This window comes from Diceros bicornis, chromosome 34 (genome assembly GCF_020826845.1).
Source record: "Diceros bicornis minor isolate mBicDic1 chromosome 34, mDicBic1.mat.cur, whole genome shotgun sequence".
Taxonomy (NCBI): Eukaryota; Metazoa; Chordata; class Mammalia; order Perissodactyla; family Rhinocerotidae; genus Diceros; species Diceros bicornis.
Genome location: NC_080773.1, coordinates 23,935,973 through 24,216,947, shown reverse-complemented (window position 1 = coordinate 24,216,947; position 280,975 = coordinate 23,935,973). Strand labels below are relative to the sequence as shown.

The following is a 280,975-nucleotide window of genomic DNA, read 5'->3' as shown; positions in this document are numbered from 1 at the left end:
TATTCAAATTCTACATGAAGTCTTTTCGACCTGAATGTAACTTTGGATTTTCTAGAGGGCGCCTGGGACATCTCAAAAAATTTATTCCCTTTCCTTAGAAAAAACAGAGACATTACATTAATTAGGTTTATTTGGTATGTCAAATTACATCAGAAGCATGGTTGAATAAGCAATAATAAACCTTTTTAGGTTATATGATATGGGTAAATGTTACTAAAAGGTTTTCTAGAGATTGTATAAAATTCCTAAACTTCTGATATGCAAATATAATGTTATTACCTGTAATTCCTGTTACTATCTAAAAGATATGTCACAAAAATACCCAAATTTTCTTGTCAATTGTATTTACCCATTGCCTTTTTAAAAATCTTTTTGTCAGTTACAGTTATTGTTTTACTCTGATGCTTTTACAAATATGTTTCATTTTCAAAGAGATTCATGGAAAAGACTTTGACAAGTACTCTGGAATACAGGTTTTGATAGCTTTAAGATCATAACACTGAACTGGGTGGGAATTTATGGAACTCGAGTGGAGGATGATTGCTTTAATGTTGTGTTTTCCAGGTGTAAAGGACCCCTTTTTCTCCTCTCCCTTAAGCTGTCTACAACTTACAGCAATTTGGTAAAGTGTATCTTTGCAACAATGGTTGAAACTTTTATCTTTTTCTCTCTACCTGATCCCTCCAGAGTTTGGAAACTCTTAAGTCTTCTTTTCATGACAATGTATGTATTTGCATGGGTTCAGTGAAAGTCTGTTCTCCTTTTAACAGGACACAATTGGAAATATTGGCTGGATTACCAAGGCTTTGACTAGAATATTATATTCAAGAAAGATGTACACAGACTCAGATACGACCAGACAGCTTTAAGAAATGGCTTGAAAAATCAGCCTAGTACCTTGCTCACAAGGTTTCAGCAAAACAATCTTTTAAAAAGCTTATATGGGGGCCAGCCCCATGGCCTAGTTGTTAGGTTCGGTACGCTCTGCTTTCGCGGCCTGGGTTTGGTTCACGAGCATGGGCCTACACCACCTGCTGGCTGCCATGCTGTGGTGGCGACCCACATACAAAATACAAGAAGATTGGCACAAACGTTAGCTCAGGGAGAATCTTCCTCAGCAAAAAGAAAAAGATTAAAAAAAGCTTATATGGTCAATCACTATTCTTGCTGCATTTATATAAATAATCAGGCCAAGTTTAATACAAAGAAATTAATTTTGCTATGATTATCTTTATTTAAAAAGTGGGGTTTGTTGTGAAGAGAGAAATTATGTTTTCACTTTTGTAGATATTAAATTCTAGTCCTATTAATTGTCTTTAAGATTTTGTTATACCTGTAATCTGGACTGGATCCTAAAGTCTTCTACTTTCCTTAAATGTCTGGATACAATACTCCGAACTGATATCTCCAATTTTACTGCCCTTGAAATCTCCTTGGTGGGCCGGCCCAGTGGCATACTGGTTAAGTTCACGTGCTCCGCTGGTTCAGGTCCCAGGCATGGACCTACGCACTGCTCATTAAGCCATGCTGTGGCGGCATCCCATATACAAAAATAGAGGAGGCTGGGCACAGAGGTTAGCTCAGGGATAATCTTCCTCAGCAAAAAAAAAAAAAGAAAGAAAGAAAGGAAATCTCCTTGGAAGGGACTATACTAGGCCCTCCTCACTACCCAGATGGCAGCCAAACTTCAGAGACTTGAGCCTTGGGTGCACATCTCATAGCTGAAGGTTCCACCTGATATCTGGTCCTGAACAAACACTGGGGACCTCAAATCAAATTGACCAGGAAGGGAGCCGTTGATATCTGAGGCAGACAGCTTCCCCAAGATGACTGGACCAGGCCTGTAATACCCTCTTCCCACTGTTGTTTCTTACTTTATTTTCTCCCTCCCTTTCCTGGAAGGACAATGCCCTTGTCTGCATTTCCCAATCCCTTGTGAAAGGGGGAAACCTCTCTGATTGCTGGATTTGCCATCAGAAACCTCGGTCTGTACAAGACAGTAATGACCCTTAATTTCACCCTATAAGTAACTTCACTGGGATTCCTGATGCTGTTGTTTGTCTAGATTGCTCTACTGGCCCATTTTACTGACTCAAGGTGCTAAGCCTACCTAAATTCGTTCCTTGCTTTAACTTAATTCACCCTTGGGAGGGGAAAGCAAGATCTTTTGAATATTTGCATGAAAAATTCTGTGGGGCTGCTAATGTAACCCAGGCCATCTGTAAATTTCTTCAAATACCCATATATTTAGGCAACCTCTCGGTATGTAACAACATAGTATCAGAGCCTTGGTTATATAATGCTAATGCCTCTACACTGATGAACAAGTCTATAGATTATATCACTTATGTGGGAGACTTATGTACACCCCCGGTGACATCTTCATCTGCCGAGGTTTCAGTAATGTCCTTTATGGTTGGGCAACTCATTGTCTTGACAACTGGAGAATACAAGGACTGTGTGGTATTCACTGTCCTGTTTTCTCTGCATAACCAGAGACTTCTCATTGGTCTCTCCCATTGAATCTCCATAGTCGTTCTAAATGAGAAGTTCCAGGAGGCGCACGTGACTCTGGGTTTGTCTCCACGGGAAGAACTTTCTTCCCATGTATCAGAGTGAGTGCCAATGAACAAATGACCAGGAATCTCTCCCTGACTCTAGAAGAGTTGGCCAACTGCACAGCCAAAGCAATTTCAGCATAGCAATGGTTGCTTAACTCATTGGCCAACGTAGGCTTGGATAATCATATAGCCCTCGATTGTCTGCTTGCTAAGAAGGAGGTGTCTGTGCACTGACAAACACCTTCTGTTGCACGAGGATAAATGACTCTGGGGAAGCAGAAACCCAGTTACGTAAGATCAGAGAGCAAGCACATTGTCCACAACAAACTTCACCTAACAATCTACTGTCTTTTGATCTGTTCAGCTGGTTACCTTCAGGTCTGGGCTCTTGGTTTAGAAACATCCTGGAAATGGGGCTTAGAGTATCGCTCTTCATCTTACTCTGTTTACTTGCTGTGAAGTTCTGTACCTGTTGCCTGTTGAACCTCTGTAAAGATGACACACCCATTAAGGTGATGTTAGCTCAACAATTTGAAATGATTTCTGATGCTTATGACCTCAGACAGCTATCGACTTTGAATAAGAAATGCCTCCTGACCTTCTCCCTCCTAATCCTCCTTGTTACTCAAATGTGGCCTGAATGGTTTCCAAACACTATGCACCTTCCCTCCAACGTGGGACACGACAACCAGGAAAGGTCCTTCCTGGCAGCGAGGGACAAGACCAGGGAACCTGACTGTTGATCAGTGATGCTTTTGGAGGAAGATCTTGATCAAAAGGGGAAAATGTGACATTAGTAAAAGAAATCTTAACTAAATAGGATTCGGGAAGGCCTGTAGGGGGAGCTCTCACCCCCATCGCAATCATCAATTACACTGAAGAGGAAGAGAGGGAGGCTTGCATCTTGCACATGAAGTAAAGCTACTTTACTATTGAAGGAAGATTTCTCTCCCCACCTGGCAACAGCCCAGCCAATGAGAAACCTGCAGCTCAGCCAATGAGAAATGCTGCAGCTCAGCCAATGAGAAATGCCACAGCTCAGCCAATGAGAAATGCTGTAGCTCAGCCAATGAGAAACCTGCAACTCAGCCAACGAGAAACACCACACCTCAGCCAATGAGAAACACTGCAGCTCAGCCAATGAGAAATGCCACAGCTCAGCCAATGAGAAGCCATTCCCGCCCTGAACAGTTAGTTTCCCCCAATGGACTTTCCTTTAGAACAGCCCCTCCCTACTCCCCCTTTTTCTCTATAAAAGCAGCTCCTCTCCTTTGTTTGTTGGATTTGCCTGTGGTTCACCACAGCGTGCACATCCCAAATTGAGATTGTTCTCGCTATTCCCAAATAAGTTCATTTTGAGGATAAAATAACAGGCAAATTCGTTTTTTAAGTTGACACAACGTTTTTATATGTTTTAAAATTTTCCTAATAAAAGGTTGGAGGGGTAAGAAGGTGGAATTTATTTGGCAGGATGTCTGAGATACTACAAAGAGTGAAAAGGGCAGAGCCACATGTAAAGTAGTATCTTAATTACGTTTAAAAAAATAAATAAGTAAAGACAAGACACACACAAAGAAATTTTCTGGCAGGCAAACACTGAAAGTGGTTACCTCCAGGGACGGGTCTGGGATGGTTGTGGGAACTAGAATTTTCCGCTTCCTGCCTTTCCGTACATCTTGAATTTTGAATTGTGAACATTGTGGCAGTGACTGCCACGTGCTCACCCTCTGCCCCCTTGGCTGGTGGAACTAGAGACATCTCAGGGGACTTGGGAGCCACAGGCAGAGGGTGGCAGAGCCCAGGCCCCAAATCATGTGACCAGGAGAGCCCACGTGGGGCCGGAATGTGAGCCCGCCATGAACTTTGGCTATGTTAAGCTCCAGGAGTGGGGGGATGTTTGTTATTTCTGCTAGACTGCCTTAGTACGGCACCCGTGTATTTTTTCCTTCTTTTTAGAAAATCTAATTAGGAAAATAAATTCTTGGATCATATCTCTATATCTATTGATTGTCTGGGTTTATTGATAAGTTATATATATTTATTATCATCTGGGTTTGTCAATAAGTCAGTGGTCTCCCCCAACACTGCCATGGCAGCCTCGGGGGATCACAGGACCACTGGTTTGGTGTATAACCTAACTGTGCTTATAGGATCAAGTATAAGCATATTCGCAGTGTGGATATTGAGATTCCTCCTCTCCTCTCCCTCCTCCCCGTCCTCCTCCTCCTCCTTCCTCCTCCTCCTCTTCCTTCTAAACAATATTGATATCACACCTTACACCTCACTCTGCACCTTGCTTATTTTTTAGTTACTGTATCATGACAATCTTGTCAGGTCGATCTGCAGCCATCTCATACTTTTTAAAAAAATAGCTGCAAGATATCCACTTCCATCCTTTTAAAATTGTTTTCCTTTGGAGGAAATGAACTAATCATAAGTGAATTTTGACAAATGCATAATACCCTCATGCAGTCCAAACCCCTATCATGATACAGAACAGTCCATTGCCCCAGAAAATTTCTTGGTGCCTCTTCCCAACCGGTACCTGACCCCCCCCCCCTCCGGAGGGACCACTGTTCTGAGTTTTTCCATCACAAATTGAGTCAGCTGGTCTTGGGCAATCTAGAACTGTCATCTTATAGATTGTTCTCTTAGACATCTGGCTTCTTTTGCTCAGCATAGCGTTCTTGACATTCATCTGTGTTTGTGTGTATATTAGAGTGTGTTTATGGCTGAGTAGAATTCCACTGTGTGACTAAATCACAGCAGGTATCCATTCCCCTGTTCATGGCTGTTTCCAGGTTGGGCTATCATGCATGAAGCCGCTGTGACCGTCCTTGTCTTTGTGTGGAACCTACGTTCTCATTTCTCTTGGGCAAATAAGTAGCATTAGAATTTCTGGGTCTTAGGGTGAGGTCATATTGTTTGGATTATACTCACTTTACAGTAGAATTTAAGGTCTGATAGGGCAAATTCCCCTTCCCCATTCTTTTTCTCTCCCTCCAAAATTCTTGCACATTTAAAATCTATACAGACTTTTAAATGATTAAAAAAAATGTTGACGTATATCAACTTGATGTGTTACTTTTATGATAATAATAATAATTGAGAAAAATCTAGCTAAAGAAATTAATCACACTCTTCAAATTCTCAGGGTTCTGTGTATTCATCCCAGCTCTGTCCCTCAAAGCCCAGCAAACTCTCTGTGGCCCCCGTGGGCCTGCCCTGCTCCCCCTCCCTTGGGTCCCCAAGCCAGCACAGCTAGCGTTGTTCCGTTCCCACTGTCAAGTTCTGCTAGTTCCCTATACACTCCATGCTCCACCTCACCGGAGCTCGGCACATGCTGTGCCTTTAGCCTGAAGGTTCTTCTTGACTTCTCTCTCTCTTTCTTTTCTCTCTCATGCTTCCTCTCTCTCCCTTCTAACATATATTTATTAAGATCCTACTATGTGCCTCCACTGCCCTTGGGGACACTCACAGGCTGGAGCCTTGTGGTCCAACAGAACGTTCCGTGATTCTGGAAACATCCATTCTGTGCCATCCAATATGGCGGCCACGGGTGGCTACTGAGTCCTTGAAATGTGGCCGGTGCCACCAGGGAACTCAACTTCTAGGTTTATTTAATTATTATTGATTTCAACTGAAACACTGACATTCAATTCAATTATTGGAAAACTTTTTAGGCCGGTTTGGAACAACTCAGACCTGGAATGGACTTTTTCAGCTGTAACAGTGATAAGATCTGAACGCATATCCAGTCTTTCAGATGGAAGGTTAGCGTCTGATCTGAGAAAATGCATGCTCGATTTCAGGAGCTTATGTGAAAAAGAGAATGTAAAATATCTCATTGATAATTTTTTCTATCCATTACATGTTGAAATGATAATATTTCAGACATATCAGGTTAAATAAAACATATAATTAAAATGAATTTCACCTATTTCTTTTACTGTTTTTATTTATTTTTTAATGTGGTTACTAGAAAATGTTTACCTAGCGGGCTCATGTTGTGTAACTACGGGACGGCGTTGTTCTGGAGGGCTCAGACCACAGACTCTTAGATCCCATACGGGGTGATAAGCCCCCTGGGGAAGGTTATGGCCACAGAGGGGCAGCCTCTTCCTGCAGCTCGAGACCCCTGTCCAATCCCTTTCTTTAGCGTGGGGGTCAAGAGCGGGCTCTCTGGAGCAAATGCCAGATGTAGGATTACTCTCTGGGCCTCAGTTTTCCCATCTGTAAAATGGGGGTCATAACACAGGCTCCCTCACAGGGCTGTGAAGATTGCGAGCTAATTGACAGAAAGCCGCAGAGCGGGCTGGCGCACAGCGAGCACCTAGGAAGGTTGTAATTATTTCCATTCTTCATCTTGCCCCCACCCTTCCTGGCACATGAGTGCCCGGACCAGGAGGGGCGACGAGATTAGAGAAGGAGGAAAGAAAACAGCGCAAAACCTGAGTCAGCAGAGAGTGAGTGGCGGGTCTGGCCCTCCCAGGCATCACCCACATGCCCATTTCACAGATGCCCAGCGAGGGCGACCCTGTCTGCCCGGCAGGTCCCAGCTAGCGAACAATACGTGTGGGAGTTGAACTCAGGGCTGCTTCTGGCAGCTGGGTGACCCGGGCCTTCTTGCCCGCAGGGGCAGGGTACTCAGAGCCCTCGTCCAGGTCCCGGCCTGAGCCCGACTCCCACTCCAAGCAGCTGGCCACATCTCTCTTGGGCCCTCTGATGCAGGCCTCCCAGCAAGACCAGGGTCTCCCTCCTTGCTTTGGCATTCGATGCCATGGATGGTCCGCTGGGTCCTACTCTCCCTCCTTCAGAGCCTCCCTTTGACGAACTGGGCCCCTTAGCTCTTTCCAAGTAGGTCTCGGATATTCCCATTCCCGGGTCCCCTACGCAGGACCAGCAGGCACACGTCCCACCTCCCCATCCCCAGCCCCTAGAGAGCGAGTGAGGAAGGAAACACATTTTGCTCCTCACTCTCCCAGCCTGGGTCCCTTGCAGGGGGTGGTGGGGAGAGGGGAAGGAGGGCTGTGAGTATCGTTTTCTTTTTCTCTCTCTCTCTCTCTTTTTTTTTTTTTTGGTGAGGAAGATTGGCCCTGAGCTAACATCTGTGCCCATCTTCCTCTACCTTTTTATACTTGGGATGCTGCCACAACATGGCTTCATGAGCGATATGCGGGTCCACGCCCAGGATCTAAACCGCGAACCCTGAGCCACCACCTGAAGCAGAGCGCGCAAACTTAACCACTACACCATTTTGCTAATTCTCACCAAGGCGCCTTATCTCCTCTCTGCCTGCACAAATTGCACCCACATGACGAGGTCCAACATCTTATTATTTGTTTATTGCTTTCACCTTATTTATTTTGATAATTTTATTTATTTACTTATTTATTTCCCCCAAAGCCCCAGTAGAGAGTTGTATGTCATAGATGCACATCCTTCTAGTTGCTGTACGTGGGACGCGGCCTCAGCATGGCCGGAGAAGCGGTGCGTCGGTGCGCGCCCTGGATCCAAACCCAGGCCGCCAGCAGCGGAGCCCGCGCACTTAACCGCTAAGCCATATGGCCGGCCCTTCACCTTTTTATTATCAGCCCCTTTCCCCTCGGAAAAAGCAGCTCTGTGACTGGCAGGGCTGTAGCCATAAAAATCATTCGAGCGGCTCGGCCGTCCCCGAGGAAGGAGGGGCTGGGTTGTAAAACCAGGGCTGGCGACTTCAGCTATAAAGAGGCCGAGATCAGCGCCGGCCCCCTTGGCTTAGCGGTTAAGTGAGTGCGCTCCGCTGCTGGTGGCCCGGGTTCGGATCCCAGGCGCGCACCGGCGCACGGCTTCTCCGGCCATGCTGAGGCCGAGTCCCACATACAGCAACTAGAAGGATGTGCAGCTGTGACATACAGCTATCTACTGGGGCTTTGGGGGAAAAATAAATAACATTATTTAAAAAAAAAAAAAAAAAAGAGGCCCAGATCAGAGAGGGCCTTGCTTTGGGGGCCTCCGAGATCAGAGGGAGGGGAAGAGCTGCAACGCGGGTCCAAATGCCGGCTTGGCTTCTTCTGGCCTTGACGCTCTCCAGAAGGGGCTGGTCAAGGCGCAGCCCAGCCCCCAGGACATCCCAGGAAATGCGTCAGAGCGTGGAGCACCTACTAAGCACGCCTCCTGTCCGGGCAGTGGTCACCTCCCCGATCCTGCTCCTCCCTCTGCTTCCTCATCTGCGGATTCCTTTCACGCCTGTCCATCCCATCCAGAGTGGGATAGAGTCAGGCCAGCCATCTTCGTCCAAATCCTGACTACGCCCACTTGGCAGCTGTGTGCACTTGGGCAAGTCACTCAGCCTCTCTGGGCCTCAGTCGCCTCAATCGTAAATGCGATGATACTAGTTAATCATTCATTTGGGTTAATTTCAGACAGTGCTGAGGATTAAATGAGGTAACATGTGGAAGGCGTTCAGCATGGGGAGCACTTAAAAAAATTCTATGCGGGGGCTGCCTGGGTGGCGTAGTGGTTAAGGTCGAGCGCTCCACTTCGGTGGCCCGGTGTTTGCAGTTTTGGATCCCGGGTGTGGACCTACGCACCGCTCATCAAGCTATGCTGCAGCAGTATCCCTTATACGAAATAGAGGAAGATGGGCACAGATGTTAGCTCAGGGCCAATCTTCTGCAGAAAAAAAAACCAAACAAACAAAAAAACGGAACCAGGCTGCAGACAGTGTCCTGGGAGTTGCTTCGTTCGCTCGATGTTAAGAGTCACTCATGTCACTGTTGTGGAGTCATGGTCCCTGTGGGAATTTTCCACACCCAGTTCGGTCCCCTCTGATCCACACTGCCTCTCGTTTCCTTCCAACAGCCCTGTCCTCATGGCCCCACTCTCTCGTCTCCCGCCGTGCCCTATCTTCCAACCCTGACTCATGTCGCAAGCACCAGCTCATAAATTGCCCAATCTCACCTCCATTCATTCCTTGACATCATTCTCAGAGACTTCCTAGCCCCCGAGCGAGGAGGCAGAGGTGGTCCCCACTGCCCCTCTCTGTGAACACGTCAGCATTTTGGTGCCAGGGGGTGGGTTTGGAGCTAGAAGCGTGACGGGGGACCTACGTGCAGTCGCCGAGAGCCTTAAACGGTATGAGAAGGGGTTTGCCAGATGAGGGAGAGAAGTCATCCGAGAACAAAGGGAATTTCAGGTGCAAAGGCCCTAAGGTGTGAGATCCAGGCTGGAGGGGGCGGGGAAGCTGCCAGGTGGGGCCCAGAGAGCGAGGAAGGTGGGGACCATGGGAGCAGGGCCAGCAGCGGGACTCCAGCCCCCCTGCCCCATTTTAAACCAGAGCAGCTGTGTCTTGACCTCTATTGTGTATTTCTGCTTAGGAGTAAGATTTTTCTTGGACAAAGAAATATGCGTCTTAAAAAGGTTTTGGAAACCATCGCCGTGGGTGCTGGGGAGCCATGGAAGGCACTTGAGCTGAGGATGGACAGGGCTAGATTTGGAGATTAGAAAAGATTTCTCTGGGAATCCCTGCAGAGGGAACCGGGTCGGGGAACAGGGAGACACGGCCAGGGAATCTGAAGTAATGGGGGAGGCGGAACGCAGGCGAGGGAGGAGATTGACCTGGGGAGGCCAGAGTGCCAGGGCCTGGGGGGTGTTGGGGCTGTGAGGAGGAGGCAAGGGGCAGCTCTGGGAGGGACTGGAGGCGGGGAGGCTGGGGCGAGGCTCCTGAGGCCGTGGGAATGGAGAGAGACAGAGGATAGGAGAGTGGGGAGGGGGAGTGACAGGCTGTGGGAGGGGAAGAAGGAAGCGGCAAGGGTAAGGCCTGGGGGTCTGGCCTGGTGACCGACGGGGCCATTTCTGAGATGGCGACCCCGCAGGAGGGATGATTCTGGGGGAGCCACCAAGTTCCCACATGATGCTGGAGACACATGTATCTGAGAGGTCTGGGAGGGGGCCCCAGAAGGGACATTAAGGGCCTTCGTGAGAGGCATCCTTCTGGGTCCAGGGGATTCCAAAAGCTCATGGAAATGAAAATTTGAGGTCCTAAGGGCACCACCCGGGGGACTGCAGACATTTAGGTCTAGAGGTATCTTATAAGTGGGGGTTATTTACCCTCATTTTTCAGATGAGGAAACTGAGGCCGGGAGAGGGCAAATGACCTGATCAAGTTCATGCACTGAGCAAGGGCTGGGGGTTTTATGGCTAGGCTGTGCAAGCCGGGAGGGGGGTGAAGCCTTCCTGAAGAGAGAAACCAGGAAGGCAGCTGGATTATCTCTGGAGGGAGAAATTGAAGAAACCAGAGAGCCGGGAGAAAAGGATGCTGCACGGAGAGGCTGGGACCTTCCTCAAGCAGAGCTGGGACCAGCCCTGGGGCTGCTCTCAGCCCGAGAGGCCCAGAATCACCGGGAGGCTTGTCTGCATCACGCAGCAATCAGAACCCAACCGCTCCAGTCTCTGGAGGCCGGGTGCCTCTCCATGCCCCGGATCCAGGGGGAGGGAGGGGAGCGGAGGGCCCGAAACAGTACAGCATGGGGTGTATAGAGGGGCCCAGGAGGCTGGCAGGAGACACTAGTGCGGCATGGCATAAAATATCGGGGGTTGGAGATCATCTAAGCAGCTCGCTGTGTGATCTTGGGCAGGCTGCCTGCCCTCTCTGAGCCTCCACTTGCTCATCTGAAAAATGGAGCCACGGGAGGGGGTATCATCGAGGACGTTGAGGAGAGAAGAAACCACAGACTCTGGGGTCAGACAGACTGGGTTCAAATTTGCCTCTGGCTGCGTGATCACAGTCACGCCACTTTCCCTCTCAGCCTCAGTTTCCCCGTCTGGAAAGCGGGCACTGTAAGTGTCTGACTCATCCCCAGGAACAAAGGAGTCACACTTAAAAGGTGAGGAGCATTCTGTCCTAACCTCTCTGATGAGGGCTGCGGAGTCCGGGGCCCATCCTCCTGGCCCCCAACCTCCCCACGCCGGGGACACAGCCTCTGACCCTGGGACTCAGCTGCATCCCTGAACTCCACCCATCTCTGCTCTCCCATCCTCCCCCAAACGGAGCAGGTGGCACATTCTAAGCCCCCATGAGGGAAAGCACCCCCATTTGAGGGCTTTTGGGGTGTCCAGGAGGAAAGGGGGACAACACACCCTCATGTTTTCTGAGCAACTACCGCACGCCAAGCTCCCTGCTCCCACCCAGTCCTGTATCAGGGAGAAAACGGCTTAAGTGGTTCCCTTAGACAGCCAGAGAAACTGAGGCCCCGAAGGGAACAGGGACACCCCAGGCTTCCCGGCTAGTGACTCAGCACAGCCCCGTCCTCCACTCCCTTCCAGGAGGGACCTGCACCCCAGGCTGGACGAACCAGCCTAGCCCAGCCAGCCGCGTCCGACCAGGGCTGAGGCGGCAGGAGGCCAGGGCCACTTGGCAGAGAAGCCCCTGGCTCTTCCCTCAGGCCACCTCCTCCGGGGGGTCTCCCGGCCGTGCTCAGGTCTGGACCTCACCTGATTTCCGAGATGTTGTTCTCATAGACGTCCCACAGGGCCCGGGTCTGGGGCTCGGCGGGCCCGTCCATGGCAGGCGGGCGAGGGTGGGGCGGGGAGGACGCACAGGGAGCAGGTGGCACGGGAGGCAGGTATATGCGGCAGCGGCGTCTGCCACCTGGGGAGCCCGCCAGGTGCCTACCTCCCCGCCCAAGGGGAGGGGCAGCACCCAGCCGGTTCTCCCAGCTGCTACCCACGCCTCCAACAGCGGGAGAGGCCAGAGGGAGCCACCCTTCTCCGAGGGCGGGGAGGAGGGTGACCAGCACGTCTGGGGCATCCTGCAAGCGGCTGGGGGCAGAGTCCAGGGGGGTCGGCACCCATCCCACACCCGAACCTTCCAGGCTGGTGGCTCTGGGCATGTCCGTGTCCCCCTGGAGCTCCAGTTTGCGCATCAGACAAAGGAGCTAATCCCAGCTCAGAGAATTTATTCATTCATTCACTCATTCATTCACCCATTCATTCTTCATTCCAGAAATATTCACTGAGTGCCTCCTGTCTGCCAGGAGCTGTTCTAAGTGCTGGGAGGTTGCTGGGGGCAAGACCGACAGAAACCGCCCCCATGGGCCACCACTGTAAGGGGCACACGTAGAAGCAGACTGAGAGACAGTGAGATGCAGCAGGGGCCACAGATGGAAGAGAGAGAGACTGAGAGACGGGAAGAGGACAGAGACACTTCGAGGGTCAGAGACAGTGAGGGACCAGAGAGACAGTGAGAGACAAAGAGAGACCAAGGGAGAGACAGAAACACACAGAGAAACTGAGAGAGACAGAGACAGTAAGAGACACAGAGAGACCAAGGGGGAGACAGAGACATGGAGAGACAGAGGCAGTGAGAGACATAGAGAGACCAAGGGAGAGACAGAGACACAGAGAGAATGAGAGTGAGAGATACAAAAAGATTAAGAGAGAAGCAGAGACATACAGAGAGACTGAGAGAGACAATGACAGTGATAGACACAGAGAGACCAAGGGAGAGACTGAGACACAGAGAGACAGAAAGTGAGAGAAACAGAGAGACCAAGGGAGAGACAGAGGCATAGAGAGACAGAGACAGCGAGAGACACAGAGAGACCAAGGGAGAGACAGAGACACAAAGAGAGACAGAGATATACAGAGGGTCAGAGATAGAGAGAAACAGAGAGACAGAGGCACTTAGAGAGGGTTGGAGACAATGAGAGACAGCAAGAGACACAGAGAGAACAAAGGAGAGACAGAGACACACAGAGAGAGACAGAGACAGTGAAAGGCCAAAGGGAAGACAGAGAAACAGAGATAATCAGAGACAGTGAGAGACACAGAGACCGAGAGATGCAACAGACAACCACCAGGCATGGTTGGGCTTGGTAAGGTCACTTGAAGGTCATGGCTCCCGGTTTGAATCCCAGCTCTAGCACCTGCCAGCTGTGGGGCCTGGAACTAGTCCCATCGGCCCTCTGTGCCTCGATTTCCCCACTTGTAAATGGTATCCATGTCACGGGGCTGTTGTGAGGACTGGGTGAGACATTTCTCAAGTGCTTGGTGGTGTGTCTGGCAAACAAATGTCCCCTTCTGCTCTATCCCCCCAACCCGCCTCCTCCCCACCCGCTGGTCTCCTGACCCTCAGAGACCTGGGGTCTGGCCGTGACGGGCAATCTCCTCACCAGGAAGGACTTATTTTTATAGGATAAAAGGAATGTGTGTACCTTGTCAAAAAAACAATGTCTGAGCAGATAAGTCCAGAAAGAAAATAAGGATACCCTTGATTCCCCTTCTACCCAGGAAGATACCACCATTAACATTTTGATGGAATCTTTCCAGAAATTTCTTCTCATTTTTCTAATATATGCCAGAGAAATTTTGGTTGGATGAATAAATACAAAACCATCACCATTTAGAATTCTATTTGTTGACCAATTACTGTTTGCCACATGTTGTTGTGTAGGTGAGGGGGGTGGGGCATGTCAGACTCACTTAACATGCAGAAAGGGGCTCAGAGAGGTGGGGTGACGTGCCTGAGGTCACACAGCATTGCTCACTCTCGCTCTGAGGGCGGGAAGAAGACAAACATCCTGTGGCGTCACATCCACTCAGTTCATCTACCCGAAATCCCACCTCTAGGATGCTGTGGTGTGGGGAGCCCCCACTCCCACCACGACTGAGTTTGAATCTTGCCTAAGTTACTTTCAGTATCAGCCTCAGTGTTCCCATCTGTGAAAAGGGCTCCCTCACAGGGAGGGGGAAGAATCAAGAGGGCCAGCTCTCCCTGTCTGGGGCTGCGTGGACTTTCCTGATGTGGGGTTCAGGGGTGGGGTGCTGAGCCGAGACACCTAGCCTGGCCCTCGGGCCTGGGCCTCCTCGCCTTTGTGCTGCCTGCAAGGACCCTTTGTTTTGCCCTCAAAGACCCTTTGTTCCTGGCTCTGAGGAGGTGACAACCCTGCCCTGTCCCTCCCACAGAAACCTCCCCTGAATCCCTGCCAGGCCCCCCACAGAGCTGCTGGAACCAGAGGGGAAGGGCCCCTGTGCCAGCCAGGGTTCTGAGAGGAGGGAGATTCTAGGGGGAACGGAATGCCTAGATCCTTGGGGGAGAGAGGGAGGGAAACCTGGGGGGGCAGCCCTGGGGGACAAGGAGATCCGGGAAGACCTGAGGAGAGTGTAGAGGAGGATGTTGAAGGGGGAAGGGGACCTGGAGGCTGCCTGAGGGGTCAGGGGACCAGCCATACAATGAGGCCCAGAAACCCAGGAAATGCTCCCGCCTCAGGGCCTTTGCACTTGCTGTTCCCCTGTGTGACATGCTCTTCTCTAGGTGCCTGGGAGCTTCATTGCCTCCCTTCCTCTAAGTTGGCCCAGTCTCACCTCCTCCGAGCTCTCTTACCAACGTCTCCATCCCCCTTTTCTGTTTTACTTTTTTCCATAGGACTCGTCACCATCTGAAATCCTAAATGCTTTGCTTCTTGGTCTTGTTGACTGTGTCGCCTCACCAGACTGTCAACTCTGTGAAGACTGGACTTGTCATATGTTTGTCCCCTGTTGAATCCCAAGGGAAGTGCCTGGAAGAGTTCCTGGAGCACAGTAGATGTTCAAAAAATGCTGTTGATGGGACGAGTCAATTGTCATGGGGTGATGGGGAGTGAGGGACAGGGTTGCAGTGGTGCATCGAGGAGTCTGTCGAGTCTCTTCAGAAAATGGGGATGAGGATGGGAAGACGCAAGGCCTGGCTGTAGGAGGTGAGGGGCCCGGACTCCTAAAGAAGTGGCAAGAGGAACTGGTAGACATCAGAGTAGCATCTTACCCAATGACAGGAAAGGAGGGACAGTAATGGGGACCACTAACCTGAGAGAAATGGATATGGGGGGCCTGGGCATCTGGGAGACACGGGGAAGAGACTTGGGGAGGGTGGAAGAAGAAAGTGGGAAACTCAGTGCCAGCTGGGGGGCACTGGGAGAAGCAGGGATTGTACACCCATCCCTCCATCCGTCTATCCAACTATCAACTCATCATCTACCCATCCATCCAGCTGTCCATCCATCCGTCCATCCCTCCCTCCCTCCCTCCCTCCCTCTATCCCTCCATCCATCTATCCAACTATCAATTCATCATCTACCCATCCATCCAGCTGTCCATCCATCCATCCATCTATCCATCCATCCATCCATCCATCCATCCATTCCTCCATTCATTCATTCATCCATCCATCCATCCATCCATCCATCCATCCATCCATCCATCCATCCCTCTACCCACACCCACCTATCCATTCACTGATCCATCCATCTATCCATCCATTCAGCTGTCCATCCCTCTATTCATTCATCCATCCATCTATCCATCCATCCATCAATTCCTCCCTCCCTCTATCCATCCACCCATCTATCCATTCATTTATCCATCCATCTATTCATTCATCCAGCTGTCTATCCCTCTCCTTTCATCCACCTATCCATCCATTCCTCTATCCATCCACCCATCTATCGATTCATCAATTCATCCATCTATCCATCCATCCAGCTGTCCATCCCTCCATTTATCCATCCATCTATCCATCCATCCCTCTAGCCATCCATCCACTCATCTATTCATTCATCCACCTATCCATCTATCCATCCATTCCTCCATCCATTCCTCATCCACCCATCCAGCTGTCCATCCCACTATCCATTCATCCATTCATCCATCTATCCATTCCTCCATCCATTCATCACCTATTTATCTATCCATTCTTCAACCATCTATCCATCCATCCCTCTGGCTAATATCTGGGGAGGCATCCTCTGGGTCAGGCTCTGGCATTGCATCCACAAGAGATACAGGTAAGTAAACACGGCTTGGAGCTGTGCTGTCCAATTCAGGAGCCACTGGCCACATGTGACTATTGAGCACTAGAATTGTGGCACATGTGACTGAGGAAGTGAACATTTCCAATTTTATTTAATTTTAATAAACTTAAATTTAACTTTAAAAACAGAAGCAGCATAAAATACTTTTCCCTTAAATGCAACGTTAATACTTTGGTAAGACTACATTTCAATGTAACCCTTGGAAACTGGGCATTGGATTTGACATAAGCATGTAAAATAGCTCTTGAGTAATTTTTATACTGATTACATGTTGAAGTGATGATATTTCAGATATCTTGGACTAAATAAAACATATTCCTAAAATTAATCTCGCCTGTTTCTCTTTACTTTTTAAAAAAATGTAGCTACTAGAAAGTTTCAAATGACACGCATGGCTAGCATACTAGTAGAATGTTCTACTGGGCTAGGGTAAATTCAGTGCTTTTGGTATCCTGCCTGTAGATGTGGGCATCTTTGGGGGGTCAGGGTCAGGGATGCCCCAGTGAGGGGAACTCACCAGGTGAGTGACCTGAGTGGAGGAAGCATTCAGGTGGAGGGTCTGGTGGGGGCAAAGGCCAAGAGGCTAGAGAGACAGCTAAGAGGTATTTCCTCCAGCCCAAGGAGGGAGCATCTGAGGATAGGGAGGCATTCCTGGGTCCTGGGGCGGGAGCTCAGGAGCTTAGGGACTTAAAGCTGGCAGGAAGCAGTGTCAGGTAAGGATGGGCTGGGCCAGTCCTCCACCCCAGTAAGCTCCCAGGAAGAAGAACACGTCACTGACCACATCATCGAACGTGCCACTGACCAGAAGGGCAGCACCCCTCCCTCCCCAGACCTCAGGGACTAATTGAGAAAGGGGAGCAGGAAGTGGTCCCCGGGGTAGGGTGAGGGCACAGAGCAGAGGTGGGGACACTCAAACACGCTCCCTGGCCCCAGCCCCCCCCATATCAATTCCTTGGCCTCTCCCCAGGCCCCCACCTGGGCCCCAGGAGGCCCCAGAATGTGCCATTTTGCTCATGGAGCTCAGACATGGGCAAAGAGAGGTCACTGGGTCACGAGGTCATATTCCCACAGAATCGGGGCCATTGTCACCTCCAGAGTCCGACCTTTCCATTAAAAGCTAGTAATTGCCGGGAATTCTGGGAGAGCTGAGGACAGGCCAGCTCTGGCTGCCTAGAGGCTGGGTTCCCCAGAGGGCAGAGGCTGGGGGCAGGGCTCCCAAATCCTCGAGTCAGAACAAGGAATCTGAATGGGGCAGGGAGGGTGAGAGTACAGGGGCTGGGGAGCCAGGATTCCTGTGACCCAGACAGAGATAAAACTGGAACACCCAGACACCAGGACCCGGGGAAGGGACGGGTCATGGGTGGCAGGGATGCCTGTGTCCGCAAGGCTATCAATGGCCCCTTTGAGAAGGAAAGGAAGACATCATGCTGGGTGGGGTGGGACGAGGGCAGCTGACACCTCGAAGCCGAGCTGGCACTGGCTCCCTCCCCCCAGCTGTCCCCTCTAATCACTGGGTCCATCTCGGGCTGTGCAGCGTGGTAGAAACCTCCTTCTCTGGCTCTCCACCCCGATTACTCCATCCTCACTGAGGAGCCTGCCCCAGGGCCGATACCGTGGCCCCAGCCCCACCCCGCACACTCACTTAGGCAGCCCTGCCCACCCTGCTCCTGGAGCTGGACTGGGGCCTGGTGGGAGCAGAGACTGGGGAGGGATGCTCAGGGGTCGGGGGCTGAGAACCTGGGTCCTTACCGTCTGCCTGGTCCCAAAAGGAGAAGAGGGCTGTGGAGGGAGGTGGGTGTCCAGAGGGCAGGGATCCCCAGAGGTCAAGCCTGGTGGTGACGTTATGCGAGGGAACCCAAGGCTTGGGGGCCTGGACTCCTGGGTCTGAGGGAGGAGGGGCTGGGGGCCTGGACTCCTGGGTCTGGGGGAGGAGGGGCTGGGGGCCTGGACTCCTGGGTCTGGGGGAGGAGGGGCTGGGGATGGGGAGTTTGGGTTCCTGGTCCCTGAGACTGGGACAGACAGAGCCAAGTGAGGCTTCTGGGGTGGGGGTGTTGGATTTGGGAGTCTGGGCTCCACAGGGTGGACCCAGGAACAAAGCAGCTTCACCTCCCCAGCGTCTCCTGGTCCCCCTCCAGAGCTCCCAGTGACATCCTCACCTATCTCCTCTGCCAAGATGCCAGGACCAGCCAAACCAGCAGTGCCAGTCAGGCATCCCCCTGAGCCTCCCCCTTCCCTGCAGTGGCTCCAGAGCGGCCTGGGCCCAGCCCGAGGGTGGTGAGTAGGTGGGTGGAAGGCAGGCTCAAGCAGGAGAACAGGATGCCCCAATCGCTGGTTCATCTTTCCACCTCCCGTCTGGTCCGCCCGGCCTGTCCTGCTCATCCCTGCTTCTTCCATCATCCTCCTGCCCGGGGCAAAGGGCGCTGCCCCCACTTCCTTCTGGGGCCAGTTCTTCCTCCTTGGCCCTCAGTCCCTGAAAACCTGTTCCACCAAACATCCCTCCTGCCCTTCCTGCTGCTTGTGTTCCATTCACTCATTCAGTCATTCAGCAACTCCTACGGAGTGTCTATTCTGTGTGCTCTTCCAGGCACTGGGGATACAGAGGTGAACAAAAAATGAGAATGAATAATGGCCCCCAAAGATGTCCACGTCCTAATCCCGGAACCTGTGAATACGTGACCTCACGTGGCAAAGGGGACTTGGCAGATGTGCCCAAGGTAAGGATCTTGAGATGGGGAGGTGACTCTGGAGTGTCTGGGTGGGCTCAGTGTACTCACACGGGTCTTTATAAGTGAAAGAGGGTGGCAAGCAGGTTAGAGTCAGAGAAGGAGATGTGACAGAAGCAGAAGGTCAGAGTCAGAGAGAGATTGAAGGAGCCACGCTGCTGGCTTTGGAGATGGAGGAAGGGAACACGAGCCAGGGGATGCAGGCAGCCTGGAAAAGCTGGAAAAAGCAAGAAACAGATCCTCTTCCGGACCCTCCAGAAGAAGAGCGGCCCCATCGACACCTTGATTTTACCCCCGTAGAACCACTTCGGACTTCTGCCCTCCAGAACTGTAAGATAATAAATTTGAGTTGTTTTACACAACTAAATCTGTGGTCATTTGTTACAGCAGCTAATAAGAAACTAACATCGTAGTGAAGGAGAAAGACGACCAATAGCTCAGGATTTCATAAATGGCAGGGAGCAGCAAGTACTGGGAAGAAAACTTAAGTCAGGCAAACAGGCTGGAACATGAATCAGGGGCTGTTTTAGGTGTGTGGTCCGGGCGGGCTTCTCGGAGGAGGTGACATTTTGCAGAGGCCTGAGGGAGGTGAGGGAGCAAGCCGGGTGGATATCAGGGGGAAGAGTGTTGCAGACAGAGGGCACAGCCAGTGCAAAGTCCCTGGGGTCGGAGTCTGCCTGGTGTGATGAAGGAACACGGAGGAGGCCAGTGCGGTTGGAGCAGAGGGTGCGAGCAGGGAGCTGGTGGTCTGTACAGCACCTTTGTGTCAATTAGAAAAAGACACCCCCTCTTCCTCAAATGAATTTTTTAAAATATTGGTACATTATCGAACAGCCTTAATAATGGGATGTGGTCGCCCCACAGAGAGAGCTTTCCAGATAAACATGTCAGTACGGAGGAAACTGAGGCAGGGTGGGGGACTAGGAGACTGGAGGTGGGCGTTGAGTTGAATTGCAATTTTAAACTGAGATGGTGACATCAGAGCAAGCACGTGAAGGAGGTGAGGCGGGGAAGGACAGAGGGACAGCAAGGGCACAGTTTCGGCAAGAGCACAGTTTCGGAGGTGGGACCGTGCCTTTCAACCTGTGGGGGCTGCGTCCAAACTCCCAGTTTTCCGCTGTGACCTGGGAGTGATCCCTCACGCTGCTTCTCCCGATGTGACAGGCTCTCTCCCAGCTCAGGGAAACTGCCACACCTTGCCAGTGCAGAAACAAAACCAGGGACACCCTCGTCACACCGAGACGCGCAGTCATAGTTTTATTGCACCTGTCAAACACATAGCACTTACTCAGTGCCCAGCATGGTGCCAAGAGATCTTCGTAGCTACTCATTTAATCCTCATGATGATTTACGCCGTCGACACTATTATTATTCTCATTTCATGGATGAGGAAAATGAGACACAGAGCTGGTGTCACTTGTCCAGGTTGGATTCGAACCTGGCAGCTCAAGCTTCTGCTTGTAGGCATCATGCTACTAGGAACAGCGGATTGAGGCCAAGGACGCTGCTCAACATCCTACAGTGCACAGGACAGCCCCACAACGAAGAATCATCCAGCCCCAAATGTCGGCAGTGCTGAGGTGAGAAGCCGTGTTCTAGACACACCCTCCAGTTTTCAGGAAACACCAGGGGTGAGGGTGGGGGTGTCCAAGCTAAAGGAATCTACACGGAAAGAGGAGAATCCAGAAGGTAGGATATTCCATACAGGACGACATGCAAAAGGGAAGGGCCACACAAGTTAGGTCTTTCTCAAAACTCATGAATTAAGATTTGTGCATTTCACAGCGTGTAAATGTCACCCCATTATAAAAACGCAGCTGGGAGCCGGCCCAGTGGCTTAATGGTTAAGTTTGCGTGCTCTAGTTAGGCAGCCCGGGGTTTGCAGGTTCACATTTCAGGCACCGACCTATACACCATTCATCAAGCCATGCTGTGGTGGCGTCCCACGTGCAAAATAGAGGAGGATGGCCACGGATGTTAGCTCAGAGCCAATCTTCCTCACCAAAATCAATCAATCAATCAATCAATCAATCAATAGCCAAAATTAAAAGAACAAAACAAAACACAACTGTGAACTGAATGCTTGTTGAAGGGTTTAGGGGTGAAGCATACTGGTTTCCGAAATTTACCTTGAAATGCATCTAAAAATTAGATGCATACTGTGATATTGTGGTTCATAATAAAAAAAAATATATTGGTCTGTCCTGTTTCTGGCTCAGAGCTCCTAAAACCCCTGGAATTTCCTAAGTGATAAGAATGATAAAGGTGTCTTGCTATTCGTAACAAAGCCCTTTCAACCACACCTGAGTTTATGTTAACAAGGTGACTGTTGGAAAGCACCTGAGGATGGGGGTTGGTTGCCAAGGGAACCAACATATGATCAGAGGGCTGGAATTTTCAGTCCCACCCTCCCGACCTCCAGAGAGAGGAGAGGAGCTGGAGGTTGTATCAGTCACCAATGGTCAATGATTTAATCAATTGTGACTATGTAACGAAGCCTCCATAAAAAACCAAAAGGGCGAGGTTCAGAGAGCTTTCAGGTTGGTGAACACATGGCGATTCGGGGAGAGTGGCGTGTCTGGAGAGAGCAAGGAAGCTCCACGCCCCTTCCCTATACCTTGCCCTATCCATCCTTTCCATCTGGCTGCTCCCGAGTTATGTCCTTTTATAATAGAGACTGGTAATCTAGGAAGCAAAATGTTTCTCTGAGTTCTGTGAGCCACTCTAGCAAATTAGTCGAACCCAAGGAGGGGGCTGCTGGGACCTCCAATCTATAGCTGGTTGGTCAGAAGCACAGGTGACAACCTGGACTTGCGATTGGCATCTGAAGTGGTGGTGGGGGCAGTCTTGAAGAATTGAGCCCTTAACCTGTGGGATCTGACACTATCTCTGGGTAGATAGTGTCACAGTTGAGTTGACTTGTAGGACACCCAGTTAGTGTTGGAGAATTGCTTGGTGTGGGGAAAAAACCCACACGTTGGAACTGAAATTGGTGTCAGAATATTACACGCCCACTAGAACGGAGAAAATTTAAAAGACCAAGTGCTGGCGAGGATGTAAAGCAATTGGAGCTCTCCTCTGCTGCTGGAGGGGGTCCAAATGGTCCAGCCACCTTGGAAGACAGTCTATCAGCCTTTAATCAAGTGAAACATACGCTTATCCTATGACCCAGCAACCACACTCCTGGGATTTTACCCGAGAGATGAAAGCATTAATCTCTACCAAGACTAGGACACAAATGTTCACAACAGCTTTATTTGTTATAACAAACACTGGAAACAATCAAATGCCCCTCAACAGGCGAAGGGATCAGCAAACTGTGGCATGTCCAGACCACAGGACACTGCTCGATGATAACAAGGAATGAACTACTGAAGCATGCAACAGTGTGGACGAACCTCAAGGTAATTCTGCTGAGCAAAAGAAGGCAGACAAAAGATGGAAAATTCTGTATGATTCCATTTATATGAAAGTCCACAGGCACCAGCCCAGTCGTGGTGGTTCAGGGCGTAGTGATTGAGTTCATGGTGCTCTGCTTCGGCTGCCTGGGGTTCGCGGGTTCAGATCCCGGGCGTGGATCTACACCACTCATCAGCCATGCTGTGGTGGTGACCCACATACAAAATAGAGGAAGACTGGCACAGATGTTAGCTCAGGGCCAACCTTCCTCCCATGCACACACACAAAAAGTCTAGAAAATGCAGACTAATCTACAGTGATTGAAAGCATGTCAGTGGGTGCCTAGAGATGTGGGTGGGATGGAAGAGACAGGAAGGAGGAATCACAAAGGAGCATGGGAAACTTTTGGGGGTGATAGGTGTATTTCCCGTCTTGATTGTGCTGATGGCTTCCCAGGGGTACACATATGTCAAAACTCACCAACTTGTACACTTTCAAATATGTCCACTTTATTGTATGTCAATTATACCTCAGTAACGCTGTAAGTAAATAAATAAAATTATTTTCATTTCATGTCACTGAACTGTATACTTTAAAAGTTGAGCCGTGTACTCAAAGAGGATGTCTTTTATTATATGGAGCTGTATGTTTATATATGAATACTACCGCAATAAACCTGACTTGTAAAAACAAGATGGATACAAACTTGCAACCATAAAGGCTAAATAAATCCTGGAGCTCTAATGCACAGCAGGGTGATTATGAGTGGCAAAACTGTACTATAAACTTCAAAGTTGCTAAGAGGTTAGATCTTAATTGTTCCCACCACAAAAAAGAAACGATAATGGGGCCAGCCTGGTGGCATAGTGGTTAAGTTCACGCACTCCGCTTCGGTGGCCTGGGGTTCACGGGTTCAGATCCCTGGCATGGACCTACTCACTGCATATCAAGCCATGATGTGGTGGCATCCCACATATAAAGTAGAGGAAGATGGGCACAGATGTTAGCCCAGGGCCCATCTTCCTCAGCAAAAAGAGGAGGATTGGTAACGGGTGTTAGCTCAGGGCTAATCTTTCTCGCCAAAAAAAAAAAAAAAAAAGAACAATAATAATGTGACTGTAATAGAGGTGTCAGCCAACCCCACAGTGGTGATCATATTGCAATATATAAATGTATCAAATCAGTGTGTTGTACACTTTAAACTTAACACAATGTTATATGTCACATATATATGTGATATATATATATATATCCATCCATTTGTTATATGTTATATCTTAACAAATGGATGGATAGATATGCCATCACACAAACAAAGCAAAGCATTCTATAATGAATCTAAGGGATCCGTATAGGGTATTCACTGTATAATCCTCTCCATTGTTCTGTATGTTTGAAATATTTTATTTTAAATGTGGGTAAAAAAGTGGTAAAGGAAAACTCTCTCTGCTCACAACACTTCTGACACCAAATATGTGTAGGTTTTTCCCCTGCACAACCACTTCTCCAACTCTCCAGACACGGGCTGGGCATCCAACGAGTCAATTTAATTCTGACACTAACTACAGGGGTCAGCACAGACCCCACAGGTTAAGGGCTCAGTTCCATAGACCTGGCCCCAATCAGTCTTCAGACTCCAATGGAAAGTCCCAGGTTATCACCTGTATTTCTGGCCAACTGGCTGTAAACTGGGGGTTCCCATGACCCCCTCTTCAGTTTTGATGATTTGCTGTGGCAGCTCACAGAACCCCAGGGACACACTTTCCTTCTGTTAATCAGTTTATTACAAGAGATAGAGATAAACAGCCAGATGAAGAGGTACAGAGGGCAAGGTCTGAGGGTGTTGATAGCAAGAGCTTCTGTCCCCACCACGCGGATGTCTTCACCAACCTGGAAGCCCTCTGAACCCCTTAGATTTTATGGAGGTTTTTATGGAGGTTTCATTATATAGAAATGATTAAATCATTGGCTATTGGTGATTAGCTTAATTTCCAGCCCCTCTCTCTGGAGGTCGGGGGATGAGGCTGAAAATTCCAACCCTCTCATCACACGGTTGGCTCCTCTCCAACCAGCCCCCATCCTGAAGCTCTCTAGGGGCCCCCAAGAGTCACCCCATTAGCGTAAACTCAGGTGTGGTTGAAGGGGGCTTGTGATGAATGACAAAGATGCTCCCCTCACTCCCCTACTCAGTAACTCCCAAGGGTTTTAGAAGCTCTTGCGCCAGGAAATGGAATGAAGACCAAATATATACATTTCTAATTATATCTCAATATCACAGGGGGATTGCCCAAAGTAAAAGAAACCCAAGAGATGTGACAACCACACGTAACATGTGAACTCTTATTGAGATCCTGGTTCAAACAAACCAGCTCTGAAAGACAAGTGGGGACATTTGAATACAAAGGAATTATTATCCTGTATTGTGCTTATGTGGGAGTTGTCCTTATATTTTAGGGATGAAGCCAGGTACCCGAGGGTTACTGTAAATATTCAATAAGAACATGATTACCTTTTGACCTTGTTCCCAACACAGACATAGATGAAAAGAAGTTAATCTTGTCAATTTGCTGTCTTCTTGTTTAACCCAAGGGTCACAAGTTTACGAGCTTGTTTTGCAGAAGAAACAAGAATGCCTTTAAGGAAGTTTCAATCACCAGACAACAAGTCCCCAGCTGCTGTTGATGCCCAGAAGTCAGATTGCCTAAGAGCTTATCTGGAGTGAAAGGAACACGGATTTCCCCTTCTTTTCTCTGAAATGCTTCCTACCAAGCCCCTTAGCTCTATAAACCCCCCTGCTTTCTTCTCTTATGAAGGCAGATTTGAGAGAACCTGTCCTCTCACCTTCTTGTTTGGGCCAATTTGAATAAACCTTTCTCCATCTCCAAGCACTGGTGTCTCAGTGATTGACTTACTGCACGTTGGGCACACAAACTTGAGATTGAGAGGTTCAGTATCGGGGACACACTCAGAAGTATTGAGAAGTGAAATGTCACATTGTCTGGGATTTGCTTTAATACACTTCTCAGCAATCAGACAACAATATGCATGAATTGCACGAATAATGTTACCCTTCAGTACAGGATTCCAAACAAACAAACAAAAAAGTCTTCAGGACAATTAAAAAAAAAATTAAAAGAGCTAGTACCATATCCCTGTTAATTTCTTAGTTGTGAAAAATGTACTATCATTATATAAGATATTAATAATGGGAAAAGTGGGTGCCAGCTACATGGGAACTCTCTGTACTATCCGTGCAACTTTTCTGTACATTTAAAGTGATCCCCAAATGAGAAGTTTATTTAAAAACAAATCAGTGGGAGCCAGCCCCGTAGCTTAGCAGTTAAGTGCATGCACTCCGCTACTGGCGGCCCGGGTTCAGATCCTGGGCGCGCACCGACGCCCTGTTTGTCGGGCCATGCTGAGGCAGCGTCCCACATACAGCAACTGGATGGCTGTGCACCTATGACATACAACTATCTACTGGGGCTTTGGGGAGAAAAAGGAGGAGGTTTGGCATGGATGTTAGCTCAGGGCTGATATTCCTTACAAAAAAACAAAAAACAAAAAACAAATCAACGAACTCAACAGAGTAAAGGATCATGATGATTAATTCTAGATGGAGGCATAAATGCGTTCATTCTTTTATCTTCTCTACTTTTCTGTACGTTTGAAAATATTCTTAACAAATAATCTTTTTAAGCTTGCCAGGTAGCACTCTGGGGGTCAGGCTGCCCTTTCACCCCTGACCTGAGCAGGTGGGATCTCTCCTTCCATGCCCTGAGCTTCAGCTCTTGGGGCATTCATGACTCCAGGGGCCTTTTCAAAGCCTCCCCTCCTTGATCTCTCAGACATGCCGAGCACCCACAACCACCTGCTTCCCCTCATTCCCACATTTGCAGCCCTCGTCCTCTCCCACCTGCGCCCTCCCCCAGCCTCCAATCTGTCCCCGACGTGGGCCCAGAGCTGACCAGCCCTGCTTGGACTGTGGGGTCTGAGCCCTCTGGGCACTCTCCTTGTCTCCTGGCCCCCTTCTCTCCTTACCATATATGGAAGGCTGAAAAATGGCCCCCAATGGAATCCGGGTCCTGATCCTCAGAACCCACTGTCCTAAAATTTGTACCCATTGGATTTTAATGTATAGAGGTGATTGAGTGACGATATGGAGCATCCCTCTTCTTGAAAGAAGTGTCGGGGAAGTGGGAGAATCCCCCTCCGCCCTTTCCCTTAAGGTTCTTATGTCTGACCAAATAATTAAAAGACAGGTTAGCAGGAGAAAATAATACCAAGTCTAATAACATGTATACATGGGAGAAACCCGGGAAACTGAGTTTCTCAACACAGTAGCGGCGATTCTCATCTTAAATACCATCTTCAGCTAAAGACAAAGGAGGATGTTGGGGGTGGTAGTGGTTTGGGATTTCAGAGGGGAAAAAGACAATTCACATGGAGATAGAAATGCAAACCTTTGTCTGACAACTCTTTTCAGGGCCACCTACAGAGAATGTGGCCAGGGAGAGACAGAAATTTTGATAAGATGGGCTTGTTGGTGCCTTTCCTATGGTAACACCTATTTTACATTATATTACAGCCATCATATGATAGTAACTCCTTCCTGGAACAGGTCTTCTATGTTAAATTCTTTAGGCAGTTTGGGGGAGGTCAAGTGTCCGTCAGAGAAAATAATCAAGGTAAAGAGACATATTTCAGGGTGGCCAAATTTTGATCTCCCACAGAAGATTTTTATGACTTACATTTCCCGAGAGGAGGGGGCCCACCACGCCACATAGAGCCACATGGGGGGAAGCACCAGGTGTGGAGGAGAAGCCAAAGCCAGAGCCTTTAGTGGGGTTTCTGCAGGAGGGGCAAGCCACAGCAGGTGGAGCCATTTAGGATTGGCTAATTTGAATAATTCTGGAGGGCTTTGGGCTGCAAGGATGTCTCTAGTTTCCTGGCACCTGTTCCTGTGGTGACTTAGGGCAGCTCGGTGTGTGAGAGTTAGATAAAGGGGGTGGTTGGAAGATGTGGCCTCGGGATTGTTGGTTTGCATCTGAAAGGCATGCTAGCAGGCAAGCGGTTATTATCCTTAGGAATTAGCTGGCCCCAAGGGGGGTAGTCCCCCCTGGATCTGTCAAGCCCTCCAAAATGTCAAAACATCATAAGATACAGAAAATTCTAAAAATGATTCATACGCCTGTGAATGTGTTACCTCATGTGGAAAAAGGGACTTTGCAGATGTGATTAAATCATGAATTGTGAGGGGCCGGCCCGGTGGGGCAAGTGGTTAAGTGCGCACGCTCCACTTTGGTGGTCTGGGGTTCCCAGGTTCGGATCCCGGCGCGCACCAACGCCCTGCCTGTCAAGCCATGCTGTGGCAGCGTCCCATATAAAGTGGAGGAAGATGGGCACAGATGTTAGCTCAGGGCTGGTCTTCCTCACAATAAATAAATAAAAATAAATAAATAAATAAATAAATAAATAAGCAAACAAATTATGACTCGTGAGACGGGGAGATGATCCTGGATTGTCTGGATGGGTCCAGCGTGATCTCAAGGGTCCCTGTGAGAGGGAGGCAGGAGGGAGATCCGACTACAGCCGGAGATGTGATGGAAGAGAGATTTGAAGATGCTACACTGCTGGCTTAGAAGCTGGAGGAAGGAAACACAAGCCAAGGGATGCAGTGGCTACGAGAAGCTGGAAAAGGCACGGGAACGGATGCTCTGGATAGAACGTGGACCTGTCGACACCCTGACTTTAGCCTGGTGAGACTGATTTAGGACTTCTTACCTGCAGAACTGTAAGAGAACACATCTGTAGTGTTTTAAGCCCTGAATTGTATGGTAATTTGGAACAGCAGCAACAGGAAACTAACACACCCCCTTCCCTGAAGCCCTCTGTTCTCTTTGACCTGTCCATCTTCCTGCCTCTCCCAGAAGCTCATCTCTCCAGGGTTCACTCTGCTGTCCTTCCTGCCTCTCCCCACAAACCTCCCCTGCTCTACTCTGGCCAACCTGGCCTCCTGTGGTTCTTCCCCACAGACTTCAAGCACATTCTCAGATAAGAGGTTTGCCTTTGCTATTTCCTCTGCCTGGAACACCCTTCTCTCAGACACCCCTCAGCTCACCCTCTCGCATCAAGTTTGGCTCAAATATCAAGTCCACAGGAGGCCTGCTCTCTCTCCCACCCCACCTCTCCCCACTTTGCCTTATAGTCCCCCATAGCCCTCATCTGTTTCTAATACACTCTGACATCTCCTTACAAACTTTGTTACTTTCTATGGTAGACAGAACAATGGCCCCCAAAGACATCCACATTCTAATCCTCAGAACCTGTAAATATGTGACCTCACGTGGCAAAAGGGACTTTACAGATGTGATTAAGTTAAGGCTCTTGAGATGGGGAGATGATCCTGGATTCCCCCAGGCAGGCCCTACATGTAATTACAAGCGTCCTTGTAAAGGGGAGGCAGAGGGAGATTTGACATACACAGAAGAGGAGGAGGACGCAATGTAAGGATGGAGGCAGAGATTGGAGTGGTGCAGCCACGAGCCAAGGAATGCAGGCAGCCTCTAGAGGCTGGAAGATGTGAGGAAATGGATTCTCCCCTGGAGCCTCCGGTGGGAACCGGCCCAACTTGGTTTAACACCATAAGGCTCATTTCAGACTTCTGGGCTCCAGACCTCTAAGAGCATAGATGTGTGCGGTTTTAAGTCACTTAGTCTGTGGTAATTTGTTGCAGCAGCCATAGGAAACGAACACAGTTGGTCTATTTCAGGGTTGAGTGAGAAGTAGGGAGCCAGCGATGGGAACGTGTTTGGGAAAGGGCGGCACGTGGTTAATTATGATGCTCCCGGCCTCAGGCATTGGAGGTCCTGCCCCCTTACCTCCTGTCCCACTGTGCTGGGGTCGAGGGACTCCAGTTCTGGACCCTAAAGAGAGACGCAGCCCCAGTCTGGTCTCAGTTTCCTGAGACTCTGCTCTGAGCCTCTCTCTGGGTAGAGTCACTGGCAGACTCAGGGGCAGGGCGTCTGGGACCTGTACCCTCCTCCTCAGATCTGGGGACAGGGATCCTGAGACAAGACCATGTCACCCTCAACACATCAGGGGGATACAGGGACTGTTTTTTAATCAGACCAAGGGTGTCCCCAATTGGTTCCAAAAAATGGGATGCAAATTGCATTCTTAGAAATCACACCTTATTTTTATTTTTGTGAAACCCAGTGATTCCCCCCACATATAAATATAACATAGGGTCAAAATGGAAAACCTAACAATGACGGAAAAGGAGGAAGAGGAGCGTGCAGTCTGCATGGAGGGCCGCTTGGCAGGGTCTATTAACATTAAATGTGGACCCTCTTTGTCCCTGCATTTCCACTTTTTGGAATCTCCCTAGAGACCTAGTTGAACTTGAACCCAAGGCAGGATGTGCAAGGATGTTCAACGCGGCGTTGTTTATCACGGCAAAAAAACTAGAAATGACCTAGATGCCGTCAATACGGAAATAACGAAATAAGTGAGGACTCGGCCCTTCTGTGAAATGCAATGCAGCAGGTTAAAATTGTAAGACAATGTTAATGACAGAATAAGTTCTCTGCGGCATATTAGGCGATAAAAGCAATTTGCAGAACAATACACACACCACGACATGCAATATTTAGATGAAAAAATCTACAACAGTATATATTTATAAAGGTTCAAATATGTGGGCAATACATAGGGAAAAAATCTGTGAGGAGACCCATCCAACAGACGAGAATGGGTCCCCCAGGAAAGGCAAGGATGCCCAAGAGGCTTTGTCTACAAAGTTGAGGGGCAAGCTTTACCCCTTGGGGCTCCTCCACCAAGAAAGAACTGGAAGTAGCATTCTGACACATTTATTCCTAGGTTTTATCATTGTAAAGTTGTGTTGCTAGCATCACGTTTTTGTCTCCCAATTTCATATATATGTACAAATTACATTATATATGTATATATTCATTCCCCTCTGTGTGTGTATAAAATTCCCTCTATGTTATGTATGTGTGTGTGTGTGTGTATATACAAATATATATAATCCTCTCTCTGTATGTATATGTGTGTGTATATATATTCGCCTCTGTGTGTGTGTAACAGAGGGAATTATATATATATACATATATATGTGTATATATATTATATATACACACAAACGTACATGGAGATGATGATACCACATAGGTTACTTTATATCTTGCTGTTTTACACATGATTTTAAACACAAAGAAGCATTTGCTGTGATTTCTCAAGCCCTTCATAAGCATCACTTTGAATGCCCGCCTAAGAGTCTATGGGTGGATTATAATTTACTTCTCTGATTCCCTATTGTTGGACACTTGGTTTATTTCCAAGTTTTCGCCGGGATAATTACGGCTGTGCCTAGCACTGTTCCTGCCTCTTGGATCAATTCCATCTTCTCCAGAACTGAGTACCTGACTGGTCAGGGGTAGTAAACACTTCATTCTGAAAATGATTTTCTTCCTTTGTGCTTACCCCAAAATCACATCCGTTTTCTGGAGAGAGTTTGGAAACTACAGATAAGCAGAAGATGACAAGAAAAGCCATTGGCGGTTCTGTCACCATTATTTGCTATAAATCCTCCCAATAATTTAAAATTATGAATAGTTATCTTCCGTTTCTCGTTGAGAGTATATTACACTTCTGCATCCTGCTTATTTTTACTTAATACATCATAAAAACATCTTCCCATTCCATTTAAAATGATTGCATGACATTCCATAATGTTGCTGTTCCGTAATTTACAGAGCCTTGTCTCTAAAGCTTCCTATTACAAATATACAAAATTTATTATTGTAAATAGTTGTTATATCCAGTTTTGGTTTTTTTTTTCCTGTTACAGATAACGCAATAGAGAAAATCTTTATGCATAAACTTTTGTGCAGATCTTATGTTACTTCCTTAGAATAGAGTCCCAGAGGGCCGGCCCGGTGGCTTAGTGGTTAAGCGCGTGTGCTCCGCTACTGGCGGCCCGGGTTCGGATCCCGGGCGCACACCGATGCACCGCTTCTCCGGCCATGCTGAGGCCGCGTCCCACATACAGCAACTAGAAGGAGGTGCAACTATGACATACAACTATCTACTGGGGCTTTGGGGGGAAAAAAAAAGGAGGAGGATTGGCAATAGATGTTAGCTCAGAGCCGGTCTTCCTCAGCAAAAAAAGAGGAGGATTAGCACGGATGTTAGCTCAGGGCTGATCTTCCTCACCAAAAAAAAAAAGAAAAGAAAAAAAAAAGAATAGAGTCCCAGAAATGGAATTACTGGGTAAGAATACCAAGTCAGTTTCATGAAAGGTTAAATCATTGCCCCTTATTCGCAATGAGCACAGTACGGCAGGCTCGGTCTCACCACATCCTTGCTATCACTGAATTTTATCATTTTACTAGAGCTTTGCTAAGGGGTAAGTGAAAAGTTGAATCTCATTTTTAATTTTATGTTCATTCATTGAGTCAAATATATTTATTGCCCACCCGCTACATGGTTGATGCTGTTCTAGGTGCAGAGGATACAGCAATGGACAAAATAATACACTCATGTCCCAGTGGGTGAGGGGACAGGAGACAGATGGTGGTCATTTCAGAGAGCCAAACGTACTATTAAGAGAGTTATAAAGAGAGAAATGTTTTTCCACAAGTTTGTAGTCCACTGCAGTTCTGCCTTGTGACTTATCTGTTCACTTCCTTTGCTCATTTTCTATTGGCACGGCCATTCCACATTTTCTATTTCTTTATCCATGCATCACATCTGTGGCAAAAACAATAGTAATAACATATATTGAACATCTGCTCTGTGACAGCTATTCTGGTAAATGCTTTACTCTTTTTGATCTCAGGCAATTTCGCCCAGTAGGTGTTATCTTCATTTCACAGACATACAACTTGAGGGTCAGAGAGGTTAAGTAACTTGCCCAAATCCACACAGTCTTGACGGAATAACTGGGATTCAAATGCACACAGGCCAGGCTCTTAACCACCAGACAGTTCTGTGGTTAAGATTAGTGATCTGATAACACTGATAACAGATAACACTGATTAGTTATCTTATTCGATCATTTGCTTCCCTGGCAATAACACTTTTTAAAGCTGTTTTATTGGATGACAATGTACATATATAAGAGAACACATTTCAGAAGAGTACAGCTGGATGAGTTAATTCTAAGTGGACACACCAATTATCCAGCACCCAGATTAAAAAAAAACAAAAAAAAAGCCCGGGCCCTTGTGCCCTGCCCTCTCCCTGCAAGGCAATCATGCCCAGGACTTCTTGTACCTGGTAATCATAGTTTAACTGCTAGTTCTGAATTCTTAAAAGACATACTTAGGAGATGCCTTTGTTGAACCAATGGAGGATCAACATCACGAAGGCTCCTCTTTTCCCTTCATGCTAAAGGTATAATAAAACCCACAACCTTTTATTCTCTGCATTCAAAGAGTGTAGAGTGTTTGTCTCATTTCGATTAATAGCAGATGTGCAAACACAGGAGCACAAAGCCAGGCGGCGACCTGGGGACAACTGGATGGACGGATAAAGGGCAGCGAGGTCACAGGGAACAGAGCAGTGTGGTCCCCCCGGGGCTATCAGAATGTCATCAGCCAGCGGGGAGCATTTCAGCCACTGCTTTGGAAGCTAAATTGAGTGTCACAGATGATCGGGGCTGGCTGGCATTCAGTTATTTTAATCCCACGTGAGATTGGTCCCAGATTGCCTCAGGCAGCCTCCAAGACGCCCCCAATAATCCCCACGGCCTAGTGTCCACGTCTCTATGTAGTCTCTGTACAATTGAATTATATTTAAATAGCTAAGTAACTGGTGGCTGCCATGTTGGAGAGTGCAGCCCTAGAATGCTAACAAGCCCACCCAAGGGCCATTTGACACTCTAGGTATGAGTAGGTGATTTTTCGTCTGTAAAGGGCCAGATAAATATTTTAGCTTTGCAGCCAGATGGTATCCATCACAACTACTCAGCTCTGCCAGTTGTAGCGCAAACAGAGCCATAGACAATACATAGAGGAATGGGCATGGCTGTGTTCCAATAAAACTTTATTTGTAAACACAAGCAGTGGGCTGGATTTGGCCAGCGGCCGTAATTGGCCAACCTCCACTCTCGTGGAATGTACATTTGTTTGACTTACTATTTATTACTGATGAAGAGTCCCTACTCTGTAAAGTTAGGTGTTATTTTGTTTAAATCAAAACATTGAAATGATTGCTTTTTGAGTAGAAAGGCGATCCCTAAAGTTACTGCCCTGCAGGTCTTTAACTGTTTTGTCTCTAACTCCATTGTCTCATTCTGGAATTCCCTCTTTCACTGACTATATATCTATCCATCAGTCTCTCACATCCTCCCTTGCCAAGTCTGTCATTCTTCTGATTCTCTCATTAACGTGTTACATAAATCTTTAACGTGCTTACTATGTATTTGTATGGATCACGTCTTTAACTGTTTTTTGAAAATTATACTTTGACAGTACTTTCTGAAATCATGCATAAATGCATAAAAGGAAATTCATAGGATTACAAAAGAAACCAACTAAAACACAGTGATCAAAATATTTAAAAGATTCATTTTTGACATAATATATATGCTTCTTTATTAACATATTAAATAACAAGAACGAGCAGCATGTCTAGTAACTACTGTAATTTCAAAATCGTGAGAAGGGTAAACATTTAAAATTCTGCAACAACTGTGATGTGATTTGGAAATATCTGTGATTTCTCTCACTAGAATAATAGATTCCAGAATAAACAAGGTCAGAGGTATTCCCAATGCTGCTGTGGCTTGTTAGCTACATTCATAATTGTATGAGTTATCCACTGCTGTGTACCAAATCACTGCAAAACTTAGTGGCTTAAAATGGTAGCAATCATGGGGCTGGCCCGGTGGTGCAGTGGTTAAGTTCACACATTCCCCTTCAGCAGCTCAGGGTTCACAGGTTCGGATCCCAGACACGGACCTATACACCGCATATCAAGCCATGCCGTGGCGGCGTCCCACATATAAAGAAGAGGAAGATGGGCACGGATGTTAGCCCAGGGCCAATCTTCCTCAGCAAAAAAAGGAGGACTGGCAACAGATGTTAGCTCAGGGCTAATCTTCCTCACACACACAAAAAATTAAGATCCAAGAGTGTAGGGATCTAAGATCTAAGAGATCTATTTGTGGAGATCTCATGTTAAGTGTTCTTACCACCAAAGAAATAAAGCAAAAAAACTCACAAAGAGATTAATGTGAGTGTATACATATGTCCAAACTCACCAAATTGTATACATTATACACAGTTTTTAAAATACCTATTATACCTTAATAAAGCTGGGAAAAAAGTGAGTTTCTTATACCAGAATATAAAAAATTTCAAATGATGCAGACCTCACAATTCATTCCCACCCCCAATTTTGCTGTAAGTTTGTTTCATATCCTTGCGTACCTTTGTCTGAGCATGTACACATATGTGCCTCAAAAAGCAGCATTGGATTGTTGTTGCTTTTTATGTTTTTCTTTTATAAATAGTATCACACTGTACTTATTGTTCTGTAACTTGCTTTTTTCAGTGGACAAGACATCTTCAAGCTCTTTCTCTGCCAGTCCATGGCTCTTTCTCATTCTTTTTAACAGTTGTATAATATTTCATAGGATGGACACACCACCGATTACTAACCCACTCCCCACTGATAAGCACTGAGGTAGCTTCCAATTTTTGTGGCTCTTATGTAATTGATGATCAAAGACAAATGAATAAATGAAGGGCAGAGAGTGCCTGGGTGGTGGAGATGTTGCTTCAGATTCTATAGACAGATCTGCATGAATGTCTCTCTCCCCCTCTAGATAGAATCCAGGGGACAGATCTGGATTTGGGGGGACAGCCCTTGGGTTCTTCCTTCGGGCCTGAGTTTGAGTCCCAGCCCTGTCACTTCCTGCGTTTGTGGCCTTGGGCAAGGACCATAACCTCTCTGAGCCTCTGTTTTCTCTTCTATAAAATGGGCTGATAATAATATCTCTCTCTGAGGGTTGTTATGACAACACATGATGCCCAGTGAGTGTTCAGAGTGGTGTGAACAGTCAAAAAGTGCAGCTACTTTTCTTATCAAGTTAAACACATCCCTGCCCTCTGATCCAGCAACCCAGCGCCTAGGTATTTATGGAAGAGTCATGAAAACTTACATCCACATCGAGACCTGTACACAGGTGTTCACAGAAGCTTAATTCATAATCGCTCCAAATTGTAAAAGACCCAACAGGAGATGGATGAACAAACTGTGGTCCATCCACACAACAGAATACACCTCAGCAATAAAAAGGAATGAACTATTGACACATTCAGCAATACAGATGCTTCTCGAAATCATTATTCTGTGCAAACGGAGGCAAACTCTAAAAACGATATGACTCCATTCATGCAAAGTTCTAGAACAGGCAAAATTGATCGATAGTGAAGGAAAGCAGATTGATGCTTGCGGGGGTGGGGGGGGTAGGAGGTTGACTGGGAAGCGGGGCAAGGGAATTTTCTGGAGAATGGAAGTGTTCTCTATCTTACTTGGCGTAGTGCCCACACAGGTGTGCGCGTTTGCCAAAACCCGCCAATCTGTACTTGTGAGACCTGTGCATGTGACTGTATGTAAATTATACCCCAGTTAAAAGTGAAGTAAAATGTTGTTATTAATATCACTGTCCTTGCTGCTTCCTTCTGCATGCACACGCTAACTGGCCTGCCGGGATGGAGGCCTGTTTGCCAGCCAAATGAATGAATGAGTGAGTGAATGAGTGAGTGAATGAGTGAGTGAGCAAATGAGTGAGTGAATGAGTGAAGGAATGAATGAATGAGAGAGGGAATGAATGAGTGAGTGGATGAATGAGTGAGTGGATGAATGAGTGAGTGAGTGGATGAATGAGTGAATTAACGAATGAGTGAATTAACGAATGAGTGAATTAACGAATGAGTGAGTGAGAGAAAGAATGAGTGAGTGAGTGAATGAGTGAGTGAATGAGTGAGTGAGTGAATGAGTGAGTGAGTGAATGAGTGAGTGAGTGAATGAATGAGTGACGTCTGAGGCAGCATCGTGGGCTAATGGAATATCCCTCCCGAGCCCCTCTCACCCCAGTGGCCCCTTGATCTTATAAAGGAGGAGGAGGCTGTGCGCCCCCCACCCTGGCCACCCGGGCCAGCGGACCCTCAGCTCCTTGGTTCAGCAAAGAGCCTTCTGACAACCTCACCCGCGCCCCCTGCTTGGGCCTCTCCCACATGTCACCCCAGCCTCACTCCTCCAATCACTGGACACACAATTCCTGAGCATCTTCTGTGTGCAGACACAGGGAAAAGAGCTGGAAACAAGACAAAGATCCTGCCCTCAAGACTCCATAAACAAACGTGCAGCCTGATGTCGGGTAGAGCTAAACACATTGAAGAAAAATGAAATGGGCTAAGGACCTGGAGACGGTCACAGTTGGGCCCCCAGTTTTGGTGGCCAGGAAAGGCCACTCTGGGAAGGTCACATGTGGGCACAGGCCTGATTGAAGCAAGGAGGTCGGCCAGATGGAGATCTGGGGAAAGGGCATTCCCTAGAGAAAAACAGCTAGTGCAAAGGCCCTGGGGCAGCTTCCTACTTAACACAGTGTGTTCAAGGAACAGGAACGAGGCCTGCATGGGTGAAGGGGGATGAGCGAAGGGAAGAGGGCCAGAGATGAAGGCAGAGAAATATTGAGGAGCAGATCACTTAGGGCCTTGCGGACCACGGGAAGGACTTTGGCTTTTACTCCGGGTGCGACGGGAGCCGTGGGAGGGTTGGGAGCAGAGGAGGGATGTGAGTTGACTGAGGTGTTAACAGGCTTCCCTGGCTGCCCTGACAGGAAGAGACTGGGCGTGAGGCCAGCAGGGAGACCACCAAGGAGGCTACTGCAATAGTCCAAGCCAACAGTGATGATGGGAGCAGAGGTGGAGAGGTGGTCAGGCTCTGGGAATATTTTGAGAGCAGAGCCAGCTGATGGATGGGATGTGGGGGTGTGAGAAAAAGATGGGAGTCAGGAATGACTGGGAGGTGTCGGGCCCCAGTCACTGAGCTGGGAAGGCAGTGGGTGCGCCAGGTGGAAGTTTCCTAGATGTTCTAAGCTCTTTCACACCTCCGGGCCTTTGTGCACGCCACCCCCCTGGCCTGGAATGCCCTCCCTTCTCCACTTCCCACCCCCAGCCTCAGCCTCGCCCCTGCCTCGTCACAGCTGAGCCCAAATGTCACCCTCTCTGGAAGCTTCTCTTCAAGTGATCCTGGCTCAGCACGATGTGCCCTCCTGCGGCCCCACAGCACCCTGCTCTTCTTTTCCCCATTGGACAGTCAGAGTCCATCTGTTGGCAACTCGCGCCAAGTGGGCGACACTTGAGGGACCAGGGAGGAGCCACGGCTTTAATCTGGCAGCAAATGCATTGGCAGGAAATGACCTCGACTTCCATCCCTCATTCAGCAAATATTTATTGTGCCAGGAACTCTAGTAGGCACTGGGAGGACAGACAGATCTCTGCCCTCAGGGGGACCCACTGGGAGAGATGACAATAATTGAAGCAAAGAAGAGAAAGATCTAGTGTCACATGGTGGTGGAGAAACAAGAGGGATTCCATATGTGAGATGGGAAGGGGGATGTAGTTATTAATAAGGTGATCAGGAAGGGCTTCACTGAGGAGGTGACATTTGAGCTTCAACCTAAAGGAGGTGAGGAAGGAGCCATGTGGATATCAAGGAAGAGGAAACAGACAGTGCAAATGCCCTGAGGTAGGACCATGATTAGAATATGGGAGGAACTTTGAGGAGGCCAGTGTGGCCAGAGCTTGTGAAGAGGTGTGTAGAGAGGGCAGGAGCCGAGGTTCAGAGAGGGAGTGGGGAGGGAGGGAACTATCTTGTAGGGCCTTGGGGACCATGTTGAGGACTTTGCTTTTACTCTGATTGAGATGGGACCAGGGGAGGGTTCTGAGCAGATGAGCGACAGGATCTGATTCAAGTTTTACGAGGATCACCATAGGGCTGGCCCCGTGGCTTAGCGGTTAAGTGCATGCGCTCCGCTGCTGGCGGCCCCGGTTCGGATCCCGGGCGCACACCGACGCACTGCTTCTCCGGCCATGCTGAGGCCGCGTCCCACATACAGCAACTAGAAGGATGTGCAGCTATGACACACAACTATCTACCGGGGCTTTGGGGGGAAAAATAAATAAATAAAATTATATATATAAAAAAAGAGGATGACCATAATAACAGCAATAATAATTGACGTTCCTACTAACAAGGAAACGTGCGAAGTGCTTTGTGCAAACAACGTTGGCAGAAGGCCCCTCCATCTATCCAGTTGTCTACACCCTTGTAAGCATTCTAGACACTTCCTTCCTCCTCAGGCCCCATGCCCAAACCAAAGATCGGTCCAGTCTGCCAAAACATCCTAAAGCAGTTTTTCAACAGCTTTATTGAGCTAGAATTCACACACCATACAAATCACCTATTTAAATTGTACAATTCAGTGATTTTTAATATATTCACCAACTTTGCAACCATCACCACGATCAGTTTTAGAATATTTTCATCACCCCAATAAGAAATCCCTTAACTCTCCCCATCCCAAGGCAACCATTAATCTACTTTCCGTCTGATTTGCTTATTCTGGACATTTCCTATAAATGGAATCCCACAACGTTTGGCCATTTGTGTCTGGCTTCTTCCACTCAGCATAATGTTTTCAAGGGTCATCGATGTTGTAGCATCTATCAGAATTTCACTCCTTTTTGTGGCTGAATACTATTCCATTGTATGGATATACCACATTTTGTTTATCCACTCACCAGTTGATGGACATTTGGGTTGCATCCGCGTTTTGGTTATTACAAATAATGCTCTATGAACATTCGAGTAGAAATGTTAGTGTGGACATGTGTCGCCACTTCTCTTGGGTAGATACCTAGGAACGGAATTGCTGGACCATGTGGTAATTCTGTGTTTAACTTTTTGAGGAACTGCCAGACTGTTTTCTAAAGTGACTGCACGATTGCCACCAGGAACGTAGGAGGATTCCGATTTCTCCACATCCTCACTGACACTTCTTGTCCTGAAGTGATTCGCTCCTCTCCGTTCCCACTGCCAGTAGCTGGCTGGAGCCACCACCATCTTTCACCTGGACCATGGAAGTCGCCTCCTCCCTGGGCTCCTGCCTTCCACCCTGTCTTTCCCCACACCACAGACAGAGGGCGCCTGTTAAAACTGAGGTCAGATCTTGTTCGCCTCCACGCAGAACTCTTCGATGGCCCCTCCTCGGCTGAGAATAACCCCAAACTCCTCACCATACAGTCCCCTGAGCCGGCCTCTGCTCACCTCTCCGACATTACTTATGTCTCCACTTCCCTACCCATTCGGACCCAGCCACACCAACCTCCTATTCACTTCTTGATGCTCCAAGAGCTGTCCAGGCTCAGAGCCACCCCCAGTGCTATTCCTTCTGCCCCAAACCTCTTTGCCCTGCTCTCCTCCTACCGCTTCCCCCTCAGATCCGGGCTTTACTGTCGCCTTCCTAGAAAAGTCTCGCCTGACTCCTCGCCCAGCCTAAGTCACATCCCCCCATCCTCTCCCTCACTGCATTTAGCACTGTTTGAAGTTGCATGTCTGTTTGTGCGATGGTTTGCCCAATGGCTACCTCCACCTTAGGCGGGGCTCCGTGAGGGTGGGTGAGCATCAGTGCCTGGCCTGCAATGAGAGCAAACTAAATATTTCTGCTCATTTCACCCCCTCAACAGCCACCTCCTGTCTTCCTCTTTGCATGTGCAGTTCCCTCTGCTAAAACACACTGTTCCCTCTCCTTTCCTCCCCCATGGCTGCAGGATGGACTGACCATTACGCAGGGGAAGAGAACGGAACTGGGGGGTGAGGTGAGCAAAGATGCAATTAGCTGCCGCTGCAGGGCACAGACCCTGGAGGAAGCAGAGGCTTATGGGAAGTGTAGTCCCAACCCTGAGACTTGCGGGAAATGTAGTTCTGGTTCATCCAGTAGGTAGGTTCGGTTAAGCATCTCTCCGCGAGGAAGCAGCGGGCTGATTCCCACGGGACCTCAGTTTCATGTCACTTTCTCTCAGATAGTATTTCAGTGTTTACTGTGTTCTCTCTTGTTTCAGTTTTTACTGTGACATACAGTAAAAAAAAAAAAAAAAATTATTGTGACCAGGACATACATATAAACACAAGCAGCAGTTCTCAAGCCTTTACACTTTTAAAATACTAAGGACCCCAAAAGGCCATTATTTATGCAGGTTATGTCTATCGATATTTACCACGTTAGAAATTAAAACTGATAAATTTTTAAAATATCTGTTTATTAATGCGTTTTAAAATAACATGAATAAATCCATTAATATAAACCTAAACATATAAACCTATTTGAATAAAAATAACTTTTCCAAACGACAAAAAAACTTAGTGAGGAGAGTGGTTTTGTTTTCACCATTTTGCAAATCTCTAACGTCTGGCTCAACAGAAGATGGTGAATCCTTGTAGCTGCTTCTATGTTTAGTCACAATATCGTATGCCGTGTAGCTTCTGGAAAACTCCAGTGTACACTCATGATAGACGAGAGTGTAAAAGGCTGGTAACATCTCAGTGTTAGTACGAAAATAGTTTTGACCTCTCGGATCCCCTGACAGGGTCTCTGGGACCCCTAGGGGACCCCGAACCGCATTTTGAGAACCTGATGACATAAGTCCACAGTTTTGAAATCAATAAAGCTCTGAAAAACAGTTTTATTGTAAGTTTGGAGGCAGAACTTGACCTACACAGACACACAGTCTTAAATTATTTACCCCCCTTAGTGGGACTGTTCAGAGATTTCACCATAGAAATATTAAAGTGAACAGCCAGGTGAAAGAAAGTGTTCAGAATATACAGCATATGTTCCTGCGGCGATATTACAATAGAAAAATTCCCAAATCCAGAACACGTCTGGCACCCAGGGTTTCCGACAAGGGACCTGTCAGAAATAAAAGTTCCATACGTGGATATTTCTCCTACAGCGAGCATGCACTCTGCTATGTTCTAGCTTAGCCTATTTTATTTTTCCAAAAAGCTCTAGTTACAGCCCACAAGCTTGACGTCACACCTCAGTAATGGTTCACTGCTCATGGTTTGAAAAACTCTAGTGGACCTTCTGCAAGCCTCTGTGACACCCCCCCAACTCCCGAAGGGCAGGGATCGGGTTTGACTTGTTCCCTGCTGCACTCTCAGCTTCTGCCTTAGGGCCTGGCTAAGCACACAGTAGGCGTTTAGTAAATGTTTGTTGAGTGAATAAATGCACACATAGCGAGCCAGGGACAGAGTTAGGACTGCAACACCGCCTGCGCCGCTCCCTTGGACTCAAGAACCTGCCCACATCATTTCCCGACACTCAGACAGCGGACCTTCGCCTTCTGCCATCCTCATCCAGCCGCCGCTTCCTCGCGGGGAGATGCTTAACCCGAGCCTCCCTTCTGGATGAACCAGAACTACATTTCCCACAAGTCTCAGGGCTGGGACTACACTTCCCATAAGCCTCTGCTTCCTCCAGGTTCTGTGCCCTTCAGCCAGGGGGGCAGCTAATTGCATCTTTGCTGGCCTCCCTCCCCCCAATTCCGTTCTCTCCCCCTGCATACTGGTCAGTCCACCCTGCAGCCATGGTCCCGGCACCCTGTCCCTCTTACCCCTCCTCCCGCGATGAACCTGCCTCAGTTTCTCCAGTGAGACCCCCGAGAGGCAGCCCCCTCCCCCTCCCCTGAGGCCCCTGAAGAGGAGGGCTGTCCGCTGCGGGGGTTGTGAGCCCCTGTCCTGCATGCGCCGGGAGTCCACGGCTGCCTGTTTTGGAGCCCCGGGGTCTTGGACCCCTGCTGGGGGGGCGGGGCGGGGTGGGCCGTGCTGGGGTGGGGGTGTCTGGGTCGCCCCCGCGGCGTGCAGTGAGGCTGCGTCTGGGATGCGCAGCTCCCGCCCAGCCTCACCGGGAGGCACGCAGCGCGGATGCTCACGGACCACTGAGAAGTCCGCGCGGAGGGTGGGCGTCCCTGCTTCCGGTGCGTTTGCAGCTCAGGGCCCTGTGGGTTGTGACCCCCAGACGGCGGCTGCCTGGCACGTGATGTGTGCGTCCTTGTGTGTTTTTGTCTGTGTGCCTGACGGACCGAGTTCTCGGCCCCACTCTGCCACTTCCCTGCCGTGTGCCTCGGGGCAGGTGACTGCACCTCGCTGTGCCTCAGTTTCCTCATCTGTAGGATGGGGATGAGGATTAAAAAGTAAAATGCGTACAGCGCTGAGAACAAGGCCTGGCACAGAGCAAAAGCTCACAAGAATAAATAAACTATGATTATCTATCTTTTGTGTGAGGCAAGTGTCTACAGCTGTGTAACCTCCTAGGAAATGTGGGTATTTGTGATGTGTGTGTGTGTGTAGTGCGTATCTACATCTTGGTATGTGTATGTGTGCCCGGGTGTATTTATGTGATGTGTGACTATAGTGGGAAAACGTGCGTTTGTAACCTTATGCAAAATGTGTGTACATTTGTGATATGTGTGTCCATGTATGTTTACGTATGTGATGTGTGTATCTTTGTGTGCCCATGTGTCTGTGTTGTGTGTGTCTGAGTGTCTCTGTACGGATAATGTGTGACTGTGTATATTTGTATGTGATATGCATCTGTAGGTATCAGTGTGATGTATGTGTGTATTTTGTATGTATTTGTGTAGCTTGGTGTGCCTGTGTGGTTCTTTGAATGTGTTGTGTGTCTGTATCCATGGACGAGTTGTGCCTGTCCGTGTGTATCTGTATGTGACGCGTGTCTGTGTGTATTTATGTGAGTGAAATGTGTCTGTGTGAGAGATGTGTGTATCTTTTATGTACCTGTGTGTTTGTGTGTTTGTGTATGTGATGTGCATGTCTCTCCACGTATCTGCTGTGTGTCTGTGTATATTTGTGCATGTGATACATGTGTCTATGTCAGTGTATGTCGTGTGTGTCTACGTGCAAATGATGTCTGTGACTATTGGTGTGATGTGTGTGTCTGTGTGGATCTGTGTGTGTCATGCTTGTGTCTATGGGTGTTCTTTGTTGCCCATTTGTGGAATGTCTGAGTTCGTGACTGTGTGCCTCGGTGTGTCACTGCGGTGCCCGCGTGGATCTTTGTCTGTGGTGTGCGTGTCTGTGGATTTGGGGCTTTACTTTGTGGCGTGTGTGGGTCTTTGTGATGCTGTGCGTGGTTCCTGCGTGGCCGGGTGCATCTGTGCCGGGGGCCGGCCTGGCTGTGCGTTCCCAGTGCAGCCCGTCGTCCCTGCGTCTTTGTGTGTGACGTGTACGTGTCCCCGTCTGCCGATGGCTGTCCACCTTTGTATGTGATGTGCTTGTCTCTGAGGGTCTCTGCGATGGGTACCAGCCGTGTGTGGGCTGCGTGTGCCTGCCGCACATCTGCATCTTGTCGTGGAGCACACGTGTCCATGCCGGTGGCATGTCACAGCAGTGTCCGGGCCAGGCACTCTGGGCCCTGCACCCCCCAAGGGTCTGCTGGTCCCTGTCTGTCCCACCCCCTCCCCTCCCTCCTGGCAGCCAATGCTACTGGGGAGCCAGTTGCCATGACGACGCTCCATCCTCCCTCCATCCTCCCTCCTCCTACCCTTCCTCTGACAGGCTCTCCGCTCCCCCAATCCCGGCTGCGCTCGGGGGCGGGGCCCTCGTTCTCCCCCCCCATCTTACCCTCTCCCCCCCCACCCCAGCAACCCCGGTTCCCCAGCTCCTCTCCTCTGTCCGCCTCTCCATCCCTTCATCTGTCTGTCCCTTCAAAGAGGGGGAGGGGGGTACCTGAGCCAGCAAGCAGCCCCTCCCTCCCCCTGTCCTGCGTCTCCTGCCCCTCTCCTGGGCCGGGAGGAGGCCAGGGTCGTGCGGGTCCCCATGGCTGGGGGCTGAGGGCCCGCCCCCCCCCTCCTCCCCAGCCGCCACCACCTCCACCTCCCCTCCATCCTCGACAAGATGCCTGCCCCCGGCGCCCTCATCCTCCTCGCGGCCGTCTCCGCCTCCGGCTGCCTGGCGTCCCCGGCCCACCCCGGTGAGTCTGTCCGGCCATCCGGCTGTCCAGCGGCCCCCACCCCCACCCCGGCCTGCCCGGGGGTCTGTCTGCGGGGCTCCGGCTGCATCACCTGTCTGCGCGTCTTCCTGCAACCGAGCCAGGGCCTGAGGAGCCGCGGGGACGGTGCCTCTGTCAGCAGGGCCTGTGGGAGGAAGGCTGGGGGCTGGGTGGGGAGGGGGTCCGTTTGGGCAACATGTGTGTGTGCACACGCATGTGTCTGTGCAGGTGTGTGCAGGGAGCCGGGGAAGGACAGGGCCTCTGGGAGGATTGGGGGCAGAGGGGAGGAATACTATTTCTAAGGGGGACACAGCATAGGAGGCTGTCTCTAGCTTCGGGGGAGACCCAGAGCTTGCGGAGTTGCCTTCTCAGGGGCTTGGGCTGGGGACGGAGGATGTGTGTGTGCTCCAAACGTCCCTAAAAGAGACAGGCCTCACCCCCCCTAGCTAGGGGGTTCCTGCATGGGGCAAGAATCTTCTCCCAGCCTGCAGCTGGCGGCTCGTCCTCTTCCCCAAATAGGGGGTAATGAGGCTGTCGGTGGGAGCGTATTTTAAATTCTGAGAGCTCCAGGCTCCACTATAACTCCTCCTTCCCTCAATCCTCACTGGAATTCATCCAAGCCTGGGGTGAGGTGATGGGATGTTGGGGGGGGATCCCAGCTTGGAGCGAGAGGAGGGACCCCCACCCCCAACCCAGCCACCTGAGAAGGCCCCAAACTGCAACTCCCACAATGCCCTGGGCCATCCGGCTCCTCTGCCAAGGGGCCCCTTGTTGCAGAGCATCATGGGAGTTGTAGTCAAGGCTGGCCAGGACGGGAAGGGCATGGAGTCTGGGAGCCAGGGGCTTGAAGCCGGGACCCCAGCCCAGCCCTGTGCCCACAGATGGATTCGCCCTGGGCCGGGCCCCTCTGGCTCCTCCCTACGCCGTGGTCCTCATTTCCTGCTCCGGCCTGCTGGCCTTCATCTTCCTCCTCCTCACCTGTCTGTGCTGCAAACGGGGTGATGTTGGCTTCAAGGTGAGGTGCATGAAGGGATTCCAGGTGGGGAGAAAGATTCCAGCGAGGCATTTTCCCCAGCCGGAGTGGTTGGTGGGGCAGGGGGCAGTAAGCCCCAGAGCACCTTTGGGCCTGAAGTTATGGCAAGATCCAGAGTCTTGGGATGGAAATTGGGCTGGGATTGGGGGACAGTTATGAGAAAGACGGGGAGACGTACTGACCAGAAGGACGGTGACGTGTCTCAGCCCTGTGTTCTCCCACCCCTCACCCCTCCCGGCCCCAGGAGTTTGAGAACCCTGAAGGGGAGGATTGCTCCGGGGAGTACACTCCCCCGGCCGAGGAGACCTCCTCCTCACAGTCACTGCCTGATGTCTACATTCTCCCACTGGCCGAGGTCTCCCTGCCGATGCCTGCCCCGCAGCCTTCACACTCAGGTACTGCCCAGCACCCTGACGAGGACCCCATGGTGCCACGGGACGTGGTGGAAGGCCCTGAGAGTCTTCCCAGGATGCTGAGGCCCCGGGCAGCCCAGGGGAAATGCAGAGATGGGAGCCGTGGAATCTTGGAAGCAGCCTGTAGGGAATCACAGATCATTTTGGTGGAAGCCATTGCTCAATCCAAAACCAGCTGTGGGGATTCTAGTGGGGCAGTCCATGGTGAGGTCAGCCTAGACCTCAGTCTCAGAGACAGCCAATGGCAGGCCAACGTCACGTCATAGGATCTTGGGAGGCCAAAGGGAAGGACTGACTGGATGCTGTAGCCTTGTGGGCAGCCAATGAGGAGGCTGCAATCCCATCATGGAATGTTGGGGGCAGCCAATGAGAAGAGATTGTGTCTGCTTTGACCCCAGTCCCCACTGAGTTGGGGGGTGTCGAGGGCATTTGGGACGGGAGATAGAAAGGCTCAGGGGCCTCCCTCTTTTCCCCCCCAGACATGACCACCCCCCTGGGCCTTAGCCGCCAGCACCTCAGCTACCTACAAGAGATTGGGAGTGGCTGGTTTGGGAAGGTGAGTGGGGCTGGGGGTGGGAGGCAGGGGGTCCATACAGTTGGGGCTGTGCTCCTGTCCTGTGTCCATCCCCCTGCTCTCACCACTTCTCATCTGTCCCCCGCCTCCTCCCCCTGCCCCCTGAGCCCACCCTTCCCCTCACCTCTGTCCATCTCTCACTCGCTCCCACCCACCCCATCCCCCAACATCTGTCGGTCAGCGCCTCCCTCCTCACTCCATTGACCACTCCGCCTCGCCACCCGGCTCTCCACGCGTCAGTCTGTCCATCCTTCCATCCGTCCCTGCATCCATCGGACTCTGGGCCCGTGAGTCTCTCAGCCCGCGTCTGGTGGGGGACGAGGGTGGTGGGATAGGAAGGGAGATGCTGCAAAGGAGGGGAAGTTGGGAGCCATGTGGTGGGGTGCAGGTGGTCCCAGGGGACGGGGCTGGGGAAAACTGCACGCGCTGACTCCCAGCTCCCCCTTGACCAGGTGATCCTGGGAGAGATTTTCTCCGACTACACACCAGCCCAGGTGGTGGTGAAGGAGCTCCGAGCCAGCGCGGGGCCCCTGGAGCAGCGCAAGTTCATCTCAGAAGCACAGCCATACAGGTATGGGGACTTCTCGATGGACGTGGGCCCTGGAGGCCCAGATATCCGAGTTTGCGACTCATGGAGGTAACGTTTGGGAGTGGAAGAAGTGTAGTAGGGGGTCACACCTCGGTTCGAACCTGGATCTACCTCTTCCTGGCTGTGCCACTCAGTCAAGAGAATTTCCCTCTCTGAGCCTTGGGTTCTTCCTTGGGACAGAGCCAGGGATATGAAGTGAGAGGCAGTATGATGAAGGCGAGGGGAGAGCACTGAAGCTGAGCTATGTGCTGAGCTGTGCCTCTCTCCACTCTGAACCTCAGTATCTTCTTCGGGAAAGTGAGTGCGGGAAGCTGAGAGGATGTGACATTACCCTGTGTTAAGCACTGGGTACATCGTGGTGGTCCCCTTCCTCAGGGCCTGCTTGTGAGGAGGGTAGCATCAGAATCACAGACCAGGGCCCTGAGTAGGCACCCAAAATGGCCACTGAGGAGCTCTGTCCTTTCGCCCCCCGCCCCTGCTGGACTGGGAGGTCTGGGAAGGCAGGACTCTGTCCCTCCTCTACTCGGTCTCCTCTCCACTCTCAGGGCTTCTAGACAAGGACTAGATAAACATTCGCTGGCTAAGTGCCTTGTGAGGGAGTGAGTGCCCTGTTATGGGAAGGGTGTGTATACAGAGACTCCTTATCAGACGGCTGTAAAGTGGGGTTTACCCCAGAGACACAGACGTTGGAATTTCTCTCTCTTGCTCTAAAACTTCCCATAGCTCCCTGTTGCCCACAGGACAAAGTCCCACTCCTCCCTACAGCCCACAGGCCCTGCACTGCCTGACCCTGTTCCCTTCCTGCCACTGGCCCCCTCGCCCCAGTCATCCCTCACTGACACTCCCACATATCCGCCTCTTTCCTGCCTCAGGGCCTTTGTCCTTGCTGTTCCCTCTGTCTAGAATGTGAGTCCAGGGCCACCCAGCCCCAGCTTTGGATGGTGGGCTCCCTTCCCCTCCTCAGATCTCAGCTCAGAAAGGATTTCCCTGCCCACCCCCACCCCCCCCACCTAAAGGGGGGCCTGGGATGCTCCATCACATCAGCTCGTGTGTTTTCTTCATAGACCCGTGCTGGCAACCATTAGCCACATACGGCTGTTTAAATTTGTTAATAAAATGAAATCAAATTAAAAATTCATTCCCTTGGCTACACTTGCCACATTTCAAGGGCTCAGTAGCCACCTAGTGCAGTGGCTCCTATGTTAGCTTGGATTTAGAACATTTCCACCTTCACAGCAAGTTCTATTGGAGGGGGCAGGACTACGGTGGCAGCTCTGGGTCCATCTTTTTGCCCGAGCACAAGTGCCATCAGCCCTCGGTAGACGTGTGCTGAGTGAGCCAGAGACCTGAGATCGAATCCCATCTCTGCTGCCGTTACCAGCTGTGTGACCTTGGGCAAGTCGCTTCACCTCTCTGAGCCTCCATTTCCCCGGGATCATATGGGAAACATCATCCTGCCTAGCAGGGTTGTTGGGAGGATTTGATGACAGAAGTGGCCGGCCTTGGCTCAGAATAGTGGACGTGCAATGAACCAAGCTTCCTTCTGTATCTTCCATCCTAAATGTCCCACATTGGGAGCTCAAGCCGTTTTTGAAGCCCTAGCACATGCGGGGTGCTTTATGAACGCTCTGTATCACGATTCTTCCACCAAGCAGGAGCGGGAGGCACTATTCTGCCAGGTGGAGAAGGCTGGAATGCAGGCCGTGGACGGCTGGGCCTGGGCACTGGCCCCCCAGCCCCCAAGTAGCCCCTGCCTCCCGCCAGACCCAATGGGAAAATAACTTCCTGCACCCCTAACCCGAGCCAGGCTCTGGGCTGCAAGTCTGGAATGTTCTAGTCTTCCCACAGACCGCAGGCCATGAATCAGGGTAAAATCCATTCCACACATTTTTATTGAGCACCTACTCGTCTAGGCACTGGGGACATGGCCATGTGAACAGAAAACCCCAAACCCTTGTCCCGGTAGAGCTCACCGCCTAGTAGAGGAGATGCACAGTAGGTAAATACATGAAGAAAGAAATTTTAAAAAGAAAATATCAGAGACTAAGTGCCATGAAGAAATAAGACAGGGGAGCTTTGCACAGGATCATGGAGGATGAGGGGGTTGGTCATGCAAAGCATTGTGGGAAGCGTGTTCCAGGCAGAGGGAACAGTACGTGCAAAGGCGGTGAGGCAGGAAAATGCAGTTAAAATGCAGGGTGACGTGAAAGTCAAACCATATGTAAAAATAAAAGCAACAGTAACAGCGAGGATCTTTCGCTGTGTGCCAGCTCCTCTCTGATCTTATTAAATTCCTCTCCACAACCATATGAGGGAGTAACTATTACTGTCCCCATTCTAGAGATGAGGAAAACTGAGGCGGGGCGAGGTGGAAGTGACTTCCACACCTGGGAAAGGTGGAGACAGGATCTGAACCCCTGAGCCTGACTCTTACCCACAGAGTGAGGATAAAGGAGGGGTACCCGCCCCAGTGTTGGGGACAGAGATGTTTCTTGGGGAAATGATGTTGATGCTGAGGCCTGAGGATGAGGAGGGCTTTGTGAAGGGACGGTGTTCTCCACAGAGAGAACTGTAAGGGCAGAGGCCTGGCAGTGTGTTAAGCAGGCACCTGTGTGTTTGGGGAGATGCACATGGGGGTGAGAAGGGATGCTGGGGAAGGTAGCGGGGCACCCAGAGGGGCAGGAAAGACCGAGGACTGAGCTGGGCTTTGTCCTGGGGTGCTGGGGAGCCATGGAGGGCTGTGAGCAGCTGAGCGGCAGGTCACAATAGACTGAAAGAGAGAGACTGGAGGCAGGGAGGCCAGGAGGAGGCTGAGAAGAGAGTCCAGGAGGTGAGAAGGAGGCTTAAGCTGGGGTTGTGGGAAGGAGAGGGGATGGGGAAGCTTCAGGAGGCAGGAAGGATGGCTGTGGGGGCCTGGTGAGGAGGAAGGAGGGGCACAGAGGCGCCTAGGGTCTGGCCTGGGAACTGGGGGACAGTGGGGCAGTCCTGGATGGGGGCCCGGGGAAGGAGGGTGTGTGACAGGGGAGATCCTGACATGAGGAAACTAAGACCAAAGCGGTTGAAGCTACAGTTTGGTTTTGCTGGGAGGTTGGGGTGGGACAGGGGCTGTCTCCTGACCAGCCACCTCCCCCCACCCTAGGAGCCTGCAGCACCCCAACGTCCTCCAGTGTCTGGGCGTCTGTGTGGAGACACTGCCCTTTCTGCTCATTATGGAGTTCTGTCAACTGGTGAGGGTCTGGGGGGGGGCGCTGGGCGGGGTGGGGGCTGGGGGAAGCCTAGGGTCCTAGGAATGTTTGGCAATAACATCATCATCGCGGCGACACCTGTGTGACATGTGCTAACAGTTCTCGAGCGCTCGCTGTAGATAAGCGCTCACTCCACAGGTGGCGCGCACCCAACTAGCGAGAGAGATGGGTTCTGTTATGACCCCCTCCAAGCGGCAGGGGAAACTGAGGCTCAGAGCGGCTGCCCACTGAGCACAGAGGCCGCCCCCATCCTTGCCTTGGATTGGCTGGATGTGTGGGCGCTGGGAGGGGGTGGTGGTGCTGACCCCGCCCTGCCCTCCCTCCCTCCCAGGGGGACCTGAAGCGTTACCTCCGGGCCCAGCGGCCCCCCGAGGGCCTGTCCCCTGAGCTGCCCCCTCGAGACCTGCGGACACTGCAAAGGATGGGCCTGGAGATCGCCCGCGGTCTGGCGCACCTCCACTCCCACAACTACGTGCACAGGTGGCGACGCCGGAGCCACGGGGAGGAGGAGGGGGTACTGCTTAGGGGAAGGAGGCGAGGCCACAGGGGAGGGGCTCGAGGGGGGGGAGGAGGGGTCACGGAGGAGAGGGAGGAGTTGGGAGAGGGGAGGAGTCGGGAGAGGGGAGGTGTCAGTGAAGGGGAGGAGTCAGGAGAGGGAGGAGTCAGGGAGGAGACTAGTCAGGGAGGGGAAGAGTCAGGAGGCGGGTCACACAAGAGAGGGATGAGTCGGGAGGGAAGGAGGGGTCAAGAGGGGAGGGGGAGGAGTCAGGAAAGGGGAGGAGTCAGGGAGGGGAGGCGGGGTCACAGAGGAGAGGGAGGAGTCAGGAGAGGAGGAGGCGTGGGGAGGCGGAGGACTCAGGGTAGGAAAGGAGGAGTGAGGCAAAGGAGAGGCGAAGGGGAGGAGTGTGGGCGCGGGCGGAGTCTGGCGTGGGGGGCAGGCTGCCCCCTCTCACGTCGCCCCCCTCACCCCACCCCAGCGACCTGGCCCTGCGCAACTGCCTGCTGACCTCCGACCTCACCGTGCGCATCGGAGACTATGGGCTCTCCCACAGCAACTACAAGGTGGGGGCTGCCCTCCATCCGGGCGGGGGCGGAGGGGGTGCCCCGACCCGCCTGACCCCGCCCGGCCCACCCCCAGGAGGACTACTACCTGACCCCTGAGCGCCTGTGGATCCCGCTGCGCTGGGCGGCGCCCGAGCTCCTCGGGGAGGTGCACGGGAGCTTCCTGGTGGTGGACCAGAGCCGCGAGAGCAACATCTGGTGAGGGCCGGCCGGGGGCCGGGGGTCGGGGGACCGGGGGTGGGGACGGGGGAGGGGGGGCGCAAGATTCCACGGATGGGGACACTGAGGCCCGGAGGGGAGGCCCTCAGCGGGTCAGGGAGGGGGCTCTGACCTCTCTCTGCCCTCTGCTCCCCACAGGTCCCTGGGGGTGACCCTGTGGGAGCTGTTTGAGTTTGGGGCACAGCCCTACCGCCACCTGTCAGACGAGGAGGTCCTCGCCTTCGTCGTCCGCCAGCAGCACGTCAAGCTGGCACGGCCGAGGCTCAAGCTGCCCTATGCGGACTACTGGTGAGGGCGGGGCCTGAGCCGGACCCCTGACCTTCCACACCGCCCCCCCCCCCCCCGCATGGTCCCAAAACCCCCTCCTTTCACACACCAGCCACAGTCTCACTCACCACTCGCTGCACCCCTAGACTGGAGTGGGCATGTCCCCACCCCTCTGCCAGCATCTGCCACTTGGAGGGGGAAACTGAGGCATGGAGTGGCAGAGCTGGTATTTGAACCGCAGTGTCTCCAACCCTACAAGACCCTTGCTTGTCCCTGATTCCAGAACTCACAACCCAAACAAGAGTAACCCCTTAGCCATCATTTTCTCACAGTGGCCTCGCTGTCCCCTCTTCCTCTGAGTCTCTGTCCCCCTCTCTCTGGGTCTCTGTCCCCCTCTCTCTGGATCCCTGTCCCCCTCTCTGGGTTTCCTTCCCCCCCTCTCTGGGTCTCTGTCGCCCTCTCTCTGGATCCCTGTCCCCCTCTCTCTGGATCCCTGTCCCCTTCTCTCTGGGTCTCTGTCTCCCTCTCTCTGGATCCCTGTCCCCCTCTCTCTGGGTCCCTGTGCCCTCTCCCTGGTCCCTGTCCCCCTCTCTCTGGGTCTCTGCTTGCCCCCAGTGCCCCCCCGGGACTCTGTCCTGCTCACTCTGGCCTCCCCCTCTCCCCCAGGTACGATATCCTGCAGTCCTGCTGGCAGCCGCCTGCCCAGCGCCCCTCGGCCTCTGAGCTCCAGCTGCAGCTCACCTACCTGCTCTCTGAGCGGCCCCCACGGCCCCCGCCGCCGCCGCCCCCACCCCGGGACGGTCCCTTCCCCTGGCCCTGGCCCCCGCAGCACAGCGCGCCCCGCCCGGGGACCCTCTCCTCGCCATTCCCCCTTCTGGATGGCTTCCCTGGGGCTGACCCCGATGACGTGCTCACGGTCACCGAGAGCAGCCGTGGCCTCAACCTTGAGTGCCTGTGGGAGAAGGCGCGGCGCGGGGCCGGCCGGGGTGGGGGGGCGCCTCCCTGGCAGCCGGCATCCGCGCCCCCGGCCCCCCATGCCAACCCCTCGAACCCCTTCTATGAGGCGCTGTCCACGCCGAGTGTGCTGCCGGTCATCAGCGCTCGCAGCCCCTCGGTGAGCAGCGAGTACTACATCCGCCTCGAGGAGCACGGCTCCCCACCCGAGCCCCTCTTCCCCAATGACTGGGACCCCCTGGACCCAGGCGTGCCTGCCCCCCAGGCCCCCCAGGCCCCCTCCGAGGTCCCCCAGCTGGTGTCCGAGACCTGGGCCTCCCCCCTCTTCCCTGCGCCCCGGCCCTTCCCGGCCCAGTCCTCAGCATCAGGCAGCTTCCTCCTGAGTGGCTGGGACCCCGAGGGCCGGGGCGCGGGGGAGACCCTGGCAGGAGACCCTGCCGAGGTGCTGGGGGAGCGGGGGGCCGGCCCCTGGGCCGAAGAGGAAGAGGAGGAGGAGGAGGGCAGCTCCCCCGGGGAGACCAGCAGCAGCCTTGGGGGTGGCCCCAGCCGCCGGGGACCCCTACCCTGTCCCCTGTGCAGCCGCGAAGGGGCCTGCTCCTGCCTGCCCCTGGAGCGGGGGGACGCCGTCGCTGGCTGGGGGGGCCACCCTGCTCTTGGCTGTCCCCATCCCCCCGAGGACGACTCCTCCCTGCGGGCAGAGCGGGGCTCCCTGGCCGATCTGCCCCTGGCCCCCCCCACCTCGGCCCCCCCCGAGTTTCTGGACCCCCTCATGGGGGCGGCGGCGCCCCAGTACCCCGGGCGGGGGCCACCTCCCGCTCCCCCCCCCCCCGCCGCCACCTCCCCGGGCCCCCTTGGACCCAGCCGTGTCCCCCGACCCCCCCTCGGCCGTGGCCAGTCCCGGCTCAGGCCTGTCGTCGCCGGGCCCCAAGCCGGGAGACAGCGGCTACGAGACCGAGACCCCTTTTTCCCCCGAGGGAGCCTTCCCAGGCGGGGGGGCAGCCGAGGAGGAAGGGGTCCCTCGACCGCGGGCTCCCCCCGAGCCCCCCGACCCGGGAGCGCCCCGGCCACCGCCAGACCCGGGCCCCCCGGGGACCCGGGAGAAGCCAACCTTCGTAGTTCAAGTGAGCACCGAGCAGCTGCTGATGTCCCTGCGGGAGGACGTGACAAGGAACCTCCTGGGCGAGAAGGGGGCACCCCACCGCGAGACGGGGCCCCGGAAGGCAGGGAGAGGACCCGGGAACAGAGAGAAAGCCCCGGGCCCGAGCAGGGACCCCACGGTCCTGGGCAGCGGGAAGAAAGCCTCCAGCCCGAACGAGGACCTGAACCTCCCTGTGAACGGGGTGACAGTGTTGGAGAACGGGGGACAGAGAGCCCCGGGCATCGAGGAGAAGGTGGCGGAGAATGGGGGCCCGGGGTCCCCAGAGAGAGAAGAGCAAGTGCCGGAGAAAGTGGTGGCGAATGGGGAGTTGACACCCCCAAGGAGGGCGGAGAAAGTGCTGGTGAATGGGGAGCTGACACCCCCAAAGATCGAGGAGAAGGTGTCAGAGAATGGGGGCCCGAGACTCCCCAGGAACACGGAGAGGCTGCCAGAGACTGGGCCTTGGAGAGCCCCAGGGCCCTGGGAGAAGACGCCCGAGAGTGGGGGTCCAGCCCCCACGATCGGGGAGCCAGCCCCAGAGACCTCGCTGGAGAGAGCCCCCGCGCCCGGCGCAGTGGCCTTGTCCCGGAACGGCGGGGAGACAGCCCCCGGCCCCACTGGCCCAGCCCCCAGGAGCGGGGTGCTGGAAGCCGGGACGGAGAGGAGAGCCCCCGAGACTGGGGGGGCACCGAGAGCCCCCGGGGCTGGGAGGCTGGACCTCGGGAGTGGGGGCCGAGCCCCAGTGGGCACGGGGATGGCCCCCGCCGGCGGCCTCGGAAGCGGCGTGGACGCAAAGGCCGGATGGGTAGACAGTACGAGGCCCCAGCCGCTGCCTCCACCGCCGGCGGAAGCACAGCAGAGGAGGCCGGAGCCAGCGCCCCAGAGAGCCAGGCCGGAGGCGGCCCCCGAGGGAGAGCCCGGGGCCCCAGACAGCAGGCCCGGCGGAGACACGGCACCCAGCGGAGACGCGGACCCCCCCAAGCCCGAGAGGAAGGGCCCCGAGATGCCACGGCTCTTCTTGGACTTGGGACCCCCTCAGGGGAACAGCGAGCAGATCAAAGGTGAGGAGGCTGCTGGGGGCACGGGGGCGCGGTTGGGGGCCCAGGCCTGGCTCCTTCCAAGATACGTGGAGAATCCCGGGCACCTGGGGGGCAGACAGGTCAGGTTGGCCGTGACGAGCGCAGACCCTGGAGACATACTGCCCGTGCTCAAATCCTGGCTCTGCCGCTCCCTAGCTCTGTGACCTTGGACAAACGACCTTACTTCTCTGTACCTCAGTTTCCCCATCTGCCAAATGTGAATGACAAGGATAGCACCCACCCAGTAGGGTTGTTGTGAGGGTAAATGAGTTAGGCCTTCCAAAGCCTTTAGCCCAGGGCCTGGCACTTGTAAGCACCTGCTTTTATTATTGCAATTCACCTAGACCAGGGGTCTCAAACCCAGATGCCCACGGGGGCCGGACAGTACTGGGGAATGAATGAAGTAGGCTGGGAAAGGTGGGGTGGGAGCCGGGGAGAAAATGCAGCCACGTCACAGCTCCATTCAGGAATGCCCACTTGGTGGTGCCAAATCTGCCGCTTTTCCCTTTTAAACCAGAGTTCTGGGTGTTTTAGTGGTTGAAACCAATTCAGATGAAGCCTGTCTGTGGGCTGGGCTGCCAGCCTGTCGTCTGTGGATTAAACTTTCCCACAAGCTGGGGCATCTGTCCCGTGTGCCAGGCCTCCTGTGTGCCAGGCCCTGAGCTGTCCAAGGCGGGGACCCAGGGAGCTTCAGACCCTGCCCGGCCCCCTGTGCTATTAGTGACCTGAAAGACAGAGAAATGCCTTTCCTGGAAACTGAGTGTTGGTAGGAACACAGGAAGTGAGAAGGAACACAGAGAGGGGATGATTTAAGAGAAGATAAACGGAGAGTAAAGATAAACAGCCCTGTTTAGATGTGGGCACAGGGACTGTGGTTCCACCGAATCACCCGGAGGCCTGGTTTCCTTAAATTCTGGTATGAAAGTTATAAATGACCGGGCCCTGTTTTATATTGGCAACCTCACAGCCATACTTGAGGGAAGAGTTATCATCTCCATTTACCAAAGGAGCGTGTGGCTCAGGAGGGAAAGGTCAGGAAGGGGGCTGGGCGCAGAACTTTCTTTCCTCAAAGCCCATGGTATTAAAACACTACCACTTCCTCGGGGTTGCTGTGGGGAGTTGGCAACCAGCTGTGTCAGGAAAGACTCCGGGCAGCATGAAAATCTCAGGGGATGAGCAGTTAAGATGCCCCAGAGTGTCTACCGTGGAGGGGGTCAGGGTTGCTGAGTGAGAAGAGTCTGGGAATAGCCTGCCAGGGAACTCCTACTCATCCTTCAAAAGCCCACTCATATTTCCCCTTCCCTGGGAAGCCTTTCTGATTTCTAAAGTCTGTCACCCTGTCCTTCCTCTGGGTACCCACAGCCCCTGATAGTTTTGTCTATACAGTCTCCCCACCCTGAGATGGGCAGTCAGGGAAAGCTTCAATGAGGAGGTGACTTTTGAGCAGATGTGAAGTAAGTAAGCTGGGTGGACATGTGAGGGAAAGGTGTTTCAGGTAGAGGCCACTGAGATGGGCACTAACTTGGCCTGTTCAGGGAATAGCACAAGGCCAGAGAAGCTGGAGTGGAGTGAACGAGGGCAGGGGAAAGACCCAGTCCACGTCCATCTTTCTCCCTGCCCTGCCCTGGCTCTCCTCTTATGCCCACCATCGCCCCCCACAGGCCCTGGCACACAGTTCACTTATGCACTAATGGAGGAGTGAGTGGCCCCTGTCCATTTACCAGTGAGGAAACAGAGGCTCAGACAGGTGGATCTGCTTGCCAGGGACACACAGCAAGTGAGCAGGGTAGGCTTGGGATTCGAGGCCAGGTTTTCTCCTCCAGGGACCTGAAGTCCTTCCCTCCCAGCAGCCTTCAATCAGGGAGTCTTAGGGCAGGGAAAGTGCACCCCAGCTTCATCTGGCGATCCAGGGCCAGAGAGGGAAGGTACCTGGGTCAACATCACACAGCAGGGAACATTCACTTATTAATCCCACAAATATTGACTGAGTACCTCTGTGTGCTTGGCGGTCTGACTCAGTCTCTGTTCTGTGGCAAGGCAAACATTAATAACACAAATATAGTTACATACCAGGATAATCTGCTGGGAAGGAGAGGAGGTTGGTGCTAGGGGGTGCAGAGTGGGTGGCCTGGCCTGACCTCCTGGGAGATCTCAGAAAGCTTTGGAAGCCCAGACAGAGCTGGAGGGTGAACAGGACTTGAGTTGGAAAAGGAAGTTCCATGCAGAGGGAACAGCCATGCAAAGGCTCAGAGGCGGGACGAATGGGGAGGTGGCCCCTGTGGCTGGATGGAGGTCAAGCCAGAATCAGGTGGGGACAGAGCCTGGAGAGGTCAGCCAGGCCCAGGGCACTTGGGCCTGGTGGGCACTGGGGAGCCACGGGGAGGGATAAGCACTGGAGTAGGGGGAAAATCTCTCCCACTCTGGTGGAGAAAGGCCCACAAGGGGGGAAACTGAGGCCCAGAGCGTGGGCTGAGATGACCTGCGGACACGCAGCGGGGCGGGAGGGCGTGCCTCAGTTTCCCCAGGAGCAGGGGCTCACCGGGTCTCTCCCTCGCAGCCAAGCTCTCGCGGCTCTCGCTGGCGCTGCCTCCGCTCACGCTCACGCCGTTCCCGGGGCCGGGCCCGCGGCGGCCCCCGTGGGAGGGCGCGGACGCCGGGGCGGCTGGCGGGGAGGCCGGCGGGGCGGGGGCGCCGGGGCCGGCGGAGGAGGACGGGGAGGACGAGGACGAGGACGAGGAGGAGGAGGACGAGGAGGCGGCGGCGGCGGGCGCGGCGGCGGGGCCGCGGGGCCCCGGGAGGGCGCGGGCAGCCCCGGTGCCCGTCGTGGTGAGCAGCGCCGACGCGGACGCGGCCCGCCCGCTGCGGGGGCTGCTCAAGTCTCCGCGCGGGGCCGACGAGCCCGAGGACAGCGAGCTGGAGAGGAAGCGCAAGATGGTCTCCTTCCACGGGGACGTGACCGTCTACCTCTTCGACCAGGTGCGCGGTCGCGGGGGCGCAGTCCCGGGGGCGGGGCCTGCGGGAGGGCGGGGCCTGCGGGAGGGCGGGGCCCGCGGGAGGGCGGGGCCTGCGGGGAGGGCGGGGGCCTGGGAAGAGATGGGGCGGGGCCAGGAGGAGGGGATGAGGACTTGGTATAGGGGCGGGGCCTGCAGGGGGCGTGGCTTGAGAGAGATGGGGTGGGGTCAGGGGGAGGGGATGACCCCTTGGTGTGGGGGCGGGGCCTGCGGGGAGGGCGCTGCCAGGAGGACGGGATGAGGCCTTGGTGTGAGGGCGGGGCCTGGGCATGGGGCAAGGCCTGGAGGAAGGTCGCGCCCAGGGTGGGGCGGGGCCTGCAAGGGGGGCGGGGCTGGGGAGAGACTGGCCGGGGAATGGGGCGGGGCCAGGAGGACAGGATGAGGCCTTGGTGTGAGGGCGGGGCCTGGGCGTGGGGCTGGGCCTGGAGGATGGGTCGAGCCCAGAGTTGGGGTGGGGCTTGGAGTGAGAGTGGGGCAAGGTCTGTGACGGGAGAGGGTGCTGGAGGGCGAGGGAGAGGCCTGGAGGGAGAACGGACCTAGAAGGAAAGAGATACCTGGGAGTCAGGGCGGAGCCCAGAGAGGCTAGGGAGACAGGGTTGAGAGGATTGGGGCGTGGCCTGGATGGTGGGGGCACAGCCCAGTGCAGTTTGGGGCGGGGTGTGTCGCGGATGCTTTAGTGGTGGTAGATGGAGACTAAGGGGCCGGTTCAGGATGGAGCGGATCTTACCCACAGGGGGAGGCCGTGGAGAGGCTGCAGGTAGAGTTTAAGAGATGCGGCTTGTAGTGGAGTGGGTTCGGGGATGGACAGAGCTAATGAACTGGGGCGGGGCTTAGAGGGAGGTGCTGAGAGTTGTGTTAAGAGTAACTGGGTCTGGGAGGATAGTGTTGAAGAGAAAAAGGGGGGATGGGGTGGTTCTTGTGGACTGGGGCCGTGCCTAGATGAGCCTGGGGCGGGGCCTACCGGGATAGAGTCCCGAGATGAGTGAGAACAGGGTCCTGAGCTGGGGCCTGGGGCCTTGGAGGTCTGGAGCCGGGACGCTTCAGAGGACGGGGCTTAGGGGCTCGGGAGGTGCGCAGGATGGGGTAGGGGTTTGGAGGACCATAGGAGTAGGTAGTTCTGGGGCCCAAACTTGGACGCCCGCGGCCAAGATCTCGGAGATAGGTAGGGGTCATGGAGACGGGGCGGGACTTAGGGAGACAGTGTTGGCTTAGGGGCTCCGGTGGAGGCAGCGCGTTAAGGAGCAAGGAGAGTATTCCTACGGTGGGATACTTAGGTGTGAGCGGGGCTTGGCAGCCGGGGGAGATGGAAGGGGAAGCCTCGGGCCGGGGTGGGATTAAGGCTGGCCTGAGGCTTCGAAGTCGGATTAGGCCGACTCTCCAGAGAGTGCGATTGTAAATTGGGATGCCTGAAGCCTCAGAGATGTTAGCGGGTTTTGTGGCTTGCTGGGATGCAGTGGGTGGGATGTGACGGTTAGCCCTCTCTCGCCTCCCTAATCTGCCTTCACAGGAGACGCCAACCAACGAGCTGAGCGTCCAGGGCCCCCCCGAGGGGGACACGGACCCGTCAACGCCTCCAGCGCCCCCGACGCCTCCCCACCCCGCCACCCCCGGAGATGGGTTTCCCAGCAACGACAGCGGCTTTGGTGAGGGGCGGGACCGGGCCTGGAGGCGGGGCAACATTTGGGGCGGGGCCTGGGGGCGGGGGCAAGAGGTGGGGCGGGGCCTGGGGCGGGGCGATGGTGCGGGAGGGCGGGGCCTGGTGAGGGGGCGGAGTCAGAGGGCGGAGCTGAAGTTGGGGGTCTGACCTCATCCTCTCACATTGCTTTCCCACCCCCCACCGCTAGGAGGCAGTTTCGAGTGGGCGGAGGATTTCCCCCTCCTCCCCCCGCCAGGCCCCCCGCTGTGCTTCTCCCGCTTCTCCGTCTCGCCTGCGCTGGAGACCCCGGGGCCCCCCGCCCGGGCCCCCGACGCGCGGCCCGCAGGTACCGTGCTTCAGACCCTCTGCCCGTTTCTCCCTGTCCCCATCTGTCTCTACTTTCTTGTCCTCATCTCTGAATTTCGCTGCCTCTGCTAAGTCTCTTCCTTTCTCTCAGTCTACACTCCTATGCTCACCAGTGAGACCCCACCCAACTCTGGAACCGGCTAAGACAGGCGGTGTCCGTCAGATGGGCTTGGGCAGTCACACCCCTCCCCAAACCTCAGTCTCTCCTTCTGTAAGGATCCCCTCCCGGTCTGGCCCATCTTTGCCGCATCTCTGGGCTCAGACTCCTGCCTGGCGCTTGCCAGATCCCGATCCCACCTCTGTTTGGGGGCACATGTTGATCAGAGGCAGACAGGGACAGAGAGGAAACCTGCATGCTCAAAGCTGGGTAGTATGAACCAGAGGAGAGAGAGCATGGCCTAGGAGTCCCAGAGGAATAACAACAATGGTACCACCACTACTGCTACGAATAACAAGCACTCCTATAGAGCCTACAACGTGCTTGCCACATCTTAACCCATTTAATCCTTGCTGCCATCCCGTGGGCTGGATTCTAGTCTCATCCCCATTTTACAAAACAGAAAACTGACGCAGGAGAGGAATGAGGAGCTGGGATTCAAACCTGGCTGCCTGGCCTCTGGGTTGGTGCCCTCTCCAGTAGTCAGCATTGGCCAGATCCCTTTCTTGTGGCATTTCTCATATGCCATGTCACCAATCCTCACCACCACTCTGAGGGAGGGTCACGTCACCTGTAGTTTCTGACTGTCCCGAAGCTAAGGCCACCCTGGCAGAGAGGAGGGCACAGCCACGTCTCACCCGGCGGGACTGGGGCTGGATTTGGGCTCTCTGCTGCCCCCTGCTGCCGCCCCAGAGAACACCCCTGCATGCAGGGCTTGCACTGGGCTGGGCAGGTGCAGGTGTTCCCGGAGGACACAGCTGAGAATCTAGAAGGCGCAACTGGACCTTTTCAGGGAGGGTGCCATTCCTGCTCCCCCAAATCATGCCCGAGTCTGGGTGTTGGCCCTGCCACTTCTCGGCTGTGTGATCTAGGGCAAGTCACTTGCCCTCTCTGTGCGTCAGTTCCCTCATCTGTAGAATGGGGATAATAACAGGATCTAACTCATAAAATTGTTGACGAGTTAAATGGCTTCATCTGCCCCACGCTTGCAGCCCAGAGCCTAGTCTCTAGCAGTGGTCTCTAACGGGTAGCTGTTACTGCACTTAGTTAATTTTTATTTATTTATTTTTTCCCCCAAAGCCCCAGTAGATAGTTGTATGTCATACCTGCACATCCTTCTAGTTGCTGTATGTGGGACGCGGCCTCAGCATGGCCGGAGAAGCAGTGCGTCGGTGCGCGCCCAGGATCCGAACCCAGGCCACCAGCAGCGGAGCGCGCGCACTTAACCGCTAAGCCACCGGGCGGCCCCACTGCACTTAGTTAAGTGGCTGCTAATTGAGCAGCGGCTGTGTGCAGGGGGATTCAGTGCCGAGCAAGATCAGTGAGGCCCACCCCACCCGCAGACATGACCCCACAGTCCCACAGTCAATGGAAAACTGCAGACTGGGGGTTGCTGAGAAAGCAGATGCCCGAGGAAAGGGCTTTGTCTCCGAGGTGGACGCGCCATTTGACCAGGGCCTTGAAGGCTTGGTTGCCGTTAACTAGGTGAAGGGGAAGAGGACAGAGGGCTAGCAGATGGAACAGCTTGTGGGAAGAGCCCGAGGCAGGAGAGAGCTTGGCCGGTTCCCGGAACAGAAGGGAGGCGGGTGTCTGGGGGTACTTAGTGGGGCAGAGGGGGGGTGGAGGGGGTGAGGCGAGAGGGGGCAGAGCTGACCATGTAGGGCTTGAGGGGGTGCCGAGGGACAGGGACTTTATCCTGGGGGCACTGGGGAGCTATGGAAGGGCTGTGAGCTGGGGAGGGGCAGGTCAGCTCTGGGTGTAGAAAGACCCCTCGGGGCCATGTGGGGACTGATGGAGGCAGGGAGGCTGAGGAGGAGGCCAGGGCCAGAATCCAGGACGGAGAGTCCAGGCAGAGTCAAGGGCAGGAGGGACGGGCCTGAGGGCTGACTCTCCGCTTGACTGCATCCTCAAGTTTCACCCCAAATGTCACTTCCTCCCTGAGGTCTTCTCTGAGGCCCCTGTGAGGACAGGGTGGGTGGGTTCCAGGGCATGGGGACACCGGCCAAGTGGTGAGTCAGGGGTGAGGCTGGCCGGCAGGCGAAGATGACTTCACCTTTAGTCACCAGGAGAGAAGAGAGGGAGGGCCCAGTTGTGTGGAACCCCAAATCCCTTCCCTCAGTGGGCAGATGTTCCCGCTGCTGCTGGGCTGGGAAGCTGCAGAGCCTGTTCCTGAGACCGTGGCGGGGGGCCCAGGTGGGGCCCCCTTCTTTCTCAGACCCTGTGCTCAGCGTGGCTCTGCCCACTTGGCCAGGTCCCCGGGTGTCCCAGTGTCTCCCACTCCTTTGAAAAGGAGACAAGCATCACGCTTCCCATTGGAAGACACGGTGACCGAGGCTGAGGGACAGGGGTGAGGGCCGTGACCCGACCCAGGCTGCTCGGGTCAGAAGTGTGGCATGGAGAATGAGGGCACCCATGTCTGGCCCTCGGTGAGAACCTCCACCCACAGACCTGGGTTTTCTGGATCTGTGCAGTGGGTGGGAGCTTCCTCACCAGGTTTGGTGGGGGCCCACGGGGAGAGATTTTTCCATGGGGGGAAGGGCACTTTGTGCCAGGCCCTGTGCCAGACCCTGGGGATGCAGCAGTGACAAATACAATCCAGTCCTCCTGATCTTACCATCTAGAGGGACAAGCAGACAGGAAGCTGTGGACAATGACTGGGATTATCTCGAGGAGAAACGTGAAGAAAAATAACCATGGGGCAATGAGATAGAATGACTGGTGGGGGGAGCGGGGAAGGGGGAAGACTGTGTGACTGAGAATGGTTGGGAAGGCCTCTGAGGAGGGGACATTGCTGCAGGGACCTGACTTACATGGATGGGCTAAGGAAAGGGCGGTCCAGGCAATGGGATTGGCAAGTGCAAAGGCCCTGGGGCAGGAATGTGTTTGGAGCATAGGAGGAACAGTGAGGAGGCATGCACTGTGGGTGGAGCGGAGTGAGTGAGGGGGAGAGGGGTAGGTGAGGACCGAAAAGGGATGGAGCAGATAGTGCGGGGCCTTGTGGGCCACGGTGAGGGTTTTATTTTGACTCCAAGTGAGCCAGACGCCATGAGCCTGTCTGCCCGGTAATTCGGTTTCTCTCTCCACTGCCTCCATCCTCAGGCCCCGTGGAGAACTGACTCCCCGAAGACCTGAACCCCCTGCACCCCCAGAAGAGGAGATGAGAGTAGAATCCTCTGTGGACGATGGAGCCACTGCCGCCACCACAGATGCCGCCTCCGCGGAGGCCCCTGAGGCTGGGCCCTCCCCCACCATGTGCCAAACGGGAGGCCCTGGCCCCCCGCCCCCCAGCCCCCCGGACGGCTCCCCCGACCCCCTCGATCCCCTCGGTGCCAAATGAGGCAGGAAACCCCTCGCCCCTCCCTGGAGAGCCGCCTTTCTTGGAACTGAACTGAACTCTTTCGGGCCTGGAGCCCCTCGGCACAGCAGAGGCCCCTCCTCACCCACTCCCGGCCCCAGAAGGGCTGCAGGCTTCGGGGACCTGGACCCCCCATCTCGCGTCTCCCCTTCTCCGCCCCAGCCTGGCCCCTGGAGGGGCCTCTGGTTCAAACCTTCGCGTGGCATTTTCACATTATTTAAAAAAGACAAAAACGACTTTTTGGAGGAACGCGGGGCCTGTGTGTGTTTTGGGGGCGAAGAGGGGAGGATGCAGGGAGCGGGTGCTGCCCAGGAGACGCCGCCATCCTCACGGCCCCGTTTGAAGGATGGGAACGTCGAGGCTCAGACAGGCGGAAACGCATGCGCAGTGGCGAGGCCCCGCCTGCTTCGCTTGTCTGGATCCCCGCTCTGTGTCTGCTGTTGGCATCGTCGCCTGCGGCCTCAACTTACGACGAGGAGCCGGCGATGGCTGGGGAAGGTGGCGGGCTATGGTCAGAGCTGTGTTTCCACCGGGGGCCTGTGGTGGTGGCCAGAAGCTGCCCCAGGGCCCTGGCTGGTGAAGGGGCTGCTCAGAAGCGACCCGCCAGCGCCCATGCTGGGGCACGGCCACATCCCACACACCTCGGGACGGCACTGCCTGTCCCTCGAAGGTCAGGGTCCATCTCCTGCCCACAGCGGCTGTGCCTCAGTTGACCTGGTTCTCCCTGTGAGCACCCCTCTCCCTGACATCCTCGTGTCTTGCCTTCCCCTCTAACCGCGTCTCTCCACTCACATTTCTCTCCGGTTTTCTCCCTTTAGCTTCCCGCCTCCCCGGCCCGGTGCTCGTCTCCACCTGTCCTGGTGTTTTCCCATCTCTCCGTCCCTGTCTCTCAGCCTCCTTCTTCCGGTCTGATTCTATTTCTATGAGTTTCTCTCTGTCTCTACTCTTTTCTCCTTGTCTGTGTCTCCCGGTCGCCTTCCTGTCTCTGTTATGTCTTTCTGCCTTGTGTTTTTCTCTTGATTTCTTTTTCTCAGTTTCTCCCGGGCTCTTGATGGATGCTGCCTCCATCTGTTTTTTTTCCTCTGACTGGGTCTGTCTTTGTATCTTTGGTCTCTTGGCTTCCACCTGTCCTCCGTCACCTTGGTACCAGATTCATTTGCATATTTGAGGGATGCAGTTTGGATGAGAGAGGAGGGAAGGAGTCAGGAGTGGGTACCCAGCTGGGATGCTGTGGCCTCCTGGCGTAGGAATTCAGGTGATGAGGGCATTAGGGTCACATGCAAGGCTGGGGGAGGGAGAGAGGGAGAGGGAGAGGATTAGGGTTTTGCTTCTTGCCACTACCACCACTGCTGGTAGATCTGGGGGTGCTCAGACTGTTCTTGGGACATGCCTGCCTAGGGTGGGTGCTGCATGGAACCACTCCAGAGAGGGAGGTGAGGGCCCGGCCTCCTGGGTCCGAGGGAGGAGGGGCCGGAGCCCAGATTCCGGGGTCTGAGGGAGGAGGGGCCGGAGCCCAGATTCCGGGGTCTGAGGGAGGAGGGGCTGGGGCCTGGACTCCCGGGTCTGGGGGAGGAGGGGTGTGTTAGTTCACTAGGGTTGCCTTAACAAAATACTACAAATTGGGCGGCTTAAACCACAGACATTTATTATCCCACAGTTCTGGAGGCTAGATGTTCAAGATCAAGGTGTCGGCAGGGTTGGTTCCTTCTGAGGCTGTAAGGGAGAATCTGTTCCCTGCCTCTCTCCTGGCTTCTTGAGGTTTGCTGGCCATCTTTAGTGTTCCTTGGCGTGTAGAAGCAACCCCAATCTCTGCCTTCATCTTCACATGGCGTTCTGCCCGTGTGTGTGTGTCTCTGTGTCCGAAATATCCCTTTGTATAAGGACACCAGTCCTACTGGATTGGGGCCCACATTAATGACCTCATTTTAACTAATTATATCTGCAATGATCCTGTTTTCAAATAAGATCACATTCTGAGGTACTGGGGGTTAGGACTTCAACATATGGATTTTGGGGGGACACAATTCAACCTGTAACAAGGGGGTTGGGAATCTGGGGTCCTGGGAGACGAGGGAGCTGAAAGCCAGAATTCTCAGTCCTTGGGGAGGAGATGGATTGGGGGCAAAACTGAAGGACAGTTTTGAGGTGCTGGTGTCTGTTTGAATATTCCCCAGGCATCTCCAGCTTAACTTGGCCAAACTAGAACCAGTGATTTTTCCCCCATAAATGCCCTCTTCCACCATCTCAGTAAATGGCATTGCCATTCACCAGTTGCTCAAGCCGGAACCCCAGAGTTGACCCAGCCCTCAGCAAGTCCTGCTGGCTCCTCTTCCCAAACGACTCACGTGGGTCCACTTCTCTCCACCTCTCCAGCCACAGCCTCCTGCGCTGGATGACTGCACAGCCTCCTGACTCACCTCCCTGCTACCGCTCCTGCTCAGCTCCCAATCCTTCTCCTGCAGCCACCAGAGGGCCCTCCTACAGCCTCAACCCAAATGCATCTCTCTCCTGCTTCACGCCCTTCGATGGCTTCCCATCAGCTAAGAATACGGCTACCCAGGCCCCACATGATCAGGCCCATGTGTCCCTTTCATTTCCTGTCACTCTCCCCCTCCATCTCCAGTCTACAGGCACACGGCCCTGCTGTCAGTTACTCCAACACACCATGCCTTTTCCTGCCTCCGCACATGCTGTTCCCTCTGCCTGGAATGCTCTTCCAGGGCATCTCCACTGAGCCAGGTACTTTCCCACTAGCAGACACTCAGTACCTATGGGTACATTCCATGGGGGAGAGCAGAATAGGGTGAGATAGTGGTGGGCCCCTCTATTTACCCAGGGACCTCATTTTCTATGACCTTCTTGGGTCAATGACTCCATTTCCCTTGAACCTCTGGGAGGAGTTGCGAACTCCACTTCCCATCAGCCCCTGGGGGTTGAAGTGGTCAGGGCCTCTTTTCCCAACCAGCACAAAGGTAGGGGACGAGCCTCAGGTAAACCCAACAGCGCATCTTGAGAAACTACAACTCCCAGGAGACATCGAGAGCAGCTCTCCGTCAGTGGGGCAGCCAGGGCCGCAGAGCTCACTGGGAATTGTAGTCCAACAGTCTTGTCATCGCTGAGGATGGCCGTGCTATTACAGTGCTATGGGGTCTTCACGCCGGCGGATGCGTGTGGCCAACGGCGGGGCCAGGACCAAGGCTGGAGATTCAGGACAATTTCCACCCCACCCGGGGCACTCAACAACTGGAGGCCTGACCCCTCGAGGAAGCAGCGTAAGGGCGGAGCTGCAACCCCGGCCCGGCCTGACAGACTTCCTTTCAGCCGGGTCTCGGCCCCACGGCCAGCCTGGAGTTGTGGTTTCTTGTACTCGTCTCCTCAGCTGCAGATCCGGGCGTAGGCAAGTGACATGGAGTCTCCCCACCTGCGACCCCAGGAGCCATGCGCCTTTGTTCTTTGGGGACACCATGCATGCCCCAAGCTGGAGGGCAGAGGGGGACAGGCCCAGACCCGGGGCTCAGGGGCACCCCCCCAAGACGTCACCCCCAAAGAAGGCAGTCCTTATACTTCGGAGGCCATCAGATTGCCGGGAAAGCAGATATCACAAAAATGCAAGTTCTCAGCACTAAAAAACCCAGCAGGCCCGCCCTCTCAGCCCCGAACTCCTGCCTGGCCGAGCTCCAGGGATACCCCATCAGCAGGGCCTAGGCACTGGCAGCGCCCATCCTCCAGGCCTTCCTTCTTTTCCCTGGCTTCGTCCTTCCCGCACCCTCCCAGAGCAGGTCACCTTCCCAGCTCTTGCGGCTCTCTCGTCTTCCCTCAGAGCACCAGCGCGGCTCACAGCCCCATCAGACACCACTGCTGCCCCTAAGAGACCACAAGCCCGTGAGAGGAAAAGTGGGACGAGCACCTGCCTGGCTCCTAGCTGTCAGGTACCGTCTCGGATGAACGCAGGACCTCACCCAGGAACCTCTGCATACCTGCGATCTAAACGCTGTGCAATTCTAACTCAACACCAACTTGGCCACATGCAACTTCTTCCTCTACTCCACCCCCGCAGGCTGGGGGTGAAACCAGAACTGAGCTACCCCGGAGAGGTCCCCACGGGGCTACAGCACCCGTCCCTCACGCACTGTGAGAGCCCCCAACAGGGGCCAGTGCTCCGGGCCCTGGTCTTGATGGGGCTGACCGGCCGGCTCCACCAGGCACCTCAGCTCTGTCAACCCCAAGAAATGAGGGGGTCCACAGGCCACGAGTGGTTAAATAATTAATAAGATTACCAACAGTGTGTTAATTACAAACAATGAGAGAGGAGCTAGAGGTGGTGAATCTTCCAAATGGGGAACCAGGATCCGCGGGCCCAGGGGTCCGGCCACCCAGGCAGGGCAGCTCCGTAATAAATAATGGAGTTGGGGGCAGAGAGTCAGGGCTGCTCCTGCTTCTTCTTGACCGAAATCCGCTTCTTCCTTGCCGCCAGCATCTCATAGAAGGGGTCCACGCTCACAGCTGCCCTGCGGAAGGGGAGGGATCCCAGGGTGAGGGCCAAGGAGTCGGGGCCCCAGGCCCGCCCTCCCTGAGGACTCCGGGGCGCAGGCTCACTGGATGGACTTGATCCACTCGTCCTTCTCCTCCTGCGTGGGGGCTGAGATCCGGTACACCATGTGGTTCCCTTCAACCACCCGGCCGTCTGCCTCTGTCTTGCAGGCTTTGATGAGCTGCCCCTTGTTGTTGGGGATGTAGAGCTCAAAGCAGTTCTGGGAGGCACGGGAGGGAAAGGGAAGCGGGTGAGAGCCAGCCTAGGGCCAGAGGAGCCCCCCACCGCGGCAGGAAGGGGCAGAGAGGGCCTTACTGGTTTCCGGGGGTCGTCCACCTCCCGGATGCTCAGATTCTCCAGGGGGATGATTCCTCGGGGCTCCTTGTCCTGAAAGAGCAAGTTGGACAGGACTCGGTCAGCCTGTCTCCACCTCCCTCAGGCCCAGGAGTCCCGGCCCCTGAACCCCGGTCCCTCCTCCCAGGACCCAGAGCCAGGCGGGCTCTGTCCTCACCGTCGTGTACTCAAAATAGTAGAGGCAGTTGTCTGTGAGGATGAACCAGCGCCGCTTCCACGTCTTCACCCGGCCCCCTGAAAGGGAAGGGGTGGGAGGGGGCCTGGGCTCAACAGGGGGACGGGGCCTCGGGGAGGGGAGTGAGGCAGAGCCAGCACAGGGAAGGCGGGGCTGCGGGGCGGAGGACAAAGCCATGTGCGGGAAGAGACAGACAAGCAGGGACAGGCGTGCTTGGGCCCAGGACCCGGGCCACCCCCACGCAGACTCCATACTTTCTAAGCCTGTCTGTGGGCCCAGGAGTCCGGGGCCCCAGCCCCTCCTATGGGCCCGAGGCCAGGGCAGCCCCCTCCCCTCGTGTAGTGTGGGGAGTGAGGACGGGCCATGTACCTACCTCCTGGGGCAGACAGCGAGAAAGCAGGCAGGACCAGGCGAGGAGAAGGGAAGGCAGAAGAATGGGGTGCCCCCAAGAGCCGCAGGCGACAGAAATAGGGAGGGTGAGGAAGGAGTGCGCAGGGGGTGGGACAGAGAGACAGAAACAGCAGAGAAACACGCAGAGAAGAGAGAGGGAGGGAGAGAGAGGGAAGAAAACCAGTTACATCCACATGAGGGAGGAACAGCCAGACCCTCTCCCTCCCAGGGAGGCTGAGGGACCCGAGCCCCACCAAGGCAGCCACAAACCCCTCCTTGAGTCAGTGCCCGGCTCCAGCCCACCCCTCAGGACACGTCCGAGGCCAGGAAGGCCCTCCATTGCCACAGTGAAGATGTCTCTCCCTGGAGGTCATCCCACAGGGGAGAAGACAGAACCCCCAGTCCTCGGCCCGAGGTGGGCGTGGGAACTCATGTCAGCTCCAGTACAAACTGGCTGTGTGACCTTATGACAACCTCTTGCCCTCTCTGGACTCCAGTCTGGAGACCCACTTGGGCTCACAGCTTCCTGCTTCAAGACGACCTGCTTCTGGGTTCCCTGTGGTCCCAGGGAGATTAAATAGTAACAGCAATACTGGCTTTTATGAACCATCTTTGTGAATATAGCCCCCACTACAGACTCCCTTGCCTATATTTCAGTGTTTTAAGGAAGAGGATCCTTTTTCTAAAGGCTACAAAGTGAAGAGATCTGGGTCCAAGGCCACCTCTGCCCTGTGGCTGTTGGACGGTGATGGAGCCTCAATTTCCTAATCCAGGAAATGGGATGGAGTCCTGCCGACGGGAGGGGTTTGGAGGGGAACTAGTTCCTGGTGAAGCTGCCCCTCCTGCGTCTCTCTTTCCCGCCCACTCACTGCCAGCGGCGCCATTGGCCTCAGAGAAACTAACTCCCCTAGACCCGTCTGCCTCCCCGGAGCTGATGCGGGAATCTGCCCAGTGTGCAGGCTGGGAAAAGGGATCTGCATTTTTCAGGTGTGCCAGGACGTCTCTGCCCCCAGGGGGCACCTGCGCCTGCTGCAGGAGAAGCAACGCCTCGGTTAAGAGTGCAATTCACACGGGGGAGGGGAGAGGCGACCTGGAGGGAGCAGAGCTCTGCCTTGGCCCTTGCTGCACTGGAAGCTTCCTCAGCGCCCTCCGCTGCCTCCACTCTCTGCACTGGACTTAATTCCTCATCAGATCCTGTCTCCCCGGAGCCACCCTTCACCGCTTCTCCATTAAACAGCCACAGCTAACGCTCCCGTGGCGCCCACTATTACCAGGCCCGGCTCCCAGCCAGCGGCTCTCAACCTCGGCTCTGCACTGGAAGCCCTGGGGAGCTTTCAACAGGACTGACGGCCCATCCTGCCCCAGAGATCCTGCCTTCACGAGTCTGTGGCCGGGCCACTGGGTTTTAAAAGCTCTCAGGAGAATCTCCTGTGCAGCCAGGGTGGAGAACCACTCCAATCCTCAGATAACCCCACGAAAGGGGCGCCTGTATGACCCTTGCTAATTGACCTTGAACTTGCTGGTGCCACGTGTTTCAAGGTGGACTGACCCCAACCCCACCTATGCCCGGCCGGGGACTCTTATTCATAAGCACAGAGCCTGGCATATATTCTGTGCTCCTTAACCCCTTCTCTGCACCCACAAGTGTTTATGGAGCCCTTCCTCGAGGCCAGGCCCTGCATGTGGGCCCAGCACACAGGCCTGATCTTGTTTTCAACCCTATTGTGCAGATGTGAAAACCGAGGGTCAGAGAGGTCAATTCCCTTGCCTAAGGTCACACAGCAGGTATGTGTGGAAGCCAAGCCCAGAGCCCAGGCCCACCAACTTCTCCCTGCAGAGGCAGCCAGCAGGGTCAGGAGGGGACGTACCCAGCTTAAGGAGCCAGCCCTCCCGGTCCGGGTTGAAGAAGGTGTGGGTCAGATCATTCCCATCATCCTCAGGAATCTTGAAGGGCTCATTTCGGATGCTGTCGTAGAGGTTCTGAGAGGCAAAGGCGCAGTCAGCAACTCCAGGCCCCAGGGACCCTCCCAAGGCTACCTGGCCTTGGGGGTGGGGGGATGGGACTCCAGCAGCCAGGGAGGCAATGAGACCACGGGTGGGAGGGTGGGACGGCCCACAGAGGCAGGGAGAGGGAAGGAGGAGGCTAGGGAGGAAAGGGAAGCGGACGGCAGAACAGTGGAGGGAGCCCCAGGGAGGGGAGAAAGGAGGAAAGAAAGAAAAGAGGCAGAGAGGACAGACACAGCTGGAGGAGCCTGCTACATTCTCAGAGAAACAGACAGACAGATGGAGAATGAGACGGACCCAGACCCTGTAACAGAGTGACCGGAAAGAGAAAGAGAGAGACAAACACAGAGGCAGCCAGAGAGAGAGAGAAGAGAAACGGACAGGCTGGCATGGTAGCGGCATCCGTGGGAGGGGTGGTACTCCCAGGCAGATGGCTCAGGCACAGGGGGACCCATGGGGGGAGGGGCTGTGGGGAGGGGAGAGGGGCCTGACCCTGAGCAGCTCCTCAGGCAGGTCCCCGCCCTCGTTGATGCCCCGGTTCATGGCCACAAAGCGCTCCAGGCCCGGCTTGTCCCGGACGTTGGGATTGTGGAGGCTGGTGTTCAGCATGATCACGGCGAAGGACAGCACGTAGCACGTGTCTGCGCCAGACAGGCAGGTGGTGATGACACAGGTATGCGGGCCCCCGGCCCTCCTTCCCAGGCCCCCCGAGTCCGGGTCCCGGGCCCCTCCTTCCGAGTCCCCCACCTGTGGACTGGAAGACCCCGGGGTTGCACAGACAGTATCGCTGGGCGAAGGCTTCCATCATCCGGTCAATCTTCTGGGCCTCTCCGGGGAGGCGGAAGCTCCATAGAAATTGTCTGGGTTAGAGAGGGGCCGAGTGTGGATACCAGGACTGGCGGAAGCCCCTCCCACTCTCAGTCCCTGTGTCAGGGAGTGGCAATGAGAGCTCCAGACCTTGTGGCCTCGGCAGCTGTTTCAAGTATGGACACATGATCCAACCTGACCAATGAGCATTGGCCATGGGACTTTTGGTGTACTTATACAGAAAAAGCCTTTCCTTCTACTAAGGTTGCTAAACAGATCTGATGGTTGCTAGGGGCTTCTGTTATCACGTGGCAGGAGAGTCTGCAGAGAGCAATGCCAACACAGTGGCGAGCACAACCAAGAGACAAAGTTGACCTTCTGACACCATTTGAGCACCTGGATACATCTATGCCTGAAGAAGGCCCTACCATGGAATTTTGCATTGCACGAGGCAATCAATTCCCTAATTTTTCTTTCTGTTTTTGTCTTGAGTAGGTGTCATCACTTGTAAAGAAAGCCCTGACGGGTACAGTCCTGCCCTTCCAACCCTGTCCCTCTCACCTGAGGGCCTGCACCAGATTGAGGTCAGTGAATTCATGCAGATCCACAAAGGCGTGGAGCACTGCCAGGTTCAGCTCTTCCCTGGGAGGACAGGGACAAAGTCATGCTCAGGAAAAGTCTGGGGAGGGTGGAGTGAGAGTGGACAGGAGGCAAAGCACGGGGGAGGCTGAGCCACCTCTTCTGCACGGCAGCTGCCTCTGTAGCAGCTGAAGTTTGGACGTGGACCCCATCACAGGCCTGGCACACGGGCAGGGATACTGAGAACACGCTCTTGAGAGGACCATCTGCCTCGAGAACCATGGTTTGGCTGGACCTTTGTACAGCTGGGAGACACGCAGCAAACGTGTGCTCCGCCTACTGTCACCCGTCTCAGGTGACCCCCAGGTTCCACAGATGTCTGCAGATGGCCCTCACCCCCCTAGATGCCCACAAAACAATCCCCACAATGCCAGATGGCCATAGACGGTCTCCACACACCCCAGACGTCACAGATGATCCCCAGACATCTACAGATGGCCCCCACATACCCCAGATGCCCACAGATGGTTCCTAGACATCTACAGTCCCCACATCCCCAGTCTCCATGCCCCCCAGATGTCCATTGATGGTCCCCATGCACCTCAGATGTCCAGAAAGTTCCACACACCCTAGATGTCCACCCAATCCCTAAGCACTCCAGACATCCACAGATGGTCCTGTGCACCTCAGATGTCCAGTCGGTCTCCACGCACCCCAGATGCTCACAGATTATCCTCAGGTTTCCCAGATGTCACAGAAGGTCCCCGTGCATCTTAGGTGTCCAGACAGTCCCCACATTCCCGATATCCATGCACTCCTGATGTCCATAAAGCCCCACGTGTCCCAGACATCCACAGATGGTCCCCATACACTCCTCATGTCCAGTCTCATAGACTTCTAGATGGTACCCACACCCCAGACGTCCACAGATGGTCCTCATGCTCCCAGATGTCCTCCGGGTCCCCGTGCTCCCTGGATATCCACTGAAGGTCCCCACACTTCCTAGCTGGCCACACAGTTCCCATGCACACCAGTTGTCTACACATGCTTCTCATGCTCTCATGACACTCAGATGTTCTCCACTGTCCCCAGACCTACATGGATGGTCCCTACAATTCCTAGATGTCCACAAAGCTCCCCACGATGCTCACAGATGGGGCCAGGCTCCCCTGGACCCCTGTGTCACTCCATCCTGTCATAGTCCAGTCGGAAAGCTGGTCTATCAGGGCCTCTCCTTGGGAGAGGAGCTGGCAGTGTGAGGGCAGGAGCTGGGTGCAGGGGGCCATGGGGAGAGGCCCAGAAGAGCTGCGGGGGGGGGGGTGTCTCACCTCTCCCCCAGGTAGTCCCCGATGGCCGTCTTATTCAGGCCCTCGCCTTTGTACAGGAAGCGGGCGATCTCCTCGGGTGTGTTCTGCAGAAGTTCATTCTCCACCAAGAACTGGATCCCCTGGTAGGTGGGAGCCAGGTCTCAGTGCTGAGAGCTAGAGGGGCATTTCCCACCACCTCCTCGGAAACCTTGGCAGCCCAACCCAACCCCATCCCCAACAAAGCAGGGCCAGGCTTCATTTTCAGGCTTCTCACAGGTCCTTACATACTATTTCTCCCACCTCAGAGCCTTTGCTCCTACTGTTCCCTCTGCCTTTGCCTGGTTAATTCCAACACCGAGAGCAGGAACAAGAACTCTTGTTTGCTGAATGACTGAACAAAATACAATTGCTTCAGGCAAGAAGCATGAAGTGAGAAACTGTCAGCAGACAGCAGTCCATCAAGGGCTGTGAGGGCCAAGCCTCGGGCTGGACCAGGGTCTTCTCTGGCTCTCCCTATGCCATGAGGACCTCCATCATAGCTCTCTCTCACTCTGGATTGTGGTATCTGTGTCTAGGGGCTCCCTGAGGGCAAGGTAGGGTCAAACTCTTCTCTGGGTCCCCAGCATTCCCCAGCAGAGGGACAGGCCCAGAGGAAGCCTTAGGAAATGGGTGTAAATGAATGACTGAATGCACAAACATCTTTCCTCCACCTGGTGAACACTGACTCATCCTTCAAACCTGACCTGAATGTCCCCTCCTCGGGGAAGCCCTCCCTGACTCCACCAGGCTCCCTCCTCTGAGTGTCCACAGCCCCCAGGACCTCCCTCTGTCCTGGCACTTGTCAACCTTTAGGGCGTGTCACTGTCTATGTTCCCTACCAGACTCAAGCTCCTCCTGGGGCTCTAAGTGACACCAGAAGTGGGTCCAGGAATATGAATACAAAGGGGAAGAGGACTCCCCCAGGCAGAGGACACAGCACAGGCAAAGGTTAGTGTCCTGAGAACAAACAGACAGCCACTATCTGAACCCAGGGATTAGAACCAAGTCTGTCTACCTAATGTAAATCTTTAACTATCACACTTCTGGAACCTGAAGATGCCAGAACCTCCTGTCTGGATGTCTGCATGGCTCACCCCAGCCCTGTGCCCCAAGCACCTTTTTGGGGTCCATGTTGAACTTTTTTCTGCCCATTGCCATCTTCCGGTTCCGTTGCAAGGTCTTACTGCAGGGGCAGAGAGCCGGGGGACGGAAGGTCAATGCCTGGGCATCCCCAGCCCCAGCCAGGTCCCATGACCCCCAAGTTCCCTGCCCCAGCCCTCACCTGCCCTCATTGGCCTCCAGACCCTCCACTTCGCTCATGGCTTCGCTGAGCTCCTCCCGCAGGCGCTGGATCTCCACCAGCAGCTCCTGCTTCCGCCGCCGGATGTTCTCCAGCTCCATCCGCTCCTCCGGAGTCAGGTCTGGGGGCTCTGGGGGGCGGGATCAGGGGTTGGAGGTCAGTTTTGCGGGACTGGGAGCCTGGCATCCTGCAATGTGGGGAGGCCACAGCTGGGGGAGGGGGACAGGACTCCTAGATTCAGGGGGAAGATGAGGATGAGGGTCGGGCCTCCTATGTCTGCTGGAAAAGGGGGCTGGGGGCCTGGATTCCTCAGTCCAGGGGAGGAAGGGCTGGGATCTAGCCTCTTGAGTCCTGGGCTGGGAGAGGAGGGGGCTTGGGATCCGGACTCCTCAGTCTAAGGGAGAAGGGGACTGGGAGCCTGAACTCTTAGGTCCGGGGAGAGAAAGGGCTGGAAGCCCGAACTGCTTGGTCCATTACTTGGAAGGGGACTGAGGCCCGGGTTTTCTGCCTCCATTCCCGGCGAGGTGGCTGGGGGCCGGGGTGTCCTGACTCCCGGGACCAGGAAAAGTAACTACGGCAGGAAAAGCGGGTGACAGCTTGGAAGAATTGGGGAAGGGGGCGGGGCATCGACGGCCCCCGCCTCAGCGGGATCTCTGCAGCCCCCAAGATTTCTCCCCGCCCCCCGAACCCCCCTCCCCGCTCCCGGCAGGCCCCGGGCTCGCCCGGCCCCTCCAGCGGGAATGGGTCCGCCCCGGCCTCGCCTCCGCCGCTCCATCCCGCCCCCTCCCGCCGCCACCGGAAACAGGCTCGGCCCAAACAATGGCCTGGAACGCCCCGCTCTCGGGCCCCGCCGGAAGCCCGTCCCGCGCCCCACAAAGGCGACGCGACGACGGGGCCGAGAGACGCCACGCCGCGCGCGCCGGGAGGCACGTTCGCGGCGGAACGTTCGGGACGGAACGCTCCATCCGCTCCCAGCCGGCCCCGCCCCTCCGCGACCTACCATAGACACCGTCCTCCATGGCGGCTAGGAAGGCCCGCGGGGAGTCCGGGGCGGTCCCGCCGGTCGGGCCTGGATCCGCGTTGGCCCGCGGGCTCGGGTGAGCCCGCTCAAACGCCCCGGGAGCCACCGCCGCCTCCTCAGCGCCAGTCCTCAGCGCTGAAAAGACTCTCCCTTCGCCTCCCGACCGCCCCGCCAGTCGGGACCGCCCCTCGTTTTGACACCGTCCAATCCACGGCGGGCCCTCTCGTCTGCTCCGCCCCCGACGCTGAAGGATCGTCCTCCAGGGCCAATAGGCGCGCAAGGAGCAGACGTAGCAAAGTCCGGCCGGAGGTAGACGGTCTGTGGGGCCAATCGGAGCGCGGGCAGAACGCCAGGCCCCGCCTCCGAAACAAAAGAAGGCACTTGGCTGGCTTGCCCGCCAATGAGAAGCCTTGGAAAAGAATGGCATGGAGAGACATATGCGGCAGCAGAGAGGACTGCGCCTGCGCAAGGGCTCCGAGCTCTAGGATACTAATTGAACCGAGCCCCACCTCTAGCAATACGTTGCTGGGGGGCGGTACTTTGTTAGTCTTGTTGCCAGGGGGCGGGACCACAACAGCCGGTTGTTTCCGTGAGCCACACCTCCTAGCAGGCCCAGCTGGCTTTTGACCGCAGCGGTTGCCACGCAACCGGGAGCAGCTTTGGCTCACCTTTCTTTTGGCCTCCTTCCTCCTGGCACTGGCCCCTCTGTTATTCAGACCCTTTTGTTACCCCGTCCCCTGATCCCATCCACCTTAGCCTCTTCGGAGTCAAGGAGTGGTGAAACAAAAGACTTATTCTTTCTCCCAAATGCTATGCTCTTTGGCGTCTGTCATGGAGAATGGGACGGTAGAAGGCCAAATATAGTGAAAGCACAGGCTCCGACTTCCTGGCGCCGTCTGCCTCTCAGGCTCCTCCCTCTCCCCCAAACTCCTCCCCTAACCTTAGCATCCCCCAAGGACAACTCCCTTTTCCTCAGCAGCCTCCCACCTCTGATTCCTTCCCCCTTCTCAGAGTCTTTTCCCTCCTCTCCGACTCGCCCCACTTCACTCCCCCACCTCTCATACTCTCGCTCTTCATAAACTCCTCCCTCCTCTCGGAGGCCTCCCGCATCTGAGGCCCTTCCCCCTCTCCAGCCTCTCATTCCCATTCCTTGCAGGCAAAGCGGGTGCAGGGGCTCGGCTGCGATGGAGAACCTGGGCACCCCTGTCACGGGCAGGTCCCTAATTGGGTCTGAGGTGGTGTCTGGGCCTCGTCCTCAGTCGCCGTCCCTGGGCTCGCAGGTGGGGACGGATTCGGGGCTGGGACCTGGTTAAGCTGACAGATTAGACAGGGAGCCTCCTAATCCCCTCACTGACCTTTATGAGTGGCCCAGGCTCTGCCCTCCCCGGTGGAAGCCCAGCCTGTGCCCGCCGTGCCCCCACTCTCCCTCCTTCCAAACAGAACCCTTTTCCTGCCCCTTCATCCCCAACTTAACATCCTCCTCCACCCCTGTGGTTCCACTGCCCCCAGTCCCTACCCTGGACACCCTGAGCTGGGAGAGCAGCAGCTAATTAATCCCATCCGGTGATTACGTGGGGATTCTGAAGGATAAAGGGAGATGGAAGCCAGAAGGAGGGACCTGGCGTGATGCAGCACTTAGGCTAATGGGCAATGACGGTGCCTGCCCTCAGTCTTGGGACACAGAGATGGGAACATGTCCTCCCCCTGGCACTGGCTCCTTCTGCGGCTGGCTCCCAGTCTGCTGGGCACTTAGGTGGATGGCAGCATGGACCCGTGCCCCAGAAACACACTCACAGACACACCACCAGGGCTCCCAGTGATTTAATCCCTAAACACAACCTTTCCCCTGGCATTCAGAGCTACCTGCTCTTTCCCCTGACCCCCAAGCTGGACCAGGAAGGCCGTGATTCTGGCCCTTAGCCACAGCCCATACTACCCCTAGCCTGCCTGTGATTCAGACACCCAGGTTCAGAGCTGGCCTCCAAGATCATCTCCCATCCCAGTTGCCCCTCGAAAGCCGAGCTTTCCAGCATCAGCGAGATCTGGAGAATCCCAGGACCCTCACCCTCAGTGAAGTGGGGAATCATCCTGGTGGAAAGGCCCTTGGAGACCTTCAAGTTCCAATGCCCCATTTGTACAGATGGGGAAACTGAGGCAAAGCGAGGGGAGTGATGTGCCCAAAGTCACACAGTAAGTTAGAACAGAGTTGGGATTTAGAGCAAAGCTTCCTGGATCCTTGTAAAGGATCTTATTCCAATTAGCTCAAGCTCAATTTCTAACCCTTCTGTAGGAACCACGGGAAAAAATAGATAGATATCTGTATTTATATTATATATGTATAATACATGTATGTATAACATCTTTAAGAAATAGACACACATTGCTAGGTGTAGAATTCCAGAGGATTGCAGACTCACCAGCCTTGGGCCTCTCCCTTCCCTTGCCCAATAAGTAGCCCTGTTACCCACACCTTCTAGGTCAGCCCAGAAATGCTGCCTATCGAGTCCTGAGTCCACCTCCTAGAACTGCCAAGTTCTAGGAGCTGATTAGAACTTCCAGGTTTTGATAATGGACAACTCTGGATCCCTGGAGCCTTGATTCCTTTGGCATTACAGAACCACAAAGAAGTCATGTGGAATCATCAAGATTCTCAACTCCACTGGGCAAACTGGAACCAGCCAATCTCAGACATATCTAGGATCACCACTCCTTCTTTGACTCTATGATCAATCTAGAGCCACAGAATCCTGATTCCTTTGGACATTCTAGAATGGCACTTAAAAAAAAAAAACCTGTGGATCATTTAGAAGCATTGATTATCCCCTCGCTTCGATGTTCTACAGCCAGTGGTCTGGAGTTATCTAATATCAAGAACTCCCAGTCTGTCACTGTAGTCCTTCTAGACCCACAGACTCACTATTGTTTTGTGCATTCTAGAAACATAAGTCTAGTTTCTGGAGTAGTTCAACTCCCTAGGTCAAACCTGTTCTAGAATTACCACTGCTTGTCTCTGTGGTCAATCTAGATTCACAGAATCTCAACTTTGGGGCTTTCTGGAACCACAAGGTCTTTTGTTGACTTGCAGTCAACATTCCTTGTCATTGGTCAATCAAGATAGTCTTGAATTCTTGGGGCATTCCATAACTTTCCCTCCTTAGGTGGTGTAGAAAAAATGATTTGCTACTTGGTTGGCTGAGTCTAGAAGCAACAGTCCCTTGAATCTTTGGTCAATCCAGAGCTACAAACTCTTGATCTCTATTGCTGCTCAAGAACTGCCAACTTCCTCTCCCAGAGACAGTCTATACCATTGATTCCTGACCCTGCTCAACAACCCAAGTCAGCCGTATAGAGGAATCTGGAACCACCGGTCCTTGCCTCTCGGGTGGTCCAGAATTCTGGATCCCTCAGCTCTGGTGAGGCTCAGGAATCGGGCTGACAAAGGGGTCTCAAGAGGGAGCATGGAATGCAGAGGAATTAAGGTCCAGTATGTCTGTGGTGGGTCCACTAGGCATGGCAGAGCTTCACCAGCTAATAATTTATCCAGCAGGCCTGTTGGTCTTGGGAAATACCTGCCCCCATCCCAGGAGAGGGCCAAATCTCTCCATCTTGCTACCTCTGGGAAGGGAGTACAAATAGGGAGACACCAGCTCACATCACGGGGGCAGGGTCAGCGCCAGGGTTGGTGTGAGTACTCGGGGGCTGGCAGCCTCATCTTCTGCCTCTGCCCCATCCCCCTCCTTGGTTTCCTCTTCCTCCTCTTCCTCCTGGCAGCAGCTCAGAGCAAGTTCATTCTCATAACAAAATGCAGCCAGAGAGCCAGGGAAGCTAGACTTGGGGCTGTGGGAAGCCTGCTCTGCCCGTTCATCCAGCTCCTTGGCGCTGCAGACCGGTGTCCCTGGGACCTCGTAAGTGCGATGGAAGTGGCGATAGTCGACCTCATACTGGGAGCCACGCTGGAAGAGGACTGGCTCAAAACGATGGCCCCAGAGCAGCTCACCAGGAAGGTAGGAAGAGCGACACTGTGTGGTCATAGCCGTGGCCTCAACCATGCCCTCGAGAATGACCACCAGCTCAAAGTCGGCCCGGGCTAGCTCGGCACGTCCTAGTTCATACAGAGGACTGGCAGAGTCGATCTCGTGCACGATGGTGATGGGAGACACGAGGAAGATGCGATCGGTGCCACCATCAAAGCCCACGTCCACATCCTGGTGGTCCAGCGGGATGTACTCACCCTCTGGGGTCACGCGAGGCTGCAGCGAAAAGTGAGGGGCCAAAGATAGACAGCAGGGAGCACAGAGATGAACAGAGACAGGGAGAGAAAGGAATGATATAGAGAAAGAGGAGGGCAGCGACCGGCAAGGGTCGGGGTGGGGTGAGAACATGGAGCCAGAGAGAGGGGGATGGTGACCCAGACAGAGAGGAGGACAGAGACATGGGGAAAGGGACAGAGACCGAGAGAGGGAGACAGAGCCCCAGGGAGGGGAGGATGGAGGCTCAGAGATAAAGAGAGAAGGACAGAGTGATATTGGCAAAGAGCCACAGAAATCAGCAAGTCAGAGACGAAATTAAAGAGGCAACAGAAGAGAAGGACATCCAACCAGCAATTGGACCAGTCCCACAGACTTCTGGGAGAGGCAGTATCCCTCCTGGTGTCTCTAACAGTCAAGCAGGCGACTAGGGGGTCGGGGCGGGGGGCGGGACGGGACGGGACCCATTCTTTTGCAACTGTCTCCGGGAGCCCGCAGGCGCTGCTGGGAGTTGTAGTTCCCACCACCGCCCCATCCTCCCTCTCACCCACGTCCAACCTCAGCTCAGGGTTGTTAAGTGTCTTTCCTTGGGCGAGGGCAGCTACTGCCTCAGAATTTGTTTGCGTAGTTTGACCACAATTCTAGAAACACTAAGTTGCCTTCTTCAGGGCGCCGTTACTCAAGGGGCCAAGGGGAGTTGTAGTTGTTTTTTTTTTTTTTTTTTTAATAATTTTATTTATTTATTTTTCCCCCAAAGCCCCACTAGATAGTTGTATGTCATAGTTGCACATCCTTCTAGTTGCTGTATGTGGGACACAGCCTCAGCGTGGCCAGAGAAGCGGTGCGTCAGTGCGCGCCGGGGATCCGAACCCGGGCCGCCAGCATCGGAGTGCGCGCACTTAACCGCTAAGCCACGGGGCCAGCCCTCGTAGTTGTTTTTTGCTTTTTGCTCAGAAGTTAAAATTCAAGAATTTCCCAACCCCTGCCCTGTACTCCTCCAAGCAAGACCCTGGTGGGAGAGACTGGGCCACTGAGGTAGCGAATGAAGTCTCCCACAAATGCTGCAGGACCCCCATGCCCAGAGGTCATGCAGAATTGTGTTCACGTTTCTGCAGGTGCGAGCTGCACCCATCTTCGAGCCTACATCTCCCACAATCCCATAGGGGCCTGCCTCAAGTCATAGTCCATTCTCTGTACCACAGTGTCAGCTGAGAATCGTAAATCTGAGCCGTGGTTTACACCACCCCCAAACCTACATCATCTCCTCAGACCACCCCATCTGGGCACTGTCTCTGCCCCCAGAGGCTTCTGGGAATTGTAGTTCGGAGCCTTTACAGCCCAGGTGTGGCCCTCTCAGGTCTAGATTTCCCACAATCCCATAGAGGGCCGATCCTCAAGCCACAGGAAGCTCTTTATGTCTCCAGATCTGTTTCAAGTCTAGGCCTCCAAGAAGAAATGAAGAGGTCACAGACTTCTCTCTTTGGTTTACATCTCCTACAACTGCTCCCCCAACCAGCCTCTGTCCAGAAGCGGGGCGGGAGGGCCCCTGCCCAAGAGACTGCTGGGAATTGTAGTCCACGCACCCTCCAGGTCCCACGCACACCTCGCCCTCAGGCCTACATCTCCCACAACCCCCCAGGGCTCCCGCCAGCGCCACGAAGGGCCCCGCCCTGCCTCCCGGGGCCGCGGTCCTCCACCCCGGCGACCCGCACCTGCAGCAGCTGGGCACGCACGTGGGCCTCGACGAGGTGGCTGCGGCGCAGGTTGCCCACGCGCCACATGAGGCAGAGGCGGCGGTCGCGCAGCGCCACGACGGCGTTCTCGCTGAAGACGAGCGTCTCGTTGCGCTTCTTGGGCTTGGCCATCTTGGCCATGACGGCGCCCACGACGAAGGCGTCGAGCACGCAGCCGGCGATGCACTGCAGCACCACGGCGGCCACGGCGGCCGGGCACTCCTCGGTGACGCTGCGCACGCCGTAGCCGATGGACGTCTGCGTCTCCAGCGCGAAGAGGAAGGCGGCCAGGAAGCTGGCCACCTGCGAGAAGCAGGGCGCGGGCGGCGGCGGGGCGGCCAGGTCGCCGTGCAGCGAGGCGATGAGCCAGAAGGCCAGGCCGAAGAGCAGCCAGGAGGCGAGGAAGGAGCAGGAGAAGAGCAGGCACATCCAGCGCCAGCGCACGTCCACGCACGTGGTGAACAGATCGCTGAGATAGCGCGCGCCCTGGCCGCCCAGGTTCACGAAGCGCACGTTGCAGTGCCCGTCCTTCTTGACGAAGCGCCCCCGCCGGCGTCCCACCGGCTGCGGCGCCCACCCGTTATGGCACAGCCCCGGCCCGGCCTCCTCCTCATCGACCGCCCGGCTCTCTCCTGACTCCAGGGCGCCGCTTAGGCGGCGCAGGGCCCTGGCCAGGCCCATTGGGTGGGGGCACCCCCTCCACTTGGCCTAGTGGGGGGCGGGCGCCCCAAACCTGCGGGGACAAGAAACAAGCAGCAGCGTCAGGGGGGCCGGGAATGGGTGGACTTCTCAAGCAGGCATGCTCCCTGGGCCGTAGCGGCCTCATCTGGCAAATGGGTGGAAGGATACTCATCTTGAAAGTCAGAACAGCACCCATCAACAACCATGACAATACTACTATGGGAGATACTGTATAGCAACAACAGCAGCAAAACTGTAGCCATAACAACAGCGTTATAGCAAGCACCACAGTAATTAGAGCTGACATTTATACAGTGCCAGACACTGTTTTGAGCGGATTATGTGAATTGACATGTTTGAGCCTCACAGCAAGGTAGACATTATCACCCCCATTTTACAGATGAGGAACCGGAGGCCCAGAGTGTTTAACTTGCCCAAGGTCACAGCTGAGTAAACTGGGATTTGAGTGCTAGCAAATTCAGAGTCTACTATGTAGTTAACTGCTTCCCAGCATGGAGTCAGCTTTGAGAGATGAGCCTGGCTCTGAGGTCACCTATGGTTCAAAAATAGGCTCAGAAAGCACAGGCAACAAAAGGAAAAAAAGTAGATAAACTGAACTTCATCAAAATTAAAAACTTTTGTGCTTTGAAGGACACCATCACGAAACTGAAAAGACAATCCATCAAAGGGCAAAAATAGTTGCAAATCATATATCTGAGAAGGAATTTGTTTCTAAACTCTATAAACAGCCCTTACAACTCAATAATAAGAAAACCTGGGGCTGGCCTGTGGCCTAGAGGTTAAGTTCAGTGTGCCCTGCTTTGGCAGCCTGGGTTCGGTTCCCGTTGTGGACCTACAAGGCTTGTTTGGGGCCGTGCTGTGGTGGTGACCCACATACAAAATAGAGGAAGACCGGCACAGATGTTAGCTCAGAGCAAATCTTCCTCAGCATAAAAAAGAAAAAAAAAAAAAAAAAGCCCAATTTAAAAATAGGCAAAGGATCTGAATAGACATTTCTCCAAGAAAGATATATAAATAGCCAATAAGCACATGAAAAGATGCTCTACATCATTAGCCAGCAGGGAAAGGCAAATCTAAACCACAGTGAGATACCAATTCACACCCACTAGGATGGCAATAACAAAAGAAAAAATAAAATAACAAGTGTTGGCAAGGATATGGAGAAATTGGCAATCTTATACACTGCTGGTGGAATATAAAATTGTGCAGCTGGTGTGAAAAACAGTCTGGCAGTCCCTTAAATGGTTAAATGTAGAGTTACCATAGGACCCAGCAATTCAACTCCTAGATATCTACGCAAAAGAAGTAAAAACAAGTGTCCACACAAATACTTATACACAAATGATTGTAGCAGCGTTATTCACAATAGCCAAAAGATGGAAACAACCCAAATGTACATCAATTGATAAATGGATCAATAAAATGTGGTATATCCGCACCAGGGACTCCTACCCAGCAATAAAAAGGAACGAAGTACTGACAGATGCTACAACATAGATGAACCTTGAAAACTTCATGCTATGAAAGAAGCCAGTCACAAAAGATCACATATTGTATATTTTCATTTACAAGAAATAGCCAGAATGGGAAAATCTATAAATTGAGAAAATAGACCAGTGGTGCCTAGGACTGGGGAGAGAGGGGGATTGGGCAGTGGTAGCCAGAGGACGTGGGATTTCTTGTTGGGGTGCTGAAAATGTTCTAAAGTTGATTGTGGTTGCACAACTCTGTGAATATACTAAAAAACATTGAATTGTACACTTTAATATGTGAATTATATGGTATGTGAATTATATTTCAATGAAGCTGTTCGAAAAAACAAAAACAAACACACAAAAAAACCCTGGCTCAGCCCTGATCCTCAGATCTTGGGCAAATCTTTCTGAGCCACAGTTTCCTTGATTGTAAAAATGGAGAAATTGGACTTCTTTCTCCAGGTCAGGAAGGGCCTTCCAGTCATACAGACCCTGGGGCCCAATCCTGGCTCAGTTGCCGACCCACTATGTGCCCTGAGACCACTGGCTTCCTTTTCTGGAGCCTCAGTTTGCTCATCTGTTGAATGGGCATTAAAAACCCTCACTTTGAAAGGAAGAGGGATCCAGAAGAAAGACCTTGGGCTTTTTTTTTTTTATTTATTTTTTCCTTTTTTCTCCCCAAAGCCCCACAAGATAGTTGTATGTGGTAGTTGCACATCCTGCTAGTTGCTGTATGTGGGATGTGGCCTCAGCATGGCCAGACAAGCGGTGCGTCGGTGCGCACCCGGGATCCGAACCCAGGCCGCCAGTAGCGGAGTGCGCACTTAACCGCTAAGCCACAGGGCCAGCCCAAGACCTTGGGCTTTTTAATCAGGCAGCTCCAGGTTGAATCCTGGCTTGGCCACTTACTAGCTGTATGACTGGTGGCAAGTCTCATCTCTTCCTGAGCCTCTGTTCCCCGATCTGGGCGATGGAGGGAATCCGGACAGGGTGGAGGAAAGGTGGAGAGAAGGGGGTGGGCGTGGACCTACAGGCCTCGTCATCCACCAGCAGCTGCAGGGTTATTACCATCCAGCCCTGTGGTGGAGGGACTTCCAGGATCTATCTGGGCTGGGGGTTAAATATTTTGTGTATCACTTCCATCAATATTTACCAAGCACCTACGTACTCGGTGCCCCCTGTGCCAGGCCCTGCAGATCCTCATGGGCTTCTTGGCAGGACTGGGGGCACTTAATCCAAGGAGAAGGCATTCAGTTGACATCAAGTTCAACACCACTGGGCCCCCTCCCTGACCCCCAGCTCTGCACCTGCTGTTCACGACCACCTGGACAGCTCTGCCACGTGGGGTCTATTACGCCCACTCTACAGAGGCAGAGCTGCAGCTCAGGTCAGGGTGGACTGGGCCTGGCTGTGTCCAGCGCCCATGATGTGCCCCAACCTTGACTCTTTTCTCATCCTCACAACCCTGGGCATTAGAGATCTTTTCTTCTAAAAAGAGGAAACTGAGGCTCAACGCTGAAGGGGGCAGGTTTGAGGTCAGAATCCAGGCTCCAGCCTCTATCTTTGCAGCGATCACACTGAGCCCCCAGGCTGGGCCTCCTCACGCCCTCTCCCCGTCTCTAACCACAGCTCTTGGATGTGGGGACTTTGCTTTTTTTTAAAGCAAACTGAGGCGGTGAGGCCCATCCCTTGTCTCACGTCCCTCAGCCGGAACGTGGGAAACTCTGGACTCCCACCTGGGCTTCTCGGTGCCCAAGCCTGAGTGACGAACCACGGACGACCCTAACAGGTGCGCTCCTGTTTCCTGAGCACCTACTAGGTCCCGGGCCTCGTAAGGAGCTCACCGACGTCTGCAGCCCACCCACTGGACTCCACCAGACCCCGCCGCACACCCTGACTGTTCAGGACACTGGGAGGGCCAGATCATCCATCGCTGTTTCACAGGTTGGGGAACAGCCTCAGAGACCCAGCCAGACCCACGCGGTGCCGGGGGTGGGGTGTCTGTTTGGTCCTGAGCCTTCCCAACCCAGGACTCTCCTCCTAAATCCTTGAGTCCCATTCTCAACCCTGTGAGGCAGACGATACCATGTCCATTTCACAAAGCCGACTGGGGTCTTCACCTCCAGGGGGCCCTGTCTGTGTCCAACATGGCCCAGCTCACAGGGTTGGATGTGACTTGGGCTCAGGGCACCACCCCTCCCCCGCAAAGGCAGGACAGGAGGGAAAAGGATCCGAAGCCTGAAGTCCTCCCCCTTCTTCCCCCTGACCTGCGAGAGCAGCTTAATGTTTCCATATAAAGGAGACCCGGGGCTTAAGGTGCAGCAACTTCATGTCAAAGTCACTGTCTAATCTGGGCCAAGAAGCCCTGTCCCCGGCCCCAACCTCCCTCCCCTAAAGAAGTACTTTCACTTCCCCCAGACCCTGGGTGCCCCCCCTCCCCCAACTACACATGGGGTCTGGGCAGCAGGTTGGAGGGCAGAGACAGGAGGCAGGGCACAGACTGAAGAAAGACAAGGGTACAGAGGTTCCGAGTGGGCACGAAGAGAGGGGTGCTGAGAGGGAGCTCCGAGAAAGAGGGAAGGACAGAGACGGGTGGGGGGGGATGGCAAAGACCCAGAGGGAAAGGAGGACAGAGACCCAGAGAGAGGGAGACAGAGACCCAGAGATGGGAATAGAGATCCAGAGAGAAGAGGAGGACAGAAAAGAGACAGGCAGACTAGGAGCCAATTGGGAAAAAGAAGTGGAGATCGTGTCTTAGGAAATGGAATGACAGGGAGACAGAGTTGGGAAAATAGACAGATGGAAAACAGAGATGGGGCAAGGAAGAGAGGCTCTCACTGAGGGAGGATGGCGGGAGGCAGAAAATGGAGATGATGTCAGAGTTAGAGGCACCAGATCTGGGGGGAGAGATTGTTCTGGGGCTGGAATCTGTCACTGAGGGTAAGACAGGACCTCCCTGAGGGGGGACAGTGAGGATGCGGGATGTTGAGGCAGAGACGGCTGAGCTAGGAGGATGGGGGTGCAGGAGGTAGGATGGCTCTCAAGGCCAGGACTGCTCCCAGGGCCCTGCATGGGGGCACGTACCTGCTGGGGCAGCCCACCCCCATGTCCTCCACCGGGGGCTCCTCTGCTCCGGCCAAGGGGAGGCCTCTGTGGTGCTGAGGGGCTGCGGTCTGTCCTCAGCCCCAGGGGCCTTGTGCTGGGGATGCCCGACCTCTGTGTCCACAGGCGGATCAGAGGCCTGGCCGGAGGGGGGGCAGGGGGTGGGGCCAGCTCAGAGCCGCAGAGCGGGAGCCAGGGAGGACGGCCAGGCAGGACGGCTGGGCCACAGCCCAAGCAGGCTGGAGAGGAGCCGGTGGCGGAGGAGAGACACAGAAGGGGGAGGGGGCCAGGAGACACAGGAAGATGGGGACACAGATGAGGGAACAAAGAAATGGTGAGATAATGATAAGGGACAGTCAGGGAAGGATGGAGACATGGAGGGCTCCCTGGTTCCCCCTGAGACAAAGCCTTAAAAAGTTGGGGGGACAAAGGTGAGAGACCGGGAGTGAGTTCCAGATGGAATAGAATTTGGGGAAGGCAGAACTGGAGAGCACCCAGTGGGCTGAGGGTTGGACTGCATGGGGCAGGGACTCCCAGTGGCCTCTCCCAGCCCAGAGGCCTAGGGACAGATTGCTGCCTCCTCTGCCCGTTTTCTCACAGCCAAGTGGCCAGGACGAGTCTCACACACATCAGGCCTCATTCTGGTCCTTTATTGCCTCTCAGGAGCGCCCCCCTTCCTCCCTGCAGAGCGCCTGTCTTTGGCACAGGGAGGAGAGAAGACCCCACACAGCCCCCACTGGGAAGTCCGGGCCCACCCAGCTGGCAGGAACACAAAGGGCAAAACCAAATTCTGCTGGAGGAACCCACCTCTCAAATTTGGTCCAGCCATTGTAAAGCACTTGAGTTCCCTGGGGGAGACCAGCAGCCAAAGCTGGGTCTTGGGGCAGAGATGTCAAAGGGTCAAGCCAGGTGCCACAGTTGACAGAATATCCAGGCCCACCTGGGAAACAGCCAGCGGAGTCCTCTGACAGGTGGTGGTGGTGGTGGTGGGGCACTGGGCCAAACCAAGTCTTTGGGTGGGAGGGGTCACTGGACTCAAAGGCAGTGGTTTTACAGAGCCTTGGGTCAAACCAAGTCCTTTGGTTGGAGGAGGGGGGTCACTGGACCAAACCAAGTAGTTTGAGAGAGTCACGGGTCAAACTATATCCTTTGGCAAGGGGGTCATCAGGCCAAACCAAGTCCTTTCAAAGAAGAGTAAGGCCAAGAGAATCCATCACGGCGGCCAATGGGCCGAACTAAGCCCTTCTTTTGGAGTGGGGCTGGTCAACAGATCTGAATGAGTCCCCTCAGGGGAACCAACCTCATCTTCAGTTCCCAAGTGGAAGGCCAGGCCAGATGCCGCGGGGCGCCTCAGACGCTGATGGTGCGGAAGATGGTGAAGCCAGACAGGGCGGTGCTGACCAGGACACCGGGGCACTGCGGGTGCCAGTGCAGCTCCTTCAGGTCTGTTTCGCCCTGGTGCACGAAGAGCAGCTGCTCGGGGAGGTCCGCCAGCCTGGGGTCGGTCTCCGTGTCACCCGCCTCGGGGTCCCGCTCCACTGCCAGGTCCCACTGTGTGATCTGGTTGTCTGCACCCGAGGCTGCGAAGACCCCACTGTCCTGGGGGTGCCACTCGACGGACGTCACGGGGGCCACGTGCTGCTTGAAGGTGGCCACGGGGGAGCCATTCTACAGGAAGATGGGCGTCAGGGGCTCTGAGCACCTCGGCTTGACTCCTGGGGTGACCCAGGCAGAGCCCCCTACCCCTCTCGAGCCTTAAGGTTCAATCAGAGCTCCCCCACTCATGCCCCCACACGCCCAGATTTTCTGAAAGGGACGGAGGGCGAAGTACAGCTGGTAATAAAGGTGTGACGGCCCAAGGGCTGCGAAACGTGATTTCACTAGCAGACAAGCCCCTCCCAGCTCCAGGTCACAAAACCCCCACCCCTTCTCCTCCCTGGGCGTGCCTTAGCTTCCCTTCCTATAAAAGGGAAAGGTGGCTCTCCACGTGCTCTCCCCTGATTCTGTGCAGGCCTTAGAGGGGGGCAGAAGCACGACTCCCCGGCTCCAGAGAGGGAGCAAAGAACAAAGGCACTCTGGCTATAGAAAAAGTGCTGCTGGGGACTGGAGTCTCTCTAATTTGGAGAAGTGGCTCCAAAGTTCCAATGGTCAATCAACTCCTCCATGTGACCTGGCCACACACCTGCCTTCGGGGCTGGAATCTATTTCTAGAAGCCTCCCCAGGGCTGATTCTATAGAATCCAGTACTATGGAGGGGAAAAAGAAATTACAACATAGTGGTCCTAGAAAGGCATGGTGCCATATGAAATGACAGCTTTGTCCAGAGGAAAGCCAGAAGCTGCAACTTCTGCCCACAGCCCCACAGAGTGAACTCTTAGCTGGGCTGTTACGTCCTATCTGCTCCTGTCCTTTCTGTGCCTCAGTTTCCTCTCCTGCGATGAGTGAGGTGGGCTCCAATTCTCAGCGGATTCTATAAAAGCCACTAAAAGAAGAACTATAACTCCCTGAAGCACTTGAGCCCCTGGGCAGCACAGCTGGCTGCACGGCTCTCCCAGGGGCAGATGGGAGTTGTAGTCTCTGCCGCCACTCAGCCTCTTCTGTCTCCTGTCAACGCTCCCGCTGGCAGAGCGAGCGACCCCATACCAGCCACACACCCTCCTCTTGCTGAGCCTCTTTCCTCATCTGCACCCTGAAGGGCCTGGACCTCAGTTCGAAGGGCCTTCCCATCTCAGGAGGGAAAGCCACAAATCCTAGAGGCTGGGCGAGTACCTTGAACTGCCGCAGGTCCCAGACTTTGAGGGCCCCGTCGTCCCCGCCGCTGAGCAGGAAGGGCTCCCGGCGACTCCAGCTGATGACGTTGACGTCCCCGTCGTGGGCGCTGGCGGTGGTGAGCATGCAGGCCTTGCTGGGGGCTGCCCGGATGTCCCAGATGCGAATGGAGGCGTCCGCTGAGCAGGAGGCGAATACCTGGACAAGGCAGAGTCTGAGTGACCCGTGTACCCCACCCCACCCTGCAGACCAGGGACTAGTGGTGGGCGACCCTCTCTTTTAGTGTCCCCCTCACTAGGACCTGCTCCCAGCCCCCTCCTCCCCCAAGACCCAGGAGTCCAGGCCCCCAGCCCTCCCTCACCGTGTCCTCAGTCGGGGACCACTGTAGGTCCTCCACGGAGCGTGTGTGGCCCACAAAAGGCCGCTGGTCCACGTGCCAGGAGCCGCCATCCGCAGGCGTCCAGAGGTGGATGTTCTTCTGACAGTCACCAGTCAGCAGGCGCCCTGGGGAAGGGAGTCAGGACGCCGCCTGGTCCCAGCTGGCCACAGCTCACTCCCCTCTGTGGAGTGTTAGCACCCACCCCTGCTGGGGACCCTGTTCCCTCCCACCCCTCAGGACCAAGTCCCACCCCGGGGACTTACCCGGCACACGGGAGGACCAGTCGAGTGCAAAGCCCTCGCCCATGTGGCCAGCAAAGGCGAAGATGGGCTTCACCCGGGCCTGCTCATCCCGGAGGAAGGTCGCCATGGCCTGGGGGTCATCCACCACCTGCAGAAGCCGCCGCAGCGCGAACACCTCCACCTGGCCCTTCTCTGACCATACCGCAGCCACCGGCTCCTCACCCAGCCATGACACCTGCAGGGGGGAGCAGCAAAGAGGGGGGTTAGGTGGGAGGGACAGGAGGCTCAGGGTGGCGACCACAGCTCCTAGCATCCCTGAGAACCAGAACTGTGGTTCCTTGGATCCCCCAGGGCTGGGACTGCAACTCCCAGAAATCTTTGCAGGAAAGGCATCTTAGCCTACAAGACCAGCTTGGTACCTGGGACAACTCCCCACTCTGCGCTAGAGGTAGTGTTGGTGGGAGGTCACAACTCCTTCCAGGCTCCTGGTTATCGAGGCTTCAATTCCCACTAGCCCCCAGGAGTGTGTTCAGACTCCTGGTCTCTCTAACCCTCTAAATGTCAGAGAGTCACAGGCCTCAGTCCTCAGATCTCTGCCTCTGTACGTATCCTGTTCAGCCTCAAGGTTTCCAGGAGCCTTTAACCCTGACCTCTCTTCTGAACCCCAGACTCATATCGCACTCGAAACCACTCGTCCACTCGAACTTCACGAGATCAAAGTCAAGCTCCTGATCACTGACTGCACCCTCCTCCTCCATGGTATTCCCCACCTCAGGACCCAGACTGCAGAACTTGTTCCCGACTTGTTTTGTCTTCCTCACCCCCACCAGCTCCGCTGGCTACACTGAAATCGCACCACTTCCAACCCTTCTCGCTACCTCTGTTGTCATCACTCAGGCTACTACTGATGTCATCCTTTCCCTGAATTACCATACCGGTCTCCTCCCAGGACTCTGTCCTTCTGCCCTTGCCTTCCTGCAGTCTATTCTCAATACAGCAGCCAGCAACCTTGAAAACACAAGTCAGCTCCCATCTGCCCTCTAGTCTAAGCCCTCCAATGACTCCCAACTTCTCCAAATAAAAGCCAAGTCCTTACAAGTATGAGGCCCTAAATGATCTGTCTCCTCCATGCCCACTCACCAAATGCCATCACTTTCCCTTTCTTCCATTCTGCTCCAGATACACTGGTCTCCCCAGCTTCCCTCAAAACTCCTCAAACATGCCAAACGCACCCCAGGGCCTTTGCACTGCGTTTCCCTTGCCTATAACCCTGCCCCACAGATATCCTTGGCTCACTCCCTCACTTGCTGTGGGTCTTTGTTCAAATGGCACCTTACCAGTGAATACTTCCCTGACCACACTATTTAAAATAGCAACCCCACCCAGGAACTCCGTAACTGCTTTACTTTGCTTTATTTTTCTCCGTAACACTTAGGACTTTTGGACATACTACACATTAACTTTGTTTCTTCTTGTTCCTTTCCCCACTAGGATACAAGTTTCACAGAGCCACAGACCTTTTGCTCACTGTTAAATCCCCAGGGTCTAGAACAGTACCTTCAACACGGTAATACTTTAATGGAAACACACAACAAGAACTATGGGCCAAGCACTGCTCTAAATTCATACATCACCTCATTTAAATTGCACATCAACCTGATCAGAAGATGCTATAACTCTGAAGCACAAAAGTAACTCCCCCAGCCCAGAACACTTGGTAAGCAATAACCGAAAACATCTCACACTACAAGTGCTGTTTTTAGGCATCTGAAATAACCATATTACTTCATTTTATCCTCACATCAGCCCCATCGGTAAGTTTTATAACTCTCACCATCTTACAGGAAAGGAAAGTACATAAAAAGCATCCTCATAGTATCCAGCCCACAGTAACAATCATAGCAGCTAAGAAAATACCTATACACTAATATATAAAATTATGTGCCAGGTGATCTTCTAAAAGCTGAAGGGCATGGACGTGGGGGTCCATGCCCTTCAGCTGCTCCAGAGAATGTGGAGCAGACTCTTGGGACTGTTATTCACCCGAACGCGGTTGATGCCGCCATAGTGGGGCACCATAGCCAGCTCCAGCTGAGGCTTCCGCTCTTCTTCATCCTCTTCGTCTTCCTCCTCCTCCTCTTCATCGCTGCCCTCTGATGGCGGGGGCTTCGTCCCATGCAGATTGTGCATCCGAAGCATCATTAGTCTGGGGGGAAGTGTGGTGTGAGCGAGGTACTGGATGCCAGGATCCTTGCGGAGGAGGGGGCAGGAAATCCCAACTTCCGGGTCTCAGGGAGGCAGAAGCTGGAAGCCCTCCCTCCTGGGTCCTGGGGAAGGGGGAGCCGGAGTCTCAGACTCCTGGGCCTTGAGGGAGTAAGAGGCTGGAGACTTGGATTCCTGGTCCTGGGAAAGCCTCACTCACCTGTTGCTCTGGGCGCTCTCCGCCTGGGTCCCAGCACACAGATAAAGGGTAAGAGGAAGCTCTGTCCGATTGTCTCCCAGATGATCCCGGACTATGTCGAAGCTGAGACAGGGGGCGCCTGGGGATGGAAGGAGGGGCTGGAAAGTTAGGACAGGACGGAGAGATCTCAGCCCCCTTGAGTGTGATGTCACTCCTCCTAGACCCCCGTTTTCTCTTTCAAAGCGCCTCATAAGTTTAAGGCTCAAGACCAGAGCCCCTCAGGACCCCCCAAGAGTCCAGTCCCCTCTTTCCGCAGGACCCAGAAGTCCTGCTGCCCAGCCCTACCAGTCTGCGCTCGGTGGTACAGCACGTAGGCCTCCTCGTCCATGACCAGCTCCTCTCCTTCGCGCAGCGGCGGTCCCCTGCCGGGCAGGTAGACTTGGGCCTGGCCCTGGGACCCTGCGTCGCCGGACTCGGCCTCCATGGGCTCCCCAGTTTCACACGTGCGCCGCCGACCCTTGCGCGCCGCCATCTTCGAACTCTCTCACCGCCGGCGCGAAGTAATAGCGTCACTTCCGGGTTGCGCTTTCCACGCTCTGAGAGCCGCCCGGCTGCGCAGTTACCTTGGAAACCTCCTGGTTCACCAATTAGAGAGGGCGGTGGGGAGACGGTGAAGGAGAACTAAGGTAACGTCGTCCTGGCCTAGCGACGCAGGCCTGCAGATGCGGAGACGCTACACCAGCCGCCTGACTTTGGGGCGCTCTTCCGCGCAGCAGCGGCAAAACCTCCTGGGAGTTGTAGTTCTGCAGGAGTCCTGTTTCCCCATCAACTAGAGTTCTGAGCCCCGACTCCATCTTCCACCTTTGACTGCCAGTGCTTTCTTTCCACCTAATTAACTATTCACGTATGCAAATAAGAGCTCTTACTGGCAAGGAGACTGGGTTTCTGCTCCCTGAGGACCCATAAAGCCGGTTTCCGCTCCCCTACTTATGATGGCTTTAATTTACTTCAGAATGCTTGAGTGTAGACAGGATGATATTACATGTAAGTTAGACGGTTGAATCTACCGTTTAGGGGCAGTCAGTTGCCTAACCAGGCGTTCACATTGCAGCTGTGGTCAGCGAGCACTTAATCAGAAAGTCCACCCTCTGGACGCAGCTATTACAAGTGCTTCGACTCTCTTTATCGCCCGTCAGCACCAGAGGTTTGGCTAATAGGTGTAACGAAATATTAGAAATAGATTCTCATTGGTGAGATAGACGGCACTCAAGATATGTGGATTGGCTGGGATATATTAGACACCCTCCTCGCTTGCATGAACAGGATATTAAGAATCCAGCAAGCCATGGGAATGGGACTTGATCCTAAAGTGTTTTGATCCTGGATCTTTCTTGAGTTCTCTGTCCCCCCTTCTCTCTAGGTCTCTGTCTACCCTTGCCCCTTCTCAATGCTTCTCTTCTTAGGGCCTTTTCTGGCCACCTGTTTCTGAGTCTTTGTCTCTCACTTCCCTCCAGAGTCTCTGTTCTTGCTCTAATTCTCTTTCTGCCTCCTCTTTCTCTGTGGGACTTTTCTGTTTCTGTTTCCTCCAGAGAAGTTTGAGGGGGGCTAAGAGACAGACACGGAGCTCACACTTGGACTGAGGAGGCATAAAAACATGGTTTATTCCAAACACTGCAGTGTGGAACAGAAGAGTGGGAAGGGAGGTTGGTGGTGAGTGTGGACTCCCAAACCCTCCGCTCCACAACGCAGCTCCAGACCCGGCTGGAGATCTGGGAAGAGGAGGCTTTTGGGGGGGTCTGCTGGGTCATCACTGAAGGGTCGTAAATAAGGGTTGGATTTGGAGAGGATGTGGCACCTGGGGCTGGGAGTGAGGTGCGACAGGGCGGGAAGTTTTGGCCGGTTGGAGGTCGGGATCAACGCTGGGGCAGGGGGAGGCGGGGCTTCCGTTGGGGGCGTGTCCTGGGTCAAAACAGGGAAAAGCGACCGAGGGTGGAAAAGGAGGAGGGGTGTCACGGTTTGACGTCAAGGGTCTGAGTCTGGTCGGGGCACAGTCTGGGGTTCGGGTCACAGTTTGGGGTCAGGGGTCACAGTCTGGGGTCGGATGCCCATTTTTAGGGGTCGGAAGTCACAGTCTGGGGTCAGGGATTTCTGTGTGGCGGGGCCAAGGTCTGGGGTCACAGTTTGGCGAACGCGTCTCACAGTTTTGAGTCCCGATGGATGAAAGGTTAAAAACGGGCTTCCCCGGAGGCGTGGCTGGGGCCGGGGAGCTGCACAGTGATGTGGGGGCCACGGCCCCGGGCGTGGGGGTGGGGCGCGGACGTGGCGTGACCCCCCCCACCTCCCGCCCCATCTGGTGACGTTAAAAAGCCCTTGTCGGGTTTAAAAAAAGGTCCAGTGGGCTCCGAGACCCCGCCTCCTCACTCCCAGACTGGGTGAGATTTGGGGGACCAAATCCCCTCCGCCTAGCTGTGCCCCCAAACTGGGGGCGCAGGACGCTGCTCCAGGCGGGGTGCGGCCAGTTCCAGTTTTTCCCTTCCCAACCCACGTGGGTCCTGTCCACTGCGCGTGCCCCCTCGGGCCGTGGCCTGCGCTGACCGAGGGGGCGGTGGGGCCCCCGGGGCCGCGTCATACTTCGGACTCGAGGCTGGAGAAGTGCGCCGAGCCCCTGCGGGTACCCAGGTCCCCGCCCCGGTGTCTCCGGTGCGGCGCGGCGGGCAGCGGCGGCCCCCAGTGCGCGGCGTGCGGGCACCGGCGCGCGTGGCGGGAGGGCCCGGTCAGCCTGCGCGCGGGGGCGGCGCGGGGGCACGAGCTGAGGTCCTCGAGCGAGCGCGAGGTGGGCGCGGGCGGCGGGAGGTCCCAGCCCCCCGCGGCGCGCCGGTGCCGGTGGTGGTGCGGCGCGGCGGCGGCGGGCGCGCGGTGCGAGGCCCGCGGGCGGTGAGGGTGCGGCCGCGGGCACCCGCAGCGGGCCCGGCGCCGGGGCGGGGGCCCCGCGGCCCAGGGCGGGGGCGGCGGCGCCCACCAGCCGCCGTCCAGGCCGTGGTGCGAGCAGCTGAGATGGCGCGGCGGAGGCAGCAGCTCCAGGCTGGCGCAGTGGCGGCAGTGCCAGGCGGCTGGGCCGCCGCGCGGGGGCAGGTAGTCCCAGCTGCCGGCGCGCCAGCCCCCGAGCTTGTCGACCGACCAGTAGCGGCCGGGCGGCGGCCCGAGGCGCTCGGCGTACGGGTAGGGGAAGTCGGCGAACCACCAGGGCTCCAGGCCGCCCAGCGACGCGCCGCCCAGGCTCTCCGAGTCCTCCGAGTCCGACGGCGACGGCTCGAGGTCGAGGTAAGGGCAGGGGGGCGGCGCTGCGCGGCACGGGGGTGGCGCCCCCTGGGCTCCGCCGCCCGCGCCCCCCGCGCCCCCGGCGGCCCCGGCGCCCGGCCCCAGCAGGGGCTGGCTCTCTGGATCGGAGCGCGGCCAGCGCGCGGGCGCCGGCGGGCTCTCGTCCTCGAAGGCCAGGCGGCAGAGCGGCGGCCCGACGGCGGTGGCCGCGGCGGCAGGGGGCGCAGGCGGCGACGGGAAGCCCGGAAAGGCGCCGGGAGGGGGCTCGGCCGGCTCCTTGTCGCGCACGATGGCGAAGTAGGAGGGCGGCGGCTTCTGCGGGGGCTGCGCGGCCGGCGGGGACAGGGGGCGCCCGGCCACGCCCCGCGGCGCCGCGCGCGCCTCCCCCACGCCCAGGCCCTGCGGCTCGATGGGGCCGTAGTAGCGGTGGAAGCCATCGGCCAGGCCCGCGCCGCCCGGCGGCCCTGCGCCCTTGGTGCGCCGCCAGCGGTCCACAGCGGCGCGCTCGCGGGGCACGAAAGGCGCGGGGCCGGGCGCGGGCCGCGCCGTCGGGTACGCCGGGCTGGGCAGCGGCTGCGGCGGCGGCGGGGGCTTGGCCAGCGGCGGGGCGGCCTCCGCGCTGCAGCAGCTGTACATGCCCTGCAGGGGCCGCGGGAGAGGAGAGGGTCAGCGCGGGAGGCCCGGGACCACCTGCCTTCCCTCCATCCCTCCCTCCTCTCCCGCACCTCGGCCCACTCTCTTCCATTTCCAGGCATCCCTGCCTCTTTCCCCCCATCTCTCCCCTTCTGCCTCCCTCCCTCCCCCATACCCTGGAGAAGGCCAGCAGGAAGTCCATGCGGTGGGTGGGCCCCAGGCAGTGCCGCAGGCGCCAGTACACCAGGTGCTCCCACGCGAAGACCAGCAGGGAGAGGCCCATGGCCACCAGGAGCATGTAGAAGACCCCCGCCATGTTGTCGATGTCTAGCTTGCTGCTCATCACCTCGATTTTGTCATTGTGGCAGATCCCGGAGAGCCACAGCCGCTCCAGCATCTCGATCTCATCTGGGGAAAGGGGGTCGGAGGTGACCTTCCGAGGGCACCCTCTGAGGACCCTCCTCTCTGATACAGGAGTCTAGGCCCCCAGCCTCCTCCTCCCTCAGACCCTGGTGTCTCCATCCTCATCGCCTCCTCCCCCCGGACCCAGGGGTCTCGCCCTCTCCTGCCCCCCATCCCTGCGTGCAGCGCGCACCATCCCCCAGGAACTGCAGCAGCGCCAGGTCGATGGGCCGCTTCCAGCGGGAGCCCTTGTGCAGAGCGATGCCGTAGCCCGTGGTGGCAAAGACCTTGCCGGAGCCGATGGTGACGAGCTTGCAGCCCTCATCCTTGCGGGCCATGTAGTTGAGCACAGCTGCGTCATAGATGAAGGCGTCCAGCTTCCTGGGGGCGGCGGGGGGGGGGGGGCATGAAGGGCAGGGTGAGTCCACTCAGATGCCCTTATGGCCCAGCCCAGAACTCCTCTCACCCCTGACCTCCAACTGCTCCAAGCCTAACTAGTGGGGAACTCTTGAGCAAGTCACTGCACCTCTCTGTGCCTCCGTTTCAACATCTGTAAAATGGGTGTAATAGCAATACCTCCCTTCTAAGGTCGTTGCAAAGGTCACTTAGGGCTTGGTGCAGAGGAAGTGCTAGAGAAATGTTAGCTGTGCTGTTAATGACATAATGACGCGTTTAATCCTCACCAGAGCCCCCCAGAGAAGGTCCTATATACTCTTTCACTTTAAAAAGAAAGACTGAGGCTCAGAAAGGTGAATCATACAAATAATAATTTTGCAGAATAAATGAATGACTGAATAAATGAATCCACACCACAGAACACTGGGTAACTATTCTGTGAAATAAGATAAATGCTTATGATCTGACATTTGAAGATGTCCAGGGTGTATTAATGAGAAAAAAAAAAAAACTTAGAATCCCATACAGAGTATAATTCCATATTTATTTTTTAAAATGACATATGTCATGGGGTGAAATTGGGGTCATCTTAACTGCAGACACCAGACTGGCTCTTAGAGGGAGCTTTGTCCAGCGTTGTCCAAAAGAACACTGCGATGATGGAGATGTTCCATCTGCACTGTCCAGCGTGACAGCCACCAGTCACACGTGGCTCTTGAGCACTTGAAATGTGACCCGTGTGACGAAGGGACAGAACTTTAAATTTTATTTAATTTTAATTAATTTACATGTAAGTCATATTGGACAGCGCAGGTCCGGGGAAAACAGACAGATCAAAGCTTGTGTCTGAACACCGGGCTGCAGGGAAGGCAAAGGGTGTTCCAGAAGAATGTGTCACCTAGAGTTTTGAGTCATTTGCCTGTCTGTTGATCTGTGTCCCCAAACCTTCAGTAAAGCTCATCTACACACATGCACATAAATGCCTTGTGTACATGGATGGTTGCAGAGAAATTAAGGAAAAGGACAGAATTAGTCCATGCACCCCAAGTGGGGAGACAGACAGACAGAAGGTTCCCCAAACGGAATGGATCCAGCAGAAGCAAAAATGTGGGGGTGGGGCAAAGAATGAGCAGAAGCTTGGGGAGGGCAGTGGCTGGGGGAGAATGGGGTTGGAATTCATTTTATATCCATCCTAACAGGCAGGGAGCTCGCAGCTGACATCTGGAAATATATATATATATAGGCAAGAACAATACCTCTCCTGCCTGCGGGCACTGAGGCCTTGTGGGCAAACGGTAATTTCTCTCTAGGTTTCTCTTTGTTTAGAAAAATGCCCTTAGGGGTGAAAGGTGAATTGTTCCCTGGGTTTAAGTGTGAACAACTTCCAGTTTTCAGAGTCAGGCTGAAGAGGAGGGATGGAGGTGCTGGGGACTAGGATAAGAAGGAAGGAGGGTGTCCTTGGGGGACACAAAAGAGGGGTGTGGGGGGTGGAGACCCAAGGAGCATTTTAGAGCCAAAGATCAAGGCTTCCGGTGGCGGGAAGGTTTGAGGGGCTTTCAGGAAAAGGGGATCTAAGAGCCTTCACTTTTCATGGTTTGCTCAGTTGTTCTGGGATATAATGCTGCTCTCCCTTCCCCGAGCCTCCATTCCATATCCCCTCATCCCTAAACCTCTAGTAACCAGCCACGTCCCGCAGCCTTTGTTTAGGCGTAGGTTTGGAAAATTAAAATGCCCTGTGCCTGTCCCTACTGTCCTGTTTATTCCCACCCTGTCGCCAGAGGGATCCTCCCCGCCCTCCTCAGCTCACTGCCCTCCCCTGGCTCCTCACTTCAGTCAGAGTGACTGGAGTTACCTTGAGTGACAAGGCCCTAGGCCACCAAACACCCCCGCATCCCTCCTCACCCCTCTGCCCTCATCTCCCATGCACGCCTCCCTCACTCACTCTGCTCCAGCCACACTGCCCTTTGCACAGTTCCTGGACCGCTTCAGCACGCTCCTGCCTCAGGGCCTTTGCACTGGCGGTTCCCTCTGCTGCAACATTCTTCTCCCAGATAACCGCCTGGCTCACTCCCTCACCTCCTTCAAGTGTTGGCTCAAAAGACACCTTCCCGAGCACCCTATTTAATACTGCAAGCTTTAGTCTCCTCCCTGGGTCTCCCAGACTCCTTCCCTCTCTGCCCTATTTTTGTCCATAGCACTTACCCCTTGTAATATAAAATGTTCTTAGTTATTAAGTGTATTGGCCCTCTCCCCCCGCACTGGAACTTAAGTTCCATGAGGGAACAGACCTTGTCTGTCTGGTTCACCGCTGTATCCACAGGGTCTAGAACGTTGCCTGGCGCACAATAGGTGCTTAAGAAAGAGTGGTTGAATGAACGAATTCAGGCTGGTGCAAGGCTGGCGTTCTGTGAGTCAGGCACTGAGCTGATAGGTGAGGTTTCATTAATTTGGGAAAGATGCCAAGAGGTTTTCCTCCATGGAAAAAGCAAGAGGGGAACAGTGTGTACTTTTAGTAAGGAATGTAGAAAGATGTGTGTATGCATACATGTTTTAATTGATCTGAAAGAAATAAAAAATAAGGCTTACTTTAGGGAAGGGGGACTTCATGTTTCCTTTTTGCCCCTCTATGTGAGTGAGAAATTGAACCTGTCTCATGGAATGGGATTCCAGAACTGGCTGGGAGGAGAAGCCGTTTCTTTTTTTCTTTTTAAGAGATGCATGTCCTTTCCCTCCCTGTGAGGTTGCTTGCCCTCAGCGGTAGGGTAAGCCCACAGTTGGTATGTGAGCCAGCCGAAGCCATGTGAGGCTGCCAGTTCCCTTGTACCTCTCTGTAAGGATGGAATTTTCTAGTGCTGTCCACGCTGGTAACCACTAGCCACGTGTGGCTATTTGAATTTAAATTTTAACTAAATTAAAAGTTTAGTTCCTTAGTCACACCAACCACATTTCAAGTGAGCAAGAGCCAGTGGCTACCATATTGGAGTGCTCAGGTCTAGAACATTCCATCACCGCACAAAGCCTGTTGGAGAGCGCTGCCCTAGACACATGCGTGCGTCCACCTCCCAGACTAGAATGGGAGCTCCAGGAGAGCAGGGGCTTTGCTGTGTTCACTGACATATCCTCGATGCCTAGCCCAGTGCCTGGTGCCAGAAGACCCTAAATGAACATTTATTGGATGAATGAATGAATGAGTGAATGCCTTTTAACTTTCATATCATTATGGGTTATCTTGTGAGGGAGATCATGGTTCATTATATTTCTTCTTTGTTCCTCTCTATATTAAAAACATTATATATATAATATGCGTATGTATACATATACACATGCATACATATATATATTTTTTATATATATTTGACTAACCCAAGAAAAGAGACTGAAAAATACTGACATTGGAAATTCCCCAACAAAAATGATCCAGACACATCACCCTACAGTGACATTCATAGTCAACAGTTTGCTCATGTAATCACAGGCCCACCACTTCCAGAATTTTGGACCCCCCACTCCCAAATATGAACAGACTACCAAGAATTGATAGACATCAGATGAAGCTTCTAAAGAGAAAGATACAAACAAGTGGGGGGTGGGGACTTGGAGGAAACAGAATATATAGAGAGGAGAAAATGTAAAAAAACCAAGAACTGTCATTAAGATAATCAGAGAAATGAGACAAGATACTGCAACTTTGAACCATGAATAGGATAGTATAAAATAGGATATGATAAAATTTACAAAATACTATAAACATTCAAAGATGAAAAAAAGAGTTCTTAGAATGACATGAGGATAGGATTGAAAGGTCCAGCAATGAAAATAGTTGAAGACACATTAGTGAGAAATGCCAGCATACTGAGGACAGGGAAAAGAAAAACACATCACATTCAAGGCTTAGGAATCAGAATGACTTCGGACTTTTCAACAGTTACACCGGAAATTAGAAGACAATGGGGTGATGCCTTGAAAATTCTAGAGGAAAATGACCTCCAGCCCAGAATTTTATACCCAGCCTGACGGCCCATCAAGAGTAAAGATGTTTTCAGAATTGCAATGTCTCTAAAATTTTACCCCCATGTGCCTGTTGTCAGGAAGCTCAAAAGAAAAAGAGAGCTAAATCCAGGAGGAGGAAGAATTGGGATACGACAAGATCTAAGCCACGGGGGAGGTGAAGGGATCAAGATGGCGCCTGTGCCCCAGACTGCAGCTGGCCAGAGGCCACGAGAGAAACTTCTTCAATAAGGTGAAATTAATGGAGTAACTGATGCGTCTGAATATGTGAAGAAGAGATTCATATAGTTAACAGAGAATTTGGGTTTGAATTAGTTAAGCACAAAGAGAACTCAGACACCAAGCAACTGGAACAACAAAAAAAAGACAATTATTAACTCCAGGAAAAACAAAGAATTGTGTAGGAGAGGAAAGTAATCATGGTTTACTACTTGTGGCAGCTGTGGGAGTGTTTACACAGTGATAATGTGTAAACACTGCATATTCATTTAGCGAGAATCACAATGTGGGAGGCTGGAGTGATTTAAATAAGAGTATGAATATGTCTTTCATAGTGAGAAGTGGACGGAAAATGCTTAAAATTGGAAAATCAAGAGGTATCCATACAAACATGGTATTTAGAGACAGGGAGATAAATAGCAAAATTATACAATAAATGTGGTAAAAGCAGATTCCTCTGGGCTGGGAGAAGTGGAAGGTGGGCAGATGTGGGACCATTGATTTTCATTAAAAATTTTTTTTTTTGGTATTTGACTCTCCAGACTATGTGGATGTGTAACTCTGATAAAAATAGTACTAAAAGTTAGAAAAGAATGTGAAAAGGAGTACTGGGGAGAAAAAGAATTCAGCAGAAGCAGGAAATCAGAGCAAGAGGTAACAGTGAAAAACACAGGGGTATCTGTTGTGAATCCAGGAAGCTTCTGGGGAAAGGCACAGGAGGGTGGTTCTGGGTTTTACTGCCTGTGTGAGGCAATGTAGAGTGGTAGTTGAGAGATGCTGGGCTCAGAATCAGATGGCCAGGGTTCAAATCCCAGCTCTGCCACTCAGTAGCTGTGAGATCTTGCTGTGCCTTAGTTTCTTCATCTATAAAATGAGAATAATAATATTCACCTATGAAGTGTTATGGGTTGAACTGTGTCCCTCAACATTCATATATTGGAGCCCTACCCCCAGTGCCTCAGAACCTGACCTGATTGGGAGACAGGGTCTTTACAGAGCTAATAAAATTAAAATGAGATCATTAGGGTGGGCCCTAATCCAACAGGACTGGTGTCCTTATAAAGAGGGGAAGTTTGGACACAGACACACACATGGGGGTGGCCCGGTGGTGTAGTGGTTAAGTTTGCACACTCCACTTTGGTGGCCCGGGGTTCTCGGGTTCGTGTCCTGGGCGCAGACCTACACACTGATCATCAAGCCATGCTGTGGCAGCATCCCATATGCAAAATAGAGGAAGATGGGCATGGACATTAGCTCAGGGACAATCTTCCTCAAGCAAAGAGAGGAAGATTGGCAACAGATGTTAGCTAGGGGCCAATCTTCCTCACCAGAAAAAAAACAAAGAGACACACATAGATGAGAGACAATGTGGAGACACAGGGAGAAGACGGCCATCTACAAGCCAAGGAGAGAAGCCTGGAACAGATCCTTCCCTCACAACCCTCAGGAGGAACCTGGAGGACTTCTAGCCTCCAGAACCTTGAAACAGATTTTTGTTACCATAGCCCTAGCAAACTGATAATGAACTTAAATGAGTTAGAACAAAACTTGATGTATAATAAACACTATAATGAATTAAAAAGATATGGGAAAGCTCCCAAGCCTTGGCAAAGAAATGGAACAAGTGGAACTTTCCTGCACTGCTGATGAGAGTGTAAATTGGTACAACCACTGTGGAAACCATCTGGCAGTATCGACAGAATCTAAGCATACATGTCCCTCTGACCCAACAGTTCCACCCATGGGAATTTACCCAGGAAAAACGAAAGTGTACATCTCCCAAAGACTTATACAAGACTCTTCATAGTAGAATATTTACAGTGGCCAGATGCTGGAAACAACCCAAATGTCCACCAACAGCAGAATATTCAGACACTCATATAATGAGTGTACACTCAATGGGATACAGTGATGAACAGCCAACCTGGTAGTCATGTTGGGCAAAACAAGCCAGACACACAAGCTACTACATACACTGTGTGATTCTGTTTATGTGATGTTCAAAACCAGGCAAAACTAATTCACAGTGATAATCTATGGTGACTGGAGGGGCAGAGGGAACTGGAAATTTTCCATACCTTCATCTGGGTGTGGTCACATGAGTGTCTGTGCATGTATAGACAATCAGTGAGCTTCACACGTAAGACCTGTGTATGTTATAGTTCAATTTAAAAAAGATGAAATGTAAAAAGACACGGGATGATCCAGCCCTGCTGGCCTAGTGTTTTTTTTGTTTTTGTTTTTTTGTGAGGAAGATCAGCCCTGAGCTAACATCCATGCCAATCCTCCTATTTTTTTTGCTGAGGAAGATTGGCCCTGGGCTAACATCCGTGCTGATCCTCCTCCACTTTATGTGGGACGCCGCCACAGCATGGCCTGACAAGCGGTGTGTTCGTGCGCACCTGGGATCCGAACCTGGGCTGCCAGCAGTGGAGCGAACGCACTTAACCACTAGCCATGGGGCCGGCCCCTGGCCTAGTGGTTAAAGTTCGGTCCTCGGTCCTGGAACCACACCACCGTCTGTCAGTAGCCATGCTGTGGTGGAGGCTCACATAGAAGAACTGGAAGGACTTACAACTAGGATATACAACTATGCACTGGAGCTTTGGGGAGAAGGAAAAAAAAAAAAAGACATGGGATGAAGCCTCAAGGTATTTTCACTTATTAAGGGCTAGGGTTGTGGCTGACAGTTGGGTGGAAAAAATACAGGTGTCCCTTGTTCTCTGAACTCAGGGATAGATTTGGATTCCTTTTTTGAGATGGGGCTGGTCTGCTTTGCTGGTCACACTCCCTGCTCTCCCAAACTCAGGAACCAAGTAGGTTTGGGACATGGCGTCCCCCTGAGTCTCTGAATTCTTGCTCTCTGAAGGTAAGGATTAAATAGACTGGGAATGTGAGGGATTCCTGGAGAAGTAAAAGAGGAAGGCGCTTTGTGCTGTGAAGGAGGTGGGGGGCAGAGCCTGGGAAAGCCGCCCTACTTTGCAGAAGAGGGAGAGGATCTGGAATTCCCAGGGGCCTTCCTGGAGGGAGGGGCTGAGGAGGACAAAACGGAAGAAGTGGGAAACGGGAGGGATGAGTCAGCGGGCTCGGGCTCAGGAGGATACTCTGGGGCTGAGTAAGGAAGTGAAACAGTCCCAGGGGATGGGGGGGTGTGGCCAGAGCGTTTTTATGTTTCATATTCATAATGTTCACTATGAAATTTTTTGCGTTTCAATGACGTACACCTGCGCCGCCCAATACGGCAGCTACACGCCACTGTGGCTATCCTGAGCACTTGAAATGTGGTGAGTCTGAACTGAGGTGTGCTCTGAGTGTAAAATGCACACCGGATTTCAAAGATTTCGTGTAGGAAAAAAATTATGTAAAAGGTCTCAACCGTTTTTATTCTGATTGTATGTCACCATAATATTTTAAATATATTGGGTTGGGTAAAATATACTATTAAAACTAATTTCACCTATTTCTTTTTATGTCTTTTCATGTGGCTCCTAAGATATTTAGAATTACACAATAGCTCTCATTGCATTTCTACTGCCCAGCGCTGGCAGATGAAGCCCTTCGTGCTCCCAGTCTTCAGCCCACCAAACAGAGGCCTGACATCAGTGGGGGCTTCTGTGGGGATTAAGGGAGAAGTGGGTTCCAGTTTTGGTTCAGAGGCTCTGGAGCCAGGAAGGCACACTTGGGCCAGTGAGATTGTCCAGAAAGTGAATTAAATGTGACTAAGAGAGCTTGAAGCCAGGGTGACCCCGAGAAGCCCAGGAATTTGCAGGATCCTTATGAAGCGGGGTTGGAGCCACTGGTACCGACATCCTAAGGGGCAGGGAGACCCTAGATGATGTCTAGGGGTGGGGGCAAGCCAAGGAGGGGACGAGAAAGTGGGAGAAGGGAAAGAAGTAAAACTAAGAGAAAGGAGAAGGAAAAGGAGAAGGAAAAAGAAGAAAGAGAGGCCGGGAAGCAAAATAACAATAAAAGAGGTAAAAAGACAGTTTTAGATCTACACTGTCCGGAATAACAACCATTAGCCAGATGCGGCTTCTGCGCTCTTGAAATGTGGCAGGTCCGAATTGAGATACCCTGCGAGTGTAACATACACTCAAAGTACCAAAAAAAAAAAGTTAAGCATCTCATTAATTTTTATATTACCTATTGAAATGATAATGGATTAGAGATATTGGGGTAAATAAAATAAATCATTAAAATTAATATCGTCTGTTTCTTTTAATGTGGCTACTAGAAAAATTTAAATTACAAACTTGGGGGGCCGGCCCCGTGGCTTAGCGGTTAAGTGCGCACGCTCCGCTGCTGGCAGCCCGGGTTCGGATCCTGGGCGCGCACCAATGCACTGCTTCTCCAGCCATGCTGAGGCCGTGTCCCACATACAGCAACTAGAGGATGTGCAGCTATGACATACAACTGTCTACTGGGGCTTTGGGGGAGAAAATAAATAAATAAAATTAAAAAAAAAAAAGAGAAGAAAAAAATAAATTACAAACTTGGCTCCCCAGCTCTGCTCTGGAAAAAAGAGCAGAGGAAGGTGGAGGAAACACCTGGAACCATTAACAATGAATAACAAGGAAAAGGGGAAAGATCCTCTCTTTTTGTCTCATTATTTTTCACAATAAGCAAGTGTGACACACAAAACCTGGAAAGAGAGGGGGAAAGAGATTTGGGAAGGGGAAACTTCCCTTAAGAGGCTTGGGAAGCTGAAGGCGAAGGGGGCCAGGCACTGAGAAAGGGGGTGTCCTCCAGAGGGGGGGGCCCTGGGAAGGGGGCTCAGGGTCCACCAGGCTTCGCAGCTGGAGGAAAGGCAGGAAGCCAGTGGAAAAAGGATGTTCTGGAAACAAGCTCAAGGTTTTTCTCGCCCACCTGTTCCCTGCGCATCCTAGAGAACCTGCGTGGAGTAGGGAAGTGGCCGCCGGGGAACCACATGATCAGGCCCCACCCTGACCTCGCTGATTGGCCCGGGCATGGACACCTGACCCCAGCTGGACCAATCGGATTCTCGCTGGTGAAATTGCACCTAGGCGTGCGAAGGCTCAGACTGGACCTTGGAACTGAAAGGTTGCGTGGACACTGGGGGCCAGACGGCATTTGCGGGCACGGCTGAAACCAAGATCTGTACGTGCAGAGGGACTGAGGGGACAGCCAGGGGCCCTTGAGTGGAAGAGAAGGGAAGATAGAGAGGAGCCTCGGCTCCTGACGTTCCGTCTCCCAGAGGCGCTTTATAGCAGGTGGGGTTGTTGACCCCATATTATGGAGGCGAAAATTAAGGGCCAGGAACTGAACTGACTCGCCCCAGCAAGTAAGGGGTCTAGCTCCCATTCAAACCCAGGACCATCTGGTTCTAAAACTGGTGGTGTTATGCACCCCCAGGGTACTGTTAGGAACTCCCAGGCCATGGGGGACACCAGAACCCCGTCATTATACGGGAAGAGATGGAAAACCGGTCTCTAGAGAGAAGGGAAGCAGATGGGGAGAAACATGGAAGAAGAGAGCTGTGGAGAAAGATGGCCGGAGACGCCTAAGATCTGAGAGACTTGAAGGGATATTAAATTTATAATATCTGAGTGTTTTCTGCCTCCCCCCACTAGAATGGAAGCTTCAAGGAAACGGGGACTTAGGCATCTGGAACAGAGCCTAACACATTAAAGGCCATTGATATACTTGTTGAAAGAATGAATGAATAGATGGATGCACAATTTAAAAATTTTATTTTTCCTGCTCTGTGCTGTGTCCTAACACCTCTACCCATTATTCTCCAAACTCAATACGCACCTGAGACCTCCAGCAATGGAGTGCGGCTCAGAGCCCCTGCTTTTGAGGACTCCCCCACCCCCAGGGAGGGGAGTCCCTGTGCCCACCCAGAATCCACACCTCCCTTGGAGATGATGCTCTGGGAAGCTGTGGTAGACAGAATAATGGCCCCCCAAAGACATCCACACGCTAATCCCTGGAAGCTGTGAATATGTTACCTCCAAAAAGAGACTTTGTAGATGTGATTAAGTTAAGGATCTTGGGATGGGGAGATGATCCTGGATTATCCGGGTGGTGCCAGTGTAATCACAGGGTCCTTATAGGAGGGAGGGGGGAGGGTCAGTCAGAGAAGGAGATGTGACAACGCAAGCCGAGTTTGAGGGATTCAGGGCCATGAGCCAAGGGAGGCAGGCGGCCTTAAGCTGGAAGAGGCCAGGAGACAGATTCAGGTGGGAAGACAAGGAGTCAGGTTCTCCCATGGAACTCGGAGAATTCTCAGCTTGAACTTATTAGCCTCTCTGTTTCTTAAGGTATCTTTGTCAAGACAGGAGGACCCCCCCCATATGGAATGGGTTCCTCGCTTGATTTACAAAGTCTAAATCATTAGACACATGGTATTTGAGCCTTCATTTGTACTCTTGTGCTGGGCCTGCAAACGTTAGCTGTGGGCCTGCCCAAAGCCTCAATTAACAAAGAAAAGCCTGACGTCATGTTAATGGTGCTTCAGGGGTGGAGGGTGAAGAAGAGGCAATTCCCTGAAGGGGTGAAGTCCGGCAGAGAGGAGAGCAGTTAGAGGAGGCGAGAGAAAGAAGCTGCGACTGATAAGAAAGTGCTGACATTCTCAAGATCAAAATGAGAGGCTTACAGGCAAAGCATGGAGAGATGGAGGACAAGAGACTGTGTGGCCCCCAGAAATTGAGAGAGAGGAGATAGAGCACTGGAGAAGGAATGGTGCAAGAGAGAAGCTTCTGGGTGGCAAGATACAAACTCCCCAAGGGCAGGACTCTGGCAGACAGCTTGCCTCCCACAATCTCCATTTACAACCTCTTTCTTTGCCATTTTCCACAACAGAGGCTGGAAGGCTAACGTGCACAATTTCCCAGCTTCCCCTGCAGCTAGGAGTGGCCATCTGACACATTCTAAGAAATAGCTCTAAGTCCCTGAGAAAGGCATATTTTCCCCAATAAAAAGGCAAGGCCATGCCAGGAGAAAATCTTCCACTCTTGTACCCTTCCTCCTCCTCCTTGTCTGGAACTGAGACGTGTTCCATGGAGTTGCAGCAGCTATCTTGTGACCATGAGGCAACCAAAATGAGCATGAAGGTCTCTGCTCCAAGGTTGGCAGAACAAATATATGGGAAGAGTTAGGATTGTTGATAGTATCTTTTAGCTATCATGCCAGCCCTGGACTTCTTATTGTGAGAGAGAAAGAAACCTCTGTTTAGGCACTCCTAACGGATCCAGGAAACTTACCTATTTTGTTGACTACTGATATCCAGTGCAGGAACTGTGCCCAGCACAGAGTTGGTACTCTTTAAAAATTTTTTAAATGAATAAATGCCTTTCACATGTCCACAAAACCTGGCTTTACCTTCTGCAACTGGTTCTGAGAGATTCTACTGTATTCTTATGCTTACTCAACCATTTTATTTAAACCAGATTGATTGGGTTTCTTTTCTTGCAGCCCAACAATTCTAATCAAGACAGAGGGGTAAAAAAGATCTGGTTACGAGTGGCTACTTGAGGGGCCAGCAAAGGGTGGGCCTTGGGGAAGGTGATCTAGAGCACATGATGGCCCCACTTACACCTGCCCCCATCCGTTCTCCACATGTCAGCCGGAGGGGGGCATTTACAAACAGAAATCAGATTGCACCCCTCCCTTACTTACCGTCACGCCTCCCCGTGGCTTCTCATTGCCCTTCCAATAAAACCCAGCCCTGACCTTGGCCTCACGGGTCACACCCTGTGTCCTACTCTCATCTACCCTCTAACCAGCTCTCTGCCCTTCAGCCACATTGGCCTTGCTGTTCCTCCAATAAGCAAGACCACGCCTGCTCAGGCCCTTTGCTGACCCTGTGCCCTCTGCCTGCAAGGCTCTGCCTCCATAAGTCCACGTGGCTAGCTCCCTCACCTCCTTCAGGGCTCTGTGCAAGTCACATCCTTGGAGAGGCCTGCCCCAAACACCCTGGTGAACAGACCTCAGCTCTAGCTCACCGTCACTTTCCAAAATGATCGTGCTGATTTTTCTGCCTGCATATTTATTGTTCATTTCCCACCTCTAGACCATAAGCTCCCTGTGGCAGGAACTATGGTCTATTTATTCACAGCCTGGCCTAGAGTGGGGGCTGAGATAATAAATGCAAGCTGAATGACTAAATCAGCGAGGGACTAGGAGAGAGTCACTGTGCTCAGCTTTGCTGTAACCATGGACTGTGCTTGGGGACCAGAACTTAACTTTGTCCTTATAATTTGGGAAACTGATGTTAAAAAAAATAAAAAACAACATAATCCAAGTATTGATTCCAGTGAGTTCGAATCTAATAATAATAATAGCAGCAAACACCTACAGTGTGCCAGGCACTGTTCTAAGTGTTTTGCATGGATGGACTAAAAATAATAACTATGAATAATATATTAACTAATAATAATAACTGTGATAATTCTTATAACAACCTTATGAGGTGGGTCCTTTTATCCCCATTTTACAAAGGAGGAAACGGAGGTTCACAGAGGTTGAATAACTTGCCCAAGGTCACACAGCCAAGAAGGGACAAAGCCAGGATTTGAACCCTGACAGTCTGACCTCAGAATCTGTAACTACTGGATCCCTGAAAACATCACAAGGATCCTACTCCTGGAAGGAGTAGTTCATTCCCACCCTCTGCCCTCCAAGCTGACCCACCCCGGGCTGACCTCTGAGGCTGATGAATGACCCTTGACCCCTCGCCACCTCAGAGCATCCTCAGGGCCCCCAGCGGCCCCCCGCCCCCCCGGCCCGAGTCTGCGCTGACCCTGCCTTGAGCTGAGTGAGCGCTTCCTCTACGCGGGGCTGGTTGTAGCGCACCATGTAGCTATGCATGTCGGGGTAGTTGCTACGGATGTTCTTCTCCGTGGACCCGTTGGGCACCGTCCCGAACTTCAGGGGCGGGTACTGCTCCTGGGGCCGCTGGAACTGGGGCAGAATGAGGAGTCATGAGGGCGCCCCCTCTGGGGGCATCTGGGTCGAGGATGTCCTCAACCAGGCGCTCCATTCTGGGGAACACCCGCCAACTGGCGGAGACCCCAGTCCAGAAGTGTTTCTCAAACTTGCTCACTGTGACTCACAGTAGGAAACACTATTCTTCGCCCAGCATGTACATCCGCAGATACACACATATGCATACATAATCAGGAGTAATATTGAAATATTTAACACCCAGCATAGCCTGATCATGGTCCCAGCAGAATAGACACTGGCAACACAGCTCCAGAAACGGTCCCTGAGGTCTCTGATGTGCCAGGCATTAACTCTTAACTTGCCGGATCATGAGAGGTCCCAGGGACAGAGGCTGGCAAGGCAGCGAATGGGGGGAGTTGCTATTTCCCAATCTTTTCAGATTCACTATTTTAACAACAGACGTAGCCAGGCAGGTGTATGCTGGCTCAATATTCTGTGCATATGACTAAAACAAAAGTTTCGTAAAACCATGTTCACCCTGATTACATAAGATGCAGTCAAACATAATTTGTATTCTATTCTATTCCATTGCATTTAAAACAATGCTTGTTGCAGTCCAGTGACTCCAGGTTTCTCAACCTTCTAATGGGTCACGACACCCACTTAACTACTTTAGTCTCAGAGTGTGCCCTGCAGACCACCAGGCCCTGAACAAACTGTGATCCATCATGAGGTCACAAATCAAGAGAGCGAGCGTTTAGAGCAATTTGGACAGAATAATTTTATGTCTGTTGAACCTAATAAATAAAAATTTGGGTTTGAATTTTGCATGTCCTGGTTTTAAATTTTATTTTACTTTTCTAGTTCATTTCTATTGTATTTTACAAAAGCATTGGTCTCCACTGGATTCGAAGTTTCCAAAATTAGCCCTTCATCACAGTTTGAGAGAAGCACTGGTCTAGAATATCCCACTACTGCCCCGAGAACATTTGGGGCCACTCTCTTCCCTGGGAATATTTAAATAGTTCATTGTGAAACATAACCTTTCTCCTCCAGAATATTCCATTCTACCATTCTGGAACTCTTTCTGGGAGGAGACCCCCAGGAATCCCCCTCTGACCTCCCACATGCTAAGTGCTGTGACCTCCAACCCAGCCACCTTCCCCCCAACACCCCCCCATCCCCCACACACACACCTTTCGGTCGCTGAGCCCAGACACGGTGTCCACGTACTCCTCCTGGATCATGAAGGCGGCCAGGTTGGCTGTGTAGCTGGCGAGGAAGATGACGGCGAAGAAGGCCCACACCAGCACCATGATTTTGCTGGTGGTCCCCCGGGGGTTCTCCACGGGCACCGAGTTATTGAACACCAGGGCCCAGAGCAGCCAGATGGATTTCCCAATGGTGAAGGTTGAGCCTCCAGGGCCTGCAGGGGGCCAGGAGGGGGACATGGACCCCAAATCCCTTCTGCTCGATGAGGGAGCAGAAAGAACTACAATTCCCAGTGGCCCCTGAGGCCTCTGGCACCTCAAGAGGCTGTAGCTCTGCCCCAGGGGCTGCTGGGAAATGTAGTTCTATCTGTGGTCCAGGGGCTCTGAGGTAGGGTGATGGAGGAAGGGGACTCACGTTTGCCCGTGGCCAGGCTGCGGTTGTAGCCGACGGGACTGAGGTATTCGAAGATGAAAACAGTGACGGCGACCACAGTGAGGCACATGACGAACATCATCACCCACACGGCGGGGCTGTAGGGTTCTGGGGGCAAGGGGTGTGTGGTCATGTCTCAGCCAAGCAAATGATTGGGGGGGCCCACAGACATGTGAACAAGGGGCAGCCCGGATGTGACCCCATCCTACTCTGTCCCCTTCCCAGCTTCCCCATCTCGGGGACAGCCTCATTGCCCACCCAGACCCCTGGGAGACAGTCTCTCTCAAAGACAGCCATCTCAACTATTTCTGTGGTTCAGCCACCAAATAGAAACTGTCTCCTAAATATGCTTCCTGAACCCCAGACCCGAGTCTCCATCTCCCCCTGTCCACACCCCTCCCCCAGGCCATTCATGTCCCACCCAGAGCCCAGCATCAACTCCCAGGCTCCCCATCCTGGGAGCCCCACCATCTGTCCAGTCACACCCCAACCCCCTCCCCATTTGCCATCCTCACCCCCTTCCTCTCTCTCTCCCTTACTAGCCATAGTCTGTCAGTTCCCAGCCCCATGCTCCTGTCCCCCTTTCCCCCCAACTTCAGTCTTTCCTCTCCCTTCTCCTGGCCAACCCGGCTCAGGCCTCATCCTCTTCCCTGGACCATCTCCCCAGTGTCCACTCTCCAGCCTGTCCCCCACATGGCCCTAGAGGCTCTTTCTATGCCCGGAGATGACCTGGCTTCTCCCCTGCTCACAGTCTCTGTGGCTCCCCAGCGCCCCCAGGACCCTCAGCCTTACTTCCATCTCCCTCTCCAGCCTGATCAGTCTTTCAAGATCCCATTGCTTTAACCACTCAGAACTCACAGTTCCCTGATGGAGCCACACTGTCTCTGCCCCTGTCTCCACAGCTCCCTGCCAAAGGTGCCACCCTGACCTGTCCATCAGACAAACTCCCACTCATATGTCCCTTCCTCACACTGTCTCCAGGAGTTCATTGATAATGACCCCACATCACCATTTCCTTGAGATTCATACTGGGTTATTTGACCTCCCCGAGCCAAGTGCAAGCAGCCAGGACTGCCCCTGTCACCACCCTGGACTGTCACTGCGGCATCTGGGGACACGCCTGTCGCTTCCACTGGGCAACGTGATGGGGCATAAATATGACCTTGTCACTCCCCTGCAGAAGGCAGGGGCCCCACGTGGTGCATCTCAGAGTGCCCTGCAGAGACTTTGGTGCAAAGCAGAGGCCACAAGAGACATTGTTGGGGGACATCTACAGAAATTCAAATGCAAAGGAAGGGATGTCCCTTCTCCCAGCCCCTCCCCCTCCCAGGAGCTTTGCCAGACTTCAGAGAGCAAGAGGGACCTGACGGAACTGCTGTCCTTGGCCCGATGGACACTTCTCCTTCTGTCTTCTCCAAGCTCAGTAAATGAGGTCTCTATCCTCGTCCAACCCCCCTCAAAGCCACCAACCTGTCCAGGTGTCAGCTTCCCAACCACATCCCAAGCCTGGCTACTTGTCTCACCCTCACTACCGTCTTCTTCTTCCACACCCCATCCTCTTTGCACGGACCCCTGCAGTAGCCTCCTCACAGGCCCCTGCCCCACGAGCCGCCAGTGGGGTACTTTAAAAGCCTAAATGTGATTTATATCCCCACACCACCATCTGGAGTTAAAACCCTTGCCATTGCAAGAAAAGTAAAACTCAACCTTCCTGCCATTGCATCCAAGGCCCTGTGTGATCTGCCCCATTCCCTCCCCACCCTCACCTTCCGTTACTCTCACTAGCTGCTCCCCTCCAGCCACAGAGGCCTCCTGCTATTTCACAAATACTCCATGCATATTCCCACCTTGGGGCCTTTGCCTTTGCTGTTCCCTCTGCCTGGAAAGCTTTTCCAGCCAGAGCTACCCAGGACCAGGTCACCTCCTCATAGAGGCCTCCTCCCCACCCACGGCAGCACCAGTCCTGTTCCTCTCTATCTCTTCACCCTGGCTTAACGTCTCGAGGCCCTGACCACCATCTGATCTTGTCATGGACCCCTTTGAGAGTTTATTTTTTGTCTCCCCCATGAGGCCAAGAGCTCTTAGAGGACAAGGATCGGTGTGTGGCTCAGAGCCTGGCACACAGTAGGTGCTCAGTAAACACTGTTGATGGGTGAATTACCAAGTGCCAGGCCTGTGCTAATCTCTCTTCTTAATCTCATACTTATATACAGTGGAAGACACAGGGTTTGTGGAGCCTGAAGCTTATACAATTTGGAGGGTTCTCTTTAAGAAAAAAGAATACAAAATTATGAATAGAAGACCAGGTACAGGGCCAAGAGGATGTGTAAGAGAAGGCTCCTGAAGCTCAGGCTTCCTTGTTGTTAGTGCCCTCGCGTTGATTCCGACTCCTAGCGACCCTGTGGACAGCAGAGTGGAACCCTGCCTGGTCTTTTTGCACCATCCCCTTCCCTTGCAGCGCTGTATCAGACAATGCTCTGCTGCTATCCACAGGGTTTCATGGCCAATTTTTTCAGAAGTGTGTGGCCAGGTCCTTCTTCCTAGTCTGTCTTAGTCTGGAAGCTCCGCTGAAACCTGTCCACCATGGCTGACCCTGCTGGTATTTGAAATCCCAGTGGCATAGCTTTCAGCAACATGCAGCCACTGCAGTATGACAACCAACAGACAGACAGGTGGTGTGGTTCCCTGATGTGGTTCCCAGGTGTGGGGTGAGACCCCCAAATGTTAACCACTAGACCACAAGGGCTGGCCAAGCTTCCTTAGCTTCATGGTAAAAATGCTTCTGGTAGCGAAAATTCTCCCATTTTACAGATTAGGAAATTGAGGCTCAGAAGTGACGCCACTTCACTGGAGTCACACAGCTGGTAGAGGCAATACCAGGATGGGAATTGGCACACAGATCCCCAGCCTTGCCAATCCAGGGCCCAGGCTCACCAAGGAAGGCTGAGGGGGACACGGTGCCGTTGCTGCGCGCCACCATGACGCTGATGCCCGTCTCCACGAAGGGGACGGAGAAGTCCACGATCTCGGACCGCTCCTCGTTGATGGTGAGGGAGCCGATGGCCATGTCCGCGCGCTGGTAGAACACCTGGGGGAGGGTGAGGAGGGGGTGAGGGAACCAGGCTGGCTCAGGCGCACCGGCCGAAGGCCCCGGGAGACCAGAGACAGGTGACAGAGAGGGCTAGGAGGGTAGTGGGTGGGTGAGGGGGACGCAGAGTGGGGCAGGAAAGGTGGAGGTGAGAGTCAGGGAACAGGAGAGGGAAGAGGTGGCCCCTGGCCGCATCCTGCTCTCCCACCAAGCCCTTTGAAGGTTTTGGGCTCCATCCTCCCGGCCCCGCCCCCTTCTCCTAGGAGTTCCACCCTCCTAGCCCCGTCTCCTCCGCCCCAGAGGTCCCTCCTCCTGACCCCGCCCCTGCCCCAAAGGTCCCTCCTTCTGGCCCCGTCCCCCGCCAACGTGGGTCCTTCTCGTGGCCCCGCCCCTTCCAATCCAGGCGTTCCCTCCTTTGACCACGCCCCCGGCGCAAGGGTTCTCCCTCGTGGCCCGCCCCCTCGGGCCCAGCGCTCCCGCCTCTTGGCTCCGCCCCCTGGCCTAGAAGATGCCCCGCCCCCACCTGTCCCGGCCCCGCCCCGCCCTGTCCCGGCCGCCTCACCTCCCCGATCATGCCGTTCCAGACGCCGTCGATCTTCTTCCCGTGCTTGCCGTTGGTGACCAGGTAGAGGTCGTAGCTGAAGCCGATGGTCTGCGCCAGCCGCTTCAGAATGTCGATGCAGAAGCCCTTGCAGCACCGCTTTTCTGGGCGGGGGGCGTCCGGCGGAGGGCTGCGGGGAGCGAGCAGGCTTGGGGACGTTGAGGACCCCCCGCTTTGTGGAGGGAGGGACAAGCAGCAGCTAAAACTATGGCTAGCGCTTTCTGGGAACACGAGGCTCAAAGGAGTCACGTGACTTGTCCAAGGTCACCAAACTGGAGGGCTTTGTGGGTCCTGGGTCTCAAGGGGGGAGGGGGCTGGGGCCAGGACTACTGGGCTTCAAGGGAGAAGGCTTTTGAAGCTGGAGCTCCTGGATCCCGGGCTGTCACCTGTGGGTGTGGTTGAGCTGGCTCCGGCAGGGGACGGAGTCTCGGATGCAGGTGCCGCTGATGGGGTCTGCGGGCTCCACGATGACAAAGGGTCTCTCCTCCAGCGTGGCCACCGTGAGGTGCTGTGTGTCATCCACAGGCTGCAGGAAGCGGCCGTAGCGGGACCACAGCGGGTACTTGAGGTGGAGGGTCTGCTGTTCCCAGCTGCCCACCTTGGCCAAGAGAAGGGGATTCAGGCTTCCAGGGTGTCCTGGCCTTCATGGCCCTCCTTCCTCAGAGCCTGGGCCCCATCTCCCTCCTCCCCCTAGGACCCAGAAGCCCCTTCTGCCATCAGAGGCCAGAGTCTAGGGCTTCAGCTCGCGTCTCTTCCAAGACCTAGGAATCTGGGTCCTCCCAACCTCTTCCCCAGCACCCAGGAGTCCAGATGCTCTCCCGTGCCTGAGGTCGGGGCTGGGACTCACCACCTCCCATGTCCTGTCTCTGGTGAGAGAGATGACCACCAGGGAGGGGTTCACCAGGAAGCCATCCTCATTGAAGGAGTAATCCCGGTTATCCCAGGTAATATTCATGAAGTACCTGCCCAGGAGGAAAGGAGGGGACATGTGGGGACCTGGATTGGGCCTGCGCTGCTGAAGGCAGAGAAAGCCCCCTTTCCACTGACCAGCCCCCGCCCCCAGCTGGAATCTCTCCTACAAGATCTTGAAAACCCAGATATGCCTCTTCTCTGTTCAGCACTCTCCCTTCGCTGCCCAGCGCCCTCAGGACAAGGTTCCAGACCCTCGGCCTGTGTTTGAGGCCCTAGAGACCCTGTGTGTTCTGGCCCTGCTGGCCTCTGCAGCCCCATCTCCGATCCCTTCCTGCCTTCAAACTCTTTCCACCCCAAACCCTTTTTGTGCCCCACTGACACTGAATGCAAACTGTCAGGTGGTTTCCTATCTCCAGGCCCTTGTAGATGCCGTTCTCTCTGCCTGGAAAACCCACATTCTGTCCCTTCTCATCCTGATCAATTCTTGTCTTCAAGACTCTGCTCAAGCGTCCCTTCCCCTGGGAGAAGCCCCTGGAGGGTCTCTGGACCCACAGACATCTTCACTATGCAATGGCACCCTCTACTCTGCCTGTCACATCACTCTGGTCACAGGGCCAGACCGTCAGCTGCCATCCTCACCCCTCATCCCTTCCACCCAGGCCATCAGTCCCCAAGCCCCATTCTTCTTGCCTCTGGGATCTCTCTGCCCTGTCCGCTCCTCTCTGTCCCCGAAGCCCTCCTGGACCCCTACCCCAGCCTCCTGCCTGGCCTCCAGTCTCCAATCTCTCTCTTCTGGTCTGTTCCCCACTCTGCCCCAGAGGGCTCTTTCTACACCCAAAACTGACTCCACCTCTCCCCTGCTCATAGCCCACCCATGGCCCCCTAGTGCCCTGGAATAAAATCCAAGGCCCTCAGCCTGGTGCGCAAGGCCCTTGTGGGGCCCCGTCCACCTCCCCAGCCTCCTCACCCGCAACCCCTAATTCTCCTGCCTTCATTCACCCTGAGCTATTGTGGTCCCATCAACCTGCGCAAGTTTTCTTCCCCTCTGGGCCTTTGCACAATGCTGTTCCTCCTGCGTGGAATACCCTCTATTTCTGGTGAACTCCCAACCGCTCTTAGAATCAAATCTAACCCCCCAACTTGGCCTAAATGCCCTACATGAGCTGGGCCTTGTGTGCTTTTTTTTCCATCCCCTCATCCCACCCCCTCCTGCTTGCCCACTGTGCGCCAGCCACACTGGCTTTGTTTCAGGCTCCCAAGCAGGCAGTTCCAGCCCCAGGGCCTTTGCACCAGCTGGTCCCACTCTCTTCTCTTCACTCAGATCTTCCAATAGTTGGCTCCTTCTCTTTATCCATTTTTTACCTCCAAATTTCACCTACTCAGAAAGGCCTTTCCTGACAACCCCACCTAACCTAGCACCTTAGGCATTTCTTATCACATTCCAACTGTTTCAATTTCATCTCAGAGGTTATTACCTGCTGATATTTTCATCTTTCTTTTTTTGCTTGTTCACTGCTTGTCTCCCCTATGAGACCGTGGGCTCTGTGAGAGCAGAGACCTTGTTCAACACTACATAAGAAAGCAGTGCTTGGCACATAGGAGACTCTCAATAAAGGGCTTTTCAATGAATGAATGAATGAACGAACGAATGAGCAATTCAGCCTTCAGGTCTCAGCGTGCATATCTCCTCCTCCTGGAAACCTCCCTGACTCCACAGGCTGACGCATGACTTGTGTAGCCTATTTTGGAAGGCTGATTGGGGCCAATAAAATTCCTCTCCTGGGAGGCCTTAGCTGTGAGATTTGGAGGGATGAGTGGGGAACAGGATGGGCTGAAATGATGAGCGTCATGAGAGAGCAGAGATTTTGGGTAAGCGGTAGTAAGAGAAGAATTGGATAGCCTCTGGGAGTGGCAAGCTTGAGAGAAAGAGAGAGAGAGAGAGAGAGAGAGAGAGAGAGAGGGAGGGAGAGAGAGAGAGAGGGAGAGGGAGAGAGGAGCACAGAGAGACAGGAGCAGAGAGAGTAAGAAAGAGATAGAATCAGAAAGAGATGAAAGAATAGGTCCTCAGGCTTGGCCTCAATTCCTGATGTCTGGGTTTCTGTGCATGTTTATTTTTCCAATAAACCCCCTCTTCCCTGAGGAAACTTGAATGAGACTCTGTTTCTTGCAACCAAAAATGTCCTGGCTTAGACAGTACTCCTCCCGCGCTCCCACAACACCCATGCTCCCTCCATTACTGCAAGCATCACGCTGCGTTGTCATTATCCCCATCCCTGTCTGCCGCCCCTACAGGACCCTACATTCTTTGAAGAGAAGTCCATGGTCTTATTCATCTCCATGCTCCCAGCGCCCGGCATGAGCCCTCGTTCCTAGCGGGCGCTCAGTAAGTATTCATGAATGAAGAATGCTTTTCTCACCCTGTTGTCCCTGGATCCTGATTCTCAACTCACCAGTTCTCAATCCTCCTCCCTTAGGTTTTCTTCCACACCCATCACCCCTTCCCAGGCTCATTTCAGGATTACAGGCCTCTCCTTCCACTGTTCTGTCCCCAAAAGCATCAGTTTCTTTCTTTTTTTCTTTTTTTTTTTTTTGTGAGGAAGATCAGCCCTGAGCTAACATCCGTGCTAATCCTCCTTTTTTTGCTGAGGAAGACTGGCTCTGAGCTAACATCTATTGCCAATCCTCCTCCTTTTCTTTCCACAAAGCCCCAGTAGATAGTTGTATGTCATAGTTGCACATCCTTCTAGTTGCTGTATGTGGGACGAGGCCTCAGTGTGGCCGGAGAAGCGGTGCATGGGTGTGCGCCTGGGATCCGAACCCTGGTCGCCAGTAGCGGAGCAGGCGCAGTTAACCGCTAAGCCACACGGCCGGCCCCAAGCATCAGTTTCTTATTCCCAAAGCTTTTGATGGTGGAGATGCTGTTTTCCACCAATCCTCTCTTCCGAAACAACAGCATGGAGGCGGGACACACACCTGCCCATCTAGAGCTGACATTTCCCATTCTTCCTTGCAGCTAGCCCAGGCCATGTGCAGGGGTGACATTCAAAATATCTAACCATCAGTGCCGCACAAACACCAGCCAATCACAATAGACGTCTAACCAATCTGCACGGACGTGGCTGTAAACAACCAATCAGCCAGCCCTGGCCACGTGACTACATTCTCACCAACGGCATGTAAGACTTGTCCTTTCCACCGCACTTGCTCAAAAGCAAATAGCTTGTTCATTTCCTCTCTTTCCCCCTTCTCCTGAGCTGGAATTCAGACGTGCCCCTGACCGAGCTTCGACTGCGCCGAAAGAAGACGGCAGAGCAGCAAGGTGGGAGGTCCTGTGTCCCTGAATGACCACGTGGAGCAACAGAGGCTCCTCATCACCTGGACCGCTCATCTCTGGATCGTGAAGTGAGAGGAGAACAAACTTCTACCTTGTTTGGGCCACCGGACTGTCGGGTCTTTTTGTTACTGATGTTCAGCTCATACCCCAACTAGGGTATTTCATCAACTCGAAGGTGCTGTCAACTCTAAGATGTATCTCTATTTTTATGTACCACAGAGAAAGAAAAAAGCGCTGCCAATTAAACCATGATGAGCCGTCACTTGTAAGACACATCTTGATTTTAAAGACATTAAACTGAAAAAATGTGCATCTTAAAATCATGAAACAGAGTAATACACTCACTGTGTCTGAGATGCTTTTTCCAAATTACCTGATTTAACCCCAGAAAGGAAACCCAATTACACCCATTTTACAGAAAAGGAAACTGAAGCTCTAAGAGTGGATATGAAGCTCGAAGAGTGGATTTGAGGCCACTCAGCCCGTGAGTACCCAAGGTCGTCAGGCTCTGGAACCTTCCACAGCCCTCCCACCCCAGTTCCACTCACCTATGTAGACTTTCCCCTCGGTGGGTGCGGTTCTGGGCGCGACAGTCATGGCCGAGCTCCGGCAGGAAGCCATAGTCACGCAGCAGGGCCTGCGCACCCCGGGCCACTACGGCCACGCCAGCGGCCACACGCCGGGCCAGGTCATCCCGCCAGCCAGCCGAGCGCACTGCAAACAGCCCGGCAGGCAGTGGGGCGCCTCCTGGCAGAAGAAGGGGCTCCCCAGGGGCGCCCGAGCCCCCGCCTCCAGCCAGCTGGGGCCCCACTATGAACCAGACATAGCCAGGCCCAGTGAGGCCAGCCTCCTCGGCTGCCCGGAACACGGGTTCGGCCTCCTCCCGGGCGCAGAAGAGCAGGCGGATCTGTGCGCTGACGCTGCGGAGCTGGGCGCCCAGCACGGCCTCGCCTGCCCCAGGGTCCAGCGTCAGCGCCCCACGGTGCTCCCAGCCCACCAGGCTGCCATCGGTCAGCACCTCGATGTAGGACAGGAAGGCCCGGTGGCCGGGGGCACGCGTGGTCACGGCTACAAAGGACGTCCAGTCGTACTCCTCCAGCACCTCAAAGATGACCTGAAGCTGCTGCTCTGTGGAGGAGCCCAGCTGCAGGAAGGTGGAGCCCTTCTCCTGCGAGGGAGGGAGGGACGAGGATGTCAGGCCTCCCCCTGTGGAGACCACAGCTCCCAGCAGTCAATACGCGACCTTCCGCCGTCAACGAGGGGATCACAGCTCCCAGTGGTCAAGAGGGGACCGCATCTCCCAGCAGCTGATAAGGGCACCACCACTCCCAGCGGCCACTGGCGGGTCTCAGCTCTCAATATGACAGATCGACTAGCTGTTCGCCAAACCCATCTTCTTTTCCTGCTGGAGCACAGAGCTAGCCCTGGGTTTAGCCATATGACTGAGTTCTTCTAGGCTCATCCATAAGAACTCTCCCCGATGCACCCTACTCTCTTCCCTGGCTGAGGGCAGATGCAGAGCCCCCAGAAGAGAACTCTGAAGTCCTAGGGGATTACAGGGCCACAAGAGGGAGGAGCCTGAGTCCCTGAGTCACCACTTGGAGGAAAGCCACCTCCAATTAGGAACACCTGTTTGGATTTTATATGCGTGAGAAATAACCTTCTACTGAGTTGAACCACGGAGACGTGAGAGTTTATCTGTTACAGCAGCTAACATTACCATAATGAATACACCCGGCATGCCCTGAGGGAACTACAGTTCCCAGCATCCACTGAGAGGGACTACATCTTCCACCATGCAATGAGGGTGCTAAAGGTACTGTCTCTCCCAACTGCAAGAAGCTTTCCTGAGTGGACTTGATCTTCTCTAGTTTTCTTCCTACCTCCCTGGCCCCTCCTTCTGTTTCCTTTGCTGGACCCTCTTTCTCAGTCAGAATGCTAAATGTAGGAGTGCCTTAATGTTCTCTTCTCTGTCCCCACTCCCTGGTGGTCTCATCCAGATCCATGGGTTTGAATATTGTCTCCCTCACTACCCAGTATGGTAGCTGCTAGCCACCCATGGCTATTCAGATTTAAATTAATTAGAATTAAATAAAACTTACTTCCCCGGTTGCACTCACCACATGTCAAGTGCTCAACAGCCACACGTGGCTAGTGGCCGTCATATTGGACAGAGCAAATATAGATCATCTTCATCATTGCAGAAAGTTCTATTGGACAGCGCTGGATACGTTGATGGCTCCTATCCTTAGTCACCACCTCCTTTGAAAGCTCCGGACAAACCTACCTCCCTTTCTACTCAACACCTCCCCTTGGATTTCCAAGAGGCATCTCAAAATTAGCATGTCAAAAGCAGAATTCTCCATCGTTTCCCTGCCTCAAACCTGTTTCCTGTCTTTTTTTCCTTATTCACCCAGATGCGCAGGTCCCAAAGCTAAATAATCCTTCCCCTCACGCCCACATCCAGGCCATCTCCAGGTCTCCTCGGCTCTCTGTTCAAAACATGACCCCAATTATCCACTCCTCACTACCAACCCTGTCACAACCCTCATCTGACAAACCCTGTCACCAGTGTCTTGCCTAGACAGGTACAACAGCTTCCTACCCCCTCTCTGCTTCCACTCTTACACGTTCCAGTCCATTCTCCAGACAGCAGAGTGATCTTTTCAAAATATTAATTGGATCACATCCCTTCTTGGTTGAGAACCTTCCAATGATTCTACCTTACAGTCAAAGCCAAAGTCCTTTCTGTGGCCCACAAGGCCCTGCATGAACTGGCCCCTATTGCCCCTCAGACCTCATCTCCCGCCCCCCACCTCTTTGCTCTTCCTCAAACACATCAAGTTCCTTCTGGGCTCAGGGGCTTTCCCCTTCACTGTGGTCCCACCTGGGGACACTTTCCCCAGCTTCTCCATGCTGGACCTGTGTCTCCTCAGTCCCCAGGTCCAGCTTAGTTGCCACCTTCTCAGGGAGGCCTCCCCTGACTGCCATCTATTGACGCCCCACCCTTGGCCATTACCTTTCTTCCAGGACAGATTTCACTGTTCTTTATTTTGTCTCTCTCGCCATTAGAACGCAAGCTCCACAAAAGCTGGGACCTTGTCTTTTATTATTATTTTTTTTCCTTTCACAACTGCATTCCCCAGAACCTAAAACAGCCTTGGCACAGAATCAGCCCTCAATAAATCTTCCAGTAATGCCATGAGAAGAGCAAGTGGACTTTCTCCCTAGGCGTGTGCCTGTGGTTATATGTGCAGGGGATGCTCCCAGCATGCAATGAGAACCCTGAGAGGACCTCACCCTTGGCAGGTGGAGGTGTGCTGAGGGGACCACATTCCCAGGATTCAATGGGGGCACAGACGGAGCTGTGAGCACCACTCTTTCTTCCGCCCAGAGACATTGGGGGGACTACATTTCCCAGAAGACAATGGGTGTACACTGAGCGGGCCGCAGTGTCCAGCAGACAATAAACAGAGCAGCCCACACTTCTCAGCAGCAGTGTGGCAAGAGGGACCGCATCACGCGATATGCCATGGAGGTGGCGGCCAGGAAGTAATACATTCACCTCGCAGGTGATCTGCCTACAAATCTCGGGACAACCTCATGCCAAAGGGAATGGTGCAATGGTGATCTGGTCACAAAGCCACCGGCCCTCACAGCTGGGAATTGGTGGAGACTTAGGCTCCACCCACTCAGGTGGCCCCAACCTCTGTCGAGTCCCTGCTCTATTCCACAGGCTCCACCCCTGATTAGGCCCCGCCCCTCCTCAGGCACCTCGTCTTAGTTGACCTCTTCTCCTTCTCGGTCGCACACCAGGCTTGGTCCAATTCTGCCCTTTCGCTAACAGAAGTCCACTCCAGCTGGCCCTCCTGAGCCCTCGGGAGGCAGGCCTCAGCCAGCGCCAGCCTCTGCCCCCACTCCCCTGCAGGCTCCTGGCTTTGACCTCTCATTGGCTGAGCCTGCCTCTACGGTGGGCCTTCCTCATCCCAGGCCCACCCTCTGGATTCTCGCTCTCCACACTTTACATCTGGGTGTGCCCCTGCCCAAACCCCACTCCCGGGACCATCTTCCTCTCTAGACCCCGCGCCTTTAGTGCAGAGCATAGGCCGGGTTTCCTGCCTAGCCCCTTCCCTAAGTCATCCGGTCCCCGACTGGCCTCGCCCTAAAGCCCACTTCCTTGCTGCCTAGTTCTACCCCTCCCCAGCTCACCTCTCACTAATGACTCCTCCCCTTCTTATACTCCTTTCCCGAATGGCTCGGTTCCATACTCAGCTGGCCAAGCCCCTCCCCAGACCCAGTCCTTCGGTACCTGATACCCCGCTTTCCTGGTCTTTGTCCTTGCCTTCCTGGCTCCCGCCTCCTCTAATGATTTCACCCCTTTCTGAACCCCCCCTGCTTTCTAACTGACTCCCTCCCTTGCTGAGCCTAGATTCCACTCCTCCCTCAGATCTTGCCATCTCAGGCTATACCCTTTTCGTTCCCAGTCCCTGCCCTTCGCTGGCCGGCCCCGCCTCTTTCCCAGATCCCACCCCCTCCCCTGACTCACCTCTCCCACAGACCCTCAACCCTCCCCAGACCCTGATCATCCATGACTGGCCTCTCTCAGGCTCAGTTCCTGGGTGAGCCCCCCGGCAGACCCCGCTCATCCTAGAGACCACGCCCCTCTAACTCAGCCCCGCCCCTTACCTAGACCGGACCCCTACCGCCTGGCCCCACCCCGTCCCAGACGCTGACCCTCAGGGCTGGCCCCGCCCCTCCAAGGCCCCGCCCCCCAGCAGGTCGCGCGCACCTTGGGCGTGAGCACGAGCGCGGCGCCGCCGTGCACGGCCACGATGGGCAGCGAGGTCTGCGCCGACAGGAAGTCGAGGATGGGCGCGACGGCGGGCGCGCGCGAGTCGTCCTCGAAGACGACGCCGTGCACGCGCAGCCCCGACAGCAGGTCGCAGAGCTGCAGCACGAGGCTGCGCGGGTCCGAGCCGTTGAGCACCAGCGCCACCGGCCGCACGTCCAGGCCCGGGCTGCGCACGGCCGCCGCCACGGCCGGGCCCAGGCGCGCCGCCTCGGTCGCGTACGCGGGCCCCGAGAACACGAGCGCCACGTTGAGCGGCCGCGCCCCGCCGGGCCCCCCGCCCGGCCCGCCAGCCCCGCCCGGCCCCGGCGCCTCCTCCGGGAACGGGCTGGCGCAGGCCAGCGCCAGCAGCAGCAGCATCTTAGCGGGGCCCCGAGGGCCGCCGGGGCCACCGGCGCCGCGCATCGCCTGCGGGCCCCGCCGGGCAGCCTCTGAGCGCCCGGGCCCGGGGAGGACACCGGGGGAGAGGGGACACACAGAGACAGGGAGACACAAATGAGAGAGAGACACAGAGGTGGGGAGACAGAGACAGGGAGACAAGATATAGAAAGAGACACGGAGAAGAGGAGATACAGGAAAGGAGAGACGCAGAGATGGGGAGGAGAGGGAAAGATTGGGGTGATACAGAGGGAGAGACACAGAAATAGGGAGAGACAGAGGGAGAGATACAGAAGCAAAGAGACAGGGAGAGTGTAGGTGGGTAATGGGGACAGAGAAGATACAGAGGTATGGAAGAGATAGACAAGGTAGGAATGGGGACGACAGATGGGAAGCAGACCCACAGAGATGCGACCAGAATAGGAGCAGAGAGAGACCCAGGGAGATAGGAAGAGAGACGCAAACAGCAACAGAGAGGTGGTCAGGGAGAGGGCAACAGACATAAGGAGAGGGATGGAAGGAGAAACACGGATAGAGAGGCTCAGAGTGACAGAGACAGGGAGAGGAGGCCGAGAGAGATAAGGCAGAGTGACAGAAATAGGGACGGAATGACAGGGAGCCAGGGATAGATGCAGAGATAGATGACGGAAGGTGGGAGAGATAAGAGAGACGAGAAAGTTGGGTAGGGAGAGGAAGATGGAAAGAAACCCAGAAGGACAGAGGCAGAGACCCCCCCGGCCACCAAGAGACACCACACACAAGAGATGGAGGAACAGGCAGAATTAGAGATGGAGGGAGGAGGCAGGCAGAGCAGACAGAAAACACAGGAAGACAGAAATAGCGAGGCAAGGCGAAGATCAAGACCCCCACCAGGGAGGTGTCCAGCACAGACATGAAAGGAAGGCCGGGAAGGCGAATGGCAGGAGGGATCAAAAATAAAAGGAAGAAAAAGTGAGAGAAAAAAGATGAGAAGGGGAAAAGGGGTCAGGTGTGTGGGGGGAGAGAAAGAGAGGAAAAGAAATTAGTGGGGTATCCCAAGGAGAGAAAATGCCCCCCTGACCTTACCCCTCACCTCGACCACAACCCCCAACCCACTTTGGTCTCCTTGCTCCTGTCCCTGTCTCCCCACTCTCCATGACAGCTAGAAAGAGTGGGGGCCCAGGCTACGTGGCGGGGTTGAGGGGCATAGCTGTGGAGAGCTGGGGGGCCGGGGTCCCTGGCTCCCAGCCCAGAGCAATTTAGTAAATTAGAGGAAATACAGCGTCTCTTCCTGTGTCCCCTGTTGAATACTAGCTGCCTGGGGTGGTGGGGCTGGGAGCCCAGACTCCTGGCTCCTGGGCCTGAGAGGGGAGGGCACTGGGGGCCTGGACTCCTGGTTCCTAGAGAGGGATTAGAGCCTGCACTAGGGGCTTCTTGAAGGGGTGAGGGTTCAGACAGGGAAAGGTTCTCTCTTGGCTGTCAATCAGACTCCTGTCCAGTTGCCATGGTAGCACAGGCCCTGTCCACCCTACAGACAGCCAGGGTGGCGAAAGGCCCACTCCCCCTCCTTTGCCTAGAGGCCTCCCCCCACCCCCACCCCCACCTTCCCAGAGATCCTGGGCCACTGTCTCCCCAGGGATAGGGGTGGGGGCTCCTAGCATGCCCATCCCTCCTAAATCCCAGCTCTTCCTTGTTCCTCCTCTCCTCTGCCCTTCCCAAGCAGCTGGCTCAACCAGCGCTCAGAATAGCCCCCCTTCTGCCCCAAAATAACCCACAGCTGTGGTCTGGCCCCCGTGGGGTTTACACTCGCTCTCCCCTCCCTTCCCAGTGGCAGGAAGCCCTCAGCCCCCCTCTGCCTCTCTCAGACCCACCCCTGCCTGGCCTCTGCCCTTAGGGACACCAGGGTCCTGCTCCCTGCTGAGGCCCAAGAGGGCAGCTCCAGCCCGACCCTTCACAGAAGGTTGGGTGCCCAGTCTTCTCCCATTAGGGATTTGAGAGGGCAGTCTCCCACCCCTCCAGAGACTGAGAATTGGCATCCCCAGCCGCTGGAGGACTCTGGCGGCCCAATCCCCAGATCCTACATCCTCAGGGAACACACTGTCCAGACCTCCAATCTCCACTTCCTCGTGAGCCTCAGTCCTCACTTCCATCCCCAAGGGGCTAGAGTCCAGACCCCCGTCCCCTGCCCTGTAAGGGACTCAGGATACTGAGCCCCAGCCCCTTTCTCAGACACAGAAACTCTATCTTCCAACTTCTCCCATAAAGACTCAGGAGTCCTGGCCCTGGGCCCCCTCCTCCCCCAGGACCCAGGAGTCCTGGCCCGCTCCTGCCCTTAGACTCAGGAGTCCGGGTCCCCAGCCTCTTCTATGCCCAGCAACCAGGAGTCCAGGCCCCCAGCCCTCTCCTCCCTTAAGGACCCCCTTTTTGTCTTAAACCCCATCAGTCTCAACATCCTGGGCACCCCCCTAGCACCAGCCTCCCAGTCTCCCCACTCAGGTCCTGTACACAGCACAGCCTGCCCCCAGCTGAGGAGGAGGAGGGTGCCAGAGATTCTTGGGGTGTCTCTGTCACCGTTGCTCCCCCCCAATCCACCACAGAAGAGATGAGAGGCCACTTTGATCAACAGCCCGCCCCCCCCTCGCGTCGTGCTGCAGACGGCATCCGTTCCCCCCACCTCCAGCACCCGTCTCTCCCCACCCTAATCCTGGTACTCAGATGAGGCTGGAAGGGTATTCCAGAACCTTGAGGAAGGGGTGGTAGCTTGGGGCGAGGGGTGCCAGAGGCCTGGATGCCCTCAAGGTCCTTGGCAGGGGTATTAATAGCAGACTCATAGCTCTGAGAAGGGAGGGGAGAGCGGGAGGAGAGAGGGAGAGGGACGGCCGGCAAGGGGGGAGACTGATGCGGGCAGGGGGGGTGCAGAGGGAAGGTGAGATGGAGAGATGGGGGATAGAGAGAGATATGGGGTGTCAGGTAGGTGGGGCTGGGGAGAGGGAGCAAAGTGTTAGAGAAATGGGGAGTCAGGAGGTCTGAGGTGTAGAAACCCAGGAAAAAGGGGCTCAGAGAGGGAGACGGAGAGGGGGCCGAGGAGAGTCCCCAAGAGGCAAGGGAACTAGGGGGGCCAAGACCCCTGCTTGCCATGCCATCCTCCTCCTTCCCTGAGGCCCCTGGCCAACTTTCCCTGTCCTAGATCTGGGGGGTCCTTGTCCCCACCCCCACGCCTGCATCCCCTCCCCCAGCCTTACCTTTTCATGACCCTGTTCTGTGGGGGCAATTTCAGGGAGGCCAGGACCGGAACCCGGAGTCCAGCGACCCGAAGATCGGCGGAGGGCTCAGGGAGCCGTTGGGGGGGCAGGCCCTGGGGCGGCGGCGGCGGCGGCGGTGGCAGTGGCGGCAGCAGCGGGGACCTCCTGCCTGTCCCTGGCTCCAGCTCGCCCTCCTCTTCTTCGGTCCCGTCCTGCCCTGTCTGTCCCCCAAGGTTGCAGCCACCCAGACTAGGCGAGGACGCCGCTACACATGTTGCGCTGGAAGTTGGGCCCCGGACATTGCGGAGGCTGTCGGGCTGTCCTCTCGCCGCCCTGACCCCGTGGGGATCCCCCCTCCGCCCACCCGGGGTGCCCCCCTCTGCCGCTTCAGCCCCGGCTCCTCCCCTGGTCCATGTGTCCGGTCCCGCCTCTCTCTGGCTCATTCGCACCCCCCCCCCTTTGTGGCCTCAGCGCCCCCCCCACCAGCATCTATGTCTGTCTGTCTGTCTGTCTGGGTCACCTCTGAAGCGGGTGGCTGGTGTGTGTGTTTGTATGAGGGGCGGGAGACCGCCTGTCTGGGGAACTGCTTGCCCCTTCCTCGCTCGGCTGCCTCCAGACCCCTCCTTGGTGCCCTCACTCTCAAGCACAGGCAGACACACACGCACACACGCACAACCTCACTTCCCTGGGATTCCCCTCAACATCCCCGGAGCTTGAGGAGGGAGACACACACACACACAGATACACACAGAGGGGCTCCGATGGGGGCCGGGCTGCCACTGCTGTCTGGGGCTGTTCGGACAGACAGGAGGACACAGGCAGCCGGGAATGCCAGACGCCCGGCAGGACGCAGGCAGGAGGCACAGAGCCCAGGTACACACCATCCATCTGGGTTTGGGGGGCTGTGGGGAGGAAACTGGGGGGCCCACGACACCCAGGCAGGCATCTCAGGGTCGGTACAGAGAGACAGACCCCTCCCTCCCTCCCTCTGCCGCCGCAGCCCTTACAGACACACCCCCCCTCCACCAGCCCAGCCCGACACCCTGACACACAGATCCTCACCGGGCAGATGGCAGACGCACGAGAGACCCCTGGGGGCCGGGCGGACCCACCCAGGCTGACACCCCTCAGCTGGGCACCGGTGGCCGAGGGAGGCTGCGGGCGGGCTGAGGGTGGCGGCGGCAGCCGCGGCTTGGAGAAGCCAGAGCGGGAGGGACTCACACACTCGCTCTGTTCTCGCACACACACACTCACTCGGGATGCGATTAACATTCAGTCCCCGTCCGCCCCTGCCGGGAGACCCACAGCCCCCACTCTTGGCCTCCCTGGGGACCCCTCCTTCTGCCAGGGCTGGGGGAGGGGGCTGCCCCCCACCTCCAGCTCCCAGCCTCTGCCTTCCTCCTGGGACAAGAGAGTGAGGGGATGCAAATAAAAAGGAAGCGGGGTGGGGGGGGGAGGGGGGAAGGGGGGGGCAGGGACTCAAAACCCAGCATTGAGACATCAGCTTCGGACCTGGACTCCAGGGCCTGGGGGCTGCTGCCCTCTGCCCCCTCCCGACTTTGAGGCTGAGAAGCAGGAGGCCATTCCCGGACTTTGGTCTCCGCCATGCTTGCACCCATCTTTTGGCTTCTATTGCCCCAGAAGGCCAGGCCTGCAAACTAGGTCTCCATACTGAAGCCAGGAGTCCAGGCTCCCAGCGCCCTCCTCCCTCAGACCCAGGAGTCCGGGCCCCCAGCCCCTCCTCCCTCAGACCCAGGAGTCCAGGCCTCTGCCTCCCTTCTCCACTGGTACCCAATACTTGGGGCTACCTCCTCCAGGCCCGAGTCCTTTTTGGGCACTCAGACCCCACCCCCCCAGTGCAAAACACCCTCAGGGGCTCATGAGTCCAAGACTCACGGATGTCACCCTCAGGAACGCAGTCCATCCAGCCCTCTGAGGAAAACAATACCTCTGTACCCCTTGTTTTATTGAGGGACCTCGGCCTCCATCACCCATAGGCACTCAAACATCCAGGAGGAAAGTAGTGTCTGCCCCTTCCTAGACACAGCCAGACCCCCAGAGGGTCCCTCAAGGCCAGCTGCCCAGCTCCTGCCCCTCCTGCTAGAGAAGCCAGACCCAGCGATTCTGTAAAGTGCTGGGATGGACTGTGGTGTAGGACACCTGGGCTTCTGAGGGTGGAGGCCGAGAGCGGGTGTGTGTGTGTGTGTGTGCATGTGCCGGGGTCTAGGAGAGCAAGGGTGAAGGCTCACATTAGGGCAGAAGAAGACTTGGGGCCTGAATTAGCAGGTCGTAGAGGGAGGAAGGGACGGTGGATCTAGACTCCTGGGACCAGGATGCTTGAGGTGGAACCCTAAATCCCAAGGAAGGAAAACCGAACTCCTGGGTCTGAGGGAGGAGGGGCTGGGGTCCCGGACTCTTAGGTCTGAGGGAGGAGGGGCTGGGGGCCCGGACTCTTAGGTCTGAGGGAGGAGGGGGCTGGGGGCTGGACTCCTGGGTCTGAGGGAGGAGGGGCTGGGGGCTGGACTCCTGGGTCTGAGGGAGGAGGGGCTGGGGGCTGGACTCCTGGGTCTGAGGGAGGAGGGGCTGGGGGCTGGACTCCTGGGTCTGAGGGAGGAGGGGCTGGGGGCTGGACTCCTGGGTCTGAGGGAGGAGGGGCTGGGGGCTGGACTCCTGGGTCTGAGGGAGGAGGGGCTGGGGGCTGGACTCCTGGGTCTGAGGGAGGAGGGGGCTGGGAGCCCTAACTCCTGGGTCTGAGGGAGGAGGGGCTGGGGGCTGGACTCCTGGGTCTGAGGGAGGAGGGGGCTGGGAGCCCTAACTCCTGGGTCTGAGGGAGGAGGGGCTGGGGGCTGGACTCCTGGGTCTGAGGGAGGACGATGGAGTTCCAGACTCCGGGGTGCTGGTGGAGGAAGATGCTGGGGACCTAGGCTCCCGGGTCTGAGGGAGGGGCTGGGGGCTGCTTTCTTGTGTTTTCGGTGGATTGGAGCTGGAGGCCCCTGAAAAGGGACAGAAGCCGGCAGCCCAGCCTCTGGATCCCTGTCTAGGATTTTTAAAGCTCAGAGACCAGCCTCCTGAATCCCTGTCAAGGGCAGAGGCTGGGCGGCCGGGCTGCGACCCTTACCGAGGCACAGACTGCCTGGGGAAGCAGGTGCCGGATTTGAGAGTTTCAGACCCCAGCGACCCCGCAAGTTCCTAGGAGGCGGCGTTGGTGGTGCATTCAGCGCCGACTCTGCAAGCCGGGAGGTGCGGGGTAGGGGGCGCCCGAGAGCCGGGACTCCGCCCTCGGGGGCGGGGCCTCCCGGCCCGGACTCCTCCCCCTCGCCCGCCTCCCTCTTCCCAGCTCCAGCTCGGCCACCAGCTCCGGCCTCGGCTCCCCCTCCCAGAGCCCCCTCCCCGGAGCGGAGCCCACCCGAGGGCCCCCCTTTGCCCCCCAGCCCAGCCGCCCAGCCAGAACAGCAGCCCCAGGGGGCAGCCGCCCGCCAGCCTGCCTCCCTCCAGCCCAGCCTGCCCGACCCCCCCCAACCATGAATCTCTTCCGATTCCTGGGAGACCTCTCCCACCTCTTAGCCATCATCTTGCTACTGCTCAAAATCTGGAAGTCCCGCTCTTGTGCCGGTGAGACGCCCACCGGGGCGGGAGAAGGGGGACATCCCAGGACTCAGGGAAGGGTTTGGAGGCACTAGGGGGACCGGTCCCTCTTCCCACTGCTTGCTGGGGATCCCGCTTTCAGGGCTGGGGTCACCAGGGGGTCTGCTTCCTTCCCCAGCCTGGGGTTGCATGCAGTTTGGTGAGGGTGGCTCCAGGCCCCCAATTCAGCCTTCCCCAGCCTCTCTGTGGGCGGCCCCCCGGTTCCGGGGCTGGGAACAGGGAGCCGTGGCAGGCAGGGAGGTGACTGGGAGTTGGTGACGTGGACCGTGGCAGCCAGGAAGGGAGCGGGAAGGAAGCAACCGGTTTTGAGGGGCTGAGGTCAAGTGGGGTCCTCCCGAGGCCTCACCTTGGGTCTGGAGTGTAGGAGGACCCCGAGGGGACCCGGGGTGGCCATGAGGCCTAGCTTGGGACAGAGCCGCGGGCTGGAGTAGCTCTGGGGCCCGGGCTGCCCCCTGGCTGTGGGCCGTGGGAAAGGGCCCTGCTCAGGCGGGGCAGTCTGGGGAGGCCTCTGGGGACAGCTGCGCTCCAGAGCCAGGCGCTGGGCCTTGGCTTATTCCCCATGCAGCCCACCCCCAGCCTCCTCCTCTCTCTCTCTGGACCACAGGGATTTCGGGGAAGAGCCAGGTCCTGTTTGCTGTAGTGTTCACCGCCCGGTACCTGGACCTCTTCACCAACTACATCTCCCTCTACAACACGTGCATGAAGGTAAGGGCTCGGCCCCACCTGGCCAGCCCTCCTGAGGAGGAGCCAGGTGAGGGTCCGAGGGAGGAGGGGCTGGGGGCCCGGACTCCCGGGTCTGAGGGAGGAGGGGCTGGGGGCCTGGACTCTTGGGTCCCAGCCTATTAGGGGCGCAGGCCCTGTGCTGCGAGCTGAAGCACGCTCCTCATCATTCCCCTCAACAGGTGGTCTACATCGCCTGCTCCTTCACCACAGTCTGGATGATTTACAGCAAGTTCAAAGCTACTTATGATGGGAACCATGATACCTTCCGGGTGGAGTTCCTCGTTGTCCCCACAGCCGTCCTGGCATTCCTGGTCAACCATGACTTTACCCCTCTGGAGGTAGGCAGCCTGGGAGGGTCCCTGTAGTGGTGGGATGGGCTGTGGCAGAACGGCTATGGACAGTGGACCCTCTCAAGGGCTTCCTTCTGCAGGGTTTGCTCAAACTTCCTTATTTTAGGACATGTGAGTTCAGCGCACAGGCTCTGGGGTCAGATGATATTAATGCAAGAGCAGCACTCGCCCTGTGCCAGACGTTGCTCCAAGCGTCTCACCTGCATTAACTCCTGACTATTCACAGCAGCCCCATTTGACAGATGAGAAAACCGAGGCATAGAGTCTAAATGACTCGCCCAAGGTCGTTGACTGAGTGAATACCTCGGGAACTGGGACAGGGGCTCTGGAGCCAGGCTTTGAATCCCAGATATGCTACTTTCTATTAGCGTGACCTTGGGCATTTGCCTTGACCTCCCTGTGCCCCATGTGTAAAGTCAAGGTCAGGTCATTATGTGGATTTACTGAGATAATGCAGCACGGCCTGGTGGTTGAACCTCTAGAACCAGAAAGCAGGGATTTCAAGCCTGTGTCTGACACTCCGCAGCTGTGGGACGCTGGGCAAGCCGTGTAATTTCTCTCTGCCTCAGTTTCCTCGTCTGTAAAATGGGGATGACCAATTCCCACTTCCTAGGGTTCTAATGCAGGGTTGATGTTGGTCAAGCAGCACCTGGGGCCGGCCCGGTGGGGCGAGCGGTTAAGTGCGTGCGCTCCGCTGCGGCGGCCTGGGGTTCGCCAGTTCAGATCCCAGGCACGCACTGACATACCACTTGTCAAGCCACGCTGTGGCGGTGTCCCATATAAAGTGGAGGAAGATGGGCAGGGATGTTAGCCCAGGGCCAGTCTTCCTCAGCAAAAAGAGGAGGATTGGCAGATGTTAGCTCAGGGCTGATCTTTCTCACAAAAATAAGTAAATAAATAAATAAAGCAGTATCTGGCGTCAGGTGGGAAGTCCTGTGTCCACGCTCGTTTAGTGACAGAAGTGTTTAGCACCATGCTGGTACTTTTGCTCCTAAACGTTAGCTGTCGTGGTTTTTCTTGCATGGCATTTTGGTGGGACCTGTACAAATTCCTGGGAAGAATTTTGAGAGGGCCTGTGCTACGTCTGTGCTCTCCCGCCTCCTGGGGCCTGGCAGGGATCAAATTCAGAGCAGCCTTGTAGGAAGCTGGCCCTGAGTGGCCAGAAGTGCTGATGTTTTCAACGGAAGCCACAATTTAGGAGTTTTCCTGCAAGATCTTGCTTTAAAATTTTGGCCGCAGATTCAAAATATATTTCTAAAAGCCCCCTGTAGGCCAGACACATTTGAGAGAGGGTGACTTTAGCCCATGGGTTCCAGAAATGTCCAGGGAGGCTGCACCATGCTGTGGAGGGAACCCCCGGGCTTGTCTCCAGACCCTGAACTTTGCAAACATATCGTTGTCACCGACTTGCCCAGACCACTCAAGCTGGGCCTGTTTTGCAGATGGGGAGACTGAGGCACAGGGAGGCAGTGGGGCTTGCTTTCGGTGGAAGAGGCCAGACCAGACCCCAGGCCTCTTGACTCCAGCTTTTGTGGTTCCCTCATTCAGAAGGGGGAGGTCACTTGTGCAAAGCATTGGCACCGACTGTGTGTCCTGCTCCGCGCTGGCCATTCTAAATGCGTCGTCATCCCGTCTGACCCCTCGGCCACCCTGGGAAGCAGATGCCCTCACCCCCATTTCTTGGAGGACTAAGGTGAGGTTCAGAGGGGAGGGCTTACCGGATTTGAACCCAGGGCCGCCTGCTTTCAAAGCCCATGATATTAAATGGTGCATGCTAAAAAAATTATTTTTTAATCGTACAAGAAAGCTCTTCTTCTTTAAAAATCCAGATGTTATGAATAGATAAGGTAAACACGATGAAAAGGTGACCTTCTATCTCCTCTTATGTCGTGGTGCTATTCCCCAAGGGTGACCCCAGGGGTAAGAGTTGGCTGTGCATCAATTTAATGGGTACGTTTCTCGAGAGTGTCAACTAACCTGACTTGCTAAGAGCCTCCTTGGAGGATTCTGGGTGATGCTGGGAGCAAACCCTGGAGTCCAGCCTCCTGGGTAGGAATCTGTCTACCCGCATTTTAGCTGTGTGACCTTGGGCCTCAGTTTCCTCATCTGTATAATGGGGATAACAATAGGACTTACCTCGTAGAGTTAAGGCATAAGCCGGTTAGGGCCAGCCCGGTGGCACAGCAGTTAAGTGCGCGTGCTCCACTTCGGCGGCCTGAGGGTTCGCAGGTTCGGATCCTGCGTGCGCACCGCCGCACTGCTTGTCAAGCCATGCTGTGGCGGCGTGCTATATAAAGTGGAGGAAGGTGGGCACAGATACTAGCCCAGGGCCAATCTTCCTCAGCAAAAAGAGGAGGATTGGCACGGATGTTAGGTCAGGGCTGATCTTCCTCACAAAAAATAAAATAAAATAAAATAAACTTAAGCTGGTTAATACCCATAAGGTGTGTGTAGCCGTGCTGTGGATGTCATAAATGCTGTCTAAGCGTGAGTTGTTATGAATACGTCATGTTCCCCACTTCCTTCCCACAAATCAAAACAGCTGAGGAGGAGCCACACCTGCCACCTGGCCTTGTTGTTTGAGGGGAGGTTTCGGTGTGTCTGCAGATGACAGATCACCCCAGGTGGGACTTTCAGGGAGCTGAGAACTGAAAAGGGGCTGACACATGTCTTCCGTCCTTCTTCCCCCTCCTACGATGCCCCGTCCTGCTCACGAGGGATGGTTGCCAGTGCTCCCTCAATGGCGGCTGGGGCATGACTGAGTCAGGGGGTCACTAAGTCGTAGGACCCTGGGCTTCACATTCTGGCTCACATTTTGGTGAGATCTGCCAGGAAGGAGATAAGATGGGGCGATGTGACAGTCCTTGGGGGGAGGATGGTCAGGGGAGGCCTCTTTCAGGAAGTGACTGATGAGCTGAGGCTGGAAGGAGGCAGAAGAGGCAGAATGTGACAATCTGGGGGAAGAGCTGAGGGAACAGCAAGTGCAAAGGCCCTAGGGCAGGAAGGAGCTTGGTGTGTTGGAAGACCGGATAGAAGGCCTGGGTGGCTGTAGCCCTGAGAGCGAGGGGAGGGAGTAGGAGAGGAGGCTGTACTGGGGAGGGCCTTGAAGGCCGAGGTTGGGAATTTCGATTTTACTCTGGTTATGATAAGAAGTAGCTACTGGAGGGTGCTAAGCTAGGGAGTGCCATAGTCTGATTTCTGATTTATGTCTCTAAAGATTACATATTGAACGTCGCCCCTAAAAGGGCAGGAAAATCATCCCCATTTTAGAGATCAAGAAGTGGAGGCTCGGAGAATCCGGGTCTCATAGAAGGGAAGTCTCAGAGCCAAGATTCCGACCTGGTCTGCCTTTTGGAGAGGCTTAAATGCAAAGTGCCCATGAGCACCAACTTTGAACCCTGAGTGCGAATTCCATTTCTGCCGCTTACTAGCCACGTGGTCGTTGGCAAGTCTCTTACCCTCGCTGGGCCTCAGTTTCCTCATCTGTAGAATGAGGATGCTGATAATAGCACCTCCCTCACGTTGTGGGGTCGTTTGAGGATTAAGTGGGGGAATGCACATCACGCGGGCAGAGCGGCGTCTGGCACACAGTAAGCGTGCCCGGCAGGGGTCACTGTACCCACTCCCCTCTTTCCAACATCACTGCCTCTGTAACCACCATGCTGTCCTCTGCCTTCTCCCCCACCCTGTCCCCTCCTGCCTCGTCCTGCCCTCTGCCCCCCACTCGCCGGCCTCCCCGCAGATCCTCTGGACCTTCTCCATATACCTGGAGTCGGTGGCCATCCTGCCACAGCTGTTCATGGTGAGCAAGACGGGCGAGGCAGAGACCATCACCAGCCACTACTTGTTTGCGCTGGGCGTCTACCGCACGCTCTATCTCTTCAACTGGATTTGGCGCTACCACTTCGAGGGCTTCTTCGACCTCATCGCCATCGTGGCGGGCCTGGTCCAGACGGTCCTCTACTGCGATTTCTTCTACCTCTATATCACCAAAGGTAGCCGGCATGGGGGGCTGGCTGGAAGGGATCCTGCTCCCTCTCCAGCTCCTCAGCCTCTCTCGGAATCTGTCCTAAGCCCTCTTCCTGCCCTGAGGTTCCAGATCCATAGTGTTTCAGTCTCACACCCATAAAAAATCCAGAATCCGCATCTCCCCTGCGCCAGCTCAGAGAAGGGAGGGTCTCCTCTCTGTTCATTGGTCTCTGTCCTCACCTTCGAGGACTGGGACCCATTCATTCATTCATTCATTCAACCAGCAAATATTGAGTACTTTCTGTGCCCCTGGCCAGGTGCTAGGCTCTGGGGACGCAGCAATAGGAAAAAAGATGGACATGGCCCTCCTCTCCCCTTATATTTATATTCTACTGGGGGGAGATGGCGATTGACAAGTAAAGACAGATGATGGCAAATAGTGAGAAGGGCTATGACAGAAAGAAGCCAGGGATGTGTTAGTGAACAACTGTGGAGGGGGCTCCTCTGCATGGGGGCTCGCCAGAGGGGCCTCTTTGAGGAGATGATGATTAAAGCAGGGACATGAGAGATTAGGAGTCAGTCAGTGTGAAGGAAAGAGGGGAGAGGAGGGCAGAGACCTGGAGGCAGCCCAAAGCCCTTCAGGATTGAGGCTGGGAGGGTGGGAGGGGGTGGTCTTGCCTGGAGCCCTGCCAGACCTCTCTGACCCCAGTGGCCCCCAAGATCCAAGGCCTCTAGCCTGAGAGTCCTTCAGGGTGGGAGAGGAGCAGCCAGCACTGGAAGAAATGGGGCCTCGTGCCTCCTTTGCTCAGCCCCTAGGACGAGACTAGGGTCCCCCAGCCCCACCCCATAGTAATTCAGGCCGATCCCCCCAGTTGATAATGCGGGGTCCTGGGGACAACCTTCCTTGCATCTCTGCCCAGCCCAGTGGCCAAGTCCCTGCTCTGGGGGTGGGAAGCCCTCCCCTCCGCAGGGGCCCCATGGTGATGCCTGCCCCCTCTCTCTCCTCCCAGTCCTGAAGGGGAAGAAGCTTAGTTTGCCGGCGTAACCCTGGTTCTCGCCATCCCTCTCCTCGGCAGCGGCGAGAGGCAGAGGAAGGCGACAAAAGACGAAGAAGCTTCCCGTCCAGGGGTGACTTTTTTAAGAACCAACCTCTCCCCGCTCCCCATCCCCCCTCCTGCCGGGTTTCAGGGGGGCGGTGGAGGACCCACATCGTGGGGAGTTCAGGACCTGGGCTGTTTGTAGTTTTTTGCCTTTTAGAGAAGAAAAAAAAAAAAATCTTTCCACTGTTTAGTTTTTGATTCTGATGCCTCCTTTCTCTTCTACTCTCTGGCCCTGATTTTTATAAACTGTTTTTGGTGTCCTGTGGGGTGGGGCAGGGTCGGAGGTGTTTTCCCTCCCCCAAGTCCCTCGGCTCCCTTCTAGATCGTTCTCCCAGCCCCACTGGTTGCCAAACACTAAATCTGCCGACACCCGCCTGCCCGGCCTCCCACCATGGCCATGAACACGGTCCCCGCACCCCAAACTTCTTGGTTGGGGAGAGGGAGGAGGGGAGAGAAGGTCTCCCCTGATTTTTCACAATAATTTTTTTCCAGAGTTTCGGGTTTTTGGTCTTGTCCTCATTTTTTTGGCAATTTAGGGGGGGCAAGTGGCCGGGCATGGGAAGGGGGCTGGCCCGAGGGTCACCATGACTCTACTGCCGTGTTTTTGTACAGAATTGATGGTTGATTCTTTGTTCTCTTGAAATAAACTGAGGAAAATGATGCCTCCCTTTCGCTACTCCTTGCCCTCTCTCCTTGGCGTTTGTGGGGTCCTGCCCGGCCCCTCTCTCTGCTTTTCTGCTTTACCCCATTGACTGTCCGCAGGCGACCAGAGGTCTGAGAGGAACAGGAAGATGAGAAACTGGGTCTCCTGAGACTCTCAGCTCTACCCTGACCCCTCACAGCTCCACTGGGGAAGAGGTTTTGGAAAAAAAAAATCTCGAAGATTCTTATCTTGGCGCCACACTTCCTTGACAGTTCTCCCAACCCACAGGGTTGCAGAGGACCTTCAAGAGTGTGTGTTTTGGGGGCTGGCCCCGTGGTGTAGTGGTTAAAGTTCAGCACGCTCCGCTTCCGCGGCCCGGGTTCGCAGGTTTGGATCCCAGGCGCAGACCTACGCCACTCGTCAGCCATGCTGTGGCAGCGACCCACGTACAAAATAGAGGAAGATGGGCACAGATGTTAGCTCAGGGCTAATCTTCCTCAAGCAAAAAAAAGAGGAAGATTGGCAACAGATGTTAGCTCAAGGCCAGTCTTGCTCAGGGGAAAAAAAAAAAAAAAGTGTGTTTTGGAGGTCACCAGTGGGCAGCCCCTGTCACAATCTCATTTGGCATTTTGTTGCTCCACTCCGTTTTCTTAAAAAAAAAAAAAATGGGTTGCCAGCCTTTGAAAACCAGATTTTCACATTAAAATCTGAATTTCTGGCTTCTCCTGAAAAAAAATCCATCAATCTGACAAAGCCGGGTCCTCATTTCTGGGTGGCAGCAGATGGCTGGAGCTGAATGGGTGGGATGCGAGCTTTCCTCACGGTCCCCAGGACTTGGCTGAGGGGTTGTTCCCATTTATTCCTGGGCTGACACTGTTGTTTTTGGTTTTTGTTTTGTGGAGTTAAAAGAAAAGTGGGATATTTTCCACGTCTCCCTCCAGGTTGGCCTCCCAGCTGGCCCATTTCTTCCTCTTGCGTTACCTCCCTGGCCCTTGTAAGCTCCTGGAGTTTTGAGCCCTGATTTAGAGTCCCTAAGACCCTCCTTAACCGCCTCCAGTTCTCCTGTCGGACGGCGCTGGAAGCTTCGGGAGGCAGGTAGCTGGCGTTTACCGAGCGTTTCATAAGTACCAGGCGATGTATGTTGCATGGATGAGCCCACTGGACGCTCACGGCACCCCTCAAGAGGGGGCACTTTGCAGAGGAGGAAACTGAGGCTTAGAGGGGTGAGTGGTAGAGGTGGGGTTTGTACTCCAACTACCTGACCCTGGAGCCTGTGTGTTTAACCACCACACTGGGTTTTTTTTTTAACTGTTTTTTCTTTCTTTGAAGCCAAGGGACCTTGTGGTTAGAGGAATTTTGTCCAGAAGCCTCATATGGAAACGCAGGAGCAGGGCTGCTTGGGGTGATGTGGGTTGGGAGGTGGCCCCTCTTTGAACGCAGTCTGAAAACCATCAATCACAATCTGGTCCAAGTCTGTAGTTTTACAGCCAACACAACTCGGGCCCAGAGAAATTAAGTGACACGTCCCAGGTTATCCAGCTGGCGACAGGGTGAGGACGACAGCTTGGAGTCCTCCCATTTCCCACGCCAGAACGCTGCCCTCTCCACTCCACTGCTGCCCTTTTCTCCCGATGCCCACAGGGACCGTGTCCTGTTTATTTCTGTGGCCCCAGAACTGAGCACTGGGCCCGCCACATGGGATGCCTCAAAAAGGGGACCATGGAACCCACATTTGACTCCCCACAACTTGTACCCCTTTGTCCGGTTTGTAAACGAATGCTCTGCAGGCCCCTGTTTTGTTCGGCCTGCATAACATTAAATTTTTTTCTCATTCGTTGCCAACTAATTCCAGAAACAGATGTCTGATTGTTCTAGAAGAGCCAGAAGGTGCTAGAGCTGCACTGTCCAATATGGTAGCCATTAGCTACATGTGACCATTAGCACTTGAAATGTGGTGAGTCCCAATTGAGATGTGCTGTCAGTGTAAAATACATAATGGATTTTGAAAACTTAGTATGAAAGGATGTAAGATACCTCATTAATTTTTATATGGATGACATGTTGAAATGAACATATTTTGGATATGTTGGGTTAAATAAAATATATGAAAATTAATTTCACTTGTTTTGTTCTATTTTTCTTTCTCTTTTTGCTGAAGAAGATTAGCCCTGAGCTCACATCTGTTGCCAATCTTCCTCTATTTTATACGTGGGTCACCACCACAGCATGGCTGACAATGGTGTAGGTCCATGCCTGTGATCCGAACCCCCGAACCTGGGCCACTGAAGTGGACCATGCCAAACTTAACCACTAGGCCACAGGGCTGGCCCCTGGTTCTGTTTCTCTTAATGTGGCTACTAGACAATTTAAAATCTTGCCCCCTGTGGTTCGCATTATATTTCAGTTGGACAGTGCTGGTCTAGATACCCCAGGCCCATGGTGCTGGATGCTAGGTGCTGAGTGAAGGCAGGCCCTCCTGGACACAGCCCCCGTCCCCATCACCCCCTTAGTGGGCGCTTCACCCACTGGGGTTACCTGCTTGGCCCCGAAAGGCAGGAGCCTTCTATGGCCTGTGCACAAGTCCCCGATTACCTTCAGGGTTCTAGAATAAAATCCCTCTCTTCCCCAAGACAGTCTTTAAATATTTGAAGGCAAGGATTTCCCCTGATCTCATTCATGGACTTGCATCCCCTGTTCCTTCAACGACTCCTCACAGGGCATGGTTTTGAGTTGGGTGCCTTGTCACTGGGGTGAGGGAAGGGTGTGGGCTTTGGCGTCAGCGACAGGGCGGGTCCCAGTGTCGGCCTCGGTTCTTAGTGCTGTCTCCATGGGCAGAAGCATTTTCTCTCCCTGAACTCGAGCTTCCTCAGCTGTACAATGGGGCGCCTCGTGCCTCCCTCCTGTGGCCAGTGTGACGAGTAAAGAGCTCTGCGTGTGACAGGCCTGAAAGAAGGGCTCCCTTGTCACCACCTCTAATCTGCCACTATCGCGATGGTACCCAGATGGAGAGTCCAGGAGGCGGCATGGAAATGTCACCCACTGCAGAGACCCCCGAGGTGACCTTGAAGGATTTCTCCCTGCCCCTGGCCACTGACGGGACCAGAGAGGAACAGACATGAGGACAGAGGGCTGTTTCAGAAGCCCTTCGGGAGGGAGGATTCTCTTTACTGCTGTGGAGGATGCCTAGTTGTCGGGCATCATAGCGAGGCGAGGGGCCTTCGGAGTGGTCAGGTAGGGGGCCGGGGTGGAGCTGGCGTAACTCAGGTTGTTGGGGCCGGTGGCGGGCGTGCTGACGGGGCTGGCGGCCAAGGGCGGGGAGAGGGAGGTCAGCACCACGCCCCCCTCATCCAGGGAGCGCTTGTAGGGGACGGGAGTGTCATGTTGGAGGTCCTGGAGGGCCAGGTAGGCCTGGAATATCTGTGGGCAGAGAAGGGCATGCTGAGGGCTGGCTTGGGCTGGCAGGGGAGGAGAGGGACCAGGCTGGGGACTGGCCTGGGATGGAGCTGCGGGTATGGCTGTGCCCCCTGCTCACTGGACACGGGCTCCCGGCACAGTCCCTAATGCTGGGCCACGTCTGCTCATCTGCTCAGAGGAGGGGCACCTTCTTTCCAATTTGCCCAAAGGCACGGAAGGGGCTAGCTGAGGCCCTGGGAGGACCACCCCACCCCAACTCCCAGGGGAGCTCAGCGGGAGCAGAGGGCGCCTGGGGCGGGGCTCATCCTCACCCAGACGAGGATGGAGAAGAAAGCGAAGGTGATGGCGGCCTTGGCGCTGCTGCTGCCCAGGAGGAACTCTTTGGGTGGCGAGTGCTGCCACTGGTTGGCCAGGAAGCAGAAACCCACGAACCAGACGCCTGTCCAGAGGACTGGGGGGTCGCGAGGACAGAAGAGGGGCGGGGGAGAGGCGGCTTAGGCTTAGGGTTGTGGAAAGCGGGGGGCTGGGGTCTCGCTGCCTGCGTGGCCTCTCCCATCTGTACTGTCCACCACGGGAGCCACCGGGCACAGGTGGCTGTCTACATTTCAATTAAAATAGAAGTAAAAACAAATTCAGCCCCTCGGTCGCCTGGCCACACTTCAAGCGCTCAGTGGCTACAGGTGGCCAGCGGCTCCTGCGCAGGTACAGAACATGCCCACCCTCACAGAAAGTTGTACTGGCCTGCCCTGGACTCAGTGACCTTTGAGGGCCCTCCCAGCCCTGAGATGCTGGGACTGGCCCTGTGCGGAGGAGGAGGAGGGGGAGGAGGAAGGGAAGGAGGAGGAGGAGGAGGAAGGGGGAGGAGGAGGGGGAGGAAGGGAAGGAGGAGGAAGGGGAAGAGCTGAGATGAGCCAGACTGAGAGGAAGCAGCCCGGGGCTTGAGGAAAAGGAGCACACATTCATTTAGCGCTTACTGTGTGCCAGGCTCTATCTAGGGTGCCAGCAGCGGTCAGGAGGCGAGACTTTGCTTTAAAGCCCGGATCTGCCACTCAGCAGCTGTGCGCCCAGTTACATACCCTCCTCAAGCCTCGGTTTCCTCCTCTGTAAAGTGGGAATATGAACAGGGCTCACCTCCTCGGGGGGGTCTGAGGAAGAAGTGAGAGCAGGCACCTGGAGCCCTTGACTCCGTGCCCAGTACATGTCAACGTTACTCCAGGCTCCTTTCTCTCATTTCATCCTCACAAAGACCCTGCAAGGTGGGGGCTCTCATCCCGGCTTCTCCTGAAGCTCAGAGAGGGGAGGAGACCGGCTCAGGCCCCCAGAGCCAGGAGGCGCTGGAGTTGAGATTCCAAACCCAGGTCTGCTGGCTCCGTGCTCTGAACCCCACCTCCTGCCACCAGGTGGCTTTTCAAGAAACGTTCTCTGTGGAGGGGAGGCAAACGCCAAGAAACAGCCAGGCCGAAGGGAGGCTTCTAGAATTAGCCTGGGGGTCAGAAGAGGTGACCCTGCCACTGAGTCTAAAGGACAGGAACAATTCCCCTGGAGGAGACAGCGGGTGTAGAAGAGCTGCAAGAAGGGAGGGATGAAGCTCTGGGTCGCGTGTGAAGGACAGTCGGAGGCCGGCTGGGCGGTGTCCTGGGGGCCTTGGGGAGTCAGGGGCTGGGAGTAGGGGCAGGGCAGCTCTCGGCGGGTGTCCCCAGGGGCTCACCGGCCAGGATGAAGTCCAAGAGCTGGAAGGCCGTCTTGAAGCGGGTGCTGGCGAGGCGGCTCTGGTGGGCGTCCAGGGCGAGGAAGCCCAGGCAGCTGAGGAAGGCCAGGAGGCCAGCCCCCACGGAGAAGCTGCAGGCCGTGTTGCTGCTGTTGAGCACGCAGAGGAGCTGCGACGAGTCGGTCTTGTTCTGGTAGCCGTCCGTCAGCAGGGAGGAGAAGACGATGAGCGAGAAGACCTGTGGATGCAGGAGGAGGATTCCCGGGGGCCAGAGCGGAGCTCAGCGTCGCCCCAAACCCGCTCATCCTCCCGGGTCCCCCATCTGTGGACGGCGGGCCCTGCCCTACACCCACTGGACGGTTCTGGACCCTCCCTCCCTGTCACAGCCTCAGCGCCTTCAAGCCCGGTCCCTCCAGTTGCCCTCACGCCTCTTCTCTATCCTAGCTCAGGCCCCTTCCCCTGGGCCCTCGCCTCAGCCTCCTCCGTCTCCCCAGCCTCCCTGCCTCCAGTCTTACCCCTTCTAGTCCAATTCTCCACGGCCCCAGAGGGGTCTTTCCACACCCTGCCCCTCCTCCCTCACAGCCCCCCATGGCTCCCTAGCACCCCTGGGACAGTCCCAGCCCCTCAGCCTGGCTGTTGCGACCCTGCGTGGCCTCTGCTCTCCTCTCTCTTTTAATTTCGTCTCTCCCCACTCACCTCTGCCTCTCTCCCAGGCTCCCCTTCTGCCTCCCCAAACAGGTACCTGCCACCAAACCCAGGTACCAATATAAAATGCTTAGCACAGTGCCCAGGACACATGAAGAGCTCAGCAAGTATTTGCCATCATGGTCATTCTCTCTGCCTTCAAGCTCCTCCTCTGCCTGCAACTTCCTCCTCCCTCCCGGCTCAGCTAATTCCTATCCATTTTTAAAAATATATTTGTGAGGTATTCCAAAGACACAGAAAAGTTGGAGAGAAATGTGACAAACATCCAGTACCTAACAAATATTACCATTTTGCTTTTTTTTTTTTTTTTTTTGCTTCAGGACTTTTTTTTTTAAGCAAATACAACCTCACTGAGATGCTAGCCCTGTCCATCATCTGTGCACGCTGCATACAGCACGCTTGTCTGCCACGGTGTTTATTTATTAAACCCCACCAGAGCACCTCATAACCAGTAGCCTGTGTCATCCTTACAACCACCCTAGGATGCAGGCACTACTAACAGCCTGTTTTTTAGATCATGGAACTGAGGCACAGAGAGGGGGAGGAATTGCCCAAAGTCGCTCAGCCTGGATTTGAAGCGAAGCTGTCTGGCTCCCGGGTCTGCTATAACCCCCCCTCTACTGCCTCAGGCTGGACCAGACTCCTTGAGAGCAGGGGATCCTATCAATGCAATTCAGTGAAAATGTTAAGTGATTATTTGTCTCAGACAGTCACAATGCTACATGGCAAGGTCCATGCCAGATATGGAAGGATCTGGTGTGTGTATGGGGTGGGCGGTGGGAGCTCGGTCCAGGAAGGCTTCCTGGATGAGGTGACGCCTGTAAGGAGCGTTGCAGGGTGAGAAAGGCTAAGGAATGGGGGTTGTCTGGAGGGCAATAGGGAACCATGGGAGGGCTGTGAGCAGGGGAGGGGCAGGGTCAACTCTGGATGAATGAAGAGCCCTCTGGGGCCACTAGAGATGGACTGGAGGGGGTGAGACTGGAGGTTGGGAGGCCAGAGAGGAGGCTGGGGCCTGGGGTCAGGGAGAGAGTCAAGGTTTGGGCTGAAACTGAAGTCATGGGGCTGGGTTTAGGAGGAAACAAGGTGAGATCTGAGCTGCACCTTAAAGAATGAGGAGTTTTTCAGGCAGGCAGAGGAGGAAGGGCATTCCAGGCAGGGCAAACCGTGTGTGCAACAGCCAGACGCTGCAGCATGGGGCTCCTTCAGGGGTTGGAGAGAAATCTCCTTTGAGGGATCAGGTGTGAGATGAGGCTGGGAAAGTGGGCAGCAGCCAGACCCTCAGAGGCCTCGAACCCCAGACCCGGGGGCCTGGCCTTGGGAGCCACGGAAGGTGAAATTCCTTACTTGAATGTAATTTTTTGCATGGAAGGGTTCTGAGTAGAGGACTGCCAGGCTCAGACCTGGGAGTCAGAGCAGATCTCTAGGGTCGTGATGGACTGGAGTGGGCAAGACAAGAGGCCAACAGATCAGAGAGGAGATTGGTGGGAAGGCGCAGGCAGAGACACTGAGGTCTGAGCTGAGCCCGGAGCTCTGGGGAATCTCCAGCGATATTTAGGACGTAAAATTGCACTTGGTGACTGATTGGATGCGGTGATGCTGGGGACCTAAGCAGAGGAGTAGGTGAGGGGAAGGGAATTCAGGGGAGTTTGAACTCCCCCTGGACAGGGTGCACATGGGACCCTTCTCTCTGTTCTAGCCCCAGCGCCAGATTGGAGCTCAGCACATGTGTGTCAAAAGAGTGAACCACCTTGACCCTTCTTCTTTGCCCTTGACCTGCCCTTCAGAGTGGGGGTGGGGGAGGCAAAGGATGGACCCCTAAACTCCTCAGCCTCTGGCCTTCCTGCTCTCTCCTTTGCCTTTTTTTTTAAAATGTTATCGTTATTTATTTATTTTTCTTTCTTTCTTTGTTTTTTTTTTCTTTGTGAGGAAGATCAGCCCTGAGCTAACATCCACGCTAATCCTCCTCTTTTTTTGCTGAGGAAGACCGGCTCTGAGCTAACATCTATTGCCAGTCCTCCTCCTTTTTTTCTTCCCCAAAGCCCCAGTAGATAGTTGTATGTCATAGCTTCACATCCTTCGAGTTGCTATATGTGGCACGCGGCCTCAGCATGGCCGGAGAAGTGGTGCGTCAGTGCGCGCCCGGGATCCAAACCCGGGCCGCCAGCAGTGGAGCTCGCGCACTTAACCGCTAAGCCACGGGGCCGGCCCTCTCCTTTGCCTTAATTGCCTTCTCTGAATAACAGTAATAATAATAACAACACGTGCCTTCTTTTTTTTTCCGCTGAGGAAGACTGGCCCTGAGCTAACATCCGTGCCCATAGTCCTACATTTTGTATGTGGGACACCACCACAGCATGGCTTGAGGAGCAGTGTGTCGGTCTGAGCACGGGATTCAAACCTGCGAACCCCAGGCCGTGGAAGCGGAGCACGTGAACTTAACCACTACACCACCGGGCCGGCCCCGACAGGTCTCTCCTTTTGTCCAGCACTTGGGCATTAACCAGGGGCATTCACATCCATTCCTATCTCGGAGCTGAGGAACCACGTCCATAGAAGGGGAGCGTCTTGCCCTGCTGGTCTGAGGCAGACCAGGTCAAGGTCAAGGGCGGGAAGGCCCATTGATGGTTTCTGAGCCCGGGTTCATTTTACCGGCACTGCCTTCTAGAAGCCTCGCAGCAGCCCCACGTGGTGGATGCTGCTAACTCGTTTCTGTTTCACAGGGGACAGACCGAAGCCATTATGGTGGCATGCAAAGAGCCGGTCGCATCTGACTCCGCCAGCTGTGCGGCCTTGGGCAAACTGCTCAGCTCTTGGGGCCTTGGTTTCCCAGTCTGTCTCTGTGCTGCGAAGAGGGGCATGCAGGGTGGGGGCCTGGCCCTGAGGATAGTTCTCATGATTGGCCCAGAGAGGGCAAGCGGCCTCTCAAGGTCAATCAGCGGTGGAGGGGGGACTGGAATCCAGTCTTCCTGACTTCCAGGCCCAGGCGCTGTCTGTCCACTGACCCCAAAAACCTTATGCTGTGGCTTGAGCCCAGGGCTCAGCTGGGCCAGAGGGACCCTAGCCCTCTGAAGCCTGAGTCCCACCTCCTTCCACGCCCTCCCTGGCCTGTCCCCAGGGAGGGAGCAAAGATTCATCAGTGAAGGCACCAGCTGGCAGGCGGCAGTGAGAGGAACAAGGGCACCAGCTGCCCAGAGACTCCCTACTGAGGAGCCAGGCCAGGGGGGAGGGAGGAGAGGGCTGGAGGGAGGGAGGAGGGAGGTGGCAGGCAAAGTCTGTGACCGGAACGTCTGGCACAGTCGGCAGCCCTTCCCTCCCCGTTCCCCACCCCAGCCCACACCAGCTGGGCCTCCTTCTCCCTCCCCACCCTCCACCCGCCCTTCCTTCCGAAGCTTTGGAGGCACGAGAATCCCTTCCACTTGCTCGCCAGCTGGGTGATGTCCCTAGGCAAGTCACTCAACCTCGGTGAGCCTCAGTTTCCCCCGGGGTCAAACAGGGGTAATGATGCCCGTGTCACAGGGTCGTGGTGAGGAGCAGAAGGGCTAACACCAGGGAGGGACCTGAAACGGGACACAGAACTCGTAATTCCCCTGGGTGAGAACAAGGGACACAGTCCCCCTCACCCTGGGCCCGCGCCACCCATCTCTCTCCTCGCTCACACGCCATGATTTGTTCCGATAATAATTGCTATTTGTGGAAAGATTACTATTTGCCAGGCCCATGCCAATCACTTTATAGGCATAAACTTGTTTCGTTTTCACAACAGTCCTTCCTCTGACCAGGGCACCCATCATCTTTGTACAGATGAGAGTACAGAGGTTCAGAGAAATCAAGTCACTTCCCCAGGGTCACACAGACACAGAGTGACAGGCAAGTTATCAAACAAAACCGGGCACTTTTGAGAATGAACGGTGGTGCTACAGATGATTATGCCAAGACTGGCCCAGGCAAATGGAGAAATACGTCACCCTATGCAGACAGCATGTGGCCGAGCCAGGATTCGAAGCCAGGCCTGTTTGATTCTTCTCCGACCACAGGTTCCAGACAGGGTAGGGAGGAGATACTCTGGATTAGCACCCCAGGGTTCAATCCAGGGCACCCCACCTACTCCCATGACCCCGATCAAGTCTCATCATCTCCCTGGGCCTCAGTTTCCAGCTCTGTCCAAGGAGGGCAGTGGGTGCAGCAGAGCTGAAAGCCCGGAGTCGCAGCTCTGACCTCATGTACCGAGGTCCAGAGAGGAGCAGTGATTGGCCCAAGGTCACACAGCAAAGACTGGGCGGAATGAGGATTGGAGCCCAGATGTCTTGCCTCTTCAAGAATGTGGTGACGATTAAACACATGCACGCAAAGTCCTTGCTTGGCACAGTGCCTGGCCCACAGGGACCACCAACCCCGGGTGTCTCAGGTCTGCGTCACACCTTCTCTTCCCACCTCTGTGTGCCTCTTGCTTCCTGGGGGCCCCAGCCCCTGCTCCTCTCCCAGCCCGCGTCTGAGAGGTGGGAAATGAACGGGCTCTGGCATCTCACAGACCCCAGTTTGAATCCCGGCCCTGCCTCCTGCTGTGTGACCTTCGCCAACGCTGTCCAATGGAACTTTCTGCCACGACGGAAACGTTCCGGATCTGCGCTAATAGGAGAGCCACCTGCCACGTGTGGCTGTCGAACACCCGAAATGTGGCCGCCGTGACTGAGCAACGGGAATATTTCCTTTTAATTAGTTCAGATGGAAATAGCGATCGCCACGGGTGGCTTGTGGCTACCCCCCTGGACAACGCAGCCTTACAGAAATGATTTAACTTCTCTGATCTTCGGTTCTCTGATCTCAAAGATGGGGCTCAGAGCCCCCACTTCGAAGGGCTGTTTCTTCCTGTGAGAGTTAGCAAGTGCTCAGAACAGCGCAGCGCCTCCGGCGACAGGTGACTCCAGTTATTAGCTCCCTTTTGCTTTGTTCCCTGCCCCACCCCCGGCCCCTTCCTGCACCCCACGCCCTCCGCACTGTGTCTGAGAGGTGAGAACTCCCGTGTCCCGTCACCCACGGGGCAGTCGGGCCGCAGGAGGGCCTCACCCCTGCCAAGATGCGCGCGATCGTCTTCGGCCTCTTCAGAAACTGCACGGCCTCACTGTCGGCCAGGTCCTGGAGGCTCTCCGGGATGTGCATGGCGGTCGCTCTGCTCCCGGGGCCCCTGGAGGTGGGAGCAGGGATGCTGGGCGCTGCCTGCTGGGTGCCGCCGTCCAGAGGCTCCAGGCCCACCTGGGGCTCGGCTGCTGCAAGACAAGACGGATGGCGGGAGGTTCGAGTGGGAGGTGCGGGTTGAAGGGGCTGCCCCCAGGAGTAGGGGGCACGGGATGCGGAAATGAGGGGTCCCAGGAATGGGATTGTGTGGGGTGAGGGGTCTGCCGGCGTTCTTAGGAGTCGGGGCAGGGGGCGAAGGGCTGCTGGGGGTCCCATGAGTTGGGGTGCAGGGTAAGGTGGCTACTGAGAATTCCAAAGGTAGGGTTACAAGGTGAGGGGACTTCTGGGGGTCCTAGGAATGGGGGGCACAGATGAGGGGGCTGCTGGGGGCTCAAGAGTCAGGAATGCAGGCTGAGAAGGCTGTAGGGTGAAGGGGCTGCCAGGGGTCCCAGAGGTGCAGGTGGAGGCAGTCCCAGGCCAGGGAGAAGAATGGGGACAAGACTGGAATGTTGGGGTCAGGTCCCTGACACCCCCATATTTTAAGGGCTGTGTTCTCTCTGGGAGAGGACAACAAGTGGAGTTTATCCGGGATTAGGGCATGCTGGGATGGAGATCAGAACCCCTGGGAGGTCTTAACCAGGGGAATCCCTTTCAAGTTTTGGGGTGACAGCACCCATAATGGAGAACCCAGGTATATTTTAGGCTGTCCTTGTGATTTGGGGCTATTTCCTTAGAATAAGGGCCTCCCTTTAGAATTCAGCTCCATCTTCATAAAAGTGCATTTCCTCGAGCTGGGGGTCTGGACCTCAGATGTGCGGGGAACATGGGCTCAGAACTGAGCTGTCCCCTCAGAATGGGAGGCCATGCCCCGGCACCAGGCTACCTTCTTAGAATCGGGGTCTTCCCTTTAAGGATGTGGAATTGGGGCGCTGGGGCTCGAGGGGGGAGAGGCTTGGGGGTGACGCTGCCTGACAAAGGGCCACCCCTACTGTGGAAGCCCGGTCCGCGTCACCTGGAGGCCCGCTCTTCCTTCCACCCACCCTCCCCTCTGAGTCCCTGGCGCCACCTCCGTCTTCCTTTGGGTCTGCTTTTTCCCGCCTTTTCATTTCTCCGCATCTGATTGGCTGCGCTCAAGTCCCGCCCCCTCTCTTTTCCCGCCTACTCGGGAGCTGACAGGGGCGGGGGCGTGGCCTCAGCGGACGTTGGGCCGCTCGCCGTTGGCGAGCTGCGCGCGTGAGCCCTGCCCTGCCCCGCCCCGCCCCGCCCCGCCCCCTTCCCTTTGAAGCACGCGGACAAGGAGACACTTCTGCAGCGCATGCGCTGAGCCCAAAGAAGGCCTGCGGCGGGGCCAGGCAGGCCGATTGCGCATGCGCGATGGAGACCGGGCGTTAGAAGAAAGAATGGACAGCGCTCAATGACCCAGACTTTGCGCATGCGTCTTACTGCTGCCTGAAGCCGAACCTCGGGGGCCCAGGACACCTTCCTGCACATGCGCAGGAGGCTCAATGACAGTCGAGCGTTGGCTAAGGTGAGGGAGACGGTGGAGGATTGCATGGCCGGGGGCGGGCGGCCCTGCATCCCTCCTTGCCTTTCCGAGCATCTCCTATGCTCCTAAGATCCGCCTCGCCGCTTTGGCCCCGCAGAAACCAGTTGTACCACTACAGGGTCTCTGGGCCCGCAAAACGCCCAGGACCTAAAACCTCTGACTCCTGCCTGGGACCCGAGCCAACTGAGCAGTGTGGGAGGGGAAGGGCAAGAGGGCTACGAAGCGGGCGAATGGACTCTGCGCCCTGCCTGGGGTAGCGACGGCCCCTGGAGGTTGGGACATGGAGGCGGAGAGGGCGCTTGTCCTCCAGATGACCTTTGACCCCTGCCCATTTCCCTCGTTCAGGCTCCCAGGAAAGGGTCTGGCCATGCTGCATATGACCCGGGGGGTCTGGGCATCCAGGGTGCGAGTATGGCCCCTGTTGCCCGCGCTCCTCGGGCACCCCCGGGCCTTGTCGTCGCTGGCGGTCAAGATGGGGGAGTACCGCAAGATGTGGAACCCCACGGAGCCCCGCGACTGGGCCCAGCAGTACCGCGAGCGGTTCATCCCGTTCTCCAAGGAGCAGCTGCTCCGCCTCCTGATACAGGTACCGCCCGTCCCGGGTCCAAGCGCCTGGGAACTACGACTCCCGGCAGGCCTCGCGGGGGCACAGCGCTACATGCTATAGAGGGCTGCCCTGGCGCCTCCTGGGAGTTGTAGTTCCCATTCTCTGTTCCCCGTTCCCAGGTGGGCGCGGAGTGAATTGGAATTCAGGGGGAAAACCTTTGAGATGCAGATGTGGCAGCAATTCCCGACTCTAGCTTGTTCTGGGGGCTTGAACAAGCATTCACTGGGGCATGGTTTTTCCCTCTGCAAAATGGGTATAGTAATCATCCTCATCATTTCTATTACTACTACCTAATAATAGTTTTTATACCTAGGAAGCTATAATCGTAATTATTATCACACTGTGTGAGCTCTTACTATACGGCACTGTGCTAAGCATTTTCCATGTATTATTGAATCATCCTAACAACCCGGTAAGAGAGATGCCACCATCATCCCCATTTTACAAACAAGGTAACTAAAGCAGGAGAGGATAGTGACTCACCCAAGGCTATGGTGTAGTGGCCCAGACTTGAAGCGAAGGGATCTGACTCCAGAGCAGGGCAGGGACTAGGGTGAGGCTAGTAGGCACTTGCTCAACTCTAAGAGCGAATGCTCCTTACATTTTACGCCTTAGGCGCCTCATTCACCTCACCCTAGTGGATAGCGCCCCAAAGCATAAGCTCTTACTCTACTGTCGTCGCCATACTAGTGAATGGGCTGCCCTGTGGCTTGGCGGTTAAGTGCGGGCGCTCCGTTGGCGGCCCAGGTTCGGATCCAGGCGCGCACCGACGCACCGCTTCTCCCGCTGGGCCGAGGCCGTGTCCCACATACAGCAACTAGAAGGATGTGCAACTATGACATACAGCTATCTACTGGGGCTTTGGGGGGGTGGGGGGAAGGGAGGAACCATACTTGTCATTATTGAAGATTATCATTCGTTCACTTAACAGTTATTTATTGAACACCTGCTGTATGTACTAAGTGCTGTGCTAGACTAGACACACACATAAATATATACACACATACAGAAACACACATGTATATATATGGACACACGCGATCGCATCCAACTCTCACCATTGCTCTCTAAGAAAGAGGGTGCGATCCTCTGTCGCTGATCACGAAGCACGCTCAGAGAGGTGAAGTATGTAATTTTTACTAATATCTCATTTATTGAGAAAGACATAATTGTTATGGTATTAGCTGGATGGGTGATATTGACTAGCTATAAGTAGTAGTGGAAGAAGCCATGTCACCAAGTCACCCAGGTCACCGAGTGGCTAAATGTGTGTGCTCTGGAGTCAGATAGGCCTGGAATGGAGTCTCAGCTTCTCTTTATACAGACGCCGTGGCCCTCAGCAAGTGACTTCCCTGAGCCTCAGTTTCCCCCTCTGAAAAATGGGGGTTATAATTCCATTAACCTCTTTGCACCTTCTGGAAGATGACAGCATGCCAGCAGACGGTGCCTGGCACACAGTAAGCAGTGTGTGGCTGCGTAAGTGTCACAGCAGGCACTTGAACCTCTAGCTCTTTTAGCCATCCGCTTTTCCCCATACTGGGCTACCTCAGTTTCTTGGTCAGTGAAATTGACCAAACCCCCTTTCCCCCAAACAAAGCAAAATTTTAAAGAGCCCAGAGCTCTGATTGTCTGTGCAGGCTGCCAGGGAAAGAATTCTTCCCTGTGAAAAAGGGGAAAGAGACCTAAAGAGAAGTTTTGCTTCCCGAGGTAACAGGAATTCCACTCCAGTCCCGCAGAGAAGGCGGCTTTGGAGGAGTTCTCGGCCCACGTGGACTTCTGCACCCTGTTCCACTATCACCACATCCTGGCCCAGCTGCAGGTGAGGATGAGCACGGGCCTTGTTTACTCGTCCATTCATCCAGCAAAAATTCTTTGAGCACCTTTGTGGAGCCTGGCCCTGTTCTGAGCACTGGGGATGCAACAGTGAACAGGACAGAGAAGCCACGCCCTCATGGAGCCGACATTCCCGTTGGGGAGACAATAAACAATTATAAAATATGATACCCAGGAGTGGTAAGTGCTATGAAGAACAATGAAGCAGAGATTGAGGCAGGATAGAGAGGGATGAGATGGGGGCCTGTTTTAGACAGGGTGATCCGGGAAGGCTTCCCTGAGGAGGTGACAGTGAGCTAAGACTTGAGTAAAGGGAGGGAACGAGCCTGCTGGATGTGTGGGGGAGGACATTGCAGGCAGAAGGAAAAGCAAGTGCAAAGGCCCTGGGGTGAGGGTGTTGGAGAAACATGGACCACTGTGGCTGGAGGGGAGTGAGCGAGGGAGAGAGGGCGGGAGATGAGGGCAGAGAGGGAATGGGGGCAAATTGTGCCTGGCCTCGTGGGCCCTGCTGAGGACTTTGCTTTTACACTGAGTGAGCTGGGAGCCACAGGAGGGCTGAGCAGAGCGAGGACATGAGCTGATTCAGGTATTAACAGGATCTTTCTGGCTGCCGTGGAGGGAACAGACTGTCAGAGGCAGAGAGATCTATTAAGGAGTCTATTATATTTTTCCAGGTGAGTGATAATGGCAGCTCTGACAAAAGTAATAGCCGTGGAAGTGGTGAAAATTGATCAGATGCTGGTAATGGTTGGAAGGCCTCAGCATTTGGCTGTGAGGGAAAGAGAGGAGTCAGTTTGTGCCTCCAATGGTTCTGGCCTGCCCCCCTGCAAGGATGGAGCTGCCATCTACTGAGATGCAGAAGACAGGGCAGGGGTGGGAGACAGATCTGTGGAGAAGGTCGAGAGCTCAGTTTTGGACTTAGAAATTTCAGCTGCCTGTCAGAGTAGAGAGATGGACTCGAATGTGGGGTCTGGAGGTCAAGGGAGGGGTCTGGGCTGAGAAGCACCCCTGGGAGGATCTAGATGGTACTAAATGGGACCATCAGGGGGATTAGCTGAGCCCTCGGGCATGCCAGCCTGGAGAGATCAGGAAGGGGTACTGGAACCAGTGAGGGGGACAGACAAGGAGCAGCCCGAGAGAGATCTGGAACCCCAGGACAGAGTGGTGTCCGGAAGCCAATTCTCAGCATCCTCCTCCTTGTCCTTCCAGGGTCCTGCCTGTGTTGGGGGTCCCCAAGACCCCTCTCAGATTCACTGATTTTCTAGAGGGACTCACAGAGCTCAGATAAACTGTGACGCTCACAGTAGTAGTTTATTACGGCAAAAGGAGAGCGAACAAAATCAGCAAAGGAAAAAGACGATGGGACAGAGTCCAGGAGAGACCTGGCAAGAGCCTCCAGCTGTCTCTCCCAGTAGAATCACACATACAGCACTTAATTCTCCCACCAATGACGAGTGACTGGGCACGGAGTGTCGCCCACTGGGGAAGCCCACCTGAGCCTTGGTGTCCAGGGTTTTTACTGGGAGTTGGTCACGGAGGCCTGGCTGGCTGCTGTGTGGCTGACTTTGGTCTCCAGCCCCTCCAGAGGTTGAGCTGATACTACGTGGCCCAGGGCCGCCACCGTCAATCACATTGTTACATAGACTATCCAGTGTGGCCTGAGGCCTCAGATAAACCTAGACATTCTTATCAGGCAGGACATGCCAAGGGCTTGGAGGTTCCCTCCCAGGAGCCAGTCAAGGGCCAGTCCTTTGAAATGTGCAGGGTTTGGACACCCCAGGCCTGCTGAGCCCACCCTGTACTGCACACTGCCACTGCCCTCCTCCAGCTGCCATCAGCCCCACTTGTAGAGGCAGAAACCGAGGCTCCACGAGGGCCCAGGATGTGCCCACGATTGCACAGTTCACTAGTGGCAGAGCCGGGATCTGAGCCCCTGTCCGCCGCCTGCAAGCTCTTCCCCGGGGTACCTGTGACCTCGGGAGGCAGGGTTTTTTTTTTTTAATTACTTAAAAATATTTAAATATATGGAAACATAGAATATTCAATGAAGATGCATATTCCCACTGAGGCAGGAGATTTTAAACTGAGGTGCTGAGTGGGGGGCGGGGGTGGGGTAGAAGCACCAGAGGTGGGTGAGAGACACTGGGTGACCGTTAGCTGATGACCTAAGTTCCTTGAGGAAGTGGCTTGGGACAGGAAAGTATTAGAATAGCTCCGTTCTGGTTTAAACACCAGCTTTGTTGTTCACCAGGCAGGTGACCTTGGACCAGGAGAGGTTACCTCTCCCCGCTCCTCCTTTCCTCTTTTCATTCATTCATTCACTGAATTCGCTCAGCGGATATTTGTGGAGCACCTACTGTGTCCCCTGAATTGTTCCAGGTCCCGGGACACGGCGGCGAGCCTGGCAGATGTGTGTAACTGCCTCATGGGGTCACGTTCTAGGGAGGGAGACAGACCCTCAACAAAGAAAAGAATCAAAATGGGTTAAGAGGTGCGAGGTACTCAGGATGGGGCTGCCAGATAAAGTACAGGACACCCCATTTGTTCCTGTCCTACTGCTAACAAATTACCATAAACCGGGTGGCTTAAAACAACAGAAATCTATTCTCTGAGTTCAGGAGGCCAGAATTCCGAAGTCAAGGTGTTGGCAGGGTTGGTTCCTTCTGGAGACTCCTAGCTTATGGCGGCAGGCCTTGGTGATCCTTGGCTTATGGAGTCATCACTCCAATCTCTGTCCCCATCCTCACATCGCCTTCCTCTCCGTGCCTCTGTGTGTCCTTTTCTGTCTCTTATAAGGACACTCTCATTGGATTTAGGGCCCCCCTAATCCAGGATGATCTCATCTCCATCCTTACCTTAATTACACCTGCAAAGGCCCTGTTTCCAAATCAGGTCATATTCTGAGGTTCCAAGGGGACATTAATTTTTAGGGCACACTATTCAACCCTCTACATCCAATTAAATTTGAATTTCAGATAAACTCTGAATAATGTTTTTAGTATTATTATGTCCCATGCAATACAGTCCTCATATATCACATGGGACAAACTTAAACTGAAAAATTACTTGTTGTTGATATGAAGATAAAATTTAACTTGTGTCTTGTATTTTTTAAAAGTTATTTTTGGATAAATCCGAGAACCCTAATTGAGGAGAAAAAGAAAGCAGGGGTGTTTTGTAGTTTTAGGTAGGGTAGTCAGGGAAGGCCTCCCTGAGGGGGTGACATTTGAGCAAAGGCCTGAAGGAGGTGAGAGCGAGCCATGTGGAGATCTGCGGGAACAGTAAGTGCAAAGGCCCTGAGGCAGGAGTGTGTAGGGTGTGTAGGAGGAACGGCAAGGATGCTGGTGGGACTAGAGCCAAGGGGAGAGGGCTGGAGATGAGGGCAGAGAGGGGATCAGGTCCAGATCCTGCAGGGCCTCGTGGGACACGGTGAGGATGTTGCTTTGACTCTGAGTGAGGTGGAAGCTACTAGAGGATTCTCAGAGGAGGGACGTGAGCTGACTTAGATTACAGCAGGCGCCCTCTGGCGGCAGCGTGGGGAACAGACTGGGGAGTGGGGCTGGAGGATGGGGGCAGGGAGACCATTGGGGAGGCCACAGCAACGGTCCAGAGGATGAGGGTAGCTCAGACGGGGGCGGGGGCGCGGAGGTGCGGGGGATTGGGGGGTGAGGGTTGGAGGTGGCGGTGAGAAGTGGTCAGATTCTGGAAATATAGTAAATGTGGTGCCATCAGGATTTGCTGATGGGTTGAATGTGTGAGAAAGAGACGGGTCCAGGATGACCCCAGGCCCGAGCACCGGGAAGGATGGGCTTGGCCTCTTCTGAGCTGGGAAGATAATGGAGGAGCAGGCCTGGGGGGGACTTTCAGGAGCCTAGTGCAGGATGTAGTGCATTTAAGAGGATGCCTGTGCATGCCCGTGGTGGGGCATCAAGAGGCCCGTGGGACATCTGCGTGGAAGCCTTGAGTAGGCTCTTGGCTGCGTGATCTGGAGCTCCAGAAAGATGTCCAGGCTGGAGACAGAAATCTGGGAGTCCTCAGTAGACAGATGGTGTTCGAGGTCCCCAAGGGACTACTCGAGGATAGAAAACGGCAGCAACGATCACCATGAAGACCCAATGACATCTGTCATTCCTTCAACAGATGTTTATGCAGAGCCCGGGGCCGGGTGCCGGGGCTTCATTGAGGGGCAAACCCAGGCCTGCACCCCGCCCTTGGGGAACTGAACTCGGGGGGTGGGAACAGCCGTGGTCAGACACTCTCCCCACTGAATGGACAAGTTTGGATTGTGACCTCGAGGGACACGGTCTGTGTGAGCGGATGGCAAAGCTGACTTTGGTTCCTGTACTGGAGTCTGTGTGCAAATTGGGAAAAGGCACCCCTTTCCCTAGCCTGGTGCTGTCTAATATGGTAGTCACCATTCACATGTGGCTGTTTAAATTTGAAATAATTGAAATTAAATAAAATTTTAAAATTCCATTCCTCGATTGTATTCACCATGTTTCGGTTGCTCGGTTGCCCCCTGTGACCAGTGGTAACCTATTGGATGGTGCAGATCTAGGTGTTTCCATCACTGCAGGAAGTTCTATTGGATAGTGCTGCTCTATATCCTTTATTTCCATCTCAAAGGGTGACTGTTGTGATAAATGTATAGGTCTACAGCATCTAGAATGGTGCTTCTTAGATCTGGCACCTTTGTGCAGTGCACACCATGCCCAACCACACAGGGTGGCCCTGCTCAGCCTAGGGAGCAGAGGAGGGCTCTTTAAGAGTGATAAAGGATCTGGAATATGATAGAAGAGTAGGACTTCAGTAGTGGAAGGGGAAAGAGGCAGGGAGAGGGGAAGGGAGAGTCTCCCAACAGCATGTGCAAAGTCCCTGTGCCTGGAGGAACTAAAGCCAGTGTGGCTGGTGTAGAGCCACCAAGGGGGAGTGTGGTGTCAGGCCCTGGCAGGCCTTGCAGGCCATAGTACAGAGCCTGGTCCTGCTTCCTGAGGGCAGTAGGAGCCTTGGAAGGATAACAGGAGATTGACATGCTTAGATGTGTAATTTCTGATAGACCACTTCCTGGCTGTGTGACCTTGGCCAGTTACTTAGCCTCTCTGTGCCTGAATTTCCACATCTATGAATGGGGATAACAATAGTACAATTCTCACATTGTAAGAATGTGTGTATAACATGCTTCAAACAGTGCCTGACACATAAGCATTATATAAATGTGTGCTATTATCATTTATTACTATTGATTGTTGTTATCGTTTGACAAAATCTTGGCTGCTCTGTAGAGAACAGATTGGCTGGGGAGGGGGCGCGAGGGGATTTGGGGAGACCATTGAGAAGGCTGTTGGACTTATCCAGGCAGGAGGAGGCGATGGTGCTGTGGATGCGGCAGGGCTGGTGGGGAGGGGAGAGCGGGGCGAAGTGGTGATCCGTTTGGAGGTGGAATGAGCAGGATTTATTGTGCGAGGGGCGGTAACGCAGGGGTCACCTGCGACATCCAGGTTCCTGGCTTGAAGCCCAGGGTGGATGTGAAGTGCCCAGAAGAGAATCTGGCTCTCAGCGGACTCTGATGGATGCAGATTGCTCTCTCCTCCAGCTCGGAGGTTCCCTCCCTCTCTAACTGCAGCTTAGTCCCAGGGACGGAATTTCTCAAGGTCACTCCGTGAGTCTGAGAAGGTGGCTAGAGAGACCTGCTCTGCCAGCCTGGGCTGAAGGACTCGGGCACAGGCCTCAGCTTTGGGCTCGAGTCCCGTCCTCGGCTGGCACACCCCAGCCCTGGGAGTTAGTTCAGAAGAGGATTTGCTAGGCCTGACTCTCCTGTATCACCCTCTCCCTGCACAGTTGTTTCTGAGGCCCTGGGCCTTCCCACCTCCAAGCCCTTGCCCAGGCTATTCCTCCCACGTGGGTTACCCTCCCGTCTTCTGCTAATTCAAAGTCGCACCTGGCCTAGACAAGCTGCTCCTTCAGCTCTGTGCCTCTCTTGAGAGACAGAGAATCGGGTTTATGGGCTTGTTTTATGGAGGGGTGAGTTCCCCCTGAGGCTTGCCGTATAGTCTGGGACAGGTCATATGTCACCCTGAAACTGAATCTCTCCACAAGCAAATAGGCTAGGCACCCGGAAGCTCACTCTTTCATTCATTCATTCATTCATTCAACAATATTTTGGAGGAAGAGTGATGGGTGCCTAAGATGGGGTGGGCAAGGCAGAAGCTAGTTTGTGAGGGACCTTGAAGTCGGGGAAACAATTCTAGTATTTATTCCAAATGCAGTGGGAAGCCGTTGGAGGATAGGGTGTGGAATATGTTTATAATCTACATAAGCTCTTTGGGACAGCGCCTGGAGAATGGTTTGGAAGTGGCGAGAGTAGCAGCAGGGAGAACAGAAGCCCAGTGCAGTTGTTTAGGTGAGAGGCGAAGGCGGCTGGGACGAGAAGGGAGCAGTGGAGATGGAGGGGGAGACGGATGCAAGAGCGATTTTGAGGTGTAGCCGGTGAACTTGCTAAAGGATAGGATATGGGGGTGAGGATAGGAAAGGAATCAGGATGCCTCCAAGGGTTCTGATCAGAGCATCTGAATGGATGGTGGTGCCATTCCTGAAAAGAGGAGACAGGATGGGGCAGGAAGAAATGAAGCGTTCTCCTTGGGCCATGACAAGAGATGCCGTTAGACACCCAACTGGAGATGTCAAAGAGAGAGTTGAATGTGAGAGTCTGACGCTCAGGGGAGAGGCCAGGGCTGGTGGGGGGGAATAGGTTTGGGAGAGGAAATCCAGAATGGCAGTTTTGTTGCAAGATGGGGATGGGAGGCTGTGATCTGTGGGCTCAACATGTTGGATTCGAGGTGACTGTGACATCCAGTAGAGAGTTTGTATTAGTTAGTGTAAAGGCTTAGCTGCTGTAACAAGCAGACCCCACACATGATGGTTTAAAGGGAGCAGAGGATTATTTCTCTCCCACTTAACAGTCCTGGGGTAGTGGGCCGGGGTGGACAGGCAGCTCTGTTCCACATGAGATTATTCTGGGACCTAGATTCCTTCCATCTTGTTGCCCTGCCATCCCTTAGGACATCGTCTTCATCTCTGTGGGGTCAAAACTGGGTCGTGGGTGAAACAGTGTTCTAAGCTGGCAGAAGAAGGGAGAGAGTGGAAGTTCAGGGGAGCAAGAAGTGAGGGGGAAGGTGTACCCATCACTTCCACTCACATTCTGTGGATGAAATCTTAATCATCTGGCCACACCTAGCCCCAAGGGAGGCTGGGAAATGTAGTCTTTCTGGGAAGCTCTATTACTGTGGCTATTAGGTCCAGAACTTGCAGAAGAGGTCTGAGCTGGAGAGGCGAGTTGCACAGAGATACACAGAGATGCGTGGAGTGGTGTTTAAAGACGTGGGAATGGCAAGGCCACTTAGGGCGAGCTTGAAGAGAGAGAAGGAGGAGTGCCAGAATCACGCCCTGGGGGACCCCGTCATTGAGAGGATGGGCCGGGAACGTCCTTCAGTGTGCCCACAATCCCCGTGCTGTGCCCTCGCTCATGTTTCCTCTCTCTGGCTCTCTCCTCAGGCCTTGTATGACCCCATTAACCCCGACCGGGAGACCCTCGACCAGCCTTTGCTTACGGACTCCCAGCGTCTGTCTAATGAGCAGGAGGTGCTTCAGGCTCTGGAGCCCCTGCTGGCCCAGGCCAACTTCTCCCTGCTCTCCGAGGACACCCTGGCCTACGCTCTGGTGGTCCACCACCCTCAGGATGAGGTCAAGGTGCCTGTCTTCCAGAGGGAACCAAAACTCCCAGGAGGCCTTGGGGCTGGGGTGGAGCCTTTGGGAGGCAGAGGCTGCTGGGAGTTGTAGTCCTGAACACAGGGCACTAGCCCATGTGGCGACTTCAGTGAATTAGAAAAAGGTGACTCTTTCCCGGGTCACTTTGTACACCTTAAACTTGCACAACGTTACACGTCAAATTTATTCAATTAAAAAATATAATGGAGTATCTTAAAATCAGTGGCATCTTAGATTCTAGGAAATATGGTAATAAAGATTACTGTGATGTGAATGGCGCCATCTTAGGTGGTATGCCCTTGTGCAATATACAACATGAACAACCACACATGGCTGCCCTGCCTAGACACTGGGTGATGATAAGCCTGGGGGAGGAGGGGGGGGGAATCAGTTGGGGAGGGGCATCTAATTCTGGTATCCTGGGCTCACACCCCAGCCCATGCTCAGCGGCTCTGCTTCCTTTGTCCCCCTTGGCAGGTGACAATAAATTTGGATCAGTATATCTACATGCAGTTCTGGGCCCTGGGCCAGCGAGTCGGGCAGATGCCCCGTAAATCCAGCGTGGGCTCCAAGCGTGGCTTCTTCACCAAGTCGCCCCCCGCGGACAGGTGAGGCAGCCCTTGTTCCCCAGCTGCAGCGAGAGGGAGCGAGGTTAGAATCAAGAGGGGACCGACAGGTCAGTGTCTGGATTTGGGTGTCTGGGCTCCGGGTGGGACGTCGAGAAAGGGGAGGAGTGAATCATCCAAATGCTGCCTTTTCTTCCCAAGGACAAGTAAGAACCACAATTCCCAAGGGAAGAGGAAGGGTAGGGACATTTCTTCCCATTTCCCAAACAAGGAAAACCAAGGCTCAGAGAGGGAAGGCCACATTGTGAAAAAGTGACACAGCCAGGATTCTGATGAACATCACATTTTTAACGAACTATTCAAATACGGAGTAGGGTCAGGAGAGCCAGATCTTCTCACAACCGGCCAGGGGGCCTGTAAATTACCCAATCTTTCTGGAAATCAGTTTACCAAATATGGTCATGAGTCCAAAAAACCAAACAAAGCAAAAACCTAACACAAAAAAACCCTCATATCCCTTAAACCAGTAATTCCACTTCCAGGGAATCTGTTCCAAGGAGATATTTATACTCGCAGACTGTGTGTTTATCTGTCTCTCGTGCTGGACTATAAGCGGCACAAAAGCAGTGATGGACTCATTGTGTTGTCTCTCCAGAGCTTCATAGCACTCCCTGGCACCCAGAAGACACTCTAAAATATACGTAGAATTTGAATTTGAAAATTAACTAAACAAAAGAATTTTATTTATCTCTCATTTATCAAGTACATAAAATCAGAAGCAACTTACGTGTCCAATAATAGGGGATTCCATTATTTAACTGATCCCCTATTGTTGGACATTTAGCTTATTGCTGACTTTCCTCCCACCACTGTTAAGCAGCTTTTAAAATGATCGTGTGGTCACAGAGCCAGAGAGAGTGTCCTGGGGTTGGAGGGGGCTTCCTGGGGCGGTCCTGACCACCCTCGCCTCTCTGTCTCTGCCCGTCAGGAGATACTTTAAGCGGGTGGTGCTAGCAGCCCGAACGAAGCGGGGGCACCTGGTGCTGAAGAGCTTCAAGGACACGCCACTGGAGGGCTTGGAGCAGCTGCTGCCCGAGCTGAAGGTGCGCACGCCCACCCTGCAGCGCGCCCTGCTCAACCTCACGCTGCTCGTCTCGGGCGTGGTCTTCTTCGTCAACGTGTGCATGGTGGTGCTCTCGGACCTCAAGGTGGCCACGTCCCTGCTGCTGTTGTTCTTTGCTCTCTTCATGGGCGTGCGGGCCTCCAAGGTAAGCGGGCCACTGGCCGTGCCTCCTGGGTCCCGGCTTCTTTGCGTTCAGCCAGAAGGTCGGGCCACCCTAGATCTTTGTTATTTCATGCATTACTCTGCTTCCTGCTGTACGTAATTCCTTCTCTCCTTTCCTTTCCTTTGTCATTCCTACTTTTTCTTCCCCCACCCCCCCTTCCTTCTTTCCTTTTCTACTCATTTCCTCAATACAACCTTGGGCAGGTGTCTTGATCTCTCGGTAGCTTCAGTTTCCTCATCTGGAAAATGGGGATAATAGTGAGACCCACCTGGTAGGGTTGTTGTGAGGATCAAATGGGGGAATCCATGAAGAGCACTGGGTGCAGGGCCTGGCATACAGTAGGTGCTACATAAGTGTTCACAGCCAGCCATTGAGTGCCTGCTTTGAGAGGTACTTCGAGATGTGGTGAAGGTTGTGGGTTTTAGAATCAGACTGCCTGGTTTGAATCTAGCTGTCTGTCTTCTAGCTGTGTGGCCTTGAGCAAGCCACTTAACCTCTCTGTGCCTCAGCTCCCGCATCTGGAGAGCGAGGATGACAATAGGACCTAACTCATAGGGTTGTTGTGGGGATTAAATGAGTTAACACACATCTGGTGCCGAGAACAGAGCCTGAGGTATACAGAAGGTACTATATGAGGGTTAGCCATTACCATTATTATTATTATTATAACTAGTTGTACTCTTGTTCCCTGAGTCCGGGCTTCCCCATCCTGGCCGGGTGTCATTATCACCAAGGGAGCTGTTTTATAAAAGCAGCCTCCTGAGCTCCAGCCCGAATGGACTGAATTGGAAACTCTGGGACTGGAGCCCAGGAAACTATTTTTAACAAGCTCCCTTCCTGATTCTGCATGTGAGTGCAAGCCTGCCTCATACAGTTGCGCAGGTTGTTCACCATCCAAGGATTCGTGGCCCAGGGGACGGGTTGGGGCTGGCGCCCCACTTGTGCTTTGTTTGATGACTCACGTGTTCTATCTTGAGGCGGAGTCAGCCGGAGGGGCTGCCTTTTACTGATTCTCCCCAGGGTTCGCACTCGCCCCAGGAGCGTGCACTGGCGTGGCGCTGGTTCATTGGTTTTCAAACTGTTTTCAGCCATCCCAACGGGCTCTTAGGAAGACTGGTAATAAATTCCATGGATAATAGCCAGGCTGTGCTACCCTGCTGGGTGTGGGGGGTAGTGATTCCTGCCTAGGACCAGGGGTCAGGCGGCATTTGAGGGAAGCTTTGCAAGGGGAGGATTGGGCCTGGTGGAGAAGGGCTGGACACGCATGGCTTAGGGGATCTCACAGGGCTGGGGTCTGGGGTGCAGGGTGGAGAAGTGAGGCCTAGAGGGAGGCAAGGGCCTCGAAAGCCAAGATAGGGGCACTGGCTTTATCCTCAGGGCAGCAGGAGCCATGGAGGAGTTGTAAGCATGGAGGGAGTGCAGCGACCACAGAGGACAGAGGGGAGGGGTGAGAACAAAGGCAGAGAGGCCGGTGAGGGGTGTTGAGCTGGTCTGGGGGTGACACGCAGACTCCTAGCCCAGGTGGACCATCTGTCCCACCTCGCAGTGGCCCCAGGGGGCTGCGGAGCCTCTTGGGCTCTGAAGGGCCGGTTTAAAACCCAGTTCACTAATTTAGTGCATCTATTAAACGTTTTCCTACGCCTGGGCTGAGCCTCCAGTCTTCAATGTGGGCCCTCCCCAGGCTCCCTCCCGCTGCCCCCTCCCTCCCTGTGCCCACTTGTTCCCTCCTGGGCGCCAACCACTCCCAGATCTCTGTCTCTACCGCAGGCTCCTCTCCCAGTCTCCAAACCTGCTCCCTGGACTTGCCCGAGCCCTTCCGGCACGCACCGCATCCCTGTCGAGCTCAGCATCCATCTTCCCCCAGGCTCCTTCTCCTCCCGAGTTCCTCGCTTGGGACAAGCACCCAGATCAGACCCAGGGAGGCCGATTTCACTGCAGGATGCACGTGCCTCTTTCTTCCTCCCCAAAGAGCTCCTCCACGTCTGTGGTTTCCACAAGCAGCTCCCCACCGTCTGCTGGATTGGGGTGCTCTGCGCTCAGCCTGGGGCGGCCAGCTGGGCCAGGCAGGGCGCAGCGTCTCCCTGACACCCGCTGCCCCTCCCGCTTCTCCATCTGTGGATGGCCCTGGTGCCCCCCACTCACTGGCTAGACCCCTGGAAGCTGCCCTCACCCTGACCCCCAATCTGTCAGTTTCCAGCCCCTCCTTCCTGCTCCCTGAGTCTCTGCGCCCATCTCCGCCCCTCTGTCTGGCCCCAGCTCAGACCCTCTTCCCAGCCTCCCATTCGGTTCCCTCCAGCCCATCCCCGAGGGCCCCCGAGCTGGCTCTGCTCCTCCCTTGCTCTCAGCCTGGCATCAGAGACTCTGTTTCCCCAGCCTCATCCGACACAATTCTATGCTTCTGCTCCACCAAAATATCCTGGCAGCACCTCCTCCTGCTCCCCCGCTCTGCTTCTCTTCCCTTCTCTGCCTTTGCACGTGCTGTTCCCTCTGACTGAAATGTCCTTTCCCCCTTATTGGGCTGGCCAATGCTGCTTACCCCTTACCCTCAGCTCAGAGGCTCCAGAAAGCCTTCCCAGACTTGTCGAGCTGGGCTGGTGCTCCTGTGGGCTCCCTCAGCCCAGCACAGAGCAGGCCAGTGGGTGGTCTGAGAAGAGCTGTCAGGAAGCTGGCACCCCAGAGGGAGAGGCACGGGCCACTGCCCTGTGAGCAGGGCAGGAGCAAGGTCAGCTCTGGGGCTGTGCAGGGACAGACTGGAGAGGGGAGACTGAGGCTGGGGGGGAGGCTGGGGCGATACAGTAGGCGGGTTGGAGAGGAGGGGACAGGGCAGACAGAGTCAGGGCAGGAGGATGGGCCAAGGAATGACAGGCTGGTGAGGAGGGCCGAGGATGGCGCCAGGGGTCTGGCCTGTGACTGGGTAGATGGTGGAGTGGCCCCAGACACGGACCCCAGGGGAGGAGTAAGGAGTGGCCTGGGGGGTTGGGTGAGGGGAGACCCTGCACAGGCCGTGGTGAGGAGTGAAGGGAATTTCCAGGTGGCAGGTGGTGAGCCCTCCTCAGGGAGAGGTCTGACTTCATCTGTGTGCCGTGTAATAGCATGACCCACTCATTTAACATATAAGAATTCAACTCCACAAGCTTGGCAGAAACAGACACAAAACCCAATGTGTTTTTCATACCAGATAGTCCCTAATGCATGCAATTCCTACATCTTGCCTTCAGCTGTAGAAATGGCAATTCGTTCCAACACAGGGACATAAACCAACTGTGCTGGGCTCGTAAAAAGAGAGTATAGTCTGCACACAGCCGTGTCATCAGTACTGTGCGGGCCTTTTCAGTGATTTCAGGGGTGTGCTGACTTCGGAAGCACTTCACCTTAGATCTGGGTGTAGGATGGGCAACACCCTATGGGCAGAAGATCCTTATATTTAACAGGCGGCACCCAGCACGGGGTGTGGATGACTATTCAATAGTAGCTAATGTTTAAATGCTTGTTATGGGCCAGGCCCTGTGCCAACTGTTTTATTAACCGTGACTTCCTGAGCCCTTCTGTCACCTGTCTCTGTTTACGGACAGTGCTACCCTAGGACTTAGGTCTTAGCCCAGGGCTCACAGCTGGTAGGGGGCAGAGTTGGGACTGGCTCTCAGGCCTTCAGGCTGCAGGACCCAGCAGCCTTGAGCTCATTTTGTGGCTGCATGAAGGAATCTGGGCCCCCAAAGGGCACCAGTGGGCTCCTGTTTCTCTCCTTAGGGACACCAAGGATGGGGAGAGGGGCCCAGGAGAGGAGGGGTCAAGGGTGGGGAAAGGGGCAGCCAATAGTTAGCTGGGGTTCAGACCTGTCCCTCCCTCCTTCTTCCCTCAGAGCAGCTCTATGAGTATTTGGTGTCTTTAGAAAGAGATCAGTATGATTTGCTCCCATGTAGCCAGCATCCAGCATCAACAATTAGCAATAATCAATCAGGTTTCACCTTGAAGACCCCCGCTGTCGCACCACTGGAGTATTTTGAAACAAATCCTAGACATCATCTGTAAATACTTTAGTATGTGTCTAAAAGATAAGGACTTAAAAAAAATCATTGTAACGAAACAGTTGCAAAGCAAAAACTCGTATCGTCTGGAAATCCTTGCACAAATCTATTAATATGTGGCTCTGAAGGGCAAACCAGTGCAGTGGCTGCTAACAACTGTTGGCGGCCTCGGAGTCCCCGGGGCGAACGCGTGTGTGTGTGTTAAAAGAATACAAATACCCGGGCCCCAGTCCTGGGGACCTGAACTGAAGGGGTCTGGAGAGGCCCCGAGTTCGCGGGAAGGACCGGGCCAGCGTGAGGGACTGACGGGTGTGTGTATGGGCGGGGGCGTGGGGTCCGAGCGTGGCCCTGCCCCTCCCGGGTCGCGGAGCTAAGCCCGCCGGGCCGCTGTCCCACCTGCAGATGTTCGGACAGCGGCGCAGCGCGCAGGCGCTGGAGCTGGCGCACATGCTCTACTACCGCAGCACGTCCAACAACTCGGAGCTGCTCAGCGCCCTGGCCCTGCGCGCGCAGGACGAGCACGCCAAGGAGGCGCTGCTGGCGCACAGCTTCCTGGCCCGGCGGCCCCAGGGCGCGCGCCGCCCGCCCGAAGGTAGGACGCGGCCCTGGGACCTCGCGCCAGGTTGCCCCGCCCCTCGAGGCCCCGCCCCGCCCATTGCAACCCCACCCGCAGAGTTCCCGCCCCTTTGAAGCCACGCCCAGAGAGGCCCCGTGCCCGTTCCTTTGCAGCCCGCTCCTAGAGTCCCCGCCCCTTTGCAACCCCGCCCAGAGAGCCTCGCCCCGTCTAGCTGCCGCCACGCCCTTAGAGTCCCCGCCCCTTTGCAGCCCCGCCCCTAGAGTCCCGGCCCTTTTGCAGCCCCGCCCAGAGAGGCCCCGCCCCATCCCTCTGTAGCCACACCCCTGGAGTCCCGGGACCTTTGCAGCTCCGCCCCTCGAGGCCCCGCCCAGCCCCTTTGCAACCCCGCCCCCGGATTCCCCCCCCCAGAGAGGCCCCGCCCCATCCCTCTGTAGCCACACCCCTGGAGTCCCGGGACCTTTGCAGCCCCGCCCCTCGAGGCCCCGCCCCGCCCCTTTGCAACCCCGCCCCCGGATTCCCCCCAGAGAGGCCCCGCCCCATCCCTCTGTAGCCACACCCCTGGAGTCCCGGGCACTTTGCAGCCCCGTCCCCGCCCCTTTGCAGCCCCGTCCAGAGAGGCCCCGCCCTGTCCCCTTGCAGCCCCGCCCCTAGAGTTCCTCCCCGGTCCTCTTGTATCCCGCAAGGCCCCGCCCCATCCCATCGCGGCCTGGCTCCGACTTGGCCCCACCTGGAACAGACTCCACCGTGTCCCTGCAGGATTGAGATTCCTCTCAGCCTCAAGTGGCCCTGCCCCAGAGAGACATCATCCCCTCGCTGCCCTAGCTCCCCAACTCCTAGCTCCCACTGGTGACCCTGGCCCTCAGCAGACGGGACCCCTGAACCCAGCTTCCCATCTTGGTGGACATGATCCTTCCCTGGTGTGACCTCCGTCGCCTAACCTTAACCTCCATAGGGGTCTTGGATCAGACTCTTTTTGTGGCATGCCCCCACTCCCCGCGCGCTCCGTCCTATACGTGAACCCAAACACTCCCTACAAGAGACCCTGGTCCCTTCCTGTGTAAGCCCCAGGTGGTCCCTTCCCTGGGGAGCCCCCACCCTTCCCTGAACTAGAGTCCCTGCCTTGTCCCCAGATGAGATCCCCAGAGCCGAGCCTCCTGGGCCTTGTCCCACTCCCCTCCTAGCCTCAAACTCAGACCCTCCCAGTCCTCCCTGCTCCCAGTTTGACCTCCTCACAACCCCTGCCTCTCCCCCTGCAGAGACCTCCCAGTGGCTGCAGTCGGAGGTGGAGAACTGGCTCCTGGCCCAGTCAGGCTGTGACGTGGCCTTCAACGGAACTCGGGCCCTGGCCCACCTGAAAGCCCTGACCCCCAGCGTGGGGATGTACCCGCCCCCGGGTTTCCCCAAACTAGACCCGCTGACTGCAGTCACTTCCGAGTCCCCCCAGGCCGCACCCAGCAGTGCTAACCCGTGACAGAAACCTCTCTGCCCAGCCCCGCCCAGCCACCTGGTTAGGAACTAAGCCCCGCCTCCTCCACGACAAGCTGTCAATCATGCTTTGCCACTTCCCAATTTCCACTTACTGTGCTCAGAGGCAATCACTTACGCTACACTGTATTCTTAAAGCCGCCCATCAAGGCAGCCTGCATTCGCTAGCCCCGCTCTCCTGTTGAACGGCCATCCAAGCTTTATGGCTCCGCTCCTATTCCATCTCTTAGTCCCACCCCCGCCATAAACATCCAAATGTGGTTTGGCTGAAAAGGGAGTGTCAGCCAATCGCAGCTGTTCAGCGCTGCAAACCACCAGCACAGTTTAGCTGTGCCCTCCGGGGGCTCCATATCGTTGGCTTTTTAGCCTGCTCCGGGCAAACTGCCCATCATGTTCACCAGGGCGGAGCCCCAGCCCACAGCCCATGAGAGCCGGTCAGCCCTGCTCTCTGGCAAACTGCCAATGACAGCTGCTGGGCGCCGTCCACTTTGGGCAGCCACTTGTCTCTGCATAGAAGCAACCAATCAGACTTTCTAAAGGAAACCTGATCTTTTTACCAATTGCCGCTACTGACAAGGCAGGCCATCTGGTCAACTGCTGAAGGGGCTGGGAGCCTTGTGCTAGGCGGAAAGCCGTGGGCCAGGAGGAACCCGAGACCATCCTCGCCCCAGGACTCCCTTCCACCCAGGCCCCAACAGCCTCAGGTGCCTTCCCCGCCAGGTTCCTCGCCCTTTCTACAGAAACTACCTCGGTCTGCATCTTCCCTCCACCAGTGGCCTGTGCAATATTTATTTGTCTATCAATTTCCCCCCTGCCCCCTCTCCCAAAGGAATAAATCATGTTTAATAAATCTGGATGAGCGGGTAGCTGCAGGGGTTGGAGAGAAGGCAGGCATCAGAATTCCGGAAGGAAGAGACTGTAGATTTGGGGGGATACATTTGAGTGTGTCCCAGGCAGAGAAAGCTGTAATCCTAAAGGGAGACTGGGTTCCTGGTTGGTGAAACAGACTGGCTCTGGGTCCCCGAAGAGGATCTTAGAAAGGACCTGATTCCTGAGGAGAGGCCCTGGTTTCCAAACAGACTGGATCTTCTGAACAGGGGAGATAGGACGGCCATGTGCAGTTGTGCAGAGTGTTCACTGCACAACGGCACACAGCCAGGCCTCCTCTCCTCCCCACGTGTGTCTTACCCAGATGTGGGTCTGAGTAAGCCTGGAGAAGGGCGGGGGGTGCCGTCTAATTTTTGCTAAGGTGTCATGTGAGGTAGAGGCAGCATTGGGGTGGGGGAGAGGAGAGAGGTTGGGTTCTAGTGAGGGAAGGAGACTGGGTTTTGAGAGGGAAATGAAAAACTGTCTTCCCAGAGGAAGGGTCAGAGAAAAAAGAGACCAAGGATCACATCCTGCCTGGTGCAAGGAAAGAGAAAACTGGAAACCCAGACTCCTAGTTCTTCCCCAGAAGTGCCTGAAGGTCTAGACTCAGGAGGAATCCTGAGTCTTGAGACTGGAGAGCCCAGGGCGTTGGGTCTGTGGAAGGGGAAAGGCGGCTGGGAGCACGGAGCTCCTGTGTCCCGGCTTAGAAGGGACTGGGGACCTGGAGCTGGACATTCTGGGGGCGGGGCTGCTGGTGGTGGGGGCTGTCCCAGGTTCAGGAGCAGCCTGGGTCCCTGGAGGAGGAAGGAAGGAGGCGAAGGCAGAACCGGCGGTTAAACGGTTTTATTTTCTGGAGGATGCACGGGGGCGGGGGCTTCGGGGTGAGGCAGAGGGGCCGGGAGCGCGCTGGGGCGGCCAGGAGACGCGGGGCCCTCACTCCCGCTTCCGCAGGTGGATGTAGATGACGCCGCTGGCCAGGGCGAGAGGGAAGGCCACCCAGGCCAGGGCAAAGCAGTAACCGAAATTGCCCCCCTGCGGGCGCTCCGCCAGGATCTCCTTCGCATGAATGGCGTAAATCAGCGCCCCGGAAAACACTGCCACGCCTGCGGGAAGGCGGGAACCAGTATCACGCAGGACCCGCGAGAAGACTGCATTTCTCAACAACCCATGGGGCAAAGAAGCCGCCGGAGGGCGAGCGGGCAGCACCAATGCCCAGTGGGAGTTGTGGTTTGCACCCCCAGCGCCGGGCAACCACGCTCCTTGCAGACTGGCCTTGGGCAGTTAATCTCTCTGGGTCCCATTTACTCAGCAATAAAATGGGACGATAATATCTGCTCACCCCTCCATTCATTCAAGGAAGATTTTTGAGTGCCTTTCTACAAGACAAGCCCGCAAATAGTGAATTAATAAAACAAGAGAGGGGCTTTGCAGGAATCTAGGAAGATAATGTTCCCCAAACTGATGACTATGATCAGCTTAGCCCTTTGCACCCGAAGTCAAAGGATTGAAAAGTACATTAAACTCCCTGAAGTGTCTGATACACAGTAGGTCCACCCGAAACAGCAGCTGGCTGCCATTATAAGACCACTACTATTATGACTCAGAGTTCTCTCTTGGGGTATTAGTTAGCCACCTACCAACCCCCCCCATCCCTGGGATCTAAATTATTTGTCCACACCACCTAACCCCATCCCTGACTCCTTGAAGCTCTAAGTGCCAGCTCCCCCATGACTCAGAGACACCACAAACCACCACTGAGTCCCTGAAAACTACAGCTCCCATAAGTCCCTTGGGCAGAAAGGTAGCCCATGGAGGCACCTCAGGTGCCAGATGTCCATTCCCAGGGCCCCCAGCATCCTGACAGCCCCCCTCCCCCGCCTTCCCTCCAATCCCTAGGGGAGAGTGCTCACTGGTGCAAAGCTGGCAGAGGCCAGTGGCATAGAAGAGCCCTCCTCGCCGCATGGTGTAGAGTTGGAACATGAACAGGATGAAGGACAGACAACAGAGGATGAGGGAAAGCACCATGAGGACCTGCACCGCCTTCAGCCAGCCTGCAGTGAGATAGAGGTGGAAGTCACAGCACGTCCAGAGTTCCAGCTCCACCTGCTTGCTCATTATTTGCCCCCCCAACCCGTCTCCCACGTAGAGCCCCACAACCTTAGATACTTAGGAGTATCACGTATATTGACCTTGATTCCCGTAACTGCTAAACTCCCTTATCAGTTCTAGAAGGTGCTTTGCAGATTCTTTAGGATTTTCTACAGAAATATATCCACTGGGAATAGAGACTTTTACTTCTTCCTTTCCCATCTTTATGCCTTTTATTTCTTTTTCTTGCCTTGTTGCATTGGCTACCTCCAGTGCAATGTTGAAGAGAGGTGTGAAAGTAGAAATTCTTGCTTTGCCCTTAGGAGAAAAGCATTTAATCTTTCACCTTCTTTCACTTAGAAATTTCGATGGATGCAGCTCTGCCCCTTTAAAGAACTCAGATGCATCCAACCCCACTCCTTTAGAACCTTAATGTGGTTCCAGCCCCACCTCCTTGGAACTTGGTCAAATTGGTCCCAACCATCCATTCAGAACACCAGTCCCATCTCCTTAGGACTCTGGAAACATAATTCTATCATCTAACAATCTTGGGAGCTTTCTCCCCATTCCTTAAACCTATAGCATGTGGCCTCCACTCCTTCTGAATCATGAGGGAGGGGGGCATTTGGCCCATCCTCTTTAGAACATGAGCTTTTTTCCCCCTATCATCCAGAGAGGTGGGTTGGTCATACATCAGCTCCACTCACTCAGCATTGGGACCCAGACCTTCCCACTCAGACCTTGGGGGGTTCCCAATCCTCGGTCCTGGGAGGAGACCTGGGGTTACCCCTCCCCTTTGCAGACCAGCCTCCCCGACACCCCTCACCCCTCACCGTTCTCGCTGACGTTACTGCAGGCCCAGGTTTTGTTGTCACTGTTCCACGTGCAGTCGTGCCAGAGGTTCAGGGACTCCTTCCCAGGGAGGGTCCACCAGGACTGGGATGGACAGAGAAACAAGGGCAGGAGTAGGGAAGGAAAGTGGGTGGGGTCAGGGAGACTGAAGGAAGGATTAGGAAAAGGGTGAGGTGCTGGGAAGGAGCTGAACTGGGGGAAAGCATGGATTTAGTAGGTAAGGGGGGGTTAGGGGACAGGGCAGAGTGGAGGCATCAGAGGTAGAGCTCAGAGGGGTAGATGCTAGGGAAAAGGGGCAGGGCCAGAGTGACTTGAAAGGAGAGGAGGGGTGTGGTGGCAGTCTGCAGGACAGCGGGAGGCCCTGCTGCTCTGCTCGAGTAGGCTTACCTTGTCCAAAGTGGCCACGAAAAGCAGGATGAGGATGAGGATGTGAAGGGCAGAGACCACCAGCAGGAGGAGCGACATGGCTGCAGTGGAAGCCTGGTATGGGGGACGTCAGGAGATAGTCATTTCAAGAGGTTGGCACAGGGGCAGGTGAGATGCCTGAATGCTGGTGGAGAAGGGGGCTGAGTCCAGACTCCTGGGTCTGAGGGAGGTGGAGGGTGGGGTCCAGACTCCAGGGTCTGAGGGGAGAGAAGGCTGGGGTCCAGATTCCTGGGTCTAGGGGGAGGGTGGGGTCCAGAATCCTGGGTCTGAGGGAGGAGGAGGCTGGGGTCCAGACTCTTGGGTCTGAGGGAGGAGGAGGCTGTGGTCCAGATTCCTGGGTCTAAGGGAGGAGGGGTTGGGGTCCTGGAATCCTGAATTTCCCTTGGGGGTTGGTGAGAGCCAGGGATGGACTCTGGGGTCCAGGAGTGAGTAGGACTAGTGAGGTGGTCCCCTTCTTCTCAGAGCCCTGTCCCTGGGCACGTATGGGCCATGATATGAAATTTCAAGTTGACACCCCTCCAGATTCATCAGAAGCTGGGGGCTGCCCTCAGAGACAGGCATCCTTGACTCACCCCACTCCTCTCCTGGGGCAGGGAGGAAGGGGGACCGGGTGAGTCATCCGGTGACTCATCCCACCCCCTGCCTTCAAGCACCAGGGAAACCCCAGCCCCTGGCTGTGCCCACGAGGTCCCCACCCAACCCTGCTGCCAGACTGGTGCCCTCTGGACATCTTGTAAGGAAAATGGACAAGATCTGTGTTGAGAGGAGATAGCCTGAGGAGAAAGAGCCAACCTCACATGACCTTTCAGTGTCCAGAAAGGGGGGGGCCTGGAGGTCCCCCAGACTTGGGGTGTTCTCATGCAAAGCCCTGATGTCAGACTTCAGGGAGAGTGGAGAGCCGGGGGAAAAAGTGCGGGAAGTTTTCGGGTGGAGCTGTGAACCCCAAAACCTTGCCGGGCTCCACCCCTTCCTGAATCCCCACCCCAAGTGCTACGAGATCACTTCTTAAATTACAGAGATTTCCATGGGGTGGAGAGTCGGGGAGTCTCTCCCAGCCTGGGGGTGACCGTCCCAAACTGTGTACTTCCAAGTAAATAAAGAAATCCCAGTCTGAATAACGGATTGGAAACTTACCGAGCAGCAGAAAAGTCAGAGTTGGAGTCTCGTCCCTCGCTCTGGCCTCCGTGCCCCGCCCTTCTCCTCCCTCCTTCCACCCTCTCGAGGCCCCCGCCTCCCTCCCCGCCTTCCTCCCTCCCTCCCTCCCTCGCTTGCTCGCTCTCCCCTCTGGCTCTCTCCCTCCTTCTCCCCTCCAATCCGGGAACCCTTTCTCTCTCTTTCTCTCTCTCTCTCCTTCTGCCTCTTGTCTCTCCCTCCTGTCCTCACTGCCTATACCTCCTCCTCTCTCTCTTGTCACACTCCTGGTTTCTCCTTCTCTGCTCCTCTCAATATATACCGACCCTTTTATACCCACCCTGACCCCACCCAGCTGAGGTCTGCAGCCAGAGGGAGGGCCCAGGCACTTGGTTCCTCCTTCTCTGGGCCCCCACCCGTTGCCTCCAGACAAGCATCTTCTCATCTCCCAGGGTTGAGAAGTCCTTGGAGCACGCCGGGTGGACCAGGGGCCCTGGGGTGGGGCAAGCGTCAGAGGGTGGGAGGGCCCGAATCTCAGGCCTCCGTTCTGGGTCGCATCCTGGGATCGGATGTCTGCTTTCCTTGATGGAGCTTAGGACTGGATACCCACAGGGATGGGAGTCTGGGGAGGAGGTCAGATTCCTGCCGTGTGCAGTGGGCTGGGGGCTGGTGGAGCTGGTGGAGCTGGCACCACAGTGGGGGTCAGAGGATGGGAATGGGGAAGAGTGAAACTCTGGAAGGCGGCAGGAAGTGGAGGTTGAGAGTCCCAGCGCTACCGTTTTCTGCCTGGGGGTCACCAATTATTTCACCTCTCTGAGCCCTGGTTTCCTAATCTGTGAGGTGGGTACAATAATACTAATAATACTGACAATATACTAATACAGATAATAATTCTGATACTTATTCTAAATGAATAAGGTCATACCAGTACACTAACACACCTAACACGTTCATCCCTTTCTTCATCAAATATTTATTGAACATCTATTTTGAACCAGGAGTTAATAATGAAGAAAACAAATGCGAGCCCTTCTGTTATTATGGAGTCTACCTTCCAGTTTAAGGGAGACAGACAATAAAGAGGAAACATATCACTGAAGCCGATAAATATCACAGAGTGCTAAGTGCTTTGAAGGAAATAAAATAGAGTGATGGAGGTAATGAGGCGAGGCGACTTTAAACAGGGTCATCAGGCGAGGCCTCTCTGAGGAGGTGACATCTGAGCCGAGACCTGAAGGAGACCTGAAGACAGGAGTCATTTGAATGCTGGGAGGAAGAGGAAGTGTAAAGGGCTTTGAGAACAAGCTCAGGTTGTTTGGGGAGCAGACAGAAGGGCCAATGTGGCTAGAACATAGGGAGCTAGAGGGAGGGGTAGGAAGGGAAATCAAAGAGAGCCCTTGAAGCCTAGAGGAGCCTGGATTTTATTCTAAGTGCGGTGGGAAGCCACTGGAGGTTTTAAACAGAAGTGCAATACTGGGGACTTAATGTTAAGTATGATGATGATGATTATTATGTATTCTTGGGATATTGAATTAGGGTGGGGGGTGACTACTATGTACGTGGGTCTCTTGGAAGAGTTGGCTGCTGGTGAAAAGTGAGGTGTCCAGTTGTCTGGGGTCCTGAAGTGGAATTGAGAGCTGGTGGACTGACATCCTGGGTTCCTGCAAAGGAAGAGAGCTGGATGATGGGATGTCTGGGTATCTGATGGGGCCGGAGCTAGGGGGAGGGAGAGTGGTTGGTCATCTGGGCTCCCTGAGGGGGTGAGGGATGGGCACTTCAGTGACTGGGTGGGTACTCGAGTGACCTGGAAGCTGGGTAACAGTATAGCACAGACTTTAGAGACACAGTGGCTGGATTCAAATCCAAGCTGCTTTACTCATTAGCTGTGATTTTGGGCAAGTTACTAATAACCTCTCTAGGCCTCAGTTTCTTTATTTGTAAAATAGGACTAAAAATAGTAAATACCTCATAGGGTGGTTCTAAGAGTAGTCCCCTGGCACAGCACTGTTGTATGTGCTAGTTACAGGAGGCATTGGGGCCCTGAGTGGATTCAGTACTGGGGGACCCCAGATCGAGGACTCTAGGACTTGGGGAAGGGGCAAATTCTTGGGTCCTTTGGGCTCCAAGGCTAAAAGGTTGGGAGTACAAAATGAGGGTCTCTGGGTTGGGAAATAAGTAGTCTCAAATTTAAGCCTTTGAGGACAGAGAGGCTCTGAGCTCAGAACCCCAAGGAAATCAGAAAGTCTGGGTCACTGGGAAAAATTAGGGCCTGGAGCGTCCTCTGCTCTTCCTGGGGTGCAGGCAAAGGGAACCGGACCTAGTCTTGGGAGGAACCTGGGAACCAGAAAAGAGGGAGACGGAAATTTGAGCGAGGGAGGTGGACAGGAGGCTAGGACTTTGAATCAAGTTCCCCGAGTGGAATGAACGCCAGACTTGCGTCTCCTGGGGATGTTCGGGAGTCCCCCATGCTAGGGCCCTGTGGAGGGGAAGAATCAGGGGACCCGGGAGCGGTGGCAGGATCTCCCCCTCCCGGGCCTCCAAGGCTACGAGCTGAGCTGAGCGCCCGCGGGCCGCTTCCTCCCACAGGAAACCGCAGGCGTCAGGCACACCCAGGCTGCAGGGAGCGGCGCCCACTGCCGGCCCGCTGCAGGGAGGCCCACGTGGGGAGCAGTCCCCCGCCCGGGGGGCGGGCCCTGCGGAGCGAGGGGGTGTGGCCAGACAGGGCGTGGCCGGAAGGCAGAGGCGGAGCGAAGCGCCCTAGGCCCCGCCCACTTCCGCCTCAGTGCGCGGACTCCGCAGACAGCAAAGGGTTTTTGGCGGCTTCCCTGGAGGCCGTTGACTGCGCATGCGTAGTGAGCCGTTGTGAGGACCTGAGGTGGTGGTGAGCGCTCCTCCCCCTCACAACTCCCAGCATCCACACCGCCTCCCTGCTAATGAATCCTCAGCGTGGTCTTAATCAGCTTAAGACACGCATCTCTCAGGGCGCGTCCGACAGACTTCGGCCTAGCTCCAGAGCCTTGCAGACGCTTCCCTCCCAGCCCTGCCTCCACAGGCTCTCTCAGCTCCTGCCTCCTCCTCCCGGAAACACACAGCCCGCCCCTCACAGGCCCGTGCTCCCCACACAGACCATCCCCACCTCCCACAGGCCCTCCGACCCTGAGTGCCTCCTGATGAGCCCCGTGCCCCGCACGTCCCGGGAGCCAGCGGCCCTCCTGTGCCCTCCCACCGGACCCCTCGCGTGTTCCTCCAACCACGCCCCCGTAGCCCCACAGCCCCCACCCTCCTCTTGTACCTGTGCCCCTCCCCTCCCAAGGCCCCGCTGTCTCGCCCCCTACAGGGACCCGTGCCCCTCCCCTCCCAGGGCTCCCAGCAGGCCGCCCCCACATGGACCCGTGCCCCTCCCCTCGCAGGCCCCCGACCCCGCCCCCTACAGGGACCCCTGCCCCGCCCCTCCTAGGGCCCCCCAAGCCCCGCCCCCTACAGGTCCCCGTGCCCCGCCCCTCGCAGGGCCCCCCAGGCCCCGCTCCTGACAGGGACCCGTGCCCCGCCCCTCTCAGGGCCCCCCAAGCCCCGCCTCCTACAGGTTCCCATGCCACGCCCCTCGCAGGGCCCCCCCAGGCCCCGCCCCCTACAGGTTCCCATGCCACGCCCCTCGCAGGGCCCCCCAGGCCCCGCTCCTGACAGGGACCCGTGCCCCGCCCCTCGCAGGGCCCCCCAAGCCCCGCCTCCTACAGGTTCCCATGCCACGCCCCTCGCAGGGCCCCCCCCAGGCCCCGCCCCCTACAGGGACCCGTGCCCCTCACCTCGCAAGCCCTTCCAGCAACGTCCCTCGCAGGCCCCCCACTGTCCGGCCCTTCATTGCCCTCCTAGCCTCCACTTTCCGACCCCCATAGCCCCACCCCTCGCAGACCACGCCCCTTACAGCCCTCCTAGCCCCGCCCCTTGGAGGGCTCCCCCACGCGTCTGTTCAAAGCGCCCGGGACCCAGCACTTGCGGCCTCCTCGGCCCCTCCTCCCCAGCCTCCCCTCCCGCGCCCTCTCCGCGCTGCCTTGGTCCCTCCCCGGCCGCGGTCCTCAGGCCTCATTGGCCCCTTATCTCCGCAGTAACCAGACCACAACAGTGAGCTTGAAGCGCCGAGGACAGGTCGGGCACTCCAGCAGGTAGGGCCCGGGCCTCGCCCCCCACAGCCGGCCGGGGCTTTCCCCTTCCTTTGTGACCCCTTCCCCAAGCAGCCCCGCCGCAGAGATACCGAGAGTCTAGGGGACCTGTCCCCCGCGCCAGAGTCAGAGCCGCGACGCAAGACAGCATGTGAGAGGCGGGAGGTCGGGAGGGGTGGGGGAGAGGCCGGAGAGGGGACCCCTGCAGCCCACTGGAGGAAATGAGACTCAAGGAAAGGCCAGAGGTGTTCGGGGTCACCCTCTTCCAAATCCTACCCCCTCGCCGTTCGTCGCCCACTCTCCTCCGGGCCCTCTCCCGCCCGCTGTCTGAAGGGCTCCCGTGTCGTCCCTACAGGAACCCCACCTCCTTTGGCCAAGATGCCTTTGGGACTCTCTCCAGGGAGCACCCGCTCCGAGGATGGAAGCGAGGCCTTCCTGGAGGGAATAGGTAATTCATACCTTCTTGCTTTATTTCACTCATTCTTTTCCTGCGTTTTCCCAAGTTCCAGGTCCTGAGCTGCCAGGCACTGGGGACTGGGAGGGCTTCCAGGAGAGCCCTCTAGTACCCGAATGGAGGTGGAGCAGGACAGATGGGGTGGCCAAGCCTGGGGAGCGGGCGGGCCGAGAAGACTTCCTGCAGGAGGAGAAGTTTGAGTGGGGCCCAGAACTCCTCCCAGGAATGACCAAGGGGAGAAGGAAGGAAAGAGTGTTTCAGCAGAGGGTACAGCATGAGGCTAGAGCGGGGTTTCTCATCTTCCGCACCATTGACACTTGGGGTCAGATAATTCTGTGTCGTGGGGGCTGTCCTGTGCATTGTAGGATGCTCAGCAGCGTCCCTGGCCTCTGTCCACTACATGCCAGTAGCATCCCCCTCCCCCCACATTGTGACAACCAGAAATGTCCCCAGGCATAGCCAAATGTCCATGGGGGGGCAGAATCCCTCCTGGTTGAGAACCACTGGACCATGGCTGGTGGGGAGCTGGTGGACGAGGCTGGAGAGGTGGGTAGGGTCAGGTCGTGTGGGGCCTTGAACACCAGGCTGAGGAGCTGGGACTGTGTCCTGAGGGCGCTGGAGCACTGGGGGAGGCCTGTGAGCAGAGGAGAGGCAGGGTCCGCTCTGGGGGTAGAAAGACCCTCTGGAGCTGTGAGGGGAGGCCGGGAGGTTGAGGAGGAGGCTGAGGTGATGGTCCAGGCAGAGAGAATAAAGCCTGAGCCTAGGCGATAGGCTGAGAGTGAGGAGGCGGGAGGATGGGGCTGAGGACTGCTGGGCGGTGGCGCTGAAAGGGAAGGGAGGGAGCAAGAATACTGGCTTGGCATCTGTTCTCAGCTTTCAAGTTCCACGTCCTGTGCGGCGGGTCCCTGAGGACCGTGACGCCTTCCAGGAGCGCCCTCTAGTGGGGAAACAGATGTGTGCCCAAACCTGGAGCGGGAGTGGGTTAGGGGAAAAATCCCTAGGTTAACTTGGGGTCTGGGGAGTAAGAAGGGATAAGGAAGCTTGAGGGATACAGGAACTGAGATGCAGACCTAGAGGGGCACTGGGGACTGAGTCTGCAGTTCAGCTGCAGTTTGCGTGACCCTAAGGGAGCCAGAATTCCTAGGTCCCAGGGAGGAAGGGGCTGGGGCCTGGATTCCTATTGAGTCCCTTGCCTGGTCCTGCTGCAGTGGATTGGGAGCTGAGCAGACTGCAGCGACAATGCAAAGTGATGGAGGGGGAAAGGCGGGCCTATGGCAAGGAGGTCCACCAGCGCATCAACAAGCAACTGTGAGCTGAGTGCGAGGGGGCTGGTAAAGGGGCTGGGGGCCGGACTCCTGGGTCTGAGGAGGGGAGGGCAGGCCCAGTGTGTCCAGCCGTTAGTGATGCTGAGCTCTGCCCCTTGTGGGCCTCTCCTCCACCTCCCTGCCGGGACAGCGAGGAGATCCAGCGCCTGCAGGAGGTCCGGGACCAACTGCAGGTGCAAATCAGCGTCGCCCAGAGCCAGGCCAAGCGGCTGCGAGACAGCAAGAGGCTGGAGAACATGGGCCACCTGCTGAAGTGCCAGGCCCAGGTGCAGGCCGAGGTCACGGAGCTGCAAGAGCAGACCAGAGCCCTGGATAGACAGGTGGGTTCTGAGCCCTGACTCTGTGGATGCTATTTAGCGGCAAGTGTGTAACCTCTTTGAGCCTTAGCTTCCTCATCTGAAAGATGGGGTTGTTGAAAGCATCCACCTGGGAGAGCTGTGTTCGGTCTCCAGCAGGAATATGGGTGTTGAGGGGCTGGTGTGGTTAAGGGGAAATGTTCACCTTCTGGAGTCAGTGAAACCTGCACTAGGATCCTGGTCCTGCCACATCAGAGCTGTGTGACCACGGGCAAGTCTTCACCTCCCTGGGCCCCAGTTTCTTCATCTGCAAAAAGAGGATGTTGGTAATGCAGCAAAGTCTAGACAGATTTTTAATCCCACCTGCCCCAAGGTCTTGCTATGTGACCTTGGAAACAATGTGGCTTTTCGAGGCTGGAGTTCTTTCAAGTTTTGATGACCATGACTCCTTGCAATGCAGTTCATACGCACACAGAAGCACATGGATGTAAACACACACACATATATCTGAAACAAGTTTCATCAAATAATACTTACTTTTTCTATGTGGAATTCATTCTATTTTCTATTCTAGTCTTCATTTAAAAAAAAAGTTGCTTGCCTAGACCAGATGATTTCTTGTACACTATTGGATCACAAACAGGAGTGTAAAAGTTACTTATCTTGGTGGTCTGTATTAGTTTGCCATTGCTGCTGTAACAAAGTACCACAGACTTGATGGCTTCAAATAACACAAATTAATTATCTTTTAATGCTGGAGGACAGAAGTCCACAATGGATTTCACTGGGCTAAAATCAGGGTGTTGGCAGGGCTGTGTTCCTTCTGGAAGCTTCAGGGGAGAATCCGTTTCCTGGCCTTTTCCAGCTTCTAGAGCCACCTTCATTCCTCGGCTAGCATCTCCTTTCTTTATCTTCTAAGCTGGCGATCACTGGCTGAGTATTCCTCACGCTGCGTCACCCTGACCTCGGCTTTTGTCATCTCCCCTTCTTCTCTGGTTCTGACTCTCTCTCTTTTACTTATAATGACTGTGATTATACCGGGCCCACCCAGATAGCCCAGGATCATCTCCTCGTCTCAAGGTCCTTAACTTAATCACATCGACAAAGTCTTTTTTGCCATTTAAGGTCACGTAATCACAGATTGCAGGGATTAGGATGTGGACATCTTTTGAGGAAGGGCATTATTCTGTCTACCACAGGGTCTATAGCTTTACTACTTTTGACTCTCAATCAATCTGTTTGTTCAGCTCTTCATATTATCTTTTCACAGCTGGATTCTGATTCATGCACACCAGACTTTGGGCTGTTTCCTGATAGTACAGTGGCTTAGTGAGTGTTGGCTGCTTGAATTGATTCTCCTTAGTATTCCATGGAGGCTCACCAGAGTCAGGCCCAAGCAGGATGATTTTATTTGCTCGACTCCATGGATTTCTTTGCCCTAACAAACGTGATTATGGAGAATTGTAGATCAGGGTCCCTAAAATAGAGCTCTGGCAAGTGCCCCATGAGGTCAAGAAAGGATGTAGTTATCTAGTGACATTCATTCATCCAACAAATATTGATTGAGTGCCTGCTAAGTGCCAGGTACTCTTCTAGGTGTTGAGGACACAGCAGTGAACAGAACAGACAGGGCCTTGCTCTCATGTAGTTTATAGTCTCCTGGAGAGACAGATAATAAGCCAAATAAAAGCTGAAGAGAGAATTTGTTCAGAAGAAATAATTCAGAATCCAGCACAGAGAGATAAAAAGATGGGAAATATGGAGGGGTGGTTAAGAGACATTGCAGATATAGTGAGGTTAAATATACATCTAATAAGAGTTTCAGAAGAACAGAACAACAGTGGGACAGAGGTAATGTGTGTCAATATCTGAGAATTTTCCAGAACGAATGAAAGAACAAATCCACAGATTCAAGGATGCTTTAGAGTCCAAAACAAGATGAGTAAAAAGTCCTCACTTATACAGAACATAGGGGAATTTCAGAATATAAAAGCAGCCAGAAAATAAAAAAAGGCCTTACAGTCATACACCACATAATGACGTTTCAGTCAATGATGGACCGCAGGTACGATGGTGGTCCCATAAGATTAGTACCATAGAGCCTAGGTGTGTATCAGGCTATACCGTCTAGGTTTGTGTAAGTACACTCTGTGATGTGTGCATGACAGTGAAGTCACCTAATGATGCATTTCTCAGAACGCATCCTCATTGTTAAGTGACACATGACTGTATTTTCATAGGACCCACAGTTAGATTGGCAGCTGATTTCTCAAAAAAGAAACATTAGAAGTCAGAAGACAGTAAGTGATATTATAACTTCACTGTACTAAGAGAGAAAACTGTCACCTTAGAATCCTGTACCCAGTGAAAATATCATCCATGAATGAGAGAGCAGAATAGATATTTTCTGGCAAAGAGAAACGTAGAGCTAGCCATAGCATTTCTCAAACTATATGCTAAAACTTCCAATCTGCTACTGACTGGGACTTTTGTAAGGCTTGCGTCTTGTGTGTCCTGTTTCTAAATGTTTCCTCCCATTTTCTGAACTTATCACATCGGAGACTGACAAACAGTCCTTGGACCTCCCAGTTCATGGCAGCAGTCTACATAGATATAAAAAAGTACTCGATAAAATTCAGCATCCATTCATGTTAAAAACTCTTAGAATAAAGAAGATGTGGTATATATACACCATGGAATACTACTCAGCCATAAAAAAAGACAAAACCGTCCCATTTGCAACAACATGGATGGACCTGGAGAGTATTATGTTAAGCGAAATAAGCCAGAAGGAGAAAGACAAACACTTCATGATTTCACTCATATGAGGAAGATAAACCAACATACGGACAGATAGAACTATTTGGTGGTTACCAGGGGCAAGGGAGGTGGGAGGTGGGCACAAGGGCTGGAGGGATGCATTTATATGGTGACTGACAAACAATAATGTACAACAAAAATTTCACAATAAAAAAAACCTCTTAGAAATCCAGGAATAAAAGGAAATTTTCCAAATTTAATAAAGGGCAACCATAAAACATCCACAGCAAATATCATATTTAATAGCAAAACATGAAAAGAAATTCTCTTTGAGATCAGTAACAACATAAAGATGTCAGCTAGCACCACTTCTGCTTAGCATTGGAGGTCAGATACAGTGCACTCTGGCAAGGAAAAGAAAAGAATAATTTAAAGATTGGAGAGGAAGAAATGAAACTGTCAGTATTTGCAGATTATATATTTATGTACATAGAACATCCAAAAGAATCTGACACTAACTTATTATAATTAACAAGGTATTTTAACAATGTGGCTGGATACAAATAATATTCAAAGTTAATGATATTTCTATGTATTAGCAATAACTATTAGAAAATAAAAGAACGGGGCTGGCCTGGTGGCATAGCGGTTAAGTTCACGCACTCCACTTTGGCAGCCCGGGGTTCGCAGGTTCAAATCCCGGGCACGGACCGACACACCACTCATCAAGCCATGCTGTGGTGGCGTCCCACATACAAAAAAGAGTAAGATGGGCACAGATGTTAGGGCCAGGGCCAGGGCCAGTCTTCCTAACCAAAAAAAAAAAAAAGAAAAGAAAAGAAGAAAACATAAATTTATAATAGCAAAAAGAAGTGCCTAGGAAGAAATCTAACAAAAATGTGCAAGACCTCTGTGGAGTAATTGTAAAATTTTATTGAAGGAAATTAAGAACTTAATAAATGTAGATATATACCATATTCATGGATTTGAGGAGTTAGTGTTGTAAAATGTAAGATCTCCAAGTTGATTTATAGATTCAATGTAATCTCAATCAAAGTACTAAAAGTCATTTTTTCAATGATGGAATTGACAAGCAGATTCTGACGTTTATATGGCAGTGTGATGAACAAGACTGCTAAGATTTACTTAAAGGAAAGACCAACAATGTGGAAGGATTTGCTGTATCAGTTAACATTTGTTATGAGGCTCTTGTAATTGGTGCCAGGCCAATCAACTGGATCAAGGGGACAGAAGAGAGAGCCCTGAAAGAGACCTATGCATAAGTGGACACTTGCTGTATGACTTCAAGAAACAGGAAAAGGGGGCCACCCCGTGTTGTAGTGGTTAAATGCATGTGCTCCGCTGCTGGCAGCCTGGGTTCGGATCCTGGGCGCGCACTGATGCACCACTTCTCCGGCCATGCTGCAGCTGCGTCCCACGTAAAGTGGAGGAAGATGGGCATGGATGTTAGCCCAGGGCCAGTCTTCCTCAGCAAAAAGAGGAGGATTAGCATGGATATTAGCTCAGGGCTGATCTTCCTCACACACAAAAAAAAGGAAGAAACAGGAAAAGGAGGACTCTAATAATGGTGCTGTGAAAATCTGACATCTATACAGTAAGATGAAACCAGAACCTTACCTCACACTGTACCCCAAAACTGATTCCAGATGGGTCAAAGGTCTCAATGTGTGGAAGTGGGGAAGGCTTTCTTAAATAAGTTACAGAAATCTCTCCTTAAGGGAAGAGATTGATGCATTCCATGACTTTAACGTTAATGACTTCTGTTCATCAAAAGTGCCATAAAGAGTGTGCAAAGCAAGTCATGAAATAGAAGGTTATTTGCAACACATATAGCTGACAAAGGACTAGTATCAAGAACATTTAAGGAACTCCTACAAATCATTAAAGAGTCAGCCCAATTAAAAACATTGTCAGGGCCGGCCCCGTGGCTTAGTGGTTAAGTGCACTCGCTCCGCTACTGGCGGCCTGGGTTCGGATCCTGGGCGCACACCGATGCACCGCATCTCCAGCCATGCTGAGGCCGCGTCCCACATACAGCAGCTAGAAGGATGTGCAACTATGACATACAACTCTCTACTGGGGCTTTGGGGAAAGAAAAGGAGGAGGATTGGCTCTTCCTCAGCAAAAAGAGGAGGATTAGAACGGATGTTAGCTCAGGGCTGATCTTCCTCACACAAAAAAATAAATAAAATAATTAAAAAAAAATAAAAACATTGTCAAAGGACGAGCTGGCACATCAAAAAAGGAAGAACTTCAGATGTCCAATAAATGTAGGAATTACTCATCACTCATTAGTAATCAGAGAAAGGCAATGAAAATCATCATGAGATATTGTTCAACACCCACCAGATTTTCAGAAATTAGTGTCCGAAAATACCAATTGTTGGGGAGAGAAGGAGCAGTGGGAACTCTTATGAACTGTTGGTGGGGGTATAAATGGTCATATATATTCTGAAAAGGTTTTTTCCCCCATTATCTATTAAATTTGAAGATAGACATACCCTGTGATGTGGGGTCGTGTCCACCGGCATGGTGACCAGAAGCACTCTTGAGTTCTACCCAACATTCACACTCACAGGATCCAATAGGCTATACCTTGGCACCAGGTTCACTTAACTTTGTGGAAGGATAGAGGACAAGAAATAACAGCATCTTACCACAACAGCATCAAACATCTTCCTTGAGCTTCGAGGGGCTGCTCTCAGCACCTCCAGTTGGATGGTACCACATGGTGGTGGGTGTTGCCCACCCTGGCATAGGGAAGTGTCATACACAACAAAAGCCACCTCTTGTAACAGATCATGAGGTTAGCTTCTAAGCCCCCACCAGGAATGTACTCAGTTATAAGAAACAACCCACCAAGAAACCAACTTTCTATTCAGTCTTTGTCACACAGGCCCTTAGACCTATGAGCCCACTCCCAATCCTTCCAGTCTGATGTAGTTCACCAATCAGGGGCCATTTTTATAATAAACATTGTTGCCTGGGAACACAGCTGGCATTCCATATTTACCTTAACCCAGTATGTTTCCATGGAAACAGTGTTGGGAGGAAGTAAACCAAAGTCATTTCCCAATAGAAAACGGTTTAGATCTGTCAGTAACACTTCCTTCCAACCAGCAATTCCACTTCTGAGAAACAGGATTCATGTAAAAGAATGTTGATAGAAGCATTATTCATATTAGCTAGCTCCAAATTAGAAACAACTCAAATTTCCATCAATATTTGAATGAATAAATAAATTATGGTACACTTGTATAATGAAATAGTATACAATGATAAAAAATGAATTAATTACAATTACACACAGCAACGTGGATGGATCTCACAAACATTTGAAGGAAGCAAAACGTAAAATATACAGGCAGCATTATTTCATTTACATAAAATTCAAAACCAGGCCAAACAAAACTTTTGTTTAAAGGGTTTATACATGGGTGATAAACTATAAAGAAAAGTGAAGAAATGAATTTCACTTAGGGAAGTGTGGTAAACAGATTAATGACCCTCCAAAGTTGTCCAGGTCTTGATCTTTGGAACCTGTGAATATGTTACTTTACACGGCAGAAGAGACTTTGTAGATGTGATTGCAGATTTTGAGATGGGAAGATTACCCTGGATTATCTGAATGGGCCCAATGTAATCACAAGGATCCTTATAACAGAAAGGCAGGAAGGTCAGAGTCGGAGAAGATGATATGACGACGGAGAGAGGAGATGTAACAACAGAAGCAGATGTTGGAGTGGCCACAAGCCAAGGAATCCTGCCTCCAAAAGCTGGAAAAGGCAAGGAACAAATTCTCCCCTGGAGCCTCCAGAAGGGATGAGGTCTGGCTGACACCTTGATTTTTAACCCAGTGAAACTGATTTCAGACTTCTGACCTCCAGAACTGTAAGATAATAAATTTGTTTTGTTTTAGTGCAGTAAAGGAAGGGTGCTTTGTTGCAGCAGCAGTAGGAACTAACACAGGCAGAATAGTGGTACCTCTATGGAGAGGAAGATGGTAGTGATGAGAGGGGGGCATTGGCAATGCTGTCAGTATTCTAGTTCTTGATGTGGGTGGTGGTTCAAGGATGTTCCCTTTAAAAAAGCATACATGATCTATGCACAGAAATATTTTTTTTAAAGGAAAAAAAGATAACTATCATAGACCTAAATGTAAAACCTAAAACTATAAAACTTCTAGCAAGAAACATAGGAGAAAATCTTTGTGAGCTCGAGTTAGGCAAAGATGTCTGAGATACAACACCACCAAAAGCACGATCCATAAATGGACAAATTGATAAATTGGACTCCATAAAATTTAAAATCTTCTCCTCTTCAAAAAATACTGTTTGGAGAATGAAAAGACCAGCCCCACATTGGGAGACAGGATTTGCAGAGCATGATCTGATATAGAGCTTATATCCAGAGTATGTTAAGAACTCTCAAACTCAGTAAGAAAACAAATGAGCCAGCCCTGATGGCCTGGTGGTTAAAGTTCGGTGCTCTCACTGCTTCCGCAGCCCAGGCTCGGTTCCCAGGTGCGGAACCACACCACCCGTCTGTCAGTAGCCATGCTGTGGTGGCGGCTCACATATAGAAACTAGAAAGACTTACAACTAGAATATACAACCATGCACTGGGCTTTGGGGAGGAAAAAAAAAAAGAGGAAGATTGGCAACGGATGTTAGCTCAGGGCGAATCTTTCCCTGCGAAGAAAAAAAAAAAAAAAAAAAAGAGAGAGAAAACAAATGATCCAATAGGAGAAATGGGCAAAAGACTTGAACAGATGCTTCAGCAAATATATAAGATGGCAATGAGCACATGAAAGATGCTCAACAGTGTTAGTCGTTAGGGGAACACAAATTAAAATTATAAGATACTTCTACCCAGCTATTAGAATGGCTACAGTTAAAAAGACTGACCATACCAAGTGTTGGTGTGGGTCCGGAGGAACCAGAACTGTTGTACCCTGCTGGTGGAAATGTAAATGGCACAACCACTTTGGAAAACAGTTTGGCAGTTTCTGAAAAACTAAACATCCACCAACCATATGATTCAGATATTCCACTCTTAGGTGTTTACCCAAGAGGAAAGAAAGCACATGTTCATACGATGAATTGTACAGGAATGTTCATAACAGCTTTATTTGTAAAATTCAGAATGGAAACAACCCAAATGTCCACCAACAGATGAATGGATAAACAAATTGTGGTACATCCATACAATGGAATACTACTCACCAATAAAAAAGAATGGGCTAATGATACACCCAACAACACGGATGAATCTCAAAGTAATTGTTCTGAGTGAAAGAAGCCAGACCCCTCCCTTCTCAAAAAAAGGGCATATACTATGTGATTCCATTAATATAAAACTCTAGAAAATGCAAACTAATCTATAGTGACAGAAAAGAGACGGGTGACTGCCTGGGGGAGGGGCTGCAGGAAGGAAGTGGGGGGAGGAGTGACAAACAGGCACCAGGAAACTTTTGGGGTGATTGATATGTGCACTATCTTGATTATGGAAAACTTATCAAACTATATACCTTAAATATGTGCAGTTTTATTATATGTCATTTATACTTCAACAAAGCTGACTCCAAAATTTCCTACCTCACACCATATGAAAACTTAATTCTAGTTGGATTACAGACGTAAATGTGAAAAGCACAGTTTGAATACTTTTGAAAATTGGGAGAGGGCCTGCCCCGGTGGCCTAGTGATTAAGTTCGGTGCGCTCCGCTTCGGCGGCCCAGGTTTGGTTCCTGGGTGCAGAACCACACCACCTGTCAGTTGCCATGCTGTGACAGTGGCTCACATACAAAAAGAAGAAGACTGGCAGTGGATGTTAGCTCAGGGTGAATCTTCCTCAGCAAAAAAAAAAAAAAAAATGAGGGAAGAGTGTTTTTTAATCTGGGGAAGAATTTCTTGAACGAGTGGGTCCTAAATTTTCTTCGTTCCTGGAACCCGTAATTTTTTAGCCCACAAAGAAACCTCTAACAGTCAGAGGTGTGCTGAGAAACCAGCAATTGTGGCTGGGGGAGGAAGTGCCCTGATTTATAGCATTTGCTGATTTTCATAACATAAATACTGTCATCTTGGCTCTGAACATCCCCTAAAGTGACCCCCAACAAGTCAGGTCTTTGTATAATGACCTCCCCTTCTGTGTGGGGGGAACCTGTGACTTGCCAACAGAATACAGCACAGGTGATGGAGTGTCACCCCCCTGATTAGGTTATGCTGTATAAGACTGCACCTTAGTAGACTGAAGAGAGATGCTCTCCTGCTGGTCTTGAAGGAGCAGCCGCCACGCAGTGGAAAGGACCACATGGCAGGGAATTTCCAGGGGCTCCTGGGAGCTGAGGGCCTCAGTCCTACAGCTGCAAGGAACCAAATTCTGCCGACAACCAGTGATGAGTCCCAGCCGAGACCACAGACCTGGCTGACACCTTGACTGCACCTTTGTGAGACCCTGAGCAGAGGATCCAGCTGAGCTGTGCCGGACTCCTGACCCATGGAAACTTCCAGATAGTAAATGGGTGTTGTTTTAAGCCACTAAGTTTGTGATAATTAGTTATGCAGAAATAGAAAACTAATACGATGGTCAATTTCAAGCTACCAACAATTTACTTCATGTAATCCTGAAAATGTAACAATCAGCTCTCAAGAGCTGGCCTAGCGGGCTCCAGTGTCACACAGCTAACAGTTCTGTGGTTTGGACCCAGCAACCCAATAAGTGTTTGCATCCCAACAACCTAGAAACCATTTGAAAAAATAATATACATTAATTGAAAAAAAATTTGTATTTCATTCTTAAAAAACACAATTCCTTACCCGTGGGGCGTTTGTACCTATTGGGCCCTGCATAACTTTTCAGATCTTGGAGTCAGATTGGAGTTGCCACTCTAATTCCATGCTGATTTCTGTGCAGTATTTGCATTTTTTTTTTTTGTGAGGAAGATCAGCTAACATCTGTTGCCAATCCCCCTCTTTTTGCTGAGGAAGACTGGCACTGAGCTAACATCCGTGCCCATCTTCCTCTACTTTATATGGGACGCTGCCACAGCGTGGCTTGATAAGCGGTGCATTGGTCTGCACCCGGGATCCGAACCTGCGAACCCCGGGCCGCTGAAGTGGAGCACGTGAACTTAACTGATACACCACCAGGCCGGCCCCAGTATTTGCTTTTTGTTTTTTAACTGAAAATTTTACTGGGATAATTGTAGATTTGCATGCAGCTGGAAGAAATAATACAGAGAAATTCCTTGTACACTTTGCCCAGTTTCCCCCAATGGTAACATTTTCGGGTATTTGATTTTTATCACAGCAACTGCTAAAAACTCGGTTTCACAAAGATATGACATCATGGAAAGGAATATAGCACTGTCTCACGTTGAACCTGTGAACTACCTCAAGCTCATAGGTCATGCGGTGTCTGACCAAAGTTGATGTGTCCCTGTCAAACTTTAAAACATCCCCCGGGGCTGGCCCAGTGGCATAGTGGTTGAGTTTGGTTTGCTCCACTTCGGTGGCCCAGGTTCACAGGTTCGGATCCTGGGCGCAGACCTACACCACTCATCAAGCCATGCTGTAGTGGCGACCCAAATACAAAATAGAGGAAGATGGGCACAAATATTAGATCAAGGACAATCTTCCTCAGCACACACACACAAAAAATTTAAAACATCCTCACGGTGTCCCCTTTGAGTTTGCTGCAATGCTCTGGGGTGCCTTGGTGCATATATTAGTTTCCTAGGGCTGCCATCGCAAACTGGGTGGCTTATATGACAGAAATTGATTGTCTCACAGTTCTGGAGGCCAGAAGTCCAAAATCAAGGTGTCAGCAGGGTCAATTCCTTCTGAGGCTGTGAGGGAGAATGTGTTCCATGCCTCTCTCCCAGCTCCCGGTGGTTTGCTGGCCATCTTTGGTGTTCCTTGTCATGTAGAAGCATCACCCCAGTCTCTGCCTTCATCTTCCCATGGCGTGCTCCTGTGTGTGTGTCTGCGTGTGCAAACTTCCCCTTTTTACAAAGACACCAGTCAGACTGGATTAGGGCCCACCCTAATGACCTCGTCTTAACTTGATTACCTCTGTAAAGATCCTGTCTCCAAATAAGGTCACATCTGAGGTCCTGGGGGTTAGTACCTCAACATATGAATTTTCAGGGGACACAGTTCAACCCATAACAGCGCAGAAATTGGGAAATGTGTTATTAAGCAATTCATTTAGTCTGCACATTTTGTTGAGCACCTACCCATGTCAGGCACAAAAAAGACAAAAATCCGCCCTCAGGGAGCTTCCACTTTATTTGAGGAGACAGCACACCCCAAGTAAGTAAAGATGAATCTAGAAATGGGAAGGACAGGTTGGAAGCTGGTTTCAGGTATAGTCAGATCCACAGACTCCAATGGCATCAGGACTCATTGTCATCACCTCTCAGTCTCTTGTCTCCACTTTGTCTGTTGGCCTCCTTCTCCCAGGGTCCTCCGTGTGGTGGGGACTATGACGGTGGAAGTCCTGGAGTCCCATCCATCCAGCACATGCGTTTCCCCCCAAATACCAGCAAAGGATTTGGGCTGGCTGTGCTTGGGTCACATGTACATCTCTAGGTGAACTGTCCAGACCTGGGTCATGTGGCTGTCGGGGTGGCTTGTTGTGGCTGGAAGCCAGAACCACATGGAAGGTTGGGTACTGTCAGCGGAGAGTAGGACAGATGGGGAGCCACAAGGACAGCAGGGGTCAGCCACACTCAGTCACTCACCTGCCCACTCCTCTCCTCCCTCGCTCCCTCACTCTCCCCCACATTCAGCCAACAAACAGGTACCATCCTCTTTCCTCCAGATCCAGGAGTGGGAGACCCGGATCTTTGCCCGTGGTAAGGATGGCAGAGCCTCGGGATTCATCCTGGATCAGAAGGTCAAGATCCGGCGAAGGATCAAGATCCTAGAAGACCAGCTGGACAGGGTGAGGGTCCGCCTCTTGGCTCTCTCCCGGCCTGAACTCTGGGGATTGGGAGAAGAACTGAGCGTGGGGTCAATTTCCAGAAATGGTGGACCAGATTCCTGGATGTGGGCAGGCCTGAAACACTGGGGTCCCTGAGGGGGGTCAGGAGACAAGATCTTGGAGGGATGGAGGGTCCCCAAGGAAAGGGGACTGATGCCTGGGCCCTTGAGGGGGGACTGGGCAATGCTCTCGGGGTCCCCCAAGAGGGAACTGGCCCCGTCTCTGACAAGTGCCCCCACTTCAGCTGAGTGTGGAGGAGGGAGGCGGGCCAGGCCTCAGACAGACTCTTGGCATCCTCTACCTACCCTCCAGGTCACCTGTCGCTTTGACACGCAGCTAGTGCGGAACGCGGCCCTGCGGGAGGAGCTGGATCTCCTGCGGATCGAGAGGAACCGCTATCTGAATGTGGACTGCAAGCTGCAGAAGGTCAGCGGCCCTGAAACCCAGGACCCCTTGGCCCAGCCGGGGTGGAGGAGAGAGCGATTCCACCGAGGTCCTCCCCACAACCGCGCACCCTGCCTTCTCCAACACTCGGGCCTCAAGTACGGAACTGACCTGAGCCATGGGTTTACTTTGTTAGGATGCTTCTAACAAAGAAAGCAGCCTCATTTAGATTTGCAGAAAGCAGAGATGTCATTTTGAATATTATCGCCCAGGGCAATCAATGAGCAAGCAAGGCCATGTACATTCTAAGGGTTTCTTAATAATCTTTGAAGCCCTTTGAAGAACCCTCCCTTCCTTCCTCCACCTTCCCCTCCCCTCTCTCTAGCTCTTTCTTTCTTTTTTAACTTTTACTTTTTTTTTTGTTTGTGAGGAAGATCAGCCCTGAGCTAACATCTGTGCTAATCCTCCTCTTTTTGCTGAGGAAGACTGGCTCTGAGCTAACATCTATTGCCAATCCTCCTCCTTTTTTTCCCCCAAAGCCCCAGTAGATAGCTGCATGTCATAGTTGCACATCCTTCTAGCTGCTGTATGTGGGACGTGGCCTCAGCACGGCCAGAGAAGTGGTGAGTCAGTGCGCGACCGGGATCCGAACCCAGGCCACCGGTAGTGGAGCGTGTGCACTTAACCACTAAGCCACAGGGCCGGCCGTTACCTTTTACTTTGAAGTAATTTCAAATTTGCAGAAAAGGAGCAAGAATAGTACAAAGAACTATATATATCCTTCACCAATTGATAATGTGTCACATTTACTCTGTGTGTGTAATTATTATTTTTACAGAACGTAATTTATTATTACAGTTGCTGAACTATTCGAGAGTACACTGCAGACATTATGCCCCTAAGAGCTTCAGTATGGGGCCAGCCCCAGTGGCCTAGTGGTTAAGTTCAGCGTAGTCTGCTTTGGCGGCCCAGGTTCGGTTCCTGGGCGCAAACCTACACCACTCGTCTGTCAGTGGCCATGCTGTGGCGGGGGCTCACATACAAAAAGAGGAAGATTGGCAGCAGATGTTAGCTTAGGGTAAATCTTCCTCAGCAAAAAAAAAAAAAAAAGAACTTCAGTATGTATTTCCTGAGAACAAGACCATTTTCTTACATAAACACAGGGGAGTTATCCACGTCAGTAACTGTCACATGGTTCCAGTTCTCAACAGTTCATATTTAAGGTTCACCGATTGTCCCAGTGACGTCCTTTACAGCTAATTTGATTTTCCTGCTCCAGGTGGGGGTCCCATGGTGCCTTTGGTTGTTCTGGCTCCCATCGTCTGGAACAGTCCCCTTCGTGACTGTGACATTTTGGAAGCCCAGGCCAGTCGTGTTGTACGAGGCCCCTCAGTGTGGGTTTATCTGATCTTTCTTCACGATTAGATTCAGGCTGTGCATTTTTGGCAGAAAATCACAGAGATTATATCGGGAGGTACATTTTATCAGGAGGTGCATGAGTTATGTCCCATAACTCGTGACGTTGCCTTGGGTCACTTGGTTAGCCAGGTTTCTTCAATCTAGAGTTTTCCTCTTTGTAAGGAATAAGTAGGCTGGGGAGATCCTTTGGCACTGTGTAAATATTCTGTTCCCTGGCATACTTTCACTCAATTGTTTTAGCCAGAATAATTAATGATTCTTGCCTGAATAACTATTACTGTAATGGCTGCCAGTCGGTGCTTTTTATAACTCTCTCATCTCTTCTACATTTATAAGGTGGCATTTTACATAAGGAAGGGCTTCTCATTCTCCCCTGTATATTTCTATGTTATCAGTAAGCATTCGTGTATACTTGCTTTATTCTACGGGTTATAATCCATAGTGGTCATTATTCATTACAATGCTCAAGTTGTCCCAGATTTGGCTTGTGGGAGCCCCTTCAGGCTGGCTTCCATGTCCTGTGGACATGCCCATCGTTTTTTTGAGCACTTCCTTACCTTCTGGTGCAGGAACATAATCCAGGTTATCTTGTACTTGTTCTGTTTAAACTCTCCAGTCAGCCATTTCTCCGCAGAGTCCTGGTTCTCTCTAGTGGGGAGTAGATCCTGAGAAACCAAGATACAGGCCCTCAGAGTCCATTGCTACTGGGGTGTCATTGCTTTGAGGCCCCTTCTCTGGAGAGAGCTAGGAAACACACACATATATTTCAAAATCATGCGTTCATGTCGATACCTCTCATTCCAATCCAGCATCACTGGGTGATTCCGCAACATTCCCCATTTCATTTTTCTTTTCTTTTCTTTTTTTTTTTTGCTGAAGAAGATTAGCCCCGAGCTAACATCTGTTGCCAGTCCTTCTCGTTTTTTGCTTGAGGAAGATTAGGCCTGAGCTAACATCTGTACCAGCCTTCCCCTACGTTATATGTGGGTCGCTGCCACAGTGTGGCTGATGAGTGGTGTAGGTCGGTGCCTCGGATCCGAACCTGTGAACCGAGGCTGCCAAAGCGGAGTGCGCCGAACTTAACCACTGTGCCACTGGGCTGGCCACCCCCCATTTCATCTTTCTATCTCTCTTCTCCCACAGTGGGAACCCTGGCTCCCAGCAGCATCCATGTGCTTACTCATTTGCTTGGTCCCACAAAACACACAAAAGAATTTCAGAATTGCTACAGCTGTGCCACCCCCGCCCCAACCCAAGTCGCACAGTTCAAGATTTGTTCACAGTCTGTTGTGTCGTCTGAGGGCATGGGTATTGATCTACAGATCTTCAAATTATTGTATTCAGAAGTCACTTGGATTAGTTCCTATTTTTTGTTTTCCATGTGGTTCTGTTCTTCATGTGAAGTACAGTGAGGTGCATTTGCTTCTGTCTATATTTGGTTTAGTTCTCTCCCCTATCCTCATTGATTTAATTTTCTTTACGAATATGTGAATGGTCCCCAAAACAAAACTGTTCCAAAAGGTGTCCTGGAGAAACATCATTTCCTCCCCGTCTCTTCCACCTCATTTCCATCCAGCCCCTGTAGGTTCTGGTTAACCATCCTGAGTTTCTTTTTGCAAAAGTAAATGTGTGTGTGTGTGTGTGTGCGTGCGCGTGCACACGTGTGCACACATATGTATATGTATATGTGTTTATACACACATATGTATATGTGTATTACATTAATATATAAACATTATATATGTGTATATGTATATATGTGTATATATATGCATGAGTGTATATGTAGTATATGTATATGCATGTGTGTATATGTCTATGCATGTGTGTACATGTATATATGTATACATATACGTATGTGTATATGTATATGTGTGCATGTGTATATCTATATGTATGTATATATGTATATGTGTGTATATACATTAATACATATGTACACATTATATATATGTAAAAATATATATAATTTCCTCCCTTCTTTCTCTTGAAAGAAGTCTTTTTACCCATAACACTGCAAAGACATTTCCGTGGAACTAGAAAACAGGTTAGTGTGGTCACAGATGAAATTCACACAAATTTCTGGCCCCAACCAGAGAGTCAGCTCGGTGCTCTCAGGAGCTTCCTGGGCTGAGCGTTTCCCCGCATCCAGCTCCTCGGTTTGGTTTCCCCTTCACTTCGTACCTCTTTACAATCCCTTTCCCGGCTGGGCTGCCGCTCAGTAGGAAGGTCGACACTGGAAGGCACAGGAGCGCCCTTCTCACTGGGGCAGGCGGGGCCCACAGGAAAGCCCTACAGAGGAGGCTCAGGAAGTGTTGTTCCTGGGCAGGAGATCCAGCAGCTCCGACACACGGTCAGCGCGCTCATAGTCTCCTCCACCTCGGCCTACGCCGTCAGGTAGGGCCCGCGGAGGCGTCCTGGGGGGTCCGGAGGGCGCAGCACAGCACCCACCTTTTCTTAATGCAGTGGCGGGGAGGGGGCGGTCCGGACTCAAGAAACCGTCAGAACCTACGTTTTTTCATAAGGTGCCCCTTTCTCTGCCTCCTCCACCGACTTCCCAGCTCCCTGGGCGAGGTGTGACCCCGCCCATCCCCGTGACCCCCGGCTGACCCCCACCCAACCTCCAATCTCCCTGCCCCGGCTGACCTCTCCCAGGGAGGAGGCGAAGGCCAAGATGGGCATGCTGCGCGAGCGCGCGGAGAAGGAGGTGGCGCAGAACGAGACGGAGGTGCAGACCCTGCAGCGGCAGATCGCGCACCTGGAGCAGCTGCACCGCTTCCTCAAGCTCAAGAACGACGAGCGGCAGCCGGACCCCGCCGTCGTGGAGAGGCGCGAGAAGCGGGGTGAGGCCCGGCCTCCACCGGCGCCCGCGGCCGCTCCGGGTCTCCCCGCACCGCCCGGCACCGGCCCGCAGGGGGCGGCACAGGGGTCTGCGCGGCCGAGCCCAGCCCGCCCCCCAGGGTCAGCGTGCGCCCCGGGCTTGCTCATCCCACCCAGGCCCCTCGGCGCGGGTGGCCGCCCTGGACGCCGGCCTCACTGCTCCCTCTCCGCGCAGCCCGGGAGGTGGCCGAAGGCCTCCGCAAGACCTCCCAGGAGAGGCTGGTGCTGCGCTACGAGGACGTCCTGAATAAACTGTCCCAGCTGACCGGGGAGAGCGACTCGGACCTGCTGGTGGACAAGTACCTGGAGAGTGAGCACGGGGGGCGGCGGGAGGAGCCCAGGCGCGGGCCCCGCCTCGGCCCTGGGGAGCCCGCACCGGCGCGGCAGGAACCCGGGCTCCGGCTGCGCCCTCCTCACCCTCACTGCCTCCAGTCCTGCCCCCGCCCCCCTGTCCCCTCCCCTGTCCCCGTCCCCGCGTGCTCCGTACCCCTCCCCAGTCTCTCCCGCACCCCTGCCTCGGGACTGCCGCCCCCTCCTTCTGTGTTCTCCGCTCTGCATCCCTCCGTCCTCTCCGAGGGTCTGTGTCTCTGTCTTTGTGTTTCTGTCGGATTTCCCGGGGCGTGTCCGGCTCCCTGCCTCCCGCGTCCCCCCATTGCACCCCCATGCCCGGTCCTGCGAGTCTCTCCCCAAACTTCCCCTCAACCTCTGTGTGTCTCTCTCTCCGCGCGCCTGTGGCTGTCTGGCTCCCCGGGTCCCCGGTTCTCTCTTCATCCCCCTCCACCGTTTTCTCTCCCTCTCTTCTGTTTCTGCCTCTCGGTATTTCTGGGTCTCTTCGTGGCTTTCTCTCTGTCGCGATCTCTTTCCCTCACTCTGACCTGCTCTGTATTTCTCTGTGTCCCCTTTCTCTCCGTCTCTGTCTCTCCTTGTCTCTGTGTTGTCTTTCTCAACATCTCTTTCTCTGTTCTTCTGTGCGTCTCTCTGTCTCTGTTTTTCTGCCCGGACTTCGCCTTTCCCGACTCTGCCCCAGTGGAGGAGCGCAACTTCGCGGAGTTCAACTTCATCAACGAGCAGAACTCGGAGCTGGAGCGGCTGCAGGAGGAGATCAAGGAGGTGAGCGAGACCCGCGCGCTCCCCCCCGCTCCTCGCTCCCCGCCCCCCCCGCCTCTCCCCGCGTCGCCCCCCCCCCCCCCCGAGCTGGGCCCAGCGTTCCGCCCCGCCGCGCCCCACAGATGCAGGAGGCCATGGCGAGCGCGCGCGCCGGCGAGGAAAAGCGGCGCTCGCTGCAGGAGCGGCAGCGGGCGGAGTTGCAGCGGCGCGTGGACGAGGTGCACGCGGAGGCAGAGAAGCTGGAGGCGCGCTTCCGGGACTTTCGGAGGCAGCTGGAGAAGCTCAAGGCCGGTGAGCCCCCGTCCCACTTCCTCATCTGGGAGGATGCGATGAGCACGCGGAGGGCCCAGTCCCGGGCTGGCCGCTTGGAGGCATTCCATGGATGAGTTTGTGCACTCGCTTCGTCGGTCCATCCCATATCTATCCGTCCATCATCCATCCATCATCCATCCACCCATCCATCCATCCAGTATTTATCCATTCATCCATCCAGCAACCCAACTGTCCGTCCATCCATCCATCCATCCATCCATCCATCCATCCATCCATCCAGTATTTATCCATTCATCTTCCATCAATCCAACTGTCCCATATCCATTGTCCATCCAGTCTCCATCCATCATCCACCCATCCACCCACCCATCCTCCATTCATCCTTCCAGTGCAGAGCGCTCAAGAGTCAGGCTGTTCTGGGTTTGAGTCCCAGCTCCACCACTGGTGAACCTTGGTGTGTGGGTTCCTCTATCTGAGCCCCTCTGGAAACAGGATGGCAGTGCCCACTTGGTAGGGTTGTCATGAGATTAGGTGGGATGACGGGCTGACAGCTGGAGGTGGAGAGAGACGGGTGGTGAGAAGCAAGCAGGAGAGCCACCCGGAGGCGCACAGGAGAAGCTGAATGACTGGCAGATCCTGCTTCCCTCCGTTGCTGTGACCGCTGTGCCAAGCCCTGTGCTGGGTGATGAGGACCCCGGGGCAGACTGACACGAGTGCTGGGTGCTCCTAACCCCGGGGCGAGGATGGAGGACACCCAGTGCACTGCAGGAGCCAGAGGAGCCCCTAACTCAGATGGAACACGGGACCAGAATTTGTGGGGCCCAGTGCAAAACGAAAATGCGGGGACCTTTGTTAAAAAATTGTCAAGAATTTCAAGGTGGCAACAGCAGAGCATCAGACCAAATGGGGGCCTTCTGAGCACAGGACCGTGTGCCACCGTGCAGGTTGCACACCCATGGAACAGGCTCTGCTGGGGGCCGGGGAGGGCCTCCTGGAAGTGTAATGCTTGAGGCTGACTTTGAAGGATGAGTATTTAACTGACAAAACTGGGGAGGAGGGATGCTCCCAGCAGGTGGCGCCAAGGCCTGGAGGTGCATTCAGGGGATGTAGGTTCTCTGTGCAGAGAGGGGAAGGCAGGGCTGTGGGTGGGACTTGAAGAGGGCCAGACCCTGAAGGGATGCCAGGCTGGGGCACTGGGGCATTTTCCTGGGGAGCCATGGGAGGGTTGTGAGCAGGAGAGGGTGGTGCATAGGGAGGTTAGGGGGCGAGGATGGAGAGGGGCGGATGGAGCACAGAGGTATGGGACTGATGGCCTATGGGGGGGAGGGGGGAGATGCACTGGGGTCTGGCCTGGTGAGGGTGAGGCCCCTCCCTGAGATGGGAACAGGAGAAGGAGTGGGTTTGGGGAATGACCTTCAGCTCAGTGAGCCGTCTGGGGGATGTTCAGGGAGGGCCCCCAGGAGGAAGCTGTATATGACCCTGGGGCGCAGGTGGAGGAGGCACGGGGACGGGAGGTGGGGATGCCATCTGGCTGGGTGCAGACTTTCGTCAAGGTCATGGGTGCCTTCTTAGTTCATTAACAACAACCAGTTAACTAACGAAACACAAGCGGGCCACGCACGCACGGGCCAGTTGTGAGAGTGGGCCATGACAGTGAGCAGCGGGTCAACCAAGGACCATGATTAATCCAGTCGTGTGCAACTGGGGTCCAACATTAAAAACCACAAGCAAAGCAGCTTGGATACTGCCATGGGTTTCCTCCCACCTCTCCCGTGGAGCACGCGTGTGAGTGTTTCTCGGGGAGAGATCCCGAGCTGAGGAACGGCTGGGTTGGATGGAAGGTGGGTGTTCCTGAGCTGTGTGGAGAGGTCTTTCAGTGTGGAGGTGCCTGTCTCAGGTTTTCCTTTGATCTCCCTCCCTTCTTGCCTTCTGTGGCTCCGAGTCCCGTGCTAGGCACACACCGCGCCCTCCCACGGCCTGGCCGGCTGAGATCGGGCAAGTCCTGTTCCACCTCTGAGCCCTGCTTGCTGCCTCCATAGAATGGGGCAGTGGGGACTGGAGGAGGGGAGAGGGCTGGCACCCAGCGGGCACCGGCTCCGTGACGGCCTGTCCCTCTGACCCCAGACATCCAGCAGCTCTTCACCCGGGCCCAGTGTGACAGCACCGCCATCAACGACCTCCTGGGGGTCAAGACCTACATGCGAGACCGGGACATCGGCCTCTTCCTGGGCCTCATCGAGAAGCGGCTGGTGGAGCTCCTGACGGTGCAGGCCTTTGTAGACGCCCAGGTGAGGATGCAGGGGGCGTGGAGGGCACAGGGAGCTGGAGCTTGGAGGCCAGGGCCTGGGGAACGGGTCTGAGTGGACCCCTGGCTTCCTGCCCCCCCCCCAGAGCTACACCTCCTCCGGCTTAGCGAACGCAGCCCTCCTCGTGCTGGGCCAGAGCCCTGAGGATCTCCTGAAGAAGATGGCCACACCTCAGCTCCCTGACAATCTGTGAGGCACGGGCCAGAGGGAGGGGAGGGGAAGGCGACGCCATGGGGGCAGGGGGGAGAAATGGGATGGAGGGTTTTGGGGGGCTCTTTGGGACCAGAGGGCTCTGGGCAGGAGTAGAAGATGGAGTGGGTGCTTTGGGGGAACCAGGAGTCGGGGCTCCAGGGGACAGTATGCGACTCTGGGGCCCTGGGAGGTCCGAAGGGGAAAGGGCACTCAGGGCTGGCCGGAGCATGGCTGAGGGGTCTGGTGCGGCAACGAGGAGCCGTCGGCCTTTTGTGGGTTGCGACTGTACTCCCTTCCTGTCTTCCCCCCACTTGAGGGAGGACCCCCCAGGTTTTGAGACCAAAGACGACTATCCCATGAGCAGGGAGGAGCTGCTGAGTCAGGTGGTGAAGTCGGTGAGGAGGGGGCCTGCTGGGGTGGGGGAGGACCTCAGCCCTCCTCTGGGCCCTAACCCGCCTCCCCCGCAGCTGGAGGTCCGGGAGCAGGCACGGGAGCAGCACCTGAAGGAGCTGGCCGAGGCTGCGAGGAAGGCCGAGCGGGTCCCCAGCATAAGCCTCCCCAGCCCCCAGAAGGCCAGCTTAGGCACACCCCACAGTAATGTCCCCGGCTCCATCTTGAGCCACAGGACTAGCGGCATCCTGGTGTCCAGTGGCGGCCGTGCCACCAGCTCCAATGTCGGCCACGTCACCTTTGGCTCCACCAGCGCCAATGGGGCACCGACGTCCAGCCGGGGCTCGACTCCGGGCCGAGTGACCTTCAGACCCCTCAGCTCTAGTGGCTACCTGGGGTCCACTGGGTACTTGGGGTCCAGCAGAGGCCACGAAAGCTTTGGTGGCGTGGAGAGCAGAGTCCCTGGGTCAGAATCGAGCGGAGGCCTCGAGTCCAGCAGAGGCCAAGTCTCGAGCACTGGCCCTGCCTCCAGCACTGGCCCGGACTCCACCGCCAGCAAAGACTCCCGGAACGACAACTAGGGGCACCTGGTGCCCAGCCCGCCCCTGGCTCCTGGCGGGGCCTTGTCTGTGTCTCTGCCTCCTGACTTTCCCTTTGACCATCCATCTTTCTATCCAGTTCCAAGCCTCTGTGCCTCTTTGCCCCCAGCTCTGTCCCCAACTCCCCTTCCTCGTGCCCCTGTATCTCTCTCCATCTGCGCTTCATCATCTCCTCATCTCTGTCTCCTCGTCCCTTTCTCTCTGTTTCCGACCCTCCTTTCCCTTTCTGTCTCCCAATCTCCTGTTCTCGTGGGTTCCCATTCTGTGTGTCTGTCTTGTCACCACGTCTGTCTCCCCATCTCTGCTCTAAGCTCTCTGCTTGTCCGCCCCCACCCCATCCTGTTTCTGCTTCTCCATTTCGAATTCCCCCTCCGCATTTCCACCTCCCAGCCTCTCCTTGTATCTCACGTCCCTGTACCCCTTCATTCTTTACGCTCCCCAAGAGCCCCCAGTACTGACCAGTGGAAGGAGAATCGGGGCAAGATGTCAGGGTCAGCGTGAGCTGTGACCTTAGGAAATAAAGGTCAGAGCTGACTTTTACCCCAGCCTGGTTACCCGTGCGTATGTGAGAAAACAAGCTGTTTCCTCTACCTCCAGCCCCGGGGGAAACATTTATGACCCTGTCCCTGTTCCTTGCCATTCATTCATTCATTCCTTTAAGCCCTCCACATTTCAGGCTTTACTGAGAACTGGCAACTGTATCAGTCAGGATAGGCTGAGTTATGCTGCAGTAAGAAACAACCCCAGAATCTCAGTGGCGTCACGCAACAAAGGTTTAAGTTACTTGCCAATGTTATTGGTCCATTGCGGGTCTCCTCAGGGCTCTGCTCCACATCATCCTTGTGACCCCGGCCGAGGGAACGGCACCTGTCTGGAGTGTTGCCAATCTCTCTGGCGCTGGTAAGAAGAGAAGATAGGAAAGGTGCAATGAGTCTTAAAGCTTCTACCTGGAAACAATACATATCACTTCCACTTGCGTTTATTGACCAAAGCAGGTCATTTGACCAGGCCTAACTTCAAAGGAGGTGGGAAGTACCATCTTCTCCTGTGCCTGGAAGGAGGGAGGGACATGTGTATTTTTTGATGGCCCAATGCTTGCCATATGGTCCCAGAGATAAAGCAGGCTCTGTCCCTTTCCTGCTGTGTTTGGGAATGAGAGGGATTAGAACACCACGGATGACTCTCTCCTGCCGTTGAGTCATGCCAAAGCCCTGTCAAAATTTAATCCAGCCACATCCAAACAGATAAGTCATCATCCACCTTCCAAATGCAGGAAGGTAATACTCTGGGCCTCGTTCCCCTTAAAATGGGTTATAACAGTACACACGTCAAAGTTTTTTTTTTTTTTTTTTTTTTGTGAGAATAAAATTAACTGATATACCTGAAGCCTTAGAACAGTTGCTGGCATGCAGTAAGTGCTCAAAAATATCTGTGATTATGAGTATGATGGCGGTGAAGATGAAAATTAATGTGTTTCTTGCCCGTTCGGACAATCCAGTCTTCCTCTCCCCTCATCTTTCCCTACAATTGGTGAGGCCTACCTGGTGGTAAATGTTTAACAACGGGCTCTTCAGGAAAAAAAAAAACATCCTGACTTGTGCTTGCCCATCTCTGTGGTGTGAATACTCTCCCCCACCACGGCTGGTTTCAATCTAGCCGTGTGAACCTAACGTGGAATGGGGTAGGGACGCGCGATGGGTCCATGTGAGTGGGTAGGAGCTGCCCTGGCACGCCACTGGGCCCACCCTCATCCTGTGCCTTACCCCGGGGAATCGTCCCTCCCCAGACCTTCTCCTCCCTGTAACTCCCACAAGAACCGCCCCCAGCAAACCAAAACGCAGCTGCCTTAAACGTTCCAGAAAATGCAAAACCTTTTTAAAAGTGAAGTTGCCTTAAAATATTAACAGCAAAAAAGGCCCCGTTTCCAATGTACAAAGCTAATGCCTCAACAATTTTAAACGTTAAACAAGAAAGAGAACAGAAAGAGCGTCCTGCCTGGTGCCAGTACAAAATCCTGATCTAGAGCGAAGGCAGCAGATGGAGAGTCCCAAGGTTAACCAGGATGTGTTCTTGTTGGTCCCACAGACCCCAAATGGACTAGCTGGATCTTACCTCCTGGGACCCAACCAAAGGTGCATAGGCTGTGATTGCAGCCTTCCAGAACTTTCTCTCAAGTGGGATGTCATGACCTCTGACCTCCAGGACGTCCACCAGGTCCTTCTTAAATGGACAGTACTTGACCTCACTGGCTTGACCCTTTAAAAGAATAAATCTAAAGATGGGGATAAAAATATACTAATGCAGGAAAACCCCATTTTTGCTCCTTTGCTAGAACACAGAGGTTTTGAGGAACTTTTTGCTGCAAAAGCTTGTCTTGGGCGTGGGTCCTGGAAGAGAAGGTGTGATTTCACGCATTTTATGGAGGCTCTAGCTGCCCTCAACGTGGGCTGGGAGTTGGGGAGTAAGGATGGGAAGCATCGGAGTTTGGCATATTTGTCCAGAAATACGCTCATCAATGTCGGCTTCAGCCTGGCGTCTGGAAACAAGAATCCCCCAGTGTGCATTTCAGTGTCATATCCCTGAACTCATGAGTGACCAACCATGTTGCAATCACACAGACAACTGTCAGATACACGTAGCCTAACGTGTCCATTATAGGAGCACAACATTTTAGCCGGACTTCTTGTTAACTTTTGTGCACACACTTTCCAACATAGGTAACTTGGAGTGACAGATGGCATGTTCTTTACATGGTGAAGTTCTATCAGCCAACTGAAGTGTAAATGTATAGTTTCATTGCAAGAATAAGATGCTGCAATCATTCTTTTATTGTTAAAGTGATTAATTTTAGGTACAAAACAATGAAGAAAGCCCTAATAGTTGCATGAACATTTGAACCTCAAGGGAGTATGTTTGCTAGACAACTTTAGGAAGAATATCATTTCCTTTTTGAATCAACAAATGTCTACAAAAACCCAAATAAGAATACGAGGTGGAATAACACAAATTAGGTTCTCTCCTAATTCTAATCCTTATGGAATTTTGGTGTACCTTTAAGACTTTAAAGAAAATTTCTATTTTGGAATTCTTCACATCTCAAGAGGGAAGATTGAAAGCAGCATGTCAACCTTGCTACTTCAAAATTGCACAAGAAACAAAAACTCCAAATTGCCCACCCCATCTTTCATTAATTAGCTTTCGTCAAGACATAATACAGAATATAAAGAGTAGGGCGACAGGGAGAAGCTATTAAAGAAAAACAAGGGACCCTGAACACATTTTATTCTCACGAATCGGGTTCGACATGCAGACTTGATAAGAATTTTCAAAACTGGACCTACCGTGGAGGTAACTCTCCCTCGTGCGTGTGTTTGGGCAGCCAGCAGGGGTCGCCACCTTCAACTCTCTGCCATCCTGAAGTTCAGGCATCTGTGGTCCTGGAACCATTTGTTAATTTAACTCAGCCATGGGCTTGCTAGATTTGTTTGTAAAATAATTAATGCATCAGAGTCATGGGATTTAATTTCCCATCATGCATATGGGAAAAGAGGAAAGGGCTATTGATCTTCTGCTCTGATGAGAAAGCTTACCTGTATTTATAGAGTTTACACGCAGCATGTCATCCTCAGGGCAGCAAATGATCAATGAAGACAACCCATCAGGGCAAAAACCTTCTTATGGTGGGAATTAGTCACTGGACATAACCACAATTTCTATAGTTTTGGGCATGTTAGAAAACACTTTTGTTGAAGTCGCCTCTGAGCCATATTTATTAATAGGGAATAGGACAAGTTGGAGCCAGTTATTAATTTTCACAGTCTCTCTAGTGCACAAGACAAAATTAATATTTTTGCAAAAGTTCCCCCTTCACACCTTATCAGATCAGATCCTTTGAATTAACTTTATGATGCAGACCCTATCTCTTCGCTTACACTTGCAGTGGAGAGGGGCATCTCATCCCTTTTCTCATTAATCTGACAAATATTTATTGAGTATGTACTATGTGCCACGCCTTGTACCAGGTTCTGGGGACAGAACAGTGAACAAAACACTGAAAAACTGGTATTTCAGGAAGGAGCTGGAAATGGTGGCTCCCCTGTGTTGCGGCTTCTGGAAGTGAAGCTGCCATTCCTGCTGTCTCTCTTGGGACCTGGTGTGGGGCAGTCAGGACCACTAGCCCTATCTACTTCCAGAGGGACTTTCTCTTCCTTCTCTCCAAAGACAGGAAGGTGAGCACAGTGGACCCAGGTCCTCAGATCTCCCTCTCCCCGAAGTGGTCTCACAAGCCACGGCAGTAGGAGGGATTCACGTTAACCCCAACGCTCAGACACCTCAAGGGTCCTAGACCTACAATGAACAGACCCTCCTCTACCTTCCCATAGTCCAGGACCTGGGCTTGCCATCTATAGATGGTCAACCGGGTGGCAGCCAGCACAGAATACATCTGAGGCCGCTTACAGAGAAGCCAGAGAATCAAACCCAGAATCCTCTTGGTTCCCAAGCAAGCCAGCACTTCCCTCACTGTCATAGCCATGTCCCCTTCAGCCCAGGGTGGAGAGAGGGGTGGAGAAGCCAGGCTTGCTGGACCAAGGCTGTAGCTAGGAGACAAAAAGAATGGCTTCCTGACACCTGCTTTGAGGTGGGGGTGACTTCTGCGGTGGTGAGGGTGTTGGTGATGGTGGTGATGTTGGTGACTGTTGATGATGGTGATACTGGTGGTGACATTGGTGTTGGTGGTATTGGTGTGGTGCTGGTGATGGCCATAGTGGGGATGGTGAGGATGATGGTGAAGGTGGTGACTTTGATGACAGTGGTGGTGATGGTGATGCTGGTGGTGAGAGAAGGGGATGTGGCAATGGTGATGATGCTGGTGGTGCTGATGATGGTGTTGGTGACAGTGTTGTTGGTGATGGTGATGCTCCTGGTGCCACTGGTTGTCACCTCAACATAGACTCTACTGCCAACACAGATTCATCTTGTTACATATGAAAACTTGCATTTTTAAACCTGAGCTCTGGAATGTCATTAATTTACATTATACAGTATCAGAAAACAGCAGACTAGTACAGTTCAATCTTATTGGCAAAAATGGAAAAAGTATCAAATTAAATTGCACTTGATAGCAGTGAAATTTGGAGCATTTAGTGATCTCTCTCCTCCAGGAGAGAGGCAGAAACTGGTATTGCCACATCCAAGCTGGGTGGCCTTGGACAAGTGTCTTCACCTCTCTGAGCCCAGTTCCTCCTCTTGAAATCAGAGCTGGCAGTGAATTCCTGGAGGCAGCAGAACCGTGGTGGAGAAATCTCTCTGGGGGAGTGGTCTGGGTGCTAACACTTTCTCCATCATCATCTTTGGCAGCTGAAAAAAAATGGGGATAATCTAGGACAGTGGAAATCACCATCCTAGATTACCAGTGGAGACTCATTAGAGAGTCAGGAAATTAAGAGGGTCTGACTAGCACTTACAAACAGGAATAGGGTAGCATAAAAAGCATTATGCAGTATGGAGTGAAATGATTTCTTACTGTGCGTGACGGTCGGAAAAGTTTGGAAGCCACTGGTCGATGTCCCTCAGCTGCATACACTGATTTCCAGACAGCTGCCCATTAACACACCCGGTAGCAACTCCCTTTCAGACGCGGATCCCACTTCGCCCGAAGCAAACCTGTCTGGTCACCGGCGGCGCTGTCTTAGCAGGACTCTGCCGCCAGGGGGCGCGCGTGCCCCGCCGGGAGTGGGTTTAGCTCGACTCGGACCCTCCAAACCGGTGATTTATTTCGTGTCCCGCCTCGACCAGAGGATCCCGTTTACCGGGACTAGAAGCCCTGGCCATGAACACAGCGCTGCAGGAGGGCTCCGCCGGTCAAGAAGGTATGTGGCCATCCTAAGATATCCATTCCTCCCTTCTTCACTCCACAATGTTCACTAAATGCCTCTGTGCACCAGAGGAAGTCCCCACTCCCAGAGCTCACACCCCGGTGGGGAGGACAGACCAGAACCCAGATTCAGGGTCCCGTCAGTACAGGAAGGCCTCGCCGCCTGGGGCTTAAGAGCTGAGTCTCTGGTGCGGGACAACCCGAGGTGGAATCCCGCCTGGCCCCAGCCGGCTGTGTGACCTTGAGTGCTTCAGTTTCCTCTGCTATACAATGGGAATGATGATAGCACCTACTTCATAGGGTTATTGTGAGCATTAAATGAGTTAATATTTGTAAAGCACTTAAAAGGGGCCTGGCATATGTTTGTTAAAAATTCTCATTTTAAGACAAAATCGTCTCATTTGCAACAACATGGCTGGACCTGGATGGTATTATGTTAAGTGAAATAAGCCAGACAGAGAAACACAAACACCGCGTGGCTTCACTCGTATGTGGAATATAAACTAACACACGCACAGAGAGAACAGTTTGGTGGTTACCAGGGGGAAGGGGGTTGGGGAGGGTGGGCATAAGGGGTGAAGGGGCATGTTTATATGGTCACTGACAAATAATAACGTACAACTGAAATCTCACAGTGTTATAAACTATTATGACATCAATTAAAAAAAAGAAAAGAAAAAAGATTCTCATTTTACTGCTATAGGAACCGAGGACCATGGGCTCATGGGTGGGGGGAGGGAGAGATCCCCAAAGCCATATTTTTACCCCCTCGGAGTCAAGTCCATGGATTCTGACTCCCAGCCAGGGTCCTTTTCCTCTGCACGGCGCTCCATGGGGATAGGAGTGAGCACAGCTCCTTTTGCACGATCTGGGGCTGATGTGGAAGGGCCCAAATGCACCCAGATTCTAGGATAAGGCATAAATGCAGGTGGTGGGGCTGAGGGAGAAAGAGGCAAGCTGGAGAGTTCTCGCACCCACAGAGTCCCTTGCCCACAGCTCTTCCCCAAACACCAGAAGCTGAACTTACGAGAGCTTTTGGGCGCCACACAGCTGTGGGTGCCCAAGAGGACCTGTGATGTTTCTCTTTTTCTCTCCTTCCCCCTTTCTTTCTCCTTTCCTTCCTTCACCGGTTCATTAAGGTATAATTTACATAGTGTAAAGTCCACCCACGGTCAGTGTACAACTCAATGACTTTTCATAAATTTACAGAATTGTGCAGTCATCACCACAGCCCTGTGATCGCAAAAAGTTCCCTCTTGTCAGCTGGCAGTCAATTTCCTGTCCCACCTCCAACCTCAGGGAACCACTGATCTGCTTTCTGTCTTGACAGATTTGCTTCTTCTGGCAATCCCATACAAATGGAATTGTACAATCCTATTCTTTTCTTTTTTGTCCCCAAAGCCCCAGTATGTAGTTGCATATCCTAGTTGTAGGTCCTTCTAGTTCTTCTATGTGGGACGCCGCCTCAGCATGGCTTGATGAGCGATGCTTAGGTCCGTGCCCAGGATCCAAACTGGCGAACCCCGGGCCGACAAAGCAGAATGCGTGAACTTAACCTCTACACCACAGTGCCGGCCCCATACAATCCTATTCTGTCTAAAATGCTTTTTCTATTGAACATATGCAGGTTGTACAACACAGCAACTCCACTTCAAGAGTGACCTGCAGATAGCCACCAGGAAGCCTCTCAAAATCGGTTTCAGCAGCAATGTTTGCCGTATCTACAGTGAGGTACATAACAAGAGTCTCCTAAGTGAATTTGACTAAAAACTCACCTACAGGGCAGTGAAAATGAAGGGACTAATGCTGCCTGCAACCTACCTGGGTTAATCTCTCTTCCTCTGAAAGAAGCAAGACACAAAGAAATATTCAATATGTAGTATAAAAATCAGCAACAACAGAAAATGTGATATTTGGAGATTTATGCATAGGCAGTTAACATAAAGATGAGCAAGGGAATGGATAATCTGAAATGCAAGATAGGGCCGGCCCTGTGGCTTAGTGGTCATGTGCGTGTGCTCCGCTACTGGCGGCCTGGGTTCAGATCCTGGGCGCGCACCAATGCACCACTTCTCTGGCCATGCTGAGGCCGTGTCCCACATACAGCAACTAGAAGGATGTGCAACTATGACATACAACTATCTACTGGGGCTTTGGGGAAAAAAAGGAGGAGGATTGGCAATAGATGTTAGCTCAGAGCTGGTCTTCCTCAGCAAAAAGAGGAGGATTAGCACGGATGTTAGCTCAGGGTTGATCTTCCTGAGCTAAAAAAAAAAAAAAAAGTTTTTTAAAATAAATAAATAAAATGCAAGATAGTCATTTCCTCTTTGGAACTGGGGGGCCGCCACCTGCAAGGGGCAGACACGAATTGCCCGGCATTTAATGATGAACTGTTTATGGGCCTGGATGGTGGGTGTGTGGTTATTACTTTACTCACTTTTCACTGTATGTGTACATTTTCACACACTTTGGGTATCCATATTTCCCAATTTTTAAAAAATTGAAAGGAAAAGGAAAAAAATCAGGATAGAGAAAGCTGTGCCTTTATATGTCTCTGTCTTCTCCACAAGAAAGCAGATGCTATGAGGTAAAGGCTTGGTTTGTTCTTTCTTTTAGACCAGAGATCAGCAAATGATAGCCTGTGGGCCAAAACAGGCCTGTGAGCTAAGAATGGTTTTACATTTTTTCTTTTTTTTTGCTGAGGAAGATTCGCCTTGAGCTAACATCTGTTGCCAATCTTCCTCTATTTTGTATGTGGGTTGCCACCACAATATGGCTGACGAGTGGTGTGTAGGTCTGCACCCAGGATCTGAACCCACACACCCGGGCCACAGAAGTGGAGTGTGCTGAACTTAACCACTATACCACGGGGCTGGCCCCAGTTTTACATTTTTAAACGGCTGGAGAAAAATAATCAAAACATAGGAGACTATCTCATGATATGCGAAAATTACATGAAATTCAAATTTCCATAAACAGATTTCATTGGGATACAGCCACATCCATTCGCTTACACGTGTATGGCTGCTTTGTGCTCTAGCAGCAGAGCTGGGCAGTGGGGAGAGAGACTTTGTGGCCTACAGAGCCTAAAATATTTACTCTTTGGCTCTTTACAGAAAAAGTTTGCTGACCCGATCTAGACCCAGAATCTACAAGTCCACGACCTAAAGGAGATGCTCAGAGAAACATCTCTGATTAATAATAGTACAGTTTCAAAAGCCAGAATAATTTAGTGTTGCAGGTTTTCTTTTGGTCAGTTAATAAGCTTGGTATTTCACAAACATGTTGTGGTAGACAGAAGAATGGCCCCCAAAGACACTCACATCCTAATCTCCAAGCTTATGAGTGTTACCTTCCATGGCAAAAGGGAATTAAGGTTGTAGATGGATTTAAGGTTGCTAATCAACCTTGAGATGCGGGATGATCCTGGACTATCCGGGGGGCCCAGTGTAGTCTCAAGGGTCCTTATAAATGGAAGTGGAAGGACTCTCACAGAAAGGTAAGGGCCAGAGGGGTGTCATGTGAGAAGGACCCAACCACTGTTGCTGGTTTTGAAGATGGAGGAAGGGGCCATGAGCCAAGGAATGCAGGTGGCTCTAGAATCTGGAAAAGGCGAGCACGTGGATTTTCTCCTAGAACCTCCAGAAAAGAATGTAGCCCTGTGGACACATTGATTCTAGTCCAGGAGACCCATTTTGGACTTCTGACCACCAGAAATGTAAGATAAACTGGTGTTGTTTCAAGCCCCTACATATGCTGTAATTTGTTACAGCAGCAACAGGAAACTAACACATGTACTGAACCCTGAACTTGACAATGAAAACACCCACTGCTTTGAAACTCAAAAGAAGCCATTTAATGTTGGCGAGTTTCCTTACATGCCATGTTGAGTTTCCTCATTTATAAAAAGATGTTCAAAGTATTTATCCATGGAGTGGTGGTCATAAAGGAGATGATAGCTGTTTACTTGCTCATGGTGAGGGGTACATAAATTTTCACCCTTATTATAGGAATGAGCCAAAAAAACCACTGTGGGTAGAAAAGATGGTTAAAACATAGACTAGAAAAAAAACTTACCTGTAATCAGGAAAATGCCCAAACTCCTATGCATCTAATAACATTGGCTCCAAATACATTAAGCCAGAATTGACAAAACTAGAAGACTTTGATAATCCACTTCTAGAGTGGGATGTTTTATTATAAACTTGCTCAGTAAAAGATCGAATGAGTCAAAATTTTTACATTCAAGAGATTATAAAACACTCTGGAAGCTTGACCGTTCAGACATGTACTGAACCGTGAGCCCACCCAAACCAAAGAAATACACACTACTTTGAAACACACAAGAGGCAATTATAAAAAACTGGCCACACACTAGGTTTATCACTTAGCATTTAACTCTGAGTTATAAAAATCTCCCTGAAAATGCTTTTTAATCAAACTAGGGGTTTGCTTCATGTAATAAGTCTAGAAATACAGTCTGCTGCAGCCACGAACACCCAAAATCATGCCATTGGGGAGTAAGAAATCTTGTATTTTCAGGGTTGTATTATTGGGACTATGACTTTCATTCCAATGATCCTAAAGTTGCTTGTGTTAACTCAGGGAATTTCATCCAATTTCCAGAGAGCAACAAGGAAAGAGAGCAAAGGGAACTTGGTTAAGAGAAAAAGAGTGACGAACACTCTCCTCTTTCCAACAGCTCACTAGGAATTCAAACCACTGAATTCTACCCTCCTTACTGGCCAGGGCTATAAGCTCTGCTCACCACCAGTTATGAGAAAAACTGAGAAATGCATTTAAAAACATTAAACATTGCTAACTCTGGAAAAACAAACCTACATACCTTTAGTAAAGAAGATGGGAAGAATGGATATGGCCAGCCAATTGACAGAATCAGCCATGAGCCCGAAATGAAAGTCAGAGTAACTAGCCCATATCAGCATCATAAAGACAATATACTCTGATCACAATGCAGGCAAATCATGAGCAGTAACAACAAACTGACAAAAATGGTATCAGGGAGCCATACTAAACCCAAATCTAAATTAAATGTGGCTCAAACAAGGTTTCCTGTTGGTGAAGCTGTATGTACGTAAGTGATTTGTAATGAAGCTACTACATATCAAAATTCATGTGGCAGAGCTGAAAGGGTCCACAGAGGGATATTCATCTTATAGGATTTTGTGAGAAAAGAAAAACCGAGAAATAATGAATTTCGGTTCCAATCAAAGGATGAGATGATGATGATGATGATGGCAACAATTATAACATTTACTGTGCTTATCTTCTACCACGGACTCATTTGTGCCCCATAAGTGAAGAGATGGAACTAAAGGCTTTCTCATATCTATTATCATCATAGAGTCTCTCTCCAGGGTGTGGTCTTATATTAACTTAGGGATGAGTGTTTAAAGAGGCCTTTCCCACATTCCTTACTCCCATAAGGTGTCTCTGCAGTGTGAGTTCTTATAGGGACTGAGTTTGAGGCAACATTCAAAAGCTTTTCCATATTCCTTAGATTCATAGGGTTTCTCTCCAGTGTGGGGACAGATGTCTACTAAAGATTAATGAAGATCGAAAGCTTTTCACAGTCTTTATCTTCACAGGGTTCCTTTGAATTTGAAATGTGTGAACTCTCCCATTTATGTAAGATATGGGAGCTTGCAGAAGAGTTTCCCATGTACCTTAACTCATTGAGCTCCCGACATATCCTCCTTTATGTTCAGTATTTTGAGAAAATCAGTGAAGCTTCTCCCACATTCCTTTCATTCCCTGGACTTCTCTCAACTGTGAGTCTTCAGATGGATTTTAAATCTCGAAGAATTCAGGAAGGCTTTTCCACATTCCTCACATTTATAGGGTTTCTCTCCAGTGTGAATCCTTATATGTTCAGTAAGATATGAAGACTTACTGAAGGCTTTCCCACATTCCTTACATTCATAGGATGGCTTCATAATGTGCTTTCTTACATGTTTATTAAGGTGTAAGGAATATCTAAAGGCTTTCCCACATTTATTACATTCATACGGTTTCTCTCCCGTGTGAATTTTCATGTGTTTCCTAAGGAATGACTGATAAACGAAGGATTTCCTACAGTCATGACATCTATACCTTTTCTCTCCAGTCTTTGTTCTCCTATGCTGATCAGAATATGGAATGCGGGCAAAGGTTTTTCCACTTTGACTATTCTCATTATTTGCCTCTGCCATATAAGGCTGCCTCTGCACAGCATCGATCGAGTTATTTTGGAAGATGTTTTCACACTGATTAGACACGTAAGTTTTCTCTTTAACATGAGTTCTGTGTGCCTTAAGGGAAGAGTCTGCAATGAAGACTCTTCCAAATGCATCCCATTCGTGAACGTTCACCCCCATATAAGTTTTATTATGCATATGAAGCACACTGTTTTGGTTGTCAATCCATGTGTTTGATTTCGTCTCTGTGTGCATTCTCACATGTGGAATCAACTGAATGCTCTGCCTCAAGACTCTATCACATTCATTGTTTTTATAGATTTTTTGATTACTGGTTAAAACAGAACTTTGTTGCAAAATATTTGAACCACATTTTGGGATATATTTTCTTGTGGCATCTCCCTGTGAAGGCAGAAGCTTTGGGCTAGGTTTAGAATTGTCCCTCATTTCACGATATTCACAGACTCCAACTGGAGACTCATCTTTCTCTCGGGCAACTGCAACTTGCTTCGATTTTTGCCCCCTCTGCAGGTGCGGCTCCTCTGTTTTGTGGCATTTCCAGTCTTCTCCTAACGTGGGGGGCCGGGAATTGTTGCTTGTGAGAGACACTCTGTTCACTCCATGAAATGTCTTTTTTGTAATAACGTCCTGCTGACGGAATGAGTCTTTGGTTTTATCTGAAATAAAGTGGCACAAAAGTTAAGTTCTTTGTTGAAAGTAAAGGTGGGTTAGAGATGATAAAAATCCCTGTGTGGGATTGCCTATGTAGATTTCCATGTGGATTGCCCATTGTGCAAATGCCCATGTGGATTTCTTTTCAAATGTTCACTCAACATATGGGAGGCAAATGTGAAAAGAAGGAAGCAAGAGTGAGCAAGCAGAGAAAGACATGAGGGATTTGGGCTGTCAGGTGGTTGACAGGGGTTCAGTATGGACACGAGTTGCTAAGAAAGACTTCTGCAGACATGGAGGGTATGATCAGGAATGCCAAGTGGAGGAGAACTGGACAAAGCATCTGTTATGGACTGAATCTGTGTCCCCCCCCAAATTCATATGTTGAAGCCCTAACCCCCAATGTGATGATGGCCTTTGCAAGTGGGGCCTTCAGGAGGTAATTAGGTTCAGATGATGTCATGAGGGTAGAGACCCCATGATGGGATGAATGTCCTTATAAGAAGAGGAGGAGACACCAGGGCTTTCTCTCTCTCTCTACCATGTGAGGACACAGCAAGAAGGCAGCCACCTGCAAATCGGGAAGACAGCTCTCATTAGGAACCAAATCTGCTGGCACCTCCATCTTGGACTTTCCAGCCTTGAGAATGGGAGATGTAAGTGTCTGTTGCCTAAGCCCCCCAGGCTATTGTATTCTGTCATAGCAGCCCAAACAGACTAAGAGTCGATGTGCAATTTTAAAGATGAAGGGGGACAGGTCCTTCTCTGGGAAAGAAAGGAAGACATGAGAAGACGGATGAGGGCTGGCCCCGTGGCTTAGTGGTTGAGCGCACGCGCTCCGCTGCTGGCGGCCCGGGTTGGGATCCTGGGCGCGCGCCGACGCACCGCTTCTCCCGCCATGCTGGGGCCGCATCCCACATACAGCAACTGGAAGGATGTGCAACTATGACATACAACTATCTACTGGGGCTTTGGGGGAAAAAATAAATAAATAAAATTATAAAAAAAAAAAAAAGAAGATGGATGAAAGTCAAAAAACTCTGTGTACCTGAAGAAGCTCCCACATAGATGACCCTTGGCTTTCCTCAGATGAAATGGATTCTTTTTTAAAAAATTGAGGTGAAATTCACAGAACATAAAATTAACCATTTTACAGTGTATAATTCAGTGGCATTCAGTACATTCACCATGTTGTACAACCATCAGCTCCACCTAGTTCCTGGACATTTTATCACCCCAAAGGGAAACCTTGTATACATTAAGCAGTCACTCCCCATTCTCACTTCCCTCCATCCCTTGGCAACCACTAACCTGCTTTCTGTCTCTACGGATTTACCTATTCTGGATATTTCATATAAATGGAATCATATAGTATGTGGCCTTTTGTGTCTGGCTTCTTTCACTTAACATAATGCTTTCGAGGTTCATCCACGTTGTAACATGTATCAGAACTTCATTCCTTTTCATGGATGAATAATATTCCATTGTCTGGATATACCACATTTTGGTTCTCCATTCATTTGTTGATGGACACTTGGTTTGTTTCCACCTTCTGGCTACTGTGAATAGTGCTGCTATGAACACATGTGTACACGTAACTCTTTGAACACCTGTTTTCAATTCCTTGGGTATATACCTAGGGGTGGAATTGCTAGATCATATAGTAAATCTATGTTTAACTTTTTGAGGAACCACCAGCCTGCTTCCCACAGTGGATGACATGAATTCTCAATCAACATTTCCACGTTGTTTGTAAAATCCTTTCTCATAAGGATTCCTATCTGCCTGGCACTCAGGTGTACAAGTGCCCAGGTAAAATTCACCTGCACTATCCCCAGACCCACTTCTTGCTCCAAATGGGAGATCACATGGGGCGTGCCTAGTTGAGATCCCAGTCACTGGGAAATGGGGGAGCGCCTGATGTAAGGGAATGGGGCCAGGAGTTTCCATGAAATGGGTGCACGTAGAGGTTCTGAAGTAAAGCGAGTATGAGTATAGAGCAACAAAATGATCCCTCCACTTTCCTCATAAATGCACTAAAACTCTCTGTGCTCCATGTTCACCCACTTAAGGAACCCCCCAAATCATGAAGAGAATAAAAGTGCAATGGACAGTTTCCAGTTTCACGGGGGAAACACTATGTCCACCACTAGGGGGCAGCAGACGTTTCTCTGGAATAACAATCCCGTTCCTATTTCTCAGAACCCCTCCTGCAACGCAGGACGTGGTTGACTCGCATTCCTTGCATCCATGACTAAGAGCAGGAAGGGGTCGCCTTGTCCTCCTTACCTATGGAGGCCAGGTTCCTGCAGTTCTCCAGCATCACATCTCTGTAGAGATTCCTCTGTGCAGGGTCCAGCAGGGCCCACTCCTCCTTGGTGAAGTTCACGGCCACGTCCAAGAAGGTCACCGGGTCCTACGACAAGACACCATTTTGGTTCAGTGGCGTACTGTTAGGAGTCGAGTTGTATCCCCTCCCAAAGCTATGTTGAAGTCCTAATCCCCAGTACCTGTAAATGTCACCTGATTTGGAAATGGGGTCTTTGCAGATGTGAACGAGTTAAGAGGATGTCAGACGGGAGTAGGGTAGGCCCTAACCCAATGACTGGTGTCCTCATAAGAGGAGGAAATCTGGACACAGACACATAGAGGGAAGAACATCACTGGACGAAAGTGGAGACTGGAGGGGTGTGTCTAGAAGCCAAGGAACACCAAGGAGAGGCCATTGAAAGGTGTCTATAAAATTGTCCCACCTCTAAATTGAAGACAGGGGCTGGCCTCATGGCATGGTGGTTAAGTTTGGCACACTCCACTTTGGTGGCCCGGGGTTCAAGGGTTTGGATCCTGGGCGTGGACCTACACCACTTGTCAGCCATGCTGTGGCGGCCACATACAAAGTGGAGGAAGATTGGCAACAGGTGTTAGCTCAGGGCGACTCTTGCTCAGCAAAAAAAAAAAACGGCAAATTAGGCACAATTTACCAAAATTTTATATGCATTTATCCCTGATCCAGCACTTGCACTCATGGGATTATACTCCAAAAAATACCCTGCGTAGGCTCCTGGACCCAATTCCATTGTGTATGTGCATGTGGAGGCTTCCTCACACCAACAAGCCATTCTCAGACGCCAGCAGGGTGACTGAGAATTCAACTCGATTCTGACACTATCTACCCAGAGATAGAATCAGATTCCACAGGTAAAGGGTTCAGTCCCACAAGACCACTCTCTACTTCAGACGCCAGTCACAAGTCCCAGGTTGTCACCTGCACTTCTGTCCTTCTGGCTATAAATCAGAGGTTCCCATGACCCCTCCTTGGGTTTGATTAATTTGCTAGAACAGCTCACAGAGGTCAAGGAAACCTGCTTACTCACTTGATAACTGATTTATTACAAAGGATATTAAAGGATAAGTATCAACAGCCAGATGAAGGGATACAAAAGGTGAGGTCCCGACAAAGGAGCATCCCTTCTCGTGGAGCTTGGTGCCCAGCATGGTGGCATGTGGAAGTGTTCTGCTTCCTCTACGTGGAAGCTCTATGAAAACGGGGTGATGAGCTCTCCTTTTGTGTTTTTACGCAGGTTTCATTATGTAGTCATGATTGACCAAGTCATTGGCCACTGGTGATTGATTCAACCTCAAGTCCCCCTTCCCTCCCTGAAATCAGGGGAAAGTTCTAGTCCTCTGATCACATGGCTGGTTGTCCTGGAAACCAGCCCTCCCACCTCATTAACATAAGAAGAAACACCTTTATCACTCTCAACACTTAGGAAATTCCAAGGGTTTTGGGAGCTGGGAGCCGGAAACAGGGACAAAGACCAACCAATAAGTATACGCTTATTATAAATCACAATATCACATATCCTGGCCAAAAAGTCAAATGATATATGCACATAATTATTTATTGAAGATTATTTATAACAGCAAAAGATTGGAACTCACCCCAAATGTTCAATAATAGGGACTGCTTAAAAAACTATGATGCATCCATATAATGAAGAACTATACAGCCATAGATAAGAATGAGTAAGATCAGGGCAGGCCCCGTGGCTTAGCGGTTAAGTGCGCATGCTCAGCTACTGGTGGTCTGGGTTCGGATCCCGGGTGTGCACCGATGCACCGCTTCTCCGGCCATGCTGAGGCCGCGTCCCACGTACAGCAACTAGAAGGATGTGCAGCTATGACATACAACTATCTACTGGGGCTTTGGGGAAAAAAAGGAGGAGGATTGGCAATAGATGTTAGCTCAGAGCCGGTCTCCCTCATCAAAAAGAGGAGGATTAGCACGGATGTTAGCTCAGGGCTGATCTTCCTCACAAAAAAAAAAAAAAAAAAAGAATGAGTAAGATCTCTTATATGTGAATATAAAGTGGTATCAATCATGTGGTCCCTAGGTTATATTTTATATTTTAAGTGAAATGAAAAAAAAAAAGTCACAGAGCACATATTGCAAACGACAGACTTTTTTTTAATCAGTAAGACGTAGGTGAGGAAGAAATTTTCCTCTACCCTTTAGGTTCTTCTGGCTGGTCTAAGAATTAAATTGACATAAGAGAGATTAATAGGAGAATATAAAATTTCATTTCGTACATACAGGAAAGCCACATACATGAAAGGCTCAGAGACAGAAAGGTAAAGTGGGGTATATATGGCATTTTGAGCTAAGGAATGGGATAAGAGCCTGGGGCTTCAGAGGGGAGGAGGGTAATTCACAGGACGATAAGATGAGCAGATGTTTAGTAATTAGAGGTTTGTCCTGCCATACAGATGGGTCATTCTGGTATTACGTTATTTCTGGTAATAACTCTTATTATGGGCAAGGCTCCCAATTTAAATTCTTTAAGGGAGAGGTAAAAGTTTCTGCAGGTAAAAGGTCTTTTTATTTATTTTTTGTGAGGAAGATCAGCCCTGAGCTAACATCCATACTAATCCTCCTCTTTTTGCTGAGGAAGACCGGCTCTGAGCTAACATCTATTGCCAATCTTCCTCCTTTTTTTTTCCCCTTTTTCTCCCCAAAGCCCCAGTAGATAGTTGTATGTCATAGCTGCACATCCTTCTAGTTGCTGTATGTGGGACGTGGCCTCAGCAAGGCCGGAGAAGCGGTGCGTCGGCGCGCGCCCGGGATCCGAACCCGGGCCGCCAACAGCGGAGCGCTCGTACTTAATGGCTAAACCACAGGGCCGGCCCCGACAAGGTTATATTTAGATAAGTCTTACTTGTATCCCTTCTCCTCCACCCTGTTCCTTTGAAGGAGATCAGAACAGGCCTTCCCAAGATGTGCCACTTAGACGTGTGAAATATTTTGAGCTAAAAGGCAATCAAGACCTTTTACCTGGGCCGGCCCCATGGCTTATATATATATATATATCCTTGTCGTACAAATTTTAATTGAGAACCATGTAATGTTTACATATTCAAAAATAAGAAAGCAATCCGAAAATGGAAATACTGCAATAAACGAAGCTAAATGTACATTAAGCTGGCAGGTTAACGACTTGGAGCAAAAAGTTAATTCAAGGGAAGCTAAGACCTTGGCGTGTAATATTCTATTGTACAGAAAGAAAGAAAATCATACCTCTCACCAGGCGGCTTGACCGCTAAAAGTAATACTGGCACTGCCTCTTACAAATATTTTATGTGCATTGCAGCATCAGGCAAAGGGATTATGTTAATGTGGTTAGGAAGCAAGATTTTTAGTCTGAGAAGAAAGATTTAAATATAAAATGAAACAAGTAAAAAAAAAAGTTTGGTTTATAATAAAATATCAGCCTGAACTTGCGCGTGCGTGCACACACAACACACACACACACACAGACCTGGCCAATCTATGCAGAGAAAATGGTTGCAAGAATTAATAAGCAGGAATTGAAGAGAAATGGCTGATCTAGGAACAGGAAATATAAAAGGAGTCTGAGATATCTGGAGTGCCAGAAGGCAGAGCAACCCGTCCTGGATTGTGTTCAGAGGATGTAGGGGTTAGCTGCAAAAGTCTTCCAGTGGCCCAATTTAGGATATTCTGAACCACAAAACTGCAATGGTTTGAAACACACTGAATACTAAAAATACATGAACTCAGAGTGATACCCACAAAGGGAAAACCAAACGGAGGGGAGAGCATTTCTCCCCATTGGAGGGAGCCTGCGTCCTTATTCTGAATCTCCTCTGCCTTTCTAGCAAGAAGGTTATTTGAGAGAAACTGAAATAGCCCTTGCTGACGACAGAAAACTATAGAATTCCAGCTAAAAATTCAGAAGAGACGATTGCATTTAAAAACCACCACTTTGCAACCCAAACGAAATAACTGATTCAAAACCCAAACAGTAACGGATGCCAAGACAACGGAGGGTGAAAATGTGAAGGGGACGTGGTTATTTGCAGAGTAGAAAAACATCACTTTGCTCCTTACTTGCTGGATGACCACGACTTGGAGAAGTGAGAACGAAGCTGTCTCCCCATCTGAAACCACAGATGGATTTTGGCTTCGCCCCCATTGGGGCAAAAGCCATTATATTTTTGCCAACGTGATGTATTAGGAAGGACACACAACCTGAGAGGCACCACTGCAAAAATGCCCCCCCCTGTTCTAATCATGCACTTAGGTCTGATTTACAACCACACCAGACAGCAGTCACAAGACCCCCGTTGGGACCTTCTACTGCACTAACCCAGTGATGTCACCGGGTCAACGTCAGGGACCAGAGGAGGGCGAGTTCAAGGTCCACTCTGAGACCTGAGAGAGAAACATCATCTGTGCCTCGTGTTTGCACCCTGCTTACAAGTAATCTAACTTGAAAAGATATTTTGGTGGAAACTGGTGAAATTCGAACCCTGAGCAGGCGTTATGAGTTATTTTTCTTTTTTAGGCACGGTATTTGGTATGCTGGATGCCCTGATTTCTAGGGATGCATTATTTTTGGTATTTAGACAATTTTGTATTATGTTTTTTACATTTTGCATTTGTACTGTACTGCATTTTGTATTTTGAAAAAAGATTTCAAAATTGGAAACATTTCAGAGTAGAAAACTAAAATACACGTACATTAAATATACATGTAAACATATAATGTCTATATACAAAATCAGATGCTATCAAAGATTGGTATATATATTTATATATTAAATACATCTTCATTAACATTAGCTAAATAATGTATTTTATATATATAAAATTTACATATAAATTATATATAATATATATAGCCATATTATATTATATATCAATATATTTAACTATATAATTATTAATATTATAGATAAAATTTTATGATAAAATATATTAAATAATATATCATATAATATTATTTATGTATAAAATTTTATAATATTTTTATATATATAAAATTTTATGTATAAAACTGTTGTTTGGATGTAAATTGGTACACTTTGTGAAAAAAAATTATTTTATACAGAAAATGAGTATCCCCAATCTACTATACCCAATAATTCTACTCCAAGATATATACTGTAGAATTGTCTTTCCAAAACTTAGCAAACATAGGAATCACCTGGGATCCTGTCAAATGCAGAATAACCGTTTGCTAGTTCTGGGGGGAGCTGGAGCCTGAGAGCAGAAATTTCTAATAGGTTCCCAGTGGATGCCCATTTTGCTGGATGGGCAGGTTCAGTCTAACTAGCGACAAACGCGGGGGAACATCCCAGACATCAGAGGGAGAGATTGAATGACGCATCCTGCGGAGCCGCATGGATCCCGAGGTGAGAACTGCAGGGGTGGCAAGTGTACTGTTTTAGGGGAGATGTGCTGAGGTAGAAGGGGGTGGTGATGTGTTCCAGTGGTGCATCATGAAAACGTGTGTATGAATGCGCCCCACGTGAACACATGTTTGCACGCAGGCAAAGAAGGCAAGGAGCTACAGGAACATAGTTGAACCCACATTCACACATACAGAGCAATACAAGGCAAAAACGTTCATATACATACAGCAAACAAAGCAAATTATAAAAAAATTTGGTGAATCATTGTAGTTACATGGGTATTGATTATTATTACTGTTTATTTTCATTTCAGGTCTGAAAGTGCCTAAAATATAAATTTTAAGAGAGAAATTAATAAAATTTTAAGGGAGAGAAAAAAGGGAAGAAATCAAGAGAATGGTTAATAGTGTCACCACATAAGAGGCATAAATTGCAAGAGAAGCTCAAAGTTTATTTGGGGTCTCAAGAATCGCAATTTGGGGAGCACAGATTCAGGTGGGAAACCCAAATAGTGTCTGGCTAGGGAATAAAAGTCACGGTCTTTCAAAGACAAAGAAGGGAGGTTGTATTACAAAGAATTTTAGTTGGAGTTGGAGGCAGAGAGCTAGTCTTGGCTGAACACCTGATTGACTATTGATTCCATCTTCAGCAAGTCCACAATCCTCAGTGTTTGTGATCAGGATGTCCTAGTCTCCCGCTGACTTCTCAGACAATTGCTTGTAAAACACTTGTTATTTTGGCCCAGTCCAAAGGTTTGGCCCAGTCCAAGGTTCAAGACAGCAAGGCAGTTTCTCTGGAAAGGCAGCTCTGACTCCATTTAAAATGGCTCATTATTATTAGTCAATTTTGGCAATTCAAGACAGTGATCAACCCTGACAGGAAGGCAATGGGGTCAGGGAGGAGCACACTGCCTCTAACCAACACAAGTGGCCGATTCTCAATCTGAGGACCTACATATTTATTATGTTATTTAAAAAATTCTACTTATAACTTGTATGTGCTCTTGTCTTTATGAAATTTTTCATAAAGTTCATATATTAAGGCAAACTTGGATTAAAGCTTAAAGTTATTATATTTATTCTACCATGTAATCTTACAGCCAATCCATTCTTAGTTTTAAAAAGCTGAGTAGTACAAAAGAGCTTTCTAAACACCTGTGTTAAGTACGGAAAGTGTCAAACATACACAATATAGTCGGAATGAAAGAAAAGGAAACCCTCATCCACCACTCACCCAGCTTCTCCACACAGTCAATCTTGTATCATCTTCCCATCTCCCTCCATTTCCCTTCTCCTATTGCATTATTGTAAATAAAACTCCAGCTATCATAGCATTTCATTCTTAAATACTGTCACTGTATATCTCTAAAGCATGAGGAATCTTTTAAAATGTGATCACATTACCACACCGAGAAATACTAGCAGCATCGCCTTTACAGAATCAAGAATCTAATCAGTCTCCAAAACAAGACCCACATGTTGCATTCGGTCACTTAAGTCTTTTTAAATCTGCAACAAAGACCTCTTATAATAGCAGCAGAAGAGTGTATAACGAGCTCATTTTCATGAAATAAAGGGAAAATAAGTGTGGAAAATAATAAAAGAAACCTTAACGAAATTGGAGTCAGAAAGACCTCTGTGTGCGGGCGTGGGAGCTCTCACGTCCTATCAAAGTCATCAATTATTCCAAATAGGAGGAAACAGATGCATCTTCCAGAGGAAGTAAAACATCTTTACTACTGAAGGAAGACTTCTCTCCCTGAAACCGGTAAACAGTTAGCCATTGATGATTAGGTAGCTAGTAACTAAAGGTTTTTTGCAATTACTAATTATAGGTTTTCCGTTGTTCACCCACCAGTTTTTAAGTGGGCGCTTAGGCAATGTACTATCTGACTCCACTAAGTTCCTATAGATAACATCTCCCTGGCGCCTGGGTCACCACAGTAACAGATGTTTGAGCAGTTTATCAAGAATTAGGAGCCCTTGTCCAGTTCAGGCCAGTTGAGATCACCAACCCATCAACTGGGCCTGCACAAATGCTCGACAAGTGACCTTTTTGATGTCAAGGAGCTAAAACTTCACCCTCAGACCATGAGGTCCCCACCATTTTGTGAACATGCATCCTATGAAGAGGCATGAAGCTTGACTACGCTTACGCCGATGGTGAATTACCTCACCTCTCCTCACCTCCAATCATCTGTCTCTACAATTCAGACCACATTGGCTCCTACCCCATAAATATTCCTGAGTCCCCATTTTCGGGGAGATAGATTTGAGACTTGTTCTTCCGCCTCCTCACTTGGCTGCCTTGTAATTAAAACCCTCTCTCTGCTGCTATCTCATCCTCTTGATGATTGGCTTTCTGGGCAAGGGGCAAAAAGGAAGTGGGTAGGGTAACATCCCTACCCAGCAACAGCCCAGCCAATAAGAAATGCTGCAGCTCAGCCAATGAGAAATGCCACAGCTCAGCCAATGAGAAATGCCACAGCTCAGCCAATGAGAAATGCCACAGCTCAGCCAATGAGAAACGCTGCAGCTCAGCCAATGAGAAGTACTGCAGCTCAGCCAATGAGAAGCCGTTGCCGCCCTGAACTGTTACTTTCCTCCAATGGACTTTGGTTTAGAACAGCCCCTCCCTACTCCCCCTTTTTCTCTATAAAAGCAGCTCCCCTCCTTTGTTTTCTGGATTTGCCTATGGTTTGCCATAGCTTGGACATCCCGAGTTGCAATTCTTTTGGCTATTCCCAAATAAACTCATTTTGAGGGCAAAATAACAGGCGAATTTGCTCTTAAGTTGACATAAGGAACCCTGAAAGGATATGCAAGACCTATAAAAGTGGTTACTTCTGGGTGGCCAGGAGTTGTGAACTGAGTGAACTAAGGCAAGATAGAAGAAGGACTTCGAGGTTTGCCCTGATCATTTCAACTTTTAAACACATCGATTTATTGCATACACATTCAAATACTAAATTATTAAATGAAATACAGTTTAGAATTAAAGAACAGACATTTCTCCAAAGAAGATATACAGATGGCCAACAGACACATGAAAAGATGTTCAAAATCACTAACTATCAGGGAAATGCAAATCAAAACTACAATGAGATATCACCTCACGCCCGTCAGAATGGCTATAATTAACAAGACAGGAAACAACATGTGTTGGAGAGGATGTGGAGAGAAGGGAACTCTCATACACTGCTGGTGGGAGTGCAAACTGGTGCAGCCACTATGGAAAACAGTATGGAGATTCCTCAAAAAATCAAGGATAGAACTACCATATGATCCAGCTATTCCACTGCTGGGTATTTATTCAAAGAACTTGAAAACACCACTTTGTAAAGGTACCTGCACCCCTGTGTTCATTGCAGCGTTATTCACAATAGCCAAGACTTGGAAACAACCTAAGTGCCCATCAAGGGACGAATGGATAAAGAAGATGTGGTATATATACACAATGGAATACTACTCAGCCATAAGAAACGATGAAATCCAGCCATTTGTGACAACATGGATGGACATTGAGGGTATAATGCAAAGTGAAATAAGTCAGAGGGAGAAGGTCAAATACCGTATGATTTCCTTCATTAAGTAGTAGATAATAACAACAATAAACAAACACATAGAGACAGAGATTGGATTGGTGGTTACCAGAGGGGGAGGGGGGAGGGAGGAGGGTGAAAGGGATAATTCGGTACATGTGTGTGGTGATGGGTTGTAATTAGTATTTGGGTGGTGAACATGATGTAATCTATGCAGAAATAGAAGTATAAGGATGTACACCTGAAATTTATACAATGTTATAAACCAATGTTACTGCAATAAAAAATTAAAAAAAAAAAAGAAAAAAATGAGAATTTACAACTCAATTGATGAATTTGACTTTTTACTTTGAAGTCACATTTTCCACCTAAAATAGGAATTCCTTCTATTTGAAAGATTTCATGGCCCTTACATTCCAAATTCTCTAGGGGCACAAACAACCTGCTATAACTCAAAATGTTCTTGTGGTTGGAACTGCATTCCCACATCTTCTTAAATATACCCATTCCATTTCTTAAGAAATATGCTACTTTGGTAGCAAAAAATTCAAATATTTATGTTGGTTCCCAAGATCCCCTCGTATTCATTACTCTGGAGTTCACATTAACTCAGGTTTTCACAAAACAAAAAGAAATGCGACAATCAAATAATACTATAAAGTTATTAAATATTTGGGCAAAGTAGAGATGATAGGTAACCCTCTCATTGTGAAATGATGTGAAGTCCACCTGTAAGTGAACACAAGTGAGGCCATATTGTCAGCTAAATGGCCCCAGCCTCTCCTCTATGTGACTACTCACTGCTCTGCATGTACTCTAAAATAATTCACAGCTCTCCTGATTTATGGCCTCCACTTATGCATGTACTCTCCTATAGCTTGATAAATTAAAACTGTGTTCTATGAGTTTGTCTCCACGAACAGGCTGACCACAGGCAGGGAACACACCTACAAGGTATCCATCACAGCTGACAGAAGAATGGAACAATGTGATGCCTGGAGACCAACATCACTGGACCCCTCCTCACTGCCCATTTTCCCTATATAACTGCCTGAAGATTCTGTAATTTTTGAAGATGTTTTTTTGAGATATTAGTCTGCCATCTTCCCGATTATGCTGGCTAATTGAATTAAAGCTTCCTTTCTTGATCCCTAACTCGTTGTGATTGATTGGCTCAGATCACTTCGAGCAGAGCAGTGCTTGGTATTACACTCTGCCATTCATCAGACTCAGATGGAGCCAGCTGCAAAGTCGAAAGGAAAATTGTTTTGTCTTGCTTGCTGTTTTCGTACTCACTGAGAAACTTTGTTCTCTAAAAATCATAGCCCCATGTACAAAATAGAGGAAGATTGTCACAGATGTTGGCTCAGACCTAATCTTCCTCAAGCAAAAAATGAGGAAGGTTGGCAACAGATGTTAGCTCGGGGCAAATCTTCCTCAGCAAAAAAAAAAAAAAAAAAAACATAGCCTACCAAAAAAACACTGCTGTTTGACATCACATCCGCAAAGAACATTCTGCTCTTCCTGGAAGATGTAAGTCACTTGGACGGAGAAGCAGTCTCTATCTGCAACTCTGGGGCAGAACTCCAGATAAGGAATGTGATAAGGAGTGGGATACAACATTCCACAACTATCTTGACCTTGTAGTTCCCAAGGAAACACGTCGACCTGACAATAACTTCTTTGCACACATCTCAGCTTGAGCCTATCTAAGCTTCTTTAAATTTATCCTGAACTCCACCCTTTCCCCAATCCTAAAATGACCCCATCATTCCCTTTACTTGTCAGGTTCCTTTGGAGGGCAATCTCCCCCCTTACAACAAACCAACACAACTGGGGCCCCAGAATTCTTCCTGGTATCTCAGGCACATTGGCTTGGGGCAATAGGGAAAAAAGAAGAAGAACGCATAATTCTGAGTCAGCTCAGGTAGAAGGAAAACATACACATCTGGCAGATGAAACACATCCCCCCACCTGTGCTCTGAGCTTCCTGCGAAGGAGAACTCACTGGAGTATATTACGGCAAACGCAATTTTTCGGACCGCGGCGTTTGAACCTGACAACACCACGCCACCCCAATTCGTCCCTTCATAAACGCCCTCCATCTACAGAGATCTCAGTTCACAAAAATAAAGAATGTGCCCATCGGGCCAAAGCCCAACCCCAACCCCAACCCCGAAGCTCTCTCTCTAGAAGATAACCCGATGGGCATCCTCTAAATCTGACTGTGCCCGGAAATTTTCAGCTCACCCTAATCACACCGGAATCCAACACTTTTATGGATTCAAATAACACAACGCCGGCAACTGCAGCCTGCGGATATCTTGCCCACACCCAGGGACAGGGGCGTTTTGCAAGGTTGCACCGCAGGCGGGGTAGGGGGCTTCTCCCTGGAGCAAGGTGAAGGACGCATTTAGGGCTTAACACGTGCGCCAACCTTGGCTTCCCCTTTCCTCCCGGACGGAGAGAATCCAGCTTTTGCAGACAGCTGTTCCCAAGTCCCTGGAACCCGACCCGCTCCCGCCCACCCTCGGTGTGCACTTGTGCAACAACCCGGCACACTTACCATTTCCCCAGCGCCGGCTTCTAGACGTGTCTGCGGATGGCGCAGCCCGAGAGCTCATTCCACGTACTAGAGGGTTGCAGGGCTGCAGACAAGAGGGATGGCACTGTTAAAAAATATATATATATATTAAAAAAACAAGCCCCCCCACGCCCCTCCAGGACGGACCGACGACAGAGATTCCTCCTGCCCAGGCATTTTGTACCTGCTGCCCAACGCCCTCCTCAAAACGGACGGTTTAGGGGGTTAAGGGGAGGAGGAGGAGGAAGAGGAGGAGCCCAGCGGGAAGCGGATCCGAGAGCTGCGTGCGCCCTGGCCCGCCCCCGGAACCCAACCTCCCAGAGCCCAGGGCCTGGCCCCACCCCCCACAGATTCTTATTTCCTGCAGAACTTTCCCCGCAGGCACTCCCGGTGCTTGGAGGCAGCGGGATATTCCCGCGTCTGCCGGCCCCCCAGCCTCCGGCCCTCACCGTCCCCTCCGCCCGCTGCCCCAATTCCAGGCTCCCGGGCTTGGAAGCTGTGCAACCAACGCGCCTCCCTGCGGGCTTTGTGCAGTGTCCGGAGCCCAGCCGCTTCCCAAGGAAAGGAAAGCGTTTCTCTGTGCTGTAAAAGGGCCGAAACGGACACGATGGAGGGTCCTCAGTGTCCCTCTTGGGCCCCCCTTCCTCTTTTCTGTCACTCCCACCTCCCCCACCCCGTGAGCTTTGAGAAGGTGATAGACTGCAAGGCTTGCAAAAACAGTTCTCAGAAAAGGCTGTTCTGACCGTTATGGGGATTGTAGCAGCGACCCCCCAGCAAGGAGGAGCGACGACCTCAACCGCAAGTTGCAGTTTAAAGAGAACACCTACCTAAACCCTAACCTCCAGGACACGGACCCAGTTCCCTCCCACCCCGCTAAAAAAACCTAGACCTGTTTAAATAGCGCAGTCACCTGATCTTCAGGCGCCCTGCTGTCCTGTTTTGGGGGAGGGGCAAAATATGCTCAGAGACTGAGTTTGTCTTTGCCAGCAATTTATTTAACACAGGTTCAGGGTGGGAATCATAATTTCACAAGCCAATAGCACACAGGGTAATGTCTAATAAGCCAATAAAGAAATAACAGACTTCAAACCAGTGATAGATTAATCACACTATTATTCCACGCAAGTGGAGATAGAAGTAAAGTCTAAATGTAACTGAGATGCACGTTTTCTACAAGGTCGGTTCTCAGGAGAGATGGCTTTGCAAACGAGAGCTGACCTCCAGCCGCCAGCGCAAAATAAAAGTCCCTTGTTGCTAGAGCAACCGTTGCTAGGGAACAAAGGCCTTTGTGTTGACTGGCAGGCTGATCTTCTGGGGAGCTGACCGGTTTCCACGGCTACGGGCCAGGAGTGCCTGGACACGGCAGGAGCTAGTGCCCGAAGATCAAAGAGCCGCCTAGCCCAGACTGAAACACTCGAATAATTCTCACCAACTGCGAGTGTTTATAGTCTAAATGTCCCCTTGCCATCGTTGCTTCTTCCTATGTTTTTGTTGATAAGCCCCAGCGCCGCCTGTCAGCAGCTGTGTTACTGGTTGCTTATCCTCTACAGATGCGGACCATGACGTCATGACCCAGTTACTTCATTCTTATATCAAAGCTCCTTTGCTCTTACAAACTTCATTTTTGTCATAAACAAGTGGATCTGAAATCGCATCAAACCAATACGCAGCACCTTCCAGGCACGTCTGCTGAATGGTCTTGAACCTCCGTGGACAGATTTTTGTACCACTCTCCCTGGTCTAACAGGAGAATCTAGCAAGCAAACTGCAGAACAGGCTTTAAGTCAATAGTTACATCTGTGCCGTCCTGTGAAGCAGCCGTGCGGGCCATCTTCAGCCTGTGATAAAATGACCTTGGAACCCCCCCATCTCATGACTGAAGACACCAGCAGGAGAAGTCAGCTACAGAAAAAGATAAACGGTCCCTAGCTCCTACATCCCCAGCTGCATTTCTTGGAGGCTGAGGGAATAATTAACCACCCTGGTCCTTGCCTCCCTCCACACATAGATAACCTCAGCATCCCTGAACTTGTTTGATGTATAACCAAGGAATTCTTATTTATGTCACGTTCAATGTATAGTCTAGAGAAAAACCAGATGTACTCTATCCCTTTTTTGATATATATGGAATTTAACTGTAAGTTTTTTTCCCTCTTTCTTGCATGCACACTGCTTGTAAAAGAGAGGTGAGCTGCACTTAAACCCACACACCTCGGAGCAGTTCTACCAGAATACTCTGATGAACCGTTTCCCAGGACCAACTCCTCACTTTGATTATTGTATAAACGCCTTCTAATATTACCTAGACTCTTTATTTCACTCAACATGTCTATTTAAGTCACTCGTAGAATTTCTGACAGTCTCCAGCAAGATCTGATTGGCATTACACCCTCCCAACACCACCCCCCCACCCTGCCCCCCATGCCGGGCAGGAAAGATTGAGGCTAGCCCAGCCAGTTTCTAAGGCTCCCCAGGAAGGAAGGGCAGGGAATTGACCCTTTCTGGTCAATTAAATCATTTATTTTTATGAAATTTCTCTTCATTTCTAGTAATGCAATTCCAGCCTAAAGCTTACATTGTCTATTATTATTTTTTTTGTTTTTACTTTTTTTTTTTGTGAGGAAGATCAGCCCTGAGCTAACATCCATGCTAATCCTCCTATTTTTGCTGAGGAAGACCGACTCTGAACTAACATCTATTGCCAATCCTCCTCCTTTTTTTCCCCAAAGCCCGAGTAGATAGTTGTATGTCGTAGTTGCACATCCTTCTAGTTGCTGTATGTGGGATGCGGCCTCAGCATGGCCGGAGAAGCGGTGCGACGGTGCGTGCCCGGGATCCGAACCCAGGCCGCCAGCAGCGGAGCGTGCGCACTTAACTGCTATGCCACGGGGCCGTCCCTGTCTATTATTAATATATACCTAAACTTGTTATTTTTTTATTTTTGTGAGGAAGATCAGCCCTGAGCTAACATCTGCCAATTCTCCTCTTTTTTTTTTTTTTGCTGAGGAAGACTGGCCCTGGGCTAACATCTGTGCCCATCTTCCTCCACTTTATATGGGACGCCGCCACAGCATGGCTTGCCAAGCGGGGCGTCGGTGGGCACTCGTCATCCGAACTGGCGAACACCCGGCCAGGGCAGCGGATCGCGCGCACTTAACTGCTTGTGCCACCGGGCTGACCCCAACCTGTTATTTTTTTAAAGATCATTTTTTTAGAGCAGTTTTAGGTTTAAAACAAAATTGAGAGGGAGGTACAAAGATTTCCCATATGCTCCCTGCCCCCACATGTACATAGCCTCCCCCTTATCAACATCAGTCAACAGACTGGTACATTTTTTTTTTAAAGATTTTATTTATTTATTTTTCCCCCAAAGCCCCAGTAAATAGTTGTCTGTCACAGCTGCACATCCTTCTAGTTGCTGTATGTGGGACGCGGCCTCAGCATGGCCGGAGAAGCAGTGCGTTGGTGCGCGCCCGGGGTTCCGAACCCCAGCCGCCAGCAGCGGAGCGTGCGCACTTAACTGCTAAGCCACGGGCCGGCCCAGACTGGTACATTTTTAAACAGAGATGAACTGACATTGACAAATCATGATCACCCAAAGTTTGACAAGAGATTTTCACATATTGAGGTATTTGGGGCGACTATTCAGGTTCAAAACGGATTCAGCTTGAACTAAAGAAGTCTGACTTGTGGCCTATCAAACATACCTTATACATGTGCTTTAACCATTAAAGTAAAGAATGCACTCTTTTTTTTTTTTTGGTGAGGAAGATTGGCCCTGAGCTAACATTCATACCAATCTTCTATTTTGTATGTGGGACGGCACCATAGTATGGCTCAATGAGCACACCTGCATAGGTCTGTGCCCAGGATCCAAACCTGCGAACCCCCCGGCCGCTGAAGTGGAGCACGTGAACTTAACCACTATCCCACCGGGCCGGCCCCTCCCTTAAGATAAGAATGCATACTTTCCCCCCTACGCCCTATTGGGAACGCCTAGTCCCTTTCCTGACATCAGGGTTGTGTCGACCCGCTAATTTACAACTGAATACCTCTTCGAAACTTTGATGAATATGTATCGGGCATGTTTAATGTACGCTCCTTGTTCTAAAAAGGTATAAGACTGTACTGAAAACCATGCTTCTCCAGAATACTTTCTTCCTTTCTGGAAAAGTCCTGTCAGGGTTATAATTCTCGGTTTGGTTCAAGTAAAGCTCTCTTTATCTCTCCTACCTGTAGAATGGTTATTGGTTATTTTGCATCAACAAGTCCATAGTTTACCTTAGGGGTCACTCTTTGTGTTGTACATTCTGTGGGTTTGGGCAGATGTATAATGACGTGTATCATGATACCACAGAGTATTTCCACTGCCCTAAATGTCCTCTGTGCTCTGCCTATTTGTCTCTCCCCTCCACCCCACCTACACTAGTTTAAAAAAAGATTTTTTTATTGTGATAAAATATACATAACAAAAGTTTCCACTTTGACCATTTTTAAGAGTACAGTTCAGTGGCATTAAGTACGTTCACATTGTTATGCAGCCATCACCGCTCTCCATCTCCAGAAATTTTTCATCTCTCCAAACTAAAATTCTGTACCTCTTAAACATTAACTTCCCATTTCCTTTTCCCCTAAGCCCCTGGAAACCTCTATCCTGCTTTCTGTCTCTATGAACTTGACTATTCTAGGTACCTCATGTAAGTGGAATTATACGATATTTATCCTTTTGTGTCTGGCTTAGTTCATTTAAAATAATGTTTTCAAGGTTCATCTATGTTGTAGCATGTATCAGTACTTCATTCCTATTGAAGGCTGAATATTTCGTTGTATGGATATATATTGCACGGACAGAGTTCAGAGAGCTTCTGGGTTGGTGTACACATGGACATTTGGGAGAAGTGGCGCCCTCCAAGAGGCCACGGAAGCTCTGCACCTCGTCCACATACCTTGCCCTACGCATCTCTTCCAGCTGGCTGTTCCTGAGTTGTATCCTTTTATAATAAACTGGTAATCTAGTACGTAAAATATTTCTTAGTCCTGTGAGCTGCTCTAGCAAATGAATCAAACGCAAGGAGGAGGTTGTGGGAACCTCTGATTTATGGCCAATAGGTCAGAAGCAAAGGTAACAACCTGGACTTCCTTCTGAATTGGCATCTGAAGTGTGGGGGGAGCAGTCTTGTAGGACTGAGCCCTTAATGTGTAGAATCTGACACTTTCTCTGGGTAGATAGTGTCAGGATTAAGTTGAATTATAGCACAACCAGCTGGTGTCCTGAGAATTGCTTGTTGGTGTGGACCCCTCCCCGCCAAATTGGAATTGGTGGCAGAACCAATTTAAGAGGAGTATCCAGTTGCTTGCTTTTTCCAACTTCTAAAGGCTGCCTGAATTCCTTGGCTTGTGGCCCATTCCTCCATCTTCAAAGTGTATCATTCCAACCTCTGCTTCGACTGTCACTTTTCTAACTCTGACACTCCCGCTCCCCTCTGTCAAATGTGAAACAACATGGAGTCACTTACATCCAACGGCTTGAAAATGGAGCTAGGAAGCCATTAAGGAAATGGGTCTTCTGCACGTCCTCATCTGTCAGAACATAAACTTTTGAGCTGAGTGAAGACACAAAAATTCCAGTACCACTCTGCAACTCATCATCCTGTCAGACTTTTACCTCCCTTCAACTATGGTTTTAGCAATCAATTATGTTTAGCCAAGATTAGCTTTCCGCAACCAACCCCAATTGACATTCTTTGTAATGCAAACTTCCCTTCTTTGCTTTTAAAAGCCCCTGACTTTCATTCTCTAGCAGGACATTTTTTTGGGTTGCTACTCCAATTTGTGCTCATCAAACTGCAATTCTTTGATACCAAATAAATGTCTCTCTGCCTCTCATTTTGGCTCTTTATTTTTGGTTAACTCCTCTTTCACTTATAAAGACCCTTGTGATTACATTGGACCCACTCAGATAATCCAGGATAATCTCCCCAGCTCAAAGTCTTTAGTTTAATCACATTTGCGAAGTCCCTTTTGCCACATAAGGTAACATGTTCACAGGTTTTGGAGATTAGGATGTGCACATCTTTGGAGGGCTGTTATTCTGTCTACAGGAACAAGATAATGATCTCCAAAGACCTTTATATTAAATAACTTTTGTGAAAGGTGACATGAGTGGAGCTATATTGAAACAGAGCTGGAGCAGCCATTTCAGAGGAATTGCCTTGCACCTCTTGTTTTCTTTACCTTCCAAACTGGACGAAACACCAACATTCCAAGAAGTCAGTAAGGATAGGAATATTCTGTCTGTAAGAACCGACGAAACTAGATTTTGCTGATGACTGAATTGCTAACCAGTCAATGATGGATAAGTCTAGCCTTTTGCCCAATGACCTAATCTCAAGCCAGTCTATAAAGTACAAACCTAGCCTTACTTCATGTAGCACCAATGAACTCTTCCTTAATACCACCCACCTCTTCCTTTCTTTTTCCCATAAAACGCTGAGTCTCTCTCCTATAATTGGGACACTATTTGGGTTTCTACTTGAATCAGTGTTCCCCTAATTGCAATTATTTGATTCCAAATAAGTGCTTTATCTCTTAAACTGTTTTCTGTTTTTGTGGGTTTGAAACCAAGCATGAAGAGGTTAAAAAATCTTCCCTGGGCTAGAAGAAGAGAGCAAAAACTTGGAGACAGGCTTTGCTGACTGCAACTGTGCATATTCAGCATAATCAACTGTTGTGTAAAACTAACCAGGTCTTTCTGTCCCTCCTTAGTATATGAGTGAGCTGTCTTTCCTGGGAAAGCAAGGTCCAGACGTCAAGATTCAGCCTCACAAGGCCAAACGCAGGCCAAAGATGAAAACTAACCAGAAAAGTCCAGACAGTCAAGGGAAAGAAATTCAGTCTTCAAGGCCAAAGGCAGGCTGGTGGGAAGGTGCCAACCACCACAGCCACATGCCCCACCCTCCCCTATCTAAAACCCCAGCACACGCTCCCCTCCCCTACCTAAACCCCCAGCACACGCTCCCCCTCCCCTACCTAAAACTCCAGCACACTCTCCCCTCCTCTACCTAAACCCCAGCACACGCTCCCCCTCCCCTACCTAACCCCCAGCACACGCTCCCCTCCCCTACCTAAACCCCAGCACACGCTCCCCTCCCCTACCTAAACCCCCAGCACACGCTCCCCCTCCCCTACCTAAACCTCCAGCACACGCTCCCCCTCCCCTACCTAAACCCCAGCACACGCTCCCCCTCCCCTACCTAAACCCCAGCACACGCTCCCCCTCCCCTACCTAAACCCCAGCACACGCTCCCCTCCCCTACCTAAACCCCAGCACACGCTCCCCCTCCCTTACCTAAACCCCAGCACACACTCCCCTCCCCTACCTAAACCCCAGCACACGCTCCCCCTGCCTTACCTAAACCCCGGCACACGCTCCCCTCCCACCTAAAACCCCGGCACACGCTCCCCTCCCACCTAAAACCCCGGCACACGCTCCCCTCCCCTACCTAAACCCCAGCACACGCTCCCCCTCCCCTACCTAAACCCCAGCACACGCTCCCCCTCCCCTACCTAAACCCCAGCACACGCTCCCCTCCCCTACCTAAACCCCAGCACACGCTCCCCCTCCCTTACCTAAACCCCGGCACACGCTCCCCTCCCACCTAAAACCCCGGCACACGCTCCCCTCCCACCTAAAACCCCGGCACACGCTCCCCCTCCCCTACCTAAACCCCAGCACACGCTCCCCCTCCCCTACCTAAACCCCAGCACACGCTCCCCTCCCCTACCTAAACCCCAGCACACGCTCCCCCTCCCCTACCTAAAACCCCAGCACACGCTCTCCCTCCGCTACCTAAAACCCCAGCACACGCTCCCCTCCCCTACCTAAACCCCAGCACACGCTCCCCCTCCCCTACCTAAAACCCCAGCACACGCTCTCCCTCCGCTACCTAAAACCCCAGCACATGCTCCCCTCCCCTACCTAAAACCCCAGCACATGCTTCCCCTCCCCTACCTAAAACCCCAGCACATGCTCTCCCTCTGCTACCTAAAACCCCTTGCCTCCCATCTTTCAGGGAGACGGGACAAATTTGAGAGCTCTCGTCTCCCCGGCTGATGTCGCCCAAAATAAAAACCCTTTCCTTGCCATAAGCCTGGCGTTCCAGTTTTATTTGGTCCGTCTTGTGTGGCGGGTAAAGAACCTGGGTATGTACCCGGTAACAGGTTGACACTTTATTTAAATTTACATAGAGACTGTGAAATCCAAGATCAAGAAACTAGTCAGGAAAACAACTGGGAGAAAAGGTATGGCCTATAGATCTTGGCTTCCTGGGGGAGAGAAAATGCAGAACATAGTGAAAAGCAAAGGCAGATTTGTCTTCGTGTGGCTAAATCCGGTGGTGCGTCAGTACATGATGGATCTGGATGAGTGCCTATTCCAAATGCAGAAAGCATTTAGCTGACTTCACATCGGGAAAAACCAACAGAGACTTGAGAGCAGGAAGGAGTAGCTAAAAGGCAAAGAATGTGTTAGGAAAAGCGTTTGAGTAATTCTTACGGGTAATTCTCTCTACATAGACTCTGGGGGAGGCAACTACTTGAATACTCTTTTCTGATGAGATGTTGTCAGGGATAATTTTAGGAATTGTTCATTTGCATATTGATAGCCAGGAGACATACAGAAATGACTTGTTTATTACCCATATTTCTGTTGTCCTCTCTCCACCCCAATTAAGCTCTAGAAACTCAATATCTATGTGACTTCAAGACAGCCTCTAGATCTGGCAGTCAATGGTTTATTAATTATTCATGGATGTGTCGGGGGAAGAGGAAGAATCTCCCTCTGCCCTTTTCTTTAAGGTTTGTATGGCTGGCCAAATAATCAACAAGACAGGTTAGCAGGATAAAATAATACCAAGTTTAATAACATGTATACATGGGAGAAACTCAGAAATGAGCAACTCGTCCCTCTGTCTAAGCTTCTTGCTTAAGTATTGCAGCTAAAGGCGAGGTGCGTGTTGGGGGTGGGTAGTGGCCTGGGACTTCAGAGGGCAGGAGGACAATTCTTTTTGGGGTCATCTATAGATAATGTGGTCAGGGAGAGACAGAGTTTTTTGATAAAAGAGGCTTGGTGCCTTTGCTATTGTAACCTCTATCCTACATTATCTTTACAGCCATCATGATAGAAGATCTGTTCCAGGAAGGAGCCACCATGTCAAATTCTTTAGGCAGTTAGTGGGGGAGGTCAAATGTCCCTCAGAGAAAACAATCAAGGTAAAGAGATATATTTCAGGGTGGCCAAATCTTGATCTCCCACAGATGAAAGGTTTGCTTTCCCATTTTATCCCAAAACAAGCTTTAAATTTTTTTCATGATCTGCTGAAAGTTACCATCTCAAAGAAATAATGTTATTGTGTAGAATAGAAAATGCTGGGCTGGCCCTGTGGCGCAGCCGTAAGTATGCGCGCTCCACTGCTGGCGGCCCAGGTTCAGATCCCGGGCGTGCACCAACGCACCTCTTGTCAGGCCATGCTATGGCGGTGTTCCACATAAAGTGGAGGAAGATGGGCACGGATGTTAGCTCAGCGCCAGTCTTCTTCAGCAAAAAAAAAAAAAAAAGAGGGGGATTGGCATGGATGTTAGCTCAGGGCTGATTTCCCTCATGAAAGAAAGGAAGAAAGAAAGGAAGAGAGAAAGAAAGAAAATGCTTTAGCAGAATATGAGATCTATTGGAGATACCATTGGCTTTGGCATATAGTAAAGCTAGACCTGAGCTGTGCAATAGGGTAGCCACAGGCCACACGTGGCTTTTGTTTTGGTGACGAAGACCGGCTCTGAGCTAACATCCATGCCCATCTTCCTCCATTTTGTATACGGAACGCTGCCACAGCATGGCTTGATGAGCGGTGCTTAGGTCCGTGCCTGGAGTTCCAAACCTGTGGACCCCAGGCAGCTGAAGTGGAGCACGAGAACTTAACCACTATGCCACCAGGCCGACCCCCCCCATGTGACTTTTTAAATTTAAATTAATTAAATTAAAAGAAATACATTTAAATAAATTTAAACTCAGTTTCCTCAGTCTAACTAGTCACATTTCAAGTGCTCGACAGCCATATGTGGCTAGGGGCTTCTGTAATGGAGAGCTCTGATACAGAACATTTTCATCGCTGTGGAACATTCTATCAGACAGCACTATTCTAGATTTTAATCTTTGCTCTTGTTTTTAAAACTATGTGATGGTGATAAGGTCTTTTCAGTTTTCAGGCTTTCTTAACTCATCAATAAGAAAAGATGACGTCTAATTCACAGTTAGATTTTATATCTATATATGATACGACTTTTCTGGAATAGAGTCTGACACCTGCTGGATCCTCAGGGAAAAAAAAAAAAAAAGAATTGTCTGCTATTTCCCTCATGACCTCCAGTCCCAAAGCCATGGACAATTATGGAGATGGGGGTCGTCATAGCAAAATTATGAAGAAGATCTAGTCTGTCTTGTCACTCTCAACTTTTTACCTACAAAGACACTTTCATAAATTCTGATAATTCCAACTCTCTACAAAGTTCTTATTCTAAGCATAAATCCTCAGAAATCCATTGATCAACAAATCTGCCATACTGTTGATACGTGGCTGAAGAACTGCTTCAATAATGGGAACTTGAAGACAAAAATGTATTCAAGACCCAAAGGAATTTTTCTGGATGGTAAAAATCCAGTTATGCGGATGAGAGGTGAATAACATTTTTTGGCAAGAAGCATTGCAATAACACTGAATGATCAAGAATCCTCAAACTGATTCCTGGTTACCAGACATCTTTTCCTACTGATAGAATTTAGGCAGAATCTTTGTTAAATGGATATCCACTCACCTAATCAATGTCTTGGGGCAGGTGTCTGTGAAAGGAGATGACATAACAAATGATTTTTCCTCCACTTAAAAACATAATAAAATATATTACCTGAAGTAGGAGCAATTTATTTCTCAATATTATATTTTCTTATTGCATGAACAATACAGTCAAAAGAAGACAGTATCTTACCCGTTTCACTGATTTTAATGATATTTTTGACCAGAACAGTCATTTTCTTTGTCTTTGCTTTGAAATGCTCATAGTCTACAGGGCTCAGATCATGGTCTTTGCCTTGAGTGAGGGGACAAAATTCTGAAAGGTTATTTGCTAGAAGTGAAATGGAAAGTTGATTCTAAGAGAAAAGGAGTTAGGCCACGAAAGTTTGAGCAATTCACAAGGAGTGGTGGCCTGTCCACCCTCATGATTGAAGGGACTCTTTGCCCTTTTGCTCTCTAGGAATCTGCCAAGGTAACTTCCTATGGAGTTCTGGACTCTAGCTACAGGTGTTCAGAGGAAGTGGAAGGATGCCATGACTCACGGATGTGGGAGATCAGGGTGCCAAAATGGGCATCATTTCCTCTCTCTGCCTCCTGCAGCCAAATCCTGGGGGAATTGATGTCTGACCTGCTCTGAGCTGGAAAGGATGAATTGAGCATTTAGCAGAGACACTGGCAGTCATGTGGAGAAATGTTATCATTCATAGATGAAGTTACCGATGATGATTCTTTCCCATTTTCCAAAATCTGAACCTTACCAAAGAGAACACTAGCAAGACTCTCTCATATGTCCTGTGGGTGATTTGGAGATTTGAAAACCATCCACAATCTTGGATATTATCACTCCCGCTTTTCTTCCCACCCACTTTCTCAAAATGTGAATACCACGCTAAGAAACACTGAAGAATATTTCTCACATGTCCTATGAGATAATTTGGAGATCTTCTCAACCAAATGCTGGCTTAACAAGGAGGGTGCATGTTAAAATTCAATCAGGATGCTTCCTAGAGCAAGTTTCTTAAACTTGTCTGCACATGAGAATCATCTGAGGGATCTTTTGAAAAATTCCCAAGACTAGGTGATACTCTAGACCAATTAAATTACAATATCTGGGGGTGGGACACAGGTATCACTGTGTTCAAAAATTCCCCAGGTCTCCTCAGTAAGTTAAACACAGAATTACCATATGACCCTGCGGTTCTTCTACATATATACCCAAAGGAATTGAAAACAGGTGTTCAAACAAAAACTTGTACATCAGTGTTCATAGCAGAACTGTTCACAAGAGCCAGAAGGTAGAAACAACCCAGATGTCCACTAATGGGTGAATGGATGAACACAATGTGGTTATCAATACAATGGAATATTATTCAGCCATAAAAAGGAATGAAGTACTGATTCATGTTTCCATGTGGATAAACCTTAGAAACATTGTGCTAAGTGAAAGGAGCCAGACACAAAAGGCAGCCTATAAGTGATTTCATTTATATGAAATGTCCAGAATAGGGAAATCCGTAGAGACAGAAAGAGATTAGTGGTTGCCAAGGGTTGAGGGGAGGGGGTGTCTTCTTTGGGGGTGATGAAAAGGTTCTGGAACTCGATAGAGGTGGTGGTTGCAAACATTGTGATTGTACTAAATGCCACTGAACTGCACGCTTTAAAATGGTCAATTTTAGGGCCGACCCCGTGGCTTAGTGGTTAAGTGCGCGCGCTCCGCTGCTGGCGGCCTGGGTTCGGATCCCGGGCACGCACCAACGCACCGCTTCTCCGGCCATGCTGAGGCCGCGTCCCACATACAGCAACTAGAAGGATGTGCAACTGACATACAACTATCTACTGGGGCTTTGGGGGAAAAAATAAATGAATAAATAAAATTATTAAAATGGTCAATTTTATGTTATTTTTTATTTTACCACAGTAAAAAAACACCTCCCCAAGTGATTCCTTGTGGGGACAAGCTTGGGAACCACTGAATTAGAGGATTATATTACCAAGTTCTTTACTCTGCTGGGAGATATCCAAAAAAATGACAACTTTGGATTTGAGATAACCGTAAAAATAATCAGCAGTTAATGAGTCAGCTATATCATGTCATTTCAAATGGTTCTTTTTTTTTTTATTTTTTTATTTTTTTATTTTATTTTTTTTAAAGATTTTGTTTATTTATTTTCTTTCCCCCCAAAGCCCCAGTAGATAGTTGTATGTCATAGCTGCACATCCTTCTAGTTGCTGTATGTGGGACGCGGCCTCAGCATGGCTGGAGAAGCGGTGCGTCAGTGCGCACCCGTGATCCAAACCCGGGCCGCCAGCAGCGGAGCGTGCGCACTTAACCGCTAAGCCACGGGGCCAGCCCCTCAAACGGTTCTGAACTTCCTATTTAAAATTTATTTTTAAGTTTACATTCAATAAAATTCACTGTTTTGAGGGTCCAGTTCTATGAGTTTTGATAAATGTGCAGAGTTTCATAACCACCACCAGTAAAGACAGAGAAGGTACACAGAGTCCATTGCTCCCGAAAAGTTCTCATGTGCTGCCCCCTTGCGGTCAAACATTCCCTAGTCCTAACTCCTGGCAACCACTGATCTGTCCTCTCTCTCTGTAGCTTTGCCTATTCCAGACAGTCATGTAAATGGAAACACACAACATGAAGCCTTTTGAGACTGGCTTCTCTCTCTTGATATGATGCATTTGAGATTTAAACATATGGATGGCTGTTTCAGAATTTCATTCTTGTCCATTTCTGAGTAATATTCTATTTTACGGATGGTTTATTCATTCAGTGATTGGAGGACATTTGGGTAGTTTCCAGGTTTTTTTTTTTTTTTGGTGACGAAGATTTGCCCTGAGCTAACATCTGTGCCAATCTTCCTCTATTTTGTATGTGGGATGCTGCCACAGCATGGTTTGATGAGAGGTGCATATGTCCTTGCCTGGGATCCGAACCTGTGAACCCCAGGCCGCCAAAATGGAGTGTGAGAGCTTAATCACTATGCCACCAGGCCACCCCCCATTTTTTGTAGTTTATGAATAGAGCTGCTATAAATTCTAGACTGGCTTTTGTGTGGTCATACATTTTCATTTCTCCAGGATAGATACCTAGGAGTGGAATTTCTGGATCCTCTGAATATCTTTTTTTTTTTTTAAATAAATCTACTTTATTTATTTATTTTGAGAAAGATTGACCCTGAGCTTCCTTTTTTTGTTTCACCCCAAAGCTCCAGGACACAGTTGTGTATCCTAGTTGTAGGTCCTTCTAGTTCCTCTGTGTGGGACACCACCTCAGCGCGGCTTGATGAGCCGGGTAAGTAGGTCTGCGCCCAGGCTCTCAACCAGTGAGCTCCGGGTTGCTGAAGCAGAGCGTGCAGACTTAACCACTGCACCACCAGGCCGGCCCCTAGTTTTTGTAGTTTATGACTAGAGCTGCTCTAGATTCTATACAGGGTTGTGTGTGGTCATACATTTTCATTTCTCCAGGATGAATACCTAGAAGTGAAATTGCTGGATCCTCTAAACATCTTTTCTTATCTCCCAGAACCCAGCACTTACTTCCTTCAGTTAAAACGTTTCATCATGGGAGGGTTATGTAGGGTTGGAAGGAAAGAGGAATTTATCTCCCCAAATACAAGATTCTCAAGAAAAAGAGTGGATTGTACCATAACTTCCTTTCAGAAGGTTTCCAGATGCCTCACTCAGGGTCTTCTGAAAGAATAAATACAAGACCAGCATTCTCATCATTATCCACCAGGCTAGATGATAGAATATTTAAGAAAACACATTAATGCAGACTCCTTACTCCCAAGAGGCAAGGCCATAGTACATACCGAGGGCGATCATCAGGGAAGTCATGATGCCTTCCTCACTTATGTTGACTAGAAAAACAATACACACTGTCTTGCATCCATCCATCATGTTTAAATACTTTTCCCCTGAGTCTGTGAGTCAAAGAAAGATGTATAGAAAATCTTGCCAGAACGCTGGAGGGAATGAATTTGTGACATTTTAAACATCAGCATGACTCATCTCTAGTCTGTAACAGGCAGGACATCCTTTATCAGCAAGGATATCCATCCCCCTAAAACACGTCGGGGACCTTTGGAGTTTGTTCAAGGAAAACTGAGGACAGAAAATGTTTGCTCTCTTCCCAATTTTTTACACCAATGAACTTTTCTGAGGGCCTATATTCACTAAATATTCCTTGAAAAACGTTCACGTCACCATTGCTCCTTTAAGCTACTTCAGCTCTTGAAGTTTTCTTTTTTTTTCAGATTGAAAATTAGACCTAAAATATCCTTGTATTCATCCTGTATCATTAGGGTGAGATATCACCGCGGCCTAAAACTGTATCATATTTGAGAATTTCTCTCCAGTTATGATATGAGGAGCATTCAAAATTAACATTGATTGAATACCTGTTCTTCATTCATTCATCTTTTATGAATACCTTTATTCATCAGTAATTACTAAGCTAGACAATGTTTGAGCTGAAGAGGAAAATTGCAGAGAACAAACCAGATACGGTGTCTGCTCTGACAGAGCTCCCATTTTGCTGGAGGAAAAAAAAAATTAATGAGGATAGGACGTGGGAAGTAGTGATATCTATTGGTTATATGCCTTGTTTAAAAGTAGAGCAGGGAAATCATACGGTATTTGACCTTCTCCCTCTGACTTATTTCATTCTGCATTATACCCTCAATGTCCATCCATGTTGTCACAAATGGCTGGATTTCATCGTTTCTTATGGCTGAGTAGTATTCCGTTGTGTATATATACCACAGCTTCTTTATCCATTCGTCCCTTGATGGACACTTAGGTTGCTTCCAAGTCTTGGCTATAACAAACAAACACATAGAGACAGAGATTGGATTGGTGGTTACCAGAGGGGAGGGGGGAGGGAGGAGGGCGAAAGGGATAATTCAGTGCATGTGTGTGGTGATGGGTTGTGATTAGTATTTGGGTGGTGAACATGATGTAATCTATGCAGAAATAGAAGTATAATGATGTACACCTGAAATTTATACAATGTTATAAACCAATGTTACTGCAATAAACAAAAAATTAAAAAAATAAAATAAAATAAATAAAAGTAGAGGCGGAAGCAGAGGTGGAGAAAAATGGGGGTCCATGAAGTATTGGATGGGGTGCTGTGGCAGGCCTTGCTGAGGAGGTGATGTATGAGAGACCTGCTAAGGAAACAAGGGGAGGGTGCTCCACAGATATCCATGGAAGAACATTCCGGAAAGAGAGAACAGCATGTGCAAAGGCCCTGAGACATGAATGTTTTGAGGACAAGTCAGAATGCCGGGTGACTGAGGTGGAGTGAGTGTAAGCTATAGCTGTGGAGAGGAGGCCAGAGGCAGCCAAGGCCAGAAATGGGCCTGTAAGGTCACAGAGAACACATGAACTTGGGGTTATCTTCAGCACTTTGCAGACACTAGCACATTTAAATCTAATAATAACCCTGGGATTTTTCCAATTGTACCTATGAAAACCCTGAGGCTGAGAAAGGTTACATTTTGCATAAGGCTCCTCTGCAAATAAATGGAAAATTCTGGAACTGCTGCTATCCAACATGACTGCCACTCTGCATGTGGCTACTGAGCATTTGAAATGTGGTAAGTCCAAATTGAGATGTGCTGTAGGTGTAGAGTACATACTGGGTTTCAAAGACCTAAAACATCTTATTAATAATTTTATTATATTGACTACATGTTGAACTGGTAATATTTTGGATATATTGGGTTAAATAAAATACATTGTTAAAATTACTTTTACCTTTTTCTTTTTACTTTCTGTCATGTGGCTATTAGAAAATTCAATATTACATATGTACCTTGTATTATATTTTATTGGACAGGACTGTTCTAGAATTTGAGCTCAGTTATTCCCGGTATGAAATGTTGGGATTTTACAGTACTGTGTTTGACTTCAGGGAGTTAAGAGGATGATTTTTCTAATTTTCAAGTCTGTAACCCTAGTATGATTAACTCTTTCAGCCACACAAGGATAGCCTTAAATGCGTAATTTAGTAGGCTTGTTTTTAAAATGCTACCCATTAAAATAGTACCATTCTTTTTTTTTTTCTTTGTGAGGAAGATCAGCCCTGAGCTAACATCCACGCTAATCATCCTCTTTTTGCTGAGGAAGACTGGCTCTGAGCTAACATCTATTGCCAATCCTTGTCCTTTTTTTTTTTTCCCCAAAGCCCCAGTAGATAGTTGTACGTCATAGCTGCACATCCTTCTAGTTGCTGTATGTGGGACGCGGCCTCAGCATGGCCAGAGAAGCGGTGTGTCTGGGCCGCCAGTAGCAGAGCGCCAGTACTTAACCGCTAAGCCAGGGGGCGGCCCAAAATAGTACCATTCTTATGGCAAATTAGAGCAACTTCTGATTTTCACACTGCTATCCCAATATGTCATTTTTCTTATTTTTTTTAATTTTTATTTTATTTTTTTGTGAGGAAGATCAGCCCTGAGCTAACATCCATGCCAATCTTCCTCTTTTTTGCTGAGGAAGACCGGCCCTGAGCTAACATCTATTGCCAATCCTCCTCCTTTTTTTCCCTTTTTCTCCCCAAAGCCCCAGTAGATAGTTGTATGTCGTAGTTGCACATCCTTCTAGTTGCTGTATGTGGGATGCGGCCTCAGCATGGAGGAAGAAGCTGTGCGTCGGTGCGCGCCCGGGATCCGAACCTGGGCTGCCAGTAGCGGAGCGTGTACACTCAACCACTAAGCCACAGGGCCGGCCCCCACAATATATCATTTTTCAAGCAAGCATTCTGTAGTGGTTGTGGAAAGATATTTTACAGTTTATTTTTTTATAAAATATTTTTACTTAATTTAAAAATTTATAATAAATTTATGCATTTCTGTTTATATAAACTACATTTTATAATTTATAACTCAAATTATAGGTTAATTTGAGTTTAATTAGTAATTTAAAAGTCAGGTTCTATATCTTGGTATTGTTTTAATACTCAGCATCCTAGAGACCAGAAGATAAATTACTTAGACAAATTTTCCTAATGGTATTGTTGATAACAAATCAATGAAACTGTCCTACGGCCCTCCTAAACTCATATTCAGCATCAGGCTACTTATAGATGTTAGAAACCACAGTTCTTTTTTTTTTTTTTTGGTGAGGAAGATTAGCCCTGAGCTAACATCTGTGCCAATCTTTCCTCTATTTTGTATGTGGGAATCTGCCACAGCATGGCTTGATGAGCAGAAAGTAGGTCCACACCGGGATCCGAACCTGCGAACCCCGGCTGCCGAAGCAGAGTACTGGAAATTAACCACTATGCCACCAGGCCCCCAAACCATAGTTCTTTTAATCCACATCTCCCTCTAAAACAAAATCAGCCATCTTGCAACCGCATCATCCCTGGCTATTTAGAGACCTCGTCAGAGAATCCATTTCCTCTCTGTTATTGACAACTATACCCAAAGGGCATGATGGAAGGGTCAAAAAGTATGGAGGGAGGAAGTGACGGCAGAACACGTGGCAGGTAAAGGCAGCAAGAGAAGTAAATTCAGAAGAGAAAATATGAACGTGGAGGAGAGAAAAATAGGATGTTACTGAAATAAGAAAATAAGTGGGAAACAAATTACAATCTAGTGACGAGGCCGTGGAATGTTGACGGGAAGGCTCAGTGCCACATACACAACTAATTCATTTCCTCTCAGTCACTTCCAGTTGCTGCAAATATGGTTTGGCAACTTATTGACTTGTAGACAGAACTATATAGAGCAAAGATGAGATTCAAATGCAAATCATTATTTTTATCTAATGAAAAGTATATACCCATGCATGAACGTGAGACTTTATGTGCTGCAATGGTCCAGAGTGACGTCACTTGAGTCCTTTCAAATTACTGGGTTTATGAGTCAGGGGTTTATGCCCCTATTGGTCTTTTTTTTTTTTTTTAAACAGTTTTAGTTATTTATTTATTTTTTTTGTGAGGAAGATCAGCCCTGACCTAACATCCATGCTAATCCTCCTCTTTTTGCTGAGGGAGACCGGCCCTGAGCTAACATCTATTACCAGTTCTCCTCCTTTTTTTTCCCCCCAAAGCCCCAGTAGATAGTTGTATGTCATAGTTGCATGTCCTTCTAGTTGCTGTATGTGGGGCACGGCCTCAGCATGGCCGGAGAAGCAGTGCGTCGGTGCGTGCCCGTGATCCGAACCCGGGCCGCCAGTAGCGGAGCGCACGCTCTTAACCGCTAAGCCACGGGGCTGGCCCACCCCCTATTGGTCTTAAAGAAAACTCTGTATCATGTAAATATTTTGGTATTTCTTCTCTATTATAATTATGATGCATATGCTGTTTTATTGTTAAATTAGTTTAAGATTTCAATATAAACATAGATCTTAGGATTATCTAAGGGATAGTTTATAATGTGGGTTATTTTTTACATAGATTACAAAAAAAGAAGGAAGTTTGGTCTTTTCATTGCTCATAGCCCTGTTCAAAAACCACTTAAGGATTTTTACTATTATATAGCTCTATTTTTCCCCCTAGATCAGTGGAACCTAATAAATAAATGAATGTGTTGCATATGTTTTTAAAAGCATGCAGATGCAGTGTTTTTACTGAGGCTACTGTTACTGTTAATCTCTTTACATATGAAAAAATTGGGGACATGCGTGATCATGAAGCTAAATAGTTGTACCGAGTGGAATGCAGACATCAAGATCTGAATCAATTGATTCTCAATTATAGAGAAATAGCTTGGATGTTAAGGGTAAAGAATCTGGAATCAAATGTTCTCGGTGGAAATCTTGGCTCTGTTACCATGCATGTCTTTAGGAACGTTTTTAAATCTATACATGCCTGTTTCTTATTTCTCTTAACAGGATAATAATAAAACCTACCTCTTTGGCTTATTGTGAGAAATAAATAAATAATTGCATGCAAAACTCTTGTGACAGTGCCTGGTACACAGTAAGCCTTCTATGAATGTTAGCTATTTTTAGCAGTCATTGTCATCATTGCTGTTGTAATATTAGTAATCATAATAATAGTATATTACACTACACTATACTACTATTTTCAAATAAAAGTAGGCCAGATCACAGATGGTACTTACAGAACATGCTGTACCAGATATCCTCAGTTTTTATTGCGTTGAGGCTGAAGTTTTGACGTGTACAACTAACCCTTGAAAATGAAGCAATTTCAAATTAGTGAAAAATCACAGAATTCAGTAATTAAAAGAAATACTTAGGGGCTGGCCTGGTGGCGCAGCAGTTAAGTGCACACGCTCCGCTTTGGTAGCCCCAGGGTTCGCAGGTTCAGATCCGGGATGCACAACGATGCACCGCTTGACAAGTCATGCTGTGACGGCGCCCCATATAAAGTAGAGGAAGATGGGCATGGATGTTAGCCCAGGGCCAATCTTCCTCAGCAAAAAAGAGGAGGACTGGCATCAGATGTTAGCTCAGGGCTGATCTTCCTCACACACACACACAAAAGAAATACTTAATGAGTACTTACAATTGGCACTCTTTTAGGACAGGTAATCTATCTATTGTGTTATACTTCCTAGGAATTCTTTGATCTAGGAAAAACACACCTATGAACAAAATACCATTCACAACAAAGAAATGTTTGGCAAGGTTCTGTCACTAGAACAGGCAGTGGGCTAGCACAGACTGATTTGACTTCCTTTTTTTTTTTTTTTTAAAGATTTTATTTATTTATTTTTTTCCCCCCAAAGCCCCAGTAGATAGTTGTATGTCATGGCTGCACATCCTTCTAGTTGCTGTATGTGGGACTCGGCCTCAGCATGGCCGGAGAAGCGGTGCCTCAGTGCACGCCCGGGATCCGAACCCGGGCCACCAGTAGCGGAGCGCGTGCACTTAACCACTAAGCCACGGGGCCGGCCCTGACTTCCTTCTTTTGATTGAGAGGTAACAGACATACATTAAAGTGTACCAAGTGTGTGCGAGTAACAGGATTAATTTTTACATATGTATATTAATTCCCCAAAAATATAAGGAACTCATACAACTCAATGGCAAAAAGCAACATGATTAAAAACTGGGCAAAGGACCTGAAACAGTCATTTTTTTCCAAAGAGGACACACAAATGGCCAACAGGTATATGAAGAGATGCTCAATATCACAAGTTATCAGAGAAATGCAAATCAAAACTGATGTGGAGAAAAAAAGAACTCTTATGCACTGTTGGTGGGAAGGTAAATTAATACAGCCATTATGGAAAACAGTATGGAGGTTCCTCAAAAAATAGAATTACCATATGACCCAGCAATCCCACTTTTGGGTATTTATCCAAAGGAATTAAAGTCAGGATCTTAAAGAGATACCTGTACTCCCATGATGATTGCAGCATTATTTGCAGTAGCTAACACATGGAAACAACCTAAATGTCATCTGGCTTCTTAAAAAATTTAGGCTTTGCTGTGATTTTCAACAGTTTGACTATGATGTGCTCAGGTGTGCTTTTCTTTGTATATTTCCTGTTTGGATTTTGTTGAGTTTCTTGAGTCTTTGCATTAATGTCTTTCATCAGTTTTGGAAAATTCTTAGCCACTATCATTTCAAATTTTCTTCTCCCTCAATGTCTTTCTCCTCTCATGTTGGTACTCCAAGTATATGTATATATGGCTTCTTGAGTGTATTCCTTAATCTTTTATTCTCTTTTCTGTTTTTTTTTAATTCATTTGTTCTCTATGCTTCCATTTGGTTATTTCTTATTGACATGTCATTGTGTTCATGAACCCCATCTTATTCTGTACCTGGTGTGCTATTAAACCTATCCAATGGGCATTAATTTCATTTTGCATTTGCCAGTTCTTAATTTGATTCTCTCTTACAGATTGCAATTCTCTGTTGAAATTTGCCATTATTTCATACATTTTTCCATCTCTTTCTCTATTTTCTTTAACATATTAACCATAGTTAATTTGAAGTGTTGCCTGCTTACTCCAATCTGGATAATATATTGATCTATTTCCATCATCAGGTTTTTTACCTGATATTTATCATATTTTCCTGCCTCCACTCCTGTGTATGAAGTTTTTATTTTATGTCACACATTGTAGATCAAATCACTATAGAGGTACAAGATGATATCTGCGTCCTGAACAGGTTTCTGCTTTCTTTCATCAATTAGGCAGATAGAATGTGGGGTGAGCTGAGTCAGGGTTGGGCTACAGGTTTTTTTTTTTGCAGCAAAAGATTCACCCTGAGCTAACATCTGTTGCCAATTTTCTTTTTTTCCCCCTTCTCCCCAAGTCCCCAGTGCATGGTTGTATAACCTAGTAGTAAGTCCTTCTAGTTCTTCTATGTGAGCTGCCGCCACAGCATGGCAACTGACAGATGGGTGGTGTAGCTCCATGACTGGGAAACGAACCCGACCGCTGAGCCAGAGAGCATGGAACTTTAACCACTAGGCCATCAGGTCTGGCTCTGGGCTGCAGTTTTAGTAATATTCAGTATGCCTCTTGTTTGTTAGTTTTCCTCAGGCCTGGCCTTCCTTGGCTTTTTCCCCTCAGTATTTTATTGAGGTCGTACTGGTTTACAACATTGTATAATTTCAGGTGTACATTCTTATATATCAGTTTCTGTATAGACTGCATTATGCTCACCACCAATAATCTGATTTTTATCTGTCACCATACATATATGACCGTTTACCCCTTTCACCATCCACCACTCCCTTCCCCTCTGGTAACCACTAATCTGTTCTCTTTATCCATGTGTTTCTTTATGTTCCACATATGAGTGAAATCATATGGTGTTTGTCTTTCTCTGTCTGGTCTTCCTTGGCTTTTGATCGACAGCATAGTAGGGGTCTGTGTCCTCAACACTGAACAACTTTGGGAGACGCAATTTTTCCCTTTATGGGTTCTAAGCTTATTTCTGAGTTAACCTCCCAACCCCACAGTTTTATTTTTGAGCTCTAGTGGAATTCTGTCTCCTTAGCACCTTGAGACTACAGTAGATTTCACTTTGTCTTATCTAAGTCTTCATTCTAGGTCTCTAGACTCCCAAATGAAGCCCAAACCCTCAGCAAATGTCCTCTGGCAAAAAAAATCTGCATGTTTAAGGCTTTTCAATTTTCCATTCTGTCACACAGTAACTCCACTCCACAAAATCTAATTTTGTTGTTTCTCTCAGTAATGTACCTCTGCATGGGCAAGGCTTAATCCTCAGTCCAGAATTTGCCAATGCCCACAGACATTAAAACAGCTATTGATTATCAGCTTACTTTGGAAGGGCCCAACTCCCTCTGGAATTTCATTCAGCTGGTATATTGTTGCTTCTATTGCTCTCTGATGTCTATAATTAAAAAAAAAAAGTTATCTGGGTTTTTGTAGTTCTCAGAGTGGGACGCTTGGGCTGCCATGACCCACTACATCTTTTTAAGATCCAGAAATATTCGGGTTGTTTTTATATTTCAAATCTAGCTTCAAGCAGTGTTTCTTAGTTACAGATAATTACTTGACACTGGTCATGCAAACGAATAAGAGAGAGTAAAAATCCTGAAAAGAAGGAGGAGACAAAATACCTACCATCAAAATAAGGAAAGTCTGAGCAACTGTCATAGCCAAGAGTGGGTAGCCTAGGGAGACGCAAAAACTAAGTTTAATGTGGTATCCTGAATGGGATCCTGGAGCAGAAGGACTTTGGGGAAAAACTGGTTCAATCTGAAGAAAATTTGGAGTTTGGTTGATTGGAATGTACCAATGTAGGTTTCTTAGTTGTGACACTTATACCACGGTGATGTATGGTGATAACCATGGGGGAAATAGGGTGAGAGATACCGGGGAACTCTCTATACTATTGTCAACTTAAAAGCAAATTCACCTGTTATTTTACCCTGAAAGTGAGTTTGTTTGGGAAAAGCCAAAAGAATAGCAATTCAGGATGTGCACGCTATGGCAAACTATAGGCAAATCCAGAAAACAAAGGAGGGGAGCTGCCTTTATAGAGAAAAAAGGGGAGTAAGAGGGGGCTGTTCTAAATGAAAGTCCACTGGGGGAAAGTGACAGTTCAGGGTGGCAACGGACTTCTCATTGGCTGAGCTGCAGCGTTTCTCATTGGCTGAGCTGCAGCGTTTCTCATTGGCTGAGCTGCGGTGTTTCTCATTGGCTGAGCTGCAGCGTTTCTCATTGGCTGGGCTGTTGCTGGGTGAGGAGAGAAATCTTCCCTCAGTAGTAAAGTAGTTTTACTTCCTGTCCAAGATGCAAGTATGTCTCTTCCTGTTTGGTGTAACTGAGGATATGTGATAGGGCTGAGGGCTCCCCCTACAGGCCCTCCCGACTCCAATTTAATTAAGGTTTCTTTTATTAATTTCTACACTATCTTTGAAAATTTTCTGTAAATCTAAAACTATTCTAAAATAAAAAGTTTACTTAAGAAAAAAAAGGAGGAAAGTAAATAGTCAACACAACAACAAGAAAAATGAAGGCAGTAGGATCTGAGATCAGGACAGGCCTTTCGAGTTCTGACTATTGGATTACTTCCAGAACAGTCTAAAGGACAACCCAGCCCCTCAGAAGCTTTCATAAAGCAGGACACAGGCCACCAGGCACAAACGCCATCAATTTCCAGTTGTCTATTTCCATACGCCTTTTTTCCTCCCATGTCTACTTTTCTTATAGTCAGTTGTGTCCATTTCCTCTCTTAAAGCATCATTTCCAAGACTTTGTTCCACCACTTACCTCTTCTCTCTTTTGCATCTTCAACTACTTTTCTCCAGCACCATCCTTCCAGCCTTTAAGATACTAAATCAAGTCAGTGGTCTTAGTATTTCTCTCCCCATCTTCACTACCAAACTTCTCAAAAAAGCAGATTACTTGGGAATCCATACGCTTTCTGTAAATGATCATCTAATTTGTAAACTCAAGGCACATTTTCTCAGATCTCACAGCAGTGTGAATCTTTTCCATTCCCTCCTTGTGAAATGTGTATTCCTCTGCCATAACACCATTGTCTGATTATTTTTGTCTGCATCTTTGGCACTTGCTTTAGTCTGATTAACTAACTATTCTTCCTTGCCTGCCATTGAGTATTGGTTGTTTACTAGGTGGCCTAACATTTATCCTCCCAGGTAGCAACTCTTATTCCTAGAATCTCAACTCTCCCCCATTGCAAACCGAGTCCAAAATCTATATATCCAGCTATATATCTATATATCCAATTTTGCTCTGGGACTTTAGTTTAATGTTGATAATTGCTTATTGCATATCTCATTGGGCCACATTAAAGTCTGCTTTCTGTTATCTGATCACTAACTTATATTCCTTATTTTTTCCAACAGTGGTGTTGACATGCAAAGAGATACCCTATGTAAAAATCTGGAACTATATTGGTCTTTCCACTTATATTTATTCGTTAAATAATTATTGACGATCTGCTATATTTCAGTCTCTAATGACAACATAGTGAACAAAACAGATAGACACCACTAAGTCTCTTTTAGTTCCAATTTTTGTTGCCATTGTCAAAGGAATGGACAAAACTAAAAAATTAAAAAGTTAAACATTTATTACTCAAAATGCACAAAACTAAATAAGCATAAAAGAAATTCCAGTAAAGCTTTGAAACAATGTGTTGCAAATGATGTCATACACTTCTGAACTTATTAAAACTTAAAGCTTTAATAAGCCTTCTGGGATACGCGGAATAAATCTGTGATACACGCTAAAGAAAAAACGACCACAAAGCGTGGAGGGAGAATATGAAGTTTGAGTTTGTTGAGCAGAAGGTTGAGATTTAAACAGATGATGAGGGAGGGTCTCCCTAAGAAGGTAATTTTTGAGAAAAGAGCCAAATGAGGTGAGGGAGCAAATCCTGATTGTATCTGGGGGAAAAGCATTCTAGAGGAAAGACCAAAAAGGGGCCCAGAGACAGGATCATGTTTGTATGTAGGAGGAATGCCAAGGACCCCGTTGTGGCTGGAGGAGACTGAACAAGGAGGGGAGTCACAGGAAGAATGAGTCAGAAGATGCAGCCCACCTATAGGACCTGAGTTCACGAGAAGTGTTTGTCTTTATTCTGCGTGAGATGGAACCCCATTGTGTTCCTGAGGAGAGTGTTGTCATTGGATGTTACTTTAACAGGATCTCCCTAGCTGCTGGGTGAGAAATAGAAGAAAGGGCAAGCATGGAGGCTGGGCATCTCTGTCCAGTTGGGATGCTACTGCAGTAACGCAGGGGAGAGATGAGAACAGCCTGAGCCAGGCTTTGTTGTGATAGGGATGGTAAGAAGGGGTAGATCCTGGAAATCTCTTGAAATTGGAGCCACTATGATTAAGCGACAGCCTTCAAGTGGAGTGTGATCAAAGGAAGGGTCAGGAATGACGTGAATATTCATTCTCTATGTCCCATTAGTCTTGACTGGTAAAAGTTAATTTTCAAAAAAAAAAGGCAAAATCACTTCTCTAGTACAGATATAAAAATGAATACATGTTAGAGGTTTTATTTAATTCATTAATCAATGAGGGAACCCAGTTAATGTTACAACCCGTTCAAAAGAGGAGTCAAAAAAGCACAAATTTATGGGGGCTGGCCCAGCGGCATAGTGGTTAAGTTCACACGCTCTGCTTGGGTGAGCCGGGGTTCACAGGCCTGGATCCTGGGTGTGGACCTTCACAGCTCTCATCAAGCCATGTTGTAGCAGCGTCCCACATACAAAATAGAGGCAGATTGGCAGAGATGTTATCTCAGGGACAATCTTCCTCAAACAAACAAACAAAACTGGAAAAGGAAGCAAAACTGAGCTTCTTTCACAGTAGGAGAGGGAAGCCATATGAACCTCTACAGGACAGAACAGAATTTATGTGTCTTTGGATGAAAATTATTTTGTATTGCTGTCAGTTATCTACAATTCTATTATCTATTTTACAAAGAGTTATAAAATAGCTCAGAGACAATGAAAGACTAGAATCAGATCATCAGAAGGGTGCGATTTCCACTGAAGCACATTTTTTTCTTTTCATGACTTTTCTTTCTAAATACTTCCCAAAATTGTTCTTATCTCTGCAACCACTGCCACTGTGTAAGTCCAGAAACCTGGTGTCGCATACAGAGAGGAAACCCTGCTTCTAAATTCTTACCTGTCCACACTCTCTCTCCCAGCAATCCAAAGGAGCTTTGAAATAATCTCATATCTTATTGTTGAGAGACTGAATATACAAATGGACAATGGACAGATTATACATATGTAAAATATAACTCTGACCCAAAATCTGCAGCAAATGGCCCAGGAAGCCAGCCTACTATCTACAAGTCAGACTTGTAGGGAGTCAGACCACCACCTCTAGCAACCAATCCAGGAAGCCAACAATAACTCCTGTAACAATTGGCCCCAAACTGCCAGGATTTGATTAATAACTCCCAGCTTCGCTAGTTCTTGACTCCACTTCCAACTTAGTACCAACTGGAGAAAGCCTAATATGCACCCCTAACCAACCACATAGGATATCCTGTTCTAGTTAACCTGCCTCCCTGTTCCAGCTTCTCTGTGCCAACAGCCTCCCATCAGGGCATATGAAGTCTTCCCTTTTCTCTGCTTTAAAGCTTTCCTCCTCTGCCTGCCTTTGAGTCTCTGCTAAATACAAGCGATGGTGGCTGACTCCCTTGCTACAGCAAGCTCTGATTAAAGCTTGTGATTGTTCCTCTTTGGGTGGCCTCTCTTTATTTCCACATTGTCTCAATTCTGTGTTCAGTAACCCACAAGAGTTATCTTTATATTAATGAAGCTCTCCATGGTTCTTCTCAAACAATCCTATGTCCCTCTCCAATCACAACTCCATCTTCCTGTTCACATGTAGTATAGCTGGTCATAAGGAACTCTGACAAAAATATACCACGTTATTTCTCCTTTTGGCATCTGTGCACACGTTTGTCCTTCACACTGCACTGATTCCTTCTCTGAAAAATAAAAATCTCAACCCAAACGTCATCTTCTTTGTAAGTATTTCCAGACCTTCAGAGCTGCGTGTTTCTCTTTCCTCTGGGATTTTTAAGCTGTTTAACCTTTTGCTGTCTGCAATTAAGTACCCACCTGTGATAAAAGGTGACTCTGATGCCACCATTGGTTAATTCATTAAAACCACGGAAGTAAATTCTTAGTGGTCCATTTTCACTTATCTTCTTTTCATTGTTGGCAGCCAAATAAATGGTATTCCAGTTTCTGGTCCACTAAAAAGAACATTCATATGAGTCATCTTAGGAATCTCTTTGCTCTGTTCATGCTCATTTATGGAAAAAAAAAAAAGCCCAACTGTTGGATAATAAAAGCTTGTGATGTCATTGCCTTCCTTAGAGGCAAAGCTACAAATACAGCAAGACTCATGAAAGTAAGCAAGCTTCTCCACTTGCCTGTATGTAAGATGGAGAATTGTGAACTAAAGGCTTAGAGTTGAAACTTGGCCACCACTTGTTGTGATGAGCTCAGTCACAATTCTGGTGATTTGATTTTTGCCACAGAGGCAAGTCAAGGTGAAACTGAATTCTATACCCAACACCACACACACACAGACACACAGACACACACACACACACACACACACACACAGAGCCGACAGTACCACAAATATTTAAACAGTACCGTATCAAGCCTCCACACTGATGTCCCACCCAATTCCATTCCTTCATTCAAATCTTGGGCAATACAGGTCGTGCCTAATGCAACAGTCAAAAGTAGAGCATTCATCCTGAGGTAAGTCGTTCCTCACTTTTCATTGCATCCGTGAATTTATTGCTGGTTGGTAAGAGAACCTGACTACTTGACTTGTTTTATAGGAGTTGTGTTGACATGGCATACTATGACTTATTTGTTCTTACCTGCTTATACGTCATTTTGCAAATAAACAGATAACTTGATTAAAAAATGGGCAAAGAACCTGAATAGACATTTTTCCAAAGAAGACATACAAATGGCCAACAGGAACGTGAAAATGTGCTCAACATCATTAATCATCAGAGAAATGCAAATCAAAACCACAAAGAGATATCATCTCACACCTGTTAGGATGGCTATTATCAAAAAGACAAGAGATAGCAAGTGTTGGCAAGGATGTGGAAAAAAGGGAAGCTTTGTACACGGTATCCAGATTGGCAGCTGTGAACTTTAAAGTGACATTCTAGAAATGGGTCAAACTTCGGTATTGCATCTGTAAGCGAGCAATGTTTACCAATTAAGTGAGATTTTGAGGATAGTGATGTTTTCAGTTCTCCTCCTCAACATTCAGTCCTTGGAAAAACAATATAAAGAACGTAGCTAACCATACCTGTGTTCTTCCTTTAGTTTGCTCAAGTCATATATTTCTATTTTCTTTTTTTTAAAATTTTTTATTTATTGCAGTAACATTGGCTTATAACATTGTATAAATTTCAGGTGTACATCATTATACTTCTATTTCTGCATAGATTACATCATGTTCACCACCCAAATACCAATCACAACCCATCACCACACACATGTGCCGAATTATCCCTTTCGCCCTCCCCCCTCCCCCCTTCCCCTCTGGTAACCACCAATCCATACTTTTAGTCTTTATATATCTGCCTTAATTCCTCCTAGTATATGTCCACTGAAGTGTACTTTTGGGTTAAATCTAATACAAATAATGTTATCTTGACATCACTCTGGCAAGCTTATACATTAGGCCTTGTAAACTTTTTAGCCAGAAAATAAAAGATATCGAAGACAAAGTCTTACTACAGCTATTTATGAAATTTTCTGCACACTTTGTGTTTTATTTGGCACAGTTTATGTTTTCCAGGACCAAACACAACATTATTCTCCCTTCTTAAAGGCACATCATTGGTATTCATTGTTTTGAATGCATAACAAAGACCCCCATGTAACATGATTCTTTGATTAATGTTCCAGGGAGTCATTTTAACTCTAAGCTTCTACCAGCCAAACCTTCTGTGTTGAATTCCTGGCATTCCGTGGGGTATCTCATAATGGTGCACTCAGTAAGGTTATGATTGGAGAATTTGGGAAAAGAAAGCTGGATATCTTTTGGATTAACCAACATAACTGTAAATCAATTTATGATTCATCATTTCACAAACTAGAATTTTTTTTGTTTCAGATGCTGAATTCTCTTTGGTTCATTTGAGTCAAAGATATTAAACACACACATTGATTCTGACATTTAAATAGTTTACACCTTCATTTTAAGTTTTTTCTTGAGTAATAGGAGCTCTTCTCTCTTGTATAAATAAAAAATCAAGTCGATTGCATGGATTTTATTCCATTTTGTAAATCTATATGATGGAAGAATAAGTCTACTTTTATTTTGCTGTCAAAGAAACAACTGAAGGATTGTTTACATATATACACAATACAATACATGCATATAATATATATTTTAATATATATTATGTATACAAATACAATACATGTGTATAATTTCTATGCATATTACACACACAAACACACACTCACATATATATATACATATATACTTTTCTTACAATACTTGAGGCACATTTTTCCAGCATTTACCAGGCACTGTGTTATGTCCCAGTTATATAAAATTTTACAGTTGACTAGGAGAAGTACATAGCCATACAAATAATAATAGCAGTGAAAATCTGACCCATGCTCTTAAAGACACATATTTCAATGATACAAAAGAAAACGTCAATCATTTCTAAGAACGAAAGGAGTATTTCACAAAGCAGTGGGTAGTAAAATTGCTTTTAAAGAATGAACAAAAATTGTCCTTGTTGAAATGATGAAGAAATGAAATACCAATGGTTCTGTATGTGAAAAAAGGGTACCAGTCAAGATATGTGGCCACGTTATATTGGACTACTAGCCAGGTTAATGTGTTTATTGTGTCAAGTGCAGGTGGTCTAAATTGCAGAGAAATGTATCTACATTTGTGTTTTAGAAATTTCTTCTAGTATCATTTTGTCTTATGGTTTGAAACCAAAACCTAGAATCTGGAAAAAAAACTTTACATTCAACAGAAAAATATTCATATGGCTCTGAACGAGAGCAGTGAAATTGGGAGTGGAGAGCTCCGATGTGGTAGTGGATGATGCATATTAGATACTTAAATCAGGAATAAGCTGTACCTCAGAAAGCTCCAATCATCCTGGGGTCAAATAGAACCAGTGCTGCAAACAACTCTAAGCTTTGCAAAGCAACTAAAAATGTTGTGAGTTTGTGGCTTTGAAATGCTGAAACTATCTCACGTGAAACAGCTCACTTTTCTGTTCTGGGCCATGAACTCACACTTCCACAGATGTGCTTTCATTGATGGGCTTTCATTGACAATGTTTTGAGTTGCATTTCCAATACCTAGTTTTATCTTGGCCACCTATGCAAGAAGGAAATTACTATCAATATCTTTGCTGCCAAACCCCAACATGTCACATAGGCAAATCAAGCTATAAATAATTCTTGTTGTCCGTGGCATCTCAAGCTATTACTCTGAAGCAATTATAACATCTAGGTGATACTGGATCATTGATTGCCTCAGGAAAACAAAGATTCTGCCTGTTGGTTGTTTACTCAACATCCATTTTCTCCTTTTGCCAGACTCTATGAACCCTGAAATTGTGGAGGTGATTACTTGTTTTTAGCAACATGCCAGGCTGCGAAAATGGACTTTTCCCAGTCTTCCTGATAGTGGGATGGTAGTATAATTATATAATGGAAAGTGACAAATACTATGTAAACAAGTATTATTATGTTCCTTAAAAAGAAGACTGACTTGGCTGGCATGTGGTTTTATTTCTTGGCTTTTCTTTCCTGCTAATTGAAATGTAGACACTTTAGTTAGAACGTCAACAATAATATAACTGTCAATTATCATTGAGTATGAAAATAACAAGGATGCCCCACTGAATCTGCTGGTTCCCAAACAAAACACTACTCTGTGCTCTCATTGGTAACAGCTAGCCGATTTCCTCTCCGTAATCAGGATCAATTGGCCTAACCAGTAGAGTAACCTTCCTCTCTGTCTATCATTTTAGTGGCATTAGGAGCACAAAATGGCTAGGGGGGTAGTAAGCATCCAATTTAGTGAAACATAATGTATTCCATGGTAGACGTGTTCTTTCCTTGACAGGTAGGATCTCCAAACCTGCTAAGCCTAAGGTGGTGGGGACGAGAAGCAAAAATTCCTTGAAATGTGATAACAGGTGTTTATTGAAAGGGGCTACTCCCAAATCCATATCGTGTTCATGAACCCATGTATCCTGGCTATGGGTGAAAGAGCACAGTATCATAGATGCTTGTGGAGACGTATACCACGTGTTTTAAGACAGCACTCAAATCTCACAGGGTGCCATAAATTAACCTTAAGTAGGCTATTCCAATTTTCTACCTGCCAGCTCCTAGTCAGTGACGGGCATAGAATAAGACCAGTGAATTCCATCAGTGTAAGCCCATTGCCACACTTCTTTCATGATAAATGATTTTCCTTGTCAGATGCAATCTTGCTCAGAATCAAATGGGGTAAATGAGGCTTTTAAAATTCATCAATATGGTGAGTTTTAGGAGACAAGCCATATGAAAAATATGTGTCTGTTAAATCTATGCTCAGAAGGAGACTGCAATGAACTCACCATTACTTAACGAGAATGGTCTATATCAAAGGTAGATCATTAAATTTCAGAACAAACCAATAGGTCCTAGTAAATATCCTGTTATGATCGTTGGGAATCTTTGAGGGGTGTAACATAGGTAGTTGTAGTACTAGAAAACTACAACCCAACACCAATTAAGCTCAGTCTTAGATTAAAGTAATGTGTCTCCATTCCATTTGCTGATAAAAGGATTCTGACGCATTCTTAAAGAAGATATCATTATTCATAGCTTCCCAAACTTACCATACATAATGTCCATCATTTAAACAAAACATATTAAAATAATATTTGTTAGATTAAAAAGTATGCTATTTAAACAGAAACATACTGACTTTTTATTATTGCATGTTGGTCATAACTAGTCTTTGTTCTGAACAAAACCTGCTCAAGGAATGGTCTTAATACTCATGAATTTAGCTAAAAAGATATCAAATTCATCTGTAGACTAGAATTCTGAAATTCAGAAATCTCTGCTGGTGTGTTATTCTGGGTTGCATAAATGTTTTCACAGACTTGGGCTCTCTTTCAATAAGAAAGATTTTTGAACTTGTTTTCCAGTACCTAACTCTATCGTGGATATTCAGCCACAATGTAGGCTATCAAATAAGATAGTTAAGACCTAGTAACCCAATAAACCAAACGATGTTTTTATCCAACTATTATCTTGGGGCAATGATGGCCTACAAAGGATGGATATTTCATTGGAGGTGGGAGAGGTGGTAAAGTAGAGTGGTTGGGGGTATAGACCTGAAGACAGAAGTTAGATTTAAATCTTGGACCTGCTGCTCCCTGGTTATATGACCATGGGAACGTTAATTCATTTTTCTCTGCCTCGGTTTGCTTTTCTGCGAAATGAGGGTTAATAATTGTAACCACTACATTGACTTGTCATGAAAATTAGAGGAGTTAATATATATAATGCACTGGGAAAGTCCTTGGCACATAATAAGTGCTTTGTAAGTGCAGTATTGTCTATTAATATCATTCTCTATTAAAACAATAACAACTAATTGTCCATTAGATAAAAACAGAAATTTCAGGACAACAAAGTCAACTTGCTATTTGTTCTTACTGGCTGATATGTTGAAGAAAATTATGTTAACCATTTGTAGTAGGCTGACAAACGGCCGAACAAAAAATATCCTCGTCGTCGTCGCAAAAGAATGAAAGTAGATAATCTGCTATCGCTATTCACAAAAATTAACTCAAAATGGATCAAAGACCTGAAGGTGAGACATGAAACTATAAAACTCCTAGAAGAAAATAATAGGCAATATACTATTTGACATTGGTCATAAAGGAATCTTTTCAGATACTATGTCTACTAAGACTAGGGAAACTAAAGAAAAAATAAGCAAGTGGGACTTCATCAGATTAAAGAGCTTCTACAAGACAAACGAAACCAGGATCAAAATGAATAGACAGCCTACCAGCTGGGAGAAAATATTTGCAAAACATATATCCCACAAGGGGTTAATCTCCATAATATATAAAGAACTCACACAACTGAACAACAAAAAAACAAACAACCTGATTAAAAAATGGGCAGAGGAAATGAAGAGACACTTCTCCAAAGAAGATATACAGATGGCTAACAGGCGTATGAAAAGGTGTTCAACATCACTAATCATCAGGGAAATGCAAATCAAAAGAACACTAAGATGTCACCTCACACCCGTTAGAGTGGCTATACTCACCAAGACAAAAAACAACAAATGTTGGAGAGGATGTGGAGAAAGGGGACTCTCCTACACTGCTGGTGGGAATGCAAACGGATGCAGCCTCTATGGAAAACAGTATGGACTTTCCTCAAAAAATTAAAAATAGAAATACCCTTTGATCCAGCTATCCCACTACTGGGAATCTATCAAATGAACCTGAAATCAACAATCCAAAGAGGCTCAAGCATCCCTATGTTCATTGCAGCATTATTCACTATAGCCAAAAAGTGGAAGCAACCCAAATGTCTCTTGACTGATGATTGGATAAAGATGATGTGGTATATATATGTATACAATGGAATACTACTCAACCATAAAAAAGACAAAATCGTCCCATTTACAACAACATGGATGGACCTGGAGGGTATTATTTTCAGTGAAATAAGCCAGACAGAGAAAGACAAACACTGCATGATCTCACTCATATGTGGAAGATAAACCAACACATGAGCAGAGAGAACTGTATAGTGGTTACCAGGGGCAAGAGGGTTGGGGGCTGGGCGCAAGGGGTGAAGTGAGACATGTATATGGTGATTGACAAACCATAATGTACAACCAAAATTTCACAGTTATAAACTATTAAACCATCAATAATAATAAAAAAAAGACATCCTCATCAAATCCCTGGAACCTGTAAGTGTTAGTTACTTTAAATAGCAAAAGATGTGATTAAGATAAGGATCTTAAGTAGAGGAGTTTATTCTGGATTATCCAGGGGGGACCTAAGTGCAATCACATATATCCTTAGAAGAGAGAGGCAGAGAGACTTTCAAGAGAGACATACACACAGAGGAAGAGGTGATGTGAAGATAGAGCAGGGACAGATGCAAGGAACACCTGTGGCCGCCAGAAGCTGGAAGAGGCAAGGGAGGATGCTCCCTGGGAGGCTCCAGAGGGAGCGTGGCCCTCCTAACACCTTGATTCCAGACTTCTAGCTTCCAGAGCTGTGAGAGAATAAATTTCAATTGTTTTAAGCCACCAAGATTGTGGTAGTTTGTCATGACAGCTACAGGAAACTAATATACCATTTATCTAACCATGTTTTAGCCAACAAGAAACTTAAAGAAAGATCCCCAGAGTAGAAATAGGAGGGTTGACATTGCAAAGCTAAGTAATCAATATTGCAGTATAGAAAAACAGGAGTCACTGCCAATGCCCAGCCTATTGCGATGATCTATGAAAAAGGATCACTTGTTTAGCTTGTTCTTGACTGGCAGTTCAGTTACAAAACCTTCCCCCAATTCACTGAGAGCAACTTTTTTAGAGACACTAGCGGGGTGTCTTCATTAAAGTGGCTGATCAATTTATTAAGATCAAATACATATACAATGGATATTTTGTTATGGGTTCTATTTCCCTAACGTGTATGAAAGTGTACAGTTTACAAGGCAGTATATATCCATTGACTCAATTGTTTCTCAAAAGAGCACAATAAAACAAAACAACTCATAAAAGTTGATGGCAGTCCCAACGATACCTCAGTAGGACAAATGATAAAATTCTTCTCTTGTCGCTATACGTCTCAGGTGTGCTGAAAAATATTATCTTTGGGCTTGATTTATTTTTCTGTTGGTTATTTAATTTTTTGCCCAGTAATTAATGAAGTGAACTCCCTGAAAATATTTTCTGTTCCTTCCTCACGAAGAAAGCATGTGTGTGTAGTGGAAGATTTTTATGTCCGATTACTATAATTACCTTTAATGTGGGAGCAAGTGGCTCTGTTCCAAGGCACATCCTACCTTGGAATGATTTTCACCCCGGTGACGGCTCTGACCTTTCATTTAGGCTCAGCTAAATGTTTAAACTGATCATCTTTTGAGGGCAGGCCTTGTTAGGAAAAACAATGTTCTGGATGTATTTAAAAATGGCTACTTTGCTCCTCCTCTATGGCCTAAGACCCAGTAAAATATTTATTAACAAGTCAAGAGAAAGTAACTTCCATTATATTTCCATTTTTTAATCATAGATCGCTCAGTTTATTTGTAGTAGAGTCTTCATGAGTCAGACAACTCTCTGACAGGTCAGTTTCATCTTTGTTTTCAGCATTTTTAGGCATAGGCATGTGGCTGTGGGTTAAGAAAGTCTATTTTCTAGTCTCCCTTTTTTTTTTTAATTTTTAACTTTATTTATTTATTTTTCCCCCAAAGCCCCAGTAGATAGTTGTATGTCATAGCTGCACATCCTTCTAGTTGCTGTATGTGGGACACGGCCTCAGCATGGCCGGACAAGTGGTGCGTCAGTGCACGTCCGGATCCGAACCCGGGCCACCAGCAGCGGAGCTCGCGCGCTTAACTGCTAAGCCACGGGGCCGGCCCTCTAGTCTCCCTTTTAAAAGCCAATAATCCAAGTGACACTGAAGACATGTGGTGTCATAGAACTTCTGCAATGAGATTCGGAGATTTACTTGAAAGATTCTTGGGTATACAGAGATAAACAAGACATGGGTTTGTCCTCCACATATTCTCAAACTATTGGGTAGAGGAAAGAGAAGACAGAGATATCAGTAACATTGCAGAAGGGATATTTTCTTTGCTTTTCTCCTCTTAAAAAACATATTCTTGGACTGTTCCCCCAAAGCTGTGTTTTTTTCCAGGAACTAGCATAAGCTTAGGACAGCTCAACTCTGCTGAATTCTGTACCGATTTGCCCCAAAGTGCCTGTCATTGAGTCACCTTGGGTTTGGAGAAGAGAAGAGAGCCAGGGAAATCTGGTAGGTGGGACAACTCTGGGGAAGGTGTGTTTCACTCCATACTATCGTTCACTCTCTGGGTTCGTGCTCTTGAGTCGTTGGTGTCAATATGGTGAATGATAAGGTCTCATGGCACAAAGGATTTGGACCAGTCTGGGAGTTTGGGAAATAATTTCCTGCACAATAACCTATCTTTGAAAGTTGAGTTTTCCTTTGTTACAACAGTTGCAACAAATATGACAATTACTCACACGTTGCAGTTAACTTTTTTCAACATCTCTTCCCCATATTTTTCTCACATCCCTATCCCAGAGAGGTTAGCTGACATGGACCCATTCACAGAGTGAGTAAATATCTCTATCTGGAGTGGAACCCCAAGCCTGAGTCTCAAGTCTGTACATTCATCACTGACATCCAAGTCAATGGTTTTGCCTCTAGGAGCTGAAGTTATCTTCAAGGAATTCAGTTCCTCCATGTGTTCTATGCTGGCTAGGTTATGAAATTGCGCCAACTCAGACTATCTGAAAAAATGAATGGGAATAGAGTCAGGGAGATGCTGGTGCATCCAGATATGGGAAAGTGTGAATGCAAGAGATTAGATGAGAGAGAGAGAGAGACAGAGAAGGCAAGTAGGTCACAGAGTATGGTGAAGAGGGTCAAAGTAAGTACAAATAGCCCTGTGGTCTCCATCCCTCAAAAAAGGGAATCTGTTGCAGTGTATGGTCAGCAGAATTGCAACACAATGGTGAGGCTTTTTCCTCTGTTCACAGTGACGTGGGACGTATGATTGCTGGTGGTGAAAGTCTCTGAGAATGGGAACTACTATACACAGGAGTCAAAAGACAGGGTTTATACCGTCTCACTGCTGAAAGGGACATTCAAAGATATTTAGTTTCATGTTCCACCCCCTTCCCCCAGTAATTCCCGGTAGACCAGTGATACTTAAAATATTGAGGATGGCATACCAATTAGAGCATCTGAAGAATGTAAGATTCCCTCCCTTAATGAACGGGCACACATGCCTTCCAAATTTGGGGGTGGCACTAATTTTGGGGGGTACTACAACTTTTGGGGGATACTAAGGATCCTTGACTAAGGACAGCTTCCCTGGCAATGGTGGTCCAAACTCTGCTTGAATACATCTGCTAATGGAAAGCTTATTACCTCTGGATCCTGCAGATTGTATCTGTGCAGTGGATTATGAAAAGAACTACTTTCTGTCAGCTCTATCAGTGGAAGGGGATTAAGCTGCATTGGCATTTTTGACAGCCACTCCACACTAGTGACTTACGTTGGCTAATACCCACCCCCTTCAGTGCCCGTCTATGGCCCTTGACTCCTTCTATGGACACACAAATCTAGTCTTATCCAGGATATCTATTCTGAGATTTGGAGGCAGGGGTCATGCCTGTGTCTTCCTCTCTGCTCTCGGTTAAAGAGCCCCAGCCTAGTTCATTTATTTCTTCCTCTTGGACTGTGACTGGACATTGAAACTACAGTCAGATTTTAGCAGAGGGTACCACCAGTGCTGCTGTTGTTGCCTCATAACAGCTACCATATGTGTTCATTCAGCAATATTTGCAGAATGCCTCTTCTTTACCATCTCAGCACTAGCATGAACATAACTCTAATTATGTCAGAAATAGAGGAAACAATGAGAAAAGTAGGGAAATACACAGAGAGGAGAGACAGAAATACAAGAAAGAGAGACAGCCTCAAAGGAAAACACAGATATGTACGGCTTGGTGGGCTCGTGAATTGGCGCAACTTGGCTGGAACAGAAATTCACAAATAGAGGAAGGCAGAGGTTTCTCCATCAGTGCAAGGAAATATTGTGCTTTTGAACACTTAGCTAATTTTATCTTTGGATGGCATGACATTAAAACCTCAATAGATGGATTAAACAACATATTAGGAAAAACAAAAAAACTCAAGACATAATTAGTGGCTGGAAGGTAGATTTGAAGAAATTATCCAGAAGGCAGCCAAGGAAATCAAAGAAATGGAGACTAAGGTTAAGAATATACAGATGATAGTGCAAAGAATGTGCAGCTATCTAATTAAAATTCTGCAAGGAGATGACAGAATGGTAGAGAAGCAATCCACACCAAAACACATTGAGTGAACTTACAAGAACACTAAAGTTCAAAGAGAAAAAGCAACCAGAAAGAAATCACTGCTTATCTCTAACCAAGAGAGACGGATACACTAAGATTTGATTCTCAACAGAAACATCAGTTATTTAACATTAGTGTTCAATGATACCTCATATTAAGTGTTAAATATGCTGATACAAAAATAACTGCCAGCCTAGAACTGAATACTCAAACAATATTTCAAGAATGAAGGTGAGAAAATACTTTCCAAACAAGAAAAAACACACTGAGACCATTGATCTCTTCCGGAAACTCCCACTAATGAAATATTAAAAGACCTTCAGGATGAAGGAAAATTATCGCTGAAGGATGGAAAAAATAGTGAGAAAAGAAAACGGCAAACGTATGTGAAAGTATAAATAAACAATGACTATATAATAAGACATTCTACTCCATGGGTTACATAATAAGCTAGAACCTGGGCTACAACAGCACCTAATTTAGGAGGGAGGCAATTGGAAGTATTATGTCCTTAAATCTTTATATTGGTCAGAAGAGATGAAAATGTTGACTTTACAGTTTGCTAAGTTTAAAATGCCAGCTAAAATTTTAAAGGTAATCATAAAAAACAAGAGAGAGTGTATACCTTCAAAACCAGGAGAGAAAGAGAAAAAAAGAGAACAAGAAAAACATCCTCAACAAACTTAAAGCAAGAAAGGGTAAAGAAAGAAGCATAAAATAAGGAGATTAAGTAGAAAACACAAAGCATATGGTAGAAACAGATCAAAATATATCAGTAATGACACACACCTTATACTATCTAATTAATACACAATGACAGCCAGCTTGTGGAGCAAAAAGGTTATATTGTATTTACCCCCGCACAAGGCCACAGAAACATACATTATTTTGAAATAAAAGGAAAATTTAAAAATATGCAAATGTATGGAATCTTTTGCACTAAAGCTAAAATGACGTAATTCTTTGACTAGCTTCTACACACCTTTTCAAATAAACTTTAAAGTTGTCATAAGGCAAATTGGTACTTGAGAAAGTGTAATTATAATTAAACACTGTTTATAATCAAATGTGTTATAATTAAATAACGAGTATCAGATAGTTTTCATCTGCAAGCAAGACGTCGTTATAATCAATGTATTATCATTATTTGACTATAAAGGAATTGAAGATAAAGTTACTGCGGCTGTAGTTTGAGGAAAAAATAAGAGGAGCATTAAGCAATGACATTCCGATCTTAACCAACGTCGAAATCTGGGTTGTTTTTATCGTCATTTCACATTAAGAAAACTGAGGTTACTTGACAAAGGTCATCAAACCATCATATTAAAATTATATATATATTTATTTCATTGTAAATCGTTTCCTTCTAATAATTAAAATATATGTGCAATTTAAAATGATTAATATCAACAACATAAACCTTAATATAAAAATTGTCATTATAGAAATGTTTAAAATGGAGTAATAGAGAGGTGACTGAATTGCCCAAGTCACGTGTCCTTGGGAAAGCGTTAAGTTATAACTGCCAAGAGGCAGAACTTCTTTTTACAAGGGGAGGGACCTACTTCCCTTTCTGACTCAAACTATATAAACTTCTCCCTTTGAGGTGCTCTCTCTCCAGATGATGGAGGTGAACAGAACACACAGCAGCCTGGGGATACCCTAGCAACCAGCCTGCCTGCTCCTCCTTGTACCCTGGGGCGGCTGAAACTCAGCTGGTAAGTGCTCCGGGAAAATAGCAGGTGCTGGCTTTAGGGGAGGAAGGGGCAAATGGGAGAAGCCCCTTAACTGCAAGTTGGCTGGTTCCAAGCCCCTTTTGAAATTGGGACCACTCACAGGGGAAGTGGGCTTTCGGGCAACTGAGGGAAATGAGCTTTCGGAAATGAGCTTTCCTTGCAGCTATGTTGGTTGTGGGAAGCCAGCAGGGCCAAAGCCGGCATCTGAGCCACCTTTAATGTGGGCAGAAAAAAACAAAATTAAACTCGCTTCTGCAAAGTTTATAATAGCCTTACACAAATATTTCTTTTAAAGAAAATATACACAATAAAATATTTTAAATACAATTGAAGCCCTGTATGAAACTGCCCTGGAAGGCATCTAGCCCCTCTCAGCTATAACTACTATCCAGAAACTGGCCTTAATCCTCCTACATTATTTATAGATTTTTTAATATGTTATTTTAAAACTTTTATTTGCTTAGTATCATGTCGTAATGTACTTCGGATGCAATTTTATTTATTTATTTATTTTTAAAATTATTTTACTGAAGTCATATTGGTTTATAACATTGTGTAATTTCAGGTGTACATAATTATATATCAGTTTCTGTATAGACTGCATTGTGTTCACCACCAATAGTCTAGTTTTTATCCATCACCATGTATATGTACCCCTTTACCCCTTTCACCCAACTCCCACCCCCTTCCCCTCTGGAACCATTAATCTGTTCTCTTTATCCCTGCGTTTATCTTCTACATATAAAATTTGATTTTTAATCAGTATTATGTTTTTTATATTTATCCATGTTTAACATGTGGTTCTAATTAATTCATGCTAACTGCTCTATAGTATTAATGTAATGACATGATAATCAATTCATACATTCTTTTGATGATGGACATTTAGTTTATTACCACTTTTTTTTCTATAGCAAACAAGAACACAATGAAATTTTTCTATGCATTTCCAGGTCCCCACGTATGAGACATTGTCTAGGAGTGGAATTGCTGATTCAAAGCAACACCAATGCTTCAATCTTGTTTTCTAGAGATAGCCAAGTTATTCTACAAAGTGGTTGTGTTTTGTCCAAAATCCACTGCCGGTTTACGAGTTTCCATTGCTTCACATCCTCATTCACACTTGATTTTGTCAGATTTTCTTATTTTCATCACTATTGTGGGTAAGAGTGATATCTCATCGTGTCTTTAGTGTGTATTTCCATGATCACTAGTGAATTTTATTATTTTTTAAATAATTTTATTTATTTATTTTTTCCCCAAAGCCCCAGTAGATAGTTGTACGTCATAGTTGCACATCCTTCTAGTTGCTGTATGTGGGACGCGGCCTCAGCATGGCCAGAGAAGCGGTGCATCGGTGCGCGCCCGGGATCCGAACCCCGGGCCTCCAGCAGCGGAGTGCGAGCACTTAACCGCTAAGCCGTGGGGCCGGCCCCTCTAGTGAATTTTAAAATCTTTTCATGACATTTGTGTTTTCTCCTTTCTGAATTTCTTATCCATATCATTTGCCCATTTCTCTATTGTTTGTTTCTCTAATATTTCAGGGAATAATGAATTTTATTCCAAATTTGGGAATTTTTATTTAATGTTTTAAAAAACATCCAGTATAGTATAAAATGTATTATTTAGTATACACAAATTTTAATATTTGAATTTGACTTTAAAGAATGTAATTTTGCATTTTTTTCCTGTGGAGATGAATGTAGATCCTTGTGGGGAATAAAAAAAGAGAATTTAATGGGCCGGCCCCGTGGCTTAGCGGTTAGGTGCGGGCGCTCCGCTGCTGGTGGCCCGAGGTTCGGATCCCGGGCGCGCACCGATGCACCGCTTCTCTGGCCATGCCGAGGCCGCGTCCCACATACAGCAACTAGAAGGATGTGCTGCTATGACATACAACTATCTACTGGGGCTTTGGGGGAAAAAAAATAAATAGATAAAATTAAAAAAAAAAAAAGAGAGAATTTAAGGCGTGGAATATTTGGACTCCATGAAATAATTTGATTTCTAAAATAAAATTAAATAGTTAAAACTTTTTAAGTGCAATATGAAAAAGTTCTCAATTGAAATATCTTAGACAGCATGTGCATTTTTGTTTGAAAATTAGCATAATTTAAATGTCCTTTAGGTGAAATTCAGATAATATTATGAGAGTTTTATGTATATAAACAAAAATTTGCATGTGAAAATTTTAGGTGGAGGTTTTTAAAGTATTGATCAACTTTATAAAGAGTAAGCCTTCACTTGGTCTGTCCTGCAGAGTTAAATGTGTTCCACGGTGTTATTAGTTTCTTATATATTCATCCAAGTTTCTTTATGCATATACAAATTTGGGCTTCTCTTGCCTTTTTACTTCCAGAGTACAAAGTTCACACATTGTTATTTATCTTGCTTTTTTCCATTAACAATAAATCTTGGTGATATTTCAGTATCAGTACTTAGAGATCTTTGGCATTCTTTTATAAAATGGACTATTATTTCATCAAATGAATGTATTATGGTGTCTTTTTCTTTTCCCCTATTGCTAAACAACTGGAGCTTTTCAAGTTTTGTTTATAAACAATGCTGCAATGAATGAACATGTACATATACCAGTTCATATATGCGTAAGTTTATCTGTAGAATAAATTCCCCCATAGGAATTAGTGCTTCAAAGAACATGTGATTTTTAAGTTTAATAGATGTTCACAAAATTTCCATTCGTAAAACTAATACCAATTGACACTCCCACCAGCAAGATGAGAATGCCAGATTTCCCACAGCCTTCTCAATAGAGTAAGTTTTCAGACTTTCGCATTATTGCCAAGCTCATAAATGAAAACTTTTGAAGAGTAGCTTTACTTTTCATTCAGCATGATGTTCGTCATTCCTCACATGCTTGGGAATCATTTGTGTTTCCATTTCTGTGAATTTCCTATTCATTTCCCTTACTCATATTTTTCTACAACAATATTGGTCTTTTTGTTATCGATATCCAATGTACTTCATGTATTAGAACAGCTCTTTTACTCTCCTGTGCTATATCTATATCAATATCTATATCTACTATTTAGAAGTAAATATAGATGCGTGTATGTATGGTTCAGTATCCATGGATATATTTCCTAGCTCTTTCCACTGGGAGGGCCTAGGAGCAATGACACCCTAGTAGCCATAAGCACACATAATTCCCAGATCTTGTTTCTAAATACTATTCTTCAATAAAAGGAGCCAGGGCTCCTTGAAGAAGTGGTTCCTTCCAGGGCTGGGGCAGGAGATATACAAGATGAAAGTGGAACAGCTTGTGATGCCTAAGGATAAAGAAGGACGCCTAAAAAGGATGGGGTATGTTGAATGAACACAGGAGACAAAAATGCATCACCTCAATCTAATCCTGGGAAAACATCAGAAAGATCCAAATTGATAGACAGTCTACAAAGTAATTGACCAATGCTCATCAAAAATATCAAGATCGTTGGGGCCAGCCCGGTGGCCTAGCAGTTAAGTTTGCACACTCTGCTTTGGCAGCCCGGGGTTTGCAGGTTCAGATCCAGAGGTGGGGACCGACACACCATTGTCAAGCCATGCTGTGGCGGTGTCCCACATAAAGTAGAGGAAAATGGGCACGGATGTTAGCCCAGGGCCAATCTTCCTTAGCAAAAAAGAGGAGGATTGGCAATAGTTGTTAGCTCAGGGATAATCTTCCTCACAAGAAAAAAAAAGTGTCAAGATCATGAAAGACAAGGAAAGAATAAGAAACTGTCACAGATTTGAGGAATCTAAGAAGAGAGAACAACTAAATGCAGTGTGAGAGCCTAGATTAGATCTTGGAAAGGGAAAAGAACATTAAAAGAAATACTGCTGAAATTCGAATAAGGTCTGTAGATTAGGTTATAGTAGTGTACACCAACATCAATTTCCTGGTTCAATCATTATATTATGGTTATACATGTTGCTAAAATTAGGGAAAGCAGTTGAAGGATTTATGTGAACGCTATGTACTATTTTTGCGTCTAGAGTCTAAAATTATTCAAAATAAAAAGATAAAAACTTAATTATACGGGTGTTGTAGATCTCTTTTTAAGTTTAATTCTAGGGGCTATATTTGTTATTATTAATGGGGCGATTTTCTTCTTTTATGTAATTGGGATAATCTGTTATATAAAAGAGGCATTGATTTTTGTATATTAATTCCCCTCCTCTAACTTACGGAATTGTAATCTTACTTTTGTAGCTATTTTCAGGTGATTTCTTGGGTTTGCACATAGAATCATACCACCTGTAATTAGTTATAGTTTAATGTCCTCTCTTCCAATTATTATGCTTCCAATTTGTTTATCTTTTCTAGTTGTATTGACTATTTTAACAAAAATAGTGGTGGAGGTCATGATTGGCATTTTCCTGACTGACTGGAATGATTCCATAATGTCCCCATCAAGCGCAATGCCATCATCTGGCCTGAGACATATTATGTCGAGGAAGTGTCCATCTCTTCTTATTTGCTGGTTATGTTTTTTTTCTCCCCCAAGAATGGGTGTTGATTTCTGCCCATTATTTTCTTTTCTTTTCTTTTCTTTTTTTTTTTGTGAGGAAGATCAGCCCTGAGCTAACATCCGTGCTAATCCTCCTCTTTTTTGCTGAGGAAGACCTGCCGTGAGCTAACATCTATTGCCAATCCTCCTCCTTTTTTTTCCCCCAAAGCCCCAGTAGATAGTTGTATGTCATAGTTGCACATCCTTCTAGTTGCTGTATGTGGGACGTGGCCTCAGCATGGCCGGAGAAGCAGTGCGTCGGTGCGCGCCCGGGATCCGAACCCGGGCCGCCAGTAGCGGAGCGCGCGCACTTAACCACTAAGCCACGGGGCCGGCCCTGCCCATTATTTTCTTTTGGTTGTTCTTTATCTCAAAAATCTTGCTGGTCTTTCTCACCTATTTCCTTCCAGAAACTGTAGTGATGCTCTGTCATCTTCTTTGTATTAATTATCATGGAATGAGTTGGACTTTTCCAACTCATTGCATTCAAGTGTGTGCAGAAATGTGCAGAAAGTTCTTCCTAGAATTGTATTTTTGCTAGTATTTCCTGAAGTCTGTCACCACTGGGCCACTTGTCTATTCTCAAGGATCTTCAATATATCTTTGCCTCCGCCATGTTTATCTCCTGCTCGGTCTCCACACCAATAGTCCCAGGCCTCACAGCTCTTGCATACAACATTGATAGATTGGTCACTAAGTATGAAGTTTTACTCACCAAAAATTCTTTTCCTGGCGTTTCCTGCCTCCGTTATGCTTTCTCACGAAGAACTTCCTCCCTGCTACTCTGCTCCCCTCTACCCTGACTTTACACACTATTGCCAGCCCATGAGAAATTTCTGGTCTGTGAATTATGTTTATCTCCTAGTTTTTCTGAAAATGGAGTTTGTCATGAACTTTCTTCACTGACTTTATTGCTTTCATGGATACGCAGTAAGAGAACAGGGCAACTGTTATTTCACATGGCAGTGTTCATATCAGGAGACCTGGGTAGAGTTTTAAAGATTTTATTTATTTATTTTTCCCCCCCCAAAGCCCCAGTAAATAGTTGTATGTCATAGCTTCACATCCTTCTAGTTGCTGTATGTGGGACACGGCCTCAGCACGGCCAGAGAAGCAGTGCGTCGGTGCGGGCCCAGGATCTGAACCGGGCCGCCAGCAGCGGAGCGCACGCACTTAACCACTAAGCCATGGGGCTGGCCCATAGAGTTTTAAAAATAAGCTAGATACGTGTTTCCAGTAATTGTTTAGTGACTTAATTGTATTTTGTCTTATACTTACTTGGCTCATATATTATAACATTATTATTTGATTTTTGGATATCTGGATTCATATAGATTTAAGGTAATTAGTATTTGTATTTATCCAAAGTTCTGAGAAACTATGGCTGCTATAATTGATAACGAGACTACAAATACAGGTATAACTGAAGTAAGGGATGCATTTTGACTCATGAATTAAAAGAAGACTGTAGACAAAGTCTTGATAATTGTATATGTACTTCTAGTTAATCCTATGGAAATTTAGCTAGGATAATGTGTACCTTCTTTAAAATTCCCATAAAGGAATATTTAGTATATTCCTAAATCTTAGTTAGGACTAATGTATAGTTAGTACTAGGTAAAAATAATACTAATTTAGGGGATCAATTGGATACATACAATATTAACTCTGGAATAACAATACATTGCATATATAAGTAAAAATATTGTGTGTTATAAAAAATGGAAAAACTCATAGTTCAAACAACAGGTAAATTAAATGTGTTGCATGTTATAACAGCCATAATAATGAAACTCAAATACGTAAAATATGTAGATTTTAATATTTTCACTAAAAATGGTGTCAAAGGCACAACTGATTTGTCCATTTGGAACATGTAAATGATTATTATGCATATGAGCAGACATTCATTAATGGTAAATTGAACAGCTGGTGGTAAAATAAAATATTTGTATAGGTCTTTGTAATTGAAATGCTTAAAATAATTTCCCCTCCCAATTTTTATTAGATGATTATAAGTACTAAGAAAACTCTAGTAGCTAAAACCTACCATCTTCTAAGAACTTAGAACTCTCCAATTTTAGATTGCCAATGCCCTCAGATTAAAAACAAACTAAAACATTTGTACCAAAATGTACTTTGGATAATTAATTGAATTCCCTATCAAATAAGAAATGATATGACCATATAACATTATTGAGTTGCAAACTAAGGAATTAAACCACCTCACAAAGAATTGTGAGTTTCATTCAGTACTTTTAGTGTTAGTATTAGTACAGTGTTAATTTGAGTTGGTTTCACATTGTTAGCTAAGGCAGAGAAATAATTATGTTTATGTAAAGGTGTAATATAAAAATATACCTTTCATAGCTTCGTCTACTGATATGATTCAGGTACAATATCACTCCAACAGCAAGAAGCTGACATGTCTACCCAGATTGGATAAGAGGTCAACTCAATGTGGAAAGTGAGTCTATGTGTGTCCTTGAAGTTGAAGTGAGTCTCCTGTAGGCAGCATATAGTTGGGTCTTGTTTTTTTTTTTTTTTAATCCATTCAGCCATTCTGTGTCTTTTGCTTGGAGAATTTAATCCATTTACCAATTATTGATAGGTAAGGACTTTATGATTGCCATCTTGTTGTTTTCTGATGTTTTGTAGTTCCTTTGTGCCTTTCTTCCTCTCTTGCTGTCTTCCTTTGTGGATTGATGATTTTCCATAGATATGCTTTGATTCCCTTCTCTGTGTCTTTCTTGAATCTACTGTAACTTTTTGGTTTGTGGTTACCCTGTGGCTTACTTCATATATCTTATAGATATAACAGCCTATTTTCATCTAATAACAACTTCAATTGCTTACAAAAACTCTACTCTTTAAATCCCCCCACAACATTTTGTTTTTTGTTTCACAATTTATATCTTTTCATATTGTGTATCCCTTAATAAATTATTGTAGCTATAGCTATTTTAAATAATTTTGTCCTTTAACCTTCATACTAGAGTTAAGTGGTTAACCCACCACCATGTTACAGTATTAGAGTATTCTGAATCTGACTATACACTTACCTTTACCAGTGTATTGTATATATTCATATGTTTTCACGTTACTAGTTAGTGTTCTTTTGCTTCAGGTTGAACTCCGTTCTGCATTTCTTATATGGACGTTCTGGTGGTAATGAACTCCCTCAGGTTTTATTTGTTAGGGAAAGTCTTTCTCTCACTTTCATTTCTGAAGGACAACTTTGCTGGGTTAACGTATTCCTCGTAGGCAGTTTTTTCCTTTTGATACTTCAAGTATATCATCCCATTCTCTCTGGCCTGTAAGATTTCTGCTGAGAAATCCATTGGTAGACTTATAGGGGTTTCTTTGTATGAGGGAAATTTTTTTCCCTAGCCACTTTTAAAATTCTATCTTTGATTTTAGACAGTTTTATTATAATGTGTCTTGGAGAAGATTGTTTTGGATTGATATTTTGGGGTGACCTGTTGGCTTCATGAAAAAAAGTGTGTCCAAATCTCTCCCCAGGTTTGGGGAGTTCTCAGCCATTATTTCTTTAAACAAGATTTCTATCTCTTTCTCTCTCTCTTCTCCTTCTGTGACTCCAATGACGTATAGATTGTTTCCCTTAGTGGTGGCCTATAAACCCTATGGAGCTTTCTCTATTCCTTTTCATTCTTTTTTCTTTTTGCTCCTGTGACTGGATAATTTAAAATGACCTGTCTTTGAGCTCACTAATTCTTCTGCTTAGTCAAGTCCACTGTTGAAACTCTCTATTGAATTCTTCAGCTCTGAAATTTCTGTTTGGTTCCTTTTTACGTTTTCTATCTCTTTGTTGAACTTCCCAGCTTGTTACTGTATTGTTTTCCTGATTTTGATAAATTATTTATTTGCATTCTCTTGTAGCTCTCCGAGCATCTTTAGAATAATTATTTTGAATTCTTTGTCTGACAATTCATGGATCTCCATTTCTTTGTGTTCAGGTCCTGGAAGTTTGCAGTGTTCCTTTGGTGGTGTCATGATTCCCTGATTCTTCATGATACCTGTAGCCTTGCACAGGTGCCTGTATGTTTGAAGAAGCAGTTGCCTCTTCCACACTTTACGGACTGACTTTGGTAAGGAAAGAACTTCTCCTGCAGGTGGGAGTGCACTAGAATGTGCTGTGACCCTGGGTCTAGTGGTGTAGGGCACCAAGTGCAGGGGCATGTTGTGGCTCTGGGTCTGGGAGGGAATGATGTCCTGTCAGCTCAGGCCACTGGGGTCAACAGCATCAACAACTGTGTGGCCCTTGGTGAGTGCTGCAGGGAGTCTGCATTGGCTGCAAGGGCTGTTGGGGTCCTTAGTGGCACCTCTAGGTCTAGTGGCTAGGGACCAGGGCAGCCATCAGTGGTGGCCTGAGCCAGTGGTGTACACACATTTGTCTGTGGTGGCCAGCTGTGTGTTCCTGTGTAGTGGCAGGGACTGATTGCAGACACACATGGAATGGTGGGAGCCAGGGCAAGCAGCAAGAGCAGGGGCCAACTGTGGATGCACTGGCAGTTACAGGGTCCCTGGCTGATGGCCTGGACTACCATGGTTGCTGGGCATCACCATTGGTGCATGGCAGTGGAGGCCAGTGTCAGGAGTCTGCCAGGGGCATGCAGGTGCACAGCTGGAGGAGTTAGCTGCAGGTGAGCCCAGTGGTGCAGGCCAGTGACAGGAGATAGAGTGGCTCCTGCTGCAAGGCTGATGCTGGTATCCCCTGGTCTAATTCCTTGTTCCTAGCTCTCTAGATGTCTTAGCATTGTCAGTCTCAGAGTGGGGTGAAACTGAAGCAGGTCCTTTGTGTGGTGCCCCAAAAGGCTGGGGAAGCTGGTTGCTCACCCTGCTCTCCCTTTCCTGGTGAGAGAAACTCTTTCTAGCTCTAGGAGTTCCCTCTTGGAGCTGAACAATGCAGGCCCACGGGATGGGATGATGTAGGCAAAATGAAGCTGTTTTTCCTTCCTTTCTGTGTGGTTGTTCTCCAGTTTTTCACTCCACTGTGTTGCTGAAGTTTCTTATGTGGACTCCAGAGGTCTCCCAGAGCTGTTTTTGTTTGTGGATAGCTGTCCAATTGTCGATCTTTGTGGGGGATCACCGCCATCTTGGTGATATCACTTCTCCAATTTACAAGTTATTATTTCTATATCTTTTTTATTTGCACACAGAGAGCTATATGAAAAATAAAATAATTTAAAAAATTCATAATCTGTTTTAGGTTTCTGTTCCAAGTGCCTACCATTACGGGAAACAATTCAACTGGTGTATCTCTTTTGAATGGGCAATAAGCAATTTTGGCTATCTTGTAGAGATATAAAGGCAAACATTTACCTGAAGCTTCTTCTAACTTATTCAAATACAATTTCTCTTATTTTCTCAGGGTTAATAGAGACACAGAGGAGAGATAAATACAATATCTGATAAATGGAAAAAGATAAATCTGAGAAAAAGACTTACAAATCCAAGAAATGGGCTCTGAGATGGTGAGAGACTCTATATCCTGTGAGGGTTCTTGATGGCTTTGATTCCTCTGTATCTCATAATTGTTCCACGAAATACTGAGTACCATGGGTGTTTGGAAAGAAAAGGCTCTGCTTACATTTGTATTCATTCACTCATCTCTGCATGACTGACGGGGAAGGTGTATTACTTAGACCTTTTCTCTCCATCACTGGGTAACATAACCTTGACTCTGGCCATGACAACTTCATACCTGAGCACAAGTGAGTCTGTGGATGTTCCCCCAACTCTTTCCCTGATGCATGGGTTATATAGCCATGGCCATGCTTTTCGCAATCCCATAGCACAATGCAGCCTCACTAACCTGTCTCCCTGAGCGTTTCAGCTGCTCCTCATCAGCATGCTTTTCAGAGGCTCATGTCTCATTTGTGACCAATGAATGCACATTTTTGTATAGTCTTGAAACTCAAAATAAAGGAATATTACCAAAGATTCAG

The 280,975-nt window shown here is 50.8% G+C and overlaps 11 protein-coding genes and 1 long non-coding RNA gene across 14 annotated transcripts; 4 read left to right on the top strand and 8 right to left on the bottom strand.

The window, feature by feature from the left end:
• The first annotated feature begins 44,320 nt into the window (after positions 1 to 44,320).
• On the top strand, positions 44,321 to 63,549 carry LMTK3 (lemur tyrosine kinase 3). The gene is given in 16 exon segments (XM_058529746.1): positions 44,321 to 44,602; positions 45,502 to 45,635; positions 45,898 to 46,048; positions 46,546 to 46,622; positions 47,093 to 47,211; positions 50,369 to 50,456; positions 50,806 to 50,954; positions 51,452 to 51,536; positions 51,613 to 51,734; positions 51,894 to 52,043; positions 52,689 to 53,793; positions 53,795 to 55,175; positions 57,751 to 58,169; positions 59,712 to 59,847; positions 60,049 to 60,186; positions 63,463 to 63,549. Coding segments are annotated over 16 exon segments (4,347 nt in total). The 5' UTR covers positions 44,321 to 44,526; the 3' UTR covers positions 63,480 to 63,549.
• A 4,420-nt stretch (positions 63,550 to 67,969) lies between these two features.
• CYTH2 (cytohesin 2) lies at positions 67,970 to 76,374 on the bottom strand. Its single transcript, XM_058529745.1, has 12 exons — positions 76,205 to 76,374; positions 75,187 to 75,334; positions 75,021 to 75,087; positions 73,887 to 74,005; positions 72,541 to 72,621; positions 71,920 to 72,032; positions 71,665 to 71,813; positions 71,037 to 71,148; positions 68,761 to 68,837; positions 68,565 to 68,636; positions 68,315 to 68,469; positions 67,970 to 68,226 (listed from the first exon to the last, which is right to left on the bottom strand). The coding sequence occupies exons 1-12, from the start codon at positions 76,221 to 76,223 to the stop codon at positions 68,139 to 68,141; spliced, it is 1,200 nt and encodes a 399-aa protein (XP_058385728.1). The 5' UTR covers positions 76,224 to 76,374; the 3' UTR covers positions 67,970 to 68,138.
• Positions 76,375 to 78,549: 2,175 nt separating this feature from the next.
• KCNJ14 (potassium inwardly rectifying channel subfamily J member 14) lies at positions 78,550 to 86,726 on the bottom strand. The gene is made up of 2 exons (XM_058529744.1): positions 82,185 to 86,726; positions 78,550 to 80,475 (listed from the first exon to the last, which is right to left on the bottom strand). The coding sequence occupies exons 1-2, from the start codon at positions 82,884 to 82,886 to the stop codon at positions 79,879 to 79,881; spliced, it is 1,299 nt and encodes a 432-aa protein (XP_058385727.1). The 5' UTR covers positions 82,887 to 86,726; the 3' UTR covers positions 78,550 to 79,878.
• Positions 86,727 to 88,420: 1,694 nt separating this feature from the next.
• Positions 88,421 to 93,921, bottom strand: GRWD1 (glutamate rich WD repeat containing 1). The gene is made up of 7 exons (XM_058529743.1): positions 93,621 to 93,921; positions 93,297 to 93,414; positions 92,918 to 93,080; positions 90,896 to 91,109; positions 90,615 to 90,757; positions 90,254 to 90,451; positions 88,421 to 89,152 (listed from the first exon to the last, which is right to left on the bottom strand). Exons 1-7 carry the CDS (start codon positions 93,805 to 93,807, stop codon positions 88,835 to 88,837), a joined length of 1,341 nt encoding a protein of 446 aa, XP_058385726.1. The 5' UTR covers positions 93,808 to 93,921; the 3' UTR covers positions 88,421 to 88,834.
• Positions 93,922 to 95,853: 1,932 nt separating this feature from the next.
• GRIN2D (glutamate ionotropic receptor NMDA type subunit 2D) lies at positions 95,854 to 125,994 on the bottom strand. The gene is made up of 12 exons (XM_058529741.1): positions 125,530 to 125,994; positions 121,289 to 121,908; positions 117,342 to 117,456; positions 116,881 to 117,092; positions 116,456 to 116,624; positions 115,740 to 115,893; positions 112,788 to 112,913; positions 112,358 to 112,587; positions 111,016 to 111,176; positions 97,822 to 98,009; positions 97,402 to 97,634; positions 95,854 to 97,232 (listed from the first exon to the last, which is right to left on the bottom strand). Exons 1-12 carry the CDS (start codon positions 125,992 to 125,994, stop codon positions 95,901 to 95,903), a joined length of 4,005 nt encoding a protein of 1,334 aa, XP_058385724.1. The 3' UTR covers positions 95,854 to 95,900.
• Positions 125,995 to 132,549: 6,555 nt separating this feature from the next.
• On the top strand, positions 132,550 to 139,635 carry KDELR1 (KDEL endoplasmic reticulum protein retention receptor 1). The gene is made up of 5 exons (XM_058529739.1): positions 132,550 to 132,800; positions 133,438 to 133,538; positions 133,736 to 133,894; positions 137,649 to 137,901; positions 138,886 to 139,635. Exons 1-5 carry the CDS (start codon positions 132,710 to 132,712, stop codon positions 138,918 to 138,920), a joined length of 639 nt encoding a protein of 212 aa, XP_058385722.1. The 5' UTR covers positions 132,550 to 132,709; the 3' UTR covers positions 138,921 to 139,635.
• Positions 139,636 to 142,761: 3,126 nt separating this feature from the next.
• Positions 142,762 to 150,718, bottom strand: SYNGR4 (synaptogyrin 4). Its single transcript, XM_058529740.1, has 4 exons — positions 150,510 to 150,718; positions 144,741 to 144,978; positions 143,344 to 143,483; positions 142,762 to 143,035 (listed from the first exon to the last, which is right to left on the bottom strand). Exons 1-4 carry the CDS (start codon positions 150,600 to 150,602, stop codon positions 142,802 to 142,804), a joined length of 705 nt encoding a protein of 234 aa, XP_058385723.1. The 5' UTR covers positions 150,603 to 150,718; the 3' UTR covers positions 142,762 to 142,801.
• A 1,236-nt stretch (positions 150,719 to 151,954) lies between these two features.
• TMEM143 (transmembrane protein 143) lies at positions 151,955 to 170,902 on the top strand. Of its 2 annotated transcripts, XM_058529734.1 has the most exons (8): positions 151,955 to 152,145; positions 152,509 to 152,749; positions 154,485 to 154,589; positions 162,155 to 162,349; positions 162,845 to 162,975; positions 163,922 to 164,201; positions 168,647 to 168,836; positions 170,078 to 170,902. In XM_058529734.1, exons 1-8 carry the CDS (start codon positions 152,123 to 152,125, stop codon positions 170,290 to 170,292), a joined length of 1,380 nt encoding a protein of 459 aa, XP_058385717.1. In that variant the 5' UTR covers positions 151,955 to 152,122; the 3' UTR covers positions 170,293 to 170,902. The 2 variants fall into 2 exon arrangements, with proteins under 2 accessions (XP_058385717.1, XP_058385716.1); XM_058529733.1 differs by lacking the exon at positions 151,955 to 152,145 and having other exon boundaries at positions 152,171 to 152,749.
• Positions 170,903 to 172,001: 1,099 nt separating this feature from the next.
• EMP3 (epithelial membrane protein 3) lies at positions 172,002 to 175,779 on the bottom strand. Its single transcript, XM_058529738.1, has 5 exons — positions 175,674 to 175,779; positions 174,501 to 174,593; positions 174,095 to 174,197; positions 173,084 to 173,224; positions 172,002 to 172,276 (listed from the first exon to the last, which is right to left on the bottom strand). Exons 2-5 carry the CDS (start codon positions 174,576 to 174,578, stop codon positions 172,107 to 172,109), a joined length of 492 nt encoding a protein of 163 aa, XP_058385721.1. The 5' UTR covers positions 174,579 to 174,593; positions 175,674 to 175,779; the 3' UTR covers positions 172,002 to 172,106.
• A 3,849-nt stretch (positions 175,780 to 179,628) lies between these two features.
• ODAD1 (outer dynein arm docking complex subunit 1) lies at positions 179,629 to 203,606 on the top strand. Its single transcript, XM_058529732.1, has 15 exons — positions 179,629 to 179,830; positions 180,183 to 180,275; positions 181,490 to 181,589; positions 181,737 to 181,926; positions 193,510 to 193,632; positions 193,984 to 194,097; positions 197,804 to 197,871; positions 198,130 to 198,317; positions 198,530 to 198,664; positions 199,382 to 199,464; positions 199,584 to 199,752; positions 201,859 to 202,022; positions 202,126 to 202,229; positions 202,549 to 202,627; positions 202,700 to 203,606. The coding sequence occupies exons 2-15, from the start codon at positions 180,206 to 180,208 to the stop codon at positions 203,201 to 203,203; spliced, it is 2,091 nt and encodes a 696-aa protein (XP_058385715.1). The 5' UTR covers positions 179,629 to 179,830; positions 180,183 to 180,205; the 3' UTR covers positions 203,204 to 203,606.
• Positions 203,607 to 203,869: 263 nt separating this feature from the next.
• LOC131397097 (uncharacterized) lies at positions 203,870 to 208,248 on the bottom strand. The gene is made up of 3 exons (XR_009216721.1): positions 206,563 to 208,248; positions 205,334 to 205,477; positions 203,870 to 204,118 (listed from the first exon to the last, which is right to left on the bottom strand). It is a non-coding gene; the product is annotated as an uncharacterized LOC131397097 (long non-coding RNA).
• Positions 208,249 to 213,260: 5,012 nt separating this feature from the next.
• Positions 213,261 to 230,035, bottom strand: ZNF114 (zinc finger protein 114). Of its 2 annotated transcripts, none has more exons than XM_058529737.1 (4): positions 229,988 to 230,035; positions 229,786 to 229,867; positions 218,255 to 218,381; positions 213,261 to 215,970 (listed from the first exon to the last, which is right to left on the bottom strand). In XM_058529737.1, exons 2-4 carry the CDS (start codon positions 229,786 to 229,788, stop codon positions 214,883 to 214,885), a joined length of 1,218 nt encoding a protein of 405 aa, XP_058385720.1. In that variant the 5' UTR covers positions 229,789 to 229,867; positions 229,988 to 230,035; the 3' UTR covers positions 213,261 to 214,882. The 2 variants fall into 2 exon arrangements, with proteins under 2 accessions (XP_058385720.1, XP_058385719.1); XM_058529736.1 differs by having other exon boundaries at positions 229,951 to 230,003.
• Between the last annotated feature and the right edge of the window lie 50,940 nt (positions 230,036 to 280,975).

What these genes read in the sequence shown, in the direction of transcription:
- ODAD1 (XM_058529732.1), top strand. Translation starts at nt 180,206, where the DNA reads ATGCCTTTGGGACTCTCTCCAGGGAGCACCCGCTCCGAGGATGGAAGC. An exon ending in GGCCTTCCTGGAGGGAATAG is followed by an intron (nt 180,276 to 181,489) that starts GTAATTCATACC and finishes GTCCTGCTGCAG; the next exon opens with TGGATTGGGAGCTGAGCAGA. An exon ending in AGGCCTTTGTAGACGCCCAG is followed by an intron (nt 202,023 to 202,125) that starts GTGAGGATGCAG and finishes CCCCCCCCCCAG; the next exon opens with AGCTACACCTCCTCCGGCTT.
- SYNGR4 (XM_058529740.1), bottom strand. Translation starts at nt 150,602, where the DNA reads ATGCACATCCCGGAGAGCCTCCAGGACCTGGCCGACAGTGAGGCCGTG. An exon ending in TCGCGCGCATCTTGGCAGGG is followed by an intron (nt 144,979 to 150,509) that starts GTGAGGCCCTCC and finishes CTGCATCCACAG; the next exon opens with GTCTTCTCGCTCATCGTCTT. An exon ending in TCTTCTCCATCCTCGTCTGG is followed by an intron (nt 143,036 to 143,343) that starts GTGAGGATGAGC and finishes CTCTGCCCACAG; the next exon opens with ATATTCCAGGCCTACCTGGC.
- KDELR1 (XM_058529739.1), top strand. Translation starts at nt 132,710, where the DNA reads ATGAATCTCTTCCGATTCCTGGGAGACCTCTCCCACCTCTTAGCCATC. An exon ending in ATGACTTTACCCCTCTGGAG is followed by an intron (nt 133,895 to 137,648) that starts GTAGGCAGCCTG and finishes GCCTCCCCGCAG; the next exon opens with ATCCTCTGGACCTTCTCCAT. An exon ending in CTACCTCTATATCACCAAAG is followed by an intron (nt 137,902 to 138,885) that starts GTAGCCGGCATG and finishes CTCTCCTCCCAG; the next exon opens with TCCTGAAGGGGAAGAAGCTT.
- GRWD1 (XM_058529743.1), bottom strand. Translation starts at nt 93,807, where the DNA reads ATGGCGGCGCGCAAGGGTCGGCGGCGCACGTGTGAAACTGGGGAGCCC. An exon ending in CTGGTCCTCCCGTGTGCCGG is followed by an intron (nt 90,758 to 90,895) that starts GTAAGTCCCCGG and finishes TCCCTTCCCCAG; the next exon opens with GGCGCCTGCTGACTGGTGAC. An exon ending in GGGACCTGCGGCAGTTCAAG is followed by an intron (nt 89,153 to 90,253) that starts GTACTCGCCCAG and finishes ATCTTCCTGTAG; the next exon opens with AATGGCTCCCCCGTGGCCAC.
- KCNJ14 (XM_058529744.1), bottom strand. Translation starts at nt 82,886, where the DNA reads ATGGGCCTGGCCAGGGCCCTGCGCCGCCTAAGCGGCGCCCTGGAGTCA. An exon ending in TGCGTGCCCAGCTGCTGCAG is followed by an intron (nt 80,476 to 82,184) that starts GTGCGGGTCGCC and finishes TTTTCGCTGCAG; the next exon opens with CCTCGCGTGACCCCAGAGGG.
- TMEM143 (XM_058529733.1), top strand. Translation starts at nt 152,444, where the DNA reads ATGGAGGCGGAGAGGGCGCTTGTCCTCCAGATGACCTTTGACCCCTGC. An exon ending in ACATCCTGGCCCAGCTGCAG is followed by an intron (nt 154,590 to 162,154) that starts GTGAGGATGAGC and finishes CTCTCTCCTCAG; the next exon opens with GCCTTGTATGACCCCATTAA. An exon ending in TGGGCGTGCGGGCCTCCAAG is followed by an intron (nt 164,202 to 168,646) that starts GTAAGCGGGCCA and finishes TCCCACCTGCAG; the next exon opens with ATGTTCGGACAGCGGCGCAG.
- ZNF114 (XM_058529737.1), bottom strand. An exon ending in CAGGAACCTGGCCTCCATAG is followed by an intron (nt 215,971 to 218,254) that starts GTAAGGAGGACA and finishes ACTTTATTTCAG; the next exon opens with ATAAAACCAAAGACTCATTC.
- EMP3 (XM_058529738.1), bottom strand. Translation starts at nt 174,578, where the DNA reads ATGTCGCTCCTCCTGCTGGTGGTCTCTGCCCTTCACATCCTCATCCTC. An exon ending in CAGTAACGTCAGCGAGAACG is followed by an intron (nt 173,225 to 174,094) that starts GTGAGGGGTGAG and finishes ATCTCACTGCAG; the next exon opens with GCTGGCTGAAGGCGGTGCAG. An exon ending in CCTCTGCCAGCTTTGCACCA is followed by an intron (nt 172,277 to 173,083) that starts GTGAGCACTCTC and finishes GCCTTCCCGCAG; the next exon opens with GCGTGGCAGTGTTTTCCGGG.
- CYTH2 (XM_058529745.1), bottom strand. An exon ending in GGGGACTACCTGGGGGAGAG is followed by an intron (nt 72,622 to 73,886) that starts GTGAGACACCCC and finishes CTGTCCTCCCAG; the next exon opens with GGAAGAGCTGAACCTGGCAG. An exon ending in ACTATTTTGAGTACACGACG is followed by an intron (nt 68,637 to 68,760) that starts GTGAGGACAGAG and finishes TTGCTCTTTCAG; the next exon opens with GACAAGGAGCCCCGAGGAAT.
- GRIN2D (XM_058529741.1), bottom strand. Translation starts at nt 125,994, where the DNA reads ATGCGCGGCGCCGGTGGCCCCGGCGGCCCTCGGGGCCCCGCTAAGATG. An exon ending in CGAGGGGAAAGTCTACATAG is followed by an intron (nt 117,457 to 121,288) that starts GTGAGTGGAACT and finishes CCTCCTGGGCAG; the next exon opens with GTACTTCATGAATATTACCT. An exon ending in CTGGGCTCAGCGACCGAAAG is followed by an intron (nt 111,177 to 112,357) that starts GTGTGTGTGTGG and finishes ATTCTGCCCCAG; the next exon opens with TTCCAGCGGCCCCAGGAGCA.